The 243,793-nt window shown below is 59.6% G+C and overlaps 3 protein-coding genes across 17 annotated transcripts; 2 read left to right on the top strand and 1 right to left on the bottom strand.

Moving 5' to 3' along the window:
- The first annotated feature begins 263 nt into the window (after positions 1-263).
- On the top strand, positions 264-48,646 carry CHD5 (chromodomain helicase DNA binding protein 5). Its single transcript, XM_053921469.1, has 42 exons — positions 264-342; positions 9,658-9,785; positions 14,837-15,016; positions 17,120-17,238; positions 17,655-17,893; positions 19,486-19,610; positions 21,028-21,151; positions 21,766-21,932; positions 22,111-22,332; positions 23,317-23,523; positions 23,705-23,916; positions 26,216-26,347; positions 26,433-26,541; positions 27,654-27,845; positions 27,934-28,134; positions 30,755-30,892; positions 30,974-31,095; positions 31,719-31,892; positions 32,285-32,426; positions 33,593-33,724; positions 34,157-34,274; positions 35,494-35,618; positions 36,655-36,886; positions 37,101-37,211; positions 37,508-37,680; positions 38,010-38,184; positions 38,607-38,699; positions 38,888-38,976; positions 39,194-39,327; positions 39,735-39,879; positions 40,266-40,425; positions 42,237-42,316; positions 42,527-42,659; positions 43,193-43,282; positions 43,890-44,027; positions 44,288-44,396; positions 45,789-45,921; positions 46,258-46,453; positions 47,138-47,301; positions 47,392-47,506; positions 47,611-47,663; positions 48,607-48,646. The coding sequence occupies exons 1-41, from the start codon at positions 264-266 to the stop codon at positions 47,616-47,618; spliced, it is 5,865 nt and encodes a 1,954-aa protein (XP_053777444.1). The 3' UTR covers positions 47,619-47,663; positions 48,607-48,646.
- Positions 48,647-52,433: 3,787 nt separating this feature from the next.
- On the bottom strand, positions 52,434-117,629 carry KCNAB2 (potassium voltage-gated channel subfamily A regulatory beta subunit 2). Of its 9 annotated transcripts, XM_053920271.2 has the most exons (17): positions 117,511-117,611; positions 111,508-111,657; positions 92,228-92,355; positions 91,128-91,169; positions 72,571-72,614; positions 72,116-72,153; positions 67,311-67,390; positions 64,774-64,818; positions 64,372-64,416; positions 63,608-63,651; positions 62,980-63,066; positions 59,271-59,356; positions 57,554-57,674; positions 57,362-57,456; positions 56,472-56,592; positions 56,007-56,095; positions 52,434-54,850 (listed from the first exon to the last, which is right to left on the bottom strand). In XM_053920271.2, exons 3-17 carry the CDS (start codon positions 92,302-92,304, stop codon positions 54,761-54,763), a joined length of 1,104 nt encoding a protein of 367 aa, XP_053776246.1. In that variant the 5' UTR covers positions 92,305-92,355; positions 111,508-111,657; positions 117,511-117,611; the 3' UTR covers positions 52,434-54,760. The 9 variants fall into 9 exon arrangements, with proteins under 9 accessions (XP_053776246.1, XP_024409939.1, XP_053776245.1 ...); XM_024554171.4 differs by lacking the exon at positions 111,508-111,657 and having other exon boundaries at positions 117,511-117,629; XM_053920270.2 differs by lacking the exons at positions 111,508-111,657; positions 117,511-117,611 and adding an exon at positions 96,868-97,075.
- Positions 117,630-117,825: 196 nt separating this feature from the next.
- Positions 117,826-203,954, top strand: NPHP4 (nephrocystin 4). Of its 7 annotated transcripts, none has more exons than XM_053920263.1 (31): positions 117,826-118,013; positions 123,206-123,385; positions 126,946-127,098; positions 134,371-134,543; positions 135,253-135,317; positions 137,705-137,860; positions 142,465-142,601; positions 144,510-144,688; positions 145,152-145,278; positions 154,667-154,861; positions 161,875-162,004; positions 167,687-167,755; positions 172,101-172,162; positions 173,654-173,761; positions 175,098-175,246; positions 175,332-175,523; positions 175,994-176,181; positions 184,052-184,212; positions 185,362-185,542; positions 188,063-188,191; positions 191,094-191,305; positions 195,722-195,948; positions 196,035-196,206; positions 196,690-196,773; positions 199,532-199,688; positions 200,185-200,270; positions 200,765-200,850; positions 201,672-201,843; positions 202,416-202,595; positions 202,789-202,932; positions 203,525-203,954. In XM_053920263.1, exons 2-31 carry the CDS (start codon positions 123,251-123,253, stop codon positions 203,663-203,665), a joined length of 4,350 nt encoding a protein of 1,449 aa, XP_053776238.1. In that variant the 5' UTR covers positions 117,826-118,013; positions 123,206-123,250; the 3' UTR covers positions 203,666-203,954. The 7 variants fall into 7 exon arrangements, 6 of the variants coding, with proteins under 6 accessions (XP_053776238.1, XP_053776237.1, XP_053776241.1 ...); XM_053920262.1 differs by having other exon boundaries at positions 175,095-175,246; XR_008426362.1 differs by lacking the exon at positions 203,525-203,954 and having other exon boundaries at positions 175,095-175,246; positions 202,420-202,595; positions 202,789-202,920.
- Positions 203,955-243,793: the final 39,839 nt, after the last annotated feature.

Below are 243,793 nucleotides of genomic sequence, written 5' to 3'. Positions count from 1 at the left end.
CCTTGGCCGGCTGCAGACTCAGGCTGCGGGGCGCGAGGGGCGGAGCGGCCCGGGCTTTTCGGGAGCCGAGCGAAGGAGGCCTAAAAGAAGGGGTCGAGACGGGGGGGTGGAGGTTTGGGGGTGTGGGGGGGCAGGCGGCCGCCATCTTCTTGCCGAGGCCGCCTCGCCCGCCGCGCGCACCAGTCCGGCAGCGCACGGGTTAAGGCTGGCACCGCGCCCGGCGGGAGGGGGGGCGCCCACCTCCCCTCCCCCCCTCGCCGGGCATGCGGGGCCCGCTGGGCACCGAGGAGGAGCTGCCGCGGCTGTTCGCGGACGAGATGGAGAACGAGGACGAGATGTCAGGTGAGCAGGGCGCCGGCTGCAACTGGGGCCAGGGAAGCCAGGGGCTCGGATACCAGCGGGGCCCCGGGGCTGGGCTGCGCGGGCGGGGCTGGCAGCGTGCTGGTGGGGGTGCCCGGCTCCGGTCTGCACTCCCGCCCTGCTGGCGCCGTGCTGCCAAGGGCGCGGGGCTGGGCGACCGCCGGGGCGCGGCGTGCGGGCGGCCAAGGGCGGTGCGATTCTGGGCCACCAGGGCAGGGTGCTGGCGGAGGGTTGGTGGAGAGGGGACAGGAGGGCTCTGTGCTGAGCTTCTGGGGCAGGGAGGGGGCGCGGCACCGCCGGGGTCAGCCCGAGTGCCCTTGAAGGGGGCAGGAATGGTGCTTGGCTCCTGGAGTGGCTCATTCCTCTCTCTTGCCTTGTGCGCCTATGGCCTCCCGGGGGGCCCGGCCAGTCTCGGCCCCAGAGCGGTCTGGGTGGGGCCAGGAGTGCAGCTCAGACAGCCGTGCTTGAGGACCTTGCAAGCACCCTGGTTGGGGTGGCTTCCTTCAAGGCCCTCGTGGGCCCCGGGCCGGGGCATGTGGGTTCGAACTCCTACTCCCCTTCCCCAACCGCTGGGTGACGGCCACTCCTGAGCACTTTGCTGGAGCCCCGGTGTTGTCCTGGCGCGCCTTACCCCCGCCACTGTCTCAAGGGTGTTCACTAGGCAGCGGTGGTCCAGCCCACCCTGCCCTGACTATGGTCCTGCCTCTTGGGGCACCCTGCCCTTGCCATCCCTCCCAGAATTCAGTATAAACATGGCTGGTACATCAGGGGCAACCTTGCGTGACTATTCTTTAGTTAACTGCTCACCATTTGTTTGGGACGGTTCCCTTCCTGGCACAGCTGGGGAGGGACTCCCCCTGTCAACCAGCCGCTCTCTCCCCCGAGCTGAGGCACTCTCTGAGGCACTCTTCTTAGCATCCCGCTCCTGAGGGACCTGTGGGAGGCCCAGGGGCTCTCCCTGGGCCAGCAGTATGCTGCAGGGCGCAGGAGTGTATTTGCCCGGGGATAGAATGTTCCACAAATGGGTCTCCGACCCCTGTGTGCAGGAGGGGAGAAGAGGGGGCCTAGCTGGTAGCATTGCGCAGGCAGCTCTGTGTCTTCCCACTGAGGGATTCCCATCAGTGGCCACGCCCACTGGGGGCCTCCTGCCTCCCCACCTGTTTGCTCAGGTCCTCACTGTGACTGGGTCCCTGCCAGGGGAGCCTGGCCTCACCCCATCACGCAGACAGTCTGGCCAACTTTGCAAAGCCCTGCTGGGTTGAGAGCAGGGGGTGTGGTGGCCTGCAGGGGCGGGGTCGCTGGGACAATCGATGCTGCTTGCCGGGTGCAGGGACACAGGCCCATTTCGGGGAGGAACACAGAGGCCTAGCACAGGCTGCAAACCCCTACTGCTTCCGACCCAGGAGGTGGGCTCCTTGGCCAGCCCTTGTCTGTGCTGCTCGCTGGTGCTCTGGGCGTGGCCCTTTGTGGCGCTGATGGGGTCAGTGGACAGCTGCACCCTCCTGACCCGGCTCCTTCCTGGGACTTCACCGACCCCTGGTGGGGTTTCCTGTCCCCTTGTCCTGAAGACTCTACCTCTCCCTGGCTGTGTCAGGGCATCCAGCATGGGGAGTGGAGGAACGCTGGAAGTGCCCTCAGGCTGGTGGACACCAACTCGCCCTGTCTGGGCCAGAGCTGATGGGGCTCACTCAGGGTCGCCTGCTCACCAGCTGGTCTCCCTGTCCCTCCTGCTGGTGTCCACAGCTCCAGGGCTGGGGGAGGTTGTCCCCAGCGGCCCTGGGAACACACCCAAAGCCCTGCAGAGGAGAGGTCCTGTGTCAGCCCCTGTGGCCTGGGGACCGCAGCCCCATCACCAGACGCCAGACGCCACACGCCACATCCCGAGCCTGTCCTGAGCCTCCCCAAGCTCCCAGCGCCTCTCCATGTCCCTGGTTCAAGCCACTGTCTCTTCCTGCTTGTCCACGCCAGAGCCTCCTAGTAAGTCTGCACTAGCCACCCTCTGTTCGGCAGCCAGGGCCACCGCTGTGACACACAGGGGACCCCGGAGCACTCGGCCCCCTCTTCTCCCCTCAGGCCCGGCTCACACGATGCAGCCTCGCTGCCGGCCCCCAGCTCCGTCCATCCTGCCCCGAGCACAGCTGTGACCCCTGCCTGACCCGCTCCCTGCTGCCTCGTCCTGTTATTCTGGTCCACCTCAGTGTCCCCGCCTGGAGGACCCCCTAGACCTCCCAGCTGTGCCACCCCGTCCCTCTCAGACCCATTCTCACGCTCTCTTTTCTTGGCCGCAACTTCTAGTCCCTGGAATTTTATTGCCCGCTGCCTTCGGAGTCGACGGGCTGCCCTTGGAGTGGGGCTCCCTCGGGTGCCAGCTGTGCCTGGAGCCTGGCACCGTGGGTACTCAGGGGATGGTTGTGGTCTCAGTGTCTGGGGGCTGGGGGTCTCAGGTCACCCCTGGCCCATGGACAGCACGACAGCCTCAGCCCAGGCCTTGGTCTCTCCTGAGGTGACCCCAGCTGATCCCCTTGCCCTCCGTTACAGCTGCTCGGGCTGAGCCCGTGGCCATGACCCGCATGGATCTGCAGCCATCGGGTTCCAAAAGCCCTCGGTTTTGGGCAGGAGGCGCTAGTGAGCTGGGGGCTGTCCCGCTGGTTGTGAATCTGCAGCATTTGGATTTGCTCCGTGTCAAATCCGCTTCTCTCCCCCGGCCCGTCTTCCACTTCCCCCTGAGCAGAACTCTTGTTTCCCACGTAGGGCTTTGCCCAACCAGCTCTGGGCCTGAAGGCAGGTGGGTGAGCCTGCCTCACGGGGTGGGGTGGTGATGGTGGCTGGGATGCAGCTCAGGGACCAGGGCCTGAAGCCGCCAGATCTCAGGGCAGTTTGGGGCCGGGGGGCGGGCAGACTGCGTGCCAGGGGTCAGATGGATTTTTTGCTCAGCTGGCTGATTTTGGGTGGGCTGCCCCACCCTGTGCCTCAGTGTCCCCACTGTGGAATGGGGACACAGACCAGCTACCTCACAGAGGGCTATTATGAGGACTGGTGAGACAGTGGCCTTGGAACCCTTAGGTCACAGTGCCCAGCACGAAATAGGTGTCCCATAAACTGTGACTGTTACAATTAGCACCATCCGAGGGGGCAGCTGACCTGCCTTCCCCAAGGAAATGCTTCTGAGACTTGCTCCCCCACCCAGTAAGCTGGGGGTTGGGGGAGCCTGGCCTGGAGGAGGGCTGGGGGTGGGGGGCCTTTGGTGGGGCTGGAGGGAGGAGGGAGGGGCTTGGCGCCCGGGGCCCTTTCCTCAGCAGTTCCCTGCCTGGTTGACTCAGCCCTCCTCCCAGCACACTCAGCCAGAGGGCAGGGGGTGGGGGAGGGCTGATGGTGGTGGGCTAGGGGTGATTGGGGGGTTCCCAGAGCTGGTGAGTCCAGCAAGCCTCTCTTCTGGTCGGGCAGCGTGACCACTCTGGCCACAGAGACCCTTGATTGGCCTATGTCCCCTATGCCCACCGGACTGGACCCAGCTGGGTGAGCCCCTCAAGGTTCCTGGAGCTGATGGGCTGGGGGTGGGGCGTAAGATACCCATGATTCCCAGGGTCATGTCTCCTCAGCTTTCCCTTCCCCTCACTGGGGAAATGTGGGTTTGGGGGGGTGTCCCAGCGAGCCTGATGGTGTTAATACTCTTCGCTGTGAGGAGGGAGGCAAAGAGACCAGCACCAGTTACCCAGTGGCTTGTGGGATATTTACCTTACTCTAAACCGATAGGACACTAAGCTCCATCTGTCATCTTGTCGGTTCATTCGATCTCCCACCCATCTCTTCACCCACCCACCCATGGATCCCCCTCCCACCCAAACATCTGCCCGTGCAGACATAAAACCAACCAAGGACCCATCCACTCACCAGCCACTCGTGCATCCTACTTCCTGTCCATCCATCCACCACCCACCACCCCTTGGGCTGTGCGTCCCACCCACTCTCGAACCGCCCGTGGATGCGCATCTTGCCCGTCCCACAGCCATCTCGCCATGCGCACAGCACCGACGTCTCGAGTGTCTTCTCTGGGCGAGGCACTCGACACGTGTGGCGCCTCGCTGTCGGGGACTTTGCAGGTGGAACTCTTGAGACTTTCCACCCTCTCTCTCTGGTCCTGTCCTTGTTCCCCTCTCCCTGTCTCGTCCTCTAGCCCCGTCCCCACGTCCAGCCCTTTCTGTCTCCAGATCCGCCAGTCTGTCTTCCCTCAGTCATCGGCTGTCCCTCTTTTGTCCCTGTGTCCCCCTGGCCTTCCCGGTGTATCATCCCGTCTCCTCCCTCCTCCCTGCCTGGGTTCTGGGCTTGCATGGGGTGTGGGGGAGGCGGGGGGAGGGCCTCTCCCTGCCCACTGTGGGCCCCCCACCCTCATCATCATTCCACCTTACCCAGTCTCTTAGGGGAAGAGACTCACCTCGTCCCCCACCCCACCCGCCTGCCCAGAGTGCTCTGGCCTGATGCTTTCTTTGATGAGATGCCGTGGGGTGGTGTCTGGGTTTTGTTAAATGTCATAAATAAATTATTAATCCTCTCCCAGGCGGGAGGGCTGCCCCGCCCCCATTATCAGCAGAGGGCCTGTGACGTGGCGGGGTGCTCCAAGGACTGATGGGAACCTTAGTCTTGGTCAGCCCTAGTGTGGCCCTGAGCACCCCGGGCCCTGCAGTGCCTGAACCAGAGACCCTCCACCCTCTGCCGCCCACCCCTTTGCTCCCTGCTGCCCTAACCATGTTGGGGCCTCCCTGGACTCTGCCTGCCACCGCCAGGTACCTGTCGGGCCTTGCACGGGCACTTCCACAGCCAGATTCAAATCATCCATCCCCCGTGAGAAGGGCAATAATCGGCCCGTGTTAAGGATAAGGAATGGGCGCGGTGGGGCGGCCCTGCTGGGAAGGGGTTGTGGGTTGAAGTCGGCGCTCCTCTGCACCCCCATCCCCCCTCCTTGTGGTCACCAGGTGGCCTTGTGCCCCATTTGGTGCTGGGTTGTGGTGGGGAGTGTAAGGAGCCCCTCTCCCCAGGCCCGGGGAGGATGGTGGGTGCTGAGCTGGTCCCTGTAGCTGGCAGATCAGCTGGCTTTCCTGGACCTTGGGCATGGAGCTCTTACCCCAACCCCTGGCTTTGCCACCTCAAACCCTCGACCCCCTAAATCAGCCTGACTTTCCCCTCCAAATCCTGTGTTTGTCTTTGCAGAGCTCCCTAGGGGGGCCGCGTTCTTGCCTCTGGGTAGGCTCTGCTGCTGCCCTCCCCCCAGGAGGGGGAGGGGGTAAGCACAGGACCTGGGGACTAGCTCTGATGCCCCTGAGGAACCCCGTGTGACCTGGGCTGGGGGGCAGCCTGAGTCACCTCAGTGTCCCCAGGGTGCAGCCCCAAGCTGGGCTCACAGACCGTGCTGTTTAAGTGGGTCCTAAGCAAAGGGGAAGGTCTCAACTTGGGGAGGGACCTTGCCTGGGGGGAGGGGCCTTGACTGGGGAGAGGGGCAGGGTCAGGCCCATCTGGCTCTCTCACTGGCCAGCTGTGAGACTGAGATGTGGGCCGGGAGGAGGAGATCCTGTGAGCCTCAGTCTCCCCATCTGCACTTGGGGGCAGGAGTGGTGCCACCTCCCAGGTCACGGTGCAATTAATGTAAATGTACACAGGCTCCCAGCACAGGTGAACTGCAGAACCTCCACTGGTACACGGTGGTGGCTGTGGCGGAGGGGATGGGCCTGCTAGGTGGAGGGGGCCCTCTTGGCATAGCCTGGGGCTGCTCAGTGAGGTGGGGAGGGGCCGGGGGTAACTTAGGGGGAAGCAGACCTAGGACCTCTCTGTGTCCTGGCAGACTCCTTCCCCATGGGTCCCCCTGCCTTTCCTCCACCTCTGCCCCGGGCCTGCTCTGACCTGGGGGACCAGCAGGTAGGAGAGGTAACAAGGCTGATGGGTCCTATCACCCAGCTTGGGTCGATGGAGCCTTGGGCTGGAGGGGCAGGGCTGGTGCAGGAGGTCAGTGCTGGGCGGCCCGAGGGCTGCGGGGCCACCAGGAGCCAGCAGGACAAGGAGTCCCGAGTCCTCTTCTCCCAGGGACCCTCACCCTGGCCGAGCGGGAACCCCTTTACTACTGGCTGTGTGCCCTGAGGAGAGGCACAGGGCCCGGGCTCTGGAGGGGTGGTGGGCACGGGGAAGGGGTGCTTGGATGACTCCCTAGGTCTGGTTTCAGAAAGCTCAGGGCCCCTGGGGAAGAGGGAGGCGGGGTTGGAGCTGAAGTGAAGACAGGCTGAGTGGGAACCACAGGGGTGGGGGAGCAGGTCCCCAAGGTCAGCTCTGGGGTGTCCTCAGGGCCACCAGAAGCTGTGAGGGTGGAGGAAGAGCCTGTCGGGGGTGGGGGTGAGCAGGGAGGGGTTCCTATCCTTGTGTGTCAGCCCCGGAATGTTCTTGGAGGAGGGGGAGGTTCCATCAGGCAAATGGGCCTGGGCCTGGAGGTCTTCAGGAACGGAGAACGGGGCTGCCTGTGGGCCGAGGGTTTGGGGTCTTGTCCACTGAGGCTCATTCTGGGTGTGGGTTGGGGCTAGCGTGTGCCCCTCCTCCTCAGGCAGAGCTGGTGCAGCCCACCACACGTCACCGGCCTCCTTCGAGAGCCTCCTGCAGCCACCCGAGCATCTCTCTGTTCTGCTGCTCAGTCAGTGACCGTGTGCTGGGCTGGGGGACTGCCCTGTGGAGGGGACAGGGATGTGGGGAGGTGGCAGGAGGCGGAGGAAGAGGCCCCCTCCCGATTGCATCAGCCCCAGCCTGTTACATAACGCGCCGGGCACCGCCTGGGTGCGGGGGCGGCTCTGCCCAGGCGGTCTCCGTCTCCCTGCAGCGTGGGGAGGCGGAGGCAGCCCGGGGGGGGGGGGGGTGGGCAGGGTGGACAGCCAGCCCCATCACTGCCCCTGAGACCTCTCCACTCCAGGACTGCCCTGGGGGTCCCTGTGCATGTTTTCAACTGGCTCCCAAAACCTCTGCCCCTCCCACAACAGGACTCGGGGACAGGACAGGGTCACTCTCCAGCCTCAGCCTGTCCGAGCGAGGCCTGCCAACCTCAACCCAGCTTTGAGCCTGCCCCTCACTGCCCGGCTCTGTGCCCCGTAGCCCGGGCCAAAGCCACAGCAGCTGTGCCTTGCACTTGGTCCTGTTCTCAGTAGTACCACCTCAGCTGGTCAGGACCACCACGCAGGCCCTCCAGGGGCAGCCAGCACTCAGGCCGTGCTCAGGCCGCCTCCCCTGGGGCAGTCCCCTATCCTGCCTGGAGCCTGCCTCTCTCCAGGTCTGTTTGCCCACCAGGACGGGGAGGGGCTGGCATGGGGGTCCCAGGGGGCTATATAAGACAGGGAGGGCAGTGTGCCCTGGTGGGGAGGCCACAGGTCCCTGGCCACCCTGGGGGGGGGCGCCAGTGCCAAGGGGTGCCCAGGTGGTGGTGCAGCCCCACCTTTCCCTGGTAGGGGGTGGGATGTGTGGGAACCAGCCCCTGGGGCCTTGGGCATCCACTGGGCCTAGCGCCCTCTAGCAGCACCCACAGTATGGCAGTGGGAGCCAGGAGACCCCCTCTGCCTTGGGGACTGGGGCAGAAGGGGGTTGAGGGTGGGATGGGGTGACCCATGGATGAGGCGGGGGGCCTGGGTTGGGGTGTCTGGGGCGTGCACACTGCTGTCCCAGCATGTGTGGCGTGTGGTCGGCGTGGTAACAACCACCAGCGTAGAAGGTTCCTGGGTGGGGGTGGGACCCTATTTCCTTAAACTGGATTCCCCCTCCCTGGCTGGGTGGCTCAGTCGGTTGGACCTTTGTCCTGTAGACCAAAAGGTCAAGGGTTTGATTCCTGGTCAGGGAACATACCCAGGTTGCGGGTTCAGTCCTCCATGGGGGCACGTACGGGAGGTGACCAATCAGTGTTTGTCTCTCTTCCTCTCTTTCTAAAAGCAATGGAAAAAAATGTCCTCTGGTGAGGATGAAAAAATAAACAGAAACAAACTTGATTCCCCCCTGCTACCGCTGGCCCTGGCTCTTCTCTGCCTCCTCGGGGTCTCCTGGGTGGCAGTGCTCAGGCTGAGTGAGACTCCCTGATGTGCCCCCAACCCCCGCCGGCTCGCTCCTCTGTCCCCTCGGCGCATGTGGGGCAGTGAGGGCACGGGGAGGGCAGGCCGCCTTCTGCGCCTGGGGCTTCTGGCTGGCATGGAGCTCTGGCTTTCTTGTGGGCCCCTTTTGTGGATTCTTTGGAGGTTCTGCCTTGCTTCTGGAAGCTTCCTTTGCCCTGGGGCAGACAGATGTATCTCTGCTGCGGGTGGTTTGTTGTTGCAGCGTCTTCTGCTGCATTTGCTTCCAAGAGGATTCTCCTTACTCTCCCTGCTGACCTGTGTCCGGTCCCCAGAAACTCAGGGCTCGCTGCCTGTGTGGGTGTGACTGGGGGTGTGTAGCTGTGTGGGTGTGACTGGGGGTGTGTAGCTATGTGGGTGTGACTGGGGGTGTGTATCTGTGTGGGTGTGACTGGGGGTGTGTGTAGCTGTGTGGGTGTGACTGGGGGTGTGTAGCTATGTGGGTGTGACTGGAGGTATGTAGCTGTGACTGGGGGTGTGTAGCTGTGTGGGTGTGACTGTGGAGGTGTGTAGCTGTGACTGGGGGTGTGTAGCTGTGTGGGTGTGACTGGGGGTGTGTGTATCTGTGTGGGTGTGTGTGGGGGGAGAGGCAGCGTGGTCTTCAGTTCCCCATTCAGGGGTCCTGGCACCCTCCCAGCTGGCCTCTCATCCCGACCCCGAGGCACTTGCGGTTCAGCGCTCTGTGGTCCTGGGGTGGGGTGACCTGTGTGCTCCTGTCATTGAGCCCCCCGGGAAGGCCCAGCTGGAGGTGGCTCTGGGATCCCGTGGGGCTGCTTTCTGCCTGGGGAGCCCATCCACAGGGCTGCCTCATAGTTGCTCACTTGGGCTCAGGGCGTTGTTTCCAGAGCCCTGTCTAACTGGGAGGGCGGTGGAGGCCTGGTGGTGACAGCATTCCGTTCTGCTGATTAGGGAGGGAAGGACAGGTCCCCAGGTGAGGTGGTGACACAGCCCAACAGGGCTGGGCTTCGGCTCCCTGGGTCTGGGGGCCGGGAGGGGCTGGGTGAGGGACTGGTCTGGGGATCCTCCATGGGCCGGGGAGGGGAGGCCCAGTGGCTGTGACCTTGCTGGGCTGGCGGCAGAGGAGCTGGCTGTCTCCACAGGCCCCGCCTCCTGCTCTGTGGCCCTGGGGGTCTCCCGGAGGGATGAGGTGGTGTAACTTCTCCCCTTCTGACTCTTCCAGAAGAAGAAGATGGTGGCCTTGAGGGCTTTGAGGACTTTTTCCCGGAGGAGCCGGTGAGCCTTCCCAAGAAGAAGAAGCCCAAGAAGCTCAAGGAGAACCGGTCCAAAGGGAAGCGGAAGAAGAAGGAGGTGCGTGGGCCGGGGCAGGGTGTGCGGAGGCCTCGCTGGCTCCCCTGGGCCTGCAGAGCGAGCTCTGGGCTTCCTGCCTCTGCGCTGTCCCTTGTGGGTGGGGGCCGGCATTTCTCCCCTGGACCGTCCACCACTGAGGGAGATCCTGTGGACCATGGGGCCCTGAATTTTGTGCTCCATCCCTCCTCTGATGACACCTCCCCCGGGCCCTGCAGGTCTTTCCCTGTGGGCAGAGGATGGTGTGGTGGGGGCCCTGGGGGGCAGGCCCGATTTCCTGGTTGAGGCCTCAGCTGCCGTCACCCCCAAGCTGCATGCGTGTTGTGCTGGTGGTGGAGTCCAGGGTCCTGGGGCCTCGGGGCAAGGGCAGGGGCCTCCTGCACCCATTCCCAGCTCCTCTCCAGCAACTTCTTTTAGGGACTGGACAGAGTCTAGGTTAGGACATGGGGTGCCATCGGGTCCTGTCCTTGGTCGCAGGCCTTCAGGCTGGGTCTCCCCAGTTCCTACACGCAAACGAGGGACTACCAGGGCTGCCAGGGGCCTGTGGGCGCCCTTCCCCTCTCCCCGCCCCAGGCAGGGCCCAGGGTACAGCAGGGCCCGCTGCTCTGGCCAGGAAGGAGGCTGGAGAAGGGCAGTGTCTGGGCAGGTCTGCAGTACAGAGGGGGCGGCGCTCGCCTCCCCAACCCCAGCATCACTCAGCTCTCCTCCCACTGCTTCCAGACCCACCTGGACGGTGTGTGTCTCTCTGGCTCCGGTCCGTCTGTCTGTCGGCGTCTCCTCCACCATCAGCGGGCCCCTGCCCTATTTCTGTCTCGCTGTCCCCCGTCTCCCTTGCTCTCTTCTTGCTTTCCATTTCTTCCTTCCCCTCACTCCCCTGCCCCCATTCTCCCCGTGCTCCCTCCCCTCTCTTCCTCACACTCGCCCCTTCCTCCATCTCCTGAGACACAGTTCAGGTTCTCAGAGAGGGTGGAGGCAGGGTGGCCTGGAGCTCTGCAGATGGCCCGGCAGTACCAGACAGGCCCCCAAGGCCACCCTTGGGCCATTGCTGTCCCCTCCCCTGCATTGCTGAGAGCATGGCTTGACCAGCTGGCCCATCTTACAGGGTCTGGAGCACGCTGAGGCCAGAGGGCGGGATCCCGGGTGTTGTGCCCACCCCCCCCCATATGGGGAGGGGAATTGCAACCTTTGCTCCTCTGCATCTCCAACCAGGTGGCCCCCGGACAGGGACAGGCGGTGTGTGTGGGGGGGCGGGGCGCGGTCGGACCGGCAGAGCCTTGTCTGTCTGTGTGTGGTTGGGGAGGGGAGGAGACAGGCAGCAAGTCGCAGATTCTGATTTCCATAAAATAGCCGGACTCTGGCCAGAACCTGAGCATATGTAGATGAAGCTCCCTGTCAGACCCAGCGCAGGAGGGAGAAATGATTTCAACCTGTACTGCAGCGGTTACCATGGCAACCAATTATTCAGTGCTAAATTATAACTGTTTATAACAGTCGTGAATGGGAAGGCTCATATTCGATTCTTTCTTTTTCCCTTTCAGTCTTGAAGGACCCCAAATCGAGAATGACCAACTCTCTGAGTCCTTCCTTTTGAGTTTAAATGCCTCATTTTTCGAGATGTGGCGTGTGCTGAGCACTGGGCGTGGAGGGAAGGGAGAGGGAGGAGAGGGACGGCCTGGATCCAGAAACATCTGCAGAGCTGTGAAAGAGGGAGGGCGGGCGGGGATGGCTCACCGGGGTCCCCTGGGCCTGCTCTGGTGGCATGCTGTCCTCTGTGGGCCTGGGGCTCAGGGCCCAGACCCCCTGCCTGCCCTCAGCTGCTTGCATGCACCACCTGGGCATAGTGATTAAGGCAGCTTTGCAGACGGATTCTGCGGGGACTCCAAGTCCGCTAAGGTTCTTTTCCGCCAAGTGCATCCCTGCCCTCATGCCCCAGGCTGCCGCAGCCCAAAGGAGAGCGTCAAGGTCAAAGCCCCAACTGTCGTCTTGTGTTCAGAGCCCAGGGCTGAGACTGGTTCAGGGCATTATGGGTCTATGCCGGCGGCTTCTCCCCTGAACATGGCTTGGCCTGCAGCCCCCCTCGGCCAGTTTCAATGTACAGAACTGACCCTCGTTCTCTGTCACTCTTTCCCCTCTTGCCACCGGCTGAGGCTGCATCCCCCCAGGTCCTGCTGAGGGGCCACTGCCCTTCCCCTCGTCCCTTCTCTGCAAGGAAGATTTTGGGAGGAAAAAAAGAGGCTCAGGTCCAGGAGCGTGCAGACAGCTAAATGCAGAGACACGCTGTGGATACAGATGTTGTTCCTGTGGAAAACCAATCTGCAAAGACGTGTCCTGCACCCCCGCCCCCACCCTCCACCGGCCCCTGGGTGTGGGCAGGAGGGCTTGGATGCGGTCCTGGTACAGGCGGTGGGTGGGTCCAGGAGGTGTGCACTTTGTTAGGTTGAGGGAGATGGCAGGGCATAGAGAGGGTCAGGGGACAGGCAGGAGTGGGTGGGAGGAACTAGGGAAGCAGAGCCTTCTCTTTTAAAGGGTTTTCCCTAGTGTGGTGAGGGCAAAGGGAGCTGTCTGCCCCTTCCCCGAAGCTAGGGGTCCTGCTGAAGCTCCAGCTCCTCCTTCCAGGAGGTCTGTGCCCTCTGGCTCTCCCAGGTGGCTCTGGGGTGAGCACTGGGCCAGCCCCCCCAGCAGTGCCTGGCGTGGGGCCTTCTGCCAGGCCTGCTTCTGCCTCCCTCTCTCCCTCCCACCCCCTCTGGCTCTGCATTTGGAGTTCCGCTGGCCACTCCTTGTCTCTCCTGCACTTGGGATGTGGCAGTGCCTGCTTCCCACACATGCTCGGGTCCACTGCCCCCCAGGTGTGGCCATGGCAGCCCCTCTGTTGGGGTCTGCACTGTAGCTGGCGCCTAGCTGCCGGCACGCTTGGTCTGCAGAAATGGGACACGAGGCTGGTTGTGTCCCCCACCTGGTCATCCCCACTGTGTCTTTGGCTTCCAAGCAGAGGTGGGGTTGTTGCTGTGGGTAAATGTTTAAGGCCTCCCCTTACGTGATCTCCTAACCACCTGCGTGTCCCCATTTCTGGTGGGGACGCTGAGGTCAGGTGCTGCAGTGACTGGCCCAGACCCCAGGCTCGCAAGGGTCGGAGCTCTGAGGCCTCTGTCGTGCAGCCTCCCTAGGGAGCCCCAGGACCCACCGTGGGTCCTCCTGTCTCATCCCTGGTCTAGTTGGTAGAGTCGTCCCAGGGCAGCTGAAGGCCAGCCCTGCACCCCAGGCTCTGTAGGTCCCACCACCGCTGTCCGTGGTGCTGAAGCTTGTGGCCTCCTCCTCCTCCTCCTCCTCCTCTCCCCATCCTTACCTTTGCTGGGGTGAGGGCTGAGGGAGAGCCTCTCTCTCAGGCCTCTCGAAGGGTGGTCTCTCCAAGCTGGCTGGTCTCTGCACCCTTGGGGGACATGGCCATCCCTCTCTGACCCCCACCTCCCCACAGGACTGAGGCTGAGATGGGAGTTGTGGCCACCAGCCTGGGGAGCGGCAGCCACCCTCGAGGCTGTCCTGCCCCAGGCAGCAACTGGGACCTGCACTGCCCCTGGGGCCTGGCCTGGCCAGTCAGTATGTGGGAAACACCGGGATTCAGGAAAGGAGTAGAGGCCAGCTGGTGGCCGGCCAGCCAGGCTCACTGACTCAGCACTGAAGGGGCGCCGGAGCTTTGGGAGCAGGGAGTGGGGAGCTAGGAGACAGCAGAGCTGAGGAAGGGTGGGGAGCCTGTGGGCCAGTCCTTTCCTAGCTGTATCTGATGGAGGGACTAGCTGAGTCCTTACAGTGTGGCTGCAAAGGGCAGACACTGGGCTGGGGGCCTCCTGGGATTCTCCTGAAGACCCCACTCCCCTTGGTGCCCTCCTTCTCTTCCCTTCCCCCACCTGCTCCCTTTCCTTCTCCCTCCTTCCTTCCATCTCCCTCCTCCCTCCCCTTCTCCTTCTCCTCCCCCTCTGTCTCTTCCCCTTTCTTCTCCCTTCCTCACCCCTCCCTCCCCACATCCTCTTAGGCCTCTCTCCCCCATTACTGTTTCTGAGCTCATTTTTCATCTTTCTGGTGCTTCTCCATCTCTCCCATGCCTCTTTTTGCTCACCTTGAGACCAGTAAACAGCCAGCAGGAAGATGACAAGTCCGTGCTGGTACCCAGAGCATCAGCACCCAGCCTCTGTCCCTGCAGACCGAGCCAGGAGGGGCTGGGAAGGGCTTGCATCTTGCCCGGAAGGGCCGAGAGTAAACAGCTTTCTCCGAGGGGCAGTGCCTTCTGGTGGGGATGCTTGGGGCTGGCACCTCTCTTATCTCCGTATAAATGGGCCATTTTGTGCTCGAGTGGAAGGGGAAACTGAATCAAGGGAGCCAAGCTGAGGAGCTGCCTAAATGACCTTGTCTTGCACTGTGATGCTGTGGCCAGAGTGGGGGCGGGGGGAAGGTGGGCTTGTGCACTGCAGTTTCTGGAGAGCCCACAGGCAGGTGCCGCCGGGCCGTGTGCTTCGCATTAGTCACAGGTGGCCCGACACACACGCAGCTCCATGGGGGGCTCATGTGGAGGGGCGGGAGGGGAGGGAGGGGCTGGGAGGCAGAGCCCTGGTGGGCCAGTGGCTTTTCTGGCCCACTTTGCTTTTGGGCTCCTGGCATCACGTCCTATGCTTTGAGCTCCTGGGTCCAAGGGCTGTCCCACAAGACCCTTCCAAATCTCAAAGTCCACAGAAGGCTCATTCTGACCGAAGCTGAGCCCGAGCCTCACCCCAGGGTGCTCCCAGCAGGCTGCACTGAGCTGGCCCAGTGGGGAAACCTGACTTGGGTGCACTCCTACTCTGCGTCCCCCCCCGCCCCCCGCCCCTGGGCCTTCAGGGTGTGGCCCTGTGGCAGCCCCTCTGGCTGGGCTTTGGGGCTGAGCTCTGAGCAGCCGGGCACTGAGTGACCCAGAAAGCATGGCCGATGGGCTGTGCCAGGAGCCCGCTCCAAGGGCAGGCCCTCGGCCCAGCTCCCCAGGCTCTCCTCGGGCCCCTGGTGCCCTCACCGCCCCCCTGGTCTTGCAGGGGAGCCATGACGAGCTGTCGGAGAATGAAGAGGACCTGGACGAGAAGTCGGAGAGCGAAGGCAGCGACTACTCCCCTAACAAAAAGAGGAAGAAAAAACTCAAGGACAAGAAGGAGAAGAAGGCCAAGCGGAAGAGGAAGGGTGACGATGAGGATGCCAACGATGATGGATGCCTCAAGGTAAGCCCGGGCTGGCTGGGGCACCGTCTCCGAGGGCACACCTGCTTGGAGGGCAGAGCCTCCTGCTGTCACTTCTCTGCCTTCCTGCCCAGCAGCCCCGAGTGTCTCCCCCAGGGGCGGGGGTGCGTGTCTGTGCGCTCACAGGAAGCTGGCTGCTGGCCTGTGGGAGAGGCTGCAGCCGCGAGCCTCAGAGGCACATTTGAAAACACGGCGGACGAGCTCTGGGAGTTTTGGGCGGACGCCGTCCAGCCTGCCTCTTGTCCTCGATCCTGCCCGCTGGAGTGAGTGGCTCTTTCTGGGAGAATGATGGTCTGAGCTCACGCTCTGTCAGGGACCTCTCGCCTGGGGCAGTGTGGGGAAATAAATCAGCAAGTGGAGCCCTTGCCAGCAAGGAGCTGTGGGACAGCTCCACGTAGGGCAGAAGGGTTGCTGTTACTCAGCACAGGTCTGAGGGCCTGCCCACGAGGGCCTGCAAGAGTGAGCTGGTCAGGGAAGCATCTTCCTCGTGACCCTGGGGAGGCTGCACCATGGGGGGGCCTCTGAGGGCGGAGGGGCAGAGGACCTCGAATCAGCCCAGGCCACCCAGGACTGACTGGGCTCCCGGGCTCAGCTCGGGGTGGCCCGGATTGAAGGATAAGTGCTCTGTAAATATGAGTGTGGTGGCTGTCGGGAGACGTGGAAACGGTGCCTGTCAGCCCCTGGCGCTGGGGAGCCCCGGCAGTGTGCCGGCTCCCGGAGGGACTGCACTTCTCGGCAGGAGTGCTGTGCCTCATCTGAGACTGATGCTAGCGGAGGGGCTGACAGCTTTGCATGATGCACTTACGGGAGCGAATCGGGTGATCCTGGAACGATGTCATCGGCGCACGCACATGCTGCTCTGCGTCCTGGTGGGAGCCGGGCCTGGGAGCCCCCAGGAAGGGCTGTGTGTATGGGGGGGCAGGTAAAGCATGGGAGGGGGTTCCACCCCTGAAGTGTCACCACGAACAGGGAGCCAGGAAGCTCTGGGCACTTAGGAGAATGGAAATAGTGGCAGCTCGGGGCTTCTTGGCCACCTACTGCCCCATCCAGCAGGAGGGACAGCAGGCCTGGGTCCTAGATGTCCACACTGGAGGCCCAGCATCCCCCTGACTGGGCCAGGGCCTGGGGCCTGGGGGTGGTGTGTGCTGATTGGTTGAGTGGATCAGTGGGTGGGGCTGGGGCAGGGCTGCCTGGAACAAGCCAGGAAGAGGAACAGGTGCGAGGTCTAAGCACAGGTGCTGACTCCTTCCCTCCTGTGAGGCAGGTGCTGTTATCCCTGTTTTACAGACAGGGGAACTGAGGCATGGAGAGGTGAAATAGCTCACCTCACTGCCAAATGTGGCAGAGCCAGGATTAGAACCGGCATCTGTCGGGCTCCAGAGTTCAAACTCATACCCAGCACCCCAACCCCACTCCTATCCTAGGCAGCCCAGGATGGCCCCGGCGATCTGACACCCGGGCTGGCTGTGTCTTGAGCTCACTCTGTGCCCTTGGGAAGTCACCCACCACCTTGGGCCTCAGTGCCCCATCTGGAAAGTGAAGCAGCAATGAGGGACCCTCTTGGGGTTGTCCTGTGTCCTTACCCTGGCCAGGGCGCACCTTTCTGGCCCTGGAACCTGGCAGCAGCCTGTCCTTTTATGGGGCCCACGCATAACTGTACCAGGGGCCATCCTGGGGCGGCCTCATTTCTCCCCACCATGCCTGAGGCAGCCCTTGGGCCTGCTGCCTCTCCGGGGCCATCTGCTTCCTAAAACCCACCTTTAGGCCGCTGTTCTGTCCCAGAGCCCAGACGCCGGAAACACAGTCCTCCCAGAGGGCGAGTCCTGTTTTTCTTGGCCTGGGCACATGCATGGTCTCCCCTAAGTCCCCACATTACCCCCCCAGGCACTTGGCCCTGCAACCCTGATGAGGGGCTGGGGACTGGCTGTTTTGGGGTGTTTTCAGTGGTAGCTGGGAACTGCTTCTGTTAAGTTGTAGGCACGGCCCCCCTTCCCCTGCTGTGAGGCCTCCTGGGGGTCCCTGGGGATGGGGGTGCAGGTTAGAAGGACCCGCCTCTGATTCCACCCCTGGCCCCTGTGTCCGTAGGAGCCCAAGTCCTCGGGGCAGCTCATGGCCGAGTGGGGCCTGGACGACGTGGACTACCTGTTTTCGGAGGCCGACTACCACACGCTGACCAACTACAAGGCCTTCAGCCAGTTCCTCAGGTGGGCGGGGGCCGGCAGCCAGGGCCGGGCATCCACGGGTGGTTAGAGGGACAGAGCGGGCTCCTGGGTGGGGATGGTGGTCCCAGTCAGTCCCAGGGGGCCTTACCCTCCCACGCCCCCTCAGCTCTGACGGACGGCAGTGCCCACTGCAGGCCGCCTCTCTGGCCCCTCAGGCCTTGCAGGTTCTAGAAACCCAGTTAATTAGAAGATTGCCAACCATGTAAACAAGGAGTCGAGTGTTTAGGGGGTGGACTGCTGTCTCAGGCTTTGTCTTCTCCCCTGCCCCCTCTTTCTGCCCAGCTCTCCTGACCTTCAGCATGGGGCTGGTGCTACCTATCCAGCTGTGGGAGAAGAGGGGTGGGTCTTGCTGGGGTCATGGGGGGTCTCACCCTCCTGCCTCTCCCCCTCCCGCGTAGGCCGCTCATTGCCAAGAAGAACCCGAAGATCCCCATGTCCAAAATGATGACCGTCCTGGGCGCCAAGTGGCGGGAGTTCAGTGCCAACAACCCCTTCAAGGGCAGCTCAGCGGCAGCGGCCGCAGCGGCAGTGGCTGCGGCTGTGGAGACGGTCACTATTGCCCCTCCGCTGGCTGTCAGCCCCCAGCAGCCACCCCAGCCTGTGCCCATCCGCAAGGCCAAGACCAAAGAGGGCAAGGGTAAGCTGTGGGTGGACAGGTGCCCAGCCTGCTGGCAGGAGCCCTTCTAGGCCCTGTGGCCTCGTACAGCTGGGGCAGCTGGGGTGGTCTCAATCAAGGGTCCAGTGCCTTGGCTGACCTTGACCCACATGGCCTTTCTCAGCTCTACTGCAGTGGCATCGAAGCTCCTGTCCTGCCTGCCTTTAGGGGCTGGGGGAGAGGTGGGAGACGGTGCTCAGAGCTTTGGGGGTTTTGCCCTGGCCCCTTCCGACTTGGGCATGGAGGGAGGGAGAGGGGAGGCCCAGGCTGCTGAGAGTCAGAGCCTCTGGAGTTTGAAGCTGTGCCATTTGCAGGGAGAAGGGGTCCAAGGTTAGCCCGTGACCCCTCTTGCCTGAGCAACAACAGGTCCTTGGGGTGATAGATGTGCATGGTGTGGTCAGGGCCAGCTTCCGGGGGCATCCTGGAAGGAGGTTCCGGTACAAAGTTGGACTCAGCGGGGTGATTGGGTGGGGATAACAGGGACAGCAGAGGCTCTTTGCCACTTGAAGTCCTCGGGGAGGGACCTCCCCTGGGTGGAGGGCCCTCCAGCCCCAGGTGGAGGGTGTCTGGCCCCATTGCTGGTGGCAGAGCCATCTTCCCAGGGCTCTCGATGGTGGGGTCATTGGCAGCTCAGCCGGTCTGGGTGCCCTGACTGGGTTCTGATGGGGGACCGAGGGGGCTCAAGGACTCCCTGCTTTAGCTCCAAGGAGCTTTGATTGCTGGTACGATGTGCCCCTTCGCCAGGTCCCAGGGCAGCGTGACACAGGGTAGAGTCCACCCCCACTTGCCCCCTTGCTGGCCTCTGTCCCGGGTCCTGCCCTGCTTTCTCATTTCCTCTTAGGCTCCAGCTGCTGAGCTATTGATTCTCTGGGCTGCCTACTCAGAGCCTGAAAAATTGAAATAGATTTTCCTTGGAGGTTCCAGCTGGGCCCCCAGCCCCATCTCCCTGCAAGTAGTGCAGTTGGCGGAGGGCCCGGGGCGAGGCCACCTGCCTCCAGGCCCCCATCACCCTGTGCAGCTCAGTGGGGGAGACTGCTGGGGATCGTTACTCCCCAGGTGGCTAATTGTTCTGTGGGCATCTCCATAAAAACAGCCTCCACCCCGCTGGCCCCCAGGAGCTGGCATTTGTGGGGGTGGCGGAGGTGAGGGTGGCCTTGAGTGGTGCCAGTGTTGCCTGGGTGTGGGGGTAACGCAGACCCAGGCAGCTCCCGCCCCATTCCTCCAGGGCGCAGCTGTGGCCCACAGGTGGGTGGGCCCTCGGTGGTCCTGCTGGCGTGGTTCCATGGGTGACAGCTCCTTTCTGGGGGGAGGGGACAGGACAGAGCTGTCCCCCAGATGGCCAGTGTTTCTGCTGTTTGTGGGAGAGCGGCGCTCCAGAGCCAGGGGCAGAGCCCGGGTCCAGGCTACTCTCTGGCTGCCCCCTCGCTGTGCTGTGGAACTGTGAGCAGGGCATCGTCTCCCTGAGCCTTGGGCTGCTGAAAGGGGCCATGACCAAATGGCCCTTTATTGTGTCCTAGTCGCATTACTGGGAGGGCTGAGTGAAGCGTGGCCGCTATTCCTCTGTGACTTTTCAGGGCCTGGAGTGAGGAAGAAAATCAAAGGCTGCAAGGATGCCAAGAAAAAGGGCAAGGGGAAAAAGGTGGCGGGGCTCAAGTTCCGCTTCGGGGGGATCGGCACCAAGAGGAAGAAAGGCTCCTCGGTGAGTGAGGGGGTGGCCTGTATGTGTGAGCGTGTGTATGTCTGAGTTATGTGAGCATGGGTGTGAGAGCGTATGTGAGTGCATAGGTGTGTATGTGAGCATGGGCATGTATGTGTGAGCATGTGTGTTTATGTCTGAGTGTTTGTGAGCATATGTGTGTGAGCGTGAGTGCAGGTGAGAGGGTGGACTGCAAGGTGGGGGTCGGTGTGGGAGTGAGACAGCGCACCCACACATATGAGGGTCCTTGGGAGTGTCTGTGGGTGTGTGCATGTGAGCAGCCCTGAGATGTTTTGCATGCGTGTGCAAAGGTTGGGGGGACTGTGGAAAGCGGGGTGTCAGCTCATTCTCCTGCAGTGGCCTGGGGCCAGTCCTCCCCTCTCCAGCACTCTTGTCCCATTCCACATGCAGGCCTGCTGGGCCTCGGTTTCCCCACCTGACTGGTGAGGGGTTCAGACTAGATCCTTCCCAGAGCCCCTGTGCTTGGACTGCGGAGCCAGGGCTCAGTCTCGGCCCCACTGTCCCCAGCTGCCACTCTGCCTGGATGATAGGGCCTGGGTTCCTAGGTCTGCTGGGTGGCTGGGCCCCAGCAAGGGCGTGCAGGCAGGGTCAGGCTGGGCTCCCTTGCCCTTCCAGGCCAGCTCTACACCCGGTCAGATTGACCCTAAGGGGGCCCATCGCTGGAGCATTTTTTACTACTCTGTAGGGGGTGCCATGGGCCCTCCCTTCGCCCTGCGGGGGTCATTCACGTCCCCCACCTACACAGAGTACTTGTTTCCTTCACCTCGCCCCATCCCTGTAGAGGGGCAGAAATGGAAGCCATTTCTCTGTCCCTTCGTAGAGGCAAGTGACAAGTCTTGAGTTTAACCACTCTGGAGGGGGGCATGAGCAGCAGATGTGGCCCAGCCTGGGGCTGGCGGCGCGGCTCAGCTCAGTAAACATGTGTTGATCACAGGCTAATGTACCAGCCTCTCTGCCTAGCCGTGGTGGCCCTGCTCCAGAAGGGATGTGGGTGTGTACACTGGGAGAGAGCCAGAGACAGGCAGATGGGCCAGGCCAGGCCTGGCACACAGGCTGTGCAACAGGTTCAGTTAAGGAGATGTCTGGGAAGGCTCCTTGGAGGAGGTGTCCTTCGTGGTTCCCCTTGAGGAGTGTGTAGGTGTTTGGCAGGGTGGAGGGCACAGCCTGGGGAGACATACTGAGGTGGAAAATGTGGAGACTGAGGTCTGGGGAGCAGGGCTTCAGGAGGGTCACAGACATTGGGCTGGGCCCTTGCGGTCTCTAGCTGAACCCCAGAGAACCATGTGCCTCCAGAGCCTCCATGGTGCCCTGCCCCCCACCTCTGCCCAGGCCAGGGAAGCCTCCGGGGAGGAGCCCCAGGGCAGGTTCTGGGCTCATGCGCCCTCCCCTGCCCCCGCAGAGCGAGGAGGAGGAGCGGGAGGAGTCGGACTTTGACAGCGCCAGCATCCACAGCTCCTCCGTGCGCTCCGAGTGCTCCGCGGCCCTGGGGAAGAAGAGCAAGAGGAGGCGCAAGAAGAAGAGGAGTAGGATTTTCTGACTGCAGGGTTCCCTTGGCTGCCTTGTGGATGTGGGGGTGGGGTGTGCAGAGGCCCCCTTTAGGAAACAGAGGGAGGTATCTTCCTGTCTCGGCCTCTTCGGGGCAGTTCCCTTGGGCTTCCTCAACCACCCTGGTGTCTGTGGTCAGGAGAGGGGTCCTGTCCCAGTGAGGCTAAATTCAGGGCCTATGGTGTGAGCCGCCCCAGGGCATTTGCACTAGCAGAGGGGACACTGGAGAAGGGAGTGCCGCTTAACCTCATCCATCATCCACCATTCAGTCATCCACTCCTCTCCCCACCTGTCCTCTGCCTGTCCTCCCTCCCTCCCTCGCTCCCTCTTATCCATGCATTGTTACATCCATTTTCCTCCCTTCCTACATCTCTCCCACCCTTCTTTCCTTTTATCCATCTTCTGTCCATTCTTTACCCCTTTCCTGCCTCAACAATTGCTCCAGTATCGTTCACCCTGTCTGTCCATCCACTATCCATTCACCCAGCATCTATGAAGCACCTACTGTGTGCCAGTGAGGCCTAGGGTGGAGACTGGCTGGGCCTTGGGAATGGGGACGAAGGCTGCATGGCCGCCTCTGCCCCCTTCGCAGTCGATGACGGCGACGGCTATGAGACGGACCACCAGGACTACTGCGAGGTGTGCCAGCAGGGTGGGGAGATCATCCTGTGTGACACCTGTCCGCGGGCCTACCACCTGGTCTGCCTCGACCCGGAGCTGGAGAAGGCCCCTGAGGGCAAGTGGAGCTGTCCCCATTGTGTAAGCCCTTGGCAGAAACCCTGGGCAGGGTGCAGCCTGCGCCGGGCTCCCCGGACCCCAGCGCTGGTCATCTTGGGGCAGCACGTGGGGAGGTGCTGAGTGAGAGGGAGGAAGGGAGGCCCACGCCTGTGGAGGGTGTTTTGGCCCAGGATGCCTCCACCTGTGCTCCTCCCTCAAGGAGAAGGAGGGGATACAGTGGGAGCCGAAGGAGGACGAGGAGGAGGAGGAGGAGGGAGGCTGCGAGGAGGAGGAGGATGACCACATGGAGTTCTGCCGAGTGTGCAAGGATGGCGGCGAGCTGCTCTGCTGCGACGCCTGCCCCTCCTCCTACCACCTGCACTGCCTAAACCCGCCGCTGCCCGAGATCCCAAACGGTGAATGGCTCTGCCCGCGCTGTACTGTGAGTGTTAACGCCTGCCCCGCGCGGAATGCCCCGCCCCGTCATCCAGGCCCCGCCCCACCCATCAAAGGCTCCCACCCACCACACTTCCAGGCTTAGGGCACGCCCCCATACAAACCACGCCCACGACGACAGGCCAGGTCACGCCCCCTTCAGGACCACCCAGCCCATCAAAGGCTCCCACCCACCACACTCCAGTCACTCCACCGAGGCCACGCCCTTTAGGCCCTGACCCCTGCCAGCCTCTAGTTTAAGCCAGAACCCGGCCACCTCAGGTTTGCCCACCGCCTCACGCAGACCTCGTCTGCTTTTCGATCCATGTAAGACTCATGCAGTGTTCTCACCTGAAACCTGTTATGAAAAGAGACAGGTGGTGGGGATAATCCTGACCCCCCACCACACACACCCACTGTTTATTGCGCAGCCCTTTGAGGCTTACTGAGTTCCCAAGTTCCAGGCCTTCTGTTGTTCCCACTTTCAGGTGAGAAAATGGAGGCTCAGGAAGGAAAAGGGCCTTGCCTAAAGCCACGCAACCACAGAACTGTCCACTCAGACCCACTCAGGACCTGGCTGCTGTCCCAGGGCTGGGAGTGGGGAGAGGCTACGAGGCCCCTGGGGCTAGAGCCTCAGTTTCTGCAGAGAGAGGAGAGCACCCCTCTACTGTGGCCCCTAGTCACCAGATGCCCCCCTTGCTCTGAGTTGCCCCCCAGGCCCACCCCTGGGTGCTGGGCTGTGCTGTGGCCCGCCCTCAGTTACCCGTGTACATCTGGGCTTCTGTCTTGTGTGTGTGTTTATGTGTGCGTTAGTATGAGAGCGTGCACGCAGACCCACACTGCACACGGCACAGGTGGGCTCCCAAGGACAGGTCCGTGTTGTGCTTTCTGCCTTGGGGAGCAGGGTGGCTCCCCTGCCTGATGTCACAGGAGCCTCAGGGTGGGTCCCCGCAGCTAAGCTCTGAACTTGGGGACCCTCCTCTGTCCACAGTGTCCCCCACTGAAGGGCAAAGTGCAGCGGATCCTACACTGGAGGTGGACGGAGCCTCCCGCCCCCTTCATGGTGGGGCTGCCAGGCCCCGAAGTGGAGCCCAGCGCCCCCCCCCCCAAGCCTCTGGAGGGCATCCCGGAGAGAGAGTTCTTTGTCAAGTGGGCCGGTCTCTCCTATTGGCACTGCTCCTGGGTGAAGGAGCTACAGGTGAGGCACCCGGGTGAGTGTGGCTGTGCTAAGGCTCAGCTCCCTGAGTGCTGGGGAGGGGGAGGCTGAAGGTGAGCTTGTCCTGCCTGGGAGCCTGGCTGGGACCTGGGGGATGTGGGTCAGGGGGCCAAGGGGGCCACAGCTCATCTCCCTCTGGAACTTCTGCCCTGTCCGGGAGCAGCTGGAGTTGTACCACACGGTCATGTACCGCAACTACCAAAGAAAGAATGACATGGACGAGCCACCGCCCTTCGACTACGGCTCTGGCGACGAGGACGGCAAGAGCGAGAAGAGGAAGAGCAAGGACCCTCTCTATGCCAAGATGGAGGAGCGCTTCTACCGATACGGCATCAAGCCCGAGTGGATGATGATCCACCGCATCCTGAATCACAGGTGTGTGCCGGCGGGGTGCGCCCTGAGCCTCTGGACACACCACTGCTCTGCTCTGAAGGAGGAGCACAGGGCCCGTCCGGGTGCCGTGGGGCAGGAGGAGGGGGTCGCGGCTGACGGCCCCCACTGTCGGTGGTTTGACTGGCCAGCTGGGGGGTTGTCATTTGCACGTGGGCACACACGTCACACTGGTGGTGGGAGAACAGTTCCAAAGTTAACAATCGCTTAACCAACAGACTGGGAAACTGGCGTGGACCACTGCAGGGCTCAGTGGTCTGGCAGCCTTGCGCCTCTGGGCCCCGCCAAACTTGGTGCGTGATACCTGTAGGAGGGTCCCAAGGACCAAGGCGAGCCTGACGTGTGGGGGCACGTACACACTGGTCCCTCATTTATAACCATTGACGCCACTCAGCGCTGTCTGCCCCACGAGGTGGGCGCTTTATTTCTGCCTCTGTTTTACGGATGCGAGAACAGGCCCAGCAAGGTTGAGTCACTTGCCCAAAGTCACACAGCCAAGAGGTGGTGGAGCTGGGATTTGCACCCGGTGCTTTCTGGCCACAGGACCCACTTCCTTGGCTGCTATTGCGAACCCCAACACCTCTGTGACAACTCTGTTGAGTCTGGCTTTGGATTGGTGGATGGTGGGAGCTCAGGTGCTGGGGGACTGGCAGGGCCTGACAGGTGGGCGCACGCTGGGGCCCTGGGTGCCTGCTGCATAGCTGCAGGCCCAGGGCCTGGTACTTTTCACCCTCATCTTGACTCATGGGCTCTGCCTTGGGGGGGCTTGGGCCAGCAGACCACAGGCATCCTGAGGGGCAGCGGCTGACTTTAAGAACCTATGCCAGCTGCTCAGGTTCCAATCCTGGCTCCTCATTTCTGCGCTCTGTGCCTCTGTGTTTGTCCTGTAAAATGGGATAATGAGAGTACCCTGTGCGCCCCCTCTTCCCCCGCCCTCGCCAGTGCCGCAGGGCTGTTTTGAGGGCTGAGGGAGCTTGCCATTGAGGCCAGGAGAATTTGCAAAAGCCACCCACCTTTCCCAGCCCTCCCTGAAAATGACCCTTAAAAATGGGCTCAGGGCCTCTGGGAAATCAAACCCCTCATTGCACTGACCCCACTGGACTGACAAGCAGTTTATTTTATTTTATGAAAAGATTTTGTTTTTATTTATTTTTAGAGAGAGGGGAAGGGAAGGAGAAAGAGAGAAAGAGAAATGTCAATGTGTGGTTGCCTCTTGCACGCCCCCTGCTGGGGACCTGGCCCACAACCCAGGCATGTGACCTGACCGGGAATCCAACCGGCAGCCCTTTGGTTTGCAGTCAACCCACTGAACCACACCAGCCAGGGCTAGTTTAATAAAAACATAAATGGCAGTTTTTCTCACTGCCTCCAAAGCAGGGCAGATAAATTCCCTCCCAGTTTTTTACCCGAACAAGGTGAGTAACAGCCAATGATTTATTGAGGAAAATGCATCAATTTCTAGTGACTGGGTCTTTCACGCCATTTGGGGGTGCCTCAGCTACCTGCTCCTGGGCAACCATGTTGCCAATCAACTCAGGTTGGGTGGCGGCTCCGAGGCCTGCCCAGGGTCCGGAATCACGCTGATAAGTGCCTGTGTTCCCTGTGCTGCAGGCTTGGTCTCCAGGCCCCTGTGTCCCAGGCGGGGCGGGGTCTTCAGAAGACAGCACCCCACACTCTCCCCACACTCCACCTGTAGGAATTGCACCCTTGTCTACTTTGTGTAGCTAGGCCTCGGACTGGGATGGGCACCACTCTAAAATATATATTTTTAAAGATTTTACTTATTTATTTTTTAGAGAGGGGAGGGAGGAAGAGAGGGAGAGAAACATCAAGTGTGGTTGCCTCTCACATGCTCCCTACTGGGGACCTGGCCTACAACCCAGGCATGTGCCCTGATTGTGAATCAAACCGGAGACCCTCTGGTTTGCAGGCCGACACTCAGCCACTGATCCACACCAGTCAGGGCAAGGTCTTTGACTTTTTTAAGTTAGAAAGCAAATGCTTCTGGTCAGGGGAAAGAACAGTCCAACTCAGAACTTCGGATTTCTGTGTCCAGACCCCACGACCCATGCGCTTTGAGGCTGCAGCAGAGGATGGAAAGGACGCTGGCTCTTTGCTCCTCTGGTTTCAGTGGCTCCTCGGTCGCCCCTCCCTCCCTCTCACTAGCCTTGTGGCGGGGGCTGGGGGGGTTGCCTCTCACAAGGCGTGCTTCCTGGGCTCCCACTGCCGCGGTGGCCGCTGTGTGTGCCCTGCCCTGGTCCGTCACCTGTCCTCTGTGTTGCAGCTTTGACAAAAAGGGTGACGTGCACTACCTGATCAAGTGGAAGGACCTGCCCTACGACCAGTGCACCTGGGAGATCGATGACATCGACATCCCCTACTACGACAGCCTGAAGCAGGCCTACTGGGGCCACAGGTGGGCCGCTGGGCGGGGCCCTCCCCTGGCTCTCGCCGCCTGCTGGCCCGAGCTCTGCTCACCTGCATCCCGCCCTCTCTCCCAGGGAGTTGATGCTGGGAGAGGACGCCAGGCTGCCCAAGAGGCTGGTTAAGAAGGGCAAAAAGCTGAAGGACGACAAGCAGGAGAAGCCGCCGGACACTCCCATTGTGGATGTGAGTGGGGGTTGGGCAGCAGGGCGGGGTTAGCAGGGCCTCTACCCCAGGCTTGGCCTTGGAGGGGGGCCCATCTTCCGGGGTCTCCACCTTGGGCCCTCACAGCCCGGGCACATGGGGCTCGCCCATGCAGTAGGGTGTGTGCCGGGGCCCTGCCATTCAGGCCACTTATGCCAGGCACCCGATGGGACAGGGTGACAAGAACCAGCTCCTGCCTGCCGGAGAGAGAGCTCACCCCCTGGGGTCTAGGATTCCTGCCGCATGCGGAGGTGCAGCTATGGGGGTGTCCTAAGCTTTGGTTTCCTAACCCAATTGAAATGTGGGTTACCTGTACAAAAACTGGGGGCAAATAGCTTTCATGAACTTTTATTACTTTAGAGGAGATAACTCCAAGCATTTAAATAAAAAGGGGTCTAACTTTAGGAGCACTACAGCCAATTACACACCATTCCTACCCGTTCACGGGGCAGCTTTGTGTTCATCAGGAAGTGGGCGGTATTCATTTAGCAGACCTCTCTGGGGTGTCTGCCAGCACCTCACCCTGGTGAGGGGAAGGGCCCTGGCCCCCTCTTTCAAGAACTGCTCATCTCCCAGGGGCCCATGGTGGGCACACACAGGGTTTCGGCTGGGACTGTGGGATGTCAGGGAAAGCGAATGGGTCTGGCACATCAGGAGAACTTCATGGGGGCGGAGGCCTCGAGCGGCAGGGCGAGAGATGAGGAGGGTGATGTTCCGGATCAGGCTGATGAAGCACTCTAGGCCCGCATGCAACAAATGTGGACTGAATACCCACCACGTCCGGGGTACCGGAGGAAGCGGTGCTGAGCGGAACCAGTGTAGTGACAGCTGGTTCTCCATGTCAGAGGGGGATCTCACCGTTAGGAAACCGCCAAGATAGGAGAAGTAGAGGGCTGCCATGGCAGGACCCGGGGGAAACATCTATGCTGGAGTGAGTGTGAAGGAGGGCTTCCTGGAGAAAGGGGCATTTCCACTGAGACCTGAAGGATGACGAAGTTAGCCGGCATGAGAGCGGTGGGGTCTGTGTGCAAAGGGAGGGTGGGCTCTGGTGGCCCAGGACTCAGGGTGTGTCTGGACCTCTGCCTCCTCCGCAGCCCACGGTCAAGTTCGACAAGCAGCCGTGGTACATCGACTCCACAGGCGGCACACTGCACCCGTACCAGCTGGAGGGCCTCAACTGGCTGCGCTTCTCCTGGGCCCAGGGCACCGACACCATCCTGGCCGATGAGATGGGGCTGGGCAAGACGGTGCAGACCATCGTCTTCCTCTACTCCCTGTACAAGGAGGTGCGTGCCGGCCGGCCGGGCCGGGGGATGTGGGGAGGCCGCGCTGGCGGTGGGCACGTGGCCTCACCGCACCTGTCTGCCTCTCCAGGGCCATTCCAAAGGGCCATACCTGGTCAGTGCACCCCTGTCCACCATCATCAACTGGGAACGTGAGTTCGAGATGTGGGCCCCCGACTTCTACGTGGTCACCTACACCGGGGACAAGGAGAGCCGCTCCGTGATCCGGGAGAACGAGTTCTCCTTTGAGGACAATGCCATCCGGAGTGGGAAGAAGGTGTTCCGCATGAAGGTGAGTGCCCCTCGTCCCTGGGGAGGACGCCAGGGAGGGGACAGGTCTGCCCTGGGGTGGCAAGGCCTCTGCAGTCTGTCGGCGTCCCTCCACTCGGGGTCTCTCTGTGCTGGCGTGGCTCTGTGTCGCGGGGCCTCTGTAACAAAGCACCATAAACTGGGGGGCTCGAACAGCGGAAACTTACTCTCTCCCAATTTTGGAGGCCGGAAGTCAAAAACCAACATGTCAGCAGAGGCGCGCTCTCTCTGAGGGCTGCAGGGGAGAGTCCTTCCTGCCTCTCCCGGCTTCTGGGGGCTGCAGGCATTCGCAGGCTTGCAGACGTGTCACTCTAGTCTCTGCCTGTCCCATGCCTGCCTTCTCTTTGTGTCCCTGTCTCAGAAAGGCACCATTCATTGGGTCTAGAGCCCACGCTACTCCAGCCTGACCGCACCTAACTAACTTCACCTGCAAAGGCCCCAGCTCCAAAAAAGGGCCCCATCCTGAGGTTCTGGGTAGATGTGAACTTCGGGGGGACAGGATTCCACCCCGTACACAAGCTGTGTGACCTCTGGCAGTTCACTGTGTGACCGAGAGCCTTCTCAGCGAGCTGGCTGTGACAGACCCACGCCTGGAGCACTGGAGGGTTGGGAGAGGGGGTGAGCGCTGGGCGGGGGCAGGAGAGCTCTGCTGAAGGATGGCTCTGGTGCAGCAGTTCGGGGATAGGGACTCGGCCCGAGGCTACATCCCAGGGGATGCTGATGCTTTTGTCCGACGCTTCCCTCCCCCGACGGACACACTTTGAGACACACTCAGGACAGTGCCTGGCCCGTGGCTGCAGTGCGGGGTGGGGGGCAGCAGGGGCTGGGTCATCTCCTGGCTCTTGGAGTATCTTACCTCGGTTTCTCTGTCGGCTGGGAACAGGCGTGGCCCCAGGAGGTGCTCGGTGAATGTTGAATGTGGGGGTGATTCGGTGATCTGAAAGGGGATCACAGAGAGATGGGCCTGAGCTCACATGGGGTTCCTGTGATTGGCTGGACACTGTAGACTTGGCTCTTTATTTAGTTTTTGGAATTGTGGTGAAGTACACGTAAGATTTACTCTCCCAACCATTTCTGAGTGCCCAGTTCGGGGTATTAGCGCAATCCTCTCTCTGTGCAATCGTCCCACCGTCCACCTCCAGAACCCTCTTTACCTCCCAAAACTGGAACTCTGGCCCTGCTGAACACTGACTCTGCCCCCCCAGCCCCCGCTCCCCCAGCCCCTGCCCTCGGCGCCCACCGTTCTACTTTCAGACACGTGGGATTGGACTCCTCCGGGACCTCAGATGAGTGGAGTTGTGATACCATTTGCCCTTCCATGCCTGGTCCGTTTAGCGTAGCATCCTACACGTCCATCCTGTGTCAGGACCTCCCTCCTGTTTAAGGCTGAATCACATTCCATTGTCTGAACGGACCACATGTTGTTTGTTCATTCGTCTGCCCATGAACTTGGGTGGCTCCCACCTTTTGGCGAATGTGAATAACACTGTGAATGTGGGTGTGCAAATATTTGCTCACCCTGGGTCTGTGCCCAGAGGCGGAGCTGTTGGAGCAGGTGCTAATTCTCCATGTAACTGTCTGAGGAACGGACTGATTTCTATTACTTCTCCCAGTGTGGTCCCCTTTCGCAGGTGAGGAGACTGAGGCCAGGAGGTTAACGTGGCCAGGGTCTTGCTCGGGAGGGCACGGCTGGGCAAACCCAGACGCCGTCTACAGGCAGAGCCTGAGCCACGAGGCTTCTCTCTGCCCGTCTGCCTGCTGCCCACAGGGTCTCTGGGAGGGCCAGCTCGCTCTGGCCAGGACGGGCTGCGTCACGTGTGAGGGAGGCCCCGTGCAGAACAAAAACACAGGAAGCAGCTTTGCCCTTTCTCATGTCTCTCTTTCGACCTGCCGTGGTGTATTTATTTGCTGTTTTTTGTTATGTTTTCTCAGTTCAGAGCTACTTGTGGGGTGCGTGTTCCCCAGGCCCGTGCCCAGCCCTCACTGGGGACGGAAGGGGGCAGTGTTCACTGGGCAGGGAAGGGGGCAGAGGGCTGAGACCTGTCTGAGGGTGGGTGTGGGGCCTCACGTGGGCCTGGGCTCCGAGCCCCTGGCACACACTCCATTGTCCCGCAGGCCTTCTCTTACGAAACAAATTCAACAATGAAATTATTAAAAATTTCAAATTGGCAACTGCACGGCATTAAGCACCAAGGTCAGGGTTCACTTCACTCTTCCAGTCGTGGCTCTGCCGTTTGTTGGTCACGGGAACCTGGGGAGAGTCATCCAGCCCGAGCCCCTGCGAGCTGTAAATGGGACAATGACAATGTCACTGGAGTGGCCCGTGAGGAGGAGATGAGAGGAAGCGGGGAACAAGGCACGGTCTCTGCAGGCACCGGGTCCGAGCACAGTGACCGGGCTAGTTCCCTTCTCAGCACCACCTGTCTTGGGCGTGGTCAGCGCTCTGGGCCTGGGAGATCCCTCTGCCTGGTGGCCAGTGTCTTTCGCTCAGTCCCAGGGCTTCCTGGGGTCTCAGGGCTCCTCCTCCTCACCTCTTTCTCTGGAGACCTTGACCCGCCTGCCTCCCAGCTCTGCTCCCAAGTGCTGCTTCCTCTTCCCTCCAGAAAGAAGTGCAGATCAAATTCCACGTCCTGCTCACCTCCTACGAGCTCATCACCATCGACCAGGCCATCCTGGGCTCCATCGAGTGGGCCTGCCTGGTGGTGGACGAGGCCCACCGGCTGAAGAACAACCAGTCCAAGGTAGGCGGCACTCACCTCATCCCGCACCGCCCTGGCCGGACCTGCTGCCCCTGCCCCTGACGGCCCCTCTCCTCCCCTCAGTTCTTTAGGGTCTTGAACAGCTACAAGATTGATTATAAGCTGCTGCTGACGGGGACCCCCCTGCAGAACAACCTGGAGGAGCTGTTCCATCTGCTCAACTTCCTGACTCCAGAGCGGTTCAAGTGAGCTGGCGGCCCGGCTGGGGAGGAGGGCAGAGGGGAGGAGTGTCGGGGTCCTGCGCTGGGGCCTCGCTGGGCCTGGGATTCTCATCAGTGAAATGGGAGCGTCAGCGGTGCCCACCTCAGATGACCTGGGTGGGGGGCCACTGGCTGAGCGCTCGGGAAAAGTCCTGATTTTCCTCAGCTCATCCCCAGAGGGCCCCAGGACTCTCCAGGGGTCCTGCCCCTGCCCCACACCCCAGGCTCATTTCTTTGCCTCTGCAAAGGCCGAAAGTGACCATGTGATGGGAGGGAGAAGGCTGGGGGGGCGGGGCGGGGATGGGGATGAAGACTGAGTGCGGTCAGTGCAATCTCTTTCCCGCTTCCTTGTCTTCACCTGCCCCCATTTTCCTTCTCAGAATTGGGGGGTTCAGGGTGTAGGAAGGTGTCCCATGTGGCTGAGGCAGCTGGGATGTGTGGGGTGACACAGGCATAGGCGGTCACCGAAAGGACACCTCGGGTGGGGCTGGTGCCCCCTTGGCCCAACAGCCACCTGGTTTGCTCTCTCACCCCAATCCTGACTCCCTCTGCAGAGTGGCTCTGGCCTGCTCCCTGCTTCTGGCTGTTATCCTAGCTCTTTCTTGCAGCAACCTGGAGGGCTTCCTGGAGGAGTTTGCTGACATCTCCAAAGAGGACCAGATCAAGAAGTTGCATGACCTGCTGGGGCCGCACATGCTGAGGCGGCTCAAGGCTGACGTGTTCAAGAACATGCCGGCCAAGACGGAGCTGATCGTCCGCGTGGAGCTGAGTCAGATGCAGAAGTGAGTGGGGGGCCTGGCCTGTGGGGGCCCCTGCAGCAGTCTGCCTCAATTCCCCTGGGCTTCCCAGAGGGCTTCACCAGCTTTCCTGGCTGCTACCCATATGGATGGGAGGGCTCTCCAGCTCCACCGAGGTCTTGACTCACCTTTCCCACACGCTTCCTTCTTGAGGCTTCTTCACCGAGTTCAGTGACCAGGGTCTGGGGCTGCCTGAGCTTCCTCAGTGTCTCCTAGCAGCTTACTGGGTGACTCCAGGCCTGGGGCTTCCCCTCTCGGGGCTCCCATTGTCTCTCTGTAAATGGGGGCTTGGCCCCCAGCCCCCCTGCAGAGAGCCCTCTGAGAGGCTGGTGAGGCCAGGTGTGCCCAGCCTGCCTCTCCTCGGTGCCCTGCTGCAGGAAGTACTACAAGTTCATCCTCACACGCAACTTTGAGGCGCTGAACTCCAAGGGGGGCGGGAACCAGGTGTCTCTGCTCAACATCATGATGGACCTGAAGAAATGCTGCAACCATCCCTACCTCTTCCCTGTGGCCGCTGTGGTAAGTGCCCCGTGGCTGCTGTGGTAGGTGCCCGGTGGCTGCTGTGGGAGGTGCCCTGTGGCTGATGTGGGAGGAGCCCTGTGGCTGATGTGGGAGGAGCCCTGTGGCTGATGGGGGAGGAGCCCCCTGGCTGCTGTGGGGAGTGCCCCGTGGCTGTTGTGGAAGTTCCCCCTTGGCCATCAGGGTATGTGTCCGTGGCCACCGTGGTACTTCTCAACTTTGAGGACCTGGAGGTGACACAGGTCCCCATTGTGCCAGAAGTTCCTGAAACCTGCCTTTGGTCTACTGCTTGCATAGTTCCTCTCCTTCCCTGGGAATGGGGAGTATTGGGTCACCCCAAGATCCCCACCCAGGCCAGGGTTCTTGAGAGCTGACCTGGCTGCACTCAGTCACCAAGGGGGTCAGGAAGGCCGGGGTGGAGGGGCCTTAGCTGATTTTGATATGCAGCCTGGGGGTGAGACTGGACCCTGGGTCTCACCCCCAGCTTAGGCCCGGTGGTCTCTGCAAAGTCAATGGCCCTCTGAGAGCCACAGTTTTTCCCTATAAAATGGGACGGTAGCAGCTCCTACCTGGGAGGGTGAGGACCCGACGAGGTGGGGCACATAAAGCTTCCCCACGGGGAGCTGGCATGTTGGTCCCCAGAGGCAGAGCCATCGTCGCTGTTGTTGCCCTTCTGGTTCTGATTTAAACCCCCCTCAGTTTACCCCCAGCCCCCAACCGAAAGGCCAGTGCAGCCAGGGAGGCTGTGCTGGGTGACCCCAGACTACTTTCACGACTCAGGTGTGGCAGGGGCCTGATTGACATTCTGCCAAGCTGGGGCTCAGGGCTTGGCTTCGCTGGGACGCGCCCTATGGTGACTGCGGAGACCAGGCCACGTTCCTGCTGGGAAGGCCAGCTCCTCCGCATACTCTTTGTGTCGTTCCCTGTTCACTGATGTCCCTGGTCTTGGTGGAGTGTCAGCAGCAGGGAGACAGAGGGCGTGGCTGGCAAGTCTGAGACCTGCCTGGGACGGTGGTGCCGGGCACCTGTGACCCAGGCGTGTCCGCCCCTGCTGCGCCTGGCCTGACCCAGACTTGGGCTCGGTGCTCAGCCCGTTGCTGGGCCCTCGGTGCAGAGCCAGAGAGGAGAGGGCGCTCCCAACGCCCCCCCTTCTGCTGTGTCTGCAGGAGGCCCCCGTCCTGCCCAACGGCTCCTACGATGGCAGCTCCCTGGTCAAGTCTTCAGGGAAGCTCATGCTGCTGCAGAAGATGCTCAAGAAGCTGCGGGACGAAGGGCACCGCGTGCTCATCTTCTCCCAGGTGAGCTGCCCCGCCCCCAAGCAGGTGCGGTTTGAGCTCTGCAGGCAGTAGGGGGTGGGCATTCCAGGCACAGCGTCCAGGTTGTTCGGGACATCCGGGGGTATGAAGGAAGCACTGGGAAATGAAGCCCCGATGGACAGGCACCACGTCCTGCCTGCCTGGCATGCAGGGTAGGAAGCAGCTGGGGCTTCCCCTGTGTGGCGAGAGCAGGGAGGCCCATGCTCAGAGGTATGTTTTCAGCAGGTGGCTATGGGGCTGGTGGAGTGAGTGGCCCCGGGGGCTCCTAGTCAGAGGCCGTGTCCTTCCCCACGGAGTCTGGGTCAGGTCTGCCGGGGGCCTGCCTGTCTCCCTGCTCAGCAGGCTGCTGCGTACTTCCTCAACTGTTGTGGGGTCTCTGGCCATGGCCCCTCAGGCAAACCATGTTCCCTGCAGATGACCAAGATGCTGGACCTCCTGGAGGACTTCCTGGAGTATGAGGGTTACAAGTATGAGCGGATTGATGGCGGCATCACAGGGGGCCTCCGGCAAGAGGCGATCGACAGATTCAACGGTACCCACCTCACCAGGGCTCTGGGTTGGGACCCCGGGAAAGCAGCCCAGTCCTCAGGTCCTAACAGCTGCCCCTTAGTTTTATGCCAAAAGGAATTCATTCCATGGAACTTTCTGGGGGCCTTCTGGGTGCTAAGGGGCCCAGTAGATAACACCTGTTCAGACTCAAGAAACAGACAAGGACAAAGGCAGAGGGGAAGGGAAGCGCCACCTTCATTACTGAAAGGAGCTGGTGCCAAGGGGCTGGCTGGTACCTGTGGGCTTCTGACAATGCCACCAGATAGCCCACAGATAGGAGCAGTGTGGGCCAGAGCTGAGTGTGTGCACCCATGGGTTGCTCCTGGAGGACTGAGAGTGGACAGGGCAGTGCCACGTACTCACACTCTCCCACCTACTGGGTTCCTGCCCGGAGAGGCGAGGTGAGGGTGGGGAAGCCAGGAGTGAGCTTGGAGTGAAGGGAATGTGGCGTGGGAGAGGCCAGCTGAACTGGGCATCTTTGGTGGCCGGCCTGGGGCAGGCAGCCACAGGCTCTGTTTCCCTGGGGTCTGTGGCTGCTTCCCGGCTTCCATGCTCAGAACAGGGCTATGGCCTGACTGCCTGAATGCCCCACACAGCCATTTCTGCTGCCTGCTCATGTCAGACAGCGAACCCAGAACATCTGGATGTGGCCCAGCCACACGTGGAAGCGGGAGTGGCTAAGGCATTGGGCAGATCGGGGGCCTGTTTGCAGCTTCAATGGGTTCTGTGGTCAATCCCAGGTCACTTAATAGAGAACCTGTTAGGATTGCTGTGGGGCAGCCCAGGCCCTGGGGCTGTGACCCTGAGTATCCTGGGCCAGGGGAGCTGGGAGGACCCAGAGGACTGAGCTCCCCAGGGCCCCGTCAGGGGCTCTGCCTGTATTTGCTGGCTGTTGGCAGTTTGGTCTTTGTTGGTCTGGGCTTGGAAGGCTGACTTCCTCCTCATCTGGCTCCTCCCATTGGGTCAGGGCTCACAGCACAGCTGGGGCTCAGGAACTCAGTGGGGCTCGGTAGGGCTGCTCTGTCCCCACCCTGCAGCTTCCTCTGGATTCAATGCACTGAATGGGGGGTGGCTCTCTCTAGTCTGTAACAGAGTCACAGTCCCCACCCCTGCTTCCCTCTGTCTCCCTCCTGCCCTCCTGCCGCCCTCCACCTGCCTTCACCTCCTCACTCACCTGCCCGGCACCCACCTCTCTTCCTCAGCACCTGGGGCCCAGCAGTTCTGCTTTCTCCTGTCCACCCGGGCGGGTGGCCTGGGTATCAACCTGGCCACAGCAGACACGGTCATCATCTATGACTCGGACTGGAATCCACACAATGACATCCAGGTTTGTGGCCCTGACGCCGAGCCCTGGGGGCCCCTCACTGCTGCTAGTTTTGTGGGTCTTCCTCCCCCTCCAGTGTCTCAGGGCTTCACATCCTCCTGGGCCAGCCCCGGGGAGTCTTAGCCCCAAGAGCAGCCTGGGGTGGCAATGGAGGCTTTGCCCACCCCTCCAGCTCCTCATTGTACCAAGAAAGAAACAGGCCCAGAGAGGGCAGGGGACATGCCCAAGGACACACAGCAGTCTGAATGGGTGCTAAGCCCTAGTCTTTCCCATCACCCTCAGCAGTGAGGCCATGAGGGAGGCAGGATGTGGGGGTCAGTTCTGAGACTCAAAGGGGGCCAGTTTGGGATGGGACAAGGGAACAGAGTGGGGGACAAGACCTGCTGGAGTCTGGGGGAGGAAGAGGAGGAGGAGGGGGCAGATGAAGCTGGTGAGGAAGGATGGGAGGGTTGGGAGGTTAAGGGTTGTGGGAGCAGGGACACACACACGCTGAACACTCACGCTCTAGGGGCATATACACAAGCTCGTATCTCATGCACAGGAGTGTGCAACTGTGCACAATCACTCACAAAGATGTCACTGCACCGGGTCACATCATGCAGTGACCCAGCGCACCAAGCCTCAGCCCGGGCCGCTTCCGGCACTGCGGCCCTCACCAGGCGGTCGTGCGTCTCCAGCAGTCCCATTATCGGATCACTTCCAGGGGGGTGCGGCGCCCATCTCCTCATCATGCCCATCAGAGCCCGGTGTGGCTTCTTTACACCCAATCCACTGGCCACGCTGCCCCTCGCACATACCCTGCCCCCCACGGTCACACTTAGTTCCACCTGCACAGGCACCAGGCCCACGTGAGACTACGCTTGGTCAGGAAGTGAGCACAGCGGCCCTTCCCGCACATCTCCAAGGCCCGCCCCATGCAGAACATGCCTATGGGCACACTTGTGTGCACCGCCCCGTCCCCCTGCCCCCCACACGGTGCCTGGCCCTGTGCTCCCAGCCCTGGCTGAGCCCTGCGTGCTGAGCTGCAGGTCGCCCCCAGGCCTTCAGCCGCGCCCACCGCATCGGTCAGAACAAAAAGGTGATGATCTACCGCTTCGTGACGCGGGCCTCGGTGGAGGAGCGCATCACGCAGGTGGCCAAGCGCAAGATGATGCTCACCCACCTGGTGGTGCGGCCCGGCCTGGGCTCCAAGTCGGGCTCCATGACCAAGCAGGAGCTGGACGACATCCTCAAGTTCGGCACAGAGGAGCTCTTTAAGGATGACGTTGAGGGTAGGTGTCCAGGGCGACGGGAGTGGGGGGCGGGCTGCTTGAGACACACCCATTCCAGGGCCTGCCCTAGCCCCCAGCCTCTCTTTCTTCTGCTGCTCCCTCCCTGTCTCCTGGCCTGGGTGGGCAGGGTCAGGGTGGTGTTTCTGGGCACTGTTCCCGGACACTGCCCCCCCCCAAGGCCTTCAACTGCAAACCTTTCACCTCTGCCCCACAGGTATGATGTCTCAGGGGCAGAGGCCCATCACACCCATCCCTGATGTCCAGTCCTCCAAAGGGGGCGCCCTGGCTGCCAGCGCCAAGAAAAAGCATGGCAGCACCCCGCCAGGTAGGGGCCAACCCTGCCTAGCCCCCCAGCTCCTCCAGCCGTGCGTGTGTGGCTGCTGTTGGAGAGGGTCCCCCCGCCATGCTTCACCTGTTTGGTGTTTTGTCGTGTTCCCTGTCCGCCCCTTCCAGCCCCCTACTTGCAAGCTTGCGGACTGCCAGCGAGCGGGCAGTGGGGCTGTTGTGCAGGTTTGCTCTCCGGTCACCGTGCTTCCCTGGGGCAGCCCCTGGGAACCATGGCTGGTAGTCCCTGTGTGGCCCCATGTCTGTCCCTACACTCTGAGCCCTGTTTGCTCCCAGGTGACAACAAGGATGTGGAGGACAGCAGTGTGATCCACTATGACGATGCGGCCATCTCCAAGCTGCTGGACCGGAACCAGGACGCCACGGACGACACAGAACTGCAGAACATGAACGAGTACCTGAGCTCCTTCAAGGTGGCGCAGTACGTGGTGCGGGAGGAGGATGGCGTGGTAAGTCTGAGGCCCCCCCCACCCCAGTTGCCCCCAGCCCCACCCCCCTCCGCCCCGCACCACCATCCTGCATGAGTGAGTAGGTGAATATGGTAACTGTTGGGGGCCAGAACCTGGGCAGATCAGGGAAGGCTTCCTGGAGTAGGCAGGCTTTTTAATTCATCCTTGAGCCCCTAAATGTGAGATGTGGTGGAGGCAACATGAGGCCTGCCAGTGGGCAGAGGTGCCCACCAGCTGGCCACCCTCTCACTGAGCCCCTGGCACCGGTGTCTGCTGCTCACCCACCCGCTGGCCCCGCCCTCACTGGACCCTGGCACCTGCATCTCCAGGAGGAGGTGGAGCGGGAGATCATCAAGCAGGAGGAGAACGTGGACCCGGACTACTGGGAGAAGCTGCTGCGGCACCACTATGAGCAGCAGCAGGAGGACCTGGCCCGCAACCTGGGCAAGGGCAAGCGCATCCGCAAGCAGGTCAACTACAACGACACGTCCCAGGAGGACCAGGGTGTGTGTCTGGGCTCGGGAGGGCCTCAGCAGGCAGGGTCCTGCCAGGTCGGAGAGGGTGTCCTGTGGCAGGAAGTGCTGGGTAGCCGGAGGGCAGCAGCTGTGTGGGAATGGCCTGAGCTGGGAGGGCTTCCTGGAGAAGGAGGCCTTGGGGGCAGGGTGGGGTGTTGGGTGTTCAGGGAACAACATGGGTAGTGGTCCAGGGACTTCACTGTAGCCTTGGACAAGCCTTAGTGTCCCCATCGGTGAAATACAGCCGATAGTGGTCCAGCACCTTAGGAGCAGTGCCAGATGCTGGGCTCATCATTAGGTGAGCTCTCAGGAAGGCGGTTCCATAGTCACTGTGGCCGGCTGGGGGGTGGGGCCTCAGGGGGCTGCTGCCCACACAGCTCACACGGTGCCCTCGGCTGGCCCCACCCCCAGAGTGGCAGGACGAGCTCTCAGACAACCAGTCCGAGTACTCCATCGGCTCTGAGGACGAGGATGAGGACTTTGAGGAAAGACCGGAAGGACAGAGTGAGTCAGAGCGCCGGTGACCCTGGGCTGGGTGTCAGGGAGTGGACGACCAGCCTGGGGTACACTGGGGCACTGGGACAGGCTCGAGGGCAGCTTTGGAGGTCGTCCTGAGGGGTCCCAGTCCCGGGCGAGCTGGCGGAGAGGCTGGGGTCAGGGCCCCACCAAAAGGCTGTGGTGGGACTTCCCAGGTGGTCGGCGGCAATCCAGGAGGCAGCTGAAGAGTGACAGGGACAAGCCCCTGCCGCCTCTTCTCGCCCGCGTCGGAGGCAACATTGAGGTGGGGCCCGCCTGTACCCCCGCATTCCCAGCTCCCCTTCCCCTGATTTATCTCGTCCCCTCTCAGAACAAAGAGCTCAGCCCTGCTGCCAGCCCTGGGGTCTGGAGGTCGGGTGGGAGGTGGGAGGGGTTTGGGTCTGCCCAGGGTCACCCCAGGTAGAGGTGGGGCTGGGACAGACCCCGGGTCTGGGTTCCACCCTGCTCCCCGCCCCTCCCAGGTGCTGGGCTTCAACGCCCGACAGCGGAAGGCCTTTCTGAACGCCATCATGCGCTGGGGCATGCCCCCCCAGGACGCCTTCAACTCCCACTGGCTGGTGCGGGACCTGCGAGGAAAGAGCGAGAAGGAGTTTAGGTAAAGGGGCTGAGGGGCCCAGGCTGCGGCCGTCCGGCCCACACATCCAACAGCGTCTCTGCTCCCCCACAGGGCTCAGGGTGCCTGGACGGTCACTGCCGTCCCGTCCTTGGGTGGCTGGGGTCCCCCCCTGGGCAGGGCTGACTTGCAGAAAACGCTGACTGGCCCCCTCCCCAGAGCAGCTGGGTTGACAGCAGCGAGAGGGGTCTGGGTGACCCGGGGTGGGGGGCTGGCCTGAGAGGTGCCCCTGCCAGGGGAGGCCCCTCGGCCCCTCTGCCCCTCCCTGGGGGCCTGTGCCAGGAGGCCCGGTGGGGAGGCAGGGGATGGATGGTGAATTCAGCCAGGAGGTCTCCCTGGGGGTCCTGCTGGCCCCCCATTCCCTGAGCCCCAATCCCCCCCCACCCCAGAGCCTACGTGTCCCTCTTCATGCGGCACCTGTGTGAGCCGGGGGCCGACGGCGCTGAGGCCTTCGCGGATGGCGTGCCCCGAGAGGGCCTCTCGAGGCAGCATGTGCTCACACGCATCGGCGTCATGTCGCTGGTGAGGAAGAAGGTGGGTGCGGCAGCCTCCAGCGGGCCCTTCCTGGTGGTGGCCTGTGGCCCCGGCGTGCCCCTGGGGGTGGGGGGCAGAGGGCAAGTGCCTGGCTCTGGGTCCCATGGCTGCCTGAGGTCGGAGCCAGGCCGGGGGAACTGCTCAAAATGCGTCTCTGGGTGGTGGTTTGGGAGTGCTGGAGTCCAGGATGGCAGGGCACAGGGAGACGAGGGCTGGCAAGGGGCTTGGCATGGGCGTTTGCAGTCCGAAGTCCATCTGTCTTGGCCAACCCTGGGCAGAGGTGGCATTTACCCTAAGCCTGGGACACGGGACACCCCCAGTCGCACCGGCAGCTCTGAGGCCTCCCATACAAACTCTGACCACTGCCCCCCCTCCCCCGGCTCCAGGTTCAGGAGTTTGAGCACGTCAACGGCAAGTACAGCACCCCGGACTTGATCCCCGAGGGGTCTGAGGGCAAGAAGCTGGGCGAGGTCATCTCCTCGGACCCCAACACACCCGTGCCCGCCAGTCCTGCTCACCTCCTGCCTGCCCCGCTGGGCCTGCCAGGTCTGAGCTTGGAGGAGTGGGGAGGGCACCTGGGTGGTGGGAGGTGGTAAGGCCGCAGCAGACTCTGAGTCCTCTGCACACTCCACAAAGGACAGCTTCCCCCCCGCCCACCGCCCCTAGGCTTCTACCTGCACACACGTCACTCTCCTGAGTTTTTCTTTCCAGTGACAGCTTTGAGATGTAATTCACATACCACAGCATTCTTTCTTGAAAAGCGTGCTATGCTAGTACATTCCCAGGGATGTGCCTCCACTGCCTCTATCACCCCCAGAACAAAGACATCCCCGCTGGCAGTCACCTCCCACCTCTCCCCAAACACCCACTGATCTACTTTCTGGCTCTATGGATTTGTCTGTTCCGGACCTTTCTTTTAAATGAAATCATATAATATGTGGTCTTTAGACATGGGTCTTTCTTTAATCCTCACCGGAGGACATGCATATTGATTTTAGAGAGAGGGGAAGGAAGCGGGAGAGAGAGAGAGAGTCATCGATTGGTTGTCTCTTGCACATGCCCTGACTGGGAACCGAACCCACAACCTAGGCACGTGCCCTGACCCAGAATGGAACCCGAGACCTTTTGGTGTGCGGGACGATGCTCCAACCACCTGAGCCACACCGGCTGGGACTGTGCCTGGCCTCCCTTACTCCGTGTGATGTTTCCAAGGCCCCTTCCTGTCACAGTGTGTGTCGGAGCTTCCTTCCTTTTCATGGCCGGGTGATACTCCATCGTGCGGGCAGACCACATTCTGTTCGTCCGCTCGTCACCTGGTGGATTGTGGGTGGTTTCTTCTTCCTGGCTGTGGTGAACAGCGTTGCCATGAGCATTCGTGTTCCAGTTTTTGTGTGGATGTGTGTGTTCATTTTCTTGCATGCGTAGCTAGGACTAGACTGCGGGTCACAGGGTGTGACCTGTGGAGGAACTGCCACCCCGTTCCCACGGTGGCCAGGCCACCCTGCGCTCACTCTCGGCAGTGCGTGAGGGTTCTGGCCTCTCCACGGCCTCACTGGTGTGTGCTCCCTGACTTGTGCTTGAGGCCACCCTGTGGGTGGGGAGCGGTTCTCTCTCTGGTTTGGATTTGCGTCTCCCCGACGGCGCAGACAGTGAGCATCTTTCGTGCTTGCTTGAACGCCTTCTTCAGGGAAAGGGCTTTCAGGCCCTTAGCCCATCTTTGATTGGGTTACTTCTCTCCAAGAATCTTTTTGGTCTCCGCATGTTTATTTGGGTAAGCATCTTCTCTCAGTTAACCCTCTTAGGCCTGAGGCAGACCTGACGTCATTCCCAGGTGACAGGTGAGGCCCTGCGAGGGTTTGTGCCTCCAAGGACATCCTGCTTCTGGGCAGGGTGTGCCCCCTAGAAGTGGACACTCCTGGGCTTGCTTCCCGGCCCTGTGTGACCTGAGCCCATTTTCTCATCTGTGATATGGGACGGGACAGTGCCCACCTCCTAGGGCTACTTGGAGCACATGAGTCACTGCCACCAGCGCGGTGTTGGGGACTGACTTGGCGTGGAGGAGGCACATGGCCAGTCGGCCGGCCCAAGGGTCGGGCCCACCTCGGATGCTGGCTCCCAGTCTGTGCCTCCACCCGCCTCACTTCCCTGCCTCCAGCCTCACCAGGCCCGAGGTCCTCCAAGGATCCCCACATCGCAGGCCTGGCCTGGGCTCCCTGGCTCACCTGGGGGTCCTGTCCTCCTCCCAGAGGCGCCTGATCCAGGGAGAACCTCCTAAAGGCCAGACCCCACCTCTCTCTCCAGCACCCCTGCTCCCTGCCCGAGCCCACGTGCCTCACCTCTTCCCTTTGATCTTCCAGAGAAAATGGAAGCCCAGCTGGGCTACATGGATGAGAAGGAGCAGGGGATGCAGAAGCCAAAGAAACCTCCAGAAATCCAGGTATGGGTGATGCTGGTGTCTGGGCCCCTGGTAGATGTGGGGAGGGGGTTGGGCCTGGGGGCCTCCCCAGGCCTGGCCCCGAGCTCCTCCTGGCTCCAGGTTTGGGCTTCCGGGTTTAGAAGACCCACTGGGGAGCCAGGAGAGTGGGTCCAAGCCCAGGGCCCATTCCTTGCCCTCCACCCCTGTTGAGGCCTAGCCTGTCCTCCCTAGGCCCTGCCAGCGGCCCTGGACAGAGTGGAGGGTGAGGACAAGCATGAGAGCGCAGACGTCAAGGAGAGGGCCCGAGAGGAGCGACCGGAGGGGACGGAGAAGGCCCAGCCCTCCCCGGAGCGGCTGCCGGAAGGTGCGGGCTTCCCTCAGCCCCCCAGCCCAGCCCAGGCTCCCGCCTCATCCTCCCCGGGTTAGAGTAGGGCGGGCGGGCAGGCCGGGTGGCATTCGGTTCCGCCCTAGCCACGTGGCGGACTGTGCTGGCTCCGGCCCAGCGCGTGGGACCTCAGGGAGAGCCAGGGCGCAGGTCTGTCCTCACGGGCTCTCGCTCTTCCCGCCAGTTTGCTCCTCTTCTGGGAGCTCACATGTGCGTTCCTCCCCATGATGCGCGTTTGCCTGACATTTCTGGGTGTTTGTGGGAGGGTTTGTGTTTTCGAGAGCAGTGGTTATTGCTGCGGTGGGGAGCGTTTTGGGGGAGGGGTGCTGCTGGGATGGGGGCTCCATGCCCCTGTCTTGCCTCCCCAGAGGAGTGCTCCTGGATGACCCCTGTGGACTCTTGAGTAAAAGGATGGATAGGGCTCTGTGTGGAGTTGGAAAGCCACCAGCCGAGTCCCCTCTGCCCTTACTGGACCCCATCCCCCCACTTCATGCACACCCCGTGTCTTACAGAAGAGGCTCTCCCCGAGAAGGAGAAAATTCTGGACAAGCTGGAGCTGAGCCTGATGCACAGCAGAGGGGAGAGCAGCGATTTCAGGCCAGGTCGGAGCTCTTGTGTGTGCTCTGTCCTGGGTCCCCTGATCTCTTCAGGGCATCGTCTGGACCCTGTTGGGACTTCTGGGGCCTCCTGGGCACTGTCCCCTCAGCTTTAGGCCCTGATTGGAGCTGGTGTGTGGGGACTGGGACTCTCCAGCCCTGTGGGAGGCAGAGCCCCCCCACCCCCCGACCTCTCCTGTGGCCCAGCCACCGCCAGGAAGAAGGCTAGTTAGGAGAGCTGCGGTAGAGCTTGGCCCAGAGCGCTGGGGCTCAGCTGGAAGCCCTGTGCACCTCTGGTGATGGAATGTTCTGGAGCAGTTGTCCTGTGATCAGACCCCTAAGATCATGCTGCCGTTCTTGAACATAAGCTGCCCCGTTCCCAGGTGGACCTGATGGGGTGGGAAGGAGGCACCCGGGCCAGGAGCCAGCCCTGCCTGCTTAGATGGGGGTGGGTGCTGCCGGCTTGTCCACGTGACACCCCTCTGTTCAGTGAGCCCCTGGGGGGTGGGGAGACATGTCTCCACTTGCCTTTGGGACCCCAGCGTTCGGCAGACAGAGGCCCCTGGGCAGTGCCTTTGGGATGATGAGTGAGCGTGGGTCTGTCCTCCCACAGATGACACCAAAGTTGAGGAGAAGGAGCCCATCGAAACCCAGCAAAATGGTGACAAAGAGGAAGACGAAGAGGGGAAGAAGGAAGACAAGAACGGAAAGTTCAAATTCATGTTCAACATCGCAGATGGGGGCTTCACAGGTATTGGGGTGGGGTGGTGGGCAGAGAGCTGGGGTGGCGGGTGTCAAAGCCTTCCTGACTGCTGGGTCCTGGGAGTCTGGGCAGATGGCTGTTTTATACTAAAGTGTGAGTGGTTGATAAGAGCCCACTGTGTAACCTTTTCTGGTAACACTGAACCTCTAGGAGAGGGAGGAGAGTAGGCAGGGAGGACAGGCTTTCCCAGGCCCACCTTGGTGAGGGACTGGGGGGCACTTCATTCTGTCCCTCTGGCTGCTTCCTAGAGCTGCACACACTGTGGCAGAATGAAGAGCGTGCCGCTGTGTCCTCGGGGAAAATCTATGACATCTGGCACCGGCGCCACGACTACTGGCTGCTGGCAGGCATCGTGACGTATCTTCGGCCCAGCCTGGCCAAAGGCCTCAGGCGGTCCCCTTGCAGACCTCAGGGTGGCACGAGGCATGTGGGGGGGGTCCAGGGCCTCTTTCCTGGGGATGATGGTGACAGCGATGATGATGACGATGACAATGATGACAACCATAGCAGCAGCTCATCCCATTACCCCCAATACTCCATCCTCACAGCCCCTTCCCATGAGGGACACTGTGATCCCCTTTCTACAGAGGGGGAGATGGATGCTCAGAGAGGCCAAGGGACTTACCCAGGGACACAGCTAATAAGTCACGGCCCATCCCTGGGACTCCACAGGCGGCTGTGAACAAAGCAGCCCCCGACCCCTGTCTGCCTGGAACTCACATCCTGCGGGGGTAGGCGGTGAGCACCGTAAGTTAGCGGAGTGTGGGGTCCAACAGACCGTGATAGAGCAGGGAAGGGGCAGAGGCCGCATGTGGGGTGGGGGTTGCGTTTCCAGTGGGATGGTTAGAGAAGGTGACATTTGAGCACAGACCTCCTGGAGGCAAGGAGAGGGCTGCCTGGAGATGCGGGGACGGCGCCCGCCAGCTGCCTTCGTGCCAGCCTTGAGTGGGGCCAGCTGCCGCTATGGGAGGTGGGACGTTGTGGGCAGGAGCTGGTGGACCACGCCTGCCCAGAGCCAGAGAGTGAAGGTGTTGCAGGGACCCCTCTCCTCTGCCGTGGCAGCCCAAGTGGCCACGGACAGTATGTAAACCAGTGAGCGTGGTCGTGTCCCCATAAAACTTTATTTACAAAACCAGGCTGTGGGTCACAGTGGCTGATCCCTGTCACGGGGGTGTCAGAGCCTGGCTGCCTGACTCTCATAACTGGGGGACCTTGAGCAGATGACATTCTGTGTCTCTTGTTCCTGAGGAGGCTTCGGGGGGGACCCTTCCTTGCATCTCCCCAGCTCTGGTGGTGGCCGTCACTCCCTGGCACCCTTTGGTTTGCAGCTACATCACCCTAATCTTTCCGGTGTCGCATGCCTGTGTCTAAATGTCCTCTTACAAGGACACAGGTCAGTGGGCCGATGCTTGCCCTGTCTCAGTGTGACCCCTTCTTAACTTGAGTACCTCTGCAAAGACCCTATTTCCAAGTGAGGTCCATACAGGTTGTGAGGGTAGAACTGGAACGTGTCTCGCCCTGCCCCCCACTCGGGTTGTGGGGGTGTAGGAATTAACCCTGCAAGGCCTCCTGGCCATACCTGTGCCCCCGTGGGCACCTGTCAGTGTCCGCTGATGGTCACGTCATCGTCATCGACACGCTCATCCAGCAGCCCAGGTTGTGACTCCCCCGAGAACGCACAGGCGGGACTCTGAACGCGTGCAGGCCCCTGCCCCGTGGCCAGGTTTGTCCTTAACGGTGCCCACCCAGGCACGGCTACGCCCGCTGGCAGGACATCCAGAACGACCCCAGGTACATGATCCTCAACGAGCCCTTCAAGTCTGAGATCCACAAGGGCAACTACCTGGAGATGAAAAACAAATTCCTGGCCCGCAGGTTCAAGGTCAGAGGCTGCGGGGGTGTGGGGCTCCAACGGGGGCAGGGTAGGGAGTTATCGAGTAGTAACCCCTTCCCCATGTATCTGGATGGGGACCAGGCTCCCACGAAGGGGGCTCATTAGTCAGTTGCTTAACAGGGTTCTGGGGCCTTGCCCTGGGTGATGGGCACAGAGAACCCAGCGTGGTGAGGGCTCCAAGGCGTGGCCAAGATCGGATGAGGAGGGACTGCTGGGTGGGGGTGTGTCCTTCCTTCTTTCTGCCCAGAGCCTCAGTCTGGGGGTGGGGGTGCTGATGGAGAAGGGGCCGGGCTGGTGCTCAGCCCTCCCCGCCCTGCCCTCCAGCTGCTGGAGCAGGCGCTGGTCATTGAGGAGCAGCTCCGGAGGGCCGCATACCTCAACATGACCCAGGACCCCAACCACCCAGCCATGGCCCTCAACGCCCGCCTGGCCGAGGTGGAGTGCCTTGCCGAGAGCCACCAGCACCTGTCCAAGGAGTCCCTTGCCGGGAACAAGCCTGCCAATGCCGTCCTGCACAAGGGTGAGCGAGCCCACTCTGGGCAGGCTGCCCTGTGGCCCTGCCTCATGGCGGTGCCCATGGGGGCGTGGGGCTGGGGACCTGGGGACGGGCCCTGGCCAGGATGGCCCCGTCCCTTAGGCCTTGCCTGTACCGTTGTCTCTTTGAATACCTTATCTCTGTAATCCTCCTAATATCCTTAAGTGATGAGGGTTATGACCCCGTCTTAAAGATGGGGGCACTGAAACTCAGGGAGGTGAAGGCATTGCCCAAGATTTCCAGGATTCAGACCTTTGACCCTCATTCTCCAAACCTTCAGGAAGCTCCAGGCTGGCTTGGGGGAGGGGCTCCCTGGCTTCACTGGCCCCTGCTCTGTCTGGAAGAGGCTTCCTGAGGCCACTCTGCCTGTGGGCACCCCCACCCTGTCCCTAGTGGAGGATGGGGGCTGCAGGCCTCCCTGGGAGGTAGGAGACAGACTGGGGCCTGGAGCGAAGCCCAGTGTTGGCTCAGAGGGTCTTGCCCTCCTCTCTACAATGGGGAACCCCACCCTGCTCCCTGGTGGCAAGTCTGCTTCGCAGGCCTGGGAGGGCCAGGTGAGGAGTGTCCCATCCCCACCCCTGCCACCCCCCAGTGCAGTGACACAGCCTTGTCAGTAAGCCCCAGCCCCCAGTAAGTGGGTTGCCCACCCCTTCACCCTCCCTCCTGCAGTCCTGAACCAGCTGGAGGAGCTGCTGAGCGACATGAAGGCGGACGTGACGCGCCTGCCCTCCATGCTGTCCCGCATCCCCCCGGTGGCCGCCCGCCTCCAGATGTCGGAGCGCAGCATCCTGAGCCGCCTGACCAACCGCGCTGGCGACCCCACCATCCAGCAGGTCAGTGCCCCGAGCGAGTCCCTCTCCCACGTGCGCGTCCTCCTCCGAGGTGCGGGACTGTGACCTTTAAACCTGAGTCCTTGCCTCCAGGGCGCTTTCGGCTCCTCCCAGATGTACAACAACAGCTTTGGGCCCAACTTCCGGGGCCCTGGACCGGGAGGGATTGTCAACTACAACCAGATGCCCCTGGGGCCCTATGTGACTGGTAGGTGCCCGTCTGCTCCCGGGCAGCATGCACGGGGCGCCCCGCAGGGCCCCGCCGGCCCGCCGCCGCCCCGGGCAAGCCGAGGTCTCCTCTCTTTCTGACAGACATCTAGCCGCCCCGTGACTTCCCTCTCTTGCAACGCTCATTCCCAGCTGAGGTAAGGCCGCTCCTGGACGTCCCAGCGCCCCTTGTGCCCTCTTTGCCTCTGCAGGTCAGGCCTGGCCAGGATCACCCTGGTCCCCATGCCTGATCCACGCCCCTGAGCCGTGGGGTCTTCGCTGCCTTCTGGGGCTCTGAGGGTCTCGCCAGCGTGCCTGGAGCCCCCTGCCCCAGCCTCCTCTGTCCTGGGGGCCGTCTTGGGACCAGTGTGTCTGCCCAGGTCTCCAGGTCACAGAGGGGTGTGCTCGTGTATGTTCACGTGTGTCCGTGGCAGTGAGTCAGGGACCACCACTGGCCCCAGCCCAGAACCCTGCCTCCACTCTCCTGTCTCCACGGCCCTGCTGCTTGGTGGGCGCCCCAGGACATTACCTCTTGTCCCACCCCTACTCCCTGCCCAGGAGCAGGAAGGTGGCTTAGGATGCGGTGGGGCCAGGAGAGGGGCGCTTACTATATTTTTTGGACTATGAGATGCACCGGACCATAAGGCACACCTAGAGGTTTTAGAGGAGGAAAATAGGAAAAAAAAAACCCGCTCCACCGCCGCCCCCGTCCCCCAAATGAGCCAGGTAAGCTACCTTTGGACTATAAGATGCACCCCCATTTTCCTCCCAATTTTGGGGGGGGGAAGTGTATCTCATAGTCCGAAAAACACAGTATTCCACTTCACCCGGCTCCCACCAAGCCCTGTCTGTCCCAGGATGGAGCACCAACTCTGCTCCAGGATGGAGCTGCAGAGGGGAGGGGTTTCCAGGCTGGCCGCCCCTGGGGACTGTCCACTCCTAGGGCCCTCTTGGGCACTCTGGGGGATCTTGGCGAGGGAGTCCCCTCTGATTGCTGCTGCCCATGACAGACAGCTGGTGGGGTAGTGACAGGCTGTGGGATGTCCCCCACGATGGAGGCCTGACTGCCTGCATGTGTAACCCGTGATCTGCCTCTCGCAGCCACGCCTGCCGGGCCACCTGCCCGACCCCCACAGGAGAGAAAAGCTGCCGCCTTTTTAGGAGCCGTTGTCACCGTGGGACAGAAAGGGAACCGGAGTGATGCCATTACGTGGGGGACGGGGCCAGCCTGGCTGTGCCGGGGGCCCGAAGTGCCACCTCATCATAACCCAAGTGTCCCACCCAGCGTCACACCCGCACCATGGGGGACGCGCCCCTGGGCCCCCTTTGCCACAGCAACTTCTTAGAGGAGATTCCGTTTATTTGTACATCTCTTGAGCTTTCCTATCGAAGACTCGAACAAGTTGGTCTTGGTAAAAGTTGAGTGGCGTGTGGAGGAGTTGAACCTGCAGCACAGGTCTGTCTGGCGTCGGGCCCCAGGCTGGACGGAGCCCCCGGAAGCCCCGCCGCTGCCCTGGACGTGGCCCAGCTGGGAGGATGAAGCGTTGCGTCAGCCCGGGAGCTCTTGGTGCGCCCCCACCCACCTGTCCCTCTGCTCTGCCCCCTGCCCATGTGGAGCCCCCAGTGCCAGGTGGGTCAGGACTGGGGGGCCGCTGGCCAGCTCAGTGGTGGAGACCCGGCTGACGCCCGGGTTAGGGCAGGGCACCCCCTTCCTGCCAGGGCCACCAGGTGTGTGCAGTCTCCTTGGGGGAGGGGCATCAGCAGGTGTCTGTCCCTGGACTCTGCCAGTGTGCGCTCCTGGCGGTGGGGGAGAGGCCCGAGCAGCTGGCGGCGTGGGGGCGGTAGAACCTTCCTCTGGGCCCTCTGCCAGGCGTGGTCGGGGGCAGGTTGTCGTTAGCATCTCAGCTGAGAGGCCACAGAAGCGTGGAAGGTGTTGCAGGAGCCCTTGGCCTTGCCCTGTGCCCTGGGAGGTGGTCACACCATGTCTGGGCCTGCGGACGTGGAGAGGCCAGGCTTCCCCGGGGTGCGGGCTTATCCCTGTTTCTGTCTATGGAGAGGCCTCGACCCGGCTCTTGTCACCCCGCACAGGGCCACCGATGCCCTAGATATGTTCTCAGAGGGCGTGGGAAAGCTGTGCTTGGGGTCAGGGACTGTCCCTGCCGAGGCATCCCAGGCTTCATGTCCTGGCCCTCCTCTGCCCCGCCAGTGGCCCCCTGTAACGCTCCAGGTGTGGGGTTGGGGTGGGCCAAGCCCGGGCCTGTCCGTCTGATGCTCAGCCTGGATTTCAGAGCCTTGGGTTTCCTGGGGAGATGCCCTGGGTGAGAATGCTGTTTGAGTGACAGGCAAGCTGGGCTTGGCGATGGGGGTGCCAGGAGGGGGTTGGGCTCAGCTCCCTGGGCCAGGACTGGGGCCAGGATTTGGCGGCTCACCTTGAGGACAGCTGGGTGACTCGCCGGCCCTCACGGAGCCCCAGACATCCTCATGTGTGAATGGCTCTCTCTGAACCCTGGAGGGCCGGACCCCCCAAAGCCCCTCCACCTAGGCAGCCCTGTACTCCACCCTGATCAAAATCTCCAAGGCAGACCCCGCCTGGCATTGCACATGGGTGGAGCGGGGAGGGTCCCCGAAGTGGCCTGCAGGTTTCCAGGGCACACATGTGGCAGCAGCTGACCCCACCCCCAGGAATGGTGAGGTCCTTCCCGCTCACTGCGGTTCACACGTGTGTGTGTCCCCTGTGGTCAGTGCCTCCCTGCAAAGTCTCCTGGCTCGGGCCACAGGTGAGGGGATCGCCGAGAGCCCTTCTCTACCCAGGGCCCTGAGATGTTCCCCTTCCTGCGGTCGGCCTCATTGGGAACAGGGCCGGCCCTCGCTGGCCACAGTGGACGGTCCTGGATGTCAGGCTGGGAGGCACATGGCAGTGGGACAGGGATGTGTCTCCGTTGCTCCAGCTCCAGGGCCTGTGGTCCCCCCCTCCCAGCCCTTCCTCCCAGGGGGCGTCTGTCTCCTCTGTCCCCTCCATCTTTGCACCCTCCCCTGGTCTTACCAGTGTCCTCTGCTGGGAACTGCTGGTTCCCGGAGACCTCCTATCTCTGTGACCGGCACCCTGCAGGCCCAGGAGGGGGCTTCAGACCTTTGGGGAGTGAGTTTCCGCTAACTGCTTTGGGAGAGAAAAAGGATCTTAAGAATGTGTTCTTCTTGGTTTATCAGTTGTCTCCACCCTGGGCGGTGGGCTGGCATCTCCAGCTGGGTTTGGTTTCCGCGGCTGGCAGAATGAGGGTTGCAGTGAGCCATCAGAACCCCGACGTGCTGGCCGGCGGTATTGTTCCCAACCACCTTATTATTTAAACCAGTGCCGAGTAGGCTTTCTGTTGAACCACCTTTGGGCCACAGTCTCCGAAAGCGTCACCTGTGGGGCTCCCCGGCGACCAGGGGAGTTTGGGTTGGACGGACTGAGTCCCGACAGCCACGGTTCGCACACGCCCGCCCTGGAAGCACATCCCAGAACCCCGAGTCAGGAGACCCGCCCTGCAGGCCACCTGCCGAAGCTCCTTTGTTTTCTGCAAATTGCAGCCAAGGTCCTGCTGGTACCCACAGCGGGTGTTGCCTCCACCAGGGGTCTCTTTCTGGGGTCCTCTGGAGCCTCCCCTGACCAGGTGGGGGGCTGGCCACGTCTTGCCGCAGTGACATCTGACATCCTTGTTCCCAGGTGTTGGGTTCCAGGGCTCTTGTGGGCCTGGGGGCTTGGGACACGGGAACAGGCTGCCGTGGAGCATGGCGGCAGGGAAGGGGCTTGGGCAGGGTGCAGGGGCTGAGGTTCCGGCCTAGGGTCTCCCCACCGCACCTGTGGCTGTCCTGTGCCCGCCACTGTCTTCATGGAGGGGCCGGCTCAGCCCCATTTTCTATTTCTGGAAGTTTACAGGTTGTGGTCTATCAGCCCAAAGTCATTGGCGTTGTGTTTCGGAGTTTTTTCTTAGTTTTTCAGATTTTTTTTTTAGACAAAGTATTTTTTTAGGTGCGATAACCCAGAAAGGGCCCGTAGGGTGTGTGTGTGTCCTGAACCCTGGACATCGAGCTGGGAGCCTGAGCCCCCGAACATGGAGACGAGGGACGGGACCCCTGAACCTGGGTGGTATCTGGCCCAGCAGAGGGGCCGCGCCCCTTCCCTGGGACAGTCCCAGCCAGCCAAGGGGCTGGGATGCTTCAGGCGGGTTGGAGGGTCCCAGCAGGGAGGATCCCAGCTGGGGGTGGGGCTGGAGCTTCGGAAGCCGAGCCCCTGTATGCTGGGACCTGTCCCACCCTCGGGAGGACGCGTGGGACGCTCGACAGGCTGTCGCGGACACGATCCCCTTCACTTTGTACTCTGTGTGTATGTCTTGGTTTTCTGTGTTTTAATAAATCCTTTGGGAAAGGACTAAATCAAAGTGTTTTCTGGAGGTTCTCACTGATTTAGTGCGGGGGTGAGGGCTGGGGGCTGGAGGGGTGTGGGGGGAATGGGGTATTGCCCGAAGCCACGTCCCACCTGAGAAGACACAGCCTGATGGGGCTGAGGGCCTCGCTGGAAGGAGAGCACCCTGAGGAGGGGTGTGCATGGGTGGTGCCTTCCCCTCCCATCTGTACCCCTAAACACACCCCACTGACCCCCTTGTGCCCCACCCTGTATCCCCAGAGGGCACAGCACCCTCCCAGCACCCAGACAGAGCGTGTGTGTTGAGAGAGACCGGGATGGGGCGGGTGGGGAGGTGGGTAGTGTCGGCGGTCTTCGTCCCCAACCCCTGCCTCTCCAAGGCCCATTTCTCTCCACCATCCTTGGCCCCAGGCTTTGAGGGCTATGTGCTCAATGGTGGCTGCAACCCCCCCACCCCCAACTGCCCAGCCCTGACCCGAGTGCTGAGCACCGGAAATGAGGGGAGCAGAAAGCCGTGGACCTGATGGGCTTGGGTTTTATTCGGTCATTCCATAAATACGGTGCCGGTGTCTCGGCGGGGTGTCGTTTGGAAGCATGAGGCGCGGGCCGTCTCGCCTGCAGAGTGGGGGCAGGTAGCTGAGGGACCATGGTCATTGAAAGAAACAGGCGAGAAAAAGCGCGTCATTTACAGAACTGGAGGAGAACAGAGGCCACGGGAGCCCTCTTTGGCGTGCCATGGGGCCTCAGCTCTGGCCACAGGTGTGGGATGGAAGATGGTGGGCTGTGTTGTTAATGAGGAAGACAGACCCCGGCCCTGGTATCGTCCTGTGTTGGGCACCCCCAAGGGCAGGGCCAGAGGCTAGCCCCTGCTGTGTGGGGCCCAGGCCACTGTTTGGGACCACCTCACCCTCCTTTTCAGGCTCTGAAAAGGAGGGCCTTGGGCTTCCATCCAGCTTCCTCTCTCCAAGTCCAGTGCCCTCCTAAGTAGAGGGGTCCTCCCCCTGGAAACAGTGGGTGTGGAGGAACAGGACACCTCTGACCCAGGCCGAGGACAGAGCCCCAGGGCCGAGGCTGCTGGGTCCTGCTAAGCTCCACCCTGGGGGCCCTTGTCTCCCTCCGTTTGGCCAACAAGCAGCCAGCAGGGGCTCAGCCTTCCCAGGGGAGGCTTGAGGGGCAGCCGTCCCCACTGCTGGCCTGCTGCCAGCCTGGCCCCTGTTCCAACAGTGGGGGTCTGGGGGCAGCAGTGTGGAGGGGCCCAGCCACTCTTCCCCAGTGATGAGGGGTGATCTGGCCCACTGGGTGGGCCCACCTGTCGGCACCTGGGCTGGGACAGGCATTGCCCCAGGGGAAGCTTATAGGAGACTGGTTGGAGAAGAGCCCTGAAGGCCCGGCTTACAAGGAGGGGGAAGGTTTTAGACTCCAGGGTCAGTGCAAAGGTCAGGAGTGGGGAAATCTGTCCGCCCTGCCCCCTCTCAGCCTTTGAGGTTTTCTCCAAGCGTTTCTGGCCCCACCCAGCCAGGACTGGCGGCCCCCCAGAGAACAGCAGCCTCTGTGGCAGCTGCTCTGGAAGCAGGACCTGCTGTGCCTGCCCCTGGGCTGAGAGAGGGGTGTGGGGGTGCCGGAGGAGGGGCTGGCAGTCTGTCCTGTCTTTCCTCTCTGCCTCCAGTCTGCTCCAGGGGGTAGGGGGTCCCAGGGGTGGCACTGCTGCCCATCTGCCCAGGTCACAAGCTCTGAGCACAGACACTTAGCACCCCAAGGGGGGGACGCGCCAACCCCACATTGTCTGAGGCCTCACAGGGCCTCCTCTCGGGGGGGAGGCTCCCAGGATCTTTGCCTCCATTGTGGGGCTGCTGCTGGGTGTGCAGACCCACAGCCGCCTGAAAGGGTCTGAGCCTGTTTTCTCTGCACACCCCCAGGTCATCCCAGGCAGGGCAGGGGCCCACTCTCCTGAGAGTGGTCGGCAGCCACTGTCCAGCTCAGCACACGCGACCTAGGGGCCTTTGGGGCAAGGACAGAGGGGCAGCGGCCAGGTACCTGGTGGGGAGGGCAGGTAAGGCACTGGAGGGACCCGGGCTAGAGCCCCCTCCCCAGGCCCCCTGCCAAGCGTGCCTGCTGCTCTGGCCAGGGGCTCATGCACTGTGCTGGGAGCAAGACCTGGGGCAATGAACTTGCAATCAGACGCCCAAACTTTTTGTGGGTCCCACACTGCAGAGCCAATCCCCCTGGATCCCCACCCCTGCCAGCCAGGGAGGAGGCAGGGGTTAAGGGACAGCACGGAGGGACCCCTGCAATGACCCCCTGGGGTAGGTGGTGGTGCAGAAGGGGTGGGGAAGCATCTGAGGTTGGGCCTATTGGAAGTACCCGGAGCCCTTGGCCAGCAGGAGACCCCCATGGGGAGGCCACGGGAAGACTGGGTGGGGTTTCCTCTTCCCTTCCCTCAACACCAGGTGGGGGTTCTTGGTAGAGGAGAGGCCGGCCCTGCCTGCCCCCAGGCCCCACTGGTCCGCCTGGCCAGGCCTCGAGGGGTCTCCGAGAAGGGCCCCAGCTGGGAGAAAACGAGCCGGTTTCTTCTTGGAGGATGAGCAGAGGCTGCAGGCCTGGGTAGGAGCACTCGGCCGTCCCCCTGATCCTCAGCGCTGTCTCCCCGGCCTGCTGCGGGCCCCGCAAAGCAGTGGATGGTGTGTTGCAGCGACTTTTGGGATGCCTTCCTGATGACATCTTGGCGTGTTGTCTTCTTTTTGATGCGAACCACATTCCTGACTTGGCTTCAAAACAGCATAAGCGAGCGGAGAACACAGAGACTGGGGTGGGGCGGGGAAACGGCAAGTGTCCGGCCGGCTGCAGGGCGTCTTAGGACCTGTAGTCCTTTTTGCTGTAGGGTTTATTGCCCAAAATACTATCGATCTCGTGGATAATGGAAGACGACAGTTTGGGAAGGACCTATGTGCCAAGACAAGAGCAAGTCAGAATTCCTTCGAGACTGGCCTGCGGAACAGGAGGAGGAGGGGGAGGGGGAGGGGGAGGAGGGTGATGGGCTCTCGCATCGCTGGCCAGGCCCGTCGGAATGAGCTGCAGCTGAAGCAGATGGGACCATGGAATGTGCTGCAGCTGCCAGGCAGGACGACGCTGCTTTCGATTCCCAGAGGTTTGGGGCAGAGAGGAGATCTGCCCTGGTTTATGCTTGGCCCCTCAAACTCCGGAGTGCTCTAGACCCTTCTGGAAGGCATGAAGTGTAGACTCCATGGCCACCCCCCCGACTTCCACCCCCGAAACTGCCTTCTGTGTGACATAACCCAGGGGCGTCTTTGATGCGCTCCCCTCACATCCAGCATGTCGGCCAGTTCTGCTGGCCCACCTTGCAGACATCCAGGGTGCACCCACCTCTCCCATCCCCACACTACCAGGGTCACCCCGACCCCTGTTGTCACTTCCCAGCACATCTCCCTGTTCCCCAGTCTCCCCTCCACTCAGCAGCCAGAGAGAGGGGGATGCTTTTAAACCCTAAGTCAGACCACACCCCTGCTCTGCTTGGGATTGTGGGGCTCCCACCTCACGCATAATCACTGCCGAAGTCCTCAGAGGACGTGGTGTCCCACGGAGCTGCTCACTCCCGCCTGGCCCCCCGCCCCCCACCCCCAGGCTCGGCTGCCAGGCTCACCCCTACCTTGGACCTTCCATTGGTTCTTCCTGCTGCCTGGATGCTTCCCCCCGCAGGTGTCTGTACGGCCCACTCCTCCGTGCCTCAGCCTCCAAGCCTTTGTTCCCACGTCACTTCCCCCCAAGCCCACCCCGACAACCCCTTCCCCTGGGCCCATGGCTCTGCCTCCCCTCTGCCTTGCCGAAGACCCTGCCCTTGCTCTAGCCCCCCACCCCGCCAGCGCTGATCTGACACCTACTGTAATCCCCTTGATTCTCTACTTAATTCTCTGTTTACTTTCCTTTCCGGCTAGAACACCAGCTCTTCCAGAGCAGGGCTGTGGGTGGCTGGCTGACGGAGCCCTGTGCCTAGCACGTCGTAGCAGGTGCTCAGCAAGTCCCTGCCGGACAGATCCCTGGTGGGACCCCGGGCCTGGCACCCAGCAGGACCCCTGCTCACCTGTATTGCTCCAATGTTCTCCAGGAGCTGGTCTGCACTGGAAGCACCCAGGAGCACGGAGCTGACCCCCTCGTTCCTCAGGCACCAGGCTGGGGGCAGCAAGACCAGAGGTGAGGGAGACGCACCCACAGCAGGTACCCTTTCTGGTTCTGCCCTGACCTCATGGGGCCAGAGATGCCCAGTCTCTGGGTCTGGGGGTGCCTAGGAGGGGCCTGGCCAGCCCAGTGCTCAGCTGTGATGGGTGGGAGGTGATGGGGGAAATCTGGCACAGACTGACACGCTGTGGAGAGGAGGCTCAAGTGCTCAGGGAACCCCATCTTCCCCCCATGAGTGTGGAACCCCCATTTCCCATGGCTGGTTGATAAAGGGGGTGGCCCAGGCATCAAGGACTGCTGATGTCTCCCAACCCAGCCCCGGCCCCCAGCCCTGTCACCAATGGCCAGCCCCCACCCCCAGCCCTGTCACCTATGGCCAGCTGTGGGAGGGTGCAGCCCAGGCGCTCAGCGATAGCCTGCAGCTCCTTCAGCTTGGCCTGCTGGCGCCGGCCCTCCTCACTCAGGATCTTGTCCTTTAGCCACTGGTAGCCCTGATTGGAGGTGGGGGAGAACCAGGTAAGGGCGGGTCACCTGGACCTTGCAGATGGCTGACCACTGGAAGCCAGGCCAGCACCTCCCGCTGAACCCCCCTCTCCCAACCATGTCCCTCTGTGGGCATAGCTGGAAGGGTGGGAAGCCCGTTGTCTGTGGGTACCCCCAGGAGACTGGGCCCCCTGAGCCACTGACCCCTTTCTCCCAGGAGGCCTGGCGTCCCGAGAGGGGGGCTGCTGCCATTGTTCTAGCACAGAGGGGTGCGGTCAGCCGGCCCCCACCCCGGGGGCTGCAGTGTTTCCCAGGGACTCCCTGACCTTGCACCCGGGGCCCGGGGCTCCGGTGCTGGATCTGCCCTGGCCTGGCCTTTCTCTGCCTGCTTTGCCCCCAGACCCTGCATTCTGGAGGCTCTCCCTGAGTCCCCTCTTAGAGGTATGTGGGGGGGCGGCTAGTCCTGGGGAATCACCTCTGAGTGACAACTGAGGAAGCTGGGCCACCCCGGGCCCTGAGTGTGTGTGTCCGGGGAGGGGCATCCCAAAGGCATCTGTGTACCCAGCCCAGGTTGTGAGTGTGGAACTGACGAGGATGTTAAAGGGGTGCAGGGGGCTGTAGAGACCTCTTCACCTGGGCCTGTCCACAGTGGGCGGCTCTTCCAGCCATGGGCTCAGGCCAGCTGGGACTCCCTGAGCCACCTTGTGGGCAGGGGCCTGGGGAAGGGCACCCAGCACCGAGGCCTCGCCTCTACAAAACGCCTGTGCCCTCCTTTACCTTCAAGGACGCTCTTGAGTAGGGCGGGATGCCGCTGTCGTACTTTCCAGAGACGATGCCACAAGCCAGAGGGGACCACGTCATAGCACCCACTCCTGGGAGAGGAAAGCCAGGTGAGGCCAAGCCCTGGGTGCCTGGGGTGGGTGTGGGGGTGCAGAGGGGGGACAGGAAGGGGCGGGGCGGGGCGCCCACCGATCTTGTGGAAGAGCTCGGGCAGCTGCACCTCCACCTTCTCGCGCTGGAACATGTGGTACTCGGCCTGCTCGCAGATGGGCGGGATCAGGTTGAACTGCCGGGCCACCGAGTAGGCCTCCTGAGGATGCAGAGAGGGTGCGGTGGTCCCTGCCCAGCAGTGGGTGTAGGGGCCGCCTGGGCATCGGGGAGGAGACACAGAGACGCCCCAGGGAAGGCCACCCAGGGGCCACCCCTCCCTCCTCTCGGCTTTCCTGGGAGCCTGTTAGGCCCCCGCCATGAGGTGGGAAAGGGGATGGGGTCGTCGGACCCCAAGGCTGAAGGGGTTGAGGGGAAGTACAACCTGGTAGAGAGACTTGGGTTCTGGCATTACTGGCCAGGTGGCCTTGGGCAAGAGGCTCACCCCTCTGGGCCTCAGTTTCCCCATGTGTCATGAGGTTCGAATGGGCCAGTGGTGCCTGCAGCCCTCACGACAGTGCCTGGCAGGGTGGGCGGGCATTCCGTGCGTGCTGGCCGTGTGGCTGCAGCTTTTGCCATGACTGTCACTTGGGGCCCCCAGCCCCGGGATGGTGGCACAGGCAGAAACCACTCGGTTGAGGGAGGGAGAATGGCCGGCATCAGCCCATTTCTGGAACGTGGGGCTTAAGGCCTCCACTCCGTGGAGCTGACTGTCGTGAGCCCAGGCTGATGTCTGCAGACGGGCCCTGGGGAAGGGGCCCTTTCCCCTCCGGCTGGGGCTCGGCTCTCCCATCTGTGAAATGGGGAGAAGACACTGCAGGTCTCGGGCAGCCTCAGAGGGATGCACGTGCTCACGGATGCCGCAGCCACAGCGGACGGTGCTGGGGCTGCCAGGGTTGTGTGTAACCAGAAGTGACCATCTCGCTGCACTGCTTAGATGAAGTAGAAATCTGGGACACTGGGATGAGGGGGTCCCGGGGGGCTGGGAGGGGCCTGGAGATGAGGGTGGTAGGTCAGCCTGAGAGGAAAGAACAGGCCCCAGGCCTCTGCCCGCCAGCCCCCACTCCCACCCATGTGCCTGCTTCTGAGGAGCACAGGGCCACCCCGCTGACCCTTCTGGGATACCCCAGAAATAGCAAGGAGCATCTGCAGCCTTGGCCCCGGAAGCTTCCGTGGAGGGAAAGAACAATAAGGGGACGCTTTCTGGAAGGGCGGGTGAGGGGAAAACATGGTGGATTATGACGTGGGTGCCCGGGGTCCCAGCAGCCACCCACATGCTGAGCGGCGTGGCCTGGGCATTCATCTCAGCACGAGCTGTGTGACCTTGGGCATGTGACTCAACGTCTCTGTGCCTCAAGTGCACAGCTGAAGGGCAGGGCAGCAGCGCCAACCTTGCAGGACGTTATGAGGATTAAATGGTTGTTAGTCCACATGAAGCCCTCAAACCTAACGGTGCCTGGGAGGTCACGCCCACTCGGTGCCAGTGTGAGACCGCTGTCACTCAAGCTCCAGGACCTCTGCGAAGAGCTTCACGCCTGCTCTCCCAGCTAGTCCTCAGGACAGCCTCAGGGGGGTGGTCCCCCCAGCAGTCCTGCCCCACAGGTGGGGGACGCGAGGCTCAGAGAGGCGAAGCCCCCCACGGTAACATGGAGAAACCCCACCCAGTGAGGCAGCTGTGACTTCCACTTGTCACAGTTGTCCGCCAGGGCCCGGATCCCCGCCCACAGAGTGGGGACACACCGGGCGGGCGTCACTGTACCATGATCTCCATGGAGCTCCAGCGCGATGTGCCCCAGTACATGGCCATCCCTTGGTTGATGACGTGGGTCATGGCGCGCACGGTCTCTGTCACGAGAGAAGGGGAAACTGCAGGTGGGGGGCGGCCGGGGGCACGGGGCCCAGCCTGGGGATGTTCTGCAAGTACAGGCCAGGCGCCAGGAGCAGGGACGGGGGCGCGGAGATGTCTTGCAAGCAGTGTACTTCCCGGCTCCTACTCAGGGGCGGCGGGGCCTCCAGGGCGACAGAAAAAAGTGAGCCTCGATCCAAGACGTTGGTCTTGGAAACAACCTCCCCTATAGGTACAGGTGTTACAGAATCTTGGAAAATGCTGCTGTGTGGACGGGGTGCTTCTGTGGCAGATGAGAGGGACGCGGGGAGGGGAGGCCAAAGACCGTGATTCCAGAGTCTAGAAGGGGGCAGTTCTCTAGTCCGGGGAGGAATCAGGGACCCCGATCCTCAGGCAGAGCCAGGTAATGGATTACGATAACCTCAGAGTGGCCAAAGGCAACAGGAAGTAAATGCAGTGTTTGCCTGTTTCTGGTCTGTTCCTCCGGCCTAACCCCGATTCTCAGTGGCATCTGGAGAGCCTCAGGGAGAGGTGACGATGGCATCGGTAGGGACACAGGATGTGGTGTGGGACTCTGGGTGGTCCCAGAGGTGGGGGCTGCAGGCTGGAGCTCCCCTCGAGTCCGGAAGAGCCAGAAGAGATGTGGACAGCCCCATCTGGGCCAGGCCCAGGCTGGAGCGTGCCTCTCAGCACAGGACAGCGGGGGCCTCTGCTCCCGGGACAACAGGGCCCTCCTGTGCAGGCCCCAGGCCTGCAGCAGGACGGCCACAGTCTCCACGTTCTCCGGGAACAAACTGAATGAACACTGCACAGCTGAGAATCAATCGCCGAAACCCTAGGCCTTCCTTTCGAATAGGAGAGAAGGGGCCTGCCCCCGTCTGCACTCAAGAAAAGCTCTGAGAAATCCAATCTAGGCTGTCTCAGCTCACGGGGATGTTGTCGTTTTAAAAGCAGAACCTGGCCTCACACGTTTAAGTTGCCAGTGTCTCAGTGCAGTGGGGTGAGGCGGCTCCCCTAGGGTTTTTCCAAGCCCCATACAGTGCTTGCAAGTCCGACTGCCCGAGGCAGCGTGGGGAGTGGAGTGGACGAACAAGTGTTTCTAAAACAAGGCATGACACCGACCCTTGGCTACGGTCCCGCCTTCAGGAGAAGGCTGTAGTGGCTGGGGCTTCTGGGGTGGTGGTCTCAGTGGACTCGCCCAGGACCCCTAAAAACCACACCCAGGCTTCCACACCTGCAGGCCACGCCCAGTCCTCCCTCCTTGTCAAGGTCAGGGCCTGGGCTCCTCTTTGTCCATCCCAGGGAGGAGGGCCGGCCGGCAGGGGAGCGCAAACCCAATGGGCCGCCCCTTTAACTGCCGACACCGGCCGATGTGAAGGACAGTAGTGTGGGGTTGGAGAGGCTTGTGGGTCCCAGGAAGACACCTGCCCACATCCAAACCCCGAGCCCAGGCGCCCGGCCTGGCTCCCCCTGTCGGGTCCTTTAGAAACACTCTTGGGGGCACCTGCGACCATGCAGTGAAAGTGCCGATTCCTTTCAGCCAAGGCTCAGGCCCACATGCTGGAGCGGGGAAGCCGAGGACGTCCCCCTGTCCCCAGCCTGTCTCCCCGGCACGGCTCCCTCCTCACAAGGGGACTGCACGGTGTAGCGCCTTCCATGCAGAGGGGAGCCCACCGGCACCGGGGGGTTAAGGCCACTGTGGCAGACTGCGAAGGCCTGCGGCTGGCCCCAGAGGGCAGGGGTCCGGGGCACAGGCTCCTGGACTCTCCGAGGGTCCCAGGCAGTGGCTGGTGGGGCGTGGGACCCGCACACAGGAGCACGGCACTCTGCCCCTCTGCCCGAGCATGATGTCGGTGGCCCCAGAAACGGACTGTTAGAGATAACCCATTCGCCTCAATATTTAATGCCACTGGACAGAAGCAGGAGGACCAAATCCTTGCAGCTGCCACCCAAACCCCTGGCATCTCCTGCTGTGTCACAAATAATACATGGGAGGGGTCAGGTGGCAGTGCCAGTTGGCAGGCGGGAGCCCTGCCACCGTGGAACACAGCCCAATCCCAGGGGGAGACCAAGGCCTGCCTGTGGCGTGGGGTCCTGGGGGAATCTTAGCTTAGGGGCAGGCAGAGGCTGCCCCCAGGCTCGAGTTTCCTGGCTGGTGAAGGTATTCTTCAAGGGGACAATGTTCCATTTCAGTGGGGGGCGGGGGGCGGTCAGGCCACATAGCAAGAGCTGAGAGTGGCAGGTGGCCCAGCCTGCCCAGGGACAGGAGTGCCACACCAGCCAGGACACTCCAGAGCAGCCTGCGCATGGGGCAGCTCGCGCTGGGGTTCCCTGCTGCTTCTGGCTGGGGCAGGAGCTTAGCAAACGTGAGCTATGGAGCAGACAAGATCTATGGGGGGTGCATATTCTGGGGTCCCCCGTGTGTTTGCTCCGGCGGGAACTGGGCCTCCCCCAGCCTGTCAAGGGTCAAGCTTTCAGGCCCTGACCGCAGCATCCCCAAATCACGAGGAGGCCCTGGCAGACGGCCGGCCACCCCAACGATCTCAGCGAGGCCAGGCGGGGGGAGAGGGGTAGGGGGCACATGCACAGAAGGACGGAGGAATGGAATGACAGCGTGGCCGGGGGGGCCTTTCCCTGAACTCGCAAGATGTTCTCAGAGGGTGCTCATGGCTCCCTTATGCATTTTATGGAGAAGTTCGTCAGCGGGGGAGAGAGTTGTGTAAATAAAACCGCTGTCTCATAAAATGCAGCTCGGACACAGGAGTCAATAGTCGGGCCCAGGGCACGGTGTACCTTCTATGATGAATGTCCTGGACTTGGAGGAACTAAATGGGTCCCCTGGTGATAAAAGAAAGATTTAAAGAGACCAGAGTTTATAGCTGTGGGGACACGGAGAGGCGTGCTGTGACAAAGGGCACGGGAGGGAGGCACAAATCACTGTCGCCGAATACTTGTTTGGTTAAAAAAAAAAGCACGGGCGTATCTCCACACCCACAGGAGCTCGCACATGCACGTATATCAACAAATGAAGAAAAAACGACCGGACGTGACGGAATTTTCCAAGTCCCCGCCGCAGGAGAGCACCAAGGAGAAGACCTCGGACGTGGGAAGTTGGGCGGGACGGGAGGGGTGGAGGGCGCGGGAGTGGAAAGAATGAATAAGCGCCTAAGAAACCAAAACTGCCTTCAAAGCCTGTGCGGCTTTTCTCCTCCAAGTTAACAGAACAAAGACCCTGAAGCCCCCCCGGGGGAGAAGGACTGAAAGGAAGGAAGCATTTGCAACGAGTCATCACGATCACGTTGTGACTCCCTTTAGTTACAAAATATTAACAGCTGAGAGAACGTTCTACACAGTTCCAAACCGGGAGGGGCAGGGAACCAGGTGTGCATCAGGTGTGGGCCCAGATGTGCCAGGGTGCACCTGGGGAGGGCAGGGTGTCAGAGGCTGAGCTCAGGCCCCCCCCTCCCCAGCCTGCTCCCCCTACTTGGAAGGTCTGGCCCTCCCCTCCCCCCTGGCCTTGCCTCCTGGCTGCAGGCCTGGGACTGGGGCGCCCAGCAGGCCTGTGCCCACAGCCCTCAGAGTCTCGGGTTCAGAACTTCCCGGCCTGCGACAGAGAACCTACCTTCCATAGGCGTGTTGGGGTCTGGGCGGTTGGCAAACACCACGTCCACGTACTCGAGCTGCAGCCGCTCCAGGGAGGCCTTCAGACCTGGGGGTGGAGTTGGGAGGGATGGTCACCATCTTCTCAGACTTTTGGGCCCTCCCCCGAGCCAGAGATGAAAGGGACAAGGGAAAAGGTTTGGGGACATGTGTGGGCCATTGCCACCGGGGATTGTGGAAAGCCAGGGTAGAAAGGGGACACACCACCAAAGGCGTTCCACTGGGTCTGGAGGACGTGGGAGGTCTGCAGGCCAAATGTCCTGTGACTGAATGAAGGGGGACCCTCCTTAGCTTCCTGGTGGCCCCACAGGGTAACTGGGTGAGCTACGTCCTCCGACATGGAGGGGGAGGGGCCTGTGGCATCTGTCACCCCTGAGGCCAACGGAGTCTGACACGAATGTGGACAGAAAGGGCAGGAAGACAGTGCAGCCGGAGTGCAGCGTCAGGGAGGAGAGGGTGGGACCAGAGCTCTGGGCGTCTCCAGGCCAGGGGCCCTGTGCCGTATCATTGGAAAGGGGGTGGGCACCCTCATTTTGGCACCCAGAAGAACCCCGTGGGTTTTGGGCCCCTGTGGTGCCAGAGCCCCTCACCTTCTATGATGTGCTTCCGGGAAAGGCCCCTCTCAGTCTCCGCTCTGAAAAACAGGCGACAGCGTGCGTGGTGTTGCAGGCGGTTTCGGGGAAAATGTTTATGATGCACCCATTAGGCAAACAAAGTAGGTCAGCACAGGCCACGTGAGCACTGGGTCCACCTCCGGGACGAGCGCACGAGGCTGTGGGGTGTGCTTGTGTGCGTGGAGGAGGCCCAGGCCACCCTTGGCTGGCGTGGGGAGGAGGGCGGCTACTGTGTTCAACCCGCTCTTCTGCTGGGCTCGAATTTTTTGCAAAGATTAAGAAGGAATCACATTTACAATTCCCAGGATGCTGGTTCTGTCCAGCCCCAGAGAGAAAATCGAACCAGACACCTGGGGGCAGGGGGTATTCTACAGAAGTGCAGTGGTATGGGCGGTGCACGGGTTTTCTGTGTTTCCCAGAATTTTTAGAATATTACCTTTGCAGTTCAAAAAACAAAAGACAAATCCATGAAATTAAAAACAAAACAAAACAAGGTTTGAATAAAAGACAAATGCAGCCGAAGCCACGTTTCTGGAACTTGACGTCCCTTCAGAGGGATGGGCGCCAGCCAGGGCAGACGGCCAGCCCACTCGCCTCGGGCACTGGGGACAGGAGATGGCGCGGGGCCTGGCTGTCCTCCTGGGGTTCCCGGCCGGCTGGGCGAAGACGCCCCCACTCCCCAGCCTCCTTGGTCAGGAGTGCGGGTGGGTTCGGGCTGCCCCCGCCGAGGCTACACCTACTTTCCTCCCCAGAAGATCTTGGTGGTGATGACGAGGCTGGAGCGTCTGTAAACACAGGGGAAGGAGGGGTTACTGGGCCTGGCCCCTCGAGGGGTCCTCCCACCCCAGCCGTCTTCAGCTCTCACATCGGGGTCCAAGCACCCTTTTTATCTGGGAGCACTAGTGTGAAACGGGGCACCTCTCTGTTACTCAGTGTTCTTGGTGGGTCGAACCTGGACCCTGGGGCTCCCCATGGCGTCAGGAGACAGCCCACAGATGCCACTCACTAACCATGTGACTGTAAGTCAGGTGTGGGGCCCAAGGGAGATGCACCTGCCCCTCACGGAGCCCCTTCCCTCCCACCAGCTCCTTGGGGCCCTTCCCTGGGTGTGCACCCTGAGCCCTGGAGATGGCAGATGTTACCTCCATCCTTTCTTCTTAATGATGTTCCCTAAAACCACTTCTGCCCTGTGGGAAAGACCAGACATGGAGACGTCATTCTGGTGCAGCGGAAACATCCGGCCCTGCCCCACCATGACAGCTGGCCCCTTGGTCCCCTCTGGGGCCAGACAGCCAGGCTGTTGGTGCCCGCGTTCGCTCGGGCAGCTCACGCAGAGAAGAGCCCCCGCGAAGGTGGCTGTGGCACAGGCCCCCGCACACCCTGTCCGAGCGAGCAGCACCCTGTGCCCGGCCCCCTGGAGAGTCACCTGGAAAACACTTGGTAGCGCTCCATGGGCGGTTTCCGGATAAAAATGGTTTTTAGAAGATAAATTATTCGTCTCCTTTCAGAGACAATGTACCGGGGCCAGGGGCAGGGTCGCCAGCAGGGTGCTCTCGGGCGTGCGTGTGTATGTGTGTGTGGGTGTGTGGTCCTTGTTTCCTGCTTTTGGACAGGGGAGAGACAGACGCCCTGCCGACCGCCATCGGTGCCGTTTGGCATCGCTTGGGGCCCCGCACCAAACTCGGGCCAGCCGGCGTCCCAGGCGCCGCTCCAGCCCGCCTGGCACTGCAGTGATGGATCTGTGATTTAAATTTTTAACTTTTAAGAACTTTTTGCTTGTAGCAAAATGTTTCTAAGCAAAAACAACCGAGGGAGCCTGATCCATACCCAGGGCTGCCTTCCAACTATAAAAGCGCCTGAGTCATCCACGCGGAGCTAATGGGCTCTAGTCCGCCAGCGGTTTGGCACACGCTCCGAAAGGTCTTTGTTCATGGTCCACACGCACAGACACGCACTCGCCCTGGGCCTCCTCCTCTGTTCCTCGGCCCCTTGTGTGCGGGGCAAGGGGTCGGGAGAGGTGGGAGAAAGAACAGCAAGCTGCGGTCCTGGGGTGCAGGAGAGCAGAGGGAGCCAACCAAAGCCTCTTGCTCGTGGCCGAGGCTGTGGTATGGTTGGCGCCGCTCAGCAGGGCACAGAGATCCTGCAGCCCTCTGGGAAGTGCCCAAATTAGTGTCAGCATGCCAAGCAGGGGGACTCAGCATGCTGTGCAGCTGGCACTGTGGTTAGCGAGAGGGACAGCGCCTTGCCCCAAGCAGCTTCTCCCCGCCTGTCCCTTGGCACAGTGCCCGGCTTGTCTGTGTGTGTGGCTGAGGGCGCCGAGGCATTGATGGGTGGTGAGCAGGCAGGTTCAGAGGCTGGCAAAGCAGAGGGCGGGGTAAGGGCGGTGGGCTCCAGGGGCCACGACCACCCACGGGAAGCTACTCCTGGAGTCCTTGGCTTCTGCCAAGGGGCTTCCGAGAGGCAGGACCTGATGTGCTTGTCCCCAGCATGCCCACTCTGGGTGTCCCTTAACGGGTGGAAGTGAAGACAGTAAGAGAGTGTGGCTGCCATGGAATGTTGTGCGCCGGCCCGAGCACGGGGGCTGGGCTGTCTGCAGCTGTGGGAGGCGAGCTGCCCGAACTGCCCCCAGCTCGCCCTCGTGGGCGGCAGAACCGCAGGAGCTGGGCAGGGAAAAGGCCAGGGCGCTCAGGATGGGGCAGGGCCGCGGGCATGGCTTCCGCGTTGGGCTTCACCTCCGACCCTTCAGCGTCGCTCCTCTGTCTGGAAAGCATTTCACTTTGATGGGAAGGGGCTGCCAGTTTGGAAGGGCTGGGAGGGGCTGTGGTGTCAGGAGGGGCAGTGAGCTGCTAATGGGGGTTGGGGGGCTTCGGGGTCCCAGTGGAGGCTCCCGGGGCTGTCAGGTCCTCAGACTCTGGGTCAGCACTTGAGCTTTGGGCCCCATTACGGACGGCAGGCAAGTAACCCAGAGCTGCGGGAGGCAGGTGCTAGCCCTTCGGCCGTTGGTGGTGCAGCCAGCCAGCGCATGGGAACGTGGCTCGCCCCAGGCAGGAGGGACCAGAGGGAGCGAGGAAGAGAGCCAACAAATGACTTCACAAACAAAAGCTGACTTTTGGAAACCCGACACAGGAGAGTGGATGATTTGATTACAGTCAGTCTTTAAAACTGAAGCCAGCAGCTTGGCTGAAGAGGGCTTCTACATAATTGAGGAGGGAAGTTCACTGCCAAGATGGGAAGTGCTTCCTGCTGCGCTCTGCTCGCCAGATCCTACTCTCCCCGGCTCTAGAGGCCCCGATTCCCTGCAGCCCTCACTGCACCATTAAGACATGAGAATGTCAGGTGTGCGGGGCTGGCTGCAGGTCACGGGCTCAGCAGGAGAGCCCCGTGACAGCTTCATCTTGGCCCTCACCCAGCACAGCATCTTTGGCACCAGAACGACTGAGGCCATCTTGGTGTGGGGACATATGGGGAGTTTAGCAAGTGGCCAGTGGTGTCCAAATGTTTTTGAGATTCTGGCCCCATGCAGATAACACATCCTCGAGCTATTCAGAGTTTAGAAAAGCGTGCAGAGCGGGAGGTGCATGCGTGAACCCTCTTGGGACGAGAGCCACAGGCAGCAGAGCTCCAGCTCTGCTCGGGGAGCGGTGGCCGCGCCACTGTTCCCGTGAGAAAAGACACGTACTTGCCGGCTGCATAGACTTCCGCTGTGTCGAAGAGGTTGATGCCATTGTCGTAGGCCAAGGTCATTAGCTGCTCTGCCATCTGAAACGAGAAGCCAGGGCTGCTCACAGGTGGCACTGTCCTGCCAGCTGGGAAGCACCAAGAGGCCCTGGGCCCAGGCCCAGGCCCTGTCCCGGGGTTCCCTGTCCTCTCCCAGCGAGGGATGGGTGCGGAGGCCATGCTCAGTAATGGACCCATAGAGAAGGAAGAAGATGAATGAAGAGGCAGCTATGGATTGTGACCTTCTTTTGAGCAGGAACCCCCTCTGTTGGGACATCACAGGGCTTTGTACCTCTACTGGGTTGAATAGTGTCCCTTCAAGTTCACGTCCACCCAGGGCCTCAGCATGTGATGTTAGGTGGACACGGGGTCTTCGTAGATATAATTAAGATGAGGTCACAATGCATTAGGATGGACCCTAAATCCAGTCTGAGGGTGTCCTTGCAAGAAGAGACACATTCGCACAGGGAAGAGGCCACATGGAGGCAGGGGCGGTACCAGGGTGGTATGTCCACCAAGGCCAAGGGTTGCCCAGGATGGCCAGAAGGGCTGGGTGAGTGGGATGGGACCAGCCCCTTCGGAGCCTGGCTGGCAGCTCAGCCCTGCCGACACCTCGATCTTGAATTTCTGGCCTCCAGGCAGTGAGAGGATGAACTTCTGTTGTTTTAAGTCACTCAGTTTGTGGGACTTTGTGATGGCAGACCGAGGACCCTGACCGCCCACCACAGGAGCACCGTAGACCTCGGCAGGATAACTCTTCTCAAGCTACAGCTAGAATCATGCGCCCTGTGACACCGTAGTCCGTGGAGCCCTCCCCAGAGACTGCGTGAGGGTGATGCTGTTACTGTCTGCAGGTGGAGGGACTCCGTCCTCAGCTAGCACGCTGGCCCGGCCCGTGTCTCCCTGAGTCTGGCAGGCAGGGCCCGGTGAACGGCCACCGACAGGGGGCAAGGATCCAGGAGCAGGGTGGAGGGGGGGAAACCTGCCTACAATTGACAGCTCCCATCCCCCAATAGAGAAGGGGCTTCTGGACTCTGATTTTGCTCTGGCCGGGGCAGATGTCCTTCTGAGGGTCACAGATGCAAACTCCACTCCCCTACTTCTCACAGCTCAGCTCAGAGCACCGAGCAAGCCCAGGGTGGGGTGAATAACACTTAACCCCTCAAAAACTGCAGGACAGGAAGCCAGCCAGGTGAGGCTTCTGGGAGCTTCTCCCAATAGCTCACTCAGAAGTCCCACCTGCCAGGCAGGTACGGAGGGTGAGGCCGGAGGCCGGTGTGGATCCCTGGGGCTGGGGGCTCAGTCGCTGCCCTGGGAAGGTGGCCCGGTATGAGCAGATCCCTTGGCTTTTCCAGAGAAGCCGGAAATCTGGGATATTTTGGTGGCAGGGTATCTGATTTTCCAATGTTGACAATGATTCCCCGGAAGATTTCCAATACCAAGCCGGCCAAAGCTAACCCCCAAGAGTTAGCTGCCGGTGCCTAAGCCGGAAAGCTCAGTGTGTGTTAACGCCAACGGTGAGGAATTTTCTGGAAACCACGTGCCCCTGCATAGCAGGAGCCAGGCCTGGGCAGCCACCGGCCGACCGCACGGGGCTCCGTGAGCAGGCAGGTCAGCAGGCTGTCACGGAGGAAGCCCACCTCCTCTCCCCCGCCCAGAGGGACGTGCACACGACCCTCAGGTGCCAGAGAGAAGGAGGAGGGAACCTGGGCGTTTTCAGGGCTGTGTCTTCTTTCTTCCTTTCATCTGCTATGATTTGGGTGTACTTCCTCCTCCAGGGTTTGCTGTGGGAACATAAGCTTTCCCCTACAGAGCGGTGACTCCATCACACAGGCCCCGCGTGCTGTGCTCTCTTGTGGGCCTTCCCTTCGTCGTTGTTCAAACGCGACTTCCGCAGACGCCCGCTCCGGGGGTGCAGCCTGCACTCCGTCTCGGAGCCTCTGTTTTGTGACCAGTCCATTATTTCTGATGTCAGAGTCCCAGGAACTGGAGGCAGAGGGAGCCTCAGGAGAGATGTGGGCCCCCTCGCCGTCGTCACCACTGGGGGCCAGGGACTCCGTCCCGCCCCAGCGCGGCTACCCCAGAGCCCAGGCTGGAGGCCAGAGCTCGGTCCCCGAGGCCCCGAGTTCTTGACGAGGGGATGAGAACGCCCACCTCCCTGGGTCGGCAGAGGGCTGAATGCGATGAACAATGTAAACTTCTTAGCCCGGGCTGCTTTGGACCCACGCTTTGGGCCGGCCGTGGGAGGGGGGGTTCCACCCCAGTGGCAGTGTGAGGTCAGCGCAGGGGCAGTGGACCTGAGGCTGGAAACCTGACTCGCCCAGGGCAGCTGCCGACGTGGCCACGGAACCTGCGCTTCACGAACTGTCTGCGTCCTCTGCGGCGGGCTCCTCTCTGTCCGGCCCGCGGGAGCCTCCCTGCCTGGGACGATAGCCCCACAGGTGACGGATGCTGTGACCCCACAGGACAGGGGAAGGCAAACCTGTTCTGTTAAGGGCCAGAGAGTAAATATTTTAAGCTTTGTGGGCCAGAGGGTCTGTGGCAAACACTCAGCTCAGCCCTTTCTCTTGAAAGTGCCACCGACACTGCATAGGTGAATGGGTGTAGCCGCCTGCCGCTAAGACTTTATTTACAGAAATGGGCTGTGGAATGCACAGCGACACAGAGTCAATTAGAGGCTACGAGGGGCCGGGGAGTTATTGTGTGTTGGGTTCAGAGCTTCTGTCTGGGGTGACGGAAAATCTGGGAAAAGGCCAGCGGTGAGGGCTGCCTAGCAGAGAGAGTGTACTTAATGCGGCCGAACTACATATACACTTGACGACTGACGTGCTAGATTTTATGCTATGCGTATTTTACCCACACTAAAAATGGTTAAAATGGCAAATCTTACGTTTCATGTATTTCATAAAAAAGGAGAGGCTAAGAAGATAAAAATATCTAGATTTTTGGGGCTAGATTTGGCCTGCGGGCTGTCGCTTGCTGATATAGGTGGAGTCCAGCCACAGAACGCCTGTTTGCCCCAGCAAATCCACCAGTTTCTTGTTTCTGTACCTCCCTGGCACCTGGGCATGGTGTCTGGCACACAACAGGTAACCCTAACAGCAGGATCCTGTGCCTCTCTTCCACGGGGCTGCCCATCGGGAATGCCTGGTGGGCCGAGGCCTCCTGGGGTTTGGGCAGCCCACGAGTTCCTCCACAGCCCGGGAGGGCCCTACTTCCTTGGGGCGCCCACCCTGCTGGCTCAGCCCCGGCAGGCAGCTGGCTAAAGACCCACACTGGGCATTCCTCATCTGAACGTGGCGAGGCAGGCCCCTTGCACTTGACATATTGATTTTTTGGGACACTAACTGCAAGATTTAACACAGAAACACTGCTTGCTCCCACGCTCAATCATTCTCGCATGCCAGGACCTTTGGGGACCTGAATCTGTCATCTATTGTATCTGTTGTCCACCCAGCTTTTCGTCATCTGGACATGACTTCCAGTAGCTTCACACATGTCACTGTGTCCCTGATGGAGATGCAACAGAGCAGCTGGGCTGCCATTGGGTAGTTAGTCAGTCCTCTCTGGGTGCAGGGATCTGTTGGTGAAAAAGTCACCTGGGTGGACGGTCACCATCAGCCACTGCTCTCTAGCTTCTCCACAGGGACACGCTGGTCAGGGCAGCTCACGTGTGTGGAGATGAATCAGGCCCCCCCCCCCCCCCCGTCCCCCCATACACACAGCTCTTCCACCTATGACTTCAGCAACCCTGTCAAAAGGGACCCGGGCAAGGCAGACACGACTGGTCCCGGGGCCTGTGTGGGCTCAGGGGCTCCAGCTTTGAGCCTAAGTGCTCAGACCCAGCCTTGGTGGCCGGAGGAAACAGCTCCCTGTGCCGTAACGACCCCCACCTTCACCCCGAGATCGCCCAGACCCAGACCCTGCCAGCAAGGGCAAAGGGGTTTCGAACCCACTGCTGCCCTAACAAGAAAAGGGAACGAAAACACAAATGAAAGGCAACTAGATTTTGATGGAAGCACAGCTTTTGCCGTGAAAACTAACCCAGGCATCACAGCTAACACAGGTTGCAACGTGAAGTCACGTATTAATTTTGAAATGCAGCCTTTCTAACAGTAAGTAGGACAGATGGGAGGGTGGCTTCTCGTGCACATGGCTGGAGCTCTACGTCCACTCACTGTCCCCAACTGCACAGCAGCCTGGGAACGCGGTGTCCCCTCCAGGATGGCCCCGGAGATGCTGGCAGTGCGGTGTCCCAGCTAGTATGTGTGCATGCTGGGCTCACGGCTGGCGGCACGGCAGCTGCGGGAACTGTGGAGTAGGAGCTGCGTGGAGCAGAAATCTGCTCGGTCTTCAGCTTGCAGCAAGGTCAGCAGAGTCTGCATTCTCAGAGACCTTAGCAGACCCACGCCGAAGCTTCACATTCGCTCTGTGGGAGCCCCTTAGAACCGCATGGGGCTTTGCCCTTGGAAAACCTGCACTCCTGAGTTTTCCTGGCATGCTGCAGATGAGGAGCCTGAGTTTCTGGGACTTTAAGGGACTTGCTGAAGCCCCAGGCCACCCCCGGCTGCTAAGGGGGGGCGCCACTGCTACGGCTCACCCTTCTGGCCCGTGGCGGGTGCAGGCCAGGGCACCCTGGGGGAAACAGCAGGGGGGCCGTGTGGCTTGGGGCAGCACCGAGTGGCTGGTGCCTTTAACAAACTTTACTGCCTGCCTGGAGGGGCCGCCCTCGCTGGGGCCTGGGGGAGCAAGGGAGCCCCGTCTTACCTCGTCGGTGATCTGGCCTCCAAAGGTCACCCATGTTCCTGGAAGGAGACACACAGGCTTAAGTTAGAGAACCACCCCAGGGGGCCCGATTCGCCCCTCCCTGGGGTGCTGGACCTCAGGCTGCAGGGAGCGGAGGAGGAGCGTCTCCCTAAAAAGAGTGAGGACAGGCAGGCCCTCACTCTTGCTGGCCGGGGGGTGTCTGTTGGGGCGCACAGTGTGTGCGCCGTGGAGCTATAGGGTCATCGTGACCCAAGAACGGGGCTCACATCTTGAGAAAGAGGAAAAAGGCTGTATCTCCACCCACCTGCCTCTCCCAGGCACCCCTCCTTGTTACCATGGTAACAGGCCCCACCAATCCTGGCTCTGGGGACAGCTCCCTCCCCACCCCACCCCCCAAGCCTTCCACAGCCCCTGCTTCCCTGGGTGGCTCTGGACCAAGCGGCCCCCACACTCACCGAGCCCCAGGCAGGAGACCCGCAGGCCCGACTTCCCCAGGTTCCTGAAAAATGAGCGCTACATGAGTTCTCAGTGGTCAGCATGGGACCCGCTGGCCAGGTTCGGCCCCCACAGTTCCCAAGGCCAGCTTGGTGAGCTGCTGAGACCCCTCACCCCAAGCCAATGCCTTTTCGAGGCTCTGAAGGTGAGGGGGACATTCAGAGAGGCCTGCATCTTGCCTGCCCCGGGAGTAAGGGCTGACTGCCCCGCTCCCCGCACACCTGGGCTCAGCCATGGGGCAGGGTCGGCCGCGCTAGTGACCAGGCGGGGCCCCCTCAGAGAGAATAACAGAAGCAGTGCGTCCCGTTTCCCGGTTGAAACAAGACTGGTTCAAACCCGTGGGACCAGCTGCGGGCATCCTCGTCACTTCCCTCGTTCAGCTTCTTGTCACGTGTGTGATTTTGAGCACCTTGCTGCCTGCGCCCTGAACGGCGGAGCAGAAGTTGGCCCCGCGTCACAGGCCACGCGGCTCAGGGGCCTGTCCCTCTGAGTAGGAGCCGGGTGGGGGGCTCCATGGTGGGTGCCAGTTCCTGTGCTGAGCCCCAGCCTCTGTGTGACCCCCCAGCCAGGGCCACTGAGGGGGCGAGGTCCAGACACCCCAGTGGCCACAGCTGCACAGGTTGCCTGGCTCTGTAACAGGCCGGACAAGGAGGCTGCTGGATGGGTCACACCCCAGGGCTCCTGGGAATGGGTTCAGGGCTGTCACTTAGGGGGTCACAGAGTGGCAATGCCCTGTTGAGGCCTGGGATCCCATCTGTCCTGACACAGGTTGTCCGGGGAGTCCTGGGGCATCTTGTCACTGACCCCTGTGGACCCTGGACAGCTCTGTGGGGCGGGCACCTTCCTTTCCTAATATCCCGACTTTATGGAATAGCACCTGGGACCTGCCCAGCAGTAGGGGAGCTGGAGTCCACCCAGGCAGTCAGCTCCGGGGCACGCTCCCTGCCCGGACCCCCACCCCTCCCAGGGGACACAGGATGTGAGCTGCCCAGACAGTGAAACTGCTGAGTGGAAGGGCGGGTGTCCCAGCCACAGCTGGGCCCTGACCCTTCTGGTGCTGAACTCCACTTCCCTGGGGGCATCCTGTTGCTGGCCCCCTGGTCCTGGGACCAGGCTGGGGTGCGACACCCTTCTAGGCTGCGGGAGGTCAGAGAAATACAACAGATGCAAACGGTGAACCCCAGCCTTCTTCCCCAAGGGCCCTCCGCTGCTTCCCTGGGCTACTTCAGTGGATGCTGTGTCTGCAGTTTCTCCATGTAGGCCTGAGCCCCCCCCCCCCCGCCTCCCCCCTCTGACACAGGCCCACTCTGACCCTCTGTAGCCTCTGTTTCCCTGGTTACAAGACCTGGGCAACGCCCCCGCCCCCAGCATATCGCAGGCAGTGGTTGATGGTGGGGTGTGGGGGGTGTGTGGATATCATAAACTTGTGAGCAATTTGGAAACAGTTTAACATGTCATCAAATTTAAGGTAGTTTGAAACTGCCCAGCATTCTTGCCAAATTTCTCATGAAAACCAGCCCAGCTGCTGGCTCACTGTTCCTACAGGAGCGCCCAGGACTTTGCCCAGAGGAGGACGCATCGCAGCTGGTTTCTCTCTTGGGGAGGTGGGGGGACTGGGTGGAGGCCCTGAAGGCAGAGCTGGTTTCAAACCCTGACCCGCCCTCGACCGCTGAGTGCCTCTGGGCCTGCCCGGTGCCTCCCTGTGCCCATCGAGGGGCGGGCTCGAGGCGCCGCCCACTCACGGGCTTGCGGTGAGGCAGCACAGGTGCCTGGGGCAGGCGCTGACTCCGCACGTGCCGTTTCCAAGGCAGACAGCACAGAACGAGGGACTGCGGCCTTTTCCTCATACGGAGACAACAGACAAATCAAACGGGCCCTGAGTAGGAGGAGTTAAAAAGGGATGGCAGTTTCCCGTCGTCCTTCCCCTGTAGGTCAGTGAAATGACCTAACGGTGCCTCAGCACGGCTTGGACGGCCCCACCCAGGGTAGCCTGCGTCTGTGACTGCTGGACAGAGAGGCTCAGCCTCGTCACCGGCACCCTCGGTCACGCCAGGTGTATTCCGAACTCAGGTAACTTCCCACGGTAGCTAGAGAGTGCCCGTGCTGAGGCAGCAGAACCTTGCTCGTGAGCGGTCTGGTAACGGAGCAAAAACACTGGAGGTTTTGATCGGCAGTTCACAACAGTTTGGGGGGCGCAGGCCCCTTAGAGAAAGTCCTTTCCTGGACACGTGCACAGTCACGAAAACACTCAGAGCCTTGTTTGCGATGCCCCGGTGTTCACAGAGCCCGGGGCACCTGGTCTGGAGAAATCCAGGTGCTGGACTGGGACTGTGGGCCAGAATGTGCGGTGCGTTCGGGGACAAGTGGCTTTAGGGACAGGTAAGCACACACAGAACGCGGGGCTGAGCCCACCTGGCCTCTCGCCCGCCAGGTGGGCTGAGTTTCTCCCTCCACGCCAGGGCAGGACCCAGGGCACGTGGCTCCCCAGCTGCTTCTCCACCCGCTGCCCCCAGGGACGACGTAGAGAAACTAGGACGCCGCGTGATGCCACAGTTACCCCGCGCAAGTTGTTCCCCGTTAACACGATGGTATTCGCTCTGCCACCCGCTGCCAGCCCCAGGGAGAAGAAATGCGAAGGGACAGGGTGTCTCCGGGCTGGAAGCTCTGAGCCCGCTGCTCCGTGGGGGTGGGGCTCTCGTCCAGTCGCAGCCCCGTCTGGACCACGGCTGGAGAGATGCTGCTGCATGGAACTTTCAGGACCGAAACGTCATTTCCTACACTTTTCTCCCCTAATGAGAACTTGTCACAACGATACATCCTTGGCTAAATCTCCAAATCCCAATAATGTCAGTCTTCGTGAACGTGGCTCGTGTCTCTCCTGTGGTCTGTAAAAATGCGAGGGGGGGCTCGTGGACTTAGCCTCGCAGGGAAAAGCGTGAGGCCTGCTGCCGGACGCCCCACACCGCTAGACACGGCCCCCGAGACTCCGGGCGGGTGCACGGTGTTTCCTCCAGCCCTCCGGGCAGAGGACTGACACTGGACCGGGTGATGGGAGGCAACACGGCTTTGAGGAGCTGGTTTGATGAAGGACGGAGCAGGACGTTTCCGCTCCGTGGGGGGTGACTGCCCACCCGTTACCAGGTAGGCCGGTTCTCAGACTCCAGGCTCCCAAAGGCTGGGCCTGGGTTTTGGGGTCTTCTTCAGATTGTAGTGGTCTGGGGCGGAGCCCTGGGAATTTAACGGAGGATGGCTCCTCCCCTCACTGACCCCCTTGACCTCCCGCTCCCTTTGCACTGAGCCTGTCTTGGGCCCTCCGGCAAGAATGTGGCCCCCTGGTGCTGGTCACACACCTTCAGCTCCCTTATGCTGACAGGTGTGGCCGAGGCCTGGCTGTGGGTCACAGCACCGGGAAGGGCCAGCTTCCTGAGGAGAGGGTCAGGGTGGGCGCAGATTGGGGTCCAGCCCCCTGCAGGCCCGCCTGTACCCTGGCTGGGGCCCTGGGACAATCACTGAGGAGCAGCCCCATGGGGCAGGTGGTCATGAGGGAGGAACCATGTGGGGCAGGAACCCCGTGAGGCAGGTACCCTGCTCAGCAGGGGAGCCCTGTGGTTTGAATTCCAACTTCCATGTCAACTGCTATGACACACTCCACAGGGGGTGAACCCGCCTGTTCCTCCGGCACCTGAGGGGAAGCTCGCCAGGCCCAGCCACTTTAAGGGCAGATGGGGGCTTGCAGGGAGGGGCGCTGGGGCTGGGTTCTGAACCCAGGTCCTCTGACTGCAACCGCCCAGCCCACGGAGCATCCACCTCCCTTACGGCACCTGTCTCCGTGCACAGGTGTGCCCACGGAGGCACCCACAGGTGCACACACAGGTGCGCATGAGCACACACACACACACACACTCGTGGGTCATCTCCTCAATGGGTCCGAGGGTCTCGGGGGAAACCACATTCACAGCCACTTTTTTCACTTACACGGCGCTTTGTATGAAGCCCTTGGACGATACCAGGATTGACTTAAAAATCGCAGTGGGTAATAGGGAGCAAAGTAAAAAAGAACATTCTGTTTACTCCTACCTTTTGATCCCCGCGCCCCTAGAGATAGGAGCCCCCAGAGCTTCCAGAGTACAGAACTCCATTCTGGGTCATCCCCCTGAGCTCAGAGGTTCATTAGAGGTGCCCAGCCTCCCCCAAGGACCCTGGGGGGTCAGGGAGGCCACGGGGGCATCGATGCAGGAGGCCTCAGTTATTCCAGGACCCGTCTCGAGGAGGGGTAGGACTTAATGCCGTGGTTCCTTCACGAGAGGCCTGACTCCGGGGCGCTGGTTTTGGGGAGGTTTGATCTGCACATCTCGGCTGTTAGGGTCGAGTGTCTCATTCCAAGTTGCCACCAACAGCAGCTAACCACCCAGGCATTCTCCTGAGAGACAAGTAGACCGCTCTGTGGTTTTATGAGGCTGGTGGCCCCGGTGACCGTCGGAGTCACAGAAAGAAGAGTTGGAAACAGTTTCCTGCCAAACCTGGGAGCCAGGGACCTGGCCCAGCTTTTCCAATGTGGGTGGATGGTTTGCCGGGAGGACTCCCCTTTCCCCAGAAACACTGTTCTCCAAGCAACAAGGGCTCTGGGCACAGAGACACCCTGGGGAATAAGAAAGACCAGACTCCCAGCAGGGCGCCTCACGACCCTGCCCCCAGGGGCCCTTTGTACAAGGCTGGACCCCTGTTTCCACCTGCTAAACCCACCGAGCATCTGGGCGGGGCCCAGGGTGGAGATGCAAGGGACAGCACGGGGGTCCCTGCCCCCAACCCTCTCCACGTGCAAGACACAGTGAGACACCCAGGTGCCCTGGGGGCCCGAGCCCACACGCAGGGATGCGTGGCAGCCTGTGTCATCCTCACGCTGCGGCTGAGCATTGGCGGGACACTCCAGGTGCGGCTCCGGGACCCAAGGAGCCACAGCCCTGCCTGCAGAGGGGCCTGGCCTGGGGTCTGGCTCAGGCCGGGGGGAAAGGTGATTGCCGTCCACGGCTCACCTGCCAGCCTCGCTGCGAAGACCCCCAACCACCCATGCGGCAGCTTCTGGGGCCCTGTGTGCCCAGAGGGAGGGCAGGGGCCTATGGCCAGTTCCCAGGGTTCCCGGGAAGAGAAGGCATCCCAGAGCTGATGTTGAGGGCTTGGCTGTGGTAACCCCCACCCCGAACAGAAACAAGCAGGCAGAGGGAAGGGAAGCCATCACACCATTTCTCCCTCTGCCTGCAGTCACGAAGAAACTTGGGGCAACCCGAGCCTCAACTTTAGCTCTCACCCTGCCCGCCAAGGGTAGAAAAAGCACCTTCTGGCCTTGCAGCTGAAAAACTGCCCAAGTCCGAAGGATCTGCAGGTTTTACCGGCTCCCCCAGAGGGGGAGGGAGAGGGGGAGGGCAGCCCCCGCCCAGCAAAGCCATCTCAGCCTCCTACCTATATTTCATCCCCTGCTGCTTCACGCTGGCATCACTGGTGCTTGCAGGGCTCTGCACCGACAGCTGTCCCAGGCTCCGGGCCACCATGGCCACAGCACGGAAGCGGCTGCGGGTGCCCAGGCTGGGGCTGCTGGTGGCCGGCCTGCCTAGCCGCTCTTCGGGGCCCCGGGCCTTGAGGCTGTGCTCCGAGCACACGAAGGACACCTGCATGCTGGGGGTGGTGGGGTGGCACTCAGCTCCCAGGCCGGGGCCCCCTCCTTCCGGGCTCCCCAGTCATCTGCCGCCCAACGGGACTTTATCCCACAAGGCGGAGGGGCTGCGAGGTCTTCCTTCAGCAGCGAGGGCTTCTAAAGCCAACACGGAGAAGAGCTGTGCAGCCTCCCGGGCAAGGGAATCAAATTTCCAGAAACGTGCTGGAGGAGACCGCATCAGAGGGAACTTGGCAACTGCGCGGGGCCGCTGCTTTCTGGCCCCTCTCACCTCTTCCTCGTGTCTGGGGTCCCTCCACTGCCCCCACACTGGTCTGGCTCTGGCTGCCGGCCCCCAGCAGTGTCCAGCAGGGCTGGGCTGCCCCTGACTCCTGACCAATGAGCGACATCGTGGCCTCTGACGGGAGAAAGAAGGAGGGCCCCTGTGTGGGGCAGCGGGCAGCGGCCCGGGGTTTCGGGGAGCAGCTGCTTCTCCAGGCTTCCCTGGGTCTCTGGGAGGCAGCCTGGCGTTGGCCTCCCAGGGCTGTGCACCGTGGGCTGCTGGGTCTCCCACCAGCTCAATTAGGTGACTGATGAGAGGCTCAGGAGGCTCCTGGTGAGTCATTAACGAGGTGGTTTGCACAAGCTGCTGCCCTGGCGGGTCACCGGGGGTGGCACTGGCCGCTCAGTCAGGACACAGAGAGGCAGGCAGTGCTGCCGGCGGATGCGAACGGCTGGGCTTGCAGGCTGTGGCTCCGGCTGGCCCCACCTGCTTGCCGGTCTTGCTCAGGAAAGTGGGGCTTCCACTGGGGCTTGGCACAAGGAGAAGCCAGATCACCAGAAACGTGGCGGAGGAAAGGCCACTGTCTAGATGACAATGACCCAGGGGTCAGGGACCAGAGGCCTGAGAAGTCCTAGCACTTACACAGGACACAGGGCTCGGCTCACAGCAGGTGCTCAGCGAATACTTCTGGAGTGAATGAGTGAGAGAACGAACGAAGACCCCCCTCCCATCCTCCGTTCCTGCTCCTGGCTCATGGGGCTCTCTGAAACCCAGAGAGATGTCCCCGCTGGCAAGAAGGGCCTTGCCCTCTGACCCCCAGTGCGACCCTCTCATCCTGCAGGGTGGGTCCTTGCCAAAGAGGACTGCCCTTTGGGAGGGGCGGGGCAGCCAGGAGGACAGGGTGGGCAGGGGGTTTGTAAAGGCTTCCCAGAGTTTGTCACTTTCCATTCGCCCAAAACAGGGGTCACAATTCCTGCTACTCTTAGAAAGTCACAAGAATGAACAAGAGTGGAAAGCAGAAAGTTTCAACCCTTGACTTGCATTTGCCACAGTGAAATGTCACCCCCAGAGGTCTCTCCTTTGAAAGGTGTTTAGGTGGAGAAGGGGGTGAGTCCTGGTCGACAGGAAATGGGCTTCAGGCAGAAGCACTGAGTATGGATGTTCGGTTTTAATCGACAACCGATTTCTGGGTTCTTTTCCTGCCTCACTGGGACCTGCTATTGTGAAAGCAAAGCAGCCCGTTGCTGCTGTGATTAGTCAGAGGCGCAGCCTCCGCACTTAGAAGCTCTGTGTCCCTGGAACGCCACTAAAGACAGCCTCCTGGAACACAAGCTTCTGGCTCAGCTACCTGCGACCCCCACCCCCGCCCGCCCAGAGAGACAGGAAAGCCAAGACGAGGCCGGGCTCACAGTAGGAGGGGACAGACACCCTCGCTGCACTGGTCACGAGTGAGGATGCGCGGCTCTGCCTGGCAGGGCCAGTGTCCCGCTACACCAGTAAGGCTGCCCTGACCGTGCTGAATGGAGGATGGTTTGCACCCAAAGGTGCCCTTCTGCAGAGGAGGAGGGGTGGATGCTGAAGAGTTGGGGGCTGTCCCAAGCAGCAGTGGCCTGGGAGGCCCTTGGCCCCTGATGTTTCAAAGAGCAAAGGGCGGCAGACTGGCAGCCTTTCTGGAGGAGGTGCCGTCTGGTAGCTAAGAGCAGAAGGAAGGCTCCTCAGGGGTTGTGGGCTGTGGCTTCCTCCGGCCCACACCCCAGTCAGGTCCAGTGCTACCAGCCTGGAAAGGTGACGGTGGCCTTATTTGGAACGGGGGTCTTAGTAGATGTTGTTAAGATGAGGCTGTGCTCGATTGAGGGGGCCCTAATGCCATGACCGGTGTCCCTGCAGACAGAGACTCAGAGACAGACCTGCACACGAGGGAAGCGGCCACGTGAAGGTGGAGGCAGAGGCTGGAGGGGCGCATCTATGAGACGAGGAACACCAGGGACTGCTGGCGCCCACCAGGAGCCGGGAGCATCTTCAGAAGGGACAAGGCCCTGCCCACGCCTGGGTTTCAGACCTGTGGCCTCTACACTGCAGAGGATACACTGCTGTCGCCTTAAGCCACTGGCAGTACAGCCCTTTGTTACAGCCACCCAGGGCCACTCAGTGCTACAGCCCGTGCTTACAGCACTTAGGATGTTCTGCGTGCTGGGAACAGATGAGGGCCCCACTCTCAGTGGGGTGCAGAGGGGCAAAAACGAGGGGAGAGAGATGGTAGGAGGGGTGAGGCAGCCCATGAGTCAGGACGGTGGGGGTGGAATGGCTCCCCGGGCGTTTATTTGGACCAGGTGGTCGGAAAAGTGTCTTCGAGGATGCAGGTGCCCCTGGCGGGGGTGAGCAGCCGTGTGGACATCTAGGGGACGCACCCCAGGCAGAGAGAGCAGAGTGTGTGAGGACCCTGGGCGGGAGGGTGGGGGTCCCAGCTGGAATCAGAGGCCGACGTGGGCCAGGCAGGGCCTTGTGGGGTGTGTGGGCTCATTTCTGGTGCCGGGGAGCAGGGGAGGGACAAGGTCTGGGGTCTGCAGGCCCCCACCTCCCGCCACCGTCTGAGGCCACATCTCTGGGCCCTCTGTCGCTAGGGCTAGGTGGGCACAGGGAGGGGCAGCTTCCACAGGGGCCATGTGGGTTTAAGAATTCAGTGCATTTATTTTAAACAGCAAGGCTTGGGGGCAGTTAAAAAATGGGGAATTTAACAAAAAAGCTTTCCTCCCTCTGCGGGGCTCCGTTCAGCTGATCCAGCACCGGGCCCGCCGTGTCTACCTGCTCCGCCGAGCCGAGCTTGTCTAGAGGCGTTATCTTGTCACATTTAAGACCGAGTTCAACCGGGTCCTGGCCCAGCCGCTGACGGGGACCAGCGACTGCGGAACAGCGGTGTTTATCTGCGATTGTTAATAACGGGGGTCGCCCTGTTTCCAGGTAACCAACTCCCCTGCTGCAGCAAGATGGAGTCTGGCAGAGAGAGACAGGCCCCCCACCAAACCCGGTGCGATGAGCTTTGGCCTGCCCAGCGCTAGAGGCGGGCGGTGTTCCGGTCAGCTCTGGGCCTCCGCAGCAGCTTCCCCAGGCCCTTTTGCCCCCCAGGGAGTTCAGCCTGTTTCAGATGTGGCAGATTTTCCTCAGGGTGTTGGGCAAATAGGAGGTTTGTCCCCATCCCCCCATGTTAGTTTCTTGGGGCTCCCATGACCACAGGCCACCAACCAGGGGGGCTTCAAACAACAGAAATGGGTTCCCTCCCAGTTGTGGAGGCCGGAAGTCTGAGGTCGGGGTGTCGCAGGGCTGAGCTCTCTCTGAGGGCTCTAGGGGGCGCTCCTTCCACCTCTCCCGGCTTCAGGGTCACATCACTCCAGCCTCTGCCTCCACCATCACATGGCCTCTTCCCTGTGAGTCCCCACATGGCTTTCTAATAAGGACACCAGTCACTGGGACTTAGGGCTCCCCCTTCTCCAGAATGACCTCCTCTTAAGTCATTGCATCTGCAACCGCCCCGTTTCCCAATATGCCACATTCTGCGGCTCTGGGCAGATGTGAAATTTTGGGGGACAAGATCCACTCCAGTGTGCCTTTCATCACAGGTGTGTCTCTAAGGAAGGGAGCTGGGGTCTCCGGGGTGAGGGATAAGCTCTGGCCGCCCTGCTTGGTCCCTACTGCCCTCTCCTTCCCCCTGCGGCCGGCCCCGGGCTCTCTCCTTTCCCGCATCATGACCCTGGCCTTGGCCCGGAAGGCTCTTCCGCACCTCTTCAAATGTCCCCCTCAGATGGTGCGGGTCCAAGCTGTCCCTGGCCTCCCTCACTGCTGAGGTGTCACCTGCTTTTCTCTTCCTCCCCCACCGCCAGGATGTTTGTGGGGCCTCTGGCTGGCAGCCTGGAGACAGGAAGACCCTCTGTAAATATTTGCTGAATTAATGAAAAGCGCCGATGCCTAGCTTCAGACAGAAAGCCGTGGAGTCTCACCTCCCCCTTGAGAAACCCCCACCAGACTAGGAACACCCTGCGGCCTGGCCAGCCGCCCCTCGGTCCTTCCCTCGCAGCTGGATTTGGGACACAGAGTGTCCCCCTGCCATCTAATGGGGTCCCTGCGGGAGGGTTTCTGTTTCTTTAAATCACAGCCACGTGCTCAGACACTGAGCTGAAGGCCCAGACACTTTGTCCCCGGGAGACGTGTGACGGCCCCAGGGCCAGCCTCTGCCCCCTCTGCACTGACCAGCCAGGTAACTAGCCCCTGGGCCGGGGCTGGGCGGGAACCAGAGATCACACAGGCCACCCACTGAAATCTGAAGGTCACATAAGCAGCAAATAACTTTTTAGTATAAGTATGTCCCAAATATCTCACGGGACACACTTATGCTAGACTAAAAATTTGTTGTTTATTTGACATTCAAGTGTCAGCGGGCACCCTGTTTGTATTTGCTGAATCTGGTGACAGCACACAGATCGGGCAGCGAGGGTCCCCTTGGCTGGCTGGCTCTGGCCAGGGCTCGTCCTTGGGTGGCGCAGGGCACAGCTGCAGGGAAGCTATTTGGACAGGAAAGGACAAGTGCTGGGCTCTGGCCCCTCTCTGAGGCCGTCAGAAGCAAAAGCAGGCTGGCTGAGCGCTGTCCCGGGTGCTGATCTCAAGGCCGAGCGAGCCTCGCAGACTGTCCTTCTGAGGTTCCAAATAGCCCCACCCGCCTGTCACCCGGAGATCACAGGACGCAGCCTTTGCCGAGATGGTTCCAGGTGCAGTTGCAGCAACCAACCCAGAGGCCACCTGTTTGAGACCACGTCCCATGGGGACAGCCCAATGAAGGGCCAAAGGCAGGGGAGCCCACCCTCACCCCAGCAGCCACTCTGGGTGTCTGGTGCCAGGACGGGTTTGTTGTTTGAGATAATGAATTAAGCTTTTTCGGTAGCCTCTGAGCCACCAACCCTTGCTGGTTACTTTGTGCCAACAGTGTTGCAAGAAGAAAAGGAAGCGCACGCCTGCCCCTTCTGCAAGGGTTTTTTTTCCTAGAAAACATTCTCTTTTCACGCAGAATGTCCTAAACTCAACAGAGCTTGTCTCTGGAGGACAGGACCATGCGGGCTTCCGCTTTTCCCTTCATGTGTCTATGTGGTTGGAAGTTTTAAACACGAGATATTGACGCTAACGTCCCGGGCTGCAGCCCTCTCGCCAGACCTGCCTCCGGCCGCACCTGCCTCCTGTGGCGTCCCAGGCACTTCCCACTCGCCCGCCGGCCCTTACCGGTACTTCATGCCCGTGCGCCGGGCGGTGCAGCCGTCCAGGGAGAGGCCGTGCATACGGAGGAAGCTCTCCATGTTCCTGGCCTGGGCGGCCGCCCGCACCTCCCGCAGCCGCTGCAGCTCCAGCGTGTCGGTCTGGCGGACGGGGTGCAGGGCCCAGTCGGAGTGGCACCTGCTGCTCACGCTCCTCAGGCTCTCACTGTATGTCATGGACAGCATGGTGCCGCCTGGGAGCCACCACTGCCCGGACGGGGAAGGCTGAGTGGTGACGGGTCAGAGAACGTGCCACTGTTCCCACTGCCCAAGCTGGACGCTGGCTCCGGGGCAGGGTGGCTGCAGAGACACATCCTCCAATGAGAGCGGCCACTGAGGGCTGCTGGTGCCTGGGGACAGGGCCTGGCCCCTGGATGTAAACACCTCTTGGCGCGAGATTTTCCGCCCTCAAGGCTGCACAGCAGGGGACTTTGGCTAAGACCCCTCTTCCCGCCCTACACCGGGAGTCAAGCGCAGGTGAGGCTGCATTCCAGGTGGCAGAACTCAAGGTGCTCACGGTGAAAACGGGTACGGAGAGCATGCAGACAGCTTGAGCCCCAAAGCCGAAGACATATCAGCACAGCGCACCCTGGAGGTGTTACCAGGTAAGACCAGGGAAAGGGATCTGCTTGAGAAGCAGTGTAAACACACCTCTCGCTGAGCGAATGCCAGAGTGATTATGCCAGGTGACCTCGCCCCACCATAAGCCTTGTCAAGGGAAAGCCACTCCCACCCGCGCTCTGGCCTTGGGGACGAGCTGTTGCACCAGCAGCAAGAGTTCTTGGGCTCCAGGCCCTGTGATCACTGAGCACGCCCCAGTCCACGAACTCCTGCCACAGGAAGACTGAGCGGACGCCTTTAAGGGAGAGGGATGGGAGGATGGGTTCAGCAGGGAAATCTCAAAGCTCGAACGTGAAGAGCTACTGCCACACGGTCACCCTCGATGATGACGACGCTCCCTCGGGAACTAAAGACAGCCCAAATGTCCACCAGCAGGAAGCCAGCCTGCGAGTGAGGGCCCGCCAGTCACACAGGAGCTCACGCAGCCTTCGAGGGCCAGGCGTGTCTATGTGATGACATGCAGTGAGGTCTGAGCCAGCGGTTCAGGGGACGGAAGAAGCGTGTGTGGAAAGTGAATGCTCGTGAGAATTCGAGGACACAGGGAGTGAGTCGGCACAGGGCTGGCTGCAGCCGCAGGGGCACTTACCGAAAACCAGGGCCCATGCCAGGCTCTCGGGCCAGGCCGGGCCCCGCCAGCCCGAGATCAATAGCCATTAGCTTTCAAGACAGTCCCCACAAAAAAGCACCCAGGTCTGGTTTGGCTCTGGAAACCCAGCCAAGGCCCTGGGGCTGGGACGAGAAGGGGCTACGTGCCAGGCCCTGGACACGTAGCCCAGGTTCTGTTCTGGACAGCGCTGCCTGTCACCCATCCCGAGGTGTGAGATAGGACACCAGCTCTGGTCAGCGGTGTGGGACCAAAAATACACAAGGCAGGGTGCAGGGCACAGGGGTGGCGGGCAGGACAGGCCTCTGGCGAGAGCGCACATGAACACAGGTGCGCATGATTCAAGGCAGCTGCGCACGCAGGTGCCGAATGTCACCAGCAAATGTCTGCTAGGAGGAAAGGCAGATGTGAATGATTGCCCCGCCTTGCAGAGAACACACGTGCCCAATGAGGTGGGTGCAGGCCGGGTGTGGCCGGGGCTTAGCCCACAGGTGGCAAACACAAGGCCCGTGGGCTGAATCCGGCCCTCCACCTTGTTTTATCTGGCCCGGCATCTCGTTTCTATCCGGCGGCAGCGCCAAACTCTCCCTTAACTGTTAAAGGTAGTTACATTTATACAGTCCTGAAATTACATTCGGCCCTTTGAAGGCAACCGCGAGGCTGATGTGGCCTCCCGTGAAAATGAGTTTGACGCCCCTGGCTTAGAGTATCTCCCTGCTCGCCATCCTCCCTGATCGCAGCTCCAGGAGCAGCCTCTGTGGAGGGAGCCCAGAGCCTCCTGCTGTGAGTGTCCCCTGGGGCCGCCTCGGGCCAGGGGCTGCTGGGAGAGGTGGGGTGTGGGCAAACGTGGCAGCCCCCCGGGCAAAAGGGGGAAGGTGAGGGCCTGGTGCCCATGGGGGTCTGTGGCCAGAGGGCCACACACAGTGCGGGAGGAGCTGGGGGAAGCTGGGAAATGTTCCCCCTTATAAGGCCCTCGAGGGGGGCATGACCCCATGAAGGAGTCTGCTGGTCCCCAGGGCTGCAGGTTCGGAGAGAACAGAGCCAGGCTCCCTGCCCTTCCTCACACTGGGGCTTACTCCGTTTCCCTCTGAAGGCGGCTGGAGCAGGGTCGGGTCCTTGGACAAAGGGGACCTGGGAAGACACACCCCGAGGAGGGAGGGCAAGCCCACCCTTGGGGCTCCTGCCAGCCCTCTCACTTCCCAGAGCTCCAAAGTGCAGTGATCTCCAGCCTCCCCCTCGGTCACCACCCTGTCCCCACCTCAACAAAAACCAGCCCCTCCTCAATAGCCGTGGCTAAGTGCGGCAGTGCCTACAGGTTCTTCCCGAGCGGGGGCCAGTCTGCCTTCTGCAAATCTGGTGGAGGGCCAGGGGGCCTTGGTGGGGCTGACAGAAATGACCCCGGGACGTGGAAAGAGGAGAGGAAGGAAGACATTTGCCTCATGAAGTCCGGGGAAGCGAGACCACCCTGAAGAGCCCTCCCCTGGGATTTCTGAGCTGAGGTCTGTTCACCAAAAGCCACCGAAGCATTAAGTTTGGAATCCTGAATGTCCCTTTATGCAGCGACACTCAAACCAGCCAGTTCCTGAGCGCGGGAATGCGGAGGGAAGCGTCACCGCTGGGGAGCAGGGCTCTGCAAAGCAGCAAAGCGAGGCGCCACCTCGCCTCGGGGCAGAAACGAAGCCTCTGGTGCCCCAGGGCAGTCAGCAAGCCGGGACCAGCCAGGCAGCCGCAGCTTCCACCCAGCCACCAAACGTCCCTCCGTCATTCCCAGGAAAAGGGACGGTGCTGAGTCTCAGTGGTGAGCCCAACAAGCTGGGAGCTGGACACCCAGGTCTCCCTGGACAGGAGGACAGACGGTGGCACCGCAGGGCTGGGAGCAAGGAGGTGCCAGCAGATGCGTCCCCACCCCCGCCGCCCATCTTCCAGGGACCCAGGGCCAGCTTTTTGGGAGGTTTTCTACTTTAAAAAAATGGAGAGGGTCTAATTTCCAATCAGCCCAATGCACCCTGAATACCATCCCTCTGTTACTCTGTCCCTGGATGCTTGTCCCCAGGCTGCACCCCCAGGAGGTGCTGCCACTGACTCCAGGTGCTGAAGGGCCACTCACCTGCCTTCCTGGTGTCTGCTCGTTAAAAAGGACACAGTCTAGTTTCTGAGGGCGCACGCAGCGCTCGGAGGAGCTGGTGCGGCGGCGCTCTCATTAGGGAGTGTCGCTGCAGACGCGGGTGGTGAGTGAGAAGAACCCCCAGGGGTCGGGCTTGGAGGCAGCAAGTCCATTAGTTCTATTAGGGCATTTTTGTCTCGGTGAAATGGGCTGAATAATTCAGGAGCGCCGCTGCCCCTAAAAGCCCAGGAAGTGCAGATGCGCAGCGTGCTGGCCAGGCCAACTCAGGCTTTGGGGCTGACGGAGGCATCGGGCCGGGGTCCTGCCATCCCTTCGGGCTCATCCACCATCTCCACTGCCACCGAGGGCCAGTGGGCGACAGGACCCTGGAACGGCGGGTGGAAATGGGCAGCCGGGCTCTTTGTTATTTGAGGACGGGGCCCAGGCGTGCAGCCCCATCCCCACCACGTTCCCAGCGGTGTCTGTGGTAGGGGAGCCGGAGTCCCCATGCATGTACTGCCACCCATATGGGAGGGGTTGGGGTCTGAGGAGACCTCCCCTCAGCACTTGTGCAGACGCTCCGCCTCCCTAGCACTGGGATGCACCCCAGTTGGTACTCAGCACTTACAAATGGCCAGAAGTTTCTGGAAGCTTGCTATTGGATGCCACTCTGCCACTCTACCAGGCAGGGGTATAGGAACCCTTCCTCACAGCACACAGCCTACCCTGGAGTTTTGGGGAAATGCTTTGAGGCTGAGCTCTGGGGTGAGGCTATGCTGACCTCCTGTTCCAGGGTCATGACCCTAGGGGCACTTTGGGTCACCCCAGGATGCCGAAAAGTCTCAGCGTGATGTTACTTCCAGCTGAAAAGGCGGCCAGTGTGTGTGGGATTTCAGACGGAGGCCGGGCTCTTCACCCCAGGACACACCCGAGAACAGGACGGCTCAGGCGGGGGGAGAAAGCACACGAAATGCAAGCGTGTGGCCAGGAGGGGACACCCGCCAAGGGGACTGGCAGTGCTATTGTCTAGAGAGGCCTCAGCTGGGGAAACGGGCGGCTTTTCTCCAAGGCCCCACCAAGCCCGCCGCGTCCATCAGGCGTGGTGGCTGGCGGTCGTCAGCCTGCCGCACGTTGAAAGCATAAGTCTCCTTCCTCCGGCCAGGGCTCCTCTCCGCCAGTGCAACATTGTTGCTTCCGAGGCCCAGGATGTGGCTCCGGACGCCCTGTTCCCGTGCCCTGCCGCTCACTGTTCCCGCTGGGTTCCTTCGGTTCAGCCCTCCTCCATCTCTGCTGGTCGCCCACACCCAGCCTCTCCCTGCTGCCCCGCTTCCTTCCTACAGCAGAGCTCCGGGCCCTGCCCTGCTCAACCACCCGCCGATGGCTCCCCAGTGCGCCCTGAAGGCAGCTCGAGCCGCTTGGCTTGGCGTTCAAGGCCTCCCCTCGACAGAACCCTGTCTACCCCTATAGGCTGGCTTCTTGTCACTCTCTGTGCCGTCCCTGGTGGCCCATCTGTGAAGCCACCGTTTCCTGTCCTCTTCACTTCTCCAAGTTGTGGCTCAGGTGTCGCATCTACTAGAACGTTCTTCGTGGTTTCTGCATTGAATCCAGTCCAGACTTCAAGGTCTAGCTCAAAGCCCCGTGCTGCCTCTCAGTGAAGTCTCCTTGACTCTTGACGGGCTGTGACCCCTTCCTCCTCGGGACCCCGCAGCTCCTTCAACTTCTTCCAGGGACAGTTTGCGTTCTGGGTACTACCGGAGTATTTGGTCTCTGGGGTAGGTGGCATTACTGTGGCCGATCCTCTGTCCCTCTCTGTACAATGGGACTGGTTCCTCCCATGGAGGGGGTGGGGAGGGGGTATCTTTCCTGACCTCTGACATTGGTCATGAGATTTGCTTTGGCCAAAAGAATGAGAAGTGACAGTGTGTGGGTTCTAGCCTTAGCCTTCAGAGACCTGCCAGGTGTCTGCTTTCCCTCTGGCTTTTCTGCCATGAGAAGGGTGGTCCTGGGACAGCCCCCCCATTAGGAAGGATGGGAGGGTGAGCAGCTGGACCTAGCCTGCCGCTCAGAGCTGAGTCCAGCCTAGAAGGACTGACTCTAGTCATCCCACTGACGTGCAAGCGAGAAACGAATGCCTCTTGCTGCACAGCTGTGAGTTTTGGGGCTGTTTGTTTTGCGGCATTCTGTGTAACAGCTGACGGATACAAGGGTGTGGGCGGGGCATGCCTTGAACACCTTTGCCCTGTTCCAGAGAGGCGCTCCCGTGCTGACTGACTTAAATAACCACCAACAGCCTTGCCAGGGCCTGGGTGACGACGATGCCCCACTGGGAGTGGCACCCAGTATGCTGGACAGAGATCCCACCTCCTTGGAGGTCTTCATCAGAGGCCCCACAAAAGACAGCCAAGTGTCTGTGTGAAGAAACCACACTGAGATCCAAAGGCAGGACGGCCAGAGCCGGCCGCATTGCCGTGGAGCTGAGAGGCGGGGAGGGAGGTGGGGGACTCAGCTCTTCAACAGAGCTCACCCTTGGGGCAGGAAGGCCTGGTGGGGGCAGGCTGCGCATCCAGAGGGCCCGCAGAGGGTGGTCTTGACGTTGGGTCTGTGGCGTCTGATGGGCCAGTGGGTGGCGTGGAACTCTCTCCCCCACTTCATCCTGACAGCTTCCTCCCGGGGGCAGGCCCTCTGGGCCGGCTGGGCTGAGGAGCGAGGCGGCCCGGGGGGGTCTCAGGGTGCAGCTCGAGGGCACGTTTGGGTTCACTGTCTGGTCCTGCTGTGCCGAGTGCCACACGTCCGCTCTGACAGGTCGGGCCACGGCACACAGACACCACAGTGAACATCTCATCCCACAAACCCATGTGCAGGCCACGTGCAGACTAATTGTTTCTGGCAAAACCACACCTCGCCAACATCTGAGCAGAGTGCAAGGCTTGGCCGGCTCTTTGGAGCTCTCTGTAGGGAGGGAGAGTACACGGGAAGAACAGCAGCAGCAGCAAAATGAGCCCAAGGACCCAGGCCTCCGGTCACGGCCCGAGGTGTTGGGGCTGCAGGAAGGAAAGAGCCACGTGGGATCCAGCCCCGCCCTGCACCCACTGCCTGAGATTCCTGGTGTGTCCCAGGAGCCACCCCACGGTCCCGTCATAGTGGGCGTGTGCGACACTGGGGCCTCCCAGGCCAGAATGCCAAAACGCACAACAGACCCCAGGGCCCTGTCCCCAAGAGCCACACGCACCAAGTCCCCACACAGTCCCAAGGGTGGCGGAGCTGACCTGCGGCCCTGAACCCTGCCATTTTCCTGACAGGAGAAAAATGCCAAAGTAAATATCTAGAGTTGAGAGACTCTCCAGGAAGCACGTGCCCTCCAGGGGCGCCCTCCCTGCTGTGCAGGTTAGCAGAGGCTGCCTGCAGGGAGAAGGGGCAGCTGGAGAAGGCCCTGCAGACTGACCAGCCTGTCCTCTTGGCACCACGTCCCTGGGGACACAGCCTCTTGCTCTTGGAACACTGCTGAGCCAGTTCATCAACAAGGAAACAAATCAGAAGGACGTGGGGAGTCTGCCCCTCCCTGAGACAGGTCCTGGGGGAGGGGCGGGCCTTGGATAACTCCGAGGCAGCAACGCAGCTCAACCCCAAGGGAAAGGGGGTCTTTTGTTCTGAGAGCCCTGGAAGCACAAACCGCGATGGGACAGCGAGGCTTTAAGGTGGAGCCGCGAGAGCTAAGCAGGTATCACAAGTCCCTTTGCTCAAATCAAAGCAAATTGTAGGCGATTAGTACACCGAACCCCACTTCACACCTTCCATCAGGACAGTACAAAGCCAGGGGAGTGGGCTCCGAGAGTGAACAGAGCCGGACCTCGTCGGGGCACGTTACCTCCGAGAAACCACCTGCACGCAGGGTCTGGGCGCACGGCCCTCCCTCCCGATCCCCTGCCCTCAGCTCGCGGGTTTGGGGAAACGGAGGGCTCGTTACCTGTAGAACTGGAGCTGTCTTTTGGGGCTCCCATACCGAGTACTGCGGACAGCAATGGGGGAGAGAGGAGGGAGAGAAGAGAGAGTCCACAATTGGCATTAACCACAGGGAGGTGCCCGTCCGGATGCATCCACCACGCGCACAGCCCTGGCCCTACCCCGCTCTGTGTTCCGCTCAGCGTGGCTGCGGGAGGGTGCGCCCAGCTCCAAGCGCTCGGCGGCAGCGCCACCCAGTGGCGCGAGAGGGCACAGGCCGTTCTGCTGGGACAGTGGGGTCCCTTCGTGCCTGTCGCACCCTGAGCAGAGCAGGAATTGAGACAGGAGGTAAACCCTGGGGACCGTCTTGGATTTGAACGAAATATGCTTCAGAACAACAGTGGAAAACCCTCGAACCAAGAGCTACCTGTCACCTGACCTACCCGCAAGTCTGCATGTGACTGTGGGTTCTTTTTAAGCTCTTGAGGAAAGAGGGACACCCCTTTCCCTGTGGTTTCCATGGGCTCTCTCTGTGGCTCGGGCCCTGGCAGCTATCTGGAAAGGTCCCTTCCATTGCTTCAGGCCCCGGGATTCCACCTGGGCACCAGGCTTTGGGGCCAACCGTGTCTGTCATCTGGGTTCTGTGCTCGGGCGATGTCTCTGCCGCCCTCGCTGTGGTTCAGCGGGATGTAGCCACATGGAAACACCCAGAGCTGGATTTGGAAGTGGCTTCTCAAGGGTGCCTGCCTCCACCCTCCCCAGCGCATGAGCCCCGCCCAGGCTGTGAGGGCAGCAGGGGGGACCCCAGGAGCCCTGATGTGTTAGATGAGAGAAACAGAAGCCAGGAAGGGCCTGTTACCTCCAGTGGAATATTTCAGGAGTGGGGGAGGACCAAGACGGGAGACTAATCCTGGCTCCATCACACCTGGAAAATCTTGGGTTTTTCTTTCCTACTTTGGTTTTAAAAGCTTTTGCTCCTTTCCTTGGAGAAAATGCCTGCCCGCCACACCTCACGGCCCTGTGAGCCTCACTCGGTCCTTCCCTCTGGGTCAGGGGGAGGACAGTGGCCCTGGGGACCCCTCCTGGAGTCAGGACTGACCCTGGGGGCCGGGGGTCAGGGGTCACCTGTAGATCATGCCGGGGGAGCCCGTCTGCCGCAGGGAGAGCCGAGCCGGGGAGCCCGTGGTCGATTCTGGATACATGGAGCTGGCCTCACTTGTCTGGACCCGCGCTCTTCTTCACGAGGGGAGATTCTGGAGGGAAAGCAGAGGAGGAGGGAGCTGGTTACAAAGGACCAGTCCGGTCTGGCCAGGGGGCTCTGCCAGGGTGAGGGCCCAATTCAGGGGTCTCTGCATGTCACCCATCAGACAGACAGACAGATCAACACATGGGGCCTTGGACGAGGCTGGTGATGGGGCCCAATGACTGTGAGGGTTTCCACCCCATCTTTCCACTCTCACCCCACCGCCCGGGGGCCCCTTGCCCCTCCCCGGCCACTTGGCCGGGGCTCTGAGCGCATGCTTCTGTCGTCCACACTACAGGAACAGTGGTCCCCAGGGAGTCTGTGGACTTGGAACTGGGGACTCTCTGCCCCATGCCAGGATGACCGTCCCCCAGGGACATCCTCACCGCCTTACCTCCCCCGACCCCCGGTGCCACCACTCAGCATTAAGGGGGCAGCTTATTGGGTGCCTCATGACCCCAGCTCCTGGCACTCACATGCCCTGTGCCACTTCCATCCCTTAGCTGAGCGCCAGACCTAGTGACTTGCTCCTAACAACAGAATGTGGCAGAGGTGAGGGGATGTCACTTCTGTGATTAGGCAACGTAGATTGTGCCTTCAGTCTTGCTCGTGGATTCTCTTCCAACCTGCTGGCTCCGATGAGGCAAGTTGCTGGGCTGGAGAAGCCCATGTGGCAAGGACCCAAGGGCAGCCTCATTCCCATGCGTTCCCCATCTCCCTCTCCTTTCTCTCCCTTCCTCCCCATCTCCCTCCTCTCAAGCCCAGGGCCACTTGCACATGTTGGGAAGAATTTAGCGCATCCAGAAGAGAGAAGAAAGTTAACATGCGGCTTAAACCAAGAACCTGCAAAGAGAGGTCAGACCTGAGCCTGTGAGCCCAGGATGGAGACACAAAATAATAGAAGACACTTTCTGATTGGGCCTGGCTGGGGATTGTCTGGGCCACCCAGGTGTTCTGGGTGACCAAGCTGCCATCTGATTTGCGCGGAAGGAGGCTGGGTTGTCGGCCCCCATTCCTCACTTCCTCTGGCATCCATGTCCTTTGCTGCCTCCCCCCACCGCACACGCCCACAATGCACCAGCTCCAGCCTCAGCCACTGGACACTAGCCCTGGAGTCTCTGCCATCGCCGTGGACAGATGTGTCCCAGGCCACCCCACAGGCCCAGACTGCACGTGCCACCTGGTCTAGTGGGCGCCGTGGAGCCACCGGCACTCTTCTGCCGGTGGGCGGGGTTTCAGCCTGCGCACTCTGGCAGCACGTTCCGGATCATCCTCCGTGCGTTAAATTACGACCCCCTCCCATGAGCGGTGGGAGCTTCCGGTGCCCAGAAAACAAAGCCACGCTCGCCTCCCTGCCCGTAGATTCTGGAGCACCGGGAAGCCCGGGCGGCTGGAACCTTCACTGAGCGAGAGGTGATGGGCAAGAAAGTTAGCGCATTGTGTGCTGGAGGAGCAACGGTTCCTACGGCGGAACCTTGCCGGAGCCCGCCGCACACCTTGCTGTCTTCTTCTCGGGCTAGGCCGATGACCCATGTCCATCCTCCGGGGGACCTGGGAGGACCCATCCAGGGGGCGGAAACTCACTTTGTTAGTCCTCAGGCTTTGCTGCACCATCTGCTTTTCCCTCGCTGCCTCTCTGCTTTGTGCTCAGAATGCTGCTTGTCTTTCCACTTCCCCAGAAAAAGGCTGCTCTCCTAGATGCCACAGGTATGATTCAAGGTCATGGGGTGGGGGCGGGGGGAGCTGTGCTTCTTAGGCCCCTGTGACCACATCCAAAGTCTGGATCATTCTGGAAGTGTACAGGTTCCAGAAGGCTTGTCCCTCGATAGCTGAGGTCGTGAGAATGACAACATTGTATAAGTTATCCATTGCCATGTGACAAGCACCTCAACGCACACGCCGTTGCCACACAGCGGCTTCAGAGTCAGGAATCACAGGGGGACGGGGTGGTGGTCTGACTCAGGTCCGTCTGGAGGTTGAGGCGGAGGCCAGGGGGCTGCAGTCGCACCTGAAGGCTGGCTGGGGCTGGGGCCCCTCTTCTCACCTGTCTCATCTCATGCACGTGGCTGCGGGCAGGCAGCCTCAGGTCCCCATCGCCTGGCTCTTCCCCCAGAGGAAAGACTCGAGAGAGAAGCCGCGATGTCTTCCGTGACTGAGTCTCAGAAGTGTGTTCTGCTGATCGCAAAGACCAACCCGAGTAAGACGAGGGAGGGTGCTAGGACCAGGCTACCGTGGAGGTGACCGCACCACAAAGGACTCTCCCCCACGGTGACTCCCTCCCCATGTGCCCTGAGACCCCTGGGGTGTCAGCTCTGGTTCACAGGTGTGTCCCAGGGCCCAAGTGGCACCAGCCACAGGGCACACGCTCAGTGAACACGACGGAGGAAGGCAGACGGGGCAGGCTCACGCAGCCTGGGCGCGGTGGACGTTGCTGGTCTTCCTGGAGGCCGCAGGACTCTGCGATGTTACCTTGCATGTTGCTTCTCACAGCCCTCAAGTGGGGCTGTGACTTTTCCACAGGAAAACCCCCCGCCTTTACGGGGCCACAGCCAGCAGAAGCCGCCGTGGTGACTGTGTGCCTCAAAGAGACAGGAAGAGGTGTAACTGCTCGAAACCACACAGATCCGGAAGGGCGCTTGCATAATACCCCCTCCTCTCCCCTCCTCTCCCCCCACAGGAGCCAGGCACTGGACACGGGAGCCCCCTCCCCTCTCTGAGCAAGGCTGGGGCAAGGACCGAGTGCCGCTGGTGAAGGCAGCTGCTGAATCTGCGTGCACGTGGGGTGCTGATCTGGGAGAGAAGCCGAGAGGCCCAGTTCCTGGGAGGGGCCTGCAGATCAGCACCGGGGTTCCAAATGGTACCCTCAGGCCCTGCTCAGATGCAGGTGGCGGGAGGAGGGGGGACAGGGTGACGCACGGCCAGGTGCCCTGCTCTTTGCCACAAAGAGACCTGTCTTTCCTCCAAGTTCCAGAGGCCTGAACGGGGTAGAGCTGAGCAGCATGGTGACCCACCAAACTGCCACTAAACAGCACGGCCCTCGCGTGGCCAGATGAAAGCAGGAGCATCCGGACCATGGAGCCCCGCTGAGAATTTCTTTAAAAGGTCACAGACTAAAAATTTCAGTCTTTCCAGAGCCACGTTCAAACGCCTGCCCCAAGTACAGACAAGTCAGTCCGGCACAGAGCCCAGGACCGCTGCAGGGGGAGGCCCTGTTCACACCTTACTGACGCCACAGCTCAAGAAAAAGGTCACGACCGAGAAGTGCCAGCTTTCCTAAAGTGATGCTGAAACCCCCTTGCATAGCCCACCAGACTCACCCTCCCCCGTCTCCTGCCCCTGCCGGCCACAGGGGGCTCCCGTTGCACCAGAGCCCACACAGCAATGGCTGGGGGTCTGCTGGGGTGGGTGGCCCCGGCCCCAAGTCTTGGGAGCAGAGGCTCCGACCATGGGGTGGAGACCTCGTCTCCAGGCTGTGGCTCCCCCAGCCCCCGATCCGGCTGCTGCAGGTGGGTGCCGAGCAGGGCCCTCCCCTGGTCCGGGGGAGACTCGGGAGCAGCCCCCTATGCTGGGCACCCCTGTAACCCAGTGCCCAGGCCATGGTCCCCTCAGTCATTCATTCAGCAACCGGCCCTGCTCCCGTTCCACCCTGCCGGCCTCCCGCTGCGACCACACCCTGGGCCCAGAAGTGCAGAAGAGCCAGGTTGGGGAGGAGGAGCCTCTCCCGAGAAGCACCCCAGCACCCCGGCTTTGCTGGGCAGGGAGGGGGCCCCTTAGGCACCAGGGAGCGCCTTGCCCAGCCCTGCCTCCCTCGTCCCCTGGACAGTGAGTATGGGGTGGCTGCACTGTGGTGCAGGGGCTTCAGGCTACCCTTCCAGGACAGGACTGCATGGTGAGGAAGGGCTTCGGGGGTCTTCCAGTGGCCCTGCACTCAGCCCTGTGGTGGTGGGGGGGATCCTTTCATTTTGTTTTTAAAGCAGGAACCCTCACTTCCTCGCCTGGGAAACCAACCACATTCCATCCAGAGGTGGGAAATCTCAGGCCAGGGGTTCCCAGGAGACAGCACATGGGCAGGAAGCCCTGGGAGCTTGCAGGGGCTGCTCTGGCAGCTGGTGCCACCTCCCACCCCACGGTGGGGACAGAGGTGGCCCTGCGGTGCCCTTGATCTCCAGGCACCTCGTTGCTCCAGGGATGAAAGCAGCTCTGGCGGCAGAACTATGTCACGGTCAGACACCTCCACTGGCTGCCACTGGGCCGTCACTGGGTCATGGGGGGCCTGCTGTGCCCCCTCGAATGGGGGGTGCCTGCAGCTGCTCTCCTGACAGGTGGCCACGCAGGCTCTCCCCGGCCCAGCAGGGTGTCTGCAGGGGCCGCTCCCACCCCTGCTGCAGCCAGTCCTCTGAGGGTGCGGAGTCTAGGGGGCTGCTGGCCCGACACCCTGGACTGTAGGGGAGCACTCAAGGCTGGCTCTGCACAAACCCAAAACCCATCTTGGGAAACAGGGTCCCCGGAACACCCCTGGTACCTGCTCCTGGGTCAGAAGGGCCAGAGGCAAGGCCATTTTGGTAGAAGGCGAACAGACACGGGTCCGTGGGGCCAACCAGGAAGTAGGTGGCAGCAGGTACCACAGAGTGAAGGACGCCTGGCAAGTCAGGGCCCTGGGGAGCTGGGGCGTGGCCTCCAGTCCCAGGCTCAGCGGGGAGGAGGGCCCACACCCAGCCTTCCTGATGGAGCAGCCCCGCCACCGCCTCAGCTACCACCACCCGAGGGCAGGAGGCTGCCTGCGCCCCTTCCTCAGGCAGGGAGGGGGCAGGACAGCTACCAGCTGGCCCTGGGGTGTTTGAGTTCCTGTTGACTGGTGCCAGAGCTGTCCCCACGGCCCTGGGAGAGGCACTGCTGCTCCTCCCCTCTACAGATGACAACACTGAGGTCAGAGAGCTCAGGCTGGGCTTCGAACCCAGGACTGGCTGACTCCACAGCTATGCTCTGAGCTGGGCCCTGCTGGGCCCAACTGGGCGGTGAGCTGGGGAGGGCTCTGTCCCACCCGTGTGCCATCCCTTGGCCCAACACTGCGCCAGGACCCAGCGGGCACAAGTGGATGATGTGAGGGGGGGGCGGCAGGGAGGACCAGGGAGGGGGTGCCCCCTCTGTGGGTCTGTAGCCTCTCTCTGCTCTGCCTTCCCTTCCTGGGGGCCCCACCAGGGGGAGAGCAAGGCAAAGGGAGGACTGGGAAGGAACAACCCACCCCTCCCCCGGACCTGTGATGGGGCTCTGTAGCCTTGGTGGGTAGTCAGCCAGCTCGGCTCCTATGCATCGATCCATCAGTCGGACCGGGTGCCCCTGGGGGTCTCCAACGGGGCCATGGGGGAGAAAGAGGAAGGGAAGGGAGGCGTGAACAGTTCGGGGCGCTCAGTGCGTACTTGTGACTGACTGAGGATGGCAGAGGTGTCGAGAGAGAAGCTCGGGAGGGAGAACAGAGGAGAAGAGAGGGGAGAGAGGAGGGCAGACAGGAAGGGGAAAGAACAGAGACCCTGAGGGAGAGTGGGGGACCCGTGCGGCCGAGCCCCTCTGGGCCATGCCCTCTCCGCCTCTAACCCTCACAGGCAAGAGCTCTTCTGTGGACAGACAGTCAAGGCCCACGCATCCTCGGCTCTCCCACGGCCACACAGCCCAGCAGGGCCCGAGTGGACAGACCCGGCTCCACCTGTAGAGCGACCTCTCCCCGGAGGCCCCCTTGGCCTGACTCAGGACGGGGGCCCTCTTCTGGCACAGCACGTCGCCACGACCCTGTGTGTCTTCGAATGAACGCAGACTGAATTCCCACTCTCGTGGATCTCGGAGCAGCAGGTGACAGTTGGGTGGTTCAGACCGAGGCCCACGCTCTCGCCGGCTGCCTGCTGCATAGCCACGGGCACCAACCCTCAAACCGCGGCTTCATTCCTGGCCCCTAAATGTAGATTGAGTTTCCTTGGGGACCCGCCAACTCGTTTTTAGGGTTTCCGTACCTTGGGCCGGGAGTGCAGGCGACTGTTAAAGGCTGGGCGGCAAAGCTAGAAATATCTCACTTGGTCAACAAGAAGTGTGCCTTCCGCACTGGGTGTGCCTGGGCCATGGGTTCCAGCGGGGTCGAAACACACGCACTGGCTCCCGAGTCACCTGCCAGCCAGTGTGGCCTTGGCACAGCCATCAGCAGAATCTGGGAAAGTTTTGCTTCCCCAATGGAGAGGCACAGACTCTTCTGGAACATTCATCCTCACAGAGAAGGCTGCCTACAGCAGGAGTGAGGCTGGGGGTGTCTCAGGTTGGATTGGGGAGGTGGGGGAGGCAGCACAAGGCCCAGGTGGGGTGACCTGTGGCAGCAGGTAGAGGCCTCAGAGGGGTTCTAGATATTTCTACAACTTAAGTAGCAAGTACTGACTGAATCTGCCTTGAGGAGACTCACGTTCAGTGAAGCCAGGGCCCTGGGTGGGGGCTGAGTCTCCCGACTGTACAGAAAACGGAGTTCACACATCCTAGACTCGCCGGTGTGAGGTGCGAAGCCCGGTCCAGCGCCCAGACACCAGCCTGCTCTGTAAGATCCCCACGCTAGGGGCCTGCCCATCTCTACCCAGGGGGACGCTGAGCAGATCACCCCTGGGACAACCGAAGCCAAGAAAAAGGCCCTTGTGTTGGTGTGAAATCAGCTCCCTTGTCACGTCCCCCCGCCGGGCCCACTGGCACTCTCTGGAGACAACAGACCCTGTCTCGTGGCCCTGCTGTCCTTGGCGCACTCGAGGACATCTGGCATCGCCCACCCACGCCACGGAGAGCAAACAACATCGCTGCTTTCGAAGCTCCCACAGAAGGTTCCGACTTAATAATTAACAACTATAATTTGGGCCAGTGTCAGGCAACAGGCTTCACACAGCTGTCACACAGAATCCTCACAAAACCTCACAGGCGGCTGGGTGACGGTGCCCACTGCGCCGACGAGGGCGCGAGGGCGAGGTCAGCCAGCTCGGAAGTGTCGGGCGGGAATCTGATGCTCGAGGGTCCAACGCCAGTGCCTGGACACCCTCAGTACCCGCCCTCGGCATGGCCTCTCTCTGGATCAATCAATACCCAGGTCACGACTGCACCCCGTGACATGCCGGAGCTGAGGAGCTGCACCAGCTGCTTTGCCCGTGAGCCCAACCCATTTACTCTCTGGTCCTCTGTGGGAGAGGCCTGCTGAGCCCTGCTCTAGGATGGCACTGCCTCCGTTGTCACCACGCCTGGTGGAAGGCCACCCTCACTCCTACAGAGACGGGGCATCAGACACTGAACACCCCCATCTGCTCGCACACAGCCTTCAGGGCCACGTGCCCGCCCCTACTGCCCACACTCACCTCCTGGGTGCACCTCGGACTTTACCTCTCTGTGTGGTCTTCACCCACACGTGCCACCCCACAAGGCCCTCAGTGCTGAGCTCCAAAACGCTCTTGGTCTCTGGGAGCTCGTTTGGCGGATCTCAGGTGGTTTAATGACTTGCAAGCCCACCCTGGGATCACCTCTTGAGATCACAGCCTGCTCTCTGGGATTGGACAGGCTAATCCACCTTAACAGCGACACCAGAAGGCAGACCCGTCTCGGAGGCTGCACCATCTGCAGCACTTTGCCCGTCCAGGTCCAGAACCTCACTATGGTGGGGGGCGGGCAAACCCAGGAGGCGCACGGGTGCCCATAGGGGCCACGTGCCACCACCGCCGCCTCTGGTCCCCCCTCAGTTGCGCCGCGTGTGACAGGTCTCCCAGAGCCTTCGCACAAATGCAAACCATCGCAGTCGAAAGGCTCCCCGCACCTCTGTTCTCTGGGAGACGCCTCCCCGGTGACACGCAAGTTTTCCAAGCATTCAGGACAGGTCACGTGAAAAGACCTAATTGAATTCAGGACTTGGCCCCAAGGACCCCTGAGAGGACCCCCTCCCACCAAAGCCCTGGGGCACCACAGTGGGGGTGGTGCACCACATGAGTGGCTCCTCTCTGACTCATGGAAGCCAGGACGGGGAGCTTGGACGACATCGCAGGGAAAAGGAGGTCCCTCCTAGCCCTGTCCAGTGCCCCCCCACCCCATGGGGCACTCCTGCTTCTCCCCCAAGGCTGTCTGAGGAGCAGAGTAGGTGGTGGCCAGCAGGTGGGCCTGGGCACCCCGCCGGCCCCTGGGACTCAGTGGGAGGCCCCCTTGCTCTGATGGCTGCAGTGGCCACAGGTGGCAGGCGGGGGTCTCCCTTTCAGAACAGCTAACCATCGTGACTCCACTGTCCCTGCCCAAAGAGGTTCCCTACGTAAGAGAAACCTAATTATTGCAGACTCTCAAAGCAAAACCATCTCTAAACCCCAAATCAACATCAGCATAGGAAAGCCCCACGAAACGAAAGATCCCACCCTTAGCGTTGAGGTGGACGGGGTACTTCCCAGGATGCCTGAGCATGGGACGAAAACATCTATGGCAGGGGACAGCAAACTGGTGCAGGGAAGAGCCAGAGTCAACCTTGTAGGCCACATGGGCCAGGCGGTCTCTGGCACGACTCCAGCTCTGCTGTGTGAGAGCAGCAGAGGCACTATGTGGATGGAGGGGTGTGGCTGTGTTGTGTGTTAATAAAACTTTATTTACAAAGACAGGTGGGGGCCGAATTTGGCCTTTGAGCATGGTTTGCAGACCTCTGATCTATGTCATTAAAAACAAGGTGATGTCCTGGCTGGTGTGGCTCAGTGGACTGATCGCCGACTTACGAACCAAGAGGTGGTGGATTCCTGGGCTGGGCACAGGCCTGGGTTGCGGGCCACGTTCCCAGTAGGGGGCGTGTGAGAGGCAACCACACATGGATGTTTCTCTTCCTCTCTCTCCCTCTCTTCCCCTCTCTCTAAAAATAAATAGAATCTTAAAAAACACAAAAAAGTGACATCCACAGAAATGAAATTCAGGCAGAGGTGACCATGTTCACAGCACTCGCAGAAGCTCTGTCCTCTTGTGGGACTTTCTGTGCCAGGAAGGTGAGCCCATGGTGCCTGCTGGCCAAGCCCCTGGCTCACTGCTCAGCAGGGATGTCAGGGGAGGAGGGGAGAAGGCACAGAGGCCCTGCGCGCTCTGAGTCCTCAGTGACCTGCTTTTCCTTCGCCAGTAATTCTGACTGGCCATCGGATCCCAGGGCTGATTTATCTGTTCCGAATAAACACGGAAAGCCATCCCCCAGCCGCTCTCTGCGATGCCGCTCGCAAGGGACAGCTGGCCGCGGGACGAGGCTGCCGCCTCTGAGGCCGGACTATTTCTGGTGGCTGTTTGTGCCTCATTTATGTTTTCACTTGCGTTGCTCGCACAGACTGCATGTTCTCATTCTCGCCCCCGCAACGAAAGGAAACGAGAGTGGTGTTTCTAAACCCTGTGTGTGTCACCTCACGGTCAGGGCAGATGGGCCACCTGCCCTCTCTGTCCGGCCCTCAGCCTCCGCAGCGAACACAGTTCTGAGAGGTCACACCTCCACCACCTGTGCATGGCGACCTGCGCATGGCCACCAGCGGGTCCTGGAGAAAGACCGGGGTCAAGTGGTTAGAGGCTCAGGATGTCCCCGTGTGCTCCTGGCTCTGTGGGTGGGCGGAGGTGCAAAGTGCCTACCAGAATGGCAGCCCCTGGAGTCACTGGGTGGGGCCAAGTCAGGGCTGCTGGGGGCGGAGTGCACCTGACCCTCAGGTGTACTTGCTCGCTTATCCCCGCCCCCAGCCCTGGGAGGGCGGTACTATTTTTGGCCAGCCAATGAGGGCAGTGGAGGAAACTGAGGCTGAGTGGTGCAGGCAGCCTGCCCAGTCACCTAGTGTGCGGCAGTCCTGGGAGTCCGGCCCTGACCACAGCCCTCCGCTGCCTGCCTTTCCACAGAGAAGGAGCCACAGAGGCCTCCTCCCACGACAGTGAGCCCATCTACACTTTCCTAGCTTTCTGGTGGCAGGGGAGACGGCTGGGTCAGAGGGGCAGAAGTGCGAATGGGGGTCTCGCCAGGAGGCTGTTCGGCGGTCCAGGTGGCTGGGCCAGGGCAGAGGGGGAGACGACCCATGGCTGGCAGGTGGGTGTGGGGTATTAGAGGAAGACAGGTGCAGGGTGACCCCCAGGCTTCTGGAGAAGAGCTGCCGGTTCCTGAGATGTGGGGGGTGGCTGGGTGCAGCAGGGCGGGGGTGTTCGGGGCCAGGCGGTGGCGGCTGCATCTGGTCTGAGGCGCTTGTCAGATATCCAGGTGGGGAGCCGGCTGTGTTCTCCTCCGGGCTCCTCCTCAGTCCCTGGCTGGAGCAGCTGCCCCAGTCCTGCAGGTGTGGTCCCTCCACCCGGGACACTCTTCTTGGTGTCTCTGGTCAAATGTCACCCTCCAGAGGCCGCCTGCCTGGGAGAGCTCTCTCCAAAGCGTCCAGTCCACGAGGTCAGCACATGCCAATTTCTGCGGAGTGTCCTCCCTGGCCTGTGGCGACTATTCACCTGGCTGCCCCCCAGCCAGATGGCGAGCCCCCCAGGGTGGCCACTGGGGCTGTCTTGTCCCCTGTGGGACCCCTCAGGCTCAGGACAGGGCCTTTGCTGAGTGCACGGGGGCACACCACTCCCGCTCCGGACAGGTTGATTGTAATGAACACGCACCCCCTTGCATGAGGCTGAGCCAGGTGGGGCGGCTGGGCGGTGAAGCCAGCAAGTGAGGTTGTCCTTCTGCAGCCTCAGCGACTTTCTCCCAGGGCTTCACGTCAGGATCTCGGGTATGGCTCAACTCAACAGGCTTGGCCGGGACCGGGGTCCCCCATTTGGTGCCACCTCACCCTTATGTCCCAGACTCCAGGACGGTTTCTCCAGAGGAACACTCCCCACAGCTTTCCGGTTTAATCTTCAATGCCCGAACACCAGCCTGCCCCTAGGTGCCCTCCTTCCCAACATCACAGCCCCAGCCTAAATCCAGCAGGGGTGTCTGTGGGGCTGATGCCCCCCACCCCGCCCCTGCTTTCCCATCTCCTATATTGACCTGTGCAGGGATCGGTGGGGGGCTCCCCCACTCACCCTTGGTGATGTGGACTGATGGGACGGCAGGCGGCATGCCCCCCCAGTACCCTGAAAACAAGCCCAAGGCTCATCCAGGATCCGCCGAGGCAGGGATTTTCAAGGGCTGGGCACCCCGGTCGCACTTGAGTTGTTACATTTGAATTGTGACAAGTAGAGCAGGATTTGCCTTTAGTGCAGGGACAGCGAGTTTCTTTCCAAAACAAGCTTATTTAAGAAAAACGTTTAACTGACTAAGAGAAAAAATGCAAACTCAGAAGCAGGACTGGTTGTGTGGACATCTGACCTGACTCCTGGGGGGAAAGGCCAATCACGGGAGTGTGGGAACACTTGCCAGAGAGAGTGAGAGCGCCCCAGATAACCTGCAGGCCTCTCGTGTCATCCCTAGAAGTCCCAGGGGAAGGCGCGGCGGAGATTCCACAGCAGCATCCCTGGGCGAAAGTGAATTCCAGGTCATGTGCGGTTCCTTCTTTTCTTTAAAACTAGTTTTACATCCCCTTTGTGGAAGTGGGTCACAGTCCCTTCTCTTCCAGGAAGCTCATCCAGAGAATCCAGGGAGACACCAAAACCCGCAGGCCAGTGCCTTCCAGGCCCACCCCGGTAGAAGCCCCGACGGGGGCGTCTGTGCGGCTGGTGCATCTGAAGGGGTGTGTGCACGCGCATGCGTGTGTGAAGGCACACCCACAGCCCAATCCGTCCGTCAGCCCAGCAGTCTGCAGCCTAGTCGTGTACCCGGATGGACGCCTGGGAAGGGCCTCCCCGCAAGCAGGCTGACACTCCACCCCGGGCCGGCCAGGCGGTGGTGCTGAGCTTCCTGTGTGTGGATGTCCTCCAGGGGCAGCCTCTCCTCGGGGGCTCAGGGGGAGATGAGGGTTGCTTGCAGCAGGAGATCACAGAGGCACGCATGTGCGTGCCTGTGTGTATGTGAATGCATGGGGCGGGGCACAGAGCTCTCGGGTGGCTGTACGTGGGGTCTCTCATACTTCCCCACCCCAGCTTTCTTTTCCCAATTGATTGCTGGTCTTTTAACACCGAGAGTATGTCTCCCATTCTGATGTCAGAATCAGCTGACCTTGACCTTCGGAGAAGCTCTTAAAGGTAATGAACAGAGGTCCATCCCTGGTGTGGGCCCGCGGGAGCAGGCAGGCCACTGCCATTGGGGGACAGGGGCTTCCTGCTGCAGGACAGGGACAAGGCTACTGCCTTCCTGGAGGGCATCTCCCTGGGGAAGCCCAAGGCCTGCCCTTCACACCAAGTGGGAAACAGCCTGCAGGTCTTAAGGGCCCACGGCCAGGATCCCCTCCCCACTGGTGCCAGTGAGAGGACCCCAGGGAGGCAGTGGTTCCTGGCCACCCACACTCACAGCAATCTGAGAGGTGGCCGTGCGATCCCAAAGGACTCACACGGGATCCAGGGCACCCAGGCCGCTGTGGCCACCACTGCCATGGCCACCACCACCAGCATTACTAGCACCACCTGTACCATCATCACCAGCACCTTTATCAACACCACCAGCATCACCTGTACCATCACCAGCACTACCTTTACCATCACTGCCAGCACCACCTGTACCATCACCATCAGCACCACCTTTACCATCACTACCAGCACCAGCATGTTTACCAGCACCACCTGTGCCATCACCACCTTTACCAGCACCACCTGTACCATCACCAGCACGTTTACCAGCACCACCTGTGCCATCACCACCAGCACCATCAGTAGCACCACCACAGAGGCACCATTTCTAGCCCCTCCTGGGCCGAGGCTGCAGCTGCAGCGACTGGAGCATCCGAAGTGGAACCTCTGCACCCACCTCTGAGCGGGATCATCCATCAGCAGAGGGACAGAGCGAGAGGACACACTCTGTCCCTCTCCCTACAAGGACAGCAGTGCCAGCGATGCCCAGTGTCTGTGGGAGGGCCCGGCTCACCCCACTCCTTTGGCAGTGTCCAAAGCAGGAGTGGTGGGGAAACGCTGCGTCCCCTCATAGCCGGACTGAGAGCTTTTTGGCGGAGCCACGGTAGGAAAAAACACCACAGAGTGCAGGGATGTGGGGAAAGCACACAACCTTGCCCGTGATGACTGCGTTTCAAAGCCTGACTCAGCAGTTGGAGGCAGCTGACACAGGAGGAAGCAGAGGCGGCCCCAGCTCTGGGTGGGTGGATGGATGGATGGACAGATGGACAGGCTCCAAGCTGCTTCCCTTGCTTCCTGGGCAGAGGGGTGGGTTTTAACTGCTTATACCTCACAGTGAGAGAAGGCAGGAGGCCAGCATTCCAGTGTTTCCCAGACAGGGCATCTCAGGGACAGTCTCTTCATGTGCCATGGACACTTGGTCCTTCCTCAGGTGTGACTGGGGTCTCTCCCTCCCCAGATCCCTGGGTGAACCCACACTGGGGTTGGGGTGTGGGTGGTGGGCAGTGACCAGGCAGTGCAGCCTGTTGGGGAGCCGTGGGTGGTCCTATTTGCCTGGCTGAGTTTCTGGGTAAACGTGAGAGAAAGTGGAGCCATCTACTCCTGGGCAGCCCCACACGGGGACGCTCTGGCCATCCTGTCCAGCAGGGCCCCCCCCCGCTGTGCTTATTAGCACCGTGCCTGGCACAGCATAAGGCCGCTGGCCCCGGCTGATCCCCAGACCCGTGGGGATTCCACACGAGCTGGGAGCCGGAGCCATGGGCGCTGGAGCCCTGGACAACGCTCTGATGCCTTCACGTCAGTTTCAGTCGGACCCCTGGGAGAACTGCACAGGCACTGGCTCCCTTCGCGGGGGGGTCAGAAGCCTCGGAAGTGTGCTCGCGAGGGGGCATGTCTGATGGCTCTGGCGCTCCCTGAAATCCTCCCGGGGGTCACACACTGGCCTCCTGCAAAGGTGGTTGACCTTGGTTTCCCATCCACCCTAGTGGGACCTGCTGGCCCGTCACCCTCAGGTGAGTTTTGGTAACAGGTGGAGGACTCCGGCTTCCTGTGGCCTTTCCAGGCTGCCGAGCCCATCGCTGAGCCAGGAAGGGGCTCTGCCTCCAGGTGTGGCTGGAGGATGCCCCCTCCTCAATCCAACTCCTTTGCATGTGAGCACAAAGCCTCAGCTCCAGGTGTGACGGCTGCTTTTCTGGAGGGCTGACCTAACACAAGCCAACGGGACCCCATGTCCGTGCTCCACCCAGTCCCCAAGGGCCAAATCCAGCAGACAAGAAAGAAGGTTCTGGAGGGTGCTGGGGCTGGGGGTGGTCTCCATGGCAGAAACCTGCTGCAGTGGGGCGGTGTCCCCCATCCTCACCCGAGATATGTCAAAGTCCTAATCCCCTATGACTATGACCTTGGGTGGCAAAGGGGTCTTTGCGGGTGGAATTAAGGTAAGAGTCCTGCAGTAAGGTCATCCTGGATTAGGGTGGGCCCTACATCCAAGGACAGGTGTCCTTAGAAGGAGAGGTGAGGACACCTGCACTGACAGAGGCACTGTGGCACCAGAGCAGAGGTGGCAGCGATGTGTCGATACGCCAAGCGATGCTGAGGACTGCGGGCAAACACCAGCGCCGGGGACAGACTCTCCCTCGCGACCTCCAGCAGGAGCCAGCCGGCCCACACCATGATTTTGGATGTCCGGCCTCCAGACCCGGGAGAGAGTCAACACGGACGTCTGTGCCAAGTTGTTCCGGGGTCTAGGAGACTGACACACCCACCTAGCCTTTTACATCCTCTAACTGTAGCAGGTTGTACGGGAAGCAGAGAAGCAGCCTTCTCTGGGGGCCTGGGCCTGCATCACCAGCACTGCCTCAGTCCCCCACCTTGGTGTGTGGGGGGGGCGCAGTGAGGAGTCTGCAGGGAAATGTCTGCAGCTACCTGCATCCGCGTCTCTGACTGGGCCCTGGGCCCCCTGCTCTCCGGGGGCTGTAAGAATAAAGAACAAATGGTTCCAAAGTGGATTGTGTCCGGTGTCATGGGACAGTCAGGAACGATTCAACCCCTGCCCAGGCAGCGGCGCACCTGCGGTCTGAAAGCCAACTTTCCTCTGCGCCCAGTAGGGGCTCTGCTGAGTTAAAACTGCGTCAAAGGGGACCGCCAGGCGAGTGCCTTTGCAGCCGTGTAATTAACAGGAAAGCAGGGTTTTAAATGGGAAGACTCCCTGCTCGCGAGGCTGTGGCTGTTCCCTGGGATGTCACCGCTTCTGGGGCACATGGTGAGAAGGGCGCCTGGGCTGGGGTCCAGAAGTCCTACTTATGTGACTGTGTGAGAGAGGACATGGACTTGGGCACACACAGACGTTCCCTGCAGCCTTACTGGGAGAGGGAACAGGCGCTGAGCCCCTCGGGAGACACTGTTTAAATGAGTTACGGGAAAACGAGAAGCTATGAAGTGGTTGGTTTCCCTGTTTAGGACAGTGCTATGCTGTAATGCCCAGCGGAGAAAGGACAGCGCCCATGTCTCTGTCAGGACAAAGAGGGGGTACACAGGTGTGTGGGGGCGGGGATTCCTGCCTCAGACCCAGTGGGGAGCTTGTGTGCGTGGGAAGGCAAAGGAGACCCTCCCCCCCACTGCCGTGGTAGCAGGGGGGTCCCACAGAGGCTCTGCAGCCCCGAGGTGGAGCAGGGCAGCCCGTTGGGTGCTGGGCTGTGCCTCAGGTGATATTTCCTCTTTCTAGGCATCCTGGTGGCCCCAGCCCAGGGTGGAGGCTGAGGGTGAGGCTCTGTCCTGCTAACGAGGTGGTCAAGGGCACACGGTCGGGGGTCCCTGGAGGTCATCTGCTAGCTCTGTTCTCTGGCAGCTGTGAGCCATGGTGGGCGCGGCCCTGTTCTTGTCCACGAAGCACAGGCCGTCAGAGTGCCCGCTCCTAGGAGCTGGGGGACTGAGAGTGAACACGTGCAAGGGTTGAGCGGAGGCCCGACAAAGAGCAGGTCTGTGACCCATGCAGCAGCTGATGTAGATAATTACAGTTGTCGCTGTTCTCCTCACCGCCATTGCCATCGCCACCACCACCACCACCATGATGAACATCACCGCCATCACCACCACTATGATGAACATCACCACCACCACCGCCACCATCATCATTACCACCATCACCATCGCCGCCGCCACCACCACGATGAACATCACCACCACCACCACCGCCGCCACCACCCACCACCACCACGATGAACATCACCACCACCACCTTTACCACCATCACCATCATCACCACCACCGCCACCATCTTTACCACCACCACCACTGCCGCCGCCGCCACCACCACCACCATGATGAACACCACCGCCACCACCACCACTACCACCACCACCGCCATCGCCACCACCACCACCATGATGAACACCACCACCACCACCACCTTTACCACCACCACCACCGCCACCATCTTTACCACCACCACCACAATGATGAACATCACCGCCATCACCACCCCCACCCCCACCGCCACCACCACCACCATGATGAACATCACCGCCATCACCACCATCATTATCATTACCACCATCACCACTGCCGCCACCACCACCACCACCACCACAATGATGAACATCACCGCCACCACCACCATCACCATCCCATCATCATCACCATCGTGGTTTTCCAGCTTCAGATGGAGTGCCTGGCCCTTCCTGCAGGGGCGCAGGCCTCTAGCTGTCCAGTCCTCCCCCTGGAGGCCCCCTCCCCTGGAAATCTGCTCACGAAATGGCGGCCCTCTCTGGCTGCCACCTGGGACCAATCTGGATGCCCTGGGACACCTTCTGCAGTCAGGAGGAACTCTCTTTGCATAATGAAGTAGCTCAGCTGTACAAACAGGAGCGTGCGGTCTAATCGGGGAGCCGTGGGCAGCCAGGTGCCAGGTGGCCGGGCGCCTGCGGCCGTCAGCCTAGGATGCCAGCCTCAGGACCACAGCTGCCTCAGCACACAGGCTCTGCGCCCTGGCTTTGTCTCAGCTTCAGGGAGTGTCCCGCCTGCTGCTATTTCTGGCTGGGTGCCAGGGCCAGAGGCTAGGGCTGCTCTGCCCTCCCTGGGGCATTGCCTGTTGTTCAGGGTGGGGCAGGAGTGTGCCCGGGGGTTAAGGGCCAGCCTGGGGAAGGTGAGATCAGGGAGCCCTGTCCCCAAGGAGTGCAGGCTTGGTCTCACAGGTTCAGCCTCAGGACTCATAGCTCATGAGGTGGCAGGTGGGTGGCAGGTCAGTTCCTGCAAGCGGGGCCTCTGAAAGTTCCTGGGCCGGACGAGGGGGCAGAAGTGGAGGCGGGAAAGCAGTCCTGGCTGAGGGCGGCGCCAGGGCCACCAGCAGAACCTCATTCCCAAATCACACGTCACAGAGGACCGTCAGGGCTGTGGCAGTGACTTCTTTCTGCAGCTCTGGGCCCCCGGATACCAGTCCCAAGGGAGTGGGGGCAGAGGGGGGAGGAGGTCGGCTGTGCAGAGCATGTAGTGCAGTGCGCAGGCCTCGAAGGGGCGTGAGGTCAGCCAGGGTCAGGCGAGTGTGCCTCTGGCCCGAGGTGGGCGGAGATGCCTTTCATGTTTCGTGGGGGTCCTGCGCCAAACACCCACAAAACTTTCCAGCACATTTAGGGAAAGAGCACTTCCCTGTAAGGACCAGGCGGAGGCTGTCTGGCTTAGGAAGGGCGAGGCCTGGGTTGGGGGGCGCGGGAGCACCCACTGTGGGGTGGACCCCTCCAAAGGAGGGTCTGATGTGTGGAGCAGGGTCCTAGCGAGGATTCGATACCAGATTTGCTTTCTGCTGCAACGTGCTATTGTCTGATTGTCCCGCATTTGCTGGCTGCCCCCGAGTCTGGGGTTGTGTCCCGCGCCCCTTCCTAGCTCTGCAGAGGTGGCTCGGGCTGGGCGGATTGGACCTACGAGTGCCATTTCCTACGTGGCTCCGCCATCGGGGGAGTCTGTGCGCCGACCCATGCCGAGAGCCTGAGCTGCCAAGTGCCTGTCTGAGAGCTGAGCTGGGTCCAGAGGTGGCGGGCCTGACACACCCCGGTTTCATGGATACATGGTCTAGGAGGGACTGGACATCAGCTACAGTGGCCACCATGGCCGGTGCTCAGAGAGACCTGCAGCACACTGGTGAGGCCGCTGGGGGCGCCCACCGCCGGCCGTCATTGGGACCCCTGCTGGGCCATACTTCGAGCCCAGCTCTGCCAATAAGTATGATTTCTCCCGAGCCTCTGTTTCCCTCTCCTGAAAACAAGGAGGCTGGAACACACACACACACACATATACACACAGCGTCAAGGAGTGAGGAGGCTTTCCCGAGGCCTGTGGGCTGGAGGAGCCCAGGACCCCAGCCCCTAATGCCGGATGAAATAAAGCCCCATGTGGGTTCAATGCCCGCTCCCGGGCTGCTGTAGAGAGCAGGGGTTCTGCCTGGGCCTGGGATGGGGGAAGGGTCTCCAGGCCTCTGATGCCTTTGCTTGCAGACTGCTGGGTGGGTGCTCAGGGCTGCACCTGCCACCCACACAGGCTGCTACCCAGAGACCCAGTGGTAGGACCGTGGGGCCCAGCCAGGCCCTCAGCACCCATATAGCCCAGCAGGTGACAGGACGCCTCCAGCTGGTCCCTGTGGTTACCATGGTTACCAGGCTGCAGGAGGGTGGAGCAGCCCTCTTTTCCCCATCCCTCCCAGCAACACCTGCTGAGGGAAGTATGACTCTGGGTAGGGTCGGCATGTCTAGGGACCTTGTTAGCTTCCCTCCTCCCACAGGGTTGGCAGACCCAGCTCAACACCGCAGGAAAGTTCGCCCATACACTCAAAGAGCTGGGAGGTGTTTCTCAAAGTGCAGCCTCGGAAGCCCTGGCCCAGGGGCTGGTGAAGGAAGGAGCTGGCTGAGCTGCAGCAGGACCCTCCGGGCCATTCTTGGGCACCACTCCCTGTGGTCCCGATGCGGCCCCTGCTCTCATGCTCTCTGTAGTCACGCTGTATGCCGAGCCAGCAGTGAGGCCGGGAGGAGGAGCCCTGACCCCCACATCATAGGTGCCCCATCGGGGCAGGACACAGAATCGTGCACCGTGGAGGCTGTCTATGAAAGGGCAGACTGGGCAGGCGCTGCCCATGGACCCGGTTAACCAGAAACACGGCTTTCCTTCCCGCCAACCTGCTAACCCCTGAGTGCACGGCAGCCCCCACAGCTCCCCTTTCACTCACTGTGCACTTTCCACAGAGCCCTCGAGGCGGCAGAGCGCAAAGGTTAGGAGAGGGGGCTTCCACGCCAAACAGCCTGGGTCCACATCCTGGCTCCGGCTCGTGTGCTCTCTGTGACCTTTGGGCAGTCACCTGGCCCTGCTGAGCCTGTTTCTGCACCAGTGAAATGAGGACAATGGTGGCTACATGCCCATGGACAGTGAGGAGCGAATGAGTTGACACAGAAGAGGGCCAAAATGCCAGGTGAGCCTGTTACCGGGAGGGTGCCTCTGCAGCCACACCAGCCATGCCTGGAAGCCTGTGTCCCCTTCCTTCTCAGCAGAGCCTGCCTCCCCCAGCGGCGGGGCCACCTGCGGGAGCGGACACCTGCTGTACCCTCTATTGCCTCTTCTTTCAGGCACTGGGATGATCCAGGCCTTCTCCTGCCCATTTTGACCTTCATCTTCCCTCTCAAATCCCGCACTCATGGCCACTCTGGCTCTCTTCTGTCTCCTTCCCTCTCAGCCCCGGGTCCCAGTGACCTTGCCCACTGTCAGGGTGGTCACCAGTGGGTGGTTGGCAGTCATTTCCCACTTGAACCCCAGTTCTGCCCTCCCCATGCCCGTAGGCACAACCGGCTGCGGTGCGGGCCTTGGACCCAGTGAGGCTGGCCAGGCGCACCCAGCCACAAAGCCCCCGGGTCCCAGCCTCTCCTCTCACCACCCACACCCCATCGCCGCTCAGCTAGCTCCACAGAGGTGTGGCCTTGATGCCCTCCTTTCCACTCACTGCTCAAGACATTTTTACGGGGTCCCACTCCGTGTGGCACGCTGGAGCTGCAGCAGCGGTGGAGCGCACAGTGGTTCCCGCACTCAGCCAGGTCTTCTCTGGTGCCTGCCAGTCCTTGCCCCTCACAGCGGACACATTCCACTTTCTCCGTCCCTGTCCCCGCACGGAGGTGTCACTGCCTTGCTACGAAGCCCCCAGGGGTTCAATGTCTGGTCTTCCAGATCCCCGTTCCTGCCACCCTCAACGAACGCCATCTTCACATCCTGCTGTGCCGCCCCTGCCACCGGGCCACTGTCCAACCCGCCTGGTCCTCCCTCAGGGTCGTGCCCGGGCAGGGTCCTGTCCCAAGGGCTCGTTCTCGGCTCTGCTCAGGAGCCCCTGCCTTCTCTCCAGCTCTCCTCAAGTGTCACATCCCTGCTCTCCTCCCCCAGAAGGGGCTTCTCTGCTGTGGCAGTGATTCCTCCACTCTTTCTGGCTCGCAGCCCCACCTACAGGCAGAGGTGGGTGGGGCCTGCGCTTCGTCGGCCCCATCATCGGTATTTCCAGGTTCTAAACTACGTTTAAATCCTGATTTATTTTTTAATGCGCAAACTCGTGAGAGTCTCCTTGCCTGTGATTTTAGTTATTTCTGACTCTCCTCCATCTAGAAGCGCCGGGAAGGGCACTGTTCCCAGACAAGGCCTGCCACCACGGGGCGCTCAGAATGGCAACACCCCCCAGCAGAACTCTAGATCCTTCTGCCCTGGGCTGCATCTGACGGCTCGTGGACACCGGGGTTGGAGTTTGCTCTGAAAGGTCAGGGCGCTGCCGAGGGTGGACCACGATGATGCATCATGGTAAGAGGGGGAATGGGCGTGCTCAGGGTGGGCTCTGCGGCCCCTCGGGGCCGACGGGCACTGCAGATTGCCTGGCCCTCCAGGAGTCCTGGGGTGAGGGAGGACAGGGCAGAGCCTGTCCCTTCACTCACAGGGAGGCTCTTTTCTGCAGACCAATGGCGACAGCCCCCTCCCCACCCCCTCCTCCCCCTGGGAAAGCAGTCGCTGGGCTCTCCCAGGCTGCTCCCCTCCTGAGGAGCTCCGAGTGAGACCATGAAATGCTTCAGAAGGGGACCCAAATCCCTCTGCTCAGGCTGTCCTGGGAGCCACCAGGTATGGCAATGGTTTGGGCTCCATCTATGACTAGAAGTCACAGACTAAGTGACATTTACTGTATGTGCCACGGGCTGTCCCTACGTTTCTGATCAAGTCACCTCATTTCACCAATCCGGAAAAAGGGAGATGCAAGAACGGCACCAAGTGGCTGAGAGGCAGAGAGGTGAACCCTCAGAGAGCTAAACCCCCCTACCAGGGGCCATGGGTCAGGGTGGTGGACAAGATCCAGTGTTCACTGGGTCTTGCTTCCGGGGAAAACTGGCCCCATCACAAACAGTTTGCTGGTTTGTCTGCGAATCTGGTGTGGGTTCTGAGAAGGAAAGGCACGCGCCTGGCTTTCAGCTTTGAGGTGGACAATGGCTCAGCAGCCACGGCGGGGAAAACACCCGCACAGGGCCTGCAGCAGGGCCCCACCTCCTCTCTGCTTTCTCCCGTTTCTCCACCACATCTTGTCTGTGTCCTAGCCGGCAAGGAGACAGTCACTTCTGCAAGTGCTGAGTGTTGGCCTGAGAGGGAGGACATGCTGCCTGCAAGGAGGAAGCTCAAGGAAGGCAGGTGCCAGGGACTGGGGATACACACAAGCCCCCACTCAGTGCCCTGTGTCTGGGGCTAACCATGTGGCCATTGGGCAGAGCGGAACATGGCCTCCTGGGACCCCATCCCGTAGGGCTGTGAGTTCAAAAGCTGGGTGTGCAGGTGCACTCTCAGGCTGGGGGGTGCAGGGCCTGGAGCTCACGCCATGGTGTGCAGGGAGAGCAAGGCTGGCCTTCTGAGGCCTTTGGCAAAGGGTAAGATGCAGCCCTGCCCCCGTCCACCTGGCTGGGAGACGCTGGCACCTGCTGAGGCCAGGCCTCATGGATAGCCTTGAGCTCCCCCATGCAGCAACGGGACGATCAGGTGGGTGATGTTGCCACCTGGCCCAGGTGCGTGCTCTCTCAGGGAGCCCCTGCTCCCTGTTTCTCTCCTGCACTGGCTGAGCTGAGCACCACACCTCCTCTGAGGCACCCCAAAGAAAGGGGAGCACACAGTGAGTGGAGACCTGAGCGTGCTGGGGTTCCTATTCATCGAAAAGGCAGGTTTCCATGTCCTTTGGAGCTGGGATTGAACGCGGACATCCATGGGGGGTAAGAATTCACGAGGAGGGGTGCCCACCTTAGCGTCTGGGCACAGGAGGAACAGAATCAGGTTTGCCCATGAGCCAGGAGGCTGGGTCAGTCTCCCCACCGCTCTGGGCCTCGGTTTCCCCACCCTGGCCAACCAGCCTACCTCGCGGCGTTATTTACTATGAAGCACGGTCAGAAGCGCATGTCCAGCATGGGTAGAGTCCCTTCTCCCTTCCATCCTGCCCAGTGTCCAGGCCCTTGACATCTCTTTGACGTCTTGGAACCATGGCAATGTCGCTCTGGGGCCCTGCCCGGCCAGGCAGGAGGGCGTCGCCAGAATTCTCTGTGGTTGGCAGCACCTCCTGTCCCAATGGCCTCCCCACTGACGTGGATGCACCCCATGGCACTGGTTTCCTCCTTGCGTGTCAGCAGCACCTCCAAAGTGGCCTTCCCAAAGGGTGGCCAAGGCCTGCACATCCACGGGAGCTGGCTTCCTCCCCCTGGAGAGCCAAAGAAGTGACCTGGGCTCCAACTGGCAGGAAGGGAGGGGTCTAAGCTGGCCTTGCCCCTACCTCTGGGCTTCAGTTGACTCCTTTGAGGGGCCTGTGGCCAAGACCCTTGCAGCTCTATGGAGCAATAGGCCCAGGTGCTGGGAAGGGGGATGGAGGGAGGTGAGGTGTCCCTGGCCCTAGACACCCTCAGAGACCATCCTCCCTGCATATGCCTGCAGCTGACCCTGTTCTGCCCCATTATTCAGGGACCCCAGAAAACTGCTCTGGTGCTGGGACCTCTGGTGATGTGAAGGTCACTGAGATTTAGTCAAGGACTTAAGACACGCTGCTTCCTGTCAGAGTCCCCACCAATAAAACCGGTCCCTGGGGCTCTCCGAGCAGGGGAGGCCTTTCCTCACCCCTAGCCTGCTGCCCGGTTGCCACGGGCCCAGCCTCAACAAACAGGCAAGTCGAGAGGGGCCCCTCCCGGAAACAGCTAAATCAAGACTCACTTCCTCCTGCATCATTTGGGGTTTAGAAGATCCGTGAAAAAAGAAAGGAAAGAGAGAAAGCCCCATGGTATGAAGCCTCTCAAGCTGCCCCACCCAGAACTCTCTGCCCCTCCGCCCCCCCAGCGCCCATTGCTGTGACTCTCACCAGGCAAGAAACAGTGTCCCCGCTCGCCACTCCTCCAGTGTGCGGTCACTGTTGTGCCAACTTCTTCCTATCCAGGCTCCACATCCAAACTCAAAAGGGTTTATGAAACCAGGTTCCACACTTTTCATGCCCTTGCCCCACCCCCGGCCTGGCTCAGTCCCCAGGCGCCAGCAGTGCCCACGGTGTCTGTGCGCTGGTGGAGCAGCGACAGGCACAAGGAGCTGGACCTCGGTCTGGTACAGGAGGCCTCCAGCAGGCTGCTTTCGAAGCAGGAATGGGCTGTAGCTCAGACCCCTCAGTGCCATTGAGGCAGGTGGGCGTCCACAGTCTCTATGGATGTGACCTGGGGGCCAATGCCCTCTGGGGCCCCCACAGCGAGGGCACGGGGGCGGAAGCCCAGAAACTGATATGAGCTCTGCAGGTAGACGAGTTTGCCAAGCAACAATCAGAGGGCAGATGGGACTCTCCACAAGCAGGTCCCCAAACCCTGCAACACGGGGCCTCAATGCGGCTTCCCTAGCAGAGCTGGAGCTTGCTCTTGGCATTGGTAGGGGGCTGGCGTTTTTTGAGGGGGAGGAGAAGTTTCGGAGAAAGAAATCCTGAAACAACAGACAGTGGGACAGCTGTGGCCTGAACTTGGTGTTCCTGATCCCCGGATGTGGATGTATTAATTTCCATAAATGCTAATAGCCCATTTCCCCAAGAGCTATTACTTATGTCATCTCCCCCTGGATGTGGTTCAACACAGGGCAACAAACGAAAGGGAGGAAGAGACAACCCCCACTGGCGGTCCCTGCTCTCCACCCAGGCAGCTCAGGTCTGCTTCCTAAGGTGGCCCTGCTACTGCAGGATCAAGACCTTCAGCCTTCAGCCCCACAGCCTGGTCCCTATCATGCCAGGAAGCAAAGAAAGTTACCAACCCCAAAAACGCTGAATCACAAAGTGAGGCTAAGCAGGAAAGTGGGGGTTGGGAGGGAGATGGTGGCCAGGGAGGAAGGCAGGAAAGGGTGCTAAGGGGCTTCCCACCTGGAGCCTCCCTCCACCCCCAGGATGCTCTAGGCAAAGTGTAGGCCCCATAGGAGCCTCTAGGACTAATGCCAGGAGCGGTGCTGGGGTGCGCCTGGGTGGGAGGGTGGGAAGGTGGGCAGGTACACAGCTTCAGCTACTGCAGCATGCAGCGGTGCAGGCACTGGGTCTCTGCGTCCTTCGGGACCAGCAGCAGGCAAGGAGGTGGGAAGAGAACCTGAAGATGTGTAAGGAGCACAGGGAGTGGGGTGGAGGGAGCAGGAAGAGAGTGCCAAGGTCCTGGGGAGTGAGGCAAGGTGGAGAGAGCGCCCACGGGAGAGAATGAAGCAGGATGGGTGGGAGGATGGGGGATAGGGCCCAGGAGGGAACGGCAGGGTGAACCTTCAGGAGCAAAAAGGTTGAAGGGATGGAAGGACTGGCACCTGGAGCGCTCCGGTGGGGCTGCGCAGAGGCGGGGAGATGGGATGGGGAGGGGGGTGGGGGCTGGGAGAGGCGAGGTTTCGGGAAGCAGAAGGGGTTGAGATGGGCAGAGGGGACATCAAGACGAGGGGAGGGATGAAGTTTGGGGCAGGGGTCGGAGACGGAGCTGTCAGATAGAGTAGGCAAGGGAGGACGGCATGGGGGAAGGGAGATGATGGAGAAGGAGGTGAGCCAGCCGGCTGGAGAGGAGGTGAGGACGGAGGCGGGCGCGGGGACGCGCTGGGGAAGAGGAGATGGAGAATCACCGCGGGCCTCGCGGGTGCCCGCCGCTGCTCTCTCGGTGCATGGCCGTGGATAGCGCGGCCCGCTGGGGTCTCCCCCTGCACTCACCTGGGGGCTCCAGCTCCGGATCCTGTGCACCGCTCCGGATCTTCCTTCCCGCCCTGCCCGTGCGACTTTAGCGCCCCCGAATCCCGCTCTCCCAGCCAGGTTCCGCCTGCAGCATCTTCACCTCGTGGGACACTGGGGGGCCACGCCTCTGGCAGCTTATGATTGGCTGTAATTCACGCCAGTTATATTCCCATTGGCTGAAAGATCGCCGGGCATGCAAATTAGGATGGGCCTGCCGCGGCGTCGATTGGCTGGTGCTAACAAGAAAGGGGCAGAACGACTTGGGCTCTGATTGGCCGACGGCTTTGACGCGGGGCGGGTTCTCGGCCTGAGCGCGCGATGCACCGCCCTGCAAGGCTCCTCCCGCGGTGGCAGCGGCCAGGCGTCCTTTTGCCGTTCCTGTGTCTGCAAGGCCTACGGCCCCGGTGGGCAGCGGCCGGTCTCGGGGGCTCTGGGTTCATCGTGGGTCCCTTCCTTGAGAACGCAGGCCTCGTCCCTTCTGGGTGAGCACGGGAGCGCGTGCGGGCGCGGGCGCGAGCCCGGCGGGCTGATCTCCTAGGTAACGCGGCTCGCGGCGGGCGGAACCACGTTGGCTAGCGTTGCAGGGAAGCGTGGACACCGCTACTGCCTCTGGGGCCTCTTAGCGGGCCGCGTTGTAGGGCTGGGGGTTATAAGGATGCTCATCACGTCTCTCCGCGGGGATCCTGTGCCTGCGGGCCACGGCGGCCGGGCGGGGGGCAGGGCTGTGCCCTCGAGAGTTGCATCTCCCTCCCCTCTCTTGACACTTGGTCCATCCTGGGTCGCAGGGGCTTGGGCGTCTGGGGCTCCTTAGGATTGATCATCCGTCCTCTGCCCCTGGACTCGGAGTCCCTCTATAGCCCCCCAGCTGAAGGCGAGCGCAGTACTCACAGCCTGGGTTTTGCCAAAACCGACATTGGTCTTCCCCGATTCGGCGTCTCCAGCGGCCTTCTCCTACCGGAGCCCTGTGGGGGACCCCTGCTGGGTGTCGTGTCCATCCCCTGTGGGTGCCCATCCCCTGTGGGTGTCTGTGCCCTCTGGGTGCCTGTTCTCTGTGGGTAGCGCTGCCCATGGAGATCTCCAGACTCCCTGGCCCTCGCAGGAGGCTCCCGCACCCTGGATGGGTAGGCAGCCTGCCTTCACCCTGCTGTCCACCACCTGACCTGATTGGCTCGGAACTCTCCACCTGGCCCCTTTCTGTGGCGTGAACGCTCTCTCTCCTGCCTGCTGGTCCTTCAGACTCAAAGGCCCCATCTATGTGTATCTTTCTCACACCTGACTTCACAGACAGCTGTGCCTCTCAGACGAGCCCTCCTTTCTGGTTGCAGTGTCCTGTTTCAGTTGAAGTGCGTGAAGGGAGTCGAGCCTCATGCTCCCACTCGCACAGTTAGAAAGGGTGGATTGGAGATGATTGTCCATTGCCCGCAGGGGTTCTAACCCAGGTCTCTGCCAGGACTCCCTGCACCTCCACTCTGTCATTTCTGCGGGTCACCACCATGCCTCTGCTCCTGCTAACTTGTATTGTCTTCCTCCAGGTGCATGCGGGGGGCAGGGGCTTGTGTGCTGTGGTCAGCACGGTGTCTCCAGGGCCTGGCACCTGTTAGGTTCTCAAAGAATATTTCTTGAACAAAGGAATTCCAGGCAGTGCTTAATTAGGTCTCCACTTGCTTTTCCTAAAAGTTCTCCAAAGCTTTTGGGTCTCAGTTATTCAAAATCTTGTTCATTTCTGGCAAGGAAGCTTCCCTGGGCCTGGACAGCTTCTCATGGCTCCTGCCCCTCCCTTGCCCGGGACTTGGGCCCAGCTCACCTTTTCAGCTCCTGGGCTCCCTCCTCTTTCCCTCCTCCCTGCCTTCAGCCCATTGGAAAGCAGGCTGGGTGTTACCCTTGTGCTGTTCACTTGTCCCGTGACTCCCTTTCCCGCTGGATCTTTAGCTTCTTGAAGTCAGGGCCTTGGTCGGTTTTCTTCACCATGTGTGAGCTAGAGCAGAACAGGTGAGCTGGCCAGAACAGGTGTAGGCATAGGTCTGCGGGGGCAAAGGCTTCACGGGGAATTCACAGCCCCTCCGTGTGCAGGTGGGACGTCTGAGAGGCAGCGAGGGTCAGCCTGTTCTCCGACCCATGCTGTCAGTCCGCCCGCTTGGGCCTGTGTCCCTTTGTCTCTCCTGGCCTCAGTGGGACACCGGGGGCCGGCATGGTTAGAGTGGCTTTGTGGTCAGTCACTGCTGGCTCTATGCCTTTGGAGTGGCTGGTGAACCTGTGAGTCTCCCTTCCCTCACTGTGAGGTGGGGAGGATAAGGGCACTTCCCTTACAGCGATGTCGGAATGATAAGTATGGAAGTGTCTGTGCGTGCCTGGTGCCTCACCGGGCTCAATAAAAGCTGGCACGTTGTACCCCTTTCTCGGAAAAGCATGGAACCCTCCTGCTTTCTCAGAATTGTTCATCCAGCCCCAAAGGCCGCTTTGCCCTCCCTGCACAGCATCACTCGAGATTCCTCCATGGCAGAGCGTGAGGGTTTCCGTAATCATTAACGGGGTTCTCACTGGTGCTGACTTCACGGAGTGTAGTCCTGCGGGACAGCAGTGACTGCGCAGTGTGGTGACCCCCGTGGCAGGATCCCATGTGGGGGGACACTGCCGGGGGATTGGGCCTTCCCCCAAGGCCCAAGGGGGAAGCATTTGATCTGACTGCTAAAGGACAAATAGGAATTACCCAGGGGTGTGCATGCACGTGTGTGTGCGCGTGTCCGTGCCTGTGCCTGTCTGTCGAGAGTGTGAGAGGGTGTGATGTCCCAGGGGAACTGAAGCAGGGCAGGGTGGAGATAGAGAGGAGGGAGGTCCAGGCGGCAGCTCTTCTGTGAGGTCGGGAGGAAGGGAAGGGTCTGGGTGTCACAGCCCCTGCAGGAGCCTGTGTCTCAGGTGTCACGTCTCCCTCCATCGCCCATGCAGACCCTTGTTGCCTGCCTTCCCTTGCCCAGCTCAGTGTTTTGATTGGATGGCTGTTCCTTCTTCCGGTACACGTCCTGCTGGTGCAGCCAGGGGCCATCCCGTGTGCCCCCTGTAAGGATGGACTAGGCCATGAGAGTTCTTCAGCAACACCCGCTGGCCCAGTGTGGCACCGGGCCCCATAGTCGCGCACGGAAGGGGAAGGAGGTACTGGGTTGGGAATTGGGCAGGTGAGCCACCTACAAAAGAGGCGCAGTCCTGTGCTGCGGAAGCGCGGGGAAGGCAGGTCTGCGCGGCCTCCTCAGTGCTCTGAGGCCGGAAGGACTCTTCGGTTCAGCTGCCCCTCAGTCTGTTGGAACACTCGTTTTGAATGTATAAGTGTTCCAGTTTTATAAGAAAAGTCAGTGGGAAACAATGTTTCTCTGAAAAACAAATATGCTTGGGAGTCAGCTTTATGGAAACTTCCATTTGCTTTTGTGAATATTTCCTGAGTTCTGATGGTGAGCCAGGCACCAGGGATGCAGGAGAGTAGTTCCCTCTGTGAGCAGCTGCTTGGTGAGCAGATGAGTACAGGGCGGGTGGCACGTGCCATGACCGGGGAAGCACAGGGGCCTTGTGGGCTTAGGGCTGGACCCTAGAGCCTCCCAGAGCCCTCCTGGGCAGGCGGCTCTCGCACTGGCTGTTGGCTATCGGCTATTGGTCAGGCCTCTTCTGCTTACAGGTTGTGAACACTGTATGTGTCCAAGAGTTCTGTGGCTTCTGTAACAAATTATCACAAAGCAGTTTGCTTAAATCAACACAGACTTATACTCTTCCAGTTCTGGAGTCCAGAAGTCGGAAATCAGTCTCCCTGGGCTGCAGTCCAGGCGTGGGCAGGGCTGGTTCCTTCTCGGGACTCTGGGGGGACGCGTTTCCTTCTTTTCCAGCTGCTAGAGGCCCCTGCAGTCCTTGGCTCGTGGCTCCTTCCTCCATGAGCTTCACATTTCTCCCCGCTTTTGTCGTTGATCTGAGCCCTCCTGCCTGTCTTGTACGGCCCCTTCTGACGATATGAGGCACACCTGGCTAACCCAGGATAATCTCCCCACCCCTAACAGGGTCCTTAGCAGGAATCACGTCTGCAAGTGACAGAAATGCAGGGCTGAGGCTGGCACCTGCCCGTGAACTTTGCAATCAATCCTCTGTTACATTCATGCCGTTCCATCCACCTTGCATTTTGGATGGATCTGTTCCCCGTGCAGGAGTTTCCGTCATAAATGCCTTGTTCACTTGGAAAATACAGGTACCAAGTTATGCAGATCTCTCAAATATCGACACATTTAATCATACAATTTCAAAAGATCACTTTCGCTGCCGGCACTACCCATCATCTCATTGGAGAGGCCTGTGGGCAGCGCGACGCTGCCGGCCTCTGGCGGGGGACGCGCACTTCCCCCACTGTAATTGTTGCCTGCAACCTGGTTTTGATTCTAAGTCTTCCCTGAAGTGACAGGCTCATTTTGTTCACGTCGGAAAGGTGCCTGCCAAGTGAAAGTCTGAATAAGCATGTTTTCTCGGCCATCCTTTCTCATAGAAGCGGTGTGGCCGTGTGAACCAGGCAGCGAGTTCAGCTCGCAGCCTATGCCCTCGCAGCGGGCTGAGCCGGCTGGAGGGACCACTGCCTTCATGTCCCAGCAGGTTTTTTTGTTTGTATTTCCCAGTTCATCACAGAAAAGTAGGAATGCATATCCTCAGGGTCGAGATGAAGTAAAATCGGTACTTTTCACTTTCCCCAAGGACACCCTTAAGTGAAGCTGATTGTTTTTTGCTCTGGGTAGTGAGGAACGATACGGCCAGCAGGTTTCATCTGGATGTTATGAAAACAGCTTTGACCTTGGGGAGCCCTTGACTAGCCTGGGGAACGTTGGGGTTTCGGGGACCACATTTACAGAAGTGCAGGCTTAGGAGACGAACTCTCTGCCTTTTCTGCTTGCTTGTCCTGTAGTGTGCAAAAGCCGGCCCCTTGTTAAGCCAAGATCTTAAGATTCTGTGTCAGCCAGACAGAATCTCGAGAAGGTTTAGATCCCTGTCTGGGTGGGAGGTAGATGACATCCCAAGTGAGCTAGGTCTCCTAGAAGCCTGTACCACTCAAAACCTGTCCCCAGCTGGCTTCAGCAGCAGGAGACATTTCCTGTAGCTGAGCCATCCTGGGTGACTGGGTCCACTTGACCCCCAGGCTCCCCTGTCCTTGCTCTGGTTTCTGCTCTCCCTGCTTTTCATGTGTCTGAAGGTAGGTGCTTTCACACTGGCCCCGGCAGCGTCAGGCCGATGACCGCTGTGCTCCGGGGCTGCAGAGAGGAGCACTTCACCCTGGCCCAACCTGCAGACCCTTCGAGATTCACACCTCATTGGCTCCCACTGGGTCTCGTCTAAGACAGCTCTGGTCCCCAGGGCCCAGCCCCCTTGTGCGGTGCTCCACCCCCACAGCTGTACAAAGCAGCCCCACGGGTGTTGGTCCCTGAACCCGTCACTGAGGCTGGGTAGTCACGCTCTGCTTGGCTCACTAGTGAGAAGGGCCCATTTACCCAGGGAAGGTGGCATGGGTGCCAGTCTGCCCCACCGGGGTGTGGGGGATGAGATTGCGGGGTGTGGGTTTCGGGGATGCTGGGTGCTCTGGGATTCAGTGGGAGGTAGGAGACTTTCAGAATTGCTTCGGGCACTGTGGCTGTTATAACTCTTTTGTTTATTTGGACACCAGTGGTGCAGGCGATCCTCGAGACCCAAGTGACACCCAACCGGCGGAATGCATGACTGGCACGAGCTTTTTGACCAAAACGTGTTGGTCCCTCCCCACCCGCATCGCCTGCGCCAGCCCTTAAAGGAGTCCACGGCGTTTCAGTGCGTCCTGAAGTGGCTGGATGGGCCGCTCGCTAAGCAGGTGAGGAAAGGCGCGGTTTACTGTCAAACGCACACTGCTGCTGTTCTGAGCCAGGAGGCTGTTGATTCCCACTTGTTTATCGGAGTCTCACTACCGCGCCCATTACCTTGGGTCTTGGCAACATTTGGAGGCGAAGTGGCCCATCAGCAGAGAGAACACATGATTCAGCAACTCGGTCAGCACTTCTGACGCCGGGTAGAGGTTTCTTTCTGCCACATCAGAGCAATTTTAAAACTCAGGTAATCTGATTTCCTGGGTTTTTTCCGAGTCAGGTTGTTGGCAAGAGGTGGCCTGTACACAGCTCAGCGCAGCCTAATTCCGGCCTGGCAGGGAGAACCGTGGGGCAGAGCCCTGGGCTTGGGCCTGCCATGGCCTTCTGCCCACTCAGGCCCCGGCTCTGGGCTCCACATCCACCTGTGCCTTTGGCTGCAGGGGACCTGCACTGCCCACAGGACCCCGCGGGTGGGACGGTCCTGGTGAGGCCCGTGGGGATGCACAGGAAGGTCCAGGCCTGCCCATGAGGACATGCAGCCACCTAGAGGGTTTGGCTGTGCAAGACTGTCCTGTTTTAACACCAGTGGAGTGACTCTCCAGGCCCCCAAAGTTGTTGGAGCGCTGGGGAATGCACTGTTGTTGAATCACTCACACCCTACGCAACGCAGCTCCAGACCTGGGCTGAGCCCTCACTTTGTGCTGGATGCTGTGTCAGGGCCTGTGGCCGCTCCTGCTATTACGGCGTCGCTTCTCGGCTCCTGGCTTGTGGTCACGCACTTCATCCTCACAACCATGCTGGGAAGTAGGGACCACCAGCACCCTGTTTCACAGAGGAGGAGGCAGAGTCTGGGAGAGCAAAGTTGTTGCCCAGCGACACAGCTGTGGCTGGCTGGTTGGTGTCCAGCGGGGGGACTGGCTCCACAGCCTCTGTCTTCTGGGAGCTCACTAGCGAGTGGACAGCAGTCTCCTTGTCCCTAGGAATTTCAGGAGGGAAATTTTACTGGTTTTCCTTTTTCATTTTATTTTTTTATTTTTGAAGAGATAATTCCCATAGTTCAAAGTTTCCAAAGGTGCAGAGGACAGCGGATCATCCCAGAGTCCCCGAGGCACCCAGTGCCCCCCCCCCCCAGATACGGCCGGTGTTCCCTGTTGTTTCGTGACTTCCCAGAAATTCTAAGCAAATGCGACCCGTAGCTACACCTGTGTTGCCTTGCTTTACAGAAAGTGCTCTTCACAATGTGTCTTACAGGTTGGTCATGTCATTGCTTGCAGAATTCCTTACTCTTCCTTAAGACAGCATGGTTTTCCTTGGGTGGAGGGCGACCGCCTGGCTCTCCAGGCCGTGCCGGTGTGCACTCTGGCTCCTCCCAGTCCTTTGCTGTTGCAGACACCGCGACCATAAATAGCTTCACTCACGACATTTTTTTTTCACGTAGACATATATCTCTTCATCCAAAATCATATGTTAAAAATTACCATGTAAGACCCATGCATAGGTTGTGTACAAAAAAGCACACTTTATACCCAAAGATGTAAAGTGTGTGCGTGAAAGTAAAAGATGGGCCGTGTAAACACTAGGCGTAAGGAAGCTTTGCGGCGTCACTAGCATCAGACACAGTTGATTTCAAGGCGAACGGTGTCACCCGATCTCGAGAGACGCTCCATACGATGAGGGCGGCCTGCAGATGGGGAGTCCTGCGCGGGTCCGTGTCTGCACCAGGCCCACGTAACCCCCCCGGGTTTGGTGATTCACAGGGAGAGCTCGGCGCGGCTCAGCAGACGGCCGTCTCCACCGGAGAGACTCACAGCAGCGAAAGGGTGCAGAGCAAGAGGAGCTGAGGGAGAAGCGTGGGGGTAGTCTGGGGGGATGTGGGTGTGAGCGTCACGGGTCCTCTGCCAGTGGGGTCCTACCGGGTGCACTCAGTCCCCGGGCAACGAGTTGTGACGAGACACACGGAATGTTGCCAGCCAAGGGAGCTCACGAGAGACTCAGTGCCCCGGGCCTCTAAAAACCTCAGGGTGTTTTTGGGACTGGTCACATAGGCACCTCTGTGTCTGCCTAGCATCTACCAGAATCCTAGACTCCCAGAGGAACCAGGTGTTCAGCCGAAACCACTTTGTACAACCAGCTCAGCGCAGTGCACCACGCGTATCAGTGAGGGTGGTGGGAACCCTCCCGAAGTCTGAGTTCCCGGATTCCCGCCCAGGGCCAGCCTGGGAGCCAGCCTCCCACAGCTGACGGGCCTGCCGTGGCAGCTTGTGCACAGCGCCCCACAGCGTGGCCCCAAGCACGTGAAGCACGGCTGTGAGAGTAAAGGGAACTGCTTCAGATCGCCATCACCATTGGAGACTCTAAGTCCTCTTCTCTCGACAATTGGTAGACCAGGTAGACCAAAAAAATCATAAGGATCTGGAAGATCTGAACGACACCCTCAACCACCTCGTCTGACTGTCGTCTCTGAAACGCTGCACCTGACACCTAGGGGCCTCATCGTTCTCAAGTGTACGCGGAACATTCAGCAAGATGGCCCGCACGCGCGGCCATGACGATAAGGCTCAGTAGATTTGAAAGGGTTGAAATGATCAAGAATGTGTTCACTGACTGGTATGCTCTTGAGTTAGAAACCGTAACAGTAAGATAGCCGGACAGTCTTCAGCCAGCAGGAAATGAACATGCTGCTAACTAACCCATTGGTCAAAGAAATCTTCACCGGGAAATTATAAAATAATTTGAACTGACTAATGCGAGAACATATCCAAGGATTTGGGATGCAGCTAATGCAGTCCGTTGAGGGAGACTTGTAGCTTTATATGACTAATTGAAAAGAAAAGAGGTAGGAAGTCAATGACCTCTACTTTTTCCTTAAGAATCTAGATAAAAAGAACAAATGAAACTATAAGAAAAAAGAAGAAGGGAGGAGTAAATGTGAGCAGAAATCAATAAAGTGAGGGACAAATAACACACCAGTCACAAAAGGACTAGAGACCACACACTGCCCGTGTGTGGCTCTAGGGAAGGACATGTCTTCATGGTCTTGGGTCACTTTGTACTTGTAGCTGTGACTTCTCAGTCCTGAGAGATCTGCCTTGCCTTTGCTGATACCATCCCAAGATAATCCTGGCAAGTTGAGGGTTTAATGTTTGTGGTTATATCAGGAAGCCTTCATTTGGTTGTACATGATAAAAACCCCATCCAAACAGCTTAAGCTAGCAGTAATTGATTAACTCACACAACAGACAAATGCATAGTTGTTACAAGCTTCAGGTATGGCTTGATCCAGGGTCGCACGTGATGTCACCTGGACTTCTCCTTTGGGTCCACATGGTGTCGGATGCATCTGTGTCTGCATTCCCAGCCTCTTGTGTCTCCTTGGCCCTGGGTGAGTCCCAAGCCCGTGTTTGTTCCCAGGGGCTTCTGTGTTCTGAGAGGCAGTTCCTGGGGAGGAAATTGATCCCTGCACATGGGCACAGGCTGCATGGCAGGTTTTGCCAGCATGGTCACCAGCACCTGCGGGGTGGCTTGTGACGTTGAGAAGCCTTCAGGGCAGATCCTTTCTGTCCTTCAGGGAGTGCTGGAGGTGCTGTCAGAGGTGGGGTGCCATCTTCGCGTGTCTCTCTTTGATGTCACCTACCGACACTTCTTCGGGAGGACGTGGAAGACCACAGGGAGGCCTGTGGAGCCGCTCTCCAGGCAGCCATCCAGGATCGTCTTTAATGAGGTGGGTGGACAGCAGGTGTGCAGAGCCCTGACCTGGGGACACGAACAGCACATCACAGACCCTACGGATGCCATCACGTCACGGGTCTCAGGGCGGGCACACGTTTCCAAACAAGATCTCGTGGGGCGGGCACGTGTCCTAGACAGATGTGTGTGCGCTGCTCTGGTTGCAGCAGTGCGGGGTGTGTGTGTGTGTGGGGTCTTGTCACCTTCAAGGAACCTCGGGATGCTCGGAACAAAGTTAGGAAATTCTTGATCTCATTCGATTACCTGTTTTTTCTCTGGTGTCCCCTCCTCCTCCTCCCCTTTCTTTCTTTCTGCCCTTATTGGAGCAATTTAAAAACCCAGGTAATCTGATTTCCTGGTTATTTCTGAGCCAGGCTGTTTGCAAGAGGCGGCCTCGTGCACAGCTCAGCATGGCCTGCCTCTGGCCTGGCTGTGAGAACTGTGGGGCCGAGCCCCAGGCAGCCCGGCCCAAGCCCTGGGCTTGGACATGCCACAGCCTTTTGCCCACTCGGGCCCTGGCGCTGGGCTCCGTGCCCACCTGTGCCTTCCGCTGGCAGGGGACCTTTCTTTTAGGGTGAGCAGATTGAGACTTAGGAGTCAAGTGAGCTGCCCAGGTAGCAGGTGGCAGAGCCTGGCCTCGGACCCATGCCCTCTGCCTCCAGACTGGGCGGTCGCGTGGACATTGTGACTCGGCACGCGTGGCTAGGTGTCTGGCCGCCCTGCAGGTGGGTGTTCTCCGTCCTTGTTCAGCTGCCCCCCACCCATAGCCTTTACTCCGGGCCTGCCGTGTAGAGGCTGCCATGCTGGTGGTGGGCAGGTGCACGTGGTGCCCACCGTGCCTGGCTTGTGGTCTGTCGGGATGACACTGAAAAGCAGGTAGCAGAGGATAGGCAGGTTGGCACCAGTTCTCGGAAGGAGAACAGCGTGTTGCTCTCCTGGAGGGGAGACCTGCTCAGGAAGCTGATGTGGGAGATCCCCTCTGTGGAGCTGACATTAAGCTGGGCCTACAGGAGAGGAAGGGGGGGCGGCAGGTGTGTGTGGGGGAGCCCAGGGGTTGAGGTGGGTTTCCCGATGCAGCAGGGCTTGGGTGATGGCCACAGGTACTGGGAGGGCCGAGCCATATCAATTTGATCTTGTGTACATAGTGAGGCCCATGGAAACCTGCTATTGTGACAGTTAGTGACTAATGAAGGTGGCAGTGACCTTCACCGTCCTTGGAGATGTCTCTGTGCTTAACCACAGCCCGAGGTGCCCCTTTTCTGCGGGGGAGTGTCCTGGCCCAGTTGTGAAGTCATGGGGGCTGGCCGAGCACGCGCCGAGTCGCGTGGAAGGAGGGCTGTGTGGCCGGCAGGTCGGTGCTGACAGGCAGGAGCCAGAGGCGACGCCCAGAGGGCCAGAGGATGAAGTAAGGCCGCGGTCAACTGTGTGTCCGGGGACTGCAAGTGTGTCTGATATTAAGGTTGTCTAACAGCTTGTGCAAATGCCTCTTAAATGTCTCTGCCCAGCTGTGCCCGAGAGAGGTTCGTGCTGTGAGTCTCGTGTGCAACGGTGGGCAGCTCCTTGGTGCTGTCTCAGCACAGGAAGATGTTGCCCACGCTCGCCTGGGACAGGAAATGGTTTGTCGGCAGTGGCCATGGCCCCGATGTCACTGGTAACCTGGCCTGGGCTCAGCCTCTGTTGCCTTAGAGAGGCCTCCTGGGGCCTCCCGGGGCTGGCTGTTGGGATGTCTATTTCCCACGTGCACCATGAGGCCCAAGGAAGCCTGGCACTGAGACAGCTCGTCAGTGGCTAAGGCAGGTGGCAGTGACATCGCCATCCTCTCCTGGAGAGTCCCGCAGGCCGGGCCTTGGCTCACGGCACATTTATGTCATTTTGTCTCCAGCACCCTCCTCTGGAGGTCACTATTATGTCCCCTCCTTAAAGAGAAACCCAGTGGGTCACGAAGCTGTGTGTGCATGCGAGCAGGTGGACCTGGTGGCCAGCTTCACAGCCCGCGCTGTGACCGCAGGATTGTCCTGTGGCCTCTTGACCCCGTGTGTCCGTGTGGCAGAGCGCTGCCCAGTGTCGTGGGACAGGACTGTGCTCTGAGATCCGCACTGGGACAATTTGCAGTCGCTGTGGTTCTGAGATGAGTCCCTCTCTGTGTCCTCCCCTCAGTCTTGGGGTTGCTGAGGTGGAGGACACAGCCAGGTACGCATGGGGTGAGCAGAGAAAGGCTCGGAGAAAGCTGCTCACCAGCTGCTGTGCCCTCAGTGAGCAGCAGAGGCTGCTGATGCGCCGGGAATGAGCCCGGCCTGCCCAGCAGCAGCCTGTTCGCCCAGCCCTTCCTCTCCTCTCATTGATGTTCAGAATCTCGAAAAACAGATTTTGTTCAAGTTCACATAGCTCCAGAGAAGTCCCCTTCGCCGTGTGTGCATACACACATGTGTATGTGCACATTTGAACAGTGGGGCGCTGTCCCCAGTGGTGCCTATAGGTGGGGGTGGGGTGCTGCTTACCTGGCTGCGTCATCTGGGGGTGCTCTGCCTGCCCCCCTGTGGAAATAGAGGGGATTCGGAAATTTGGTGGAGATTGCTTTCTGACTTCACCGATTGCCTGTGTATTTCTGGCTTTACCGGTCAGCTTGGGGTGGTCTGATTGGAGGTCACCGCTGCCAGCAGCAGGGCCAGCCACGCGGCTGTCCCGCTGAACGTGGCTAATCAACCACCCTGTGGTGCGTTGGGTTTTACCGAGTGTCAGTATGTCGAAAAGATGCAGCCCTGGAAGGAAGTTGCTCTTCCCTTACTTTGGAAGGGGAAGTGTCGCCTCGACCCCGGGCTGGGAGCTTCTAAGTGATGAGTTCCGGGCAGGGCTCTACTCGGAGCCCAGCTGGCCGCCCCAGACCCCTCTCAGTTCAGAGCCGACTCTTGGGCTCTCCTGCCCTTCACCCTGTCTAGACGGCTCAAAAGTCCTCCAGCCTCTCAGAAAGTGTCTTCTGAAAAAACAATCCGGCCCTGGCTGGTGTGGCTCAGTGGTTGAGTGCTGGCCTGTGAATCAAAGGGGCGCAGGTTGGATTAGCAGTCAGGGCACAGGCCAGTGTTGTGGGCCATTTCCCCAGCAGGGGGCGTAGGAGAGGCAACCACACATTGATGTTTCTCTTCCTCTCTTTCTCCCTCCCTTCCCATCTTTAAAAAATAAATAAAAATCTTCACAAAATATTTCGGGCGGCCAAAGTACTGTGCAGTTTCTACATTTTCTTTCAGAGACAGACATAATTCTCCCTTAAATTCTTTCCCTAACTCACCGGGCTCAGCCTTTTGGGGACAGGCTCACGTTTCCTCCTTCATTTTACAAGGGCGACTGGGCGGGCATCCTCGCGGCTCTCCACAGACAGCCGAGACCTGGCCCAGAGGTCCTCCCTGCCCGAGCCCACCACAGCCCGGTGTTGCTAAGGTAACAGGCAACTCCACTGCTCTCCTCAGACAAAGGTAATTGGTTGCTTCCACTGCCCCTAACCCCCGCCAAGAGGCCCCAACTCAGATGTCCTTCCTTCTCAACGAAGGCCATGTCATTTCCCCTTAGAAGTGGGGCTGAAGGGAGTGTCAGGGTGACCCCATGACACCGCAGGGAGCCTTCCAGCCGCCTGGAGCAGTGCTGCCCTCCCCGTCTTGTGCTGCCCTCGGCACAGCCACCAAAAAGGCAGGAGACCAGCTTGTTTCCGGGCGCGCGGTTTCTCCAGAGTGGGCAGTATGGCCATTTTGTCCCTCTGAGGATGGCCTCTTTCCTCTCAGGCTTGTAGAAGCCACTCCCAGGGACTCCATGCCAGAAAGAGGGGGAGAGATGGTTCTAGAAGGAGAAATGATGGGTGTCTCTCGTTGGGGCTCCGGTGTGTGGTGCAGCACAGAGGTTGAAATCTGCCCGCTCGTGTTGGCTGTGCCTGTACCGGTGTGCTGGGGAGGCCTTCAGGTTGTGATCGGTTTGCTTGCTTACTTCTCTGAGTCGGCCAGGGACTTGTTCCTGCGGCCGGAGTGGGGCTGGCGCCGGCTTTGGCCACGGGACACGTTCTGAGATGGACACGGGCTGAAGCCTGCTCTGTTACTGTTCCCGGGGTTTCAGGCCACGAATCTAACCCTCGACTCTGAATCGGCTCCTCTGTGCAGGGGGGATGGCAGTGTGTGCTTCTGGGGTCACGTGAGTATCGGACACTCTGCTGTCCCCACACAGGCTCCCAGGAAGCCTTTGCTCAGCAAGTACTGGTGGGCATTGGCGGTGGGCTGGGCTCTGCTGGGGAGCTGGCTGTGCAGGGTGGAGGAGGTGGCGTGGGGTCATTTCAGCCCAGGCTGCAGTCACACTGTCACTCTAGACCAGGTTCATCGTGCCCTGGGGTCCCTCACGTTTTGGGCCTGGTGGCTCCCCAGGTGGGGCTGTCTGCATGGTCATGCTGCTCCGTGTGGATGAGGGTGAGCTCCACCCAGAGCAGTGGGAGCTTCTGGCTTTGGATTAGGGATTTTGTGTTTCCCAGAGGAGAGTTTTGCTCAGCAGAGCGCACACTGTGCTTAGGCCTCCGACTCAGGGTGGGTGGTGTGTTGGGAGCCACCGTCTGAGCGTGCATGGAAGCTGAGCTGGCGGAAGGAAGCAGCAGGAAGTGCTTGTGAATTACTTGTCTTCCTGGAGATGCTCTGTTACAGGCTCATGGAAAACACGCTTCAGGAAGCCCCAGCTGAGTGCTGGCTCCTCTCTGCCCGGCCCTCTCGCCCACCTTGTTTTCTGCGGGGGCTGAGGAGTGGCGTGTCACTGGGGTGGCCTGGGGCAGTGCAGCCGCAGGCGTGCCATCACAGGCCCGGGTTCAGTCCTGGCGCAGGCAGGGAAATGGCAGCCTGGCCCCGAGGCAGAGTAGTGTCTGTGTGTTTGAAGACGAAGACAGCAAGACATGAGCATTTTAGTGATTTATTAATCCGTGTATCCTGCCCGGTGGAGACTCGTCGCGTGTGGTTGAGTGAGGTGTGATGCGGGCTGATGGCCACCCCCGTCCCTGCTCTTAAGGGGCCTGCTCTTGGGGTGATGTGACGGGCTCCACTCAATCTTGTAGTCCTGTCCTGACGGGTAGGACTTGCTTCTCCAGGCGCACGGCGCGGCGTTAATGAACTGTCATTAGGCCGGAGGGCTTGTCTGCAGGTTTTGCCCCGCTAAGCACTGGCTAAGCACTGTCGGGGTTTCAGCTGAGCCCCCATGCGTGCTGTGAGGTGAGCCTCCCGAGGACGCTCTGGCGGGTGGCGGAGAAGGATGGTGGCTGGGAGGTCACAGTGTGTTTTCATCCCCAGGCAACTTTCACCTCCATGGAGCCTCTGAGTGGTCGGTCCTGAACAGGGTTTGCATTTTGTACCTCCCTAACCTAGCCTCCGCCTTTGACCTTGGGCCTTCGTGGGGCTGGGTTGCGTTTCCTGGGATCCTTAGGAGTTCTTTCACAGGGTGCTGTTCCCAGCCTGGAGGGTCCGTAAGTGATGTTGGGGAAAAAGTGTCTGTCCTGACTGAGCAGGGTGACAGGGCGACACCCCGCGACCTTGCCACCCATTTTCTTTCCACATGCCACGCTTCCGGTGGCTGCCCTCCTGTTTGGAGTGGAGCCCCTGGAGCCAGACAGCCTGGGCTCTGCTCTGCTCGTTTCATCTCAGAATAACTGTTTTCAGGGGTGGGTGGGAGGGAGCGGCGAGAGCCATGAAGGGCACTTGGGACACGCTGGAGAAGCTGGTCCCCCACCTGCAGGCAGAGCACCTTCACGGTGACCTTTAGCTGAGCTCTTGGGGCACAGCGAGCGAGGACATGGGACGTTTCAACTGTGGGATTGTGGTGGCTTCGCCTCACGGTTTAAAATGCCCGTCTCACTGCGGAAAGGAGCAGTGGGCAGCAGCGTCCATAAACACGACATGCACAGGTACAAGTGTGCAAGGTGAGCAAATGACACGCTCTGCTGTCCATTGGGGCTTTGAAACCAGTTCTCGAGGCCTGGAAACAGAAACATAATTCTCTCTTGTTCCAACCACCTGTCAGCTGTAAGTGGTCATTATTTCATCATTTTGCAATAAAAGATAATAGAATAACGATTTATACCTCATGGCTGATGTTTTAATGTGTCTCTCTGTTATCCTGGGCTGACAGTCTGTGATTACAGCAAACGTTTCCTGGGTGTCACCGTGCTAATGGCTCGTTAACAGGGGATTATTCCATGTTTAAATCACCGGCAGGGCCCGCCTGGGCCCGCCTCTCCTCTTTCTGCCTCGTGGGGGCGGCGGTCTCTGCGCACAGCCGGCGATCCCAGCTCCGATGCTGGTGCCTGGGAAACGCTGAGGCCAGGGCCAACTCTGAGCCCCTGCGATGCGTGTTCCCTGCTGGTTCACAGCTTCCTTCTCTCTCTTCTGTGTCTGTGACATTTGTTAGTTTTAAATAAGATCAACTGTGGTGGGTTTCATGCAATAGGAAGAAAACAGCAGCAGGGGTAGGAGTTTTGCTCCCTGACGGAGCCGAGGCAGCGGGTTGGACCGTCCAGTGTCCTTGCTCACTGTGCCCCAAGAGCTCAGGCTGGAGGCCGCCCTTCGTTCGCGCAGGTGGGAGCGGGAAGGTCCTGGTGGGAGCCCTTTCAGAGGCCGTTTGAATACTGTCTGCTTGGCACAGGTCCAAAGCAATCTGGTAAGAAAACCATCTCAACACAGTCTTTGTCATAAAAAGACGTTAGTTGGTCTCTGAACTGGGGTAAATTACATAGCGCCTCAAGAAATCTACGGATCCTGCTTAAACAAAATTAGTTCAGATGCAGTTTCGTAATAGCTCCACATGAGCAGGGCCTGGGGCCGACACCGGCAGCCTGTGACTGCAGTTTCTATGACGAGTGTCACATCAGACGGCTCCGCAGCCGCGTCTGCGGGGGACTTGTTCTGTCTTCCCGACATCACCAGGGTCCTGCCGGGGGTGCGGTGCATGCCCCGCCTCCCCTCCCCCCAGTCTCTTTCTTCTCTGCAGGGCCTGACACCCGTTGGCATCTTTCGTGGATGGAAAGTTCCCAGAGCAGAAGCCAACAGTCTGGTGCCCGGGGTGTTAGGCACTCGGGGTGAGAGGCTGTGGCTCCGAGGGTGTCAGTTTTCAGTGTCTGTTGTCTCCGCTGGTGGTGCTCTGCCCGGCCGGGTGTGGTGCTTCTGTGACGCTGACCAGGAGCACAGCCACGTCCCTCTCCGTGTCCTGCTCTGCAGGCGGTAGTGTCCGATCCTTCACCTAGCTTCCGATTTCTGTTTTGCAGCCCTTGTATTTTCACACGCCCTTGAACCACCCGAACATCGTGGTGGTGATGGAAGTGGTCGCCGGTGGCAAGAAACGGGATGGGACCCTCCAGGCTCTGTCATGTGGGTTTGGAATTCTTCGGATCTTCAGCAACAAGCCAGAATCCCCCTCGTCTACGTCCCAGGACAAACGGTGCCTGCCTCCGCCCCCCGTCCTCGGGCTTCCCCAGCTCTCCTGTGCTGACTGGGCTGCCGATGGTTGGCTGCACTGGAACGCCCTGCCCTCTCTGGCATCTGCTGCGTGCCCATAACGGTGCCCCGGGGCTGTTGCTGCTTCACAGCTTTCTCAGCACAGTTGAGGTCGCATTGTCACTCTGGACCAGGCCCTCCCAGCTTGGCACCCAGACGTTTTGGGCTGGAGAGGGTCGGCTGTGGGAGCTGTCCTATGAGTGTAGGATGCCCAGCAGTGTCCTTGGCCTCCACCCACTGGATGCTGGTAGCGTCTCTCCCACGGTGACGGCCAAACATGCCTGCAGGCATTACTGGATGTCCCCTGGGGGACCAAAGCACCCGGGCAGAGAACCACTGCTCCGGAGAGACAGCTGTGGAAATAGCTCCGTCTCTGTCTTTCCTGGGACTGTGCGGTCATTCTGGGTTTCGCTGGCGTTGCTTCCTGGGGCCCACGTTCTCAGTGCGCCCGACAGTGCTGGGCGCGAGGGGGTTGGTGCTTCCCCAGGGTCTGTGTTCTGCAGGGCCGTGGTTGGGCAGCGCTAGGAAAGCTCTAGGCAATGTGGTGGGGGTTGGGGTCCCCCACACTCTCCTTCCAAGAAGTACAGCTGATGTTTAGGAGAGAGACTGAAGCCAGAGGCACCGCTGACGCGCCCCTGGGCCTTGTTTTGCAGGTTGAGGCTGTATCACGGCACCCCCAGAGCCCTGCTGCACCCGCTGCTACAGGACCCCATAGAACGTAAGAGACTGGCCGTCGCCCAGCTTCCCTGAGCACTGCCCCCTTCCGGTTCTGCCCTTGAGCTTCCTCAGTGGTTGCCGTTGGGCGGGACGGGCCGTGCGCTCGGGCTTTTGACGTGATTGGAAGGCTGGCCTGCCAGGAGGGCATTGCTGGGTGAGGGTGGCCACAGGACAGGTGGGGCCTCTTGGGAGTGGCCCGGGGGGAGGGCTGGTGGCCTCCTTGCCTCCAGGGTGACAGCTTTGCCCCCAGATGGTAGTTACTGTCCAGCACTGCCACTGGCTGGTACAGGAGGCCGCTGACCACGAAGTCCATCGCTTATCTCCGACACGGCAAGGCCCTCGCCGCGCCTGATCAAAGAGCCATCTATCCGTAGGGACATACGCCATAATGTGGAAGCGCTGGGCTCCTGTCTCCCAGGAGGCCCAGTGGCGGCGCCAGCTGGGAGGGACATGCAGGTCCCCTGGCCATGGCCACAGAGAGGGTGGGTAGGAGGGGCAGCCTGTGGATGTGGGGCTGGGCTACTGGCCACTTCAGAGGCCGCGCGAGGCCCGTGCCAACTGTGCCGGGGGGCGGACAGGCCATGTGTTTGCAGGTGGGTCTGTGCGGGAGGGGACTTTCTCTTGGAGATGTTGCCTGGATTCCGTGACAGGAATTTAATTTGTCCTGGAGCCGGTGTGAAAGAGTCAAACCAGCCCCATCACCTCCACCTCCCGCTGAATTTTGAAACAGGCAGAAACTTAATTTTATTGATGAAGATTGGCTTTTAGGTTATTTCTCAGTTGAATTTAATTACTACATGGCCAGCGTTTCCTCCCCTGGAGTCTCCCTAGAACCGGGACCTTTAGATGGCGTACATGCTACACTGGCTCGCGTCTGCGGTTTCGGGTGCTGTTGGAATGTCTTTGGGGGCCGTGCCTGCAGGGAAGCCCGGGGAGGACCAGCCACGGGCCATGAGCGTACCTCCTCGGTTGTCATTCCCAGAGATGGGCGGTGTTTTCTTGAATGGGTGACGCATTCACACGGCTCAGAGTTCAGAAAGCACAGGAACGTATAGAAAGGGTCAGAGGGAGTTCTCTCCTTCACCTGCACCCAGGTGACCTCTCTGAGTTCTGTGGGTCCTTTCAGGGTCTTTTGACGCCAACAAGCATGTCCCCAGTCTTATTTTTGCCCTCCTTTTACTTGTGGTGCTGGCCCTTGCTTTCCCCCCATAACGGTTTGTCTTCGAGAATGCATCGTGTCAGGGCGTAGAAAGCCCCTCAGCCCTTTCACCGCTGTGCGGCATTGGTCGGATGGCAGTGCAGGATGGACTCAGTCCCCGCAGGGGACACTAGGGCCGTCCTAGAGATGAGTGAGGGCTGACACCGTGCTGCCCTTTGCAGGGGTGCGGGCTCGTCTCCAGGGTAACCTCCCGCCCATAGGATGGCTGAGTCCCAGGCAGGGCTGCGCAGTCACGGTACTGCAATGTTTCTCCCGTGTGCCCTCCACAGAGGTCGTCGGAAAGTGCCTTATGGGGCATTTAACATTTTAAAGTAAGCAGAGCCCGTGTTTGGGATGGTTAGGTAATAACGATACAGTTTTCATTAATTTCTTTTTCTGATGAATGCAGTGGGTTGCCTTTAGCTCTTTTCTTAGGAATCACATAGCATGTTTCCCGAGGCCCCTGTCCATGGAGGAAATCGAGCCCAAGTACAAGCAACCATTTAGTGGGAATGTCTGTGGGTGCTTGGGGTTGGGTCCTCTCAACCCCAAAGCCCTGTGGTTCTGGGGTGTGCCCCTCCCTGCGCCGCCTGTCCTGCTGGTGGAACTGTTCCCTCTTCCACCCCGCACGCTGGGTCTGCGCTCCTTTGGTCCTCGCTTCCTCCAGGACCTTCCCCTCCTCCTGCTTTTCCCAGTGCCTTGGCAGAACCTTTCTTGGGGTTTGGATCTGCTCTCCATGTGTTATGAAGATCGATTGCCTGAGTCTTAGCCCTCACCCCAGAAGAACGGGCCGTCCTTGCGGACGGGGCTCTGTCTTGGAGGCCCGGTCCCCAGGGCCTGGCCTTGCCGCCTTGTGGGGCTCCACGGACACCAGAGCTGAGGCTGAGGGGAGGCCCCGGCTGAGCGAAGCCTGGGAAGGGCCTCCCGCTCTGGGGAAGGTGTGAGCCACAGAGGGTTTGTTCTGTTGCATTAAAAACAAGCATCTCTTTCTGGCAGTTTTACCAGAGAAAGTTACTAGAGATTTCCCCCCCCATTTTTTTGGCTGAACCAACAGAGTAATTCCTCTGTCTCCCTAGAAAAATACATTTCCTGTTTGTGGTATTTACTTACGTCTAAGGTTCTCAGTTTATCGGCTGATTTGACCGAAGTGCCTTTAGTGTCAGCTGTCACAGAGGTGTTTTCTCCCCCAGAAAACAAACACATGACCGTGATTGAGAACTGCAGCCTGCAGTGCACCCTGAGGCCCCACCCGGCCCTGGAGCCCGCCTTCCACCTCCTGCCCGAGAACCTTCTGGTATCTGGTCTGCAGCACATACCTGGCCTCCTTCCAGCTCACGGGGACACGGGTAAGGGCTGCTTCGTTCTCTCCACTTGTCAGTTCACGGTCCTACCTCCCAGGAATTGGGGTCTGTTGGGCAGGTGAGTACCAGTGGGGTGTGGCCAGCACCTCTCTGCAAACAGCCTGGCAGGGGAGGAGGAGCAGGAGGAGCAGCAGGAGGAGGAGGAAGAGCCGAAGGAGGAGCAGGAGGAGCAGGAGGTGGCAGTGCCATCGATGTTTGTAGTCCCTTCCGGAATAGTCTCACGTCCCTCACGTCACCTCTGTCTTCTTTCCTCAGGAAGTGCTTCTGTGAGAAAAGCAGTCATGTGTTTATGACCGTGGCCAGGAAAACCACTGTTGCCACATGTCACCTTCCTAGACCTCCACACCAGTGGCTTGATTATTATTATTTTTTAATTGTGATAAATAGGCATAACATAAAACTTACTGTCTTAACCATTTTTTGAGTGAAGAGTTCAGCGGCAGTAAGTGCATTCGCGCCGTGTACAACCACCCTGCTGTCACCTTCAGGACTTCCGTCTTCCCAAACCGGAGCCCCGTCCCCATCGAACACTCACTCCCCAGCCCTCCCCTGCCCCTGGCTCCCTCCGTTCTCCCTCCATCTCTCTGAATAAGACTGTTCCAGTTACTATTCCTATGAGCGGGATCCTGCGGTATTTGTCCCTTCTGAGAGAGAGGAGGGCCTCGAGTTCTGGGAGACGGAGAGAGCCTCGTGGGCGTCCGCTTGGATTGAGTGAGAGATGCGAAACCTGTGGCTCTGAGACCTCGGCTGTGGCCGGCCCTCTGGCCTGGGCCCCTCGGTCAGTGGTGGGTGCTGGGCATACCCGCTCTGAGTCAGCCTCTCGTCCTGGGGGCGGGCCTGAGCTGCAGCGTCACTCTGTGGCTTGCCAGTGGGTGTCAGTAGGATCGCAGATAAACTTTAAAACACTGAAGCTCAGCCCAGACCCACTTCTAGGTCATTAATGGAAAGAGAAGAACAGACGCCCAGACGGCCTGAGTTTGGTTCTTAGTCTCTCGTGTGAGACTGTGGAGTCCAGGGGCCACGCTACAGAGCAGAGTTTTGATTGGGAGCGTGATTCCAGCTCTTTATCCTTAAAGGTCACATTTTCGGGAGAGACCTGAGCCCCATAGCCCCGCTGGCGTGCAGTGGCCGTGCACAAAGGCACAGCTGGACACAGGCAGTGCCTGGGACACGGCAGAGGCGCACCGCGGTTTAAGTGGTTGTTTGGAATGAATGGAAGTGGAGCCTGAACACGCTCTGGCGGGCGAGGGGTGGGGGAGCCTAACTTGCCACGGGCAAGGGCCACACTCGCTGTCCTGGGGAGAACGGAGGGACACTGCTTGTCATCAGGTCGCCTGGTGACCATTGAGAAGACTCCCGTTGTGCTAGCCCACATTCTGGGCAGATGACCCATGGAGTGTGCCTCCAGGCCTGGAGGCGTGGAGCTGCCTTCTGACGGCGTTGGTTTTGCTGTGATGTTCTGCCCTGGACCTCTGGGCTCTTGTGACTCCCTCTTGATAAAGGGGCCTTTGCCGGACAGCGTCCTGTAGCCCTGGAAGGGCCGAGGCTGGGACTGGAAGGCTCCCAGGTGGACCATCTGCCGTGTGTGCGGAGGGTATGGTGTATTCCAGGGCCGTACTGGGAGCTGGATATTTGTTCATTTGTGAAATGCCACAGCGTAGGAGGGTTCAGTTGTTTTTAACTGAAATTTTTATCAGGGTTACTGTGATTCACTGTGGTTTGAGTGAGTGATGTGGAGAGGTCCCGTGTGCGCTGTGCCCAGTGTCCCCAGACGGCAGAGCAGTATCACACCGGACAACCCGCGGGCCTCATTTGCGTCTTCCTGGTTTGACTCGCACTCACTTGTGTGGGGGTTGGGTCTGTAAGAGTGACTTCAGTCTGGGAATGACTGGACGTGACAGCATTAATTCTGGTCCTTCTGGCAGCTCTCTGTCACCCCCAGAAGGCAGACAGGCCTCTTTCCCAAGCAGCTTCTCAGAGGGAAGCTCAGACTTGTTTCAGTTTGGCAAATGCTGCCGATTCCACAGTATCTTTTTCTTGCAATTTGGAAGCCTGCTCTTGTACAGCCTCTTCCCTGGACGGTGGGCCACCAAATCCACCTGGGTCACTGGCATGTATTGGCCCACGAAGCCGCCTGTTGCATGGGAGTGAGCCTCCAGGCTGGGACCCCTCGGCTGTGTGCCTCAGACTCCCATCCTCATGCTCTGCCTGCTCTGTGGGCTCCAGCACAGGCGAATGGGACAGATTGGGATGCGGGACTGGGCGGGTTCAATGGATGGAGGCTCGGCCACCCAGCCTGCCATGGAGTGGTGCGGGGTTCTGCCTGAAGCAGCCGGAGGTCATGGAAGCCGAATCATAAATAGAAGCCAGAAGCCCCTTTTCTGGAATGGACCCATCTTTTCTGATGGAGTCTGGTGGAGCCATGGATGTGCTGGGGGTGTGGGCCCACTTCTCACAGCACTGGTGGGCTCTGGGGGAGAGCAGAGGGTCTCATGGCCACCTGAGGACATTCCCAATCCCCCTGAGGCCCACAGGAGCACTGGAGGCAGAGCACCCGACCACAGTCCCGGCTTGTCAGGGTGCGCTGTGAACCACTGAGCCCCGGGCGTGGGGAGACCTGCTTTGGGTCCCATCAGTCAGGGCCTTTGAGTGGCTTCTTCATCTTGTGAACGGACACTCGGTCCCCACTAAACACTCGCTCCCCATTCCTCCTCGCCCCCAGCCCCCGGCACCCACCATTTTACTTTCTGTCTCTGAGTTTGATTCCTTTAACCACCTCATGTAAATGGGATCATTCCGTACTTGTCCGTTCGTGGCGGGCCTGTGTCACTCAGCGGTGCATCCTCAAGGTCCATCCGTGTTGTGATGGGCGCGTGCCGGGATTGCCTTCCTTTCTGAGGCTGAGTGAGAAGTGGTGCGTTGTGCAGACAGACCACGTTTTGTGTATCGTTCATTCGTGATGGGCGCCTGGGCTGTTGTGAAGAAAGCCGCCTGCAGTTGTGACTGGTTGTGAGTCCTCAGGGGACCGGCTGCAGACACTTTTAAAAATTATGGAAGGAGTGTGTGAACTTTCTCGGAAGCGTTGAGGCTAATGCATCTTTGAGATGGGGAGGAGGTAGGAAACCACGAAGAAGGGAATAACGTAACCTGTGGTTCCTGCCTGCGGGCACACACACGTGTAAACACATGTGTTTAGATAGAATGGGCATCGAGTGGGCAGTTTCATGTGTTTTTCTTTTCTCCACTATTACGGTTACTTTGTGATCATTAAATTACCTTTGACAGCTTGATTTTTGTTCCCATTTTATGTGGATGTGCAGCTTACTTAAATTCCCCCGTTTTTGAACATTTACTATTTCTTACTTTATTATAAATAACGCTCCTATGAATACCTTGCTTATTTTGCTGAATAGGTTCAAAAAGTGGCATTTCTAGGGCAGAGGGTGCATGTGGATGCTCTGTTTTAAATCCTCGCCTGAGGGTATGTTCACTGATTTTAGAGAGGGAGGGAGGGTTGAGGGGAGAGACACATCCATGTGAGAAACATTGATCGGTTGCCTCCTGTACGTGCCCCGATCGGGGATCGAACCCACAACCGAGGCATGTGCCCTGATCTGGGATGAAACCCGCAACCTTTTGATGTCGGGGACAGTGGACACCGCTCAACCGTGTGAGCCCCCCACCTGGGCCTGACGGTGGATGCTTTTCACTCAGGGTCTCGGTCCCGGGAGGGTGAAGACAAACTTGTCTGCCCGCTGCGCTGACTCAGGAGCCTCTGGCTGGACAGCTCAGCGCTCTTCCCACTGCAGTTGCACCGTCACTGAGTCTTGTGTCAGTTAGTACTTTTTTAAACTTTGGCATTGCCTTTGGAAAGCTGACCATGCACCTAAATCGTTAAGTAATCGTAAGACTCCAGAAGAGACAGAGAGGCCCAGAACCGGAACAATCCCAGCGATGGGGACGTGAGGTCCCCACGGGGCCATGTGCTTTCAGGAAGCGGCTGGCTGTGCCTGCTTCCTCCTGTACTGGGCTGCCCCGGGGCACTCGGGGCTTCCCCTTGCAGCCGAGGGTTTTCACGTGCCTGCTCTGCCGGACGCTGGCCTGGGTGCCAGGAGCCGGTGTCCCCTTCTGCGCTCAAGGAGCTCGGGGTCTGAGGAGGGTTCTTGATCAGGACAGGGACTTGTGTCCTGTGGCGCCAGCCCAGGTTGTGCTTTCGCCTTAGTGCACAATGAGGATGCCGCCTGTTCCCAGGGGATTCAAGGTCAACGTGGTGAGCGAGGACCGGCTTCGCTGGCCATGCTCTTGCTGGGGAGGAAGGAGGTGTGGATACGAGCATCCTCACGTCCTGTCATCCTTGTTCTCGGACGGCCAGTCATGACACTGGCCCCAGAGGAGGCCCAGGCAGGGTCGGGACTCCAATGCAAGTTGCGTTTGTGCTGTCAGGTTAGCGCCTGGGCCTGCACCCCAGTGGGCTCTGAGTCTGCGTCCTATCTGCACGGGCCCCGTGCCTCCTTCCACATCTGCAGGGCTTCTCACTGTGGCCTGGACTCCTGTGGATCTCCTGCCTGCACGTGCTCTCCTCATTTCAGGTGACGTCCTCCGGAAGCCTCGCCTGCAGAGGTCGGTCACGTGGTACTTGGATGATGTCTTCGTCACGCTGTATCCTTCCCTTGAGAAATTTGAGGAGGAGCTCCTGGAACTCCTAACCAGTGACCACTTTCGGGAGGTACAGTCCCTCGTCAGCACGGGCAATGCCAGTGGCAGAGTGGAGCCTCCGATGCTGCCTGGGGTGGGGGCACAGTCCCCCCACCGGGGACCTGGTACTGTCCTTTCCCTCTCCATGGTGGAAGAGGGACAATTTAGACCATTGTCTTAACTTTGGTGGTGATGGAGGTGCTGTCACGTGGAAACATTAGTTAACGTTATCTTGGATATATTCTCAACCAGTCCCCATTTGATAAACGAGTCACTGAATGAGTGTAGGGGAAGCATGAAATAATTGACACCTGCAGAGGACATTTTGAGGGCATTCAGCTCCGTCCAAGGAGGTATTAGAGTCCCGGTCATTCTACCCCATCCAAGCAGACTTCTGGGCACATGCCCCCAGACCTGTCAGGTTCATCCTGCTGTGTGAGTACGTTCCTATCTGCCCTTCACCTGAGAGCCTGTAGGGAGTGCCCCGGACTCGATGGAGCCTTGTCCCCACCTGTAGTCGGGGCGACGCCTCGAGCCCAGCGCGGCCTCTGAGCATGAGGCTCCCTGTCCTGCTCATCCTCCCTGCAGGTGCCCTTGGGCTTCGGGCCTTGCCGCGGACCGGCCGGGTCCCTGCCAGAGCACCTGGTTTCCACACCAGTTTCCTGGTTGGCCGTGGTCCCCAGGGCAGTGTTGGCACTGGGGGGCGCGGACGTGATTGGCTCAGCACTGCACCCGCTGGGAGGGCAAGTGTCGGCACGCAGTCAGTGTTATTTATTGTTCGTGAGCCTGACCGCTGCGGTCTGTCAGTGCCCATCCTATAGCCTAAGCAGTCAGCAGTTATCAATCACACACACGCACACGCACATGCACACATGCACACGCACACGCACACGCACACGCACAAGTGAGGTGGCCGTCCTTGAAGATGGAGCTCTGGGTAACGTGGTCTCCTCTGAAACAGAGACACCGCAGAGAGGGTTGAAGTGGCCACTCGTGTTTTCTCTGCGCAGTCCCCGCCGTTTCTTCATTGCGCAGAGGGGCTTCTTTGAGGGTGGACATGCTGTAAGAGTGCCACTGTCGGGTTCGATATGTTCCCATAAAACCACTTTATTGTGTGTTTTTACCGCCTTTGTGTTTCTGTTGCCCACTCACCGGCAGACACTCCGCCGCCCCCGCTGGTTTGTTCTCCTCGCTCAAGGACTCAGAGGCAGCACACACGTCTGTTCCGTTGATGAATGGGCAGTGAAGAATTCTTGGTGATTCAGGCATCATTTTCCTACGATCCCGTAATTTAATCAACAGCAATAGCCTGGAGGACTATCCTGGCTCGTTCGTTAGAGTGCCTGTACATTTTCCCTGAGATGAAACACTTTAATATCCCACGACCACTTTGGGGCAGATTCGTTTTGTATTGGTTCATGACTTACTGCCTGAGTAGGCTCCCTTGTCCGCGGCCCGTCTGCCTGAGGCCTGCAGTGCCTGAACCCTGCGGAGGGCTGAGGCTGTGAGACCTGCCAGGCCAGGCAGCTCCGCCAGCGCCGCCCTCCACAGGGGCTCCCATGCCTCAGACCCCCAGCCCTGGGGCTTGTCCCGAGGTCCCCAGCTGCTCGTTTGGCGCATCTTGAGAAAGGAGGCTTAACCTTGGAGACTTAGGGCAAGATTCTGGTGAGGGGTGCATTGAGGTGCATTGCTTGGAGAAGAACGTGCTACCTGAGGAGACCGCAGACTACTCAGCAAATCCCTGCAGCCAGCCGATTTTGACCAGTTGACTTATCTGCCCTTCACTGGGGCTCTTTCTGATGAAGTGCCATGTGGTCTGGAAAGGGCTGAGACTCCCTTACAGCCTTTCCTCTCTGCTTGCCCCTCCCCGGGAACTTGGCCTGCGAGCCCCTTTCCCCGTCCGCCCAGGCCTGATGCTGTCTGCCCTGTGCTCTTCCAGGGCGGCCTGCTGGACGGCAGCGCTCTGGAGATCTCAGAGCGGCGGCTGTGCGTTGGCGTGCACAATGGTCTGGGCTTCGTGCACAGGCCGCAGGTCATGGTGCTGGTGCCCGAGCGGGAGGTGGCCTTGACACGCTCTGCCAGCTTCAGCAGGAAAGTCGGCTCCTCTTCCAAGGCCAGGTACTCGCTCAGGCCCCCCCCCACCCCCAGTCCCAGCCCCCGGGGATTAGGAGGAGTGAGCGGGCGTCCACGTGAATCGAAGTAGTTCTCGCACTTGAGGTGTGGTCCCTCCCAGGTGCCTGTGTTTCCTCTTGCCAAGTTGTGCCCGTTGGGAGCAGACCTTGGTGTTGTGAGGTCTGCTGCTCTGGGCAGCCTGTGCATCCCAGATCAGAACCAGAGGTACCTCCAAGGGCTGCAGCTGCTGGCACTGGGGGCGGAGCCTTCAGGGAGACCTGGCTGTGCCAGTCCTGCCTCCTGACACAGCACCGGCGACTTGGAAAAAGTGTTCCCCGTGGTGTCCAGAGGAGCTTGGAGGCACTGCTCTGGGCGGGGCGTGCTGCGCCAGCGTGGTGACAGTGGTGGAGGGGGGCAGGGAAGCGGGAGCCACCACCTGACGTGCCCCTGCTGTGTGTTCTTGGTGCAGCTCTGGAAACCAAGCCCTGGTTTTGAGAAGCCGCCTCCGAGTTCCCGAGATGGTCCGTCACCCTGCATTCGCCATCGTCTTCCAGCTGGAGTACGTGCTGAACAGCCCTGCGGGAGTGGACAGCAACGTAAGGCCCCTCGTGCCGGTTCAGGTCCCCATTGACATTGCTCCCCTGCGGCCGTGTGATCATGTTAGCAACCCGCTGACCAGCGAGGGGCAGGTTCTAGAAAGCCTTTCGTCCCCGTGGCAGCTCACCCCTTCCGTCTTTGTGCCGACTGCACGCAATGGGATGTGACTGGCGGTGATGAGCGTTCAGGAGGCACGGCTCCCGATAGCAGGGATTCCTAATTATCGGGCTGATAATTGTTTTGAAAAATGAGGCCATTTGCTGCATTTTGCATGTGACATCAAGCGTGGGCAGGCTGGAGTCTGCACCCGTGGCGACGATCTCTCCTAATGAGCTCTGCACGGGCCTGTGTCGTCACCGGGGACTTGTAGGTTCAGCCGGAAGAGGTACCACAGACAGACTTCATGGGGACAGTCTGTGGAAAACCCAAATCGTGCCATTCTTGAGATCTGTTTCTCTGTTTGGAAAAGCAGACGTCAATATAACAAGTCCATCAGAAACTGAGAAAAGGCCCCCAAGTCGCCTCCCGAGGGGTGGTCACCTGGCGTTATAGTGTGGCTGACAGGAGAACAGGAGGCCCATCAGCCATGGGGCGAGCCCTGGAAGGGGGCGGTGTTGGGATCCAGGCCGCTGTATGTTCCCGTCTGCTCTGGCAGCCGTGACTGGCCTCCCTGATGTCCACACTTCAAGTCGGTGTAATCCAGGGTCCTATTCAGGGGAACAAACCTAGAGGCAGGTGTTCTATGGCCGAACACACAGTCACAGTTGTTCTAATGATGCTCTGCTTTTCTTTATTGCCAGAAGTTTCAGGTAAAAGGCAGCTGTGCATGAACGCATCTGCCGCGTGGGATGGGCACTCTGGGCTGGGTCTGGGCCTTCACCAAGAGGGACGGGTCTCTGGGCTGTGACAGGAGCCTGGGGGAGGAAGTGTGGGCGCAGGTGTGGTGTCCCTAGGTGTCATCCAGTGGGTTGGGGGCACTGGGAGGGTGCCAGCCCTGTGCAGCATGGGCTTGGCGCCTCGGTAGGGGGCTCCACACAGCTGTCCACTCATCATTTACAGTGAGATGATGTTGTCTCCTGAATGTTAACTATAGTTTGCTTGCTATTATAAAGTCTGTGTGCAGAAACTGGTATGTGTTAGGTGACACTCCGTTATTGTGTAACTCCTCATGGGCCCGCGCTGCTGCTTCCCGGCGCGCGTGGACTGTGGCTGGCAGTAGCTCCTCAGTTCTCTTGATTGGCGGCTTATCTCAACACTAAACATGGGGTTCCATTTTGCTGTTGTCGGTGTCCTTTGCTCCTGCAATTGGAAAGGGATGTCCCAGCTGTGGAGTGGTCTTTGTAGGTGATATGTGTGTGGACCTGGTGGTGGAGGCTGGGTCGGGGCCCCGCTGCACACAGGTTGGGACGTTGGCGGAGAAAACAGTGCCGATGCCGGCCTGGGCTGCCCTTCCTCCCCCACGAGGGCCTGTGTGACAGCGGGGATGGGCCCCGGGCCTCCTGCAAGCTCGGGGCTGGGCCCTGGCAGGGACAGGTCATTCTTCAGCTGCACCCTGGCTGCACGCTGCCTTCCTCTTACAAAAACTTACCCGGTGGGGTTTCCAGCTCGGACCCCAGCAGACGGGAGAGTCGGAGGCACCTCGTGGAGCTTCGGGCCTTGCCAGGCTCATTCTCTCTGCGCTCTCTTCCACCACCCACTTGGATTATTTGGAGACAATGTACAGTCATAAATGCATCTGTTTTTTTTAAGAAAAGATTTTGTTTACTCTTTTTAGAGAGGGGGGGAGGGAGAAAGAGAGGGAGAGAAAGACCAATGTGTGAGAGAGACATCGATCAGTTGCCACCAACCGGGGACCTGGCCCGCAACCCAGGCACGTGCTCTGACCAGGAATCACGCCAGCGACCCCTCAGTCCTGGTCCATCAATCACTCAGACCGTCACTCAATCCACTGAGCCACCTCAGCCAGGGCTGATTTATCTTTTAAAAATGTTATTTTTTATGGGGGAGAAATTCACATAACCTAAACTGATTTTAAAGTGACCTTCTGACTCTTTTAACGTCTTTTTTCCTGGTGGTAAAATACACCACAAAATTTACCGTCTTAACCGTTTTTAAGCGTGCGGTCCAGTGCACTAAATACACTCGCCGTGTTGTGCACCCGTCCCCACCCACCTGTCCCCATGGCCCTTTCTGTCTCGTGCTGCCGTAACCCTGCCCGCGTGAAACACCTCGTCCCTGTGCGCCTCGCCCCGCCGTGTGCCCCCGGGTACCCCGACTCTGTGATTTTGACTCCGCAGTACCTTGGGCACGGGGACTCACCAGCGTTTGTCCTTGTGTGTCTGGCTTATCACACTGAGCACAGTGTCCTCAGGGTCCCCCCACGTTGGAGGATTTCCTTCCTTTTAATGCTCAGAAACGTCCGCCGATGGCCCTGCCACACTCCACGTCTGTGTTTGTCACCTGTGGGCTCGAGTTGCCTCCTCGTTCCAGCCACTGGGAGTAGCGCCGCCGGGAAGGGACGTGCACATAGCTCTTTGAGGCCCTGCTGGGAAATCTTTCGCTTGTACCCAGAAGTGGAATTCCTGGGTCACGTGGTAATTCTGTGTGTAATTTTTTAAGGAAACGCCGTGCTGCTTTCCACAGTGGCTGCACCATTTTCCTTCCCACCAACGGTGCACGAGCGTTTTAATTTCTCCACGTTCTCAGCAACACTCACCGTTTTGTTTGGGGTTCTTTGATAGTTTTTTGTTTTTTGATTAGTCATCCTAATGGGTGAGAAGTGGCGTCTTACTGCAGTTTTGATGATTATGATCGGTGATGTTGAGTATCTTTTCAAACGTGCTTGTTGGCCATTCCGGTATCTTCTCTGGAGACAGGCCTGTTTGAGTTCTTTGCCTGTTTTTGACCTGGGTTGTTTGTCTTCTGTTGTTGAGTTTGGGGGTTCTCCATGTGGTCTGGATATTAGTCCTTTATTAGACATAGATGTACAAATACTTTCTCCCATTCTGTTGCTTTTTTGCTCTGTTGGTAGAATCTTTTGATGCCCATTTTTTTGTTTGTTTGTTTCATGTGCCTTTGGTGTTATATCTAAGAACTTATTGCCAATCCAATGGAACGAAGATTTTATCCTGTATTTTCTCTAAGCATTCTGTTGGTGTCGGCCTTACATTTAGGTTTGCGACCCATTTTGAGTTAACTTCTGTGTGAGGTGACAGGTGAGGGTCCAGCCTCATCCTTTTGCACAGGGTGTCGTTTTCCCAGCAGCACTTGCTGAAGAGGCTCTGCTTTCCCAGTTGACGGGCAGGGCTCTTGTCCTCAGTCCCCGAGGGCTGCTTTCCAGGTGCCTCTGCTCCTCCGTCCGTGCGCCTGCCTTTGCGCCAGCACCACGCGGTCTTGCTCGCTGCGGCTTTGTGCAAAGTTTTGAACTCAGGGGGTGTGCGTCCTCCAGTTTTCTTTTTCAACATTGTTTGCATATTCATGGCTGGCCCCTGAGAGTCCATACGGATTCGAGGGTGGAGTTTTTACTTCTGCCAACGGCGGCACTGGGATTTGGATAGAGATCGCACTGGCTCTGCAGATGCTTTGGGGAACATCGGCGTTTTTCACAATGTTAAGGTTTGCGGTCCATGAACGTGGGATGGTTTCATTTATTTGGATCTCTTCCGTGTCTTTCAGCGACGTCCGTCCGTAGTGTTCGCCGTGTAAGTCTCCCTCCTCCTCGGTTAGCTGCCCTCCCAGCGCCGTGCTGAGTAGAAGCCGGGAAAGCAGCGTTCCTGCCTTCCCGAGAGGAAGGGCTCTCTGTCTTTTGTGGGGTGTGATGTTTGCTGTGGGCTTTTTGCCTGTGGTTTTATCACGTTGAAGTAGTTTTCTTCTAGTCCCAGTTGTTGCTTTTTTTGCCATGAAAGGGTGTTGAATTTTGTCGAGCGCTTTTCTGCATCGATTGAGAAGCTCACGTGGTTTTCTCCCCTCTTTGTTCAGTTCGTGTGGCGCATCGCACCGGTCAGCTTTCATACGCTGGGCCGTCCTTGCGTCCCAGGAACAGGTTCCTCTTGGTCCGGGCGTATAATCCCTTTACCATGCGGCTGAGCTCTGCTTGCTGGTACTTTGCTGAGAATTTTTGCATTTATGTTCATAAAGGATATTCGGCAGTTTATTTTCTCGTGGCATCTTTCTCTGGCTTTGGTGTCAGAGTTATGCCGGCCTTGTAGAAAGAGTTAGGGACTGTTCCCTCTCCCTCATTTTCTGGGGGGAAATTTTGGGGAGGATTAGTATTAGTTCTTAAAATGTTTGGTAGAATTCACCAGTGAAGCTGAAGGTCCAACGCTTTTCTTCGTTGGGAGATTTGATTACCGATACAATCTCTTTACCAGTTTGTCTGGTCAGGTTTTCTGTTTCTTTGTGATTTAGTCTCGGCTGGTTTTGTGTCTCTAGGAACTCGCGCACTTCTTCTAGGTTGGAGGAATCTGCTGATGGTCTTATTGTGGACCCTTACAAAGGTGGCCTTGTACTTCTTCCTTGTCGCTCTCGCGGTTCCCCTTGTCTTCTGAAAGTTCGATTGTCATGTGGCTCGGTGCGGGTCCCTTTGGGTCCTTCTTGCCTGGAGTTCTTTATATTCATAAATTCATGTCTTTCTCCGACTTAGGAAGTTTTGAGTCATTACTTATTCAGACAGTGTCTCTGTTCCTTCCCTCCCTTTCCCCTGCTGAGACTCCAGCGATGGGTGTGTCGTTTCACGCAACCAGGCTCTGTTCGCTTTTCTCTAACCTCTTCCTCCCCGTTCCTCCGACCTGATGCTGTATGTTGCCATGTATAACGTGTACCTATGTTTTTGGCCCAAACTTTCAAGAAAAAAACCTTTTGTTTTAATTTTTTAAATTCAGTTATTTATTTATATGTAGGTACTTGTTTTTTGTACTATAATTTTAGCATTTACTTTTGAACATATTATGGCACAAGAAATGTTGTGTAACAAGTAACTACAAAACACAAGAACAGATACAAGGCACAAGACATTTTAGCTAGTACTACCCGTGTGTAACGCACATCTTTATTTTCCCCTCAAAAATCCGGGCAAAAAAAGTGCGTCATCCATGGTGACGTTAGGTAATCTCCATGGTTTCATCTTCCCATGTGCCCGCTCTTTCTTTGCTTTCTCAAATCCGCCCTTGAGCCCTTTTTGGTCACGTTTTCCTGACTTTCTCCACCTCTTCCTTTAGCTCTTTGAGCGCCTGTCAAACAGTTTAGAGAGAGCGGACGTCTGGAGGGTGTTGCGGCGCCCCGGCCAGAACGACGGATGTCCTTCCCTTGGGTCCTGTCTGTTTTTTGTCTTTCAGGAGTGGTTTTTAAAAATACCTTTAAAATGCAGATTTTAAACGGTTGAACTGTTCTCGTTAAGTTTATTCATAGATAGACAATTTTTGTGCTGCTATCGTAAACGAGGTTTTCTTCTTTATAATATCTTTTAGCTTAACAAGGTAGGGCTTTTTCAATGTTTATTTTTTTGCTTGTGTGGTGGGTCATTTAAATAAAAATTACCAGCTCTTTATAAAGCTCGTATGTGCCACGCATGGTTTTAAAATTAAGCTTTATTTTGAGATGCTTACAGACTCCCATGCAGCTGTAAGAGACAAGTGAGAGGCCCCGTGTCCCCTACACAGGTTGCCCCCGGTGGCCGCACTGCCGCATGACGAGCGCGGCTCCGACTTGAAGGCCAGCGGTTGGCGTTTTCTTGATCCACGCGTGGTGCTCTGAGTCCTGTCCATGGCCTCGGCCTGCGTTCCCCCTCCTCGCTCTTTACCCTCCTCTGTCACCCTCTCCTCTCCGGCTGCGGCCAGGATCGCTCAGTGCAGTGGAGGTAGGGTGGGTTGTGGCTTTGGATGACTTCAAGTTCACTGTGTTGCAAGGCAGGGATCTCAACCAGAGAGCTGCTTCTCCTGAGACCCCTGGGCACTGTCGTGGGAAGATGAGGCCAGCCTCGTGTGCATCCCTGCCCTGGACTTGTGCTGCTCTGGGGCCGGGAGTCCACTGTAGACTGGGGCGGTGGGGCACGGGCCCATGGAGTGGAGGGGCAGTGCCCACAGGAAGGGATGCCAGGCCCCCCAGCCTGAGCCCCGCGGGAGAGGGCTCTGCAGGACTCAGTCGGGGATGGAGGGAGGCGCAGGAGGAAGGAAAGGCCCAGGCCCAGCCCTGGGAACCTCTTTCTCTCCTAACTCTTCCCCTTGGGTTTCGGGATGTTCAGAAACCAGTGATCTGGAGAGAACCTTGTCCCCTGTCCAGTGTCCAGCTCTGAGTCCCCAGAGAGCTGATGTGGGTGTGCCCAGCCCAGCATGCCCCTCCGGAGGACGGCCTCAGGCCACCCACCGTGCACGGCTGTGGCCCTTCAGCGCTCAGCCTTCTTGGCTGTGGTGCGGGTCACGTGAACAGGGCACGTCATGGTCACGTTTGCACCGTGTGAATGCGGGCACGCCTGTGCCCGGCCCAGGGCCCCGAGCTGCCTCCCTGCCCCCCTGCCCGTCCCCCTCTATAATATGGTTCCCTCAGCTTCCCTCCCCCCGCCCCCCCCCCCCCCCCCCCCCGCTTTGTTCCTGGTGGCGTCTTCATTCCTCTGTGACCTGTGTGATGTCAGGGACATTTGGGGATGTTTCACACCAGTGTGTTTTATCCATTTGTGTTTGGCCAACTGCCCTAGTGTGGTGGCCCCCACCGGGGGTTCGTCCCTTGGCTTGTCTGTGCTGTGGTCTCAGGGGCAGGGACCTCCCCCCACCCAGTCACCCCTGCAGTGTGTTACTGGGCCGTGGGGCTGCGGTGCCCGGATCAGTGTGGGGAGGCCCTGGGGGCCAGCATGGGGCCCTGGGCAGAGGGAAAATCAGCCTCGTGAAGCAACGTGGCGTTTAACCTGCTCCCAAGTGAGTTTCGGGTCACTCTGAGGACAGGAGCCAGGGGGACTCAGTCCGTTTCCTGGGGCTGCCGTAGCAAACAGCCATGAACTCTGTGGCTTAAAACAACAGGCATTTTTTCCTGTGCAGTCTGAGGCTGCCACTCCCGAGTGCGCTCTGCCGCGCCCAGGCTGGGGTGGGATCCTGCCTCCTCCAGGTGGTGTGGCTGCGGGCGTTCTGCGGCCTGTGGCCACGTCTCTCTGTCCTCTGCCTCTGCCTGCAGGCGGCCTTCCCTCTACATGAGTCTCTGCCTCGGACCCATCTCTGTCCTGCGCTCCTGAGGACCCTGGTCCTGGAGTTAGGCCCCCGGGCAGTCCCGCTGTCCTCCATCCCAGCACTGGTTAACTCCATCTGCGTGGCCCGCAGAGTCCAGGGGTTAGGGTGCGGCATGTCTCTTGGGGCCACCGTGCCCTGCCCTGTGGGACCCTCGACTGCAGCATCGCGGGGTCAGGTGTCTGTTTTCTGTTTGCGCTTTGCCCGTGAAGGTGACACTTAGGTTCCGCGACAGAGCTGGCTCACAGTTCAGGTGTGTTCCTTTGGCCTTTTGCCTGTTGTTCGCTCTTATAATTAAAAGCCTTAACGGAAACAAATCAAATAATTTTTTTCTCTTCCATTTGCATGAAATCAAACCCAATTTGCAGGATAAGACATTAGAAAGTAACAGATCTGAGCCCAGCCTCTGGAAGCCACTGATGGGAGGGCTCTGTCCCTGACTAGCTACAGGCACCCGACCTCCTCCACGGAGGTGGGGGAGGGGCTGTTAGGGAGGGTCCTGCTGCAGGTGTCACCTGCTTGCTCCAGAGAGAATGCAGGTTAATGGTGGCAGCCAGCGGAATCACCCCAGGGCCCTACCTGCCCCTCTCAGGCAGTCTCCCATGCCGGCCGGGCCGGTCAGTGACTCACCCCTGGCAGAGGTGAGAAACGAAAGGACCGAAGACGGAAAAGGCGTGTGTGTAACTGACAGGCATCCCACCTAGAGGAGAGCTGCTTGGATTGCGAACCGAAAACCACAAGGAACCGAGAAATTGGGAAAGCAGGGGTCAGAGTCACCTAATTTGAAAAATTAAACCAAAAGGAGACACACAAATAGCATGGAAGCTTGGATTTTATTTTACTTTGATTCTGTAATGAACGGGATTTCACAGACGATTGTTTACCAAGGTAGCCCAGATCTTAATGGATCCTTACAGTTTTTTAGAGGCCTGTTTCCCGAATACACTTGTAATATTATTCTTAAAAAGCAGGGGCTTTGTGACCGGCTCCTCACTGGTACACGGTAGCTGCCCAGGACTGTCCGTGCCGCCGTCAGCCACCGCTGGGGGAGGCCCGCGTGCCCTTGTCTCTGACAGATGGAGGCGGGCGCTCGGGGCTCTTTCTTTGCCGAGCTCTGGCTTGCCCTCCCGGGACTTGGGTTGTTCCTAACTGAATTGACAGGGACCCACTGCCTGCTCACCACTGTGCCCGGGGCAAAGGGTGGCCGTGGCCTCACCTGGAATCTGGACTTTGGCTGCAGTTGAGGGTCAGCGGGTGTTTAGAGGTCCAGCTATGACGGGGCCTCGGGGAAGTGAGATGAACCCACAGCCACGTGCTGATTCGGGGTGTTTTCCCCACATGGACGTAGAGGGTACGACAGGGAGGGGCACCGTCCAGCAAGGAACAGCTGGAAGACTGGCCTGGGTGGGACGTGCCACTCTTCTCTGTGGAGACCCGCTCACGCATGTGTTGTCTGCGTCGGAGCCAGTGGGGTCCTTCTGTGTGAGCATGTCGGCCCTTCTGGGCTGAGTGCAGACGAGGTGTGGCCATGTCCAGCCAGAGGCGCAGGGAGTGGCAGAGCCCAGCCACACCCCGAGCCTTGCCTTCCTGTGGCTTCCAATATAGCTGCAGTCAGCCGGACCCCAGCCCCTCCCCTCGGGAAGGTGCCCTGCACCCTTCTGCTGTCCTGGGCCTCCACTCCTCTTCAAGGCAGTCTGCCTCAGGGACTACGCCTGCTGCAGGCTGGTGTTCAGAGGGACACCTCCATCCTGGACAGAGGGCCCCGCCCACTGGACTGTTCAGGGGCAGTGAGGATGCACCATTCTCCGGCCTGCCTCATCCCAGAGGGTCAGATGGTGCTGTTCTGGGGTGGGGGTGGTGTCAAGGAGCATGGTCCATGTGCCTGCCCACTGCCTTTGGGCCCTTTCTCCTCCCTCATCACCTCCATGGCTTGGCATCCTCCACGTGGGGGCTCCAGGCCACGCCACTGGGTCTCAGAACGGGAGGCTGGCTTCCCTGCGCTTTGTGCTGCTGTGGGCAGCTGCATCGGGCTTCTGCCTCGGGCCCTTCCTTTGTGAAATGGATGTGAGGCTCTCCAGCCTGGCCACCTGCTCCGTTCTCCACTGTGAGGGCATCCTTGCTCCCCGCCTGCGGGGACTGTGTGACAGCTCATTCACCATGTGCTTTGTGTCCATTCCAGGCGGCTTCTGTCACCTCCTTGGCCAGCCTGGCCTGCATGCACACGGTCCGCTGGGCTGTCTGGAAGCCTTCGCTGGACGCCGGCACCGGGAGCCTCACCGGCACCGTGACGCTGCCTCTCCAGGGTGGGATCCGGCCCAACCCCTTGCACTGCCTGGTGTATAAGGTGCCCCCAGCCAGCATGAGCTCTGAAGAGGTAAGTCGTTAATACTTCATAATTACGACTCTTATTACCATGAGCTTCTAGCAAGTTCCTACATTTTCAGAGGTTGACAAATATGTTTGCTGATGTTTCACGAGGAGAATTGGTTCGTTGTGGATATGCCCTTAAAGATGTGTGGTTGCTGAGTCGCAGTCAGCTGTGAGCTCATGGAGGCCACCTTGACCTTGGGTCTTTACATCGCTCTCCACGTATCAGTCTCTTGGGTGACCCGCAGGGCTGTGACTCTTATTTGTATGCGCTTTGCAAGGAGGTCCACGCCGGTGCTGCACGAGTCTTTTAGAAAAGGGCTTTGAGACGTGTGGTGCCCTGGGGGATGGGCTCCACGTGTCAGGAGGGCTGGGGAGGGAGCCAGGCGGCCAGCGTGCAGCCCAGCTCGTCCTGGGGCTTGTCACTCACACCTGCTGGCCCCTGGCTCTTCCCAGCCATGGAAAGAGGTGGGATCACAGCCAGAGTTTGAAAAATCCACTTTTGAAAGGAAGCTTTCTCTGAACCACAGTATAGAAAGCACAGAAAAAGTAGGGCACAGCCAGGTGAAGTGTGTGTGAGGGGTCTCGTCCCCGGCTCACTGGTGGCCTTGCGGGGTGTCCAGTACTGACCCAGGGAGCCACAGACTCTGTGGGGAACCCCCGCCCTGGCTCTGGTGTGTTGGTGGCATCCTGTCTGGGCATGCCGTCTGGCTCTTCGGCTTCTGTCCTCGAAATGCGCCCAGCCTGTCGCAGCAGGACTCGGGTGTCTCATTTTTCCTCGGTAAAGGGGCCGTCCTGTCATTTCAGTGTGTCGCCTGCGTGCTGACTCCAGCAACAGACATTATTTCAGTGTTGTTATTTGTGATTTGGATAATGCTCTGGGGACCTGCACAGGGACAGCTGACGGTGCAGCTTTCGTTGTTGTGAAGAATGTCTCTCATTACGGGACCGCGTTTCGCTGCGTTCCTGCGTGGTCTGGTTGGAGCCCTCGTTGTAAAACCGCCGTGTTACAGGGCGAGGCCTGCACCCCGGCCAGTGTCTCACCCGCCCTCTCCCTTCTTCTTCTCTGTCTCTCCTGCAGGTAAATAAACACTCACTCCGTGTGATTTTGGCCTTCTCGTGCTGCTACATTCCCCTCGTAACTTCTTGATGGTTTGACTATCTTAAGGACACGGATACATCAAACGCGCCATTTTTGCCAAGGACTGTCACTTCTAGTCAGAGGGTTTCCATGTCAGCCCTGGTGACATTCTGGGCCCGACCGCCCTGTGCGTAGCAGGCCAGCGGCAGCCCTGGCCCCCCAACTAGACGCCAGCAGCACCCCGAGGGCCCTGGCCCAGACGCCCACAGACCCCGCCCCGCATCTCCCGGGGGGCGGGGATGCCTGCCTCGAGGAGCACACTCTCACCAGAGATGGTGAGCTAAGGGTGGTCACAGACTTGGCTCACTCCTCCACCCTCTGAAAGCCCCCCCCCCCCCCCCGCTCCTTCCTGTACCTGTCACCTTTGGCGATAGCACCTGCGCCTGGCAAGTCAGGCGGCTGGACACTGGGGTGGCCTGTCCTCTGCCCCTCCCCCAGCTAGTTCATCTTACTCGCTTACACCCCCCTGGGAACCCCCCGCCCCCCGAGCCCACGGAGCTTGCAGTTGAGCGGGAGTGGCGGATGTCAATCCACGGAAAGTATGAATGGTGAAAACACCGTAGTTGTCGGCTGAGTGGATTTTGGGGTTTACGTTTGATGATTTCAGTGTTATTTACTGTGAAGGTCAAGCGGTATGTTAAGATTATGTTTTCTCTCCTGAATAATTCCCGCATTTTTCCCTCGAGCAAACAATTGTCCTGAGAAGATTGTATCTGCAGAGGCGGCCACTTTCAGCTCTCGGCTGGACCGTGGTGTTTACTTTTTTCCTGAGTCTTGTGCTTCTGCTGCCGTTTCTTGGTTTGCAGTTTCAGACATTAGCTACTTCGCTGCTGACATCCAGTAATGACAGGTGGTCCCGCAGCTCTCTATTCCCTCTCACACGTCTTCAGAGACACTCTGTCCCTGCCCGCCTGTCCCCGCCGCTGGGCCTTGGATTCAGGTACAGTTACCCGCCCAGGGGTTCTGGCCAGGGGATGGAAAGGGGGCCAGGGAACTGAAAGTACTGGGGGCGAGGCTTGGAAAGCAACCCCATAAAGTTGTTTAAGAGATGCTGGGTTAGCCGCCAGGCTGACCCTGACCTTCCTCAACCTGACCCTACACCGCACACCAAAGACTTAGAGAACTGAGCCATGGGACAGGTGGCTACCCAGTCCCAGGGTCACCTCTGCGTGGGCCACGTGCTGGAGAAACCGGAAAGCGTTGCCCAGGCTTTGAACATGGGACCAGCACTGAAACCTCGACCCCCAGAAGACCGGCCGGAAGCTGTGCCCTGAACCTGACCGGGCTGACTCCTGGGGAAACCAAACACCAGCATCTTACACAGGGTTGAAGTGTGACCGTGAGTCGCATCCTCTTCTAATGCGTACGATACAGTACGCGCTCAGTGGGAGACAAAGGACTGGGAAAGCCCCAACCCACAGCGGAAGAAGTCGGTCAGCAGAGGATACCGGGGGGACTCTAATGTTGGAGCGGTTGGGGGCATGAGGAAGGCGTTGGAGCAGCACTCCAGGGCGGGGGCGGGCACTCTGAGACCAGTGGGCAGGCGGCCCGTCTCCGCGAGGAGACGGTGAAGAAGAGCAAGTGGTAATTCCAGAACTGAAAAGTTAAGTGAGGACCCACTGGATGGGCTCTGTGGAGGTGGTAGAGGAAAGAGTCTGTGAACTTGACAATGAGTCAGTAGCATCTACCCAGCCTGGGCCACAGAGAGACACATGGGTGGGAGGCAGCCTTGGGGACCTGTGGGCCACAGGCTGACACCCATGTCACCAGAGCACCAGTGGAGGAGAGAGAGGACAGAGCAGAGACAGTGTTTGAAGAAATAATGGCTGAAGACCTCCCGTGATTGGCAAAAGACACAAACCTTCAGACTGAAGAGGTTCAGTGCGCCCCGAAGATAAATCAAGGTGAATCTCCCCAGACCCTTCGCAGTCAAAGTGCCGAAAAACACAGGCCAAGTTCTGGAAGCAGCCCTGGAGGAACGATGCGTCGCTCGGAGAGAACTGGCCACGGGTGACTGTGCATTCTCAGCAGACGCTGCGGAGGCCAGAGGGATGGGCGACACTCCAGAGCAGCCGCAGGGAGACTCCAGAACGCGGAGTTCTGTGTGCGGCCAAGGCCCTGCCGGCGCCAGGGGGGTGCGGCACTCTTAGGTGAACTGGGCCTAAGAGAGGGCGTTGGTGGCCCACGTGCTCTGAGAGAGTCACTGGAGGGATTTTTTTCAGACAGCAAAGAAGTGCTGCCACATGGAAACTTGGTGGATCAGGGGCGAGGAGAGGGCAACAGAGCTGACATCATGTTCTCCTCCCCTTGAGTTCTTTAACGGATGTGTGACGTCGAGGCCACAGTTAGAACAGTGATAGGGTTTGTGATGTGTGTGTGTATGTGTGTGTGTATGTGTATGTATATGTATATGTGTACACACATATAAATGTATGATGTAGTTAGTAGCTTTACCACGTATGCAGACAACTGTAAAATGAAGGGGAAGGGTAAAGAGATCTGTATGGTGATCGGGTTTCCACGTTCCACTTGAAGTAATGAAATATCAATTCTGAGTAGTCCGAGCAGTCACTAGAAATAGGATACAAAGAGATGGCGAAAAACCCACTAGGTAGGGAACGTGGGATAATTCCAAAGGAGTCAGGGAGGGGAAAGCAGGGAAGTGCAGCTGAAGGAACAAACAATGACAAGTGCTAGTCCTGAACCCCAGCAGACCAGCGACGACGTGAAGGGTAAGTCGTCCGAACACACCGACCTGAAGGCGGACGGACGTCGTCAGGCTGTGTGAGAAGACCGGGGCCCTGCAGACGCTGTCTGCCAGGTGTCACTGCAAGTACGGTCACTTGGCAGCGGAGGGCGGGGACGTCACTTGCAAACGCCGATCCAGAGAAAACTGGAGTGGAGGCCAAGACAGACTTTGGAGCAAAGGAAGTGTGCAGGAATTAGGGGGACATTTCATGTGATGAAAGAGTCAATTCCCCAGGAAGATGTAGCACCCTAAGAGCGCGTGCATATAAGGTAGATGACAGAGCTTCAAAACACATCGAGCAAAAGTCCTAGAACTGCAAGGAGGAGTGGACAAGTCACAGGGACAGGCTGAGGCCTCCCGGAGCGAGCTGTGTACCCCACAGCCAGAGGGTGACCAAGACGCGGGAGAGCTGCCCGTGGCCACCAGCCACCGGGTCTAAGTGACATCGATGAAACACCTGCCCGCCGCCAGCAGGACACACATTCTGGCCAAGGGCCCCTGGGACCTTCACCAGGACGCACCATGTCCTGGGTCACACACACACGCACACACAACTTTAACAATGTTAAAAGATTGAGATTCTACTAGGTATATTCTGTGATTGTAATGGAATTACATTAGAAATAAATCACAGAGATAATGTAAAAATTAGACACTTGGAAGTTACACTTGACATTTCTGAATAACCCATTGTTTAGGAGGAGACCTTAAGGAAGGAGAAGATGATATTTTGAACTGAACAAAAATGAAAATACAAGGTATCACATTTGTAGGATGCAGCTAACGTGGGCTTACATGGAAATTTATAGTGTTCAGTGCTTATATTAGAACAGAAAAAGGGTCTCAAGTCAATGGTTTAATCTCCCACCTTTAGGAACTAGAAAAGGAAGAACAAAATGAACCTAAAGCAAACAGAAGAGAATAATAAAGCTAAAAGAAGAAGTCAGTGAAATTGAGCACAGACAAACAATAAAGAAAAAGATGGAGCACACCAAAAAGACCAAAAACCAAACATTTGAAAAGATCAATAAAATGGATAAACCTCTAGCGAGACTGAGAAAGAAAAAAGACAGGATGCACTCCAGACCACGCGGGCGTTGAAAGGATGCTCGGCATACACACTTGCAACAGCCCTGTGCCCGTAAACGTGACTGTGTGGATGCAGTGGGCCAGCCCGTCCCGGGCCACCAACTATCAAAACTCACCCAAGCTGAAGTAGGAAACCCGAGATCAATTTTGCTAGGAATCGAAGTCAGAGTTAAAAAATATTTTGAAAAAGACATATTCAGGCCCATTCACTGTGGATCCACCGTTCAGAGAAGATGTAATGCCAATCCTGGACAATCCCTCCCAGAAAACAGACGGGACGGGAACGGCTCCCAGTCCTCGGACTGAGGCCTGTGTTCCGCTGACGTCAGAAGCAGAAAAAGGAAACTACAGACACAGGTGCGAAATACTTAACAGAATCTCAGCAAACCGGACCCAACCACCTGGAAAACAGCGTGCCGCGCCCACAGGGCGTCTGTCCCTGCCGCTCGAGGCCACGTTCTTTTTGAAAATCAGTAGCTGCAGTTCACCACGGTAACAGCCTAAAGAAGGAGACTGCAGGATCGTAGCGACTGATGCAGAGACACGTTGGACAAAATTTGACATCCATTTATGTAGAAACTTGGAGCAAGAATTCCCTCGGTCTGGTCGCAGGTGTTCACAAAGCCCTTAGTTAGGTCACACGTCACGGTGGGGGGCTGAACGTGCCCCTCGGGCTGGGGCCAGGCGGCAGAGGTCCGCTCCAAGCCTTCAGAACCATACTCAGCACTGCCCTAGGTTCTGGGAGTTCTGGCCGTGCAGCCAGGCGAGAGCACAAGAGAGAACGACACACGGATTGGAAGGGAGGCATCAGAGCTGCTCTCCCCGCAGACAGCTGGGTCGTCTGTGCAGATGGTCCCACGGCAGCGACCCAAACTCCTGAAGTGCGTGAGTGGGCTTATTGAGGCTGCAGGGTACAACCGGAGGCCGCATGTAAAGAAATCAGCCTCATGGCTACGTGCTGGCAGTGAAACACTGGAAAGCCAAATTAAAAAATCGGTGTTATCATCCACCAAGGCCTCCATGCGGTGAAATCTAACAGTATGTGCCGGACCTGCGCTCCGAACCCCCGGGAACGCTGCCCTCGGAGCCTGCCGTTGTTTTCTTTGTGGCCGCTCTGCCGTGAGGTCAGACGACCTAAACACGCAGGGAGCTGGGACCGCTTTACCGAGACTCAGTGTGGTAGAGACGGACATGTGTCGGACGCGATCAGTGGCTGGTGCAGTCCCCAGCGGGACTTTTCTGTAGGTACAGATACGCGGATGCTGGAGCGTGTGTGGGAAGGCAAAGGCGGGAGACGAGTGAGAACAGTTGTGAAAAGAACCATAGACGTGGCAGGCTCCTGCGGCCCAGTGACCGGCTCCAGTGGAGCCACGTCGGCACGGAGTGCGTGGTGAGGGTGGGCGGCGCAGAGGCCGGTGGGGTAGCAGGGATTGCGGGCGCGGGTCACGCACACACGTGCCACCGGCCCCAGCGGTGCCGTTCCGGGAGAAACAGCTCGGGGAGATGGGCGCTGTGCACACCCGTGTCTGTAGCAGCTCTTTGTTCCCGCCCACACGGGAAACCGCCCAGATGCTCCTAGTGGGCGACGGGGTGACGGGCAGATACCGGTGATACTGGTGGGACACCACGCAGCAGGATGCTGCTCGGCGGGGGGACGGGGTGACTGGAGACACGCTGAGCGACGGGAGCTGGGTCCGCAGTTAGGTGCCACGGATTCCAGTTACGTGCCCTTCTTGACGAGACCAGACACGAGGGGGCGGCGTGGCGGAGCGTTTAGGAAAGTCAGTTTTACGTGGGTTAATTTAAAAAGCACATTCAGAACTGCAGAAATGTTGCGATGCCTGTATGTGTAAGGGTTATTCTGTGATGCTGTGGTCTTCTGGCCACAGCTGATTGTTTAAGGCCACAGCTGATTGTTTTCTGCTCGGAAAATTACTTGATGATAGCCTAAGAACGCGTGAATTGCTCCTGGTTGAGTTATTCCAATAAAAGGGCACTGATGATGGCAGCGTGGCCGTCTTTGCTCTGTGGTCAATTGCAGGTGAAGCAGGTGGAGTCGGGGACAGTCCACTTCCAGTACTCACTGAGCCCTGATGGACACCTGGACACACCCACAGGGCACCCCCGGGTGGAGCGGCGGCCCTCCAGGAAGACGGCCACGTCCCCTTCAGGTAAGTGTTGGCAGGGAGCTGACTTTTCAAGTCCGCAGCACGGCTCCCACCTGTCCCCGGGGACGGGCACTTAGTGCAGCGCAGAAACACTGACCAGGTCATGGACACCGGCTGTGATTTGAAGCCGGTGGCTGAGCTTTGCTTATGGCGGGGTGCGGCACTGGGGAACGGCACAGCACGGCCAGCAGTCGGCCCTGCGCTCCAGCCCCCAGTCAGCTCAGCTGCTGGCAGCTCCTGACTCAGGGCCCGTGGGAAGTTCTGTTGGTGACACTTAACGGCCACGTCACGTGGCTGTCCTGCCGGCCCGGGGCTTGACAATTAGAGGGGGGCCGAGAGCCACGGACTGCCGGCTCCGTCTCGCATTGTTAATGCGGCTGTGAGTTTGCTGTTTTTAAAAAATGCTTTCTGCGTCCTTGAAGCCTTGTCCACGAGTGGGAGTCTGTGATCTCAGTCTGTGGCTTTAAGGAAAGGAGAGAGGGTCAGCCGTGGGGCGACGTTGCTTCCTGGGTGACAGCGTGTCACATGCGTGCAGGTGGCTAGGCAGCAGCTGGGCTTCAGCTTCGTGTCCGATGGGCCCCGCCCCCTCTGCTGCAGCCAGCACCCGGTGTTCAGGGCCTCCTGTTCAGTGCCCGAGGCCCACCCAGCCAGCGTCCTGCCTGAGGCCCCCCTGTGGTGAAAAGGGGTATGGAGGTTAGAAGGGCGTGTGGGAGAGGCTGGCCGTGAATGAGCCCGGACCCAGCTCTGAGTGTCCACAGATCTCGCCAGCCGCAAGAACGTTCAAGATCACAGGTGGTTGGAAAGTTGGAGAGACGGAGTGCACGAATGAGCCGGTGGAGGGGGGCTCCATGTGTGTCCCTCCTGCTGCGACCATCCTATGACGAAGCTGCCAGCTGTCGCCCCAGGTCCCGGGTGCTGGGCGGGGCACCCGTGCCACCCACCCGGGAGTGATTTTTATGAGTTGAGATTGTGGTCCGTGGCGCCTGGTCTTGTTGCATCTACCTCGCCGGGGGCGGATGCCGCGCACTCGATGTCTAGAACCATTCAGGTCCCCAGACCGAACTGTCTTTTCCAAGAGGCAGTGCATTTGGTGGTGGTGATTGTTTTGTTCTCTTGATTTTTGCGTCTTGTGCTTACCACACTGTGCTCGGGGCTGCTGCTTCCCACCGAGGGCACGTTGAAAAGCCTCTTACGTAAGTGGTTCGGAAACGTGCAGCCCGCCCGTCCTTGAGGAACTGCCAGAGTGTCAGCTGGAGTCCCTCGTGATTGCCGGGGGGGAGGCGTGCGTTTTCTGACTCAGTGGAGAAGGGATTTCCAGTCTCATTTGATAAAGTTGAATGCATTGAAGGCACCGAACGTGTAGTGTAAAAATTCTTAACTCAGGGTCGAATTTATTGCTATCCCATTCCCTGTTTTAAATCTAGTATCTTTTCTCCTTTGACAAATTCAGTCACATTTAAAAAATACAACATATCTGCCTCTAGGAACCATGAGAGGACAGAGTTCTAGATGATAAAAATAGGTATATTTTGTGATTAAAACAAACACAGTCACTCTGGTTTTTGAGTAAGTGACTAAAAGGACAGAAGAGGCTTGTGACGAACGTGGCCGCTGTGTCTGTGGGGAGCCCCGACCAGCCCGGTGCCTCAGGGTGCGGGCCTGTGTCTCATCGACGATGTAGTCACAGCTCAGGGCATGAGCTGCTGGCACTCTGGAGGGACAACCGTGACCCCTCTGGTGGCCTGGATCAGTGGTGGAGCGGATGGGGGCGCTCCGTGGGCACGGGCATCGCCCTGCTGGTGCCCCGCCTGTCCGCGCGAGGGGTTCTGAGGGGCCAACAGCCTCGTCCGCCGCCGCCTCCGTTTCCCGGAATTGCCCTTTAACTTGTCTTACCTGTTTGTGGTTCATTGAGCTTCTTGGATCTGTGGGTTTATAGGTTCTATCTCAATTGGAGAACATTTGATTGTTACTTCTTCCTTTTCTCCTGTCTCTCCCCGTCTTAGGGCCCCCGCTGTCCCACGGCCCTCGGATGCTCTGTTCACCTTGCTCTGTCGTCTCTTCTCTCTGTGTCCCCTGTCGGACAGTTTCTCCTCTCCCTGTCGCGTCTGCCCTGAGCCCCCCCGTGGTGTTTCACCTCTAGAAGCCCCGTCGTGTCTCCGTGTGGCCTGTCCCTGTCCAAGGTGCCTGCTCATTCCGACACAGGAAATGCAGGGATCGTGATTCCCTTGTTTGCTCGCTCTGCCCCTCTGTCAGTCCTGGGTCAGTTTTGATGGAGTTTTGCCCTGATTCCAGGTGTGTTTTGGTGCCCGGTCACCTCTGACGGGGTGTCAGAGGTGCGTGTCTCGTGCTGGGTGCTGGACGTTTCTGTGAGTGACAGACAGTTCAATCCTTTCGGGTCTTGCCCTTGAGGTTTTTTAGATTCGCGTGTAGTCTAGGGCTCATTAGTCCCCACAGTGCGACAAGGCCCTGCGAGAGCTCTGCCCGTGGCCCCTGAGTTATGGGCTCTACCAGTCCGGCCCCGTGCGAGCACCGGCTGCCGTTCAGGTGGCTCTTTCACCAGCTCTGGGTGGCTTCCTGTCTCTAATCTGCTGGACCCTAGAGGGACCTGCGTAAGTGGCCCGAGTGCGCTCTGCGCCGTCTCCTTGGGCTCTGGGCTCCCCGTCTTCTCAACCCCCGCGCCCCCGGTCCTCCCCCCTTGCCACCTGCAGACCCACTGAACACACAGGCCCACCTCTTTTGTTTCTTCTTCCTCAAGACCCCTCTCTTTTGTTGCCCAAGTTCCACTCTCTTGAAAACCATTGTCTCATTATCATTTGTCAGCTTTTCCAAAATTTGTCTCGGTGGGAGGATAAATCCGGTGGCCGTGACTCCATCTGGGCTGGAAGCCGACATCTTTGCCGGCCGCCCATGGCTTCTGGCTGTTGGAACTGCCCCGTGCAGGGTGGGCGGTCCAGTGGCCTGTGCTGCTGGGCCCACACTGGCCGTGCCGCTGGCCATCATGGCTGCGCCCCCCGGCCCGGGTGCCCGCCGGGCCTGTGTTTCCCTCGCGTGCTCACGCCTGTGTTTCCTTTTCAGGTAGATGCTTTTGCTGCGTTAACGAATCATGTAGTCAGAAAGAGCCACGACCACTTTGAGGAAGACGAGAGGCTTCATCTTTCTCGATTTGCTGACTTACCCCACAGTTGTGGTGACTGGATTAGCGTGGCCTAAAACAGCAGGAACTTCCTGTCACAGTGTTGGGAGGCCAGGGTCCGACATGGTTTCCGGCTGAAATCCCGGCGTGGGCAGGGCGCGCGCCTTCTGGAGGCTCCGGGGAGACCCGTTTCCTTGCCTTCTCTCCTTCCTAGGGGCCGCCTGCTTCCTGTGCCCCTTCCTGCGTCTCCAAATCTCTCTCCGACTCTGGTCCTCTGGACTCCCTTTCGCTCACTGGCACTGTTGTGATGGCGGGGGGTCCGCGGGGCGCCCAGGACATCTGCCGTCTCGAGGTCTGCTCGTTGCGACCGCAGCTCCCTGGGGTGTGGACATTTTCGGTGTCCCTATCCATCAACGGTGCTGGAAATGCCGCCCGCGTGGAAAATGCACGGTCTGACTTCATGTCACGTACAAAAGTAAACTCTAGATGGGTTAAAAACCAAAACCTTAGAAACTTCAGAATTAGAAGATTAGAAAAAAGAAAGATTATAGAAAGAGCCGCTCCGAATCAGCAAGAACTAATAAACAGCAGGAGAGAAAAATGGGCCCAGGATATGGGTTCAGAGCGAAGAAGCCAGCGTCCCCAACACGCACGGGGAAGAAGGGCTTGGTGTCACTGGTGATCCAGGGACTGCAAGCCACAATGAGAAGCGTGTCCCCTCTCCCCTGGAAAGATCTCGCTGTAGGTGAACACAGGTTGACGCGGGTTTGGGGAAGAGGGGCTCTTTCCACGGAGGGAGGAACGCTGTAGGGACAGCCGCTCGCACGAGCCATTTCCCCACACTTCCTAAGTACCCGACGGCTCAGAGATGCGCTTCCAGGAGGAGGAAGCAGGCAGTTCTCACGGACGCAGGACTCGCTGAGGATGCTCACAGCACGCTGCTCCCGATAGCGCCCAGACACAAGCTGCCTGCTGCCCTGTCGGGGTGCGGGGTGGGCCAGTGGTGTGGGCGACGGGACGCTGGATGAGCAGCGAGAACGAGTGAGACAGACTGGCGCAGTCACTGCGGACAGACCCTCGGACCGGTCAGCGTGGTCTGGAGGGCGTGGGCATGTGCTGTTCTGTCGGCCCCTCTCAGACCAGCCGCGTGATGCGTCCGTCCCTCAGTTTCCTCAGCTGCAAAGTGGATGGGTTAAAGACCTCCATATGAAAAACAGAACTCGTGATATCTCGGGGAAAATCAGAGACTGTTCATAGGACCTCGGGGCTCGGAAGACTTTCTTTAACACGGCAGACAAAGCCCCAGCTGGGAGGGGCGGTGGGGGGGAGTGTGAGTGTGCGCAGGTCTGAGACCCTCCGAGGGGGAAGACCCCGCTCACAGAGTTGAAAGGCAGGTCTCAGACTGGAAGATGTCTGCCGTACACGTAACTGTTAACGTCATTGGGAAGACTTAGAAGACTAGAAGGGAGGGAGGGACGGAAGGAGATGCTCCAGATCAACACGAGGCAGAGAAACGCCCGAAGGGCAAAGTGGGCCCGGGACCCCCGAGTCGCAGGGAGGGTTCAGTGGCAAAGGTTCGCCCTAGTGCTCGGGGCTGCCTGGCTCAGGGCGCACGCTTCCCGGTCGCCGTCGGCTGTCATCAGGATGGTCCTCGTGGTGCTGCTGCGTGTCACCCCTCTGGCTTGCAGTGTCGGGGGCCGTGGCCACCTGTCATATCCCTTTTAGCCACCGATCCAGTCAAGCACAGAGACAAGGGGCCCAGCAGGGTGGGGTGGGGGGGCCAATGCAGCCCATCTCCACAGAGAGCCCTTTGACCCCCAAGTCCTTGGTGGGTACTTCCCGTGGTGGGAAGGGCCGTCCAGGCCCGGGAGCTTCATGGTGGTGTGGCCCAGTTATGGTGGCCTCTCTGCAGGGCTGGAGTGAGTTTTCTCAGGCAGACCTCCTTTGCTGCCCCCCTCCATTCATGAAATCCTCGCTGGGAGTCTGTGGTGAGCTAGGGACATCCAGACTCCCGTCCCCTTGGAGCTTGCATTTTAAAGACAACAAACAAAGCAGGAACTATTTTCGGTAGCGGAGGGAATCGTGTTTGCTCTGGTGTGGGATGCTGTGGGGGGGAGGCTGTGCGTACGTGCGGAGTCCAAGGGGCTTCTCTGTCCTTTCCCCTCCGTGTTGCCGTGCGCACAGAACTGGTCGGAAAACTCATCTCTGAAACAGTCCGAGTGTGACTTGTGGGAACTTCACAGTTACGTGCGTCTGGACCTGATTCTCTGGCTCCGGATTTCCTTTTCCTTTAGTGAAGCTCATCTGCGGCGGGGGTCCCCGGGCCTGAGGCCAGGTAGTAAGCACTCGAGGCTTGGGGGCCACGGGGCCTGCAGCCACACGTCTTTGCTGGTCTCTGGTGAGCCATAGAGACACGTAGACGACTGAGCGTGGCTGTGCGTCAATAAAACTTTATTGACAAACGTGGGTCGTGGGCCAGATCTGACCGGCCGGTAGGTCATGGTGTGTGGAGCCCTGATCTACAGCTTGCTTCTCTGCCGTGTCTTTACCAGGTGCCCGGGATGGAGACGACTCAAAGTGGCTTAAACAAGAGAGGGACTCGTGTGACAGAAAACCCAGAGGTAGAGCTGATGTGCGGAGTGGCTGCACCGTGAAAACCCCACGTGGTTGTCCATCTGTCTGTCTCTCTCCCACACCCTGTCCCCGCGCCCTCAGGCTCTCAGCCTTGGCTCCTTCCAGGAAGGTCTCCACGGGGTGGTCCCGGAGCTCCACGCTCACCTAGGGGTCCCGTAGAGAGAACATCTTTTATTCACTTGTCCCTCCCTGGGCTGCCTCACTTGCCGTTGCCCTGTGTGCCTGGTGGGGTCACCGTCTGGTGGTGTGGGGGCGGGCCCCCCATCCTGACTGCATGGTTCTCTGGGAGCCCCCACCTGACCCCCGACGGGAGCCGGGCCTGGAGCAGGGCTTGTGCTGTGAGGAGTGTGGCGGGTGCTCGGGGTGCCCCCGGGCCTCCCCGCGAGGCAGCGCGCCCTGTGCTGAGGTGGATCCCGTTGCCCCCGACGGGCGTCTGTCGGATGACTGGCCGCAGGTGACACTCTCCTCTGGGTGGGGCCCCCGAGCCGCAGCTCAGACTTTTAGGGGCAGAGCTGTGGGCTCTTTGCCAGGAGTGGATGCGGGGGCGGCTGGAAGGACCAGGCACTGAACTCCGTGCCGACGTGTGGCAGCGGCGTCATCGGCTTTTCAGCCACCGCTGGGGACCAGCAGATCTGCGTGGACGGAACCCGGTTGCATCCGGTGCCTTTAATTGGGATTTATTGGCACCTTTGTGTCACATCAGCACGACCGCCCTCACCCCAGACGTCAGGCATTTGAAGACAGTTGCCTCCCAAGACCTGGTGCAACTGACTTAAATACTCATTGGTGTTTAACTTACGATGGAAACTTCTTACTTCAATATTTTACCAGCTTATATGGGTCCTTTGGAAATCTTAATGATATGCGGCTGTCACGTTAAGTGAGGTACTTTGGTTTTCTGCTATGAATTATCCTTTTTCTTCTTCTATGAAACGACAAGGGAGCCAGGGTCCATTCGTCACGCTCGGTGAAAGTGTGCAGGCAGCCACTAGAGGGCGCTGCTTCTTTATTTTTCGTGACTTGGAGTCTCCCTGACCCACATTTTGCTTTCGAATGTTCTGGTGGCGTCAGAATTCTGTTGTGTTTGCTCAATAGCCATGTGACCAGCCGTGTGGAGGGGGCCGATGAAAACATGCCCTGGGCTGCTCCAGCACCCCGCCCGCTTCCTGTGCCCAGAGCCTTCGGGGGAGAGATTTGCACCCCACATTGTTGGGGCGAGGCCTTTCAGATGGGTGTGCCCTGACTTCTCAGTGTCCGGGTGCCATTGGGCCCTGACCAGCTCCTCCTTGTCCTGGTCTGGAGGGCACAGCCCTCCTCCGTGGCCTCCCTGTGAGCCGCACCGACGGTGCCTTCAGCAGTGCGAACCCTCCTTCCGCCGGCCTTGCGGGCCAGCTGCTGTCCCCTAACCTGGGACGTGGGCAGGAGAGCCCCCGCCGCTCCAGGAACTGGCCCCCACTCTGCCTTGGCTGAGCTGCCCCGAGTCACTAAGCAGTAGCCTACCCCTGCCCACCCACCGCAAGCCAGTGCCTGGCCCTTCAGCCACATACAGGCTGGTTGGTTCTGCGCAGTGCTTCCCTCCGTGAGCGCCCTCACCGGGCCCTGCCTGCTGAGTCTGCGCCCTCCCTCTCTGTGCCCGTCGAACGCACAGCCACACTCCAGCACACTCATTCTCGGGGAGACGGTGGCCTCTGGGGTGAAGGGCTCCCGCCTGCCTCCCACATAGGGTCTGCTCCTGGGCAGCCATCGGCCACCGCAGAGAGTGTTTGTGCTTCAGGGACCCCGTGTTCCCAAAGGGCACGCTGGCAGGCCCCACCCGATTCTTTCTCTATCTGTGCCTGTTTTTACGCCCTCCTGTGACCTGCCCCCAAAGTGCTGTCTGATCCGTGCCGACTGGGACAGTAGCCCCTCCTCTCTTAGCGTGGGCCGCCCTCAGCTTTGCCAAGCCTGCAGGCCCCCACCGGGCAGAGTGCAGAGGGAGCAAGAGGTTCTTCGGGCCCTGGACAGCCTGGTGCCGGGCGGCTGCAGCCCTGCCCTGCCTTTGGTGGAGTGCAGGGCGTGTAGGCTTCTGGGAGCTGAACGGAAGCCTGGAGACGATGGAGCGGACCGGGTCCTCTCTGTGGCGGGAGTGGGGTGTCCCAGTCAGGCACCCGCATCCCCGTGCTTGGGAGACGCTTGCAGGACGGAAGCAGGTGCGCTCTGCAGGGCACCCTGTTCTCTGGGTGCGCCCGTCAAGCAGTGGGGTCTGAAAGGCAGCCTAGCCGATGGTCAGCATGTTAGAGCAGAAAGGTCGGGTTATTCGTGGTTGTGGTGCGTTTTGTTAGTCCGGGCCTCCCTGGGGCATGTGGGTCTGGGCTCCTCGGCCCGTGGGTCAGCAGCGGCCGTCAAGGTTTTCCCCTTGGCCAGCAAGCCCTCCTCGGTGCTGCCTCGTTCTCCAGGGAGGCAGGGCCGCCCCAACAGCTGCACGGGCAGCTCCAATCTTGAGGTCGGGAGGGGTTCACTGCTCCCGCCCGGGCATTTGGGTTTCACCCACCCAGAGGCCGGCTGGCAGAGGGCTGGCTCCTGAGGCTGAGCTTCTCCCAGCAGAGGAAAATGATGCCTTGTTACCTAAGTCAGCCTGCGGGATTGTCAGGCTCCATTTGGGCAGAACAAAGGACGCTCTGCTCACTGCGTTTTGTGTTCCTTTCTGGACTTTCAGGGCAGGCGAGGTGGGGCCTGGGCTGTGGTGCAGAGCTCCGAGATTCTCGGGGAGGGGCATGCTCTTCCGGGATGAGGGCCCTCAGAATCCCCACCTGCTGTTGCTTCCGGGGAGGTGACATCTTTCCTGGGAGGCCAGGCTTGCTCTGTGCTTTTGTGCCTCCCGCCCTGCTGAGCTCATTTCAGGAACCGGAGGCTCCTGGGCCTAGAGTGTTCTAGGGTCTGGGAGCCACGTGAACTTGGCCTGTTAGAAGGGAGCCAGGCAGGTGGCTTGCTCGCAGGTTGGACCTCCTGAGGCAGAGCTCCCTTGGTGCCCCCTGGCTGTCCCTGCCCCCCATCCCCCCTCAGCCGGGTCCCTCAGCCCGGGGTGAACCTGCCCTGCCTTCCCCAGGTGGCAGGGAGAGGAGGGAGGGAGAGCCAAGGGTGGGGCCAGGGCCACAGGAGGGTCATAGGAGGCAGGGCTAGGCCACCTGATGTGGACTGTGACGTCTCAGGGGTCCAGGCCATCCTAAAGTCCAGCGGGTGTGGTGGTCATGTGAAGTGGACAGAGTCAGGTGTCTGAAGGGAACCGTGATGAGCAAGGCTGGGTATGGCCGCAAGGGCAGGAGATGGGCCATGGTCCTCGGGGAGTCCAGGCGGGTCACCCTGGCAGATGGGTGCCTCCCTCACACCTGGGTCAGGAGGGCTCAGGGTCAGGCCGGGGCAGCCCACTGGGGGCGGTGGCAGTGAGTGGGCAGCTGCAGGCGAGGGAGCACAGTGCGTGTGAAGTGACCGTGAGCTGACACTGGCCAGGCCTCGCAGCAGTGCCTGTGCTCCTGTGCAGGGCGCAGGGCAGGGGCGGGGCTGCCTGGCCTGATAACCTCCCACCGGGCCCGGGGACAGGGGTGCAGCAGGACAGGACAGCAGCAGCCTGGCCCTGTCCTGACCTCGTGTGGGGACAGCGTGCAGCAGGTGGCTCCCGTGGAGCATGCTGATACCAGCTTGGCATCACCAAGGTCAAAGGACGCTCCTGGCCGCTTGTTAGGGGGACCATGTGCAGGGCCGGCCTGGACTCTCCCTGGTACTAACATGCCCGCACTGCCAGCGAGTGGGACTCAGAGGCCAGGCTGTGCTTAGTGGGCCTCAGCGTGGCTGAGTGACAGGACAGCCAGAGAGCCGTGCAGCGGGCCGGCGATGTCTGCCGTGCGTGTCTTCCGACACACTTCTTATTTAACGGACCACGAGTCTGCCCTGCCAGGGGAGTGGCAGGCTTGGCTCTCTGAAGGCCCAGGCATGAGCAGGTGAAAAGATGGGAGGGCCCCAGGTGAGCATGTGAGCACTTGACCTGTCGGCGCTTCCGCCGCTCAGGGAGCTGCACTGAGCAAGCCCTGCAGAGCCGGGCGCAGCCGATTGGCAGCGCCAGAGCTCAGGGTTCATTCTCTGAGGCGGGGACGTGGGAGGAGCTGCCCTGGACAGGTTTCACGCTCGCCCGAGTCTTCTCTGCCAAGTGTGGGGACTGCCCGGTCGCTGCTGCCCAGCTCCGAGCGGCAGCACCAGATGCCACCCGGGGGGACGTGTCAGGCCCTGATGAGTTGGGGCTTGGGGTGCCCTGGGCCCCACTGAGACTGATGCCACCCTGTCCCTTGTGCTTCCTCCCAGGCCCGCCAGTGCCGCCGCCCCAGGGGCTCGTCGCCTCCCAGGACTCGCCTGTGGGACCCGGGGTGAGTGCGGCCCTGTGGGCCTTTTCGGGGTTCCGAGGCCAGTTATTTAAAAGTTCTGGGTGCAGGGATGTTCTCTCTGCATCTTTAAGGACAGGTGATGCCTGCATGCGTTCCTGGGGCTGGGAAGGGCCCCTGGGGAGGCTTGGCTGTCGACGGCTGCAGTCGGGCAGGCCCATCCACGCACAGGGTTTTCTGTGTGGACAGGAAGCTCTGGCTCGCCGGGCCATGGCTGGCCAGCTCGGCTGCCCCTTTGGAATCTGGAGGCCGTTGCGTGATTTCAAATGAGGTCAGGCCGGCCTGACCCCCGATGCCTGTCTGCCAGCGTCACCCTGGAAATCGACTTTCTGGAAGAGTTGAATAATTCAGAATCAAAGGCTGGCCCCAGGAAGTGGAGTTAATGTGCACCATGCAGCTTGGAAGCGTGATTAGAAGTGGATGTTGTGTTTGCCTGAAGACCCGTGTGTGGAGACAGCCCCGCGGCCTCCCCGTGGGGCTGTCCCGGCATTCTCCCTGAAGCAGTTTCCATGTACCCCAGGCGTCCAGGGGCTGTGGGACAGCACTTCTCACTTTCAGCGGCAGGAGAGGCTTGTGACAGCTCGTGGCTCTGAGGGTCACAGACCCTTCAGATGCTCTCTGGCCGCTGACGGCGCTGCCAGGATCCTCCGTGGCCCCATGCACTCCCTCCCCTGCTCGTTGGACGCCTCTTCAGGCTCCGAGTCCATCTCTGTACCAGCAGCCCCCTTGGGCCAGCTGTCTCTGCTGACAGCCAGTGTCCTATTTATAATGTGACTCCAGGATGTGAGAGACAGAGGGGTCTCAGCAGAGTGCGGGCCCCCCATCCTTCCACATCAGCTTCTGTGGGAGGCTAACCTGGTGCCAGGTAGCGAGCCACACCCTTCCCACGCACTCGCACGGGGTGCTCTCGATAGTCCTGTGACCCAGGTCCTGTCGTCATCCCCGTCTTACAGAGTAGGGGACTGTGGCAAATGGGCGGCGACTCGCCCACGGTCAGGTAGGAATGAGGTGGCCGAGTGGGGGCCCCTCCCCAGCTGTCTGTCTCCAGCGCCCGCATCGGTGGGCTCCCGTCAGGGAAGCACAGGGGTCAGAACCGGGAGGGGCCTCGGCCATGGTCTGTCCAGAGATGCAGGTGAAACCCAGAGAGGGTCCAAGGCCGCCGGCCCTGCCGCCCACGAGGGCAGAGAACCTGTCTTCCCTGGCCTGTCTCCCTTCTCCACTTGCTTTTCCTCGTTGCTATTTTTATTCAAATGTCACAGTCTAGGAGAGATCACAGAACCGTCTCTCTCGATAATTCGAGTGAAGGGGATCAGAAAAGGTTTGGGGTTCCAGAGCAGCCACTGCCCGGAGGGCGCAGGCCTCACGCCTCTGCTTCCCGCTGCTGGCCTCCCCCTTCTCCCCTGTGGGTGTGGCTGGCTCAGCAATGCAGGGCCTAGGGGGCCTTGTACCTTCTTACCTGAACTTTCTTCCCTGCAGTTGTCACTTTCCCAGCTGGCAGCTTCCCCACGGTCCCCGACTCAATGCCACTCAGCCAAGCCCTCGTCCCAGCAGCCCGACAACCCCGAACTCTCGCAGGCCCAGGCGGTAAGTGTACCCCGTTCCTTCCAGGCGGTGGCTCCAGACTCCTGACACTGGGAAGGCTGGGACTTGGCCGCCACGCTGGCCCAGGTTGGGTGCCCGAGCCCATGGCGGGCTCTCTGTGACACAGGCATAGGGACTGTCCGTGCTCCAGAGATCTGCCGCTTTCAGTCTGGTGACGGGTGAGCACGTGGGCTGGGACATCCTGCTAGTGGTGGTGAGGCTTCTGCTCTGCCCAAGAACACGACGGCAAACTGCCCTTGGGTCTCAGGGCATGAGAGGCGGGGACGTTGCATGGGGACAAAGGCAGAGGCAGTCCGGGCCTCCAGGACTCTCTCCTGATGCTGGCGGGGGGCGGGAGGGAGAGCAGGGGAGGCCTGCCATCCCCAATTCCGCGGAAGCCGATGGCCTGAAGCGGGCCCGTGTTTGTACTGACCGTGGGGAGTTCACATGGAGTGTGGTCTCAAACGCGGGCGGGTTCCCTGCAGACTGTGTCCCCAGGCTTGCACTGGAGCCGAGCTGAGGAAAACACTCGGGAGCGTGCAGTGCCATGCTCTAGCCTCCCGGGGGGGGGGGGGGGGGCAGGTTTGCAGCTCATCCAGTTGTGCAGACAGGGTTTCGTGGCCTCACAACTGTGAACCTACTTTTGCTGCGGACGCCACCCCCCCCCCCCATGTGTATCCGGGCTCCCGTGCTTGTGAGGGGCTCGTTTCTCTGGTATTGCCGGGGCAGCTCTGGTTATGTGGTACGTTTTCTGAATGGAAACACAGAGCTTGGGGAGCAACCTCAGAAGAGGGTGTTCTGGATTCTGGAGGGGCTTTGGCTCAGACATGCGCCTCCTGCTTTGGGGAGATGTGGGCGGCACAGCATAGGTGGCGCGGGGATGAGGATGTCCGTGTGCACCCGTGAGCCAGGGCTCGTGCAGCAGCCTGCGGGCAGTGTGCGGGAGGCCTCGCCTCAGTCCACGAGCGCAGGGTGGATGCTAAGCTCCCTGCCCAGTGTCCATCTCTCCACGGTGCTGAGTTGTGCATAAACCCCAGGGTTCCTTCCTCAGTGCTTTCGACTCTCGTAAAATACAGGACGCCCAGATCAGTTCAAGTGTCGGATAGAAATAACTTTTCAGTATGAGCACACCCCGGAGATTGCACGAGGCATACCTGCACCGGAATTATTCGTCGTTTACCTGAAATGAGAATGCAGCTGGGCCTCCTGTATTTTTATTTGCCGACGCTAAAAACATGACAGGCGGTCCATGGGAGCCCCCATGTCTGAGCACCATGTGGGTCGCAGGCCGGGGTCCTTGTCCTTGGGGCCTCACCGGGTCCCTGGTTTTGTCCAGCAGGAGTTCCCCTTGGAGGGCGGGATCTCTCACCTGGAAGCTGACCTGAGCCAGACGTCCTTGGTCCCAGGCCCATGTGTCGCTGAGCGGCTGCAGGAGCTGCCTTTCACCCCTGTGCACGCCCCGATCGTCGTGGGGGCCCAGACCAGGAGGTGAGGGGCAGGCCCAGGAGGGACCGATTGTCCCGGTGCCGCCGCCCTTTCCCGGAGGCTGGCTGAGCACGGCTCTGGGTTTCAGCTCCGGAAGGACGCTCTCGAGAGCCGCGCTGGCGCTGCTGCAGGCCTCCGGCTTCCCCGCGGTTCTGGATGCCAACCAGCAGCCCGTGGAGGCTGTGAACCCTGCAGACCCCGTGAAGTTCAACCCTCAGAAGGAAGAATCAGACCCTCTACAAAGCAACGAGATCGTGCTTCAGTTTCTTGCCTTTAGCCGGTGAAGTCTTTACCCTGCAGCCTGTGTTCCTCGCCTCCTGGCTGCTGCGTGTTTTGCATGGAATGAACCTCCTGTGTGGCTCTGACCTGGCAGCACACGTTGGGTGCGGGTCTCAGGCGGTGAAGGCCTGCTGTCTGTCCTGGTTCTGGTTTGGCCGTGTCCCTGCTGTGCCCACCCTCTGGGCCGCCCCCCCCCTGCAAATTCGGACAGCGTGTTGCTGGCCAGCTCTCAGGTGCTGGGGTGGCTCTCACAACAGGGTCCTCCAGCCACACCTGAAGTGGGGGGACTCCAGCCACACCTGAAGTGGGGGGACGTCGGGCGGGCTCCCCCAGGTCACAGAAGAGCTGTTCATGTGGGCGAAGGAGGCAGTGGGTCCCCTGCAGCACCCTCTGTCTTCCACGCAAGGGCCTGCTGGAAGCCCCGCCCCCTGCCGAGGGTACTCAGTTAATTCGCGGTTTCGTTGGATTCAGGGTGCCCGAGGACGACCAGGGAACACCGTGGCCAAACACCGTGTATTTCACCTTCCAGTTTTATCGCTTCCCGCCCGTGACAACCCCACGGCTGCAGCTGCTGAAGCTGGATGAGACGGGGACGTCCAGCTTGGGCCCCCTGTCGCACATCCTTGCTCCGGTCGACAAGGACGGCTCCTCGGACGCTGGTAAGTGCTGCGCCCCGGGAATCGCGGGGAAGCCGCACTGAGCTGAGTCTGCAGATTCTACTGAGAAGTACCGTGCGGTGAGGATTTTCACACATCTACAGGATGCGAGGGAATACTGTAATGAGTCAGCTCCAGCAGCGCCGGCTTATCCCCGTGCTGGTCTCCTTCCAAACCAGTGCTATTTTAAAGCAAATCCCAGACATTGTACAGTTTCATCTATACATGTTTCCTTGTGTGTATCTGAAAAACTAAGGAGTCCTTTTGAAAAACACAAACTCCATAGTACCGTCCCACCTAAAAATGAGGAGTAATCCCTTAACGTCCCCCGACGCCCAGCCAGGGTTAAATTTTCCCAGTAGCTTCATGCGGTGTTTGCAGTGAGGTCAAGGCAGAGAGTGAGTAAGACCCCCGTGTGGGGATGGCGACTGCCACGCCTCTCTGGGGAGGCCACCGCCGTCCCCATCTGTCCACTTCAGTTGTCGGAGTGGCCATGTGCTTGTCCCCCAGAGCTGCCCGCGGCCTGCACTGCGGTTTTGCACCCCAGAGGTGACATTTGCAGTGTCCCTGTCCCCCATTGTCCTTGAAAGTGGGAGTTACGTCCAGACGCTGGACCTGGTGTGCGCCGTTGTTGGTTCGCGTCCCCTCCGGCCGGCGGTGTGCACACCGTCCCTGCAGCCGCGCATCTGCGTCTTCTCTTTGTGCCGCGCCGTGGCCATCGGGGGGGACATGTTAGTTCTGGAACACCTCCGTCATTTGTCAGCCTGGTGGCTTCCACGGAGAGCCACCTCCCCTCACCAGCTGCTTGGCTACCTTGCGGGCGGTCCCGCTGGCAGGGCGCCACAGCGCTCTGCGCTTCCCTTCTGTTTACTCGTCGTTAAAATCTTGAGACGGCTCCCAGCCTCCTGCCCGCGTGGGGCCAGTGGCTCCCTCCGCACCGGTATCGTTACGTGACCACACGTAAACTGCAGTGGGCCGAAACACGCCCAGCACGGTCCTGGGACAGCCAGGCGTCCCGTCTTTGGCCAGTGCCCTGGCTCGTGAGGGGCGGAGCTGGGAGCTGAACCGCTGCCGCCTCTTCAGTAGAAAGTACCAGGTGGAAAAAGGCATCAAAATACGAATTGAAAGTGGTTTAACAGTATCGACATCCGACAAGCGAGACGAAAGACAAGCCCAGTGCCAGGATGAACACGCTTACTGTGGGGTAATTAAGAGAATAATTCCCTAGGAAAAGCGACAGGTCAGAATCTGTGAACTTCTAACGAACCTGGCCTCAAACGTAAAGGAAAAGTTGGCAGACCTTCTGAGGAGAGATTGACAAGCCTGCAGTCGTAGGAGATTTTGACACAGTGTTCTCAGTAAACTGGTAGATCAAGCAGGAAAAATAGGGATATTATAAAATGCAGTTTAAAAAGATGGTCTCGCAAAAACCTGTCCAACCAACTTAGGGAGCACACACTTCTTTGAAGCGCACTCAGAAACTTACAAGAACCGGTAACGCATGTGTAGGGTGTGTACGTGTTAGGTCACCGGGCAGGCACCCCCCGGGCCGGGAGGGTCTCTGTCGACTGTCATCGTTTGGCATCCTCGGACGGAACTCCGCAGGGCAGAAGTCAGTCCCTGCCTGCCCAGGAGGCTCCGAACTCCTGGGCTGTTTAACGTTCGAAAACACACTTCTAATTATCCCGTAGGCCCCTGAAGACACTGGAATAGAAACCGCCCTTTAAAACAGAACGACAGAGTAACATCACGTATCGAAGCTCATGGGATGGTAACTGCAGGGAGATTTACAGCTTCACACGCTCATGTCGGGGGAAAAGAAAGTGTCCTCTGAAGCACTGATCTAATCATTCAACTCACGGGGTTTGGTGGAAAAAACAACAGCAGAACAAACCCAGTACAGGAAGGGGCGAAGTTACAAAATGAGCATAGCTGCTGAGAAAACAGAGAAATGCCACAAGGCTCGGCCCCGTTGTTGGGCAGGGGTCACAGGGACAGCAGGTGCCGATCCCGCCGCCAGAGGTCGGCTCGGCGGAGGGTCAGGGCTGCCCGAGACTGGGTTCCTCCGAGAGCGCAGCTGCAGCGCTGCGGAGAGGGCAGGGCTGGGCAGCGGTGGCCAGCCCCGCACCCCGGGGCACAGCCGTGGACTCCGGCCTCCTCTCTTCCTGCGGGCAGATCTGAAGAGAGGAGGCCGGGGGGTGAGCAGCTCAGGCCCTGATCCTTCTCCCAAACCCTCCAGCCGAGGAGCTGCTCTGGGCCTGGGGAGGAGTGTGCCGGGTAGAGGGCAGGCACAGGAGGGCCCTCTGCACGCAGGCGTGTGGCCAGGGAAGGACGTCTCCTGCAGCGTGCCCCAGTTTTGTTCTGTCCACCCCCTGGGCTTCACCACCAAGCGTGCTCCCCTTTCTGGGGTGGCGGGGGTGGGGGCAGTCACCATTCCTCCGCCTTCCTGGCACCGCTTTTTCCAAACCAGCCCCCTTGCCTTTCTGATCCTCCTGGGACCCTTGGTGGACAGTTCTGTTAGCTCATGTCCCCAGAAGGCTGACGTGGGTTGGAGTAAGGCATGGACGTGAAGGCCCCTCGCACCACTGCCAAAAGCTCATTGCAGGTGCTGCGTCCCCTTCTCCACACTGCCTGTCACCGTGCGGCACAGCCCCGCGAGGTTCCGCAGCGAGGGGGTGGACAGCGCTGAGGTAATTCACTGCCAGTGCCAAGCGCTTAGAGACGCTCCTGAGTTGAATATAAACCCCTTTCCATCGTGAATTCCTAGAGAGAAATTAGTCCAAAATTAAGTTTCCTTGCAAGTTGAAGTCCAGAGAAATTAAACTCCAGAATCAAATTTTCTTGTCATTGTGAATTAAAATTCAAAGTCCAAAATTCTTAAGTTAAAATCTAAAAAAAGATTTTTGCTGTTTCTTATACAGCGGAGTCTCCATCAAAGATCCCTCTGCTTGGTGTCCCTGCAGCTGGGTGCCCCCCCCCCCCCCCTTCCACAGGCCATTCCTCAAGGTCTCAGCACCAAGCGTGTCCTGAGCCTCACTTGAGAGAGAGTCTACTTGAGAGAGAACTACTTTTTACAGCAGTTCTAGGTTTGCAGAGAGACTGAGCTGACCACGGGGCCCCCCCTTAGATCAACATCTGGCATAGTGTGGCCGGCGTGTTTGTTACAGTGACGAACCAGCACCGACACGTCGCTAGGAGCCGGCGCTCGTAGTTCACACGGAGGGCACGCTTGGTGTTGTGTGCTGCAGGTTTCGACAAATGCTTGGCGTCGCACACCCACTGAGACAGTGTCACGGGGGCCTCTCACCGTCCCGGCCTTCCCTGTGCGCCCCCTGTTCTTCCTCCCTCCCCGACCCTGTCTCCCGCTGATCTTTCTGCTGTCTTGCCTTAGTTTTGCCTTGTCCAGCATGTCATACAGGTGGAGTTACCTAGTATGTGCTTTTTCAGACTGGCTTCTTTCACTCAGCAGTGTGCATTTCAGGGTCCCCCATGCCTTTCCGTGGCCCGATAGCTCATCTCTATCTAGTGCTAGATAATATTCCGCTGTTGGGAGGGACTGCGGTCTACTCATCCTGCACCTCCGGAAGGGCGTCTCGGTTGCTTCCAGGGAATAGAGCTGTTATAAACATTTTTGTTCAGGATTTTGTGTAGACATAAAATTTCAGCTACGTTGGGTCAATACCAAGGAGTGCGATGGCTGGGTCCTGTGGTAAGAATATGTTCGGTTTTGTCAGAAACAGCCACGTGCCTCCCTAAGCGGCCGCACCGCACCGTGCGGTTCCCACCGGCAGTGGGTGCGGTTCCCACCGGCAGTGGGTGCGGTGCGTCCTGCTGCTCCGCCTCCTCCCCGCCTTCGGGGCTGTCAGGCTCCTGATTTAGCTACTCTGATGCGGTATCGCACGCACGTTCTGACTTTGGATCTCATTGCCCTGACGACGTGTGATGTGGGGCATCTTTTCACGTGATTACTTGCCATCTGTACGTCTTTGTCGCTGAGGAGTTTGTTTAGATCTTTAGCTCATTTTTGAATTGCTGTGTTTTAAGAGTCCTTTGTATATTTTGTTTTTTAAAAAGACTTTATTCATTTATTTTTAGAGAGGGGAAGGGAGGGAGAAAGAGAGGGAGACAAACATCGATGTGGGGTTGCCTCTTGTGCGCCCCCCATGGGGAACCTGACCTGCAACCCAGGCCTGTGCCCTGACTGGGAATCAAACCGGTGACCCTCTGGTTCTCAGGCCGGTCCACTGAGCCACACCAGCCAGAGCTTCTTGGTATATTTTGGATACAAGTCCTTTATAATATGTCTGTTTTCCAAATGTTTTCTGCCAGCTTGTAGTTTATTTTCCTCATTTTCCTAGCGGTGTGTTTTGCAGAGCAGTTTTTTATTTTAATGACATCAGCTTATCAATTATTTCTTTTGTGAATTGTAGCTTTGGTGTTGTATCTAAAAAGTCGTCACCAAACCTGCGATGGGGCTTCCGGTGGGTTCAGAGGGTCCGTGTGGAGAGCTGCCCTCAAAGGAGGGGCTGTCCTGCCCGGGAACGGGCGTGTCTTCCACGGGCTCCTCCCTCCCTGTCTGGTTTTCTGGAGACACAGCAGCTCATGCAGGTTTCGCTGTTTTCTTGTTTTCTAACCCTTTGCTTCTGTGTCTGTCTTTATTATTACCTTCATTCAGGGTTTTGGGTATTCTTTATTGTTATTTCCCTAATTTGTTTGAGTTGAAGTTGTTTAATACGTTTATTTTATTTCTTTTGTCCTTATGGATACAAAGTCTTTAAGGCTATGCATTTTCCTTTGATTGCTGCTTTATGTTTTGGTGCTTCTGATGTGTAGAATTTTCATTATTTTCTGAAAAAAATCTGTCTCGGTTGTGTTTTTCTTTTGATGTAGAATTATTTAAGTTGTAAATTTGTTTTCACAATTGTCTCCCATTTCTGGTTAATTGTGCCGTGGTCGGGCACCTTTCTCTGTGCTCGTGCCGCTTTGCGGAACATAGTTCGGTCCCCTCTGTGGTGAGCTCTGCCCTCGGCGTTTCCGAAGGCCTCCAGCACCCTTGGGAAGGCGTGTTCTCCGTCACGGGGGCCCGATGCGGTGTGCGGTGCGCTCTGCCTCCCGGGCGAGCCGCTCTGGTCTTCTGCATCCTCCTGTATTGTTCACTCGACCTTCCTCGGAGGAAGAGCGGTTGGCCTCTGTTATTATTGGGTTTTTACCTATTTCTCCATGCGCCCCCAGACCTCTGCTTTGTTAGCTGGCACGTGGATACTCATAGCTGTTACTATTCTTCACGAACGGCAGACTTCAGTGTACCAAGTGCTTGTCATTGAGGGACCCGGGATGCCTTCCCAGGGAGCTTGTGAGTGATGAAGAAGAGGTGGAGATTAGAGGGACGGACGAGGACCGCCCAGCTGGAGGTGGGCTGTCCGCCAGCCTTGGATGGGGGAGTGGGGCTGGACGGCAGTGCAGGAAGCACCCGAGCGGCCTGGGGCCTGGTGTGTGGAAGGGGTGAGGGGGGTAAGGCTGGGAGCCTGAGTGGATACTGGGAGCGGTGCCGCGCCCCTGGGCGTCTGTCTTGGCTGAGTTGGTGGTCGGCACCATCGTTGTCCGGTTGTCTGAGATGGACAGGAGTGAAGGTGTCCGAGCCTGCAGTTGGAGGGGATTGGAGGCTCCAGCATGAGAGGAGTGGGATTGTGCCAGGACCAGGATGCCCCACACTGCATCTGCCTCCCCGGAGCACTCAGCACCCTGGCAGCTCTGGGCTCAGTGTTTTGCCCCTGAGGCCATGAGCGCCATTAGGGGAGGTACTCTGTCCATCTTCTTCTCCCACATCACGTGCGCGGGGCCTGGTGTGTGGTGGAGACACAGTCATGATTTGCTGAATGTGAACTAGTGTTTGTATTCAAAGTACCTGGCAACTGACAGGGTGTGGTGATGATGGAGTGGGGGAAGCAGTAATGATAGAGCAGTAGTGATGGAGCAGTGATGATGGAGCGGTGAAGATGGAGCTGGAGTGGTGATGATGGAGGGGTGATGGAGGGGTGGTGATGGGGCAGGAGGAGTGGTGGTGACGGAGGGGTGATGATGGAGCAGGAGGAGTGGTAGTGATGGAGGGGTGGTGATGGCGGGGTGGTGAGGGAGGGATGGTGGTGGAGGGGTGATATTGGAGCAGGAGGAGTGGTGATGATGGAGGGATGGTGATGGAGGGGTGGCGATGGAGGGGTGATGGAGCAGGAGGAGTGGTGGTGATGGAGGGGTGGTGAGGGAGCAGTGGGTGTTGGGAGAGAGTGTGGGATGACACAAGGAGCTGCTGCTGAGGAAGAAGATAGAGGGTTCAGGGGCATGTGCCACATTTGGGCACAAGTAGAAGCCTGGGTAGAGAGCAATGGTGGGGTGTCTGTGGTTCTGGGTGACCTTGGGGGTGGAGTGGAGAGCACCCAGGGAAGGGTCTATAGCTGTTATTTGGGAAGTTGGCCCACAAAGTTCAAATCTGCTCTGCCTCTTTGACCTAAAAGTCTGGAGGCCGGTGCCCAAACCACTCCTTCCCCTGAAGCCCAGGAAGGTTTGGCAGGTGGGAACTGCATGGTTAGGGCCGTGAACTTGAGCTTTGGCGTTTATGGGTTTTGTTTCAGCCCCCTGCCCCTCTGAGGTGCCAGCCTCTGGGCTCCCATTGCTAAGTGGGTGTCACAAGACTGACCAGGTACCATGGGCCACCTAGTTCTCTGAGCTGGCCGGTTGGGCGGGGGTGAGGGCACTGGCCCTGTGACTTGGTCTGGTCATTTGAGATGTGACCTTGGGGATGAGCCTGATGCCATTGCCAGCCCTCCCTGCCTCAGCTTCCGTGCTGATCCCCCACTGCTCTCCCCTCTGTCAGCCCCCCAGCTCTGGCAGGAGCCTGGTCTATGCCACTGTCCTCACCTTGCTTCCCTCGGGCCCACGGCCTCCCTCCACCAGTGCTGTGTTCCCGTCGTGACCCATTTTTCTCTTTCCACTGAGAGCACTCTCCTGGTCTTGCGGGGAGCCTAGGGGATGTGCTAGTGTGGGTGCCCACTGGGCCGAGGTGCCTGGAGGTGGGTGAGCTTCTCCGCCTGGCCCGGGGCCTGCGTGGGTGCTGGGTGAGCACCCTCCCCAGGGTCAATATTCTGCTTGTTGGGGGGCTTTGTGGACACAGTCACACTGTTGATGGAAAGGGGGAGCGTGGTGTTTTGAATACGACCCCAGCATCGCCTTTTCCTGCACTCCAGCTAACGGCGATTTCAGTGGCGGTTTTGTCAATTTGGAATTTATGACGATGCCATTCAGAGAGATGACTGTGGGCAGTGGGTGCCCATCTCTTAGTGAGAAGCCTGGTCTCCCAGAGTGGCCCCTGGAGGCACAGCGCTCCCATGGGGCTGGAGCGAGGTGTGATGGAGCCGGGGGGATGTGTGAAGGGGTGGGGGTGAGGGGCTGGGGGTGGAGGTGGGGGTGGTTCTGGGTCTCCCGGCAGTGTGTGCTGAGCTCTGCAGGTGTGAGTGTGAATTGCCCAGTTTTGCGGGAGGTGTTGACTAATTTCTCCTTAATGCCTGTGTGCCCTGAAGGACAGGCTCCCCGACCAGCCCCCGGGGGGCCTTTGTTCCCCCCTAGCCTGGACTGTTGCATAGGGACTCGGTGAAAACCATACATCTTACGTCGGGAGGAGCTTCCTGTATACAGTGGAAACAAATGCAGTCCCCTGACCAGCACTCCTCAGTTTGGTAATTTGGATGCTGTGTGATGTCTTTGATGAACGGAACGTGTTTGTTGAGGTGTAGCTGTGACGGAAGCAGAAATCGGTCCTCGTGGCCAGAGCAGAACCTTGTTCAATGTCACATTTGGCCTCACCGGGGGCCTCTCTGCACAGGGTCTCCCGGCTTCCGGCTGAGCTACATGGTGGGCCCGGGGCTCCTGAGGCCCGGGGAGCAGCGCTGGTTCATCCGCTACTTGGCCCTGCAGACCCTGCAGCTTGACGTCTGGGACGGAGACTCCCTGCTTCTCGTTGGGTCGACGGCCGTCCAGATGAAGGTATGGGGCCCTCTGCAGGCCAGGCGCCAAGGTGGTGGGGGGCGCTCCTGAGGAGGTCCGTCTGCTCGTGGTTTGCCCATTGTCCAGCACTGGACTGTGGTCTGGCTTCCTGGGTCACAAACCAGAAGCAGTGCTGAGCTCCCTCCATCCTGAAAGGACCCAGCTCCCACGAGATCTGCCTCCTGTAATGCTGGGCTCCACTGGCTCGTTGTCAGCTCCCCTGCGAACCGACTCCCCTGGTGCTCTCACCTCTGTGCCCTCGATGGGGATCCCGGGAGCAGCCCCAGGCCGACCTCATTGCCCCAGGGCCTGGCCCGCCCAGGGCTGCCTTCAGTGTGCAAGGGCGGGGCTGGGCTTGCAGGGATGAGGGGAGGCCAGTCGTCAGCCTGAGGAGTCCTGCTTTTCGAGTTCCGGTTGGAATTGGAATTCGATCCTTTCCCTACTGGCCTTCCCATCCCCTCACACGCTAACCCTAAATCCCCACGTCCTGTTCTTGCCCAGGTTCTCTCCAAGCCCTTTCTGTTCTGTGACCGGGGCCCCGAGGGTCAGCGTGGAGTTGACAGGGCAGCTCCTGGGCCGGGGGCCGGGGCCCCTCCTACCAGCTGTGTGGTAGGGGTCCTGAGTCGTGCCAGCCACAGTTGGGGTGGGAGAGGAGACGGTCTCGCATCTGCACATTCCTTCTGTCCCATGTGGCTGTTCTCCTTCCCAGGCCAGCCACGGCCCCCTGGGTCCCCTGCCCGAGCCCGGCCCCTGCAGCAGTGGTGTGTCAGAGACCTACAGGTCCGAGCCCCGTGCTCCTTGCTCCTCGGTGCCCTTCCCGGTGATGCGCTCACGGCTCCTGGACTGTGGCAGCCGGGCTGCATGCGGAGCTCCCCTGACACCATGTCCTCGTCCCCGGGGGCTCTGGCTGCTCCTCCCTCCTGAGGACTGACCCGGGCTGTGTCCTCCATGTCCGAGACCCATGCCCCGTCTCCTCTTCCCCCATGGAGGGGGCTCCAGGGGGCGGCTTGCTGGTATTTACTCCATGGGTTAATCGTGTTGCACTTCATTCAAGAATTTGTGGGAAAGACCCGACTGGCCTCAGGGTCTCAGGTTCCAGAAGAAGGTGGTTTGGCCTCGGCCACCCTGACCCGTGCGTCTCTCCCGCAGCACCTCCTGCGCCAGGGGCGGCCGGCCGTGCAGGTCTCTCACGAGCTCGAGGTCATGGCGACCGAGTATGAACAGGATGCGATGGTGATGAGTGGAGATGTGACTGGGTTTGGCGGCATCAAGCCGATCGGCGTCCACACGGTGGTGAAGGGCTGGCTGCACTTGACCTTGGCCAATGTGGGTAAGAGCCCCGGCAGTGTGGTCTGGTGTCGTGTCGTTACCTGGACAGTCAGTCGTCTTCCCAGCTGGACTGTGAGCTCCCTGAGGGCAGTGGCCACATTGTGGGTGCCAGATACTAAGTAGGAATTCAGAAACACTTACTGGCTTGGCCACTGGGCCTGCCCTTGACCCCTGTGCCTGCCCTGCACCAGTTGTTCGGTGTTCCCGATTCCTGGTCAGGATTTGGGGTCGTTTGTGTCTTGGCCAGCCCACACTTTGTCTCTGGTGCTGTCCCTGGGGCCCTGCTGTGACAGGCCTCCAGTCAAGTGGTCAGGGGAGGGGATTTTCCCTGGGAGCTCCACCCACAGAGCTGCCTCATCTAGGAGGAGAGAAAGGAGCAGCACATGCTTCTGGGCTGCCCTGCGGCTCCGGGACAGAGGACAGGGGCAGAGAAACGCACTCCTTCAGAGCCCAGCCCCCGACCTCACATCCCATGCCGTCCTGAGAGCAGCTCCACGGGGAGACCGGGCCTGGGTCTCCCCTCCCACGTTCAGGGCACAGGGAGTCTGGGCTGGTGTGGCCTTCTGGGGACGCGACCAAAGCCCCTGATCGGACAGGAGACGGAGGCGGCCCCCAGGCGGAGGGCTAGTGCTGGCTCCTGCAGGCTGGCAGACAAGCCCGTCAGCCTCCCCGGAAGGCCTGTGGAGGGACGGGGGTTTTTATGGACAGAACTGAGAACTGGACAAAGCCAGCTGTTTGCGGTGTGGAGCTGGGTCGGTCTGGGTGCGTCTGGGACCTCTGTTGTTTGCTTGGGGGCTTTTCCGTTCCTCAAAACCCAGCCCGAGTGTGAGGGGCCCCTCGGCCCGAGTGCTGGCCCGCCGCAGGTGTGCACAGCTCATTAAGTCGGGATCGAGGTTTCCGCCTGCTTGTTTACAAATGTAGGATCCGCGGCATCTGGGAACACAGACAATGTGGAAACTGCAAAACTCAATTAGGATCCGGAGAAATAAATGAGCCACATGTGGGGAGCAGACATTATTCAGAAGCTCGCAGGACCCAGGGAGTTGCACGGAGCGTTCCGCTGCCGAGCTCCTGCTGGTTATTTTTATATTTAATTCACCAGCCTGCAAACGTGCAATGACTCGGGTGTTACAATCTTATCTTCAGGAGAAAGATTAGCTCCATTATTTGTTATCTTAAATTGTCATTTTCATGCTTTGCCTGCAAGGGAGAGATAAGCTGGTGGGAAAGAGAGCCTGAGATGCCCGCTGGAGAGCCGCTTCACAGACCTGAGAGGGAGCTGCTAACGAGGGACAGACGCCGTGCCCGCACGCTGTCCCTGCACAGCTGCACTGCCGTGTCCTCTGGACATTTTGCATTTTTTGGAAAAAAAATGCGGTTTTTATAAACCTGGCTGTTCTGCCCCAAGCAGCAGGCGCAGCCCACTCCCTCCAGTGGGGGCTGTGCAGCCTTTCAGCGCCCACGGGCCCACCGGTGTCCCTGGGCCTGGCTCGACCTCGCCCGGCAGCGCTTGGAGCCTTCTGGGCTCATGGAGCAGCTGTGCGGCCACGGGAGCTGGCACCGCTGCTGGAGCCCTGGTCTCCTGGAGTCTTTCTGCAGGAGGGTGCCCGCCGAGGGCTCCGTGGCTCTTGGCTCAGAAGAGCTCTTTGACAATCCCAGCAGCCCGCTTTTCACCCGCTGTTTGCTGACCCTTCCCCACGTAGACTACGCAAGAGGCACACTCTTCTCCTGATCCCAGAGGTCCTGGTTGTGCACTGGGGCCACGGGGATCTGCTGCCCCCCGGGGGCCTCTGCGGGAGACGCAGGGCTGCCCCGTGTTCTCAGGGCTGCAGGGGAGCCGGGTGGAATGCCTGTGACAAACGCCAGGGGTTTGGGGTCTGACAGTGGTGGCGTGTTCTGCCCCGCAGCACAGTGGGGGAGCTGCGTCAGGAGCCCTGCATGCTGGCAGGGTCGTGGCTCTCCTAGCGTACTGTGGGCCCCAACTGTGGCTCTCCAGCTGGGATCCCGTCCTCCCAGAGAAGTGTCTCTGCGGGGTCCAGCAGCAGACCCTTCCCCCCCCACCAGCGCTCAGGTCAGTGGGCTGCTTCCATTGCAGCCCAGGGAAGCGGGACCGTGCTCAGCCTCCGGGAAGCCCCTGCACCCTGCACACCCCCACCGAGCATCCATCCCTGCTAAGGCTTCGTTGTGAAACGGCCAAGGAGATTCTGGACTGCGGAGGCACTTGTACCGCCAGGAGCCTTTGGGGTGGGGCATTTGCGCAAGTGCACAGCGGCCTTCCTCGCACACGGTGGCCCTCAGAGGTCACAGGCACGCAGCTGCTGGGGCCGACCCACACGCGGGAGTGGGCTGAGGCTGCCACTGGCAGGAGGGAGTGGGGGCACAGAGGGGAGGAGTTTGGGGGTGCGTGGGTCAGAGGCCTGGGCGGGCCATTGGAGAGCCAGGCCTCCTAGTGGGAGCGTGGATGTGTCTCACCAGGCCCCCTCTTGGTGTCAACCTGTCTCACCGTGTGTCTTTCGTTTAGGCCACTTGTGCGAACAGAGAGGGAGAAATTCCAGCTCGCTGCCACCTTCCAGGTCACGGGTCATCTCAAGTGATGATGGAGCCAGCCGCTTTGAGGGAGGCAGCCTCCTCACACGTGGGGGCCCGAGACGTGAGTGGACTGGCAGGTGGGTGGGTCATGCTTGGGTGTGATCAGTGTGGGGGTGGGGAGCGAACTGAGTTGGGAGAAGGCTGTGTGTGTGTGCGTGCGTGCGTACACACACGAGTGTGTGCTGTGATGGCCATGCCCCTCTGGATCTGGCAGCAGAGTGGTAGCCGCTGGTGTCCAGCTGAGGGCCCTGCCTCCGTGGGCCTGCCCCTGTGGACCTGAGGCCACATCGATTCACCACACTTGTCAGACCCAGCGCTCTGGACCGGGCTCTGAGGAAGCCGCCTGGTGTTTGTAGAGAAACTGTAACCCTGTGAGTGGCACTGGGTTTGGTTAGCTGCGCTCCTGCAGGGGGAGATGAGGAAAAGGTCAGGATGCATGTAGGCTGCTTTGCAAAATGCCTTTGCAACTGCAGTGTTGGGGAGAGGAGGAATGAGCTAATTGTGCAGCTTGGGTCAGAAGGACCTGGGCTTGGTGACAATAGTTTTCAAAGCAGGGAAGTTCTTCTCTAAAATGACCCCAGACCCGAGCATGAGATGCTTGTTTGTGAACCAGATGAGGTGGAATGAAAGGGGGCGTGTTCTTCAAGTAGCGTCCTCCCCCTCTCCTGCCACAGGGCACCTCTTGTGACCCCGTCCGCCATGAGCTTCCCGTGTTGCCGGTCCTTCGACTGTGTGGAACTTGAGCCTGTGCCCAGGCGGGAGTCAGGGCCGTGGCTGGTTGGGATGGGGGGCCGTTGGTTCCATCTTGGAAGGGCACTAGGGTCCCACAAGTCCCCTGAGATTCCAGCCAAACCTTTGTGGGTCCTCACATGTTCTCGGGGAGGGACCACACGTTTACCTGCCTGTGGCCCGTGATCCAGGCGGGCTGAGAGTCTTGTGGGCCAGCTTCCCCATTTTAATGTTCCAGGGACCGAGGCACAGAGAGGTCACGTGTGCGATTCCCGCTCTTGGGCCAGTCTTCTCTGTCCCCAGCTGCCCTCTCTGGCCACCAAGAGAGTAGATGAGGCTCAGTGTGAGGACCCTAACACTCCAAACGGAGGCTGGGAGTGTTCATGGAGCCTGCGGCCTGGAGGTCGTGGCTCCACCAGGCAGCTCGGAGTGGTGATGGCTGGGGTTTGCTGAGGGGACAGGGAGCTCCTGGAGCCATCGGTCCTCTGGTCCCTCTTTGCCCGAACCAGTGGCCAGCTGCTCCCTGGGAAAGCCGGCTCTCCTGCCTCTGGGCGGGCTCTGGAGTCAGAGGCCATGTGGCCCATGAAGCCTCTTGGCGCGCCCTGGCCTGGCAGTGCAGCTGCACAGCCCCTGAGACTGTGTTCCTGTTGCTTTGGAAGTGGGAGGGGTACTCATGACGACCCCGCGGCCTGCTCGGCTCCCGCCCTGGTCCCTGCATGTGGGGACCGCGGGCCTCAGGTGCTCCCACCTGGCTGGGCTGGTCCACCCTTCCCTGCCCGCCCGTGCCCCGGAGACATGGTATGTTCTTGGGGGCAGCCGTTGAAGGTGTCTGTACCAGTTCATGCCATCGCAGAAGCGGTTAACTGGCTTTAAACTGGGATGGTGGCCATGGCACTTGTTTGCTTGTGAGGGAGTGGGGAGGGTGGGCGAGTGAGGGTTGCTTCCCCGCCGCGTGGAGCCACCATTGGGGGCCACAGTTACCTGAGGGCAGAGGGGGGGCAGGTGGGCGCTGATTTCCCGGGTTCTGAGAGTCAGGGAGGGCCCTGGTCCTGAGGTGGGGCGTTCTTCTCCTCTATGCACCAGTGCTGGGTTGTGTGCTTGTCTGGGAATCTTGTGAGTCAGCCTGTGACGTGGCATGTGCGGCTTTGTCACTGGCCCAGCTCCTGATGGAAGGACCACACACAGCCCCTCTGCCTGCCTGGCCTGTCTGCTTCCATGTGTCTGCTACACGTGTGTCCGGGTTCAGTGTAGCCCCACAAGGGCATGAGCTTGGGAGCCTGGCCTGGTCTGCGCTCCATCCGCCCTGCTGGCTGGGGGCTCTGGCCCAGGACACAGCCCGTCAGAGCCCCTGCTTCCTGGTCAGAGCCTGGGGCTGTGGCACATCCCCACCTCCCAATGCCAGGGTGGTTTGAGGGCCTGCTGGGACAGTGTGCCTGATGCGCTGAGGGGTGCTCCTGGGGGCTGCGTGGGGGCAGTGCCGGGTGAGGCTGTCCCCAGGCCCTTGAGCATCTGGGTCCCTGAGCTTCTAGTCCACTGACCTTCCCCTCCTAGAGAATCTCCCAGTAGTGTGTTGAGAATCTGGTCTAAGGCACAGGTGGCAAACACAAGGCCTGGGGGCCGAATCCGGCCCTCCACCTTGTTTTATCCAGCCCGGCACCTTGTTTCTACCCGGCGGCAGTGCCGAGCTCCGTGCCCCTAGTTAAAGGTAGCTACATTCATACAGTCCTAAATTACATTCGGCCCTTTGAAGGCACCGCGAGGCTGATGTGGCCCTGGGGGAGATGAGTCTGAAGCCCCTGGTAAGGGCTCAGATCGGCGTTCCTTTTGTCTGCAGGGCTGGTCAGGAGCAGCACGGTGGGGACCAGTCGTGCCCATCTTTACCACTGTGGGGCATGCAGAAAAGACGCAGACTCTGGGCCTTTTCCGGGCCACAGGGCTTTGGGTGGCTTGGCACCCTGTCGGCTTAGAAATGGATCCGTGCCCTGGCTGTTGTGGTTCAATGGATTGAGCGCTGGCCTGCGGACCAAAGGGTCGCTGGTTCAATTCCCAGTCAGGGCACATGCCTGGGTTGTGGGTCAGGTCCCCAGTAGGGGGCGCATGAGAGGCAACCACACATTGATTTTTCTCTCTTTCTCCCTCCCATCCTCTCTCTCTAAAAACAAATAAATAAAATCTTTAAAAAAACCCCTCAGATCCATGCACTGTAACCTCTGGCTCCTGTCTGAACCTTCCAGGGATGAGAAATGTGGTCCAGGCACAGAAGCTGACCGACGTGGACAGCGAGCTGGCTGCCATGCTCTTTGCCCCCACGCGGCCTGGGGGCAGGGGGCCCCAGGGCGCCAGGCAAGAGGGTGATGCTGTGCGCAGGCGCAAGCTGGAGCGGATGAGGACTGTGCGTCTGCAGGAGGCAGCAAGCGAGGGTGGCTGCCGGAGGACGGGCATGCTGGTGAGTGCCTTCACTGGCTTCCCCAGGGCAGTGGGGGCCAAGCGGGACCAGGATCGCCCCTCCCCTCCCGCAGGCTCTCTCTGCTTTGCCCCAGTCCTGCGTGCGGGATGGCAGAGGGCTGGGCTTTTCAGCCACCAGGGGGTGCTTTCCTGTCAGTGTGACCTGGGAGCTCCTGGTCATGGCAGACTTGTGGGCTTCCCCCTGAAGATTCAGTTTCTTATGGGTGTGGGGGCTCCCGAGAGCCCTGGGTTTGAAGAAGGCTTGGCAGCGGATTCTGGGGGTCCCCCAAGTTTGGGGTGGGGCTGTGCTGCCGTCTCCCTCCTGGGCAGTGAGTGCAACCCTTCTGAGCTGGCGAATTCCCACTTTTGGCCGAGAATCTGAAGAAGACCCTGTAATGTTTTGCAGCTAAGAAATGGGAGGTGGGAACGGCTATACTCTATAGGGTTAGAGAATGAAGAAGCCACAGGTGCCTGAGGAGGACCTTCGAGGTCACCCCTAGGCAGGTATCTGACCGACAGTGTCCCTTCCTAGGGGCAAAGCTGTGTCGATGGGTAGCGGTCACCTGCTCCCCCGCTGTGCAAAGCCCCTGTGGGTGGGGAGAGACCCCTGCCCTCAGGTGTGGAGTGTTGGGAGGGAGGCAGAAATAAACCAACCAGCCAAGAGCTGTCCACCTGCAGGAGGGAGCGGACAGGAGAGAGGACGGGCCAGGCCAGCCTGAGCCGCAGGACGGGCAGGGTTGGCGGGCAGAGAGGGGCAGTGAGCGCTGTGGCCATGAGGACACACTGCAGGGGCCGGCGGGGCTGGGGGGGCCTCTGTTCCCGCCCCTGGTGTGCGCTGCCTGTGCCCCACCCAGCCGCCGACCTGGGTGTGCCTCCACCTGTCAGGTCGCCTGGGGACACCGCAGCCCCTCCTCGGTGGCTGGGTCTGGCGTGTGGCAGGTGCTCAGTCAGGACAGCGGCCAGTTGTTTATTATCATTACTGTACTTTTTGGACTCTGAGATGCACCGGACTGTAAGACGTACTAGGTTGTAGAGGAGGAAAACAGGAAAAAAACCCCGCTCCACCACCGCCGCCCCCCCCCCGCCCCAGCCAGGTAAGCTACATTCGGACTATAAGACGCACCCCAATTTCCTCCCAAATTTGGGGGGGGAAAGTGCATCTTATAGTCCGAAAAACATGGTAGTTTGCTCGTCTCCTCTTGTTTGACAGGTTCTGATGAGCAGCAACCCGCCCCCCCCCCCCCCCCCCCCCCCGGCATTGCAAGATTTCTGAAAACATGATACCTGACTACTTAGTCAGGGGCGCTGACCTCTTTTCCCTTAGACTGTCAAAAAAATGATGACAGCTGACGTGACGCCAGCCGTCTGGTGCGCATGAACAAGATCCCGCCACCTTCCCTTGCTGGATCGGTGATAATGCGTATTTCCCCACGCCACAGAGTTCTAGTGGTGTGCGCACCCCGAGATGAAGGGGCCAAGGGCGCGCGTGCCGATAGAGAAACGGCGGCCGAGCACCTCGTGCTGAACGCAGCAGCGAGTTGGGAGGGACTCGGACTTCCAAATGCGAGAAAAATTCCCCCAAATTCGAATCAGTGTCTGGGTCGGTCACCCCGGAGAAATCTGAAGTGACAGGAAGTGGGTTTATCAACCTCACGGTGGTTTCTCTCCCTTCGGAGCCTTTACAAGGGGCTTTGGAAGGAGGATGAGGATGCTGTGGTCGGAGGGGAGAGGGTGGGGACCAGGGCAGAGTACCGGCCCTCTGCTGGGTGAGGTCTCAGGCGCTGGAGGTCGTGCCCGGGGAGCGGGGAGTGGCCGGCGCGTGGCCATCTTCCTGCCCCGTCGTCTTCGGAGGGGGCTGTTACGGAGCTGAGGGAGGCAGTGTTGCAGGGCTCCTTGGTCACGGTGCTGTGGCCAGGGCAGTTAGCACGGGGTGCAGGGTCAGGTGCCTGCCCAGGAGTCCCTGCTGTGCTGTGGGACAGCCACACGCCTCTTTGTGAGGGTCTCTCGGCTGAACCCGTGTCCAGTGCTCAGGACAGTGGCTGGCCCCAGCGACTGTCATTGTTCAGCATCAGCCTGGGGAAGCCCCAGGCCCAGGCATGCCCTGGCCTGGGCACCTTCTCCCCCTGGACCGGGGGGATGGGCGGGCAGGTTATCTCCTCGTGCAAGTGCTGCGGGGCAGTAAGCGGCAGAAAGCCCGGCACACGCGGGTGTGTGTGGCGGCAGGTCCCTGGGGCCCTCTGCCTGGTTCCCGGCCCACCTGCTCCGCACTTGGGTGGGCCTCCCAGCACTCCAAGCGCGGGACCCACTTGGTGACGTTACATTGAGGCAGTTGCCGCAGTAACAGGACAGTCCCAGGAAGTGCCTCTGCCGGCTCTCCACAGTGACGTCCCAGTAGCTTGGGGCCGCCCCTTACCCCTCGGGTAGCACAGGAGTGGCAGAGGTGCCGCACTTTAAGTTGTTGTCCCTTGTTAGTGCCACAGAGGAGAGTGCTCTGTCCCAGAAGCCCCAGCAGGTGGCTCAACGGTCTCACTGCCCAGATTGGGTTGCAGACTGTCTTCTGGCCAGTTACCGGGGCCTGCGGGGTTTGTGGCCCGGGCACTGGGGTCCCAGGGGCCCATAAGTGTCACCACCCATCCCTGCCTGGTCTCAAATTGGGCAGGAGCCTAGCAGAGGGAGGCCAGAATGTCACCCGCTCCACTGGTGACTCTGGGGAGGGCTATGGTGGAGAGTTGGTGTGTGTCTGAAGGTGAGGTGTTCCAAACGCTGAGCCCGGACCAACCGACAGGCTCACGCAGGCCGGGTCATTCCTGTCCTCCACAGGCAGGTCCTGCTCGCTGACCATACCACCTGGCCGGGAGCAGTGGGTCCCAAAAGGCAGAGGAGGCAGAGGGCAGGGCCACGCTGCCTGGTTGATGCTCCAGAACTTTCTGTCAGCTACGTCACCTGGTCTCTCATGGCTGGGGTGGGCTGGGCTGGAGCAAGGCCAGGGCTCAGGCTAACAGCTTTCTTTGAAGTCTGCGGGGACGCAGGACGGGGCACACAGCTGCCCTCCTGACAACCCCAGGGTCACGGGTCTCAACCCAGTGCTTTTTAAAAAAAAAGTTTATAAAAGATTTTATTTATTCACTTTTAGAGAGGGAGAAAGGTAGAGAAACATCCATGTGTGGTTGCCTTTTGCACACCCCCTACTGGGGACCTGGCCTGCAACCCAGGCATGTGCCCTGACTGGGAATTGAACCAGTGACCCTTTGTTTCGCAGGCTGGCACTTAGTCCCCTGAGTCACACCACCTAGGACTCAACCCAGCGCTTTTCCCCATCTGGCCTGTGGGTGTCTGGGGTCCCTGCTACAGGTCACAGAGCCACTCTCTGTGGTGTGTGTCGTCCTAAAGACGTCTGGCCCTGTTGTCCCGCACTGCCCGTCGGGGGCCCCACTCCACTGAGCAGCTCTTGTGAAACGCCCGCCCAGGGAGGCTCCCCGCGGCACGACCATGCTCCCATCTTCCAGTCCCCGGGCAGACGTGAAAGGCTCGGCTTAACCCCCTGCTCGGGAAAGGCCAAGCTGTGCATGTTGGAAAGTGAGGAATGAAACCTGGTCTCGTCTTTGGAGTTACAGTGCAGGGGCGTTCGGTCGGCCTTCCTCTAACGCTCGGGCCTCCTCAGTGTTTGGGGGTCCCCGCGCCGGGCCTGGCTGGTCCCAGCATGCGGGCGGCCCTTCTGGCCTTAGACCTCACAGGGAAGCCTCCTGTGGGCCTCACCTGTCAGTGGAAGGCTCACAAGAAAAATGGAGGCATCCTAGAGCACGTCTGGTGGCCAAGGCCGCTGACTCATGGGGCATCTGGGGAGGGAGGGTGGACGAGGTCCTGTGGCTGAGCCCCACCGAGGCAGCATGCCAGTTGTCCAGACCCAGCTTGAGGTTGGTCGGGGCAGGACATGTCCCCTCCCGGGGACTCTGCTTGCAGATAGGGCTCCTGCTGCCACACTGGGGACCTGGTTGGTGAGCTGGTCACCTGCATTGGTTGAGGTTATCCTTCTCTCTCTTGTTGGAAACCTCTGGTTTGAATGCTATATGTCGCCTGGTACCAGCCTCCTGGGTGTGGGGGGAGTCGGGGAGAGTTGATAGTTGGCTGTAGTTAGCCAGGAGCTTGCAGGGCAGACCCCACCTGCCACAGGTACACCACCTCCCACAGGTACACCACCTGTGGGCAGAGAGAAGCCAGGGGTTCCCGCAGACTTCTCCATGGAGGGACAGGCACGGCCTGTTCTGTTTGCTCTACCACCCGACCCATGTGTGAGGCAGGGGTGTTGGTGATTCCAGAAGAAATGTGGTATTCGGGTTGGGGTGGGGGAAGGTGGCTGGACAGCAGACACAGAGGTAGAGAAGGATGGTGGCCCTGGTCCGACCCTGGTGTCCCGCAGGCCCTGCAGGACGTCCGCGTACAGCACGCACGGGACCTGCAGGTCATCGCTGCCTACCGGGAGCGCACGAAGGCCCAGAGCATCGCCAGCGCCCTGAGCCTGGCCATCACCACGGAGCACACCATCTGCGCCACGCTGGGCACTGCCGAGTTCTTCGAGTTCGTGCTCAGGAACCCCCACAGCACGCCGCAGACAGTGACCGTCGAGGTGGACAACCCTGAGCTCAGGTGGGACCCTCTGTGAGTGGGGGCCTCTCCCCTGGCACGTGGCGGCTGGAGGGCGGCCTTGCTCATCTCTGCGTCTCCCTCCCCAGCCTCGTCCTGGACAGCCGGGAGTGGAGACACTTCAAGGACGCGGCCTGCCTGCACACGCCCGTGGAGGAGGACATGTTCCGCCTGCGGGGCAGCCTTGCCCCCCAGCTCTTCCTGCGCCCCCGGGAGACCGCCCACATCCCCTTCAAATACCAGACCTTCTCTGTGGTGCAGGTGGGGAGCAAGGAGCTGGGCGTCAGGTGCCCAAGGGTCCCCTTGGAGTGGCAGTGTGCTGACTAGCCTTTGGGCCGCCCCCCCGCAACCCACAGCCCGTTCTCACGCGTGCATGTGATGGGGAGGGCGCATCACCCGTGTGTGTTTCTTGTTTGGGCAGTTGACCCTTGAGGTCAGTTCTGTGGCATAACGGTCACCCCTTCAGTGGCCTGAGGAGCCAGCACAGTGGTGAGGATGCTTGGCCTCTGGATCCAGGCAGAGCAGTGAGCAAGGGGACTCCTCCCTGCCCCATTCACAGAGCCTCTGCAGCCTCTTTGGGGCCGTGAGGCTGGTCATAGCTGCCGCTGCCCGGAGCATCACTGTGGGAGTCAGGGAGACCCTGGGTAGCCGCTGTTCCTGCAGGTGGAGCGGCTGCAAGTGGAAAGTGGTCCTGGCTCTCCAGGACCTGTCCATGACCCATGGGTGCTGACTGGTTTCCCACAGGCTTCTGCTGACCTGGGACCTGAGAAGGACCCAGAGCCCGGATCGCCCGGGAAGCCCAGCATGATGCCCACCAGACACGCCAAGGTGAGGGGCAGGACCCAGACCTGTGGCCCAGTGTGCTGTGACCTGCTGTTGCCCGGGCCGCCAGGGCCCGGCCCTCCGCCCTTCTCACACCTCCAGAGGGAAGGGGGTGGGTGGGGGAAGGGCACACAGAGGTGGACTTCCAGTCTGAAGTGGGCAGTGACGGCGTCAGCCAGATGCTGCTGTGGCTGCCGGTAGGCATCTAGTGTGCGGACGTCTCCCTGACCACTCGCTGTCTGAGCCCCAGGGCCCTGGTGCCTGCTGTCCTCGTGCTTTGTCACCGGGTGCGCGGGTGCACGCAGGGGCCACGGGGGCTGGTGGGTGATGGTGGCTTGGTGTGACCAGCTACGGGGTGTGGCCATCCTGCTGTCAGGGTGAGACCTCGGGCTCCGCACTTCTCAGCTGTGACCCCTGCAGCCACCTGCCCAGCATCACTCTGGTCGCCCGATGTGTGCTCTGTGCCAGGCGGTCGGGGCTGCTGTCGGGCTCCTGGTGTTGCGCTCACCAATTTGTAGCAAAGCGGGGGGCGGCCTGGCCCTCCGCCGCGGCCGGTGTTTGGGAGTCTCAGTGTGGACTCGGCCTGCATTCCCTGGGGTTCTCATCTGTGAGGCACCGGTGCTGAACCTATCCCCTCTCGGGCCACTGCCATCCCTTCCAAGTTAGCTCCTGTGCTTTTCTTTTTAAACTTTTTATTTTGAGATACTGTCAGCTAGAGAAAAGTTGCAAGAGCAGTGCGAAGAATCCCCACCTTCACCCGACTTCCTGGTAGTTGGCACATCACGGCCGCCTTCTCCTTCCCTCCATCCTGTCCCTGAACAACTTGAGGGGAAGCCTTTGCTCCATGAAACTTAGAGCTCGTGTGTCCCGAAAGTGGGGACCGTCTGGGCCGCAACTGCGGTGGAACCCTGAAAGTCGGGGGACTGTCCCCGACCCCGCTCGTCAGGCCCCAGGTGCATGTCAGATGTCCTGTCGGACCGAGAGTGCCCCCACGTCCACGGGGCCTCTTCCTGCTGGTGCCCTGCCCACGCCGTCCTCCCCTCGCGGCCGTGGGACCGAAGCATGTAGCCAGTTTCCATGCAGAGTGCGCCTGAGCTTAGGCTCGTCCGGTGTCTGCTGGCCATGGCCTTCGGCTCAGGCGCTGCAGGCAGCACGGCCGCGGTTTTGCTGTGTGGTCCCCAGGACCTCCCGATGGGGGGGGCGCGGTGCAGAGTGTTCTGCTACCGGGGGTGGCACCTCTCACTTGGTTAACGTGGGCTTCTGCTCTGTGAAATTAAGATGGGTTTTGTACTTGGAAATTGGAAAGTAATGAATACGGGCTTTATGTAAATACCATGTTGCTCACCACACACACGGCCCTCAGCTTTAGCATCCGCCGAGGACCCCTGCCGGAGTGGGCGGCGAGCGTGGGGTTGCCGTTGGCGCTTTCGGGTCTCACCGTTCCTCCCTCACTGTGCGTTCGCCGGCCTTCTGACGGAGACACTTCGCCCTCGTCCCATTGGCTTATTCCATGAATTTTTTATGGCTTGTGGGTGTGAATTCCTGTTTCAGTCAGTGGGCTATAACTTGCTGCTGTCGTCACTTGCTTTACTGCTGACACTGTGCCTGATCAGCCAGTGACAGCTGCTCCCAGTGGCCCCGGAGTCCTGGGGTGCATCCCTGCCGTTCTGTGAGTGCCTCCGTCCTGCCTGGGGCGTCCAGAGTCATCTCGTGCTGCCTCGGCTGTGCTTCTGCAAGCAGCCGCTTGTCTGAGCTTCCTTTGGTGGAGGGTGGGATTTACAAACCAAAGCTGGGTGCTGGGTGCTCATCGCCACTGGGCGTGTTGGCAGAGTGAGCTGCGGAGCCCCTGCCTGGACTGCTGTCTGGGGGTCTCAGGGCGGGGCAGTGTATCGGGCCTCTGCAGTGGCCCTTTCCCGGTCCCGCAGGTGAGAAACCCGGCTTCATCATCTTCGGTACAGCCACCGGTGTGCTCTGTCCGCCGAGCATAGCCACCCTGCTGACCACGCGGGTCAGCTCCTGTGGCCTGGACACTGCCGGCCCCGTGGGCCGGCCTCCGGGCATGTGTGTGTTTTGGAATGGTGACGCCCGCCGCGGACGGGACGGGCTAGGACTCCTGAGCGCTTCTCTTTGTCCCGCGTTCAGACAGACTTCAAGAGTTCTTCTCTGGGCAGCTACGTCACAAACTTGCTGAGCAGCTAGGTCTGTGCGCTTCATTTGTTCTCAATTTATAGAGGTCCTTGAAAAATATTTCAGTTTCTAAGTTAATTAAGCACAGTCGCATGAGTCCAAATTCGAACTGTAGAATGGGATCTATGTGGAAAGCCCAGCTTCCTTTCCTGCCCCCCTTCCCTGTGTGTGCACGTGTGTACACACATGCATACATGTGTGCAGAGCATGAACGTGGTCCCGGGACCTTGGCAGCGAGAGGACAGAGAGCCTCCTTGTCTGCTTTGCCACCAGGGCCGTGTCGTGGGGGTGGGCGTGCATCGTGTGGCCACTGTCCCCAGCGAGGGACATCTGAGTGTTTCCAGCCTTTGCTGCTACAGGCAGTTGCACACGCACAGTTTGCTGAATTCCTCCCCGAAGGGCCTGGCCGGGTGAGCACCGGGGTGCAGACTCTGTGCCCCATCCCTGATGGCACCAGTGTCCCCTCACAGGGGTGAGAGGACTGCGGAGACCCCATCTGTGTCTGTGGAAGGGGCCCCGGGGCACGCGGCTGCCCACCGGCCCGGTGCGTCCTGACTGTGCCACCCGCCCCTCACAGGTGCTGTTCCGGGCTGGCGGCGGCAGGCCCCTCGCTGTGCTCCACCTGCTGGTGCAGCCCCAGCCGCATGCGGTGGACCAGGTCTTCCGCTTCTACCACCCCGAGCTCACCTTCCTGAAGAAGGCCATCCGCCTGCCTCCCTGGCACACGCTCCCAGGCAGGTCCCACCGGTCTCCGTGGCCAGCGTTGTGTGGCTTCAGCTGACGGGAGAGGATTTCCCGCAAGGGTGGCGAGTGGGAGTGGCATCACCGATATGCTCTGGCTCCCGCGGTGCCCGGCACGTCTGCAGTTCTGCCTCCTGCCTCTGTCACTCCCCCCTCCCCTGAGTGACAGAGTGCGCCCCGGGCTGGCTGACCGCCCCCTCCAGGGATCCACAGCCCTGGGGGCACGCCTGGGGACCACCCCTCCCTCCCCTGCCGGTCACCGCCTTCGGTCTGGTGCCCGCAGACCTCAGCGAAGCCTCATGCCGGCACCTTGCTCTGGGCACGTGCGCTTACTCTCTGGCCACTGCCTTCAGACGAGTGCCCAGGAGGCAGCTGGGCACGAAGCCCCGTGCCCGGGCAGGCGTGGGTGGGTAGCGTGGCATGCCCCGTCCTCAGCACCTGTGCCGGCCTCTCGGGAAAAGGTGTTTGTTCCGGTGTTTTCTGCCCCAGGTGCTCCCGTGGGAATGCCTGTCGAGGAGCCCCCGGTCCACGTGCGCTGTAGTGACCCGAGCGTCATCTGTGAGACCCCGAAGGCGGTAAGTCCGGTCAGCTCCGTCCCTCCCCGCACTCCGCCGCTGCCCGCGCCCTGGCCTGTGGCCGCCTCGTCCGTACTCAGTGAGGTGGCTTCTTGCCAAGGCGCTGAGGGGCGAGTCACCCCCTTGTGAGAGCTCCGTGAATGAGTTTTCGTTTCTTCTGCCAATGGACCAGTCCCTTGATTATCAGTGAACGCAGTGGGAGTGGTCATTAGGGCATTTATTAATCGCTGCTGTGTACAGCATAGCGGCCGTGATCGTAGGGTGGCCATGTAGGGCGCTGGGCACAGTCTCCTGCAGAACAGAGCTATGGAACTCCATGGAGAATCAAGAAGTGAATGGCTTTCTCCTGCAGTGGAGAAAGTGGTGAATTCTGGGCGGGACAGACCATCGGCAGCGTGTAGGGGTCTGGTTCACACCTGCTGTGGCTTCGTGGGGACTGGGGGCTGGGTCAGGTTGGGGGGCGGTGCTCCTGTGACACCCCTGCTGTCCGGCAGGGCCCCGGGGAGCCGAGGGACGTGTTCCTGAAGGTGGCGAGTGGTCCGAGCCCGGAGACCAAAGACTTCTTTGTTGCCATTTACAGGTGAGCACACTGACCTGGCTGCTGGCAGCAGCGGGGGGCCGGCTGGCAGGGGCCCAGCCAAGGGTGCTCGCTGCGCAGGGCGGCACCGGGGGCCCGAGGGATGACACGTCCGGTGCCCAGACCCACCGCTGTCCCTGTCACCGTGACTCCTCACAGAGGCTGAGGCGGTGCAGCCGGGTCCCGGCCCCTCCCCAGTTGATGGAGGGTGCTAGAGGCCAATCGAGCTGGTCCTCTGCTCCCTCACCAGCTGCAGCAACCCTGCCCCCGTCCATCCCTTGTAAGCTCTGCCTCCCACCCCCGAGAGCTTCCAAAGCTGGGTGCGGTGAGGTGTCGGTGGTGCTTCTGAGGACGGGGCAGTGGGCAGCCTCCATGTAGTGCCCGACACGGGCGGAACAACATGCAGCGTGGAGTCCTCAGACCGACCCCCAGGGCACGCGTAGCTGAGCCCATTACACGAAAGAGTCCTATAGCCCAGGCAGCCAATTTGGGGCTCCACACTCTGGCTGGCATCACCTCCAAGCCCGTGGTCTCAGCCCGAGGCCCCTTCCCCCCAGTGCTGTCCACAGGCCTTGCCTCAGGCCTGGTTTGGGGTTTCAGCTGCCCAGAGCGCTTGTCTGTGAAGCCCACACTGTCCCTCATTCGCAGTGTCCCTGTGCGGTCCAAGTGGTGTCTCAGCTGCAGCCCCGCTGAGAGCAGAGCCTCCGCTCAGGAAGGGGGAGCTGCGGGGGTGACAGAGGCTGTGCCCCGGCCTGTCCTCCTGCCCCCCCCCCCTGTCCTCCGGGCAGCCTTCTCAGCTTCTGCCTGGCCTCCATCCCTGGCAGGGACCGCTGGCTGGCCACGCCCGTCCAGATCTGGCAGGTGTACCTGCACTCCCTGCAGCGCGTGGACGTCTCCTGCATCATGGGCCAGCGGACCCGCCTGTCCCTGGTCCTTCGGGGGACACAGACGGTCAGGAAAGTGAGAGCCTTCACCTCGCACCCCCAGGAGCTGACGGTATGGCCTCTGCCCGTCCTCGCCGCCCTTGGGGACTGCTGGGGGTGGGGCTGGGTGGGCGTGGGGCTGCGGCTCAGTGGGTGGTCCCGAGGATGGGCTCACAGCGAGGTGAAGACCACAGCGGTCTTTGGAGCATCTGCACTCCGACCCCTCACTGGACGTGCTGGTGTGGGATGAGGGGCGTGTGAGCCCCACAGGCTGAGGCTTATAGCCACAGGGGGTGACTCTCGGTAGTGGCTCTGGGGTCAGGGCAGCGTGGCTGCACGCCTGCACAGGGGGCAGGTGGCCAGCTCTGGTTCAAGTCGCAGGGGTCACCGCCGCCTGGGAGGGCCTCGCCCAGCACAGATGGCCTCTCAGACACAGCTGGTGGCAACCACTGTGACACTGTGTGGCACTGGCCCTGACGGAGAGGTTGGGTTTGGCTTCAGGCCTGGCACCTCCACTCGGCCACATGGCCCCCGAGTGGTGCTCTCCTGCCCCCACCCCCGCCCCCACCCCAGCAGGCCTTCCGAGTCCCTGGGGGCGGTGCTGGGAATGCCCTCGCCCCCTGCTTCTCCCTGTTGTCCTTGCAGACAGACCCCAGAGGGGTCTTCACGCTGCCGCCCCACGGCGTGCAGGACCTGCACGTGGGCGTGAGGCCCCGCCGCGCGGGCGGCCGCTTCGTCCACCTCAACGTGGTCGACGTGGACTACCACCAGCTGGTGGCCTCGTGGCTCGTGTGCCTCTCTTGCCGTCCGCCTCTCATTTCCAAGGTCTGGGAGGGTGGTGCATGCAGGCCCCATGGTGTGGGGGGGGAGGTGTCCCTGCCGGTCCCCTGGTCCCTCTGGGTCCTTCTGGCCGGGTGGGGGGCAGGGCTGCTCCTGTGCAGGGGGGCGCCCGCTGATGTGCGCGGAGCGGGCGTGGGAAGCCTGTAGGGGGACTCCGCTGACAGCTGTCCCCCCACAGGCCTTTGAGATCACCATGGCCGCCGGGCAGGGCAGGGGCGTCCACAAGCAGATCACCTACACCAACCCCTACCCCTTCCGCCGGGCCTACCACCTGCACAGTGACCACCCCGGCCTGCTGCAGTTCAAGGAGGACACCTTCCAGGTGGGGGCCCTGCGCCGGGAGGGGGTGGAGCCCTGGGGTGGGCGGTCAGCACCACGTCCGGGAGCAATCCCAGCTACCATGGCCGTCTTCAGAAAGTCCGGGGTGTGAGCTGGAACTCCCCCCGCACTCTGGTGTGGTGCCTGACGGAGGGATGGACGGACGCCCTCTGTTGAGCTCCCCTGCCTTTGTGTCTGAGGCCTCTGTATCTCGGCATCCTTTGGGGGGCCAGGGGGCCTGGTGACCCACTTTCTCTGTGGTGTCTCCGTCGTTTTATCCAAAACTGCCCATAATTTACTCTGGCCCATCATGAACACTGGACAGAAAGTCTGGCAGATCCCGGCTGTCAGTCAGTGGAGGGTGTGTCTGCGGCTGGGAGGTGCCTCCCGGGACCGTGGGAAGGCGGCCGTGTGGGCGTTCCACAGGAGCTCGGGCCTTGGGTGGCCCAGCTCCCACCCGCCCCAGGGCTGACACAGGCCCAGGCCCAGGTCCTCGGTCGGCCCGTGCGACTTGCTGGGCTGGAGAAGACGTGTGGTGGGTGGGGGTGGCTGGAGGGGCAGCCGGGCCGGGTGCCCACTGCGGTGCTTGTCCCCAGGTCGAGGGCGGAGAGACCTACACCATCGACCTGCACTTTGCGCCCGGCCGGGGAGCCGGGGAGGAGGAGGTTCTGGTCCACATCAACGACCCCGAGGACAAAACTGAGGAGACCTTCTGCGTGAAGGTCGTCTACCAGTAGAGGGTTGGCTCCCCCCGCTGCGCCGCAGCCTGGCCCGGGAGCGGTGTCACCCCCGCTGCCCCGGGCCTCGGCGAGGACGGGCGCCCTGGCGGCACGAGGCCCGTCGCGCTCTGCTGCACAGGGCAGTCACCGGCTGGGACGTTTTCGTCTGCTTCTAGCAAGATGTTTTTTATGGATCGTCTTAAATGATGAAACTGGTTTCCTACTAGGTTTTGTACAAATGTTATTTGCTATATGATGTTTTATACCGGACATACTTCGTATCTTTTTAAAAAGTTACTGTGAAATAGTCAACTTGTACACGCTTTCTCTTTGACGGTTTTCTAGTGTTTCGGCTGTGTTCGCCATTGTCAGGTTTGAGGTGCGCAGCATAATCCTGGTCTCCCTCGGGGAGGGAGGGCAGTGCTGCTGAGGGACAGTCAGGTGGCCAGGGCGGGGCTGGGGGCAAGGGGGAGGCCACTGATCTGCCCTGTGGTCACATCTCCTGATTCTGGTCCCACCCGGAAAACCCACAGTGACCGCTCCATCTCTGGGTCCTCAGCGCCGTCTGAAAGGGCCCCTTTCAGCTGTCGGGTCACCCAGGCACGGGTTCCAGGGTTTGGATGGGGACACTTGGGCCAGAACCTGGGTGTGCGGCTGAGGCTGGCTGCAAGGGGCCTGGGAAGTGTCACCCTTTCTGGTGGCCCTGTGTCCAGGCAACACGGGGGTTGGTGTCACCAAGCAGGGGAGAGCAGGCTGGGGACACGCAGTGGTCTTTGCCGTGGTCTTGCTGGTGGAGCCGGGGCCGACCGGAAGCAGCCCGGGAGAGGGACTCGACAGGATTTGGTGACTTGAGTCCTTGTAACTGAAAACCTCCCGCAGTCGGGGGTGGGGGCAGGGTGAAGAGAAGCGGCAGAGGCTGAGCTCTGGCATCAGGAAGGCAGGGGCTGCAGTGGGGGTGCGGGGTAGTCAGCCTTCAGATGTGAGGGTGCACCAGACCAGCTGTGGAAGGAGGCCCGCAGGTGGGTCGTGGTGCTGTGAACCAAGGAGGGTTCCTGTCAGGGGCGATGCCCGGGACTCCAATTAGCTCAGGAGCAACGATCGTCTAGGCAGCCTGGTGGTCAGACACCCCCCAGGGAGGAGGGGACATCAGCGGCCCCAGAGGACCCTGGATTGCAGCCCCATCAGAGGGGTTAGGGATGGCCCCTGGGCTGGAACTGAGCCCCCACACCCTGGGGAGGGGCCCCGCAGCTCTCTGCCCAGGTCTGCCCAGAAGAGCAACGTGGAGGTTGGACTCAGTGGAGAAAACCACCCCAGGTGAATTCGCACCTCTGTCCAGCGTGCTGGGGCTATGGCGTGTGCCGCATCTCCACTGTGGTTTGGACGCCTTGCGCTGTCCTGTCTTGAAGGGTGGCCTCTGCATTTTGCAGGCCTGCCCCAGCTGGTCTGCACCCGGGTCGGTCCCAGCAAAGGCACAGCCACCCTGGGGACCGCTGTTCCTTCCCTGAAGGGCGGCGTCAGGCCTCGGCCCACGGTGGCACCTGCCCAGCTCGGCTCTGGCTGTGGTTTGCAAGGTCTTGTCACTCACGCCGCCACCTGGGCCACTGTCGGTCCATCCCTGCTTCCTTGCTCCTGCCAGGTCCTGCTGCGCCCACCCCTCCCCAGCCATCAGCCCCCTGCTGCCCGGGCTGTGCTGTCCTGGCAGGGCACTCCGGGCACTGTCCTGGTGGGTGGCTTCCCTGGAGTGTCTGTGATGTGACTGTTCCCGCTCACTCTGGGGATGGAGGTTGGGAGCATTCTTCTTTCGAGCTGGGATGCGTGAGGGAGGCTGGGGTGCCAAGCAGACTGGACGAGAGAAATAGGAGGCTGGGCACCCCATTCCTGGGGTCAGCAGGTCAGCGGTAGGTCGTGGTGGCAGGAGGAGAGAAGGTCCCCGGGCAGGTACACTGTGGGTTGGAGGTCAAGGGTGGCTTCTCAAGACCATGAGAAAGGAGATGGCCCTTCCATTCTGCTCCTGAAAAGGTCTCATGCTCCTCACTTGGGGGCTCTTTATGGGGGTTGCTCCTCCTTAAAGCCCCTCACTCCCCGTCATTTGTGGCATTGGCCACACCTATCCCATGAAGCTCCCTTCCCTTTGGCCCTGGGCTCCCCTGCTCTCCATGCCAGCTTCATACTGGGGACGAGCAGAACCAACAATGCTCCCCAACTTCCCTCTGGGTGGTCACCCTGAGGGGCTTGTCACACCCCGCCCAGAAATAGCCTCTTGGGCCCCCGCCTTTGGAAAGTCACTGGTGCAGCTTGGGCGCTTGTGAAGGAAGGGAGGCTGGGCCTGCCTTCCTGCGACTGCCCTGGCCAGCAGGGTGGGTGGAGCAGGAAGTGGGGAGGGGGTGCCCTGGGGGAGGAGCATGGGACCCTTCCTCTCCACCTCCCCCCACTTCCAGGTGCCTCCAGGGCCAGCTGTCCCGCACGCAGTGTGTGTGGGGGCCGCAGTAGCTTCCGTCCCCCAGTCTGGGCACAAAGCCTGACGTGGGGGTGCCTGGGCGCTTTCGCTGGGGGCGGGGGGGCTGTGAACAGCTGGCCACAGGGTCTTCACAGTGCCCCTGTGAAAAAAATGGGCTGTAGCAGCTGGGGACCCGCCTCCTGGAGGGGGTGCTGGAAGGCAATTTTCCGCACATGCCTTCTTTCTGTCCCTTCTTCCCACTCTGGGACACAGAGTTCCGTCCTGGGCGCAGGTGAGGACTGGGAGTCCCTCCACGGGGTGGGGATCAGGTGCAGGACGGGGGCTTGTGTTTTTCAAAACTTTTTGCCATTCGGAGCAGTTTCTTCCCTCTCTTCTCTCACAAAGAACAGAGATTTTTTAATGACAAATTTCTGCCGGGGCCCGTGGCCCAGGTCATGTTCTCTGTGCTCTCTCTTTGTTTATGAGCCCGAGGTAGGCGCAGCCGACGCGCTGGACACGGACCAGCTTTTCAGTTTTACTTCTGAGGCCAGCGCCAGCCCTGTGTTTGATTTCTTGCTCGCGCTCTGAGGCTGAGGCCCGGCCGTTTCCAGGAGAAAGCTGCCCGGGCGCCCCTGCTGCGCGCAGGCAGACGCACCTACCTCCCCGGAAGCGCACCGTCTCCGGCAGGACATTTTTTAGTGCTGCCATGGTTTCTCCTCCTGCTTTTCCTCCGCCTCTCCCGTTGAAAGCTACTTTTAACTAAACGGAGTCAAATGAAAGCCAGATTAGCTTCGTTGCTTTCTGAGTCTGATAATGATTTAATGTTATGTTTGTCGCTGTTGAGAAATAAATTCAGGCGCCATTGAAAATTGCTGCCTCGGGTTCTAAGAGGTTGGGGAAAACAACCATGTTTCTTTAAGGGACTTTTTCCCTCCCACTGTGCAGGTCCAGGCGTGGGCAGCTCAGACCCTCAGCAACCTGAATGTAGCCTTTCCGCTTCCATTGTCTGGGCCCTGTGCATGGTGACCTCTGCAGAGAGGGAGTGAGGGGGGAGAGGGAGGGCGACAGCCGCGGCCTGCCCTGAGACACAGCCCAGGCCGGTCAGTGTGTGGTGTGGCCGGAGACAGGGGGTCTCTGCTCTTGAGGCCAGAGGACGGGCAGTGGATTTGGAAGCCCTTCCTGCTGGTGAAGGCGGGTGGAGCTCCATGTATGGCCGAGTCGGCCGGCCGGCGACCCCAATGGGGCCCCTCTGGTTCTCCAGACGCCAGAGCAGAGCCAGGTCTGAGCTGGCCCGTGGGAGGCTGTGCAGAGTGGAGGGGGCTGGCCCAGGTTCTCCCTTGGAGCCTCCAGAAGGGACCGACCTGCCCTCACCTGTGGTGTGTGCCTCTGGCTTCCAGAACTGCGGGAGGGAGAATCCATTCCTGTTGTTTTAAGCCACCAAGTAATGGCAGCCCCGGGTACAGGTGTTCTGGGGCCACGGAGCCCCGGGTCTTAAATATTCATGTTATTAGCAAGTTAAGATTTCTAGTCTTTGTGTGGAAGGCCAGGTGTAATCCTAAGGAAGGACCATGGACAGGGGAACTCTTGCATGTGGAGAAGCCCCAGGGGTGGCCGTCCCGCCGGCCAGCCAGCCAGCGGGCCTCAGAGGTGGCTTCCTTCAGCAGCGGGGCCGGTTGTTGGCCTCTGCTTGACTCTCTTCTCGGTTTGTCGGCCGTCCTGAGTTGACCTGTCACTCAAGGTTGGGAAGATGAATTTCACTGCAAGAATTCAACCTTGAAAGCACCACCGCACACCAAAGTGCTGCACTTCTCCACGGGAGGCAGAGTCTCGAGACCAGGACTCTGATGACAGGTGCGGGGAAAGAAGAGTCAGCAGAGCTTCCTGGCGGAAGACTGGGGGGTGGGGCTGGGGCTCAGGACCTGGGAGGCCTGGGGCAAAGGGGCAGAGTCTTCAAGGCAGGAAGGCAGACGTGGGTCTTGAGGGAAAGGGACCTGGGCCGTGTGTCCTGGGAGCCCGGGCAGTGTGCTGAGGCTGGCTCTTCGTCGGGCTTCCGCTCTGCACGGGTGTCCCCACAGCAGCCACCTGCGAGTGAGGGGCTGGATGCCCACTTGACCGCTGAGTGGTGTGCCGGGTAACACCGCCAGGCGGTGGGGGCTGGGGGTCCCACCCAGGTGCCTCCGGGATGTGGATCTGCCTCTGTAGTTCTTGGCGCCGGCCCTTGCCAGCTGCATGGCTCCTGGGGCGCCTTCTGCAGCAGGAGCACACCTGTCCGATCACATGGCCACTGACCTGGAAGCCCCGCCTCCCTGTCTCCTGAAGGAGTAGGCAGTGTCTCTTCCTCTCTCAGGCAGTCCGCATTCAAAGGGGGAGGGTCAGGGTCTTCCTGGCCTCCGGCGCTTGGGCTCTGAGTTGGTTGGGTTCTTCTGTAGTTGGCCTCTGACCAGCTCTGTGAAGCTTGCATCTGAATCCCACCCGAATGTGGCTTGGCTGGAAGTCCCCTTTCCTGGCACTGCCACCTTCTGAACAAGGCAGGGCAGACAGCCAGCGCCGGCCTGGTCCCCAGCTTTGCTCTGGAGTGGGGAGCAGAGTAAACAGGGCTGGCTCAGCTCCAACCAGCCCTCCCCTGTCCCCCGCCACCCTGGGTGAGCCGACAGCCAGGGCTCAAACTCCTTCCCCAGCAGCCTGGCCTGGGTGCCCTGGGGCTGCTGGGACGCTGCTGTCCTCGATCCAGGGTCTGGATGTGGCTACCACTTTGCCCCACGCACCTCCGGTCGGCCTTCTCTCGTGTCCTGGTTGGCTGCTCCGCTGTCAAAGCACCAGGTGAAACCGATCCCTCCAAATCCTAGCCTTGCTCACTCGGGGACTCTTGAGGGAAGCCAGATGCCCCACTGGCCCCTCCCCGAAGCATTGGGAGCCCCACCAGGGTACTGCTGCAGATGACCTTGAAGAGGTGGGTTCGTGCAGGTGAGTTCTGATCCGTCACCCACGAGAACCTGCTGTGACAGGAGGTAGGAAAACAGAGACAAAAATTGATGAGGATTTGCCAACAGACACAGCTGGAAACGATTCATTTGTGGGGGCAGCATGGCCCGGAGGAGAGTTGAGATCAGGTCCCGCAGGGAGGCCAGAGCCAGACTGGGGAGCAGAGCCCCGAGTCCCAGGGAGCAGCTGCCTCCCCTGGAGCCTGCCCCTGAGCCCCCACAGGGCCTGGTCGGCAGCTGCAACAGCCAGTCCCAGGCTGGGGGCCTCTGGCTGAGGGGGACAGTGGGCTCTGGGTCGGCGGGCTCTGGGATGGTGGGGTTGTGTGTGAGGATGGGGCCCTTCTTGGCGCCTGCAGATTTCCCTGGGCATGTGGCCCTGGAGGCCAGCAAGTGGGCGTCTGCGGCCCTGCCAGGAGGCTGTGTCCATGGTCCATTCATTCATTCATTCCCCAGCTGTGTCTCAGGGTCTCCCACGTGCTGGGTACCGTCTATTGTCCCAGACACACCGTTCCATCTGTACCCCAGAACCCAGTGGGTCGCACACCTTAGCAACATTCCCTGGGGTCGGTGTGCTCACGGAGGTGAGCCCTGGATTCCTGGGGGTCGTGCAGATGGTGGCCTCTGCCTGCCTGGGCTGTGGGCTGGGGGGGGTGTTCGTTGAGGGGGGTTGGATAGGTATAGGTGCTTAGGAGCCATGTCAGGCAGGACAGGCCGGCCGCAGCCGCTCCCTGCTCTGCTCTGCTGCGCCCAAAGCCCTCCCTGGCGCGGGGAGGCTTCAGCCCCTACTCTCTATGGCACGCTGAGCTGACGGACGGGCCCCTCAGGGTCTGCGCTGGGTGCCTCTCCATTGCTTCACTTGGATGGAAAGTGACAGCTAATATTTCTGAAATGAATACTGTGAGGACTTCAGTCTACCAAGAGCTCTGCGCAGGGTTATTAAAGGAGATTGGCTGAATAATTCCCCTAGAAAACTAATATTTCTGAAGGATATGGATGAGCCCTGGTCTTTCCTTAGCTCTGTGAGCCAGAAACGCCTGAGGGGCTCTGCGCTGCGTCTGGGGGCTGCAGACCTGGGTGTCCGGGGGGACACGGGTCGGGGTTAGACTGGCTGCTCCAGAGTCACGTGGAGATGAACTGGGATTGGAAGTGATGTCCAGGCGCTTACGAGCAGACGTGATTAGGACAGCCCAGACCCAGCACTCAGGAAGCGGCATGAGCCCAGAACTGCGATGCGGGGGCCCCAGCGAAGCTCGTCCTGCTGGGCCTTTGGACTTGTCCACTTGGACAGGAGGCTGGCTTCAGTCAGGGGCCGCCCCGTGGGCCTGCTGGGTGCCCGGGCGGGATCCGGGTTGGTTTTCTGCAGTGTGCAGGGCTGGAGCAGGAGGAAGTGTCTGGGGGTGCGGGGGTGCAACCCTCATCCCTGGTGGCCCTTTGCAGGTAGAGAGAGGGGCTAGGCTGGGTCCCAGCACCTGCAGGGGGCCTTGCTGGCTGGGGTGGGGCAGCTTCCTGGGCTCCCATCCTTGGAGACACGCACCTGGCCTAGGAGACAGGAACAGGTCCATGTCTCCCGAGCCCAGGCTTGGACCAGGTCAGCAAGGGGCCGGTCCACCCACCTGTCCTGGGCCTCCGAGTGCCTGTGGGCCTGAGCCCCTCTGTGCAGAGAGCAGTCAGCCCGGCATCTTGCAGCCCAGGCGGGGAGCCATGTTCACCAGTAACTTTATTGATTGAGGTGTTTTGAGTCAGTCGACCATCTCCCACTATCGGCTTCTAGTGGGCAGAGGTCAGGGGCGCTGCTAAACATCTTCTAATGCATCAGACAGCCCCACAGCAGAGAATTATTTGGCCAAAATGTCAATAGGACCAAGAAACTTCGCAAACCACTTTTGACACATTCGATCAGTCACAGCACCTTCTCCATACATGGCACACATCTTTTTTTTGCATTTCAGTTGCATTTTCCTTAAAATAATAAAGTATAATATGCCAAAAATATTCCATTTCTTCTTTCATCTTCAATATTCAGATGGCTGCACAAAAATTCACCAATTTTGATGTTTTAAAAAAATGCACACTGATGTGACAGCTGTCACAAGCAGCCTGACACAATTGTTTCAGTGAAGATAAAGACAATGAAGCGCCACCAGAGCCCTCGCGCGGAAAACACAATGGACGTTTTGGCCAGCCCGGTGTGAAGGCCACGTGCCAGTTGCAAGCCAAGGGCCCGTGGCAGGCCCGCCTGCTTCGTTCTCGGAGCCCTGGCCTCCACCATAAAAGCCCACACCAGCCCGCCGGGGTGGGGGGACTGGCCAGACAGAGCAGAGACAGGCCAGTCCAGCGGAGGCTCCGCCGCCCCTGGGAGGTGCTGGCTGAGTTAGGCAGAACTTCGCAGCTGACCCAGAGACTCCTGAGCCGTAACAAATGCTTTCAGCAGGAGGTTCAGAGAGGTTGGCTACGCAGCAATGGCTGGCAGGTACGCGGCGGGGGAGCCCGGTGCTGATTCCCAGGGGCGCTGCCTCCTCCGTTCAGAGCGCTCAGGGTCCATGAGCTGACCTGCGGCTGGGCGGGCGGCTTTGGTCGCGTGCTGACTCAGGTCAGGCCTCTGTTCTCCAGGCCTAGGGGAGTTGTTTATTTTTTGGTTATGCCGATCAAGCAGGACCAGCCATGGCGGCCCACCCGTTTCCTCCCCAAGTGTGCCAGGGCCCACCGGCTGCTGGGAAAGAGCCCTCTGAGTTCGGCCACGCTGGGATGAGTTCTGGCTGTGCTGCCCTTTGGGGTCACTGTGCCCCACCCTCGGCCTTGGGGAGGCGGGTCAAGGCCACGGCTCTGAGATCTAGGGCAACCACTTCACCGTGTCTGCCACAGTCCCACTCCCCGCGGGCTCCCTCCCTGGGTGCCAGCCAACCCTTCGCTCCCTTTAGCTGTAGTTGGGTCAGACAACCAACCCCAGGTTTCACTCTGGGTACCGATGTCTGTGAGGCTCAGGTTTCGGGGGAAAAGATGTTATGGTGCGTGGGAATGTGCAGGGATCTCACGTGAGTTAAGGAATCACTAGCACCCGAAGAAGGAAACTTGAGGCTGAGTTCCCAGGAGAGACGTTTAAAGTGACACTGCGCAATTGGATTGGCCAGGGAGCGGCAGCCACGTGAAGTCCCTTAAAGCCAGGGGAGCCCACAGTTCTGAACAGAGTACCCACGTGTGTGCATTTGATTGGTGGAACCAATGTTGCCCTCTGAACTCAGCTGCAAGGGCTTCTGGGAAATATAGTTTTTAGCCTTTCAGCTTCCACAGTCCAGGAAGGCTGTTCAGAGATGGTGAACAGAGAGAGCCAGCACCCCACACCCATGCACCCGGTTGTCCCCCGGCATTGCATTTCCTAAGGGCGGCACGGTCTGTGTGCCACATTGCCCTGATCTCCCTCGCTGTCGGAGCAGGGGAGAGTCGGCTTTGGAAGCTTGTGACGGAGCGGGCAGCATCTGGCTTGGGCCAGGCGGTCCTTGGCTCCTTGGCTGCTGCTCAGGCCTGACCACCTGGAGCCTCTCTGACCTACTGCATGCTTCTGGGATTTGCCAAGTTTGCAACGAGCTCGAGGGCTAAGGGTTTCCTTCCTTGTGTGATGTTGTGTATCGCTGACTTTTTTATTTTTGCAGGGGGCCCGCTGGTTTTGAATCCTCGTCTGTGCCCTCTGTTTGCATTGGTAAAATGGGCGTATCTGTGTCCCACACGGTGCAGCGCTTTTATGAGGGTCACGGTGGTGATGCTTACAGAGCACCTGGCGCATTGCCTGGTACGGGGCGCACTTAATAAATGTTGTTTTTTGTTATTATCGTATCTGTCCTCCAAGCAATGGCCTACAGCAATAGGTTGCTTAAAACAAAATGCCATTACAAACGGATGGTGAGATCATGTTCAAGTTTAATTTAGTTCACTAATGAATGTGTTAATGAATCAGCAGGAGGTTAAAAGTAGCTGATTTGCAGAGCAGGTCAGGAGCAGGGTTTTATGAGTCAGTGGGGAGAGGCAAGCGGAAACAAGCTTGCTGAGTTAGATGCGAGCTCGGGTAATGGCCCAGGAGGGCAACTGAGGTCTAACCTTCGGGCCACCGTCTCTACTGGGCTCTCCCATCATTGCTCCTCACCAGTCTCCGCAGGTTCAACCCCCCAACCTCCCAGGGCTGCAGAATGTCCGGGCTCCTAGCCATTGTGCATTGTTAGGGAAACCGAATCTGATGTTCAAGCAGACTTAGCAAATGCCAGGTGTGGTCAGCAAAGCCAGGGGCCATCATATTCCCTCCTCCCAGGTCTGGAGACAGTTTTAGTGTTAATGTGCGTATCTGACATTCCTGCCCATCACATGGAGAGAGAGGAAAAGCCCCCTGTGATGAGGGGAGGTTTGCTGCCTTTGAGAGAAGCCCCTGCCTTGGGGTGCCTGGGTCTGTTCTCACCTGGGAGAGAAGAGAGGCGCTGTGGGGGAGAATGCTCTGTGTGGGTGGGTGTCCTGTGTCGGTCAACCCTGGCAGAGTTAGGACCCCCTTGTTCTGATGAACCCCTCCTTTGGATGGTTCAGGGAAGCAAGGATATCTGAGCTGCTGGTTCTGGTCACTCTGCTGAGACAGTCTTGGCAGACGGTGACACTGTCTGACTTCCGTCCTCCCTGGCCAATTTCCCAGCCGAGCTGCACCTGTCTGCGGCAGCCCAAGGCCACCTAGGTGTGTTTTGGAGAATTTGGACATTGGTCACACAGTGTAAAAAGGTGGGGAGTGGGGGCTGTCAGGACAAGTGTTGATCTGGGAGCCCTACCCCTGCCTTCTGCTTTGGCCCAGCCCTCCCCACCCCCCACCCCTCACCTCCTGCAGCCCTGAGGGAGGTGCGGGAAGGTGTGTTACCTGCTGCGGCTGCTCTGGCTGGCTCCCCTGCAGGTCTCCACCGGCTGGGCTGGCAGTGTAGACAGATCTGTCTTCTTCCCACCCCCCATACCTGTGCCTCAGACCTTGCCCCTTGGGTGGGATGAAAAGCCACATCGGCTGGTGTTGGTGGGAGGGAGAGCCCGGGTTCATACTTAGGGGAATATTTATACCCATTTATACCCGGAGGTGTGAGGCAGGTGTCCAATCAGATCTGCCGTCCTGATTCTGGGGGGTGAAGGTGGGAGGGGAGGGGAGGGGACGCCCTTCCCCACAGCAGCGTGGCCCGACCGATGCCATCTCTTACCTTCTCCACCGTGCTTGCCTCACCCTCTTACTGCACGCACCGCGCCAGCGTTATTGCTCTTCAAATGCACCGGGCTTTTAGTGAAATACGTTTATTTCAAAAGGGAAATGTACGAGTATCACCGCCCTGAATGGAACACCAGAATCCACTGATCAGAGATAGGTGCGAACGGTAGAAATGGGAGAAAACAACACTTTTAACTGTAGCAGATGCAGGCTTTCACCTGCGTGCTGCTTTTGTTTGGTTTTGTTCTTCTCGTCCCCCCTCTGCGCGCCTTCCCCCTCCCTCTCCCCTCTCCTCCCCTCTTCTCCCCTCCCAGTGTTCAGAGCTCCGAGGCTCCTCTGCCCTGGTGTCTTCTGGGTCTTCCAGGGCCCGCACTTGGGGAGCTGTCCCCAGAGCCGGCACTCAGCACAGAGGGGGATTTGCTCAGCTCCTTCTGTACCCCCCACCAGGCTTTGGGACGGCCTGGTTTCAGCTCTTCTGGATCTGCAGGGGGAGAGAGGTGGGCCTTGGAGGCCTGTGAGCCTCCCCTTCGGGATGGATTCACTTTCAGGCGGCTCCCCACAGGCAGCTTCCGGGCGCCTCTGTCTCCCGTTCCTGTTCACTGGGGATGCTCTGGAGCATTTCCAGGTAGAAAACGACCTTATCGTCCTTGTTTTCTGGGCTAGAAACTTGGTTTCCGTGGGCATTTGCCACGGGTGGACATGGTTCTTGTCGATGACAGAAGCCGCTGGCGATCATGCCCCGGGTGGAGGCGCTGGACTCTAAACACGGTGTTTCCTGTGCACCGTCTTGTTAACGCATCCTAGTAACCTAGGGGAAGGCCTCTCCTCCCTCTGGGGACCGGAAAACCGAAACTCGGGACACGTTAGTCCCCCACCTTAAAGGGAGCCCACCGTTAAGAACCTGGGCTTAGAGTGGGCTGCAGGACCTTCCAGTTCTGAAAGGCTGGTTTCTTTCTACAGCTTTGGTGGATCCTCAACCTTGCTGAGCCCCCAAAGCTCTGGCAGCATGTTAGTATTTAGCTACCTGGCTGCATTTCCAGTCCTTAGGATCAAGTTCAGTTGTCCACACACTTGAACTAGTTGCACAGAGCTTCCAGGGCCTGTCCAGGTGTGCTGGCCGGTGCGCCCTGCAGCGCCCCCTTGTGCCGGGAACTCACATGCGGCTTCCTCCCGGTGGCCCCCTGACCCCCTGTTGCACTTTCCAAAACGTACAAACAATTCCCCGGTGAGACCGATTTCTAAGTGGAATGTGTGAGCGCAACCCAGACTGGAGTCCCAATGGCATGTAGGCGGGCCGCTTCTCCCCCTGGGAGCATCTAGGAAGTCAGCTACGTCTCTGTCGAGGTTTCCGCAACAGTTTTCCATGGAATGTGCTGTCATTGACATTCATGGACCAGACCTCAGTTATCTTATGCGCCTGCATCGATGCCATGAATGGCGGCCCTGCGGGCACCAGAGGGTGACCGGATTCTGTTCAGAGCCCTTGCTCACTGAAGCCAGAGGAAGCCTTCGTTTATTAAAAAAAAAAAAAGTGACACCTGGCCGTGGCCTTCCATGCTGGCCCTCCTCCTCGGCAACACCACAGGCCAGGTGTCAAGATGACGTTGTCACAAACAGAAGGAGCCTGGAGCTCTGAGTCACCGCGTGGGAGAGACGCAAAGCAGCCACCTGGCCTACTCTGGACCATGATGTGCAGACAGGAACCGTTAGGAGGTGGCCCCGGAGATAGTGGCGGTGGCTGCAGCAGCCAGGGCTGGCGCCCACTCAGTCCACTTTGCCACAGAACCTGTGCCCCAGAAATCCCTCCCCTCCCCTGGTCGCTGTTAACAGAGGCTGAGACGCTGTGGGCTGTGCTGGCTTTAGTCACTTAGCACTTACTAGGTCAGACACTTACATCATTTCATTCACTCTCCAGGACGGCTCGAGGAGCCGTGGAGTCACAGAGCCACATCACAGACGTGGCACCTGGACCCAGTGTGGTTCACACAGGAGTGGGAGCTGGGGCTGCAGTGTGGACGCACGTCTGTCCGACTGGGGGCCTACCTTCTCGCCGTCGTGTGGGATGCATTTATCCTTTTAGTCTGGTCACATCGTGGGGGCTTTTGGAGGCCAGACCGGTGAGCGGCGTTGGCTGGCCGGGGGGTGCCCAGGCCGAGCTGTGAGGAGAGAGGGGTATTTGATCAGGGGTTCCAGAGGACTCAGTTTGGACTGTTTCTTGACGTGGCATCTGCTTCGGGGATCTGAAGTAGTCCCGTGTTGCCTCGACTGACGAGGACCACACAGCCTGTGGGCGAGTGAGTTCCTTCTGCCACCGGAGTGCTCGCTCAGCCAGTCCGACGTTTAGCTTTCCCCTGCCCCCGCTTCCCCTTCATCTCACTTCACATGTGGAGTCAGTGAAGCAGAAGTCCAGGCCTGGAGCTGATCTGATCGATACACCGCCGCGCCTCCATCTCGAAATGGCCTCCGAGGGCATTTCCAGCTGAACGACCTCGTTGTCAGCCACGGAGCCTGTCCAGTGAGGCCCCCGGGGTGGGCGTCCAAGCTTGCGGCTGGGTGAGGTGCGCACGTGATCGCTCCTCTCGGGCCGTGTCGACTTCACATTTAACTCCCCAAACCCAAGTCTGCAAGGCATCCTCGTCCCTTTCCACCCAGCGGGGGTGCAGGGGACCCTAATGTCCGTGTGGCCAGCTCCCGAGGCCCTTTCCAGAGGGACACGGGGCTGAGCGCCCGTGTGAGGCGGGGGGAGCACGGATGCGGGGGAATGCTGTCCAGAGGGGTGCCTGGGCTCCAAGGAGGCCTTCCTCATGCCCTGGGTGTGGTAGGGCTCCACCTCATGTGGACTCTGAGGCAGCCGCAGCCCTGGAGGGGGGCTTGCTTTTCAGACAGTGGTAACAGCTCTGAGGCAGCTGGGGGCGCTGTTTCAGGGCCCCGGTGAGCCGGGCTGCTGTTGCCGGAGGCCGTGGGCAGTGGCAGACCCCCTGGCTGCAGGCGCCTGTGAGGACTACGTGTGCGGAGGCAGATGGGCTCTTCCTTCCTCAGCCAGGTGGACACGCCAGGACTGTGAGTCTCCCGATCCCTGCTGGCTCCTGTCCTGCGGGGCGAGAGGCCCCTTATTTCTCTAAGGCCAGGCTGCCATCCACAGGGGGCGGTTCTTGGCAGACGTGGTGCCATGAGAAAGGAAGCCCCCTTGTCGAGTGCTCTTCAGGCGGGACATCTGGCCGGGCCCCTTACCTGCTGGGGCTGCGCGTTCTGGAGGGGAGAGGCCTGTCTGCACCAGCACCCGCACCTCAGCATGTGGGAGTGTGGTCACGGAGGTGAGAGTGCATGTGAGTGTGTGAGAGAGAGAGTGTGTATGGGTGTGAGTGTGTGGGTACATACATGAAATCGTGTAGGAGTTTGCAAGTGTGTGATTGTGCACGAGTGTGTGAATATGCACACAGGCATGTGCGTGTGTGAGAGTACATGAGTGTGCAAATGCACATGTGGGTGAGAGTGTATAAGAGTGCATAACTGTGTGTGAGAATACACATATGGACATGAGCGAGTATGTATGTGACAGTGTGTGTACGCGCATATGTGTGTGTCTATGTGTAAGTATGTGAGAGTGTGAGTGTGAGAGAGAGTGTGAGAATTTGTATCGAGGTGGGTGTGGGCGTGGGGGTATAGGTGTATGGGTGTGAGAGTGTGTGTACATGTGTGAGAGAGAGATGTGAGTGTGCCCGTGTGTGTGAGAAGCATGGGGACATCACAGAGATACCATCACAGAAAAGTAGCTGAGGGCCTGGAACAGGGTTCTAGAGGTTACAGGAAGGGTGCCCGTCAGCCGGTGGGAAAGCTGAGGGATGGCTGAGGAGGGCGTCCCTCCACCTGTCCCTCTAGATCCTCCCCGCAGCCCCCACCCGGCCAGTGAAACACACGGAAGCTCAGAGAGGTTACGTGACTGCCCGAGGCCACTTTTAAGAGGAGGGTATTATGAGGGGTCAAGGGCAATGACAATGACCTTGGCTTAAATTGAGGTGGTAGAGACCCCAGCTGGGAAGCACATGGTGTAAAAAGAGTCCTCTGAAGTCTGTCTTCAGGACATTAGGAGGGGACATGGCCCTTCTTGGTGGTGAGCCGCAGCCGACCTCCTGGCCCTGATCCTGTGCTACAGGAGGATGTCCCGGTGTCCCCCCCACCGCACCCCAAGTGCCCTTTGGAGTCTCGGGCCCTCTCTCCTGGCGCAAAATCCATGCTTAGAGCAAAACCAGAAGGATCTCCTATTTTCCGATTCAGGTTTTTCTTTTTTGAGCTCGCAATGAATTTTTAACAACGTGTCTCGTGGCTCGGGCATGGGTGTAAAATGGAGGAAAACAAATGTGTGAATTATTCAAGTGTTTCTATAGATTCTTTCAACTGGTTTTGGATCCTGGCCTCTGATTTTGCTCCCCTCAGAACCGTGCTTGCCTCTCGGGTTAATCCTGAAGATGCAGGATGGGGGGGTGTCCTCAGTAGCTGCAGGAATTTTTGGATGGTATTGGGGGTTTCCGGGGTGTGCTCACCAACCCTTGATGTTTCTCAAGCGGCTCAAAGGATGGAGCACAGCACCTGGAGTCCACGTTCTTGTTCTGCCACTCACTTGGCCCCTTGGGCAGGCCCCTACGGTGGGGAGAAATTGGGGTGTCTTGCGTGACAGAGCCGCTGTGAAAAGGCAGAGGGAGGGTCTCATGGGGGAGGTGCTGGGCTTTTCCCTTTTCTTCCCACCCCTTTCGTCTCTTGTGCCTAGAACAGTGTGCAGAGCAGGCGTCTGATCCATGGGCCATTCATTCATCTGGTCAACCAGTGTTCACTGAGCCCATTCATTCATCTGGTCAGCCAGTCTTCTGCGGGCACAGCAGACGAGTCAGGCATGGCTCTACAGGCTGGGATACATTGGTGAACAAAATGGCAAGGGGGTGATGTGTTCAATTCGAAGGCAAATTTGCTAAAGACTAAGAGGAAAGTCTAGGAATATGAGTGCCAGGGTGGGAGTGGGGCAGGGTGGCCAAGCCCGGGCTCTGGGAGAAGATGGCATTGGAGCAAGTACTCGAAAGGGAGGAGGGAATCGGTTGCAGGTGTCTTGGGAGGAGGAATAACCAGGTGCAGAGAACAGCTGGTGCAACGGACCCAGGTGGGCGTCAGTCTGCTGTGTTCAGGGGACAGAAGGAGGGGGATGGAGTGGGAGCAGGGGGATGGCAGGCAGAGCACGTGGGCTGGTGGGGCCGGTGGGGATGTTCACTTTATTGTGGGGCGACTGGACGCTGTAAAACATCGCGTTGGCGGATGAGTGAAGGAGTCACGGCAGGGGGTCAGGGGTGACTGATGGGACGTGGGGAGGAGCCTGGATTCTGGGTCTATGTGGAAGGCAGGGCCAGCGGAATGGGCAGGCAGGCCCATAAGAGCTTCATATGGTTCATCTTGTCTAAACCGTGCATTCCCATGTCACAAACGGGGGCGGGGGGGGTGAGGTCAAGAGACCCAGGGCCCTGATCCTGAGGTTGCAGCACTGGGAGGGTGGCACTGAGACTCCACAGCCGGTGGGTGACACTGCTGGTCCCTTCCTTTGCCCACGTCTGTGCAATGAGGGCGTGAAGCTGATGCCTGTGCAAAGGGCATGCAGACCCCACTGCGGGGTCTGAGGGGGGAGGAGAAGGGTGCCCCAGATGTTCTGAGTGGAAGGGCTGGGAGAGAGTCGTGGGCCAGGAGCCTCTGGTTTCTGCTGTTACATTCCGGGCTGAAATGCTGGACAGTTAGTGCTTCTGCAGCGTGCAGAAGCGCCTACTGTGAGTGCGGGGAACACAGAAACGGCCCCTCACCTTCAGTGCTTAGCCAGACGTGGGGAGAGTGGCTGCTTCTCTATGCCAAGTTTTCCCGGTCACCTTCAGAGACGTCCCTGCTGCTAGACTTGGGCCTAGAAGCAAATTTGTCTGCAGCCGAGGGTCCTATGTGCATTTTGCTTGCATGTAAGCACACATGTGTGTGTATTTAGAAGTCTGTGTTTTGGCCTTTTCTGTGCACATGCATTTGTCCCTCAGTGGGGGTTGGACATGCCTCTGTGTGTGTCTGTGTGCATGTGTGAGATGTGTCTGCGTGTGTGTCCGTGTCTCTGTGTGTGCCTACATGTTCGTTGTCACAACAGGAGAAACCGTGTGTGTGTAGGGGGGTTCCAGGGGGGTGGCTCTTCCCCGCTCACTGTCTCCCACTGCCTCTGTCTCTCCTGTTTATAGGATTTCCATCACAGCCCTTATCCCTCTTCTGGAAACTGCCTCTCTTCCTGCCTCCCGAGCCATTTCCCTCAACCTCGCTCTTCTCAAGGGCTCTGTTACCTGCTAAGGTCACGTGCATTTGCTGAATGGCAGGAGGTTCAGTGCGGGTTCTGAACATCTCTTTAGCAGCTCGAACCTTCTTCATTTCATAATTGCCTGCTCTAAATGGGTTCATTTAGGGAAGAAACCTAACAGGTAGAAACAGAACACTTTATTTGTCCTTTATAATAAAGGAGCCACTAAATTAATTATGCCAACTTTCATTTTATTAAGTACAGCATTCATTTTGATTTAAGAATATTTTTACCTCTCCAAGTGCTTTTAAGGAAGGTTATGGCAAAAAAAAGGTCTATTCATTTCTGCAGTATATTTGGTTGCCTTTCATAAATTGTCTAGATTGCATTTTAAGGGAGTGGAAATTGGATCTACTCTTTTTAAAAAAAATTGCTGAAGCCAATTAGCTGCTAAAGTGTTTAATATGAGAGAAGCACTCAGCTCTACAATCAAATAGAGCTTTCTTAAAGCTGCTTTTCAGCTCAGTTCTGCCTTCTCCTTCCTTATTTTTCCCTTGCTGTATCTTCCAAAGAACACTTTCCCTTACTGACCCTGTTTAGACCTGTGCCACTTCTGAGGTGCATGGGGCCTCAGAGTTGCCCCCCAGATGCTAGTGGGGGACCAGCCCCACCCCTCCCTGGACTCTCTCTGGCCCCAGGAAGAGTGGCTGGGCAGGGGGTAGAGGAATGAGCTTTAGAGAGCTGCTCACTGTTATCTCGAATCTTCTTTATTCTTTCAATTCTTACTTCTCATTGTTAAGGTTGTAAAGCAAAGCTGAAGGAGGTCACATCACAGGGTGAACTAAAAAAAGCTTTATTGATAAGTCCTCACTGAGTATCAGGACACGCACCTCTGGTTTCTTCCTGGGAAGTTCCCGGTGAGTTGTGACCTGGCTGCACAATCAGAGATGCCCCAGATTTCTTTCTGACACCCCCGCCCATTTCTCAGCACTTGACTTCTAACTTAAAGTACGGGTGAGCCAACTACAGCCCACAGACCTGATCTGCCTTCTTTGGTAAATTATATTTTTTGGAACATAGCCATGCCTGTTAGTTTATATATAGTCTTTGGATGCTTTTGGGCTGCAAGACAGAGGTGAGTAGTTTTGGCAGAGACTGTATGGTCGGCAAAGCCAAAGCGTTAAAGCTTTCTACCTTTAGGAAACTCGGTGGATGGGGAACCTGATGCTCTGTCCATGGTACTGTAGACACCCGCCCTCGAAGCCCAGTGCTCTGTCCAAGGCATTGAATATTCTTCCCCGAAAATGCCTGGTGCTCTGTCCACGGTACTGAACACTCTAGCCCTTCACTTGTTAAAAGCATCCTTACTGGAGACAAAAGACAATTTCTCGGTGGGTGAAGACCACCCCGCATGCGCTTCGTGTAGGACACACTAACGTTTGGCGTCTCTCCAGCCTTCTTGGAGAGTGAACAGGTGGAGGTGGCTCCTGTCGAGGGAGGATTCCGTATGTGTTTACTTTTTAATGAGGAGAAATGGCTTTGAGAGTGTTCTCGCAGCCAGAGGACCTTGCACTAGTGCCGAGAGGAGATTCCGGTCCTGGTGCATCCGTACGTTACAGGTCCTTGAGGTGCCAGAAGGTCGGTTAAAAGTATGTTCATGTTTTCATTGCCGCTCTGTGACAGTGAGGTATAATATTTAGGCAGTGTGGTCATATTTATGGTCTAAATGTGGACATAAACTTATTGTTTTACACCAGAACTAAAATCAATAATGAAACAGAGAAGTATCACATCAGCTCAATTCTGAAAGGCTCTTGAAGTCCATCCAAATTGCAGGAAGAGAGATGAAAGTATTCAAAATATTGAGTCTGACTAATTTTTCCAAGTTTGGGAGAGGGTGTAGATCATACAAAATAAGGGTAGTTTTGGGCTGGTTTCCAATGGCTCTGGTTTCTTACAATTAATCTCTCTTTCTCCAAGGTGACACATGAAATGGGGTGTCACCAAGGTCTGCATATGTTGATATCCAACCTGCCGAAACTTAGAGAGTCAACCCGAAATATATCTGTGTTGGTTTTTGGTTAAAATATATACAAAAGTTTGGTTGCCCAGCCCTGGCATTTAACACAAATCTACACACAGCAACATCTGATACCTCTATTCCTAATTTGCTTAAATTATTGCCGTATTCCTGGGGGAAGTGTGGCTTGGTGTTATTCAGTCTCTTCACCACCTGGAATTGCTCAACGGGCCGTTGTGCCAGGGCCCAATGGGAAGCCATGCTGATGCTGTCAGGTGGTCTTATTTGAAGGAATAAAATGCCATGGGGGGGGTTATGTGTGGAGGAGCAAGAAGGGTCCCAGTGGGGGGGGGCTGCAGGGTCCCCTGCTAGAAACAGGATACAGCTTCTGAGCATATCTTAGCATTTGCTGAATGATCTGCCCCAGGCTTTTCCAAACACTGTAATAACCTTGTACGAACTGGGTAAAATAGGAACAAAGTGGGAATATTCCAAACTGTTTTATTGTTGAGATATGTAAAAAAGCCTTTTTTTTTTGAAAAGAGAAACTACAGGGTCTAGTCTTGCATTTTTATCACTGTTTAAAACTGCCTTCTAGAACCATTTGTAGTCTGAATTCTAAAGTACATAAGCAGGTTGATGTATCTACATTTGGGTGAATCTCCTACAAGGACCAATCTGCGTGCAAACCCTTTGGGAAAAGGAATCTAAATGAACCAAAGAAATGGAAAGATGATGAATGAGTGGAATGATAGATGAAGGGATGGGTGGATGGATGGATGGATGGATGGAGGGGAAGGGTACATGGCTGGCTGGGTGGGTGGATGCATGGATGGGTGATGGATGGATGGATGGAGGGGAAGGGTGCGTGGCTGGCTGGGTGGGTGGATGCATGGATGGGTGATGGATGGGTGATGGATGGATGGGTGGGTGGGTGGATGCATGGGTGGAGGGATGGAGGGGAAGGAGGAATGTAGTTCACCACTTCTTTGGTGAACTACAGTAACCACATTGTACCCCAAGGCTCTGATGGGAACCTGAAAGTCTCTGACCCTTGCCCCTTTCCTCATTTCTGTTTTGCTTTGACAAAGTGCTTGCTGCATTTGGGCAGGCTCAGCAGTTAAGCATCTTGACAAGACATCCCTGTCTCTCCGAGGAGGGAAACAATCTCTGTTCACCGGAAGCTCCAGCAGAGAATGGAGGCTTCTGAATAGGCTCGCTCGGCTCCTCTTAAATGGTTCATGTCTAACCTGATGGACTTGACATTTTCGGGAGTATCATGTGATGGCAGCTGATGTCTAAATGCAAGTCAGTGATAAGAGTTGTTTGCTGCAGAAGGGCCTGTGACGTGGGTGGCATTTGGCTGTGGCAGGCCAGAGGGAAGAGGAGATGTTAAGATGCTCTTGGAGGGGAGGCTTGAGGTTATTGCTGTCAGTAGTCCTGGGCTCCGTGACTGCGGGAATGTTGTGTGTGCACGTGTGTGATTGATGGTGGCTGGGGGGGGAAGGCTGAGTGCCACGAGACCAGAGGCTCAGTCACTACAATGAGTGTCTTCTCCTGGTGGCGCTCGGCTCTGGCTCGGTGGGGTCAGGGGAAGTGTGCCTGAATCCTGGGGAGCAGATGAGCCTCCGGCCCAAAAAGGTGAAGAGGCAGTGACCCCCAAATGGAGGAAGGTGTGAGACTTCTAGGTGATGGAGCCGAGAACTGAACGGAGAATATCCTGATAACAGCGATACGGGATTTAGAATCTGTGTTTGAGAAGATGGGTTTTGAAAAGGGGTTGAAAGAAACAGCTCAGCTTTCTTGGGGGTCGGAAACAACAAAAACAGCGCATTTGTGGGGGATTATTTAATTTCAGTTGCCGTCCCTCCAGCCCTGCGAGGTCCATGAAACAGACAACCCTGTCCCCATTGCAAATGAATGATGAGATGATGATGATGGTGGTGGTGGTGGCGGTGATGGGGGTGACAATGGTGATGGCGATGACGATGATCATGATGACGATGGTGATGACGATGATGGTGATGATGATGATAGGATGTAGCTACTTTTTATTGTGGATTATGTTCCAAGGATTGTGCTCGATCACCACCACACCTCATTCCACTTGTTTCTGAGGACAATTCTATGACTTCATAGATAGGAAAGCAGGAGCTCGTCAAGAGTTTACTTTTTTCTAACTACAAATATTAACTCATCACCACAATAACCCTGTGAAATAGGTATTATTACCATAATCACTTTCAACTTATAGATGAGGAAACTAGGGCACAGAGAGGGTAGGTAACTTACCCAAGGTCACACAGCACTCAAGTGACTGAGGCGGGATTGAAACCCAGAGACTAAACGGTAAGGGCTGCTGTGTTGCTGTCCTTCAGGGAGCAGGTGGTTAGCGACCACCCCTCCCCACTCCCCCTTTCCTCTCCTTGCACGCCCCGGGCAAGGCCATGAGAGGGCCCCAGGGGCAGGCCATGGCTGTGGTCTCACCTACCTGAGGGCACTGTCCTGCGTCACCTGGCATGAGGACTCAGAGCCCAGCCGTGGACAGGAAGAGCCCCGGGAGTGACCCTCCTACACATCAGCGTGCATCTGGGGTCTCAGCCGTCTTGCGGGAGAGTAGCAGCAGGCTGAGCCTGGAGAAACGTGGCTCATTAATGTTAGGTCAGCTGGGTCCCCTGATGCCAGCCACGGTTTGTGTGGCCAAAGGGATGAGAAAGGAATGTTGGATTTTCCCCTCTTCCCCTGGGTGGGGCTAGGGGCCGACCTTACTGAAGGGGCCGGGCCCCTCTGCCAGCTTTGCACGGCACGGCACGGGCAGGGCCCCTCTGCCAGCTTTGCATGGTACAGGCAAGGCCCCTCTGCAGCCCGTCACCACCAGCCTCTCTGCTGGCGGGAGTCCCCCGGGTGCATCGGACTTCTTCCCTTTAACACTGTCTCCTCTCGTTAAGTCTTCAGTCCGGCACAGGCTGTCATTATTTCTAGAGACTTGATTTTGGTGGGAACTCTTATACCCTCAGGTGTGCAGGAAGGAGGCCAGCATGTCCCTGGGAGAGGTGTGTGGGTTACGGTGCTGCTTGGGGCCCTAGGTCCATGGCTGCGTCGTGCCAGAGTGGGCGGGGACCTCTCCAAGGTTAGGGTTCCTGGCAGGAGGGGTCAGGAAGGAGAGCTGGGCCATGCCTCACAGGGGGGTAGCTTTCCACCCACTCCAGACACGAGATGGAGACAGAGGCGGCGGGAGGGGGTCCGGCGCTCTGACAGCCCTACGTTTCTCAGTGCTTTAGAGACCCCCGTTTCTAACTGAGGTTTCTTCCAAGGTGATGGCACCGTTGGCAGAGGCAGCTGCTGAAGTCAGGGAGCAGGTGGCTGGTGAAAGGGTGTCCACTCCATCTTGTGAAGGGGCCACCTCAGTGAGCAGCCCCCACTTGGTCCCCATCCTGGCATATTGTCACATTGTCCCCTGCTAACCGTGCATCATGGATAGAAGCTGAGCTTTTGGGGGAAAGTGGAGCTGTGGCCTGATGGCGGATTCTCAGGCAAGACAGGAGGACCTGGGTCCAATGGGGGATCCTGGGGACTCTGTCCCCCCATGTCAGGTGCCCATTAGAGGTGGTGTGAGGAAACGGAAGCCCATGGGCTGACTCTCCAAGCCTGTTCCCTCCGCACCTCTCTGGGCCTGACGCATGGCTCCCAAGGGCCGGATTCTGCTTTCTGAGGGCCGCTCTCCTCGAGAGGCTGGCTGCCTGTCACACCCTCCTCACTCACCTGCGCTAGCTGCAGCGCCGGCCGCCTGGACTCCAGCTGGCCCTGCAGTGGCGTCTGTCCATTGAACGATTTGCGGCTCTTTCCCCAGGAGCTGCTCTCCAAGCTCTGCAGGCTGAGCCCCGCTTTGTTGGTGGGGAGTGGCCCCCCTCACTGTGTGGCGTTCCAAGGGGCAGCAATTTGGGACCCCAGCCCCTCAGGTAAAGGAGAGGTCACAGTCCTGCCCTGCTCCCCCCACTGGACATGCCCCCCTGGACCTCAGCAAGAGAGATGATGGGTTCAGGGGGTCCCTCTGGGCTTCAGAATGAGGAGGAGGAAGGGGGTTCAAGGCATAACTCTCAGGCCTGGTCACGTCCTCTCTTGGCACTGAGGCCCCCGCTGCCTCCCTCCCTGTGTCCCCAGGAGTCTTGGCATCCACCATGGGAGAGGCTTTAGGACCCTGGGCAGCTCCCTCGACAGATGTCCTGTGCCTCTGACCCTAGGGGCCTGAGCTGCCATGGAGATCCCCATTTGCAAGTGGGGAATTTTAAGGGACTGTCCCAGCCACCCAGCTACCCAGGGGTCTGGGGAGGCAGGCCTGGCGCCTGGCTCTGGGTCCTCTCCACTGCACCGTGCTGCTAACAGCTGCCAACGCAACTGAAAGGGGTCACATAAAAGGGCTGGGCAAAGTCGCGCCCCCCACCATAATGTGAATGCAAATGCTTTCGGGGTTCTGGGGAAAACTAGCCCAGTGGTGTCTTTGCTAAGCTAACATTTCTTGCACGTTCCTTGGAGGGCTGTTGTGCCCGATTGCTCAGTACAGAGCCTGCCGATCGAGTGGGAAGCGCTTTCCTGGGGTGGGGGTGGCGTTGTTGGGGGGCGGGTGAGTGGCGGGAGAACCTAACATCAACATCCCAGGATCTCCCTGGAAGCATCGGGCCCTCTCTGCCCAGGCGCTGCCTCAGCTGTGCTTCTTGTCTTTGGATGGGTGGGCGGCACCCCCTTCGGCTGAGGCAGCAGGGTGTCCCTATCTGCTGGAGGACCACAGCTGGGAGTCGGGGTCTTTCTGTCTTGTGACACAAGTGACACAAGTCACCCCGGATTGAGTGACTTGTGCGTGTGCCTGTGTGTGTATGCATGGCATGTGCGAGTGCACATGGGCCCATGATGTATGCGTGTGTGTGTGTGCTGGCACAAGTGACCAGCCTCCAGAGGGGCGCCGGAGGGGATACTTGCCAGCCCAGCACTGTTTCAGAGCCTGGCTGTAGGGATGTTGGGACCACAGCCCCAGCCCAGGCCTGGGAGCCCTCGGCGTGGCTGGGACGCCTCCTGTCCCTGCCCACCTCCTCCTTGCTCTGCTCTGCTCCGCTCAGCTCACTCAGAGCCCCTGGTGTGCGTTCCTTCCCACAGTTCTGACAACTCTCTCCTCCCCTGGCTTTAATTAGGTTCCATAAAGCATGTCCTGCTGTGAGTTCTGGTTCAGTAATTACTTCATCTTTCAGGTTCAGAGAAACCCGAATCTGCCCGTGAGTCGTTTAACAGGACGCCTCACTCTGCAAGGGCTAAGTGCCCTGCGGCCCCCCAGTCTGCTCCCGGGGACGCCTGAGGATTTGTTTTCATTACTGGGAACGGCAGCTTTCCTAGTCCAGTGTCGTTTGGATGCCCCCGAGGGGCCTTGACATCCCTGTGTGTGTGACCGAACCCCCAAAGCCAGAAGCATAAGCCCGGGGAGCCGAGCAGCTGGGCCTTCCCTTTGCACGTGCAGCCCAGGGAGGGAGCCCCGCTGCTCCTCCCTTCATTAGGGACATTTCCTTTCTTTCCTGTTTAGCCAGCTCCAGAGACTTGTGTTGGGCGTGGATGCAGGAGCTCCCGCTGTGGGAAGATGCGGAGCCGCCCTCCTCCAGGCGAGGCGGCCTGGCGTGTTCATGCCGCGGGTCTCCCAGATCCCTCCGGTGCTCGTGGTCACCAGCCCCCCTGACACTGCCTCCACCGCAGCCGCAGCCCTCAGCTCTTGCCCTTGCCCCTCCCTGAGTGCGGCATCCCAGCCACTCTGCTCCCCCTCCCCAGGGAATGACTTTGCCCTCAGCAGAGCACCGAGCCTGTCTGATTTTGGAATCCCATCTGGAGGCAGGTTCCTGGGACCCTGTGGGGTCCTCAGTATCGGGGACATTAACCGTGACCGTGACCGCTTGGTCAGCTGGTGCCCACCAGGTGTCATCCTTCTTTGTTATTTATTTATTTTTTTACCTCTGTACGTTACTCTTTTTCCCTTTACCCTCGCCAGGCCACTGGTGGGGCGGTGCTGTGGGAGGCGGTACTCCTGTGTTGTACTCCTGGACAGAGCTGCTGTCCACTCGTGCGAGGGGCAGTTGGTGGCTCTCCGGGCGCAGCGTCCCCTCTGCATTTGTGAGTGGGAATTTCCCCCTCGGGAAGCGCTCTCTCTCCTTGCCCATTAATTGATCGATGTTATCGTATTAATATTTATTCACTTTGTTTATGCCATCTATACATTTTTATGCAGTAAATTTATTGATTCATTGGTTTGCATGGGTATGGAATCATGGTTTTCTGTTTTTTAATGGGCTCAAATCCATTATTATCATTATTTATTCTTCGGCTCAGACTGTCCCAGATTTGGCGGTGGGCGTGCCTTCCAGCTGGCCGCTGGGCGGGCCCTTGGATGGTGCAGCCTCCTTCTGCGAGCGCCACCCCCTCTCCGGCTCGCCTCATGGGCCTCCTGGGGGGATGGTCTGTTTTGGTTGCTCAGATGTGACCACACCTCCGGGGCTGGGGTGGGGGTCGGGGAGCCTCCGGGCAGGATCTTCGCGGAGGGAAGGGACACCCCCGAGTGACCCCTGTCGGTGGAGCGGGGACCTGCCATTTCACCTCTCCAGCCGTGTGTGTTTGCTGTTTTCAGGCTGGAGCTCCGCGGCGGGGTTAGACCCAGGTCCTCTCCTCGTGGGATGGGCAGGTCATGCACTTCTTCTCAGGACGGGGAGCTGGGCACGGGGACGTCTTCAAGCTTTTCAAATCCAGGCCTGGAATGGGTTTCCAACCAGGCAGGCCCTGGCCGAGGGCACCCCGACCCCCCCGCCTTCTCTCTTGCTCTGAGGGCAGTGGCCCAGGGGTCCCTGCAGAGTGGAAGCTCAGCCAACAACTCGAGTTTGTGTGTGTGCGAGTGAGTGAGTGAGTGCCTCTGAGCTGTGATGCACATGTGCACACATGCCCACACACACGCGCTAGCACGCACACAGAGATGTACATGGTACACGGCGCACACATGCACACACACTCATGTATGTGCGAATACACACATATGAATGCACACACACCTACCGGAGTGTGTGCATGAGTTCACACGAGTGTCCGTGTAGGAGGCTTCACGAAGAAACCACCGGACAGCTGCCCGAGGCATCACACGCCAGCTGCCCTGAAGAAGTCTCCTGCTGCTCCCCCCACCTCGTTCCCCTGCCCGGCAGCAGCAATAATTTATTAGGGCTGCACCGGTTCTGCCTGGAGAAGGTGCCGGGAACAGGCACAGGCGTATTTAAGGGACTGAATCTGTGAAAAGAGGGCTGTAGGGGAGATGGGCTTTCGCACCAGGCTCAGAGACTCGCCGTGGCCCACCTGCCCTTCCCTCGCTCTGAGAGCGAGTCTCCATCTCCAGTGTTCAAGCCCCCAGGAGCCTCCTGCCAGGTGGGGGGGGATGGGCTGACCGCTGGGATTCCTTCTCACTCTGGGGGGACAGCTCGCTCCGCTCAGACAGGGGTGCAGCCCTGGCCTAGTTTGCCTTGATGCTGGACCCCTGTCAGAGCTCTAGCTCCCATGGGAAGTCCCTCAGAGTGACTCTGAGGCTACTTCTCACTAAAGTGGAAATGACTGACTAGGCCTGCAGTGTGTCTCCTTCCAAGTTGCAGTTTTCTTCCTTTTAAATGTCTGCCGAGTCATTCTATCAGGTGTGCTCGCCTCCCCGTCAGATACTTTTGTGACTTCTCGTTAAATTTTTGCAACATCCTTGGGTGTGTGCGTGGGTGTATCCTACCTTTTTATGGGAAAGGCCGTGAGGCTCAGAGAGGTCAGTGGTTTCTTCTGAAATTTGCTGCCTCAGAGAGAGGCTGCCAGCCCAAACCGCACGCCAGGCCCACCTGGGACTAAAGAGCAAGGCGTGGTTGCTTCTTGCTCTCAGATTCCAGGCCAGAGACTTCCAGCCATAGTGAACTGGCCATCCTCAGCCCTGTCCCCCATTCTCCCTTTCTCCCTCCCACCCCTTCCTGGAAGAGGTGTCCTTGGACCATCCCTCTCAGGCTGCCACCCCAGGGCCTTTGCACCTGCTGTTCTCACTGCCAGGGACACTCCTGTTCCAGTGTGGCTGAGGCTCCCTCCTGCCTGTCCTCCAGGTATTTGTGACGACTTGATTGGACCTTTCTGATTGGCGCCTTGACTCTGTCCCCTCTTGTGCTGCCCTGCTCACGTGCACGCCTGTAGTGCAATGGTTAATCCTTTGCTGTGTCCCCTGACTAGAACACCGGCTTTCTAAAGGCAGGCGTGGCTTCCTTCTTGGCCAGACTGGACTCCAGCCCCAGACATCTGGAAGGGGCTGGGCCAGCACCGAGTCAGGTGGGTGCTGCTTAGACTCAGCTTCCGGCACCCAGGCCTCACATGGGGCAGCACCTGCTGGCCAGGGGCCTCAGACTCACACCTGCCCACAGGTGTGAGCACCACCTCACTGTCAAAATTTCCACAGTTCATGGAGCTGCTTCATACTGTGGCTCCACGGGTGGCCCTTGAGCTGGTGCCGGTCTGGATAAGTGCAGAAATTGAGGGGAAGCTTTGTGGCAATTTTCTGGGTAGTTTTATGTCTGTTGAATCTAATAAAACAATGTGGGCATGTGTTTTGTATCTTTTCTCATTGCATTTTTTTCGTCATTCATTTTTTCTGTATTTTACAAAAGTTCTCCTTTGTGACAAATTGGAAATTAAAAAATATGTGTCCTTTTGCACAGAGAGTCGGTAACCCTGCTTTAGAGGACGACCCCGTTTACAGTGGATGTCCCTTAGGGGACGTCTGCGGGCCCACACAGAGGTCTGCCCAGAGCTCTGCGGGGAGCAGGGGCCCACGGGGTCACTCGGAGCACGCACAGGTCACCAGCACTGCGGCAGGGACAGATTCCTGCAGCTGGGGGGCAGACCGAGGCTGTCCCAGGGAGGCCAACCAAAGCCACCTAGCTCCCTTTGGTGGCATTAGAATTTAGTCTCCAGCAGGCGCTTAGAAATATCCACTGAGTGAGAGTGTGAATTAATGCGGAATGGCCCACCCAGCCATCTTCCACTCGTCTGTATTTGTCATTCATCCATCTATCTAACCACCCACCCACCCATCCATCCATCCACCCGCCTATCCATCCACCCATCCACCCATCCACCACCCATCCACCCATCCACCCATTATCCATCCATCCATCCACCCATCATCCATCCATCCATCCACCCATCCACCATCCACCATCCACCATCCACTCATCTATCATCCATCCACCTGTCCTTGAGTGGAGGATCCAGGCTCACTGTGCCCAGATTCCTGACCCAGGTGCACCGTGAGATAAGAAACATCTGCTGTTTGAAGCCACTAAGTTTGTATAATTTGTTCAGCAGCAACAGGAAATGACACAGGGACGTAAGTCACACTGCCCGTTTGAGAAGGGAGAAGCAGGTACACGCAGTTTAGGGCTGATGTGTTTATTTAATTAATTTATTTATTTGGGTATGGTTCCTAGCTCAGGTTGCAGACAGTCTCTCCTCCCCACTCTTACTCTGTAAGGTTAGGTCTTACTCTGCAAGCCTGGGGGCTCCGTCCTGGATCCTGCTCGGCCCCTTGGGGCTGCCCAGCCCTCTTCCCCGCACACCCGGCCTTGCGGCTCCAAAGACTTCTGATGCGTTCGGAGGAGCCGAAGACCAAACATCCATTCTGGTTGATTCCGGGAGACTCGTTAGCACGTTCACGAATTCAGGTTCTAGTTGACTTTTGGTTGACCGACAAAACTGGCCACACAGATGTCTTAAATAAGACGGTCCTCCGCTAAGGTTGCCGAAACCCATGATCTGGCGAAAACGTGTTTGAATATACAGGAAGCAGGCGCTTTGCTTGTTGGAGCTGAGCGCTGGGCTCACTGGACCTTTCCTGAGATGGGACGAGCTCCGCCTGACAATCCGCCTTCCTCAGGCCCGGAGCTGGGAGGGGCTGAGCTCTCGTGGCTCAGGCACTGGGCACTCCTGGGGAACGCAGGGCAGGGGCAGGGCAGCCTCAGTCGTGCCGGGAGGGGTGGCTGCTGTCTCTCCTTCTTGCTTCTGTTTCCTCTGTTCCTCTTCTCTCACTCCTGTCTCTGTGGCCTGGGTTTCTCCACCGTCTACATGGCCACACCTTCGCTTGCAGGTTACAGGCGCCCCTCTCAACTGCAACTCAGCGTTCCCAGAGGAGAAGGTGTTGGATCAGGTGTGGGCTCCTTGTTGGATGAGCTGCACTCGGCGGCTGGACCGCTGGGAGCCAGCGGGCTGCCAGGCCGACCCTTGTGGACGGGTGTACCACCTCGCAGGGACTGTGATCTCTGCCTCGTGGGCAACAGTATCGATGGGACAGCATTTGCAAGGTCCCCAGCCACGGCTGACTGTCCAACCCCGGTGCTGAGGCTCGGAGAGTGCTTCATGGTCAACTGGCCAACCCTCCTCGGTCCAGACGCCCCTCCGGGGGACCGCCTCTGCCTGAGACCCTCCAGGGTCCGCAGACCCACATGCAGTGCGGTGGGGTGATGGGCTGCATGCAATGGTGGCTGCAGCTGCCCAAGGGTCGGCTCCAGCGAGCCTGCTTGGGCCAAGCCCATCACGATGCTGTTCCTGGGAAGATGCGTCTCTTCTGAAGGTCGTTTTTCGACGTAAACACTCCCTCACTCTTAGCCAGGCGGCTGGCACAGGGAACCCGCCTCGCCTCTGGCCTGGTCGCTTTCCCCTGGGAGGTGGTGATGTGGGCTGTCCCCACCAGAGGGTGCGTGCTGCACATTTGGCCGAGTGCCAGCGTATGTGCCTGGTGCTGTCACCTGAGGTGCGGCCGGCCCCAGTGAACGGATCCGTTGCAGATTGAATGGTCAGCGATCAGATACGAGACTTCCACACGACAGGAGCAACTCCATTAAATGCTCCAGTGGCTGCCAGACCGAGGGCTTCTCAACGAAATCATAGCCAAACAAAACGCACTTTCGACAAGTCGCCAGAAGGAAAAAATAAGCCTCGGCGTGGAAATGACAAAGCCTCAAACAATCGGTGTCTGGATACAGTGTGGTCGAGATGGACATTGCCGGAAGTGGGGCTTGGGTGCGTGTCCCGGCTGCTGGGGGCTGGCGGGGGGTGGGGGACGGGGTGGGAGCAGGAGGCAGCTGCCGGTCCATCTCTCTTGCTGGTTCCTTGAGGAAGCGTGAGGGATGACCGGGGAGGCAGTGGGCAAACATCACATCCTTCACTTCCGAGAGCGCAGGCCCGCTCTGCTCCCACGGAGACCCCAGCGAAGACAGATAACCTGTGGGTGGAGGTGGGCGAGCTTCGCCACACCTTCAACTTCTCCATGCGGCCCCCGAGGTTTCCAGGATAAATGGCGAGGAGAGGTCCATGGCTTTTGGTTAGCAGCAGGCTGTTTGAGCCTCCAGCGGGCAGAGGACGCCCCTGGCCCTCACTGCCCTCCTGTGGACACCAGCCCCTGACCCACCCCGGGTGCCCGGCACAGAGCCACAGCAGGGGTTGGGGTGCCTTCGGGCCCCTCTCCCCTCCCTGAGCTTCCACTTTTCTCGGGGCAGAAATCACGCTTCATCTCCAGCCCCAGTGCCAGCACAGCACCAGGCACGTCCTGCGTCTTTAATAAACGATTGTTTGGCCCTGGCTGGGTAGCTCAGTTGGTTACAGTGTCGTCCTGATGCGCCAAGGTTGCGGGTTGGATCCCTGGTCAGAGCACATACGAGAATCAAGTAACAAACGCATAAATACGTGGAACAAATCTGTGTCTTTTTTTTCTCCCTCCCTCCTACCCTTTTCCTCTCTCTCTCTCAAATCAATATAAAAAAGTAAAAAAAAAAAAAAGAAATGGCTGTTCAATGAAGTGTGACTGAAAGGGAGGCAGAGCTGGGAGGACACGAAGGCACCATGCCTGGGCTCTGAAACGCCTCTCTGCGTGTGCATGTGTGTGCATGCGTGTGTATGTGTGTGCATGTGTGTGTGGTCGCTGTGCTCTGAATGTTGGTGTTCCCCCAGATTCCTGTGTGGAAATCCTCCCTTCCCCCAGGGCGAGGTGTTGGGAGGTGATGAGGTCCTGAGGGCGGAGATCTTGCAGATGGGGTCATCGTCCCTGAGTGAGGGACCCTGGAGAGCTCCCGGCCCCTCCTGCCACAGGAGGACAAGGGCGCACGAGAACCTGGCAGTGTGCAGCCTGGAAGGGGGTCCCACCAGCACCGGACCCCACGGGCCCCCTGGCCTGGCGCTTCCAGCCTGTAGAACTGTGAGAAATATGTCCCCCTTGTCTGTGGCTCCCAGTCTGCGGTGTTTTGTTACAGCAGCTGGAAGGGACTAAGGTGGTGGTAAAATACACATAACGTAATGTTTACCGCTTTAACCATTTCTAGCATAAAAAGTGGCATTAAATGCATTCCCTCTATTGTACAAACATCCATTTCTGGAACCTTCCCGTCATCCGCAGCTGCACTCTGCCCCGTTCAATACCCAGTCCTGGTCCCGCCCCCCACCCTAGGCCAGTGCCATCTCCTTCCCATCCATCCGGATGTGATGCCTCTGAGAGCCTCTGTGGGTGGAGCCAGCCCTGCTCTGTCCTTTGGAGCCTGGCTTGCTTCACTCAGCATGAAGTCCTCAAGGCACATCCGCACGGTGGCACACGTCAGCCTCTGCTTCCTCTTCAAGGCGGAATAACACCTACTGTGTGTTGAAACATGTCCCTGGAACCGAGTGAACCTTGGCCGTACCCTGGGCAGGGGGCAGCACAGCTTTGGAGCTGGGCTCCCCTGGGTGTGATGTGGTTCTTCCCCTGCTGCGGGGTGGAGCTGGGGGCTGTGTGAGCCCTGAGAAATGGAGCGGAGGCCAGACACTGAGGGTGCTAAGATTCTGGGAGGGGAGGGACCCCGGCCACTCCGGACTTCATCTGTTTGGAGTGGAAGCAGCAGAGAGCTAGCGGGGAATGGAACAGGGACCGGCCCTCACCTTCCCAGCCACAGACCGCCATCCAGCTCTAGCCAGGTCCCCTGGCGCCTGTCCCTCTGCTCCTGGGCTTCCTGCAGCAGCCACTGGGACCAGTTCCGTGGTCCCCACCTTCCTTCAATGCCCCGGGCCCGCCTGCTCCTCCTCAGCAGCCAGACTCAGCAACTCTGAACGACGGGGTGTTTGGGCCAAGTTAAAACCAGTGACCTGCAAATCAAGGGCCCCAAATCCCATTACCCGCCCCACAGCTGCCTCGCTCCCCCTCTCTGGTGGGGGCCTGCCAGCCGCCCTTAGAGCTGCTGGCTTAGAGATCGGTCACGGGGCTGGCCACCCGCCACCGTTTGCCACGGACGGAATTTCTCTTCCCATTTGTGAAAGTTATTTCTTTTTAAAGTGATTTCCCACTTTGCCCCCGTTCTTCTTGTCTGTGTTGTGAATGTTCTGGCTGAAAGTGACGCTGGGGAGCTGCTGGGAGCCCGGAGACGGATCAAGGGCTATACACATGTGTCAAAACGTGCCGTGACGAATCGGGGCTATTTTTCGGTAGAGATACTTTGCAGGCCTGGATTAGAGTCAAGGCGGCTTCAAAGCGTAAAATGTTCAAAGTGTTTTTGTGTCTTTGAGATGAGGCGGCGCATCCCTGGCATCGGGCGGGCGGCCTGGTGGCAAGTGACAGACGCTGGCGTGCGGGGAGCGCTGTGGAGTCCAGTCTGCACCCTCAGGGACCGTGTGGGACCCTCTGTCCCCACAGCCCCAGGGCCCAGGATCCCGAGGGCCAGGCCCGGGAGTGCTCTGTGGCTTACCTCTGTGACCTTGGGCCGTGACCCTCCCATCTGGACCTCGGCCCCATCTGTGAAATGGGAGGGCTGGGTTCCCCGTGTGCCAGGGTGCTGCGGGGTCCCGTCTTCCCCGAGCGGATGTGGCCAACTCCTCTCATTAACTTAACTGGGGAGACACCATGGGATCTGACCTCCTCTCTGTTTCTGTTTTAATATCTGGTCTCCCTCCAGTGGCTTCCTTTCCACTTTTAAGGAAATTCTTTCTTGGGGCTGACCTCAACATTTTTGGGGGAAAACTTGCCAAATCGTCGCCACTCAGGAGACCAGTATGGAAGTCCAAGGTGGCTTTGGAAGACAAAGACTTGTGGCTTCAATCAGGGGGCGGGCCCAGCAGGTGGGAAGGGCACTGAAGTCCTTGGGGAGGGGCGTCTTTTCTGAGCTGGGCTTGTGGTCACACCGGGGAAACAGCCCTGATGTGTCATGGGCCGTTCTTTCCCTGGAGGCCACTGTATGGCTCCTCTGGGGGATGGTGGGTGGCAGCTGGTGGCTGGTGCACTGAGGGTCTCAGCTGGCCTCTGCAGGAAACCAGGGAGACGTCACAGGCCCTGCCCACCTGTCCGCACGTGCAGCCAGCTTTGCCGCCTCGGTCCTCTGGTTTCTTTGTTTCTCCCCACTGCTTTGTGCCAACCTGGTGCCAGGCCCCAGGGTCAGGGAGGTACCCTTATGCCTGAGACGCAGCCGTGCTCATGAGAGGCTAGAGCTGGCCCCCAGAGTGACCAGAACTCAGGACCCTTCTGGGGCGGGGGCCACTGAGGACAGTCCTCCCCAGATGTCCTTCTCTGCTGGGCCCTGTGAGGTCTCCAGAGCTTAGAGCTTCGAGCTTCAGTTCAGCCAACACGGCATGAGTTGGGGCCCTGGGGCAGATGGGCTCGCCCTGCCTGCCTCCTGTCCTTGGTGGGCCGCTCTCCACTGCCCTCTGCCTTTCTGGTGGTGGCTTTCATAGCCCCTGGGTGCAGTGGGAGCCAGGGGCTGCTGCCCCTGCAGAGAGCCCGGGGAGCATGGTGTGGGGCCCTCGGCTGTGCTGTGACCCTTGCCTCCAGCCTAGAGCTGCATTGTAGGTCTTCCTTCTGCCAGGAAGAATCGGGCTTCCTGTGGGGATGCCTTGGAGAACCAGGGGGACAGAAACGTGTGCCCTGGGCATGGGCCCTTGGGAGATGCTCGTCCCCTGGTGTCTGCCCTGTGGCAGAGATGCCAGGCTTCAGGTCTGTGAGTCGAGTCTCACCCATAGAGGGCTTAAATATGTGTGTGTGTGTGTGTGTGTGTGTATAGTCGGTCCAGAAGGTATCCAGCCATGAAATATGAAAACCAGAGACACTTATTGAAGAAGATACAAGATACAAGAAACATTGTACATAGGACAATGACGCCTCAGTCCCCTTAAGGTAGGCCCCCTTGGACCTCACACAGTTCTCCCAATCACCATCAGCTGCCCTGTTGTATTTTCCTGAATCTTGTCAATGGTCTGAACTCTCTTCCCTTTCAAAGGTGATCTTAGTTTTGGGAAAAGCCAGAAGTCACAGGGTGCCAGATCTGGGCTGTAGGGGGGCTGAGTCACCTGGGTGATTTGCCAAAAACCTCTGCATGAGACGTGATGCATGAGCAGGCGCATCGTCTGATGAAGCTGCCCATCACAACTGCCCGTAGCTGCGGCCTTCTGAATCATCCGAATAGTTTCAGCAGAGGAGTGTTCAAGCTTAATGCAAAATCTGAGGCAGATTCGTTGCTCTACTTGCTCAGTCACTTTGAATGTGACAGCCACACAGTGCCCATGCTCACTCAGTGGTGTCTACCACCCCCACTGACGAGTACAGTGAAGTCGTCATTGTTCACACATGTGCGCTCCAGCCCACTCTCCTTGGCTGCCAGGTTACGTCGATGTCGCACAAACTGTTCTCGCTATATTAACAATGGCCGGACTTTTACTTTTTCCGACAGACCATAATACCATGGGTCATTCTGTGTTTAAAAATATGTAAATAATTTTTCAGCACATACAGAACAAAACGAAGTCTACATCCTTTTTGAAAAAGGAAGGTCTGGCCTCAGCAGGCCTGTGGCCCCCCGGTCCCAATCACCTGACTTCAGGAGCGGCTGCTTCCTCTGCTCTGGTCCCCCTCACTGGTCTGCACAGGGGTCCCCGCTCTGCAGCAGCCCCCTGTGCCGAGCCCACGTGCTTGCTGCGCTTTGTCGCCTGACTTTGGGCTTGTCACTTGCATTGCCCGGCCGACTCTGCGGCCTGTGAGCCTTCAGCTTCGCCCCTGATGGCAGAGTCGGGGTTGGGCCGAGTCAGCCAAGTCCGGTGGCCTGTGCATGGCGTCTAACTCTGCTGCAAGCCGGCCGATGAGTCGAGTCACTTGCCCTTGTAGAACCTCAGGTCGTCATCTGTGCAATGGGCTTCCAACCTCCGGGAGTTGTCGGGAGGCCTAAGCGAGAGAATAATTCACGCAAACAGTCTCCGCTGGTTAGAGTGCCGTCCTGATTTGCCAGGGTTGCGGGTTCGATCCCTGGTCGGGGCACATACAAGAAGCAACCGACCAGTGCATAAATACGTGGAACAACAAATTGATGTTTCTCTCTCTGAAATCAATTAAAAAAATTCATGTAAATAGATTAGTCTACTGTCTCTCACATGGTAATAATGGTAACTTTATGTAGTATAATGATAACATAACCACATAATTTGTGCCATAACTCTGTAATATATAATAATTATAATGTAACAACATAATTTGTATTATAATAATGTAGCATGCAATGCAATGATTGTAGTATCTGTCATGCTGTGATGGGAGTTACAAGGTAGCAACAGCAGCCCCACAGGCAGTGTGCTTCCTGGGCAGGCGCTGTCCTGGGTGCTGGACCCGCACCAGCCCATCTAACCCTCCCTGCGGCCCCTGGGGTGCAGGCTCTGTTATCGGCCCCCTCCCACCTCTTATAGATGATGCAACTGAGGCCCAGAGAGACTAAAACACTCGACCGTCATCAAGTAGGAAGTGGCAGAGCTGTGTGGTTTGAGCCCAGGCCTCTGTGCCCTCGGCGTATGCACACCCATGTCACCTGTATCCCAGGACCCGGGTCCCTTAGCTCGGCCTGGTTCTGACACTCTGCAGCACGTGTGGCTCGAGGCTGTCCCCGGTTTTCTTCCAGCTCCAGCAGGTGCTGGGGACAGACCCGAATGTGTTGGCAGGGCAGTGAAGCAGGGCGGTGTGTAGAGGGGAGGGTGGCCTGCCTCGACCCTCAATGACTGCGACCTTCTGGGTGGAGCCAGGGCTTGCAGTCCCCTCTGCCCCACTGGGTGCCCTGCCTGTGCACCAGCAGCCCTGCCCCCACCCCACCCATGGACCGATGCCCTTGGCGGAGCTTCCCGGGGTCCTCGGAGTTCCGCCTCTTTGGCTCCTTCCTGCCGGAGCAAGCCTTGCCAGGAGGCGAGTGGCTGCAGAGTGCTTGCAAGCTGGATTAATCCTGTTCGACAATCCCAGATCTGATGCCAGCGCCCTTTTCAAAACTTGAGGGAACGGACTGCAAGGACTCTCACATCATGTTCAGCAGCCGTGCGAGGGGCCTTGTGGGGAGGCGGCAGACGGGCGGCATGTCTGCCACTCCACTGGGTGAGTGTGTCCCTGCCCCTGACGGGTGTGCAGAGCAGAGCCACACAGGGAAGGGGGAGGTTGCCAGCCTTTTTGTCCCAGGCCCTCACTCCGGTCACCCCTGTAGGGCCAGTGACAAAGAGGGAGTGTAGACCAAGTCCCCGAGGGCCGGGCAGTGCTGCCCGGTGGGGAGACAGCAGCTGGGGCCCAGCCCAGCCGGTCTGCATGCTTCTCTCCACTTCAGAGCCCTCTGCACCAAGGGGTTGGGAGAGAGCTAGAGAGACGGAGCATGAGGGAGAGTGTCTGCACGCGAGCGTGCGCAGACACAGGCTCACACACACTCAGTGGTGTTTTTGGAACCCTCGGGGCCAGTCCGCCCCTTGCAGGTGCCAACCGTGGAGGCCGATGCACCCCTTTCCAGCCCCGCCGGTCTGTGTGTGTTTCAGTTCTTGTCCCGGGTGCTGTGCTGAGCGCAGTGGGTGGACGTGGACCCCCCTCCTCACAACCGCCCAGGGGGAGGTGTTCTTTTTTTAAAAAATGGAGCCACAAGCCTCCATTTTTTCTTTTCTTTTCTTTTCTTTTTTAAAGAGAGGGGAAGGGAGGGAGAAAGAGAGGGAGAGAAACATCATCAATTGGTTGCGTCTCATAAGTGCCCCAACTGGGGACTGAACCTACAACCCAGGCCTGTGCCCCTGCCCAGGAATCGAACCTGTGACCTCTCTGTTTACAGGATGACACCTCCCAGCTGAGCCACACTAGTCAGGGCTGGGGTAGATGTTCTTATTCCTGTTTCACTGGAGGTGGTTCCCGTGGCCCAGCAGGCTCCCACACAGCTGTGGACACGCCTCCTAGGCCCCAGCCAACCAGCCGTCAAAGTCACCAAACAGGTGTTGAGTGCGGCCTGCTTCCTTCTTCGGCATGTGTGTGTCCCCATCAGGTGTGCCTCCTGCTCCTGGGTGTTCGCAGATGTTGAGCTCTGTCCCCGGGCCACCCACGCGGGGTGGGACATCCTGCCGTCCATCCCCAGACAGTCTGGCCACGCTGCCTCTCTGGACATGTAGACACATTCCTGGAACAATTTCCACGACCCCCTCAGGAGTTTGCAACGGGCTGGACTGCTGCTCTGTGCGGATGGGGCCTTTGGCCTGCTTGTTCTCGTTAGAGGCGGCTTTCTTGTTTGCGGAAAATGGAGACAGTCCCGGAACGCCCAGGCCGAGGACCTGTTCTTTGGGAAATTTCCAAAGAGGCCGGAGGGGCGTTCTGAAGGAAGCAAACAAGTCCGGCTTCTTGTCCCCATGGGGTAAGCTCTGGGCGATGATCAGAAGCTATTGCATCTGTTCCTTGGCCCGGGAGACATCAAAGCCACCTTTGGCAAAGGCGATTTCATCTCCAAAAGTGTCCCTCAGAAAATCGGGGTGGGGCCTGCTCTGTCGGTGGGGGTGGGAGGGGAATGGGGGCTGGGGAGCCTTTCCTTTCCTCCATGGGACCTGCATCCCCTCCCCGCTTACTCCTGTCCTGGGGTCCAGGCAGAGCTGGCCTGGGTGGAGACCATGGAAAGGTGGGTGGTCTGGGGTGAAGCTGGGAGGGAGGCGACCGCTGTCCGGTAGCTAACCCAAGCCCTGCCTCTCACCCAAACCCTTCTGTCCTCAAGGCCCTGAGTCTGTGCCTGAAGGCGTCCGCTCGCTCAGTGCTGGGAGCTGAAGGGAGCTTTGCTGGCGTGAGGGCCCTCTCGCTTGGCCTCTTTCTTCCCCCCATCGCCTGCCTGGTTCTGGGGAAGCAGGCAACCGTGGGCCGTGTTTCTAGAGGATTGGGACCTCAGAGCCACAGCCCTCGACCCCCGTCTTGGGGGGTCCCCAGAAGCAAAAGGTTGAGACAAGGATGTAGGTGTGAGGGATTGATGGGGAAGCTGACCTCAGGAAGGGCTACAGGGAAGATGCCAGGGCTGAGGCCATCAGGCTTGGTCCCCCGGGCCTCTGCGTGGTGGAAGAGGACCCTGGGCCCTGGAACTTGGGAGGTGCTATCCCCACCCAGCAGGTCTGGGCGGCCTGAACCTGGCATCTCACATGCGCCCAGACCCGGCAGACAACACAGTGGGGAACCCCTGTCTGAGCCCCCTGGGGCTGGACCACGACCCCCAGAGGATATGCTGAAGTCCCGACCCCATACCTGTGAACCCCTGGGGCCGCTAGAAGCCGGAAGAGGCAGGAAGGCTCCTCCCCTGGAGCCACAGGGGGAGTGTGGCTCTGCCAACACCTGGACTGCAGACTCCTGGCTGTGGGGGTACATTCCTGTTGTCTCCAGCCCCCCAGTTTGTGAGACTTTGTTTTGGCGGTCCCAGGGGACCAAGACAGCAGCCGAGGAGCTTGTTGGGGACATCGGAGCTCCAGCAGCATCAGCCCGACCCGAGGGGGGCAGGGGCAGGGGCAGGGGCAGGGGCAGGGGCAGGGTTGGCTATGCAGATGCGGTCAGTGCCCAGGCAGGTGAGGGGCCCTGCAAGTCTCTGATCCCGTCCTGCTTGGAAGGTGGTCAGGTCCTCTCCTGGAGGGTGGTCAGGGAGAGCTGGCGGGGGGCTCTGAGAGGGGCTGGGGCGGGTGAGAGAGGAGTCCTGCTGCCTCCCCACTGAGGCTGGTGGGGAGGCTCCCTGGGTGTGGGTGGGGCTGGTACACTCCTGGGAGGGGGGAGGGACTCTAACCAAAGGGCCCAGGCTGGAGTCCTGCCTCACGACTGACCTCCATCTCGGAGCCTCGATTTCCCTGGCAACATGTACATGTAATGACAGCCCACAGGATCAACGGCTGGAGGTGACGCAAGCCATTGCCAATGACAGTGAGGGAGGAGGCGGGGCTCTTCCTGCCCAGAGTTCCCGCCTAGCACCTCTGCGGAAGGGGAGCTCAGGGAAGTGCGACAGCTGACAGGGTCGCCTCATTTCCAGAGGTGCCCCGTCATCTCCTGGCTGCCAGAGGCTCTTCCTCCAGCTCCTGGTCCCCTGCCACTTGAGCCCCAGATTTCTGGAAGCTCTTTGGAGAGGCAGATGTTTGCAGACCGGCCAGTGTTATTGATTTACGCCTTAGCAACCCTCGCCTTTACCATGATTAATATTTGACTTGCACCCTGGGTTTGTCCTGCTTCTGATCTCTTTCTAACTCATTAAATCTTCCTTGATCAGGCCTTTGACTTTACCCTTTGGAACTTATCCTTCAGAGACAGCCTCTGGCTCCGCTTGCTGGCTCCTGACCCATATATTTGCCTTTTGAAAACACAAAAACCTGTCTGGCAGCAAACAGCCTTGGAGGAGGGGCGTGGCTCGTTAAATGTCACAGCTGTCCCTCTACCGTGGAGGCTCCTTCCGTGGATCGAATTTACTTGTGTTGAAAGGGTCAGGAGCCTTGTCAGGGGACAGGAGACTTTCCCGGCTGCAGGGCGCAGGGGCCTTCAGCTGGAAGATGGCCGTTACCAGAGGGTGATGGCCAGGGGGCCAGATGGGGGGCCTTGGGTTGGCAGGGGCCTCACCAAGCACTGAGGCTGCTGTTGGCCTGCTTCCCTTTGGTTCCAGGTGGGGCCATGGTTGGAAAGGTGGGCATCCCAGAAAAAACCGGTAACGAGGGTGAGCTGAGCCTCGGGGAGCACTGAGCATGGCTGGATCCTTTGCTGAATGTGTTTTATTCCTTTTCTCATTCGACTCTCATGATACTGCTGGGAGAGGGATGCCCATTTCACAGGTGGGAAAACTGAGGCTGAATAAGTTGCCCAGGGGACTCAGCAGTGCAGGGGAGGCAGGGATTCCAACCGAA

This window comes from Desmodus rotundus, chromosome 3, assembly GCF_022682495.2.
Source record: "Desmodus rotundus isolate HL8 chromosome 3, HLdesRot8A.1, whole genome shotgun sequence".
Classification (NCBI taxonomy): domain Eukaryota; kingdom Metazoa; phylum Chordata; class Mammalia; order Chiroptera; family Phyllostomidae; genus Desmodus; species Desmodus rotundus.
Note: the sequence above shows the minus strand (reverse complement) of the source record. Positions and strands in the feature narration are given on the sequence as shown.

Excerpts from the sequence above, each read along its gene's own strand:
- KCNAB2 (XM_053920272.2), bottom strand. The coding sequence starts at position 84,020 with ATGCTGTCCATGACATACAGTGAGAGCCTGAGGAGCGTGAGCAGCAGG. Across the intron at positions 72,615-83,802 it reads CGCACGGGCATGAAGTACCG|GAACCTGGGGAAGTCGGGCC; the intron begins GTAAGGGCCGGC and ends CTCATTTTTCAG. Across the intron at positions 57,457-57,553 it reads CGAGCTCTTCCACAAGATCG|GAGTGGGTGCTATGACGTGG; the intron begins GTGGGCGCCCCG and ends TTCCTCTCCCAG.
- NPHP4 (XM_053920262.1), top strand. The coding sequence starts at position 123,251 with ATGCATGACTGGCACGAGCTTTTTGACCAAAACGTGTTGGTCCCTCCC. Across the intron at positions 154,862-161,874 it reads CCAGCATGAGCTCTGAAGAG|GTGAAGCAGGTGGAGTCGGG; the intron begins GTAAGTCGTTAA and ends GGTCAATTGCAG. Across the intron at positions 173,762-175,094 it reads AACTCTCGCAGGCCCAGGCG|CAGGAGTTCCCCTTGGAGGG; the intron begins GTAAGTGTACCC and ends GGTTTTGTCCAG.
- CHD5 (XM_053921469.1), top strand. The coding sequence starts at position 264 with ATGCGGGGCCCGCTGGGCACCGAGGAGGAGCTGCCGCGGCTGTTCGCG. Across the intron at positions 19,611-21,027 it reads AGAGGAAGAAAGGCTCCTCG|AGCGAGGAGGAGGAGCGGGA; the intron begins GTGAGTGAGGGG and ends CTGCCCCCGCAG. Across the intron at positions 40,426-42,236 it reads TGCCCCGCTGGGCCTGCCAG|AGAAAATGGAAGCCCAGCTG; the intron begins GTCTGAGCTTGG and ends TTGATCTTCCAG.